Here is a 288,358-nt window from a genome sequence, read left to right as displayed (position 1 = left end):
AAGGTTTTCGGCCCTACCCTCCGGCCAGAGGTACTCCTCAGAGAAAGCGCCCCCCCAGAGGCTCAGGGCCTAGCCGCCGAAACTCGTCCCCAGCTGTGCCTGGACAGCTGGGTGAGAAAGATTTCAGACCCGTGGGTACTGGCTACGGTATCAAACGGGTACCGACTACAGTTTCGGCGCCGTCCCCCTCCTTTCTCGCGGGTCCGCATGACTCTCGTCAGGGATCCGGTCCAGGCTCAGTTTTTAAAACAGGAAATTTTAACCCTTCTACAGAAGGATGCAATCATGAAAGTCGATCCCAGCGAAAAGCTCGCTGGCTTTTATTCCACGTATTTCCTCGTTCCAAAAAAAGATGGTGGGTTGCGCCCCATCTTAGACCTAAGGCGATTAAACACCTTCATGAAGGTTTTGCCTTTCAAGATGCTGACCACAAATCAGGTATTGGAATCTCTAGAGAGAGGAGAGTGGTTCACCTCCATCGATCTAAGAGATGCATACTTTCACGTGCCCATCTTCCCAGCCCACTGGCCTTTTCTTCGGTTTGCCTTCCAGGGACAAGCATACCAGTTCAAGGTCCTGCCATTTGGCCTGTCCCTCTCCCTGAGAGTGTTTACCCGGGTGGTAGGAGCTGCCTTGTCTCCACTCCTACTGTCAGGGATGAAAATCCTTCCCTACTTGGACGATTGGCTGGTTTGCGCCCCATCTCCCAGCCAAGTCTCAGAGGACACGAGGTCACTTCTCTCACACATCCAGTCCCTGGGCTTCACAGTGAATGTGAAGAAAAGCAACCTCGAGCCAAGGCAGCAGGCAGTCTTTTTGGGTCTCTGTCTGAATTCTGTCACAATGTCAGCGTCTCTCACTATGCAGAGGCTGCAATCGATTCTGACCCTCTTGGACCATTTTCAGCTGGGCAGGCGGGTGAAACTGGTTCAGTTTCAGCAGCTGCTGGGCATGATTTCGGCTGCTGTGGCTGTCATACCCTTAGGCCTTCTCAGGGCTCGGCCGCTGCAGAGATGGCTGAATGCCCTCAAACTCCACCCAAAGGTGGACAGGCACGTAAAAATTCGTGTGTCACGCACATGCCTCCAAGCTCTGTGTCCGTGGCGGGACCAAGCACTTTTGGTCCAAGGAGTCCCTCTGGGGCTCATTCCTTCACGCCGAACGGTGGTGACAACAGATGCCTCCCTGACCGGTTGGGGAGGAGTCTGGGAAGGCAGGATGGTGCGAGGTGTGTGGGAACCACCTTGGACGGAAGCACACATCAATGTTTTGGAGTTGAGGGCGGTTCACCTTTCTCTGAAGGCTCTCCTCCCTTTTATTCAGGACAAACATGTCCTAGTGAGAACAGACAGTTCCTGCACTGTGTATCACATAAATCACCAGGGAGGCACCAGGTCTCTACAGTGCCTCCAGGTCGCACAGGAACTCCTGTTTTGGGCCATTCAACACCTGGCTTCGCTCAGGGCGATTTACATTCTGTCCAGGTCTGGCCCTCCCCCAGGAGAGTGGAGACTCCATCCGGAGGTAGTGGCCCTCCTGTGGACTCGGTTTGGCAGGGCACAGACCGACCTGTTTGCATCAACAGCGACTACCCACTGCAAGATGTGGTTCTCCATGCTGGGTCAAGGAGGTCCCCTGGGTCTGGATGCACTATCTCGAGAGTGGCCGGAAGGATTATTGTATGCTTTTCCTCCGTTCCCTCTGCTTCCCAAGGTTCTCCACAGGATCGCCATCGGCCATTACAAGGTGCTACTGATAGCTCCTCGTTGGCCAAGAAGGCATTGGTTCCCTGCACTCCTTCGCTTGGTGTATGGGGAGCCTTGGGCCCTGCCAGTCAGGGCGGACCTGCTTTCTCAGGCGGAGGGGCAAATATGGCACCCGAAGCCAGCCATCTGGCAGCTCTGGGCTTGGCCCCTTCTCAGCCCCTCTCTCAGGGACTAGATAAAGGGGTTTTGCACACCATAGATAATGCCAGGGCTCCCTCCACTCGTTCTAACTATGCCCAGAAGTGGAGGGTGTTCTCAAGATGGTGTCGCAGTAGGCAGGAGGATCCAGCAACTTGCTCTGTTCAACATGTTCTTCGTTTCCTTCAGTCGCTTCTGGACTCAGGGAGGGCGTCTAGCACCATTAAGGTGTATTCTTCTGCAACATCCCTTTTCCATAAAACTGTAGAGGGTGTTACTTTAGGGAGACATCCCTTGGTGTCCCAGTTCATTAAAGGTGTGTGTAGACTACGCCCATACAGGTCCCCTAGATCTCCTTCATGGGAGTTTCCTTTGGTGCTGAAGGCCTTGACTCAAGCTCCTTATGAACCCCTAGAACAGGCTACACTTAGGTTTCTGTCTCACAAAACAGCCTTTCTCTTGGCTATATGTTCTGCTAAGAGGGTTGGCGAACTGCATGCTCTCTCCGTTAGTGAGGACTGTTTAAGATGGAAGACCGAAAACACTGGTGTGTCTCTCTGGCCGAACCCCTCTTTTCTGCCTAAGGTGGTCAACCATCAGACTCTTAACCAGGTGATTGAGATAAGCTCCTTTCAGCTTGACCCGGCTCTTCCACCGGAGGATGCAAGCTTGCTTACTTTATGTCCAGTGAGGGCGCTGCGGGCTTATCTTGCCCGCACTCAGACTCTGAGACGCTCTCATACCCAACTTTTTGTTTGTTTTGGTGACAGGAAGTTGGGGCTCCCTGTGTCTAAACAGACCTTATCCCACTGGATTGTGGACACTGTCTCTGCAGCCTATTCTGGACAAGATCTCCCAGTTCCAGCTAATCTGGTGGCCCACTCGACCAGGGGCGTGGCCGCTTCCTGGGCTGCTCTTAAAGGAGTTCCTCTTTCAGAAATTTGTGCTGCAGCAACATGGTCTGCTCCCTGTACTTTCTCCAGGTTCTACAGAGTGAATGTAGCATCCCCTACACCATTGGGTTCAGCTGTTCTCCTCTCGGCCTCGGGGCGCGTTTGTGACGGGACAGAGCCCCCTGTTCCTCGCGACCCTGATGGTACTTGTCATCCAAGGTAAGACCGTGGTGACGGTCTGAGTGAGGTCGAAATAGATCGTAAGTTATGACTATAACTATGGATCTATGAGACCGAACGATGACCGTCACCATCTCTTGTCGCTCGGAACGGCTGAGGCGTTCCAGGCAAGAGGAAGAGGCGTGGCCACCGGGGGGGTTTTTATAGACGGCGGCCAGGCCTCCCGAGGTCACATGACTTTGTTGATATTATGTCTCGAGGATAGGTTGAAGGATTGCATCATTCAAGGTAAGACCGTGGTGACGGTCATCGTTCGGTCTCATAGATCCATAGTTATAGTCATAACTTACGTTATCCGTGGCACTATCCACTCGCCATACATCTGCGTGCTGCGTATGTCATAAACTGTAGAGAAAAGTAAGCGTCTTATCTGAGAGAAGAGATAAAGAGCAAACATATGGATGCATATCACATTTGCTTCTGTCAAGGGACCCTTTGTTAAACATGTGATGCTGCAATCAAAAGAAAAATAAAGCACGATCGCAGGAGGGTCATCCCGCACCTCAAAGGCAAGCACAAATGTTTTATATACTCTGATGCTACTTTATCAGCTAACCTGAGCTGGTTGATATAATTTACTATATAATCCAAAATAAACCAGCGATGTCCTGTACTGATTGCCTGAGTAACTTAAGTACATTATAAGATTGATAATAAGTGTACAATTTCACTGTCCTCACATTTAATCAAGTATGCTGTAATGTATTTACTGTAAAGAGGGATGCATGACTGAAGAAATGTAGTGCACTTAATGTGAGACAGTGGTGTTACGTCTACTACATGTGTTTTTAATTAATCTTTCAAATAAACAACTTCACGTTTTTAATATGCAAATTTCTGTTACTGTATATTAACTGTAACAACCTACTGGACTCTAATACTGGAATTTTTTGATATATTTAGCTAACTTTTTTAGGATTGGCCTATGTAAGAATATTTGGTAACAGTTTACAATAAGGTTGATTAGTTAACATGAGTTAATGTATTAACTAACTTGAACAAACCATGAGCAATACATTTGTTACTGTATTTATTCATCTTTGTTAATGTTACTTAATAAAAAATTAAGCTTTAATTGTTTGTTCATGTTAGTTCAGAGTGCATTAACTAATGTTAACAAGATTTTAATAAAGTATTAGTAATTGTTGAAATTAACATTAACAAAGATTAATAAATGCTGTATAAGTGCAGTTCATTATTAGTTCATGTTAACTAATGTAGCTAACTAATGTTAACTAATGAACCTTATTGTAAAGTGTTACCATATTTATATAACAACAGTTAGGCTATATATTTGTCAGCATGGCACTAGACTAAAATTATATGGGTTTAAATTAAATTTAATGTAGACTAAAATCTCATGGCATTTAGTTGAATAAAATTAGACTAAAACCAAATGAATTCAGATGACAAAAATAACTAAAACTAAATTAAATGTTAGTCAAAAGACTATGACTATGTTTAATCTGTGTTTATTCTGCCAGGTCAAAATTTTGAGGTGTTTGATTTCTTTTCTATATTAGGAAGTAAAACCTCATAAATAAACTTTCTTGGTTTTCACTGACCTACAATGTCTCTTTGTGTTGAGGACTAGTGCATCTTTGAGCCAACATTCAGTACGAGTAAAAATACTTAAGTACTTTTAAATTGGGTTACTTTAATACTTTTACTCAAGTTGTATTTAAATTGGTGCCTTGTAACTTGTAGTGGAGTCATTTTTACAGTAAGGAATCTGTACTTTTACTCAAGTATGGCTTTCAGCTACTCTTTACACCTCTGGGAATTGCCCAACAGTTCATCTGATGATGAAGATTTTTTCACTTCTTCGAAACCGACAACACATGAAGTGTGTTTCCGTGTGACACGTTCCCTGCTTTTTGCAGCCTCTCTATCAAGAATAAGACCATGTTCACACTTTCAGTCCAAATCTGAATTTGGTGCATGTACAGTATATATATAAACAGAAAGTCATGGCTGGACATTTTCATTTTCCACCTAGTAACCATGGTATACTAAAAATGTAACTGTGAGTTGTACTTTCAAAAGTCTTTATCGAGACTAAAGCCCGGAATACACTGCACGATTTTTGTCCTCTTATAAGATCATTACCTTATTACACTGTGCGACATGTATCGTTTAAACTCGGCTACGAGAGGCATGTAGACTGTACGATGATGACACGGAAGCTTTGGCGGCTGCGTCACACGTTGCGCAACGTCACCAGCATGCGCTCGTGGTAAACAAATACCGGCGCGCAGGTCGTAGCAGCAAACACACTGTGCGGTGATCATGCCGAATTTCTGACACTGCCAGAAAACTATCGTAGGCTATCTTTGGACGCAAGACCGGGAAAACGGCCGTCTTTGAACCTCTCTCACTGTACGACATAGGACCACCGATGGAGAGCCACGATAACAGAAATCGCGACGATAGTTTCACGATGGCAATCTTTCGTCTGGGACAGCCAATTATCGTGCAGTGTATCCCGGGCTTAAGACCTTGTTAGTCCAAATCTAATTTTGGTGCATATCCAATTGGACAGACTCACTGTTACACATTGTATATCACAACTGTATAGATCCGATTTGTGCATCCTGTAACATTCTGCCATTTCCAGATTATCTGCACTGTTTCTATGGAAATGACGTCGTGACATGTTTACATTTTACGTGACGCAACAACATGACGTAACCGAAAGCTACACAAATGCAATCAGGGTGGTCAGACTGAAATGGATTTCCAGAAATGCGAATTAAAAAGTATTTCAAACCACCTCTGGATGTAGCCTGAAACGGAATAAAAAAATGTGGTTTTTGGCCGTTCACACGTTCTAAATGTGATTGGATATTTATCAGATATGCACCAAAATCGGATGTAGACTGAGGGCCCTATCTTGCACCCAGCGCAATTGACTTTGTCAGTGACGCATGTATCATTTCGTATTTTGCAGTGGCGCACAGCGGGTTTTTCCCTCCACAGACGCACGTCGGCAAACTAGGGAATGAACTTGCGCTCCCTGGGCGGTTCAGCGCAAAAAAGGAGGCGTGCTGCGGCGCAAACCATCTCTTATGCTATTTTGCAGTTTCAAAAAACAATTGCGCTACTAACCAAAAAAAACTAGTCTAAAGTCAGTGGCGTGTAGCGCGTGGTTCATTATGCTATTTTAAGGGCGCATGCTTGACCATAATGTATAGCGCGCACAACGCGCATTGCTTATCTAATCTACACAGATGCAACAGTTATTTTTGCAAATCATAAATTGTTACAATAAAAAATATTAATACATGAGATAAGGGAAATCATTTTGGTGAGCATTGTGGTGATAGTTTTTATTTATTTTGTGTGGCAGCGTTAAACAATTATCATGCAAATAACGATTAAAATATTTTCATAAGTTTGTTGTGGCTGTATTACGTTTATTTTATCTAAATAATAATTAAAATGTTTTTATAAGAAACCTTCATGTATGTGAACTTGATTTGTAAGTGTACTTTGGGGTTGGACCTTGCTTGCGTTTCTTGTGTCCGAATTCAAAGCCCCCAAACCCTTTCACCGGTGAGGGTGGACGCAGCGATGTCCTCCTGTGTGCCCGGCGTGCCCGATTTATGCTGGCAAGCTTGGGATCCCCCCGTCTCCTGACATCATTGTAGTGCTTGGCGCAGCTGATGAGACAATTGCGGCTATTTCCTCTCACGCCTGTTTAACCGACGCTGATTTGGGCGGGTTTCTCCCATCCCCATACAAAACAACTTCTCTGTCTTTGACTGCTCTTCCAAGAACGTCGGTCTCCTCGGCTGTGAACCGCTCCTGGCGTGCGCCTGTCAAATCCGTCATAATAATAGCAACCCGCCATGGAACTTGCGCCCTTGCATTTAAAGGGAATGTTGGATAGCGTTCTGGTTGGTTTATTTGACGTTACGCCCAAACCACACCTATGAATAATGAACCTACTTCAGACCAACCCCTTATTGATTTGCGCCCGGCGCAAGACTTATTTCTCCCGCCGGGAAAATAGCAACAGCGCCCAAGATCCGCCCACAAAGTCACTTGCGCTTTGCGCTTCGAACTTGCGTTTCAGATCGTTAAAATAGGGCCCTGACAGTGTGAACAAGGTCTAATACACCTCTTCCTGCATCGGCTGCCTGTGAGAGGCTTGATAGAGCTTGAAATTTGAAAATCAGCTTCTGCTTAAGTTAAATTTAAGGTTTAACAACTTTGAGTAGCATGTTGCATACTGAAATTCTTATAGTTTGATAAATAAATACAATTAAATACAAACAGCTGTAAAGCAGGATAAAACCTTGTACGTATGTGATTCATTCCATTCATGTTATTAGACATTAAAAGTGTTGTGGCCAATGTAAATGTGTGTGCATGTATAGTGTGTGTGTGGGTGGGCGTGAGGTTTGCGTGAATGATTTGTCCGTTACGTCACCTGAGCACCTGTGTGGATGTGCTAATCAGCCAGGTTAGTAAGGGAATCACTGGGAAGCCAGAGTAGGAATTTAGCTGAGGAAGCCACACAGTTTTTCAACCTCAGCTGTGCGATGGTGATGGTTTTTTAGTCTGTTTGTTTGTAAACGTTAAGTCAGTCGTTTGTATATGTTTTTTAAATTTACATAATAAAGAAGAGTGAATTATACAACGATGGAGGACCTCATTTATTTGCAACAGCAAGAGTTGGAAAGGGCTTCAAAATACCTGTAGTGGCATTTTTTTGTGGACAGATTGCCATTATATTTTGTTGAAAAACTTAGCTTCAAAGGACGGAAAGATTGGATTTGCCACGCGAAGGACAGCGCCGCGCTTCATTGATTGAGTGCCAGCTGAATCCACTGAATGCAGACACACGCTGGGAAAGAGGTTCGCAGACGAATCACGGTAGGACAAAATAAGGATTGTTACAAGCTGTGTTGAAGAGATTGGCCTTCTCACAAAAAGGATACAGGTACGTCCTGCTACAATTCTTAATAAAGCCTTCAGCAGTTCTGCTATATCAAAATGAGTGATGTGTCTGCTGTCAATCAAAATGAAACGGAAAATGAAAGTGGTAAAAGATCGGTCAAAGCATTGCAATTACAAATCATATCAAATCAAAAGGAAAGGAATTCCAGGTTAAAGAAATTATACAAACTAACAAAGGATGTTATGCAACTGATGCTTTTAAAGGGAAATGTGTCTGAGGTACAAACAAAATATGAAATGTGTTTGAAACTTTGTGTGGAAATTGAACAGTTTCACGAAGCATTGAAACAAAAATTGCCTGATGATGAAATGTCAAAGCAAAATGAATGGGTTGAAAATCAAATGCACAACAATAAAGCAATTATACAAAATGTGGAAAAGTGGTTGTTTGAAAAAGGGGACAATGATGATGATGCTCCATTAAATGAAGCTGCACCAGCCACCACTGTGGTCACTGATGACATTAGTCCAGGGGACAGCGTTTCTAATGTTGGTGGTAAATCAGGCTCATCAACTGGCCGTTACAGCGATAGGTCTTCAAGGTCTTCAATTTCCTCTGCATGCCTAAAAGCAGAAGCGGAAAAAGCTGCTCTTATTGCTAAGGCAGCTGCCCTTAAAGAAAAACATGAGCTGGACGCTCAGGAGGAGCAAATCCGACGGAAAAAGGAATTGCTGGAATTGCAAAGTCAAATTGCTGTACAAACTGCAATGGTTAATGTTTACAGAGGATCTGATGTGAAGAGCTCACAAGCTCATTCAGATGGAATGAATTCATATTTGCGAAGTTCTAAACGTAAATCTTCTCTCAGACTCTCTGCTACGGAATTTGTTCCACAAAGTTCAAAGCCTCAATTCAATCATCCACCAACAGGAGGCAGCAATGCGGCAGTGCAAACAGAGGTTCAACCTACGTATTCCAACCCCCAGTTTAATCTTCCACCAACAGGAGGCAGCAATGCAGCAGCGCTAACGGAGGCTCAGCCTAAGTATTCTAATCCTCAGTTCAATCTTACATCAATAGGAGGTGACAAAACTGCCATATCAATGGGAGCACGACGCAAGGAAACATTTTCACAGTATGTTGTACCAAAAGCTCATGCTCTGAATCCCCAACCAAGCATACCTCAAATATGTCAGGAAACATATCATGCAACACGTCATACAAAGGAACCCATTCAACATGTTGACCTGATGCAAACTAATGCGGACCAGGGCAATCTTCTTTCCATTATGAAACAACAAAATGACATAACAGCTTTATTAGTGCAACCACATTCTTCATTATCATTACCTCCAAGGGATATACCATGCTTTGATGGAGATCCGCTTGAGTACAGCACCTTTATTAGAGCATTTGAGCATGGAGTGGAGGGAAAGGCTGCTGGTAGCAGCATAGACTGTTTATACTTTTTGGAGCAGTATACTAAAGGACAACCTAGGGAGCTGGTTAAGAGCTGTCAGCACATGCCACCAGACAGAGGATATCAAAGAGCAAAGGCCCTCTTACAAGAACGTTTTGGAAATGAACAAAAAATAGCCACTGCATACATGCAAAAAGCTCTTGGATGGCCATCAGTAAAATCTGAAGACATTGAAGCTTAGCAACCCTATGCGTTGTTTTTACGTGTCTGTTGTAACGCTATGCAGGACATCAGCTATATGTCAGAGATGAATATGCCATCCACCATTCGTGCTATTGTCTTGAAATTACCATATAAGTTGAGGGAAAAGTGGAGAAGCACTGCTTATGAGCTGCAGGAGAAGCATAGTCGTCAAGCACGTTTCAGTGATATTGTCAACTTAATTGAAAGGCAAGTGTCTATTGCTTCCAGTCCACTCTTTGGAAACATCCAGGATACATTTACTTCAACGACTAAGTGTAAGGAGAGAAACAAAGTCTCACGAGTATGCTTTAAAGGAAAAGGAAGCAGTTTTGCTACTTCTGTGACAGCTGTCAATTCTCAACCTATGACTCAAAAGCAAAATGAGAGAAACTTACCTGATAAACCAAATAAGGTAATTTGTCTGCTGTGTGAAGAGGGTCACAAATTGGAGTTGTGTCCCAAAATGGAGAAGAAGTTACACAATGAAAAAATTAATTTCTTGAAGGAGAAAGGTGTTTGTTTTGGGTGTTTATCTGTTGGACACATGAGCAGGGACTGTCATAGGCGTCTGTCTTGTAAACTGTGTAATCTGAAACATCCTACCATCCTTCACATTCATTCAAAGGAGAAGAAAACCAATTCAGAGGACACACAGCAGGAAATATCAGCAAACAGTCACAAGGTTTCTCCCAAGACATGTGGCCATATAGGGGCCGGAACACAGGACAGTGTATTGGCAATTGTGCCTGTTCAGATTAAGGCTAAGAAAGGTAACCAAGTGTTAACAACATATGCATTTTTAGATCCTGGCAGCACAGCCACTTTCTGCTCTGAACGACTCATGAGGGAGCTTAAAGTCAGAGGAAGGAGTGCCAAAATTTTGTTAAGGACTATGAATCAAGAAAAGTTTGTTGACAGTCATGTTATCTCAGGATTGGAGATAGCTGCACTCAATGGTAACACCTACTTTGAATTGCCAGAAGTTTACACTCAGTGTAAGATGCCTGTGACTCGTGACAACATCCCACGAAAGGAAGAGTTAAGTGCATGGCCATACTTAAGCTCTGTGGAAATTCCTGTAATTGATGCTGATGTAGAGCTGTTAATTGGGACCAATGTTCCAAAGGCAATGGAACCATGGCAAGTGTTACACAGCACCAACGAAGGACCTTATGCTGTCAAAACGATACTCGGCTGGGTTATCAATGGACCAGTAAGAGGAGGCAATGAGACTGAGATTAGCTGTCCCACTATTACAGCCAACAGAATAACTATTGCTCATATAGAGGAACTACTGGTGAAGCAATACAACCATGATTTCAATGAGACATCGGCAGATGACAAGCTAGAAATGTCTAGAGAAGATCTCAATTTTATGGCAATCATGAACAGTTCAGCTGAACTTAACAGTGGACATTACTGCTTAAGATTACCTTTTAGAGAGGATAATGTTGTTATGCCCAATAACCGCCATGTTGTTGAGCAAAGAGCTCTCTGCCTGAAAAGAAAACTTGAGAAAAATGCAACATTTAAGGAGGAATATGTCCAGTTCCTTGGTGATGTCATAGACAAGGGCTATGCAGAGAGAGTGCCAGAAAACCAATTGAAAGGAAAAGAAGGAAAGGTCTGGTACATCCCGCACCATGGCGTGCATCATCCCAAAAAAGGAACCCTGAGAGTGGTGTTTGACTGCGGTGCAAGTTTCAAAGGGATTTCCCTCAACAATCAACTACTCCAGGGACCTGACTTGACCAATTCTTTGCTTGGAGTTCTCATAAGGTTTCGTCAAGAACCTATAGCAGTGATGGCGGATATACAGGCAATGTATCACCAAGTCAAAGTGGCAAAACAGGATGCAGATTTTCTTCGTTTCCTCTGGTGGCCAAATGGTGAACTGACACAACATCTCACTGAACACAGAATGACTGTTCACTTGTTTGGTGCAATATCATCACCCAGCTGTGCTAGTTTTGCCCTAAGAAAGACTGCGGACGACAACAGAGAAAAATTCCCAGCACACGTGATCAACACCATCAAGCAGAACTTTTATGTAGATGATTGCTTGAAGTCCATGCCTTCAGAAGCAGAAGCAATGGCCTTGGTGAAGGACCTGACAGCTGTATGCCATTTGGGAGGATTTCAGTTGTTGAAATGGGTCAGTAACAGCAGATCAGTGTTGGAGTCCATTGATGTAGAGAAAAGAGCTAAAGAAATCAAAGGACTGGACTTCGACAGAGACGATCTTCCTGTAGAGAGAACATTGGGTTTGCAATGGTGTGCAGAAACTGACACCTTCAGATTCAAGATGGTAATCCAGGAAAGACCATTTACAAGAAGAGGCATCTTGTCTGTTGTGAGTTCCGTATACGACCCCATTGGATTCTTGGCACCTTTTACCTTACCTGCCAAGTTGGTGTTGCAAAACCTTTGTAGGTTAAGCTACAGTTGGGATGACCTCATTCCTCAACAATACCAGCTGCAGTGGGTCAGGTGGCTAGAAGACCTAAAAAGGCTTAGCGCATTCAGTGTGCCAAGATGCATCAAACCCAAAGATTGTGGACAGCTCATAAGTGTTCAACTGCATCACTTCTCTGATGCTAGCGAGGATGGCTACGGCACAGTTTCATACCTGAGGTTAAAAAATGACCGGGACAAAGTTCACCTAGTCTTCGTTTTAGGAAAGGCACGAGTTGCTCCAGTAAAGAAGGTGACAATCCCAAGGATGGAAATAACAGCTGCTGTACTTGCTGTAAGAGATGACAGAATGTTGAAAGCAGAGTTGCAATTAGAGCTGGAAAGTTCAGTTTTCTGGACGGATAGCACAACTGTGCTAAAGTACATCAGGAATGAAACGAAACGCTTTCACACCTTTGTTTCAAATAGGATCTCCATAATCAGAGAAGCCACTGTTGTCTCCCAATGGAGGTATGTTGACACAAACCAGAATCCAGCAGACGAGGCCTCTCGGGGTTTAAAAGCTGAAGAACTTCTTACATGTTGCAGATGGATCCATGGTCCAGACTTCCTTTTCAAGAATGAAGGTGACTGGCCTATAAATATTGTGGAACCTACTTCTTCTCTTAGCTGTGATGATCCTGAGGTCAAAGGACAGGCTATTATGAATACTGTAATCCTCAAAGAGTCACAGAATGCAATGACCCAGCCGATTACAAACTTCTCGTCATGGAAAAGGCTGAAGACCTCAGTTGCTTGGTTTCAACGTTGGAGAAAGGTGTTGCAGTTGTTGTGTCAGAAAAGACAGGAAATACAAGAGTGTGTGTCTGGTAGTGGACTTGACATATCTGAACAGAAGAACAAAGTGGAAAATGAGATGCAAGGCTTCAAAGCCACATTGGGTGGTCAGACTTTGTCATTGGAAGATATTAACACTGCTGAAAGTGCCATCATTCAGTATTGCCAAATGGAAAAGTTCAGCAATGAAATAACTGCGTTGAAAAGTGGAACATCTGGAGTTAAGAAAAACAGTCAGATTTACAAACTTGATCCAGTGCTGGAAAATGGGCTTTTGAGAGTCGGAGGACGACTCAGTAAAGCGGCAATGCCTGATGGCATAAAACACCCAGTCATTCTTGCTAAAGATCAGCACATCTCAACTCTCATTTTGCGCCACATTCATGAGCAATTGGGACATTGTGGAAGAAATCATCTGCTTTCCAGACTCCGCCAACAGTACTGGATCACCAGTGCTAATTCTGCAGCCAGAAAGATCATTTCTTCCTGTGTTATTTGTAGACGCTATAGGGGAAATTTGGGTGAACAAAAGATGGCTAATTTACCAAAGGAAAGACTCCAACCAGATCTCCACCATTTACAAATGTGGGAGTCGATTATTTTGGTCCTTTTGAAGTGAAGGCAGGCCGCAGCCGCATCAAAAGATATGGAGTTATCTTCACTTGTATGGCCAGCAGGGCAGTACATTTGGAAATGGCGTACTCACTGGACACCAGTTCATGCATCCATGCATTGCGTAGATTCATTTCAAGACGAGGCCAAGTGTCACACATTAGATCTGATAATGGAACTAACTTTGTCGGAGCAGAGCGTGAACTGCGACAAGCTCTGTCTACTTTGAATCACAAGCAAATTCAAAATACATTACTTCAATCTGGAGTAAAATGGACTTTCAATACCCCTAGTGCTTCACATCATGGAGGGGTATGGGAGAGAATAATTCGTATGATCAGGAAGGTGCTGAATTCCGTACTTCATCAGCAAACTACGGATGACGAAGGATTGCAAACTCTTCTGTGTGAGGTGGAAGCTATCCTTAATGACCGTCCACTCACAAAAAGTTCAGATGATCCTAATGATTTGGAACCCCTGACTCCCAATCACATTATCTTGTTAAAGGGAAAACCTGCTTTACCACCAGGACTTTTTGACCAAAGTGATCTGTACATCAGACGGCGATGGAGGCAAGTTCAGTTTCTTGCTGATCTTTTCTGGCACAGATGGGTTCGAGAGTACATTTCACTACTACAGGAACGGCAACGGTGGTTAAAGGACAAGAGGAGCTTTGTTGTAGGGGACATTGTTCTTGTGGCAGATTCTACTGCCCCTCGTGGATCCTGGCTGTTAGGAAAGGTGTTGCAAGCCTTTCCAGACACACAGGGACTGGTACGTTCTGTCAAAGTCCTGACTAAATGCAACATACTTGAGAGACCGATCACAAAGATCTGTCTTTTGTTGGAGGCTGATTAAGACTTTTTTAATGCTGTAACCTCAACTTTGAGGTTATCTACTCCATGGACATTCACTTGCACTATGAACATTATTGATTGAAAATGCACACTTGCACTATGAACATTACTGAATAATTTGTCATTGGCTCCATTAATAATTTGGTGAATTGTTGTGTTTTTATACAGTAACAATTAGGGGCCGGTGTGTTGTGGCCAATGTAAATGTGTGTGCATGTATAGTGTGTGTGTGGGTGGGCGTGAGGTTTGCGTGAATGATTTGTCCGTTACGTCACCTGCGCACCTGTGTGGATGTGCTAATCAGCCAGGTTAGTAAGGGAATCACTGGGAAGCCAGAGTAGGAATTTAGTTTTTCAACCTCAGCTGTGCGATGGTGATGGTTTTTTAGTCTGTTTGTCTTTTAAACGTTAAGTCAGTCGTTTGTATATGTTTTTTAAATTTACATAATAAAGAAGAGTGAATTATACAACGATGGAGGACCTCATTCATTTGCAACAGCAAGAGTTGGAAAGGGCTTCAAAATACCTGTAGTGGCATTTTTTTGTGGACAGATTGCCATTACAAAAAGCTTAAACAAGAATCTCTAGTTTTCATTCTTCCTGTTACTTACTTTTTTAATACTCAAGTACAATTTTAATTTGGTACTTTTTTACTTTTACTCAAGTATAATTCTGGCCACATACTTTTACTTTTCATTGAGTAAAATTTACAATCAGTACTTATACTTTCACCTGAGTAACCATTTTGAGTACTTTTTACACCTGGGTATTTGGATGCAGCCTTTTAGGGTGTCATTTGGGATAAGGACACTAACAACAGAGTCATTTTAGAGTAGTTTATTTCTAATAACAAGGGAAATAAATGACAACCTTCATTCAGATATCAAATTCAATTCAATTTTATTTATATAGCGCTTTCACAATTGGTAATTGTTTCAAAGCAGCTTTACATTAATAGAAGCAGGGAAAAACAGAAAAATCTTTGTTAATAATGTAACATATAGAAGAGGATGCTAAATTAAGCCAATCTCGACTCAGGGTTAAAAAACCCACTAGGAGATAAACCTCCCAACTAAAGTATCTTATGCGTATTAACTATTACACTGAGCTTATGTTGTTACTGTATTAATGTACAATTTTAGTTACAGGTTCATTGTTTATAATGCTAATACTTGAACTGAAACTGATGGTTTCTAGAGAGCTAATGTATTGTGGAAAAATAATGAAAACACAAAGTCTGTAAAATAAACTGTAATGATCACTCTAGCGATTGTGCTTTATTCTGTATTTTCAATGTCAACATGCAGGTAGAATGTTAGTTAATTTTTTTAACAAAACAACTGATAATGCCATAGCGACAGCAAGCAGTGACTATACTACCGAATCACTTTCACATAAAGACATGGGGCTGCATGCAGCATGAAGTTAAAACTTTTGGTTTTGCCAGTCAATTCAACCTACAATTTTAAGTTTTGACATGTGATAAGTTGACATAACTTATAATAACATGATGACATTGTTTAACTTAATTTGTTAATTTTTATAGCTTCTAATAGACATTACTAAATGAAAAATTAAAACAACAATTTACACTGGTCACCCTGTAAAAAATGTTTACATGCCCCTGAGTTTAAATGGTGTTTTCTTTTTGAGCATCAGTGAATGTTTATATTTATTGTAGAAATTGTGTACAAGTCTCTTGATTGTCCTCAGTGTAAAAAGATGGATCTCAACATCAAACTGTACGTACAGTCAGGGTATAAACAGGGGTCAAAAACTGTATGCCGAACATGCTAAACATGTAAAATTCTGGAGGGTTTTTCTAAAGACCAGTAAACAGTTTAATGCATTGGTCTCCAAAATTGTTCCTGGAGGACATATTTTAGTTCCAACCATTTGAGGTTGTAACTCAAATCTGCAGGACAGGTGCCCTCCAAGAACAGGGTTGGAGACCCATGGTTTAATACAAACAAGAAACCAATGATTATCTTATGTATTGACACAGAGCTGCTGTGCTGCCATTTTTGACCTAGCTGTGCACATTCAAACATGGCATACTGATCGCTAAACACTCTTAATTGTTTTATCTCATAATATGTTGAATCTCAATTGCATGTACGTGTATTTTCTATGCATAAAGTGTCATTTAGAACCATTGACAAAGCAGATGCAGTGTTGAACACTACCAGCTATTGGTACATGCATATATGCAGTGTAAATACGGCAGTTATATCCCTATATTATATTATATTCCTACTAAAGCACAGTTAAATCACTGTTAAGGTACAGATATATGGTTTTGCTTCCGAAGACATTCAGTATATTCACCCAACAGAGTCGTATGGATTCCTTTCATTGATGATGGATGAGCTTCAAAATGTTATCACAAAATAGTAGGAGTCAGAATATTATTTAACACTAACTGTTCAGCTGAAGAAAGGAAATCACATACATTATGGCTTTATGGTAAGTAAATTATGGGGTTTTTGACCCGAAAGGTAAATTGCACCAATTTCAGTTGAACACAACATCTGAAGGTCTGTGGATACTGAGAACATAGCATTCACTATAGGTGCTCATAATGCAGTGATTTAAAGCCCATCATGTGGTCAAATAGCTCCGTTATCTGACCATGAAACACTCCAAAACAACTTGTAAGTGCTGTTTGATATTTCGTCACAACATGTATGTAGCCCGTCATGTGTGTAGATCATAATTTCAAAATATGTGTTCTGCGCGTCGAGTGAACCCATGTACATCACATGTCTTGTCAAAATAAGTGCCTGCTGCAGACGCGTCTAAAGGGTTTATGATAAAAGAGATGCTTGCGTTTGCCAGATACTCGCATAATCTCATGCGCAATCAGAGTTTACTGTTAAGGGGGTGTCTTGCGTGTATTTTGTGAACGTGAGCGTCTCTTTTATCAGTTTAAAAAGCATACCTGATGCATACCCATCAACTTTTATCATAAACAGTTTTGATGGGTATGCATCAGGCACATATTTTGTGATGCACATGGTTAACATGACGCAACAAACACATATTTTAAAAACACGAGCAACCCACATGACACTCCGAACACATATTTTGAACTTACAATATAGATGTGTGTCACATCCTCTTCTAGGCAGATTGCCCTGATGATGTAAATGTTTAAATAAAAATGGGATTTTTCATGTTTCAGCTATTTTCTAACAGCCACCTTCAATTTTGTGGAGCTTAACGACCTTTTGCTGCACATAATAACTATATTCTTAGGTTTTACCCATTGTGATGCATGATGTATACATAAACAAGAAATCATGGCTGGACATTTTCATTTTCCACCTAGTAACCATGGTATGCACACTTTCATGGTATGCACAGTGGTAATACACTTTCAAAAAAATTACAATTTTAGTAAAGAATTTCTAGGGGAGCAAATTATTCTGTCCAACGTTTTAATCGCTTTATGCCAATGAAATGTTTTTGTGTTTTTTTTTTTTATTTAAAAAATTATAAATTTTTAGAGTTTATACTAAACTAAACTTTATGAATATCCAATTGCTGTACTGTTTCTGATGTTTGCCATGTTCACTTGACAACAATGCAAGACGTATATGCAAACGCAGCAACAAAACGGATCCTTAAGCATTATCAGTCAACAGTGACTCCTTCTGGAAGATCCACCACCACTGGTGCACACTCATCAAGATCTGCATCAAAGTCCCATCGAAACTTTTTAGTCACGTAGACCTTAAATTTTTCAGCTCTTTTGCGTAAAGTGCAGTCCACCCCAGGGCTGATGGCAAACTGGAAGAAGTCCTGCAGAAGAGAAATGGAGAGAAGAGCAGTTAAAACATTAAAAAAGCCAACCCAAAAAGCGCTAACAGACTTGTAAAATTCAAAGTAAAGTAAAATGATGACTAGCACAGAGCTAATCAGGATAATGAACAGTGTTACATCAAACCAGTCTAGGAAGCTAATATCCAAGTCTTGGGAAAAAAACATCTCAGGTCAGGAAGCAGACAGACTGGAACCCACACTCAAAATGACCTCTGCATTTAACCCATCCCAGTGTGTAGTAAACACACGCATGGCAAATCATGAACACACACACACCTGGAGCAGGTGCTAAGGTGCCTTTGTTGCTTTAAGAAACCACAGTTGCACCCTGGCAACTATGGGTGTTTTCACACCTAGTTCGTTTGAGCCCTGCAAATGCTCTCAGATCAGTTCAGGGTGTATATGTGAACAAACCAAGTGATCTCAGACCCCCCTAACAGGACCCAGAAGTGAACCGAACTCAGACCACGTCAGGAGGTGCTCTGAGTACGGTTCGCTTTTGGGTTCTTTTGTCGTTCGATTTCTTTTTGATATGTGAAATCAATGAGGTCCCGGTCCGCTTTGCGTGTCGTTTGGACACTGTATCAAAATCAACTGCTGCACAGAAAGCTGGGATCTGAGTTCTTATGAAGTTGTGATGTGAACAAGAAAAGGTCTGAGATCACTTCAGTTCTGAAGAGGACCAAAAAAAGAACTGGGTCCTCTTTTGAGTCCACTATATTGTGAACACAAAAAGGACTGAGGTCACATTCAGCTAGTTCCTTTTCTGGTTCACTTTAAGTGAACTGGGTTTGGTTCTTTTAAAATGAACTATATGTGAAAACACCCTATGAGACTCGAACGAGCGACTGTGTCTGTTCCCCAAAATAAACAAATATAAAGAATCCTTTAAATCACCAAATACAAATATATCAACTGATGATACTCAAATGTTAACATTTGGCCTGCTTAACATTAGCAGAGGTGGTAGTGAAGTATTTTTACTTTCTACTTGAGTACATCTTTCAAGTATTTGTATTTTATCAGTGTTTTTCTTTGGAAAACGTACATTCCAAAGCATAATATCATAATTTTTACTCCACTACATTTCATAAATACAAGTGTTTTGTTTTACATGTAATATTAGTACATTAAACATCTAGTACTTTCTTACTTTTAATTAGAACGTTTTTAACGTAATTAGACATTAAATACATTTAATTGTAATATAAAAGAATAAACAGTATGATTCTATGCTTTAGATCAGTGGTCGCCAACACGATCGCGATCGACCGGACGATCTTTAAGACTTCCCTAATAGATCCCACAAGAGAAAAAATAAGTTGACCATTGGGATCACAGTAGAGCTGTCGCGACTGGTTGACACAGTCGACTGCGTCGACGCTAAAAATTTGTCAACATCAATATTTATAGTCAATTCTATTATTTTACCTTTTACATTTTTTTCTCACGCTAAAATAACAACCGTGTCCTCCACACCACTAGGGGGCACGAACCTTATGTCTATCGCCATCTCCACAGTGGGCTGACTGGGCTCAGTAAGCAACAGTTTAAAGAATGCAGCGGGGTCGAGTGCAATGTCAGCAGCGGGTGTGTCCAGGGGGGCAGGGTTTCATATTTTATTGAAGCTTCCCCGGACGCCGCCATTGCTTAGCGAACACCCACCTGCTGTTAGCATCCCATTGACTCCCATTCATTTTGGCATCACTTTGACAGCGAATAACTTTACGATACGCGATATTCTTTTATGCTGCTGAATGATCTCCGTTTCAACGCAGTAAGTAACAAGCTAACTTACCTGATATCTGCTTCAGTCCAGTTTGCTGACATTTCTCGTCATGAATGTTGTAAATCCCTTATTTTAAAGAGTTGAACCAACTTCATGTTGCCATGACACGCACGTCCTCACTACGGCACGTGCGTCATTGTTTATGCGTTTCATTTATAATTTCCTGATAACTGCATCAAATCTAGTTTGCAACATTTCTCGTGGTGAATGTTTATATGCATGTTATCTCTCATTTTAAGGAGCTGAACCATAACTTTTGTTGTGATGATGTGCGCGTCCTCACTACGACACGCCCATTACGGCATTCTTTCGGCTTCTTGTTCACACAGAGGGTTATCCGTGTTTCTGACTAGGTCCTCTTTCCGGCAACGATCCCAGAAGATTAACGGGACAAGTTTGTGTTCACACAGACGCTTGTCTGGCAATTTTACGGGTATTTTCTGGGACCAAAGGTCTGTGTGAATGGGGTTCCAGTAAAGGGGAGGGTTTTTTTTCCAAATTTCCAAACTTGGATCCCTCCACTCGGACAGCATTCCAAATATGCTTTCTCTTATTCCCTATCAATTATATATTAATGCAAACTTGTGAATGGTGATAAAAAAAAACACTGACACTGACACTGGTCTTTTAGTTTTCCTATGTCACTCTTACCTGAAGTGTGGATGTAAGAAAGTTGCTCTGAGATACAATATCCACAAAGAAGTCTGGAGGAATTTCTCCCAGCTGATGGTAGAGCACAGCGATGAGGCCCAGATACAAATCCTTTTTTTCTTTCATTGCCTCTTCAGAGCGACAGAGCATAGATAACAGTATTTTCCAGTGCTCAAAGGCCTCATATACATTTCCAATGAGAAAGCAAACAAACGCAAACTGCAGCTCTCCTACACACAAATAGAACGTTGTGATTAAGTAATTACAAAACTCAGGGTTCTATGCAGTCTGTTTTGTGTTTGGTGGTTTTAATCCACTGCTATGTGCTTACCAGCATGCCATGGGAGACTGCTATCACTAGTAATCAGCATTTTGCTATGCAGTCACTAGAGTGTTGTAAGAGGATTTGAACTCTCCTAGTATATCCAGTGGTTGTTCTTTATAATGACTGTCAAGGACACAGTTGAGAGCGTAGCTCAAATCCATACTATATTTGGTAATCTGAGCAGGTGTGGCCCCAGGAGGGTAAACCTGCTTGGGAATGTAGGAAAAGCGTAACTCTGTGCCTTCTCTTTGTTTCATCCTTGGCAGTCGGTCCAATCCCTCCTTCATACTCTGACATTCCCTATCATTATGAGGTAGATTCTCCTTTGCCCTGTCTTCAGTATGTTTCAGCTGCAGTTCTGGAACCACATCACTAAAGGCACACACCCTACCACTTAGGGGTTGCAAAGTGCTGGCTACCTCCTGACTGAGTCTGTCAGTCAAGGAAACCCATTTCCGGAGTGTGTCATATGGGTATGGCCCCAGATATGGGTCCAGTTCTTGTAGATTGGCCTTTGCACGCTCAACTTCCTCAGCATTATGAGAGAACTCCAGATCATCATCTGTTTTGTTCCAGTGTGCTATTATTACCTCCCGAGGTTTCAAGGAGAGGAACAGTCCAGTTTTAGGGCCAATCTCTCCACAAGTGCTGTTGGTGGAGCAGTAATGGAGAAAGTGAAGTCCTGGAGGTATCATTTTCACCCCACGGAATCGAGGACCCAGGGTCCAGGTTTTGTAGTCAAGTCCTAACTCTGTTCCTTCAGGAACACCAAGTAGAATAATAGTGGCTCCTTCTTCAAACAATCCTCTGGCCACCTCGGGATCCATATTTGTTGCTGCTGTAAATAACATTCACAATGTCATTTATCAATATGTATGTATTTTGTAATAGAGTTTCAGTTTTTATAGCATCACCATAATTTTTATATTTTCAAAGTATATATCTACTAGAATCATATAAATCTGAATGAAGTAAGAACATGACAAACAATATCATTATTACATGTCATAAACCCATAGATCATCTTTTTGGCAGATTTGGAAGTATTACAGCAAAATATAATGTAGAGATCATCTTTTTGGCAGATTTGGAAGTATTACAGCAAAATATAATGTAATAAAGAAAAATGTTATTTCTTGCTTATTTCAATGTAATTCTACAAATCTTAACATACAGCGCTACAATAGAACAAAAGACGAAACCCCTTTGACAATACAGAGGCAAAACATTAAAAAATGATACAACGTTTTATCAACGGTATGTATAAATTGTCTGATAAGCGTCTTTTTCCATCTTGTAGTATTTTATGGCGGTTGACAAACCAATGTATGGTGTATTACCTGATACGTGTCCTAAACCTTTCTGATTTCGTGCTTATTATCCTTTCCTTCCCTTAATCGAAACTTTCACCGTAAAGACCATGCTTATGTGAATCAAGAAACAAGCGTCCGCTCTGACGTCAAAATAAGAGTCCCGACTCCCATATTTGTCAAATGTTCAGTGTAGCGATGGGAGAAACGAAGCTTTTCGAAGCTTCGAATCAATTGAACCAATTGCTTCGAAAATTGGTTCAGTTTTTCGAAGCAGTTCGAAACACCACACACGCTGGCGACCCCTGCTGGTCAAAATAGTGTAAAGCAGATATGGCCAAACATTTTACACTTAAAAAAAAAAAAAAATAATAGCAAGATTTTTATTAAAATATGTTTAAAAAATTATTTAACTTAATTAAGACATAGTTAAAAGTGTATTATGTGTTTTTAGTTTTATTTAGGGCAAACAAATCATTAAAACTAACTACCCTTTTAATTATGCACACTTTTGTCATTAAATCTGTCTATAAACAATAAATAGACAAAATGGCAGCGTTATTAGTCAGAAGGATAAATGTTTTATGAACTTTTATAATAAAACTGACCCGAGTTCACCGAAACATATTATACACTGGTAATGTGATCAACTCACCCTAGTGGTGAACCATAGGATTTTCGAAACGTTTCGAAACAGTTATGACGTAATGAAGCCTCGTTTGCTAAAATCACGTGACTTTGCCAGTTAGTTTGAAACACGCTCCGAACCAGTGATTCGAAACAAATGATTCATAATGTTTCGAGGCTTCATGAAGCAGTGCTTCGAAAACGACCATCACTAGTTCAGTGACACCGCATGTAGTGGTACAACATGCTTAATGTTTGTTAACTAATTAAGAATAAAAATAATATTAAAATATTATAATAATATTATAACAATAATACTATTATAAATTGTAAATAAATATAAATGATAAATATAGTTTACATATAAAATATTATAAATATACAAAGTATGTAAAGTATATTTTTATATATAATCTACCAGGCGGTCAGGGCAGCACTGTTTTGCATCATTTACAGTATATATTTTTTAAAAATAGGGTAGATGAAGAAAAGTAGCGGATCCACCACTGCAAACAAAGTTTAGAAGAAACAACAAGAAAACAAAGAACAGAAATCAAACATTATGGTGACAAAAATGCTCCACAGCTCTCTGTTCTTGGAAGAAGTTGTGGTACTGCGCACCACAGGAAAATCTGTTAAGAATCAGCGCAACCACGAAGACGATCAAGACTTTAGGATTGTGGTAAGGGGGGAAATCGGCCCAAATTCAGCCCGATTATCTGTACATGACTTTAGTGAGCACTTCTCCCACAGATATGGTATATATCAACATGCTGATTAGACAGGATGATGGCTTTCCACAATAAAAGACCACTCTAAAATGTGCAGTTTTATCACACAGCACAATGCCACAGATGATTTGACTGCAAATGTCACATCCATTATCCTGGAATTGCTCTTTTATTTATTGTTTTGTCATACACAGTGGGAACTGGGTGGAAAGAGTAATGATGGTAAAAATTTCTTATCTCTCGGATGATTTGTTAATTTTCTATAGGCCTATACATTTTAATAGTATAGGGAATGTTAATGTACGTCACCGCAGTGTTGCATTATGGGACGTGGGCGCCATGTTTAGAGGCACCGCCGACCGCTATGCCATTTAATTGTGGGCATGTTAAGCTAAAACTAGGTAAAATTGAAGAAGAACGGAAGAAATCCAGAAGTTGAAAGAAAAAGAGAAGGGACCCTATAGGGAGAAACTAGATGCTACTGCCCAAAAACTTTATTTGGACAAATAAACAACATAGATCCATGATTTAGCAGCCCAAGACTGGATTACGGATCCAGACGCACTACCTCCGCTTACATATCTGGCCAATTACCTTGTTTTTGCAGGACTTTATTTACACTTTGCAGGAGTTTAAGAACTATAAATCCCTTCAAGCTTATAGTAAGGTGACACTTCTTCTTTTGGAGTCTTATGGTTGGCAAACCAGCTATTTACTGACAATGTGTTAATACCTACGTATCTTAATGATTTTATAAAATAATTTCTCCGTTGTATTCTGTGCGATGAATCAACACATGTTCATAAGATGGCACTTCTGTTTTGGCCAAGTTATTAAAACAAACAAAATGCTAAATATTTAGCTAACGTTGTTATTTAAAGAGTCACAAGCAGTGGGTTTGAGCAGTTGCATTTAATAAAAAATACGTGTTACAATCGTCAAAATTGTCTAAATATTTATTTTTATAACTCATGTGTTTTGGGTGATCAGAAATGAATGAATGAATCAATCAATAACTTACATTTACAAGTTAGTTTGACAGTGTTAGCATAAAAACAAGACATTATGTGGATTTTTAAAACTCAAATATAGTTGATAAGAAAGTGATTATATTAAAAGAGATAGTACAGGTTAAGCCTAACAATCCACATATATATCTTTCCAGTGCTCTCCCTCTGTTCCTGTGTCCCGCTCCCTCCCGTCTCATAATGTGCCAATCATTTCTGATGGGTTTCTTATTAAATAATTATGGATTTAGATAGCTCAAGGTTTTAAAAGGGGTGGGGTCTTTGAAGAGGGCGTATTATAAACTTAACAAAACCATGGTTCATTGTTTGCAAAATGATCATGATAGCCTTTATATTTCACATCTATGTGGTTCAGTCTTGTATACTTATTAGGCATACTTTGCTATTCATTAAATATTTAGGCCTAAGAAGTTGTATGAAATATATTTATCTAAATTTATTAATTAGTCCCAACCCCCCCCCCCCCCCCCCCCCCCGTTCCTTATTTCCATTTCAGAAAGTTGGCAACCCTAGTTAACATACTCAGAGTTTTCTAAAACGGGCCCCAGAAAAAAAAGGTGTGTATTTACTGCTGTTTGCTATGAGATTACTGAGATGCTATATGTGCATTTTCTACTATAAATGCAGTTTACATAATGTGACTCTCGAGCAATACAGATACATTACTTGTTTTGTGTTATGATTCTGACGCAAAGTCATCCCTTATAATCTTTAATAATGAACATAGCCCATATAATTTTGACATAAACAAGAATCTATGTGTGATGTTAGACAGCAAATTATCTTTCAGACATATCTCCAACATCTGCCACACATGATTCTTTTATCTTAGAAATATCTTAAAAATACGCCATATGCTATCTGCATCAGATGCAGAGAAGCTTATACACAATTTTATAACCTCAAGAATCTATTGTAACTCCTTATGCTGGGTACACACCAGAAGATTTTTTACATCTTATAAGATGATCTTAAAAATGTGATGGACCACAAACTTGAGGATAAAAAAATCCTAGATTTATCCGTTTTGCTCCTATAGTGTGTGGTGTGCCATTATGTGTTAAAGACAGCACACCACACACAAACAGATTTTTAATCAGAGTCTCGACTGTGAACACAGGAAATCCCACAAAATCTTGCAAGACTTCAAAACAAGCATGGCGGACGATATGCAGGAAGACATTTCAATGATAGTGCTTGGAATAATTTTTACAAGACTCGTTGTATAAACATTCGTGCCGTTGCCACAAATCAACAAGCTGATCCTCCATCTCTACTGTCCACTTCAACTTCACTTTGGCCGTTTCTCAATCCGAAGGCTGTAGCCTGCTGAGGTCAAAACCTCACATATGCAGGCTGCATAGCCTACGTCATGAAACCTGGTTTATTCAAGTTAACTGAGCATTACATTCACAAGTCATAAGTTTATTAAAACAATATACGATGAACAACGAATAATAGCCAATTTTATATATTCTGAAATAAGTCTTGATGACGTATATACAGCCTGGAAATGCGACCTACGGATTGAGAAGCGGCCTTTGTGCTGCACCATGACTGCTTTCATCTTTCCTCATCTCGCTTTCTGATTGGATATGGTTTCGTTTCACGTGATAATCTCAATAGCGTGCTCGCGTTTGTTCTCGGGATTCCCCACACACATCAGGATTTCTGATCGTAAATATTCAACATGTTGAATATTTACGATTCGCGATCGGCGCGGCTCCGACGTTCTTCCGAGCAGGTGCGGACACTCTTAACACACCTCACATGAAAAGACAATCTGATAAGATAATCTGTGAAACCTTCACGATACTCGGGACATAGCTAGGATTGTCGGAAGGGGGGAAATCGGCCCAAAATCAGCCCGATTATCTTTTGGTGTGTACCCGGCTTTTTCTTCTTCTTGTTCGTCCATCAAAGTTGATGATGACCATGGCACATTTGTCATTATGTTAGGTTTTGATGAGTGCGCAGATGGCTGAAGAGGCCAATTCGGGCCTGGAATTCCCTATGGCACACTGGACAGGTCAGGGAGGATGTTGAGCTTTGTGGTGCAGCCATATATACTTTCTTGATAGATTTGCGCTGCTGCCTCTTCAAGATAGCACAGGAGCTTCTCCTACTTTCACAGAGAACTGCACCGTCCTGGACTTTTCTTCTCCAGGCAGGTCGATCCTGTGCTAGGGATTCCCAGCTTTTCAGGTCTAGTCCAAAGCTCTTCATGGAAGCTTTAAGGGTGTCCTTGTAGCGCTTTTTAGGTCCACCTTGTGCTCGCTTGCCATTTTTCAACTGGCCAAAGAAGACTTGTTTTGGAAGTTTCACGTAGGGCATTCTGGTGACGTGGCCAGTCCATCTAAGCTGTTCCTTCGCAAGCATGGTGTAAATGCTGGGGATATTTGCCTTGCTGAGAACTTCCGTGTCAGGGATTTTATCCTGCCACTTGATCCTCAGCAGTTTCCTCAGACAGCTCAAGTGGAATTGGCTCAGTTTTTTGGCATGACGCTGGTAGACTGTCCAAGTTTCACACCCATACAGGAGAGTTGGTAAGACAACAGCCCGATAGACCTTGAGTTTTGTCTCCTGCTTGATGCCAGTCCTTTCCCATACCGAGTCACGTAGACGTCCAAAGGCAGCGCTGGCCTTGACAGTCCTGATGCTAACTTCATCATCTATGTGCACAGCACGAGACAGTGTACTACCAAGGTATATAAACTTGTCAACAGCTGAAAGCTTTTGCCCATTCACAAGGATGGTTGGCTCAGTGTAGGGTTTCCCAGGAGCGGATTGGTATAGGACTTTCGTCTTCTTTGTGCTGATTGTCAGGCCGAGGTTGTTGCAAGCTGAGGAGAGGTGGTCCATACTGTCCTGTAGATCTTTATTTGAGCCAGCAGCCAAAGCACAGTCATCAGCAAACAGAAGTTCTCGAACAGTGACTTCTTCCACTCTAGTTTTGGCTTGCAACCTCCGCAGATTGAAAAGCCCACCGTCAAAACGGTAGATGAATTTGATCCCAGTGTTGTAATTCTGGAATGAGTCTTGCAGCATGGCAGAAAACACCATGCTGAACAGCGTTGGCGCTAAGACGCAGCCTTGCTTCACCCCGTTTGTGATTGGGAACGGATCAGAATGTTCTTGCTGCTCTCTGATACTGGCCATCATGCCCTCATGGAGATTACGCACAATGCCAATAAACTTATCTGGACAACCATACTTGGCCATGATTTTCCATAGGCCCTCCCGGCTGACTGTGTCGAATGCTTTTGTTAGATCAACGAAGGCCATATATAGATCAACATTTTGTTCTTGGCATTTTTCCTGTAACTGCCGAGCAATAAACACCATGTCAGTGGTTCCTCTGTCTTTTCTGAAACCACACTGACTCTCGGTTAGCAGATCCTGGTCTAGATGAACAGTTAGGCGGTTCAGAAGAATTCTCGCCAAGATTTTGCCAGCGACTGATAGTATGGAGATGCCTCTGTGGTTGTCGCAGTCCTGCCGATTGCCTTTCCTTTTATATAGATTGATTATAGTAGTATCCTTGAACTCCTTGGGAACTGCTTCTAACTTCCACATGGTCTGGAAGAGCTCGGTCAGTTTCTCGACTAAACGAGGCCCTCCAGCCTTGTAGATTTCTGCTGGAATGGCATCGGACCCAGGAGCTTTGCCTGATGAGAGAAGTGTTATGGCTTTACAGGTTTCCTCAGTGGTTGGTAGAACCGCCAAGAATTGCACTGCAAAATCCCCGGTGTTAAATTAACACCGGCTCTGTGTTTATATGGGTACCACCAGCAGGGTGTTAAAAGTAACACCGAAGCAGTGTTAGAGTTAATTAGATACTTTAGCAATCATTTGAGTGATTATTTGATTATTGAAGACACCTGATGATAATGAGCCGAACTACAACTACAACTTTCAGTCACTGCCTTAGATAAAATCAACTGAAAAGACATCTCTCTTATTACAAACCAGACTGACTTTTGTCTACTTTGAGGTTGTTTGGTCACCATTGTGGTGATCGGTGGTGCCTTTGGTTGGGCAGTTTGACTCTTGTTTTCTTTTTAATGTCTTTGCAACAGTGTTTACTGAACACATTATTTGTTGTAAAGGTTGTTAAAGCAAAGTTTATAAAGTTTTTATAACAGAGATTGTAGATTGAAGTAAATTGTTTTCACAGTCAAAAAATTCAGTATTCATGGAAAATAAAATGTTGACCAAATATATATGCTCTAATGGTTTTAACTTGCAGAGCTCTTCAAATTTTATTGTTAACAATACTTGTCGGAAAGTTTATAGTGTGCCTCATGTGCAGATATCATGAATCACCCCATTAATCACAACAATGGTGACATAATTTATGTTGCAATGCATGATGGGAGTCATTAGTTTTATACTATGGTGGATCCCAGCATGCTTTGCAACATTATGTTTGTCACCATGATTCCGATTAGTGGGGTGATTCATGATATCTGCACGTGAGGCGAAAAAGTATTTCCAGCAAGTATTTAACAATAAGATTTGAGAAGCTTGATCTGAGGAAAGCTATGTTACTGAAGTCCAATAGAGAATATATATTTGATCAACATCTAATTTTCTATGAACACTGAATATTTTGACTGTGTAAGCAACTTACTTAAATCTATAATCACTGTTATAAAAACTATATAAACTTTGCTTTAACAACCTTTACAACAAATAATGTGTTCAGTAAACACTGTTGCAAAGACCTCGAAGACAGAAACAAGAGTCAACCCACCCAATTAAAGGCACCACTGATCACCATAATGGTGACCAAACAATTTCAAAGTAGACAAAAGTCAGTCTGGTTTGTAATAAGAGAGATGTCTTTTCAGTTGATTTTATCTAAGGCAGTAACTGGAAGTTGTAGTTGTAGTACTGCTCATTATCATCAGGTGTCTTCAATAATCAAATAATCACTCAAATGATTGCTTAATTATCTAATTAACTCTAACACTGCTTCTGTGTTACTTTTAACACCCTGCTGGTGGTACCCATATAAACACCGAGCCGGTGTTAATTTAACACCGGGGATTTTGCAGTGTGGTTTACTCGGGGGAAGTCACTCAAATAAGGCAAACAAGCTTCAGCTGGTTCAAAACGCCGCTGCTAGAGTTACACGTTGCGCAACGTCACCAGCATGCGCTCGTGGTAAACAAATACCGAATTTCTGACACTGCCAGAAAACTATCGTAAGCTATCTTTGGACGCAAGACCGGGAAAACGGCCATCTTTGAACCTCTCTCACTGTACGACATAGGACCACCGATGGAGAGCCACGATCACAGAAATCGCGACGATAGTTTCACGATGGCAATCTTTCGTCTGGGACAGCCAAATGAGCCAATTATCCTGCAGTGTATCCCGGGCTTTAAGCCCGGAATACACTGCACGATTTTTGTCCTCTTATAAGATCATTACCTTATCACACTGTGCGACATGTATCGTTTAAACTCGGGTACGAGAGTAGACTGTACGATGATGACACGGAAGCTTCGGCGGCTGCGTCACACGTTGCGCAACGTCACCAGCATGCGCTCGTGGTAAACAAATACCGGCGCGCAGGTAGTAGCAGCAAACACACTGTGCGGTGATCATGCCGAATTTCTGACACTGCCAGAAAACTATCGTAGGCTATCTTTGGACGTAAGACCGGGAAAACGGCCGTCCTTGAACCTCTCTCACTGTACGACATAGGACCACCGATGGAGAGCCACGATCACAGAAATCGCAACGATAGTTTTCACGATGGCAATCTTTCGTCTGGGACAGCCAATTATTGTGCAGTGTATCCCGGCCTTAAACTCGGGTACGAGATGCGTGTAGACTGTACGATGATGACACGGAAGCTTCGGCGGCTGCGTCACACGATGCGCAACGTCACCAGCATGCGCTCGTGGTAAACAAATACCGGCGCGCAGGTCGTAGCAGCAAACACACTGTGCGGTGATCATGCCGAATTTCTGACACTGCCAGAAAACTATCTTAGGCTATCTTTGGACGTAAGACCGGGAAAACGGCCGTCTTTGAACCTCTCTCACTGTACGACATAGGACCACCGATGGAGAGCCACGATCACAGAAATCGCGATGATAGTTTCACAATGGCAATCTTTCGTCTGGGACAGCCAATTATTGTGCAGTGTATCCCGGCCTTTAAGTCGCGATTTCTGTGATCATCCAACTGAAAAAGCCATTGGCTGTATAGAGTAATATACAACAAGTTATTATGCAGCATGTAATAATCAACAAGTGGAGAAAATATGGCACAACATTGACACCAGGGCATCCACCTAAAATTGATAAGAAAACCAGGAGAAAAATGGTAAAAGGGAGGCTGCCAAGATGCCTACAGCAACATTTAAAGAATTGTAACAATATCTGGCAAGTACTGGTTGCTCCCTACATTTGACAAAAATCTCCTGAATTCTTCATGTTTGTTATTAACATTTTTTTCCAAAAATATAATCAAGTCCATCGAAAGGTTGTAAAAACAAATATTTATATATCTCAAATCCATGTGGAATAATGTGTTATAGTCCAAAGTTGAACCGTTATACCAAAATATTTGGTGCAATAAAACCCACAGCACATCACCATATGAACACCATGCCCATAAAGCATGGAGGTGAAAGCATCATACTTTGCGGCTGCTTTTCTTCAGCTGGAACTGGGGTTTTAATCAGGGTGGATGGAATAATGAATAGCTCTAAATACCCATCAATTTTGTTCCAAAACTTTAAGGCTTCTGCCAAAACACTTAAGATGAAGAGAAATTTCACCTTAGCATGACAATGACACAAAGCACACCTCTAATCAACAAAGGAATCACTTCACCAAATCAATATCAAGGTTTTGGAATGGCCCAGCCAGAGTCCGAATCTAAATCACATCAAAAATCGATGTGGTGAACTGAAGAGGGCTGTGCACAGGAGACACACAACCAGTTTGACAAAGTAAGAATGCTTTTGCAACGAGAAATGGCAAAATATTGCAAAGTCAAGATGTGTGAAACTGATTGACACATACCCATTAAGATTGAATGCTGTGTTTAAACTAAGTTTTAGTTTAAGGGTGTGCACACTTATGCAACTGGTTATTGTACAATTTTTACTTGCCATTTTTCCACCACAAGTTTTCTTATTGTTATTAACTTTAATATGTAGGTTGGAGGTATGGAATTAAGTTGGAACAGGTTCCAAAATGATTCATCTTTGTTTCATTTTTTAAGGGGCGGTTTCCCGGACAGGGATTAGACTAGTCCTAGACTAAAATAAATGTAAGAGCTGTCCAAACTGAAAACAACTTGCACTTACATATCTTAAAATACATCAGTGCCCTTTGTTTTGCCTCAAAATGCACATAATAATGTTTTTAGTACTGTATGTTTTTTAAAACTAGTTATATTTCCCAATTAAACTCAGGTCTAGTCCTGGCTTAAGCTAATCCCTGTCCGGGAAACTGCCCCTAAATCACAAAAACCTGCAATTTTAATAGGGGTGTGTAGATTTTTATATCCACTGTATAAAGCCTTAAATCACCTAGCACCTTAGTATCTTAGATAATTGGGTGATTCTCTGAATTGGGTGCCCTCTAAGTCCCCCAAACTTACTTCAAAGATTTTTAATTAAAGGAAATCACAAAATGCATTTTAACGCAATCAATTAATAGAACCAGGTGCCTTTGCATTATAATGCAACAAAAAATGCTTTTATTTTATTTTAATTTATAGATATGGGTTGCCGAAGTAGTAGACAACAAGCATACTTGCATGTCCCCACTAACCATCATTACATTTTCATTGAATATCAAACAATAAAAACTGCAATTAATGCAAAATAGTTACTGCTAATTTAATCATACGTGGGTTTACTTTAACTAAAATATATATATGTATAAAAAATTCATTAATTATATATGAAATTGCAATATTTATACACGTCCTCCAGTTTGTTTTCAACCCCGTCACGCCATACTATTTACCCCCCTATAAAAATAACGGATCAATCCCTGTGGCATCACACCCAGAAAGTGATATCACACAAGTCTCTTGAAGAACATGCTGCAAAGAAAGGCAAGTGTCAGAATCTTTTCTTACATTTATTTCATGTTTTTCACTGTCAGATTAAGATTGTCAGGCTCAACATTTCAACTATGTTGTATTACTAAATGATAGTAAACAACGGTTTAAGAAAAATTTAATAATAGTTTTGCAAAACATTAAACTTGTATGATTTCCTAAATGCCATGTGATGCTACTGTCTTAGTTAAGTACGGAGTTACAGCTACTGTTAGGCAAAAACTTCAACCCCGTCACATTCAACCCCGTCACATTTTTATTATAACAGGGTTGAATCGTTGTGACGGGGTTGAAAATTTGACACATTTTAGTAGAGTACTCAATTGTAGACTTGTTATATTGTTATGTGACCTGTTAGAAATAATCGATTATGGTATTTTATGTTCAATAAAACCAAATTGAAAGATCGATTGATGTTTTTGATCAATTAATCCTTAATTCTTTTGATTTAATGTTAAATACTTATTAAAATGTTTGTTTGTTTTTGCCAACTTTAATAAAATACAATTTTATTGAATGTGATATCATTAATTTTACAGGTAAGAAATCCATGCCATATTAAATGATGATCATCACTTCAACCCTGTTATCATTTTCAACCCCGTTATGCTGAGTTCAACCCTGTTATTTGATAGTTTATTAATATTTTGGTGATAAAACGACAAATTAGGTCAATGTTTGTTTTGCTGTATGCAGAATTTACAGGACAGTCTGAAAAAATATGAAAGCCTGATTAAATTCTAATGTTAACGCATATTTTGTGATAAGATATGAAGACCAATGTTAGATACAGTTTTCATGACCTGATTTGGTATTCAAATGGTGAGCATTAAAAAAAATTCTACATGCAATAAATGATATCAAACAAGGGACATCTCATTGAAAAGCTTCTACAAGAATTTACTTGAAAATCTTTTTAAATCATATTTAAACAGGGTCCAAGTCCAAGTGGAAAAAAACACTCAATATTGATTAGAATTTCATGCCTGAGGTGGTAAAATGTATTTTTTTAAAGGTTTGACTAATCCACTATCACATGAAATGATCAAAAATATAACTATTAAAGGTATATATTTTTAAAAAAGAATGACCCAAAAGGCACCCAATTCAGAGAATCACCCAATTACTATTGGAATGAAATCCATCAAATGCACTGCGGTCGCAAAATTCTGGTCACTTATCTCTAGAATATCAAAAATAGGTGGTCGATCCTTTTCCTTCTTAGCCCATAAACTCTGGAACGATTTACCAAACAACGTTCTTAACCGCTCTATTCTGCTGCTCATGTTGTCCATCAATTTTTCTGTGTTTTCTCCTGCATTTATTAATGTAAAGGTGCTTTGAAACAATTAAACAATTGTGAAAAGCGCTATATAAATATTTATTGAATAAACTAGAAATGCTATCAATTACACACCACAATGTTTTGTAATACAATATGCCAAGGACGTTTTTTATGCATCCGAGAATTGAGTTGATTGTTATGAGACAGAAACATAATGAAGGCTAAACTAGTCAAGTAATGAAACTTTATATTATGTAATGTAAGTTCTCACCTTGCAACAGTTTTAATAAATCAATAGAAATTTATTCTGTATTCTGCTATAGTGTAAAAAAACGTATATACTAAATTTAACATAATTTGCTACAATAATAATTAATACAATATAGACCAGGGATGGGCAACTTTGATAATGCCGAGGGCCGGCATTTTTCTCCTTTATTTTTCTAATTTACATCATTCTTAATTTCCTTTATTAAGAAACCACAATTTACAATTAACCTGTCTTTAAAGATTTTAACTTTAAAACTTAGCAATTATGCTAATTCTAAATCATAACTTTATTTTTATTGGACAAGCATTTCAGATAAAACTTCTTAACTGCATTTAGTGATGGTCGTTTTCGAAGCATTGATTCATGAGGCTTCGAATCATTTACGACTCTTTTGTTTCGAATCAGTGGTTCGGAGCGTGTTTCAAACTGGCCCAAGTCACGTGATTTTAGCAAACGAGGCTTCATTACGTCATAACTGTTTCGAAACGTTTCGAAAATCCGATGGTCCACCACTAGGGGGAGTTGATCACATGACCAGTGTCTAATATGTTTCGGTGAACTCGGGTCAGTTTTATTATAAAAGTTCATAAAACATTTATCCTTCTGACTAATAACACTGCCATTTTGTCTATTTATTGTTTATAGACAGATTTAATGACAAAAAATGTGCATAATTAAAAGGGTAGTTAGTTTTAATGATTTGTTTGGCCTAAATAAAACTAAAAACACATAATACACTTTTAACTATGTCTTAATTAAGTTAAATAATTTTTTTAACATATTTTAATAAAAATCTTGCTATTTTTTGTAAAAAAAAAAGTGTAAAATGTTTGGCCGTATCTGCTTTACACTATTTTGACCAGCAGGGGTCGCCAGCGTGTGTGGTGTTTCGAACTGCTTCGAAAAACTGAACCAATTTTCGAAGCAATTGGTTCAGTTGATTCGAAGCTTCGATAAGCTTCGTTTCTCCCATCACTACCGTGAAGACCTCTTCTTCACATGAGTCCAAACACGGGACTATGCTCATTGCTTACTGTGACTATCCGCGGGATCATTTTAAAAGTATTTGATTATGTATAATATGGTCCAGCGGGCCGTATTAGAATTTACCTCGGGCCGCCAGTTGCCCATCCCTGATATAGACAGTGTTTAATTATATGGTGTGATAGGACTCTCAAATGTTTAGACCAATGCATTATACATTTTATTATAATTCGTTTTCTGTACATTTTATTTTCTCCTTTATGTGAGGCTAGCCTTGGGGCTATTGGAAAGGTGCTACATAAATAAACTGAACTTGACCTTAACATGCCAAAACATAAATTACAATCTTACCCAAATTTAAGATTAAATTGTATTGTTAAAAAAGTTAAATCATTGCATCTAAATCCATAAAATTGCAGTGTATTGACCTACATTTAAAAAGAAGTTCAGATTGTCTGGGAAACTGCCCCTAAATCACAAAAACCTGCAATTTTAATAGGGTTGTGTAGATTTTTATATCCACTGTATAAAGCCTTAAATCACCTAGCACCTTAGTATCTTAGATAATTACTATTGGAATGAAATCCATCAAATGCACTGCGGTCGCAAAATTCTGGTCACTTATCTCTAGAATATCAAAAATAGGTGGTCGATCCTTTTCCTTCTTAGCCCATAAGCTCTGGAACGATTTACCAAACAACGTTCTTAACCGCTGTATTCTGCTGCTCATGTTGTCCATCAAATTTTCTGTGTTTTCTCCTGCATCTGTAAAGCTGCTTTGAAACAATTAAACAATTGTGAAAAGCGCTATATAAATATTTATTGAATAAACTAGAAATGCTATGAATTACACACCACAATGTTTTGTAATACAATATGTCAAGGACGTTTTTTATGCATCCGAGAATTGAGTTGATTGTTATGAGACAGAAACATAATGAAGGCTAAACTAGTCAAGTAATGAAACTTTATATTATGTAATGTAAGTTCTCACCTTGCAACAATTTTATTAAATCAATAGAAATTTATTCTGTATTCTGCTATAGTGTAAAAAGAAACTTATATACTAAATTTAACATAATTTGCTACAATAATAATTAATGCAATATAGACCACACTCTAAGAAAGGATGTGTTAATTTTGACACATTGTTTTGTGTTAAACTATTTAACACATTATGTGTTGTTTTAACACATTGTGTGTCATTTCGTGTAGAATGTGAGCTTAAATAAATGAAATGGACAACACAAGATGTGTTAAAACAACACAAAGTGTGTTATTCCAAAAATAACACAGAGATGTGTTAAGTTAAGGACAACACACTAGATGTGTTGTCCTTAACTAGACACAAGATGTGTTAATTTAACACATTCATTTTAAGAGTGCAGGGATGGGCAACTTTGATAATGCCGAGGGCCGGCATTTTTCGCCTTTATACCAAGGGGGCCAGAACCGCACGCACAATTTACATCATTCTTAATTTACTTTATTAAGAAACCACAATTTACAATTAACCTGTCTTTAAAGATTTTAACTTTAAAACTTAGCAATTATGCTAATTCTAAATCATAACTTTATTTTTTTTGGACAAGCATTTCAGATAAAACTTCTTAACTACATTTCTATTTCCTTGGCTACAGACCGCAAGATTGACTGAGTGGATACCTTCCTCTTCTAATCGAGAACCCAATATAACAGCTGTCACCTGGTGACCTTAATGACGTGCCTGACTATAAATAGCTCCCTACACGTCATCACTTCCTCTTTCGTCTTCTCGTCTAGTTTGAGAACCTGCAGCGGTGCGAGTGCAGCTATCTAGGACAAAGTTCCACAAGCTGTATCCCTGCATAATTAGACAACTACTTAAGAGGGTGAGAGTGTTTTTTTCCAAACCGCCCGTAGGAATTGATTGACATTAAATTGGTTATTGACAGAGGTAGTGGTGTTTCCAGTTACCTACAATTACCATGAGTTTGTCCGCGCAATGCTCGTCTTGTCAACAGCGCATGGAGCTTGAGGATGCTCATGATCAATGCCCGAACTGTCTCGGCATTGATCATCTTAAAGAGGCGCTGGAGGATCCATGCATGCATTGCAGCGTGATGCCTCTAGAAGTAAGACGCGTTCGACTCGCGGCATTTAAAAAGATTAAGGAGGGGGCTGTAAAACGAAAAGCATCGGCTTCCGCTCCTTGTCAAAAGAAAAAATAAGCCAAGAAGGATCTTGCGCGTAGAGTAGATGAATTGGCTGATGGTATGGGGAAAATTCAGGAGTTTTTGGCCAAATTACAACCCCAGCCAGCTTCTGAGATTTTTGAATCGGGTAGGGAAGAGTCTGAAGCCCCGTCCCTTCCACAACCTGATTATACAGTATCCTTGGATGAGTTTGACTGTGTCTCCTTGGCAGCAAAAGACTCGCTGTTCTCGGAAGATCGGTTTCCTTTAGATAAGGAACCAGTGATGATTGATAGTGAGGATGAGGGGAACGATCATAGTGAAAGTTCGCTTTCATCTGATGATCTAGTTAAGATAATAAAGACTGCTTTAGCGCAGTTAGGCATGGACCCCACTTCAGCAACGGAAACCGCGCATACGAATCGCCTTTGCCATTTTTTGCCGCGCTCCAATGTGTTTAATATTCCTCAATCGCCAGATTTTACGGAGGTATTTTCACAAGCATTTAAATCGTCTCATTCAACCAGACTGGATTGTGTTTCACGTCTGTTGGCAGCAATGCAAGAGCCTGGTCCAATAGGACTAGGGGCAATGCCCACAGTAGAACCCGCAGTGGCATCTTTAATTGTGCCACCCGATGAAGCATTAAGACAGGATCCGAGATGCCCGAATATGGAGTCCAGAAGGACAGATAATTTAATAGGGAAAATATATAACTCAACAGCCTTTTTAGGGAGAACTGTTAATACACTAGCACATGTCTTATTAGCAATCAATGCCTCGCTCAACTCACCTGAAGCTACAGCTGCAGAGCTGATTAATGCAGCCCTTAGGTCGGTGGGATCCATAGCAGGCCACTGTGGGAAGGCAATGGGGTTGTTAGTTCAGGCTCGCCGTCAGGTATGGATCGCACAGTCGCCTTTTTCCGAACCTTGCAGAGCCACCTTGCGTCAGCTTCCGTTGTTTCCCGGTCAGATATTCGGGCCAGCGGCTCAAGAAGCGTTAGAGCGTAGACTGGTTGCTTCAGAGGCATGGAATCAGTTGGGAAAACAACGCACTTCATTTAAAGCACCCGGCTATCAGCTCTATTCGTTCCGCCGGGGTAGGTCTGCGTTTTCCTCACGCCACCAGTTTCCCAGTCGAGAGCCGCAACCTAGCGGACCTTACAGAGGCCAGCAAACCCGTCCATATGGACCTCCGGCTAGAACATTTAATCGCTTGAGATATATGGGGGCCTCTAATAATCACCCCCCCCAGAGATACAAAATCCTCTCGTAGGCAGCGTTGACTCGTTGAGGCCGGCGGCCAGCCCCGCCGCTCCCATAACGCGCATCACGCGCTGTGCGTAGGGCACCACGTGCTGAGGGGGCACCAAAAATAATAGCCTAATGAGAAAAAAATTATAATGCTGATATTATTTAATTAGCCTATGGAAATATTATTAGGCACTTTTTATCCATGTATATGTTACAAAAAAGGTGGGACGAGATAATTTAATTGCTCTAGTATAGAAAGTATGCCCCCCAGCCTTTGATGGTCTGTGCCGTTTGATCGCGCGGGCGCCTGACGAAGTTTGACAGAGCCCGTTTCTCAATCCGAAGGCTGCAGCCTCCAGAGGTCGCATTTCTAGGCTGCATACGTCCTCAAAACGTTCTTATTTTGTAATATTAACGATTATACAGTTGACTATTATTCTTAGTTGATCGTAAATTGTTGTAATATGCTTATGACTTGCTAATGTAATGTTCAGTTAACTGAAATAAACCAGGCTTGATGACGTATGCAGCCTGCAAATGCGACCTCGCGCAGGCTGCAGCCTTCGGATTGAGAAACGGCCAGTCAGAAAAGACAGCCGAAGTCAGGATCAGAAAAAAAGAAGAAACTGCGCGATGATGCTCGTGCATCACTTGCTGGCCCAGGTAAGTCCATCATGTTTAATTATTCCTAAATATGGGAAATGTGCATATAATCGTAATGCGCCTCGAACTTGCTGTGCTGACATTAATGTTAGCAAACTATGATTTTACTGTAAAACATTACCTATTCATATGCAGCTTACAAACTTTCTTTACTTCGTTTCTTTATATATTGAGCAGTAGTTTATTTTGTGGTTTATTTTGACGTGACGATGGTTAATACTTTCTCAGTAAAAGTTAACGTTAGCAGTCAGTGCTCATGGTAGGCTAACAATTCCTGACTGTTAAATATAAATATAAAACGTCATTATATATGATATGAAGAAAACATTACTGCGGCACTTAGTTCTTTGAATCTTTGTTTTATTTAAGAATATTGATTATTCTTGTTTACTTATTGATGTTTATTTAATGTAATTTATTTAAAGTGACATTGTACTTGGGAAAAACATGTCTGGATTATTTTGATAATTTAAGTTTGGTAATTTTTTTCTATTTTGCTATTCTATAAAAGTTTGCACTTTCAAATGAGTAGTGTGTGTTGGCTAAAGCTGTGAAGATTTTACTTTCTGCTATTAAGTTATATGTTTGGTAATAAAAAATAAACTGGCAAAAACAAACGTTTTTTTTTCTCAGGGTCAGGGTGGGGGGGCATTATAAAGGAATTATGCTTAGGGCACCAAAATGGCTAGCAGCGGCACTGCCGGCGGCGACGAACAAGTTTTCAGTTTCACAAATCCGTTTTTGGCATTCAATAACAACAAATCAATGGATTCTAAATACAATTTCACAAGGTTACAACCTACAGTTTCGTCGCCGGCCTCTTGTGAACACAGGGATTCGTCTTTCAATCACGACGAGCCCAGAAAAGCACAAAATTCTTTGCACAGAAATTCAATCATTATTGGGGAAAGACGCAATCGAAGAAGTAAAACCACCTGCGGCGACACAGGGGTTTTTCTCCGTTTACTTCGTCATTCCAAAAAAAGACGGAGGCTTTCGTCCTATATTGGATTTGAGGAATCTAAACAAGACTTTAAAATTCCTACCCTTTCGTATGCTGCGGCTGGCGGATGTTCTGCGGACAGTCGAGCCGCGAGATTGGATGGTGAAAGTAGATTTAAAGGACGCGTATTTTCACGTACCTATCGCGCCCCGACACCGTTGTTTCCTGCGATTCCGGTTCGAAGGAAAGACATTTCAATTCAAGGTACTCCCATTCGGGCTATCCTTAGCCCCTAGGGTGTTTTCCAAAATCGTTCAGACCGCTCTTGCACCCTTGCAACAAAGGGGCTTTTGCGTGCTTCCATACCTAGACGATTGGCTGTTGTGTGCAGAGAACCCTTCAAATTTGACAGACAACTTGCAACAACTGTTAAATCACGTTGCAAATCTGGGTTTTGTGGTCAATCGGGCCAAATGCCAGTTTACGCCGGCGCAAAGCATTCAATTTCTCGGGTTCGGTTAAACTCTCGCGCAATGACGGCGTCTCTTACAAAGATAAGAGCTCAAAAAATTTTGAGTCTGATAACCGGGATGAAAGACGGGTGAGATATCTCACCCTGTTACGACTAGTGGGCATGCTGGCTGCAGCGACACCTGTGATCAGGTTGGGTATGCTGCACCTAAGACCAATTCAGCGCTGGCTGACGGGCAGACACCTGTCAGTAAAAACTCAGAAGTACACACTGGTGAGAGTGACACACACTGCGCGACGGGCACTACAGCCTTGGCACAGCATGGAGTTCCTTCTTCGGGGGTTCCTATGGGTCCACCCCCAGCCAAGAGGATAATTATTACCACAGATGCGAGTCAGCAGGGGTGGGGAGGAGTATGGAAACAGATAGGAGTGAAAGGAATTTGGGGAGAGGAGCTCCGTTTTCAGCATATCAACTATCTAGAGTTGAAAGCAGCGTTCCTAACACTACGATATTTTCAGAATCAGCTGATCCACGAACATGTGTTAATACGGTCGGACAATATGTCAGCAGTATTCAATATAAATCATCAGGGGGGCACAAGATCACTGAAGCTGCTACAGGCTGCGCACGAGCTCTGGTTATGGGCAGACATACATCTAGCCTCATTGAGGGCAGTTCACATTCCGGGGCAGATGAACACGGTAGCGGATGCTCTGTCACGGAGTATTCCGCTGTCAGGAGAATGGCAACTCCACCCAGAAATAATTCAGTTAATATGGAACACATACGGCACGGCAGTGGTGGATCTGTTTGCTGACAGTCAGTCTGCTGTCTGTCCAAAGTTTTTCTCTCTGAGGAGGGAGACGGAGTCTCTAGGACAGGATGCATTAGCCCACAATTGGCCGAGTGGTCTCCTATATGCATTTCCCCCATTTCCCCTGATTTGGTTAGTTCTCAGTCGTATTCGTGTAACGAGCCAACCGCTATTATTAATAGCCCCGTGTTGGCTTAGCAGACCGTGGTTTCGTCTCCTTCAACGTCTCTTAACGGGTCCTCCAGTCCGGTTGCCGTGCAACCCAGATCTTTTGACACAGCTGAATGGCAAAATACAGCACGACCAACCTCAGACTCTGAAATTGTGCGTTTGGCCGTTGGGGGCGACCCCAGCCTTTTGGTCTGTTCGCAGGGGGTCAGGGACACTATTATAAACGCTCGGGCACCATCGACTAGAGCGCAGTATCAGAACAGGTGGGAACTGTTTTCGAGGTGGTGTGACGAAAATCAAATACGTCCCCAGTCATGCACTATAACCAATATTCTGGAATTTTTTGCAAACCTTGTTAACGTTGGGTAGGTCATACTCCACAATAAAGGTTTATGTGGCAGCATTATCAGCGCACAGAGGTCTCATAGATGGTATTTCTGTCGGGACGCATAAATTAGGGGTTGCTTTTTTGAGAGGTGTTAACCGACTAAACCCCCTTTGTAGAATTATGATTCCGCAATGGGATCTTAATATTGTCCTAGAAAGTCTTTGTACCTTGCCATTTGAACCACTGTCTACAGCTGATATTAAATGGCTTTCTTTAAAAAACGCTTTTTTGTTGGCCATTTCGTCGGCAAAACGTGTGAGTGAGTTACACGCAAAAATGAATCAGGAGCTTTGTCCTGTAAGATCTCTGCATCTTTATGTGGACAGGACGGCTTCTTGGAGAACTACTGACCAGTTATTTGTTTGTTTTGCAGATCGAAGTAAAGGGTCTCCCCTATCAAAAGGGAGACTGGCTCATTGGATAACAGAGGTTATTACGTGCTCTTATGTCTCCGCTCACAGGATTCTGCCCGATCCAGTGAAATGTCACTCCACCCGCTCTGTGGCAACATCTTGGGTGGCTTTGCGGGGAGTGCAGCTCGCAGATATTTGCGGAGCAGCAACTTGGGCTTCACCGTCCACGTTTTCCAGATTCTACAGACTTAATGTGGTTGATGTTCCAAATAATTGCGCAATAGCAGTGCTGGCCGAGGAAGCCAGTCTAAGAATGGGTTCATGCACATCTGCAGATAATCATTGAAACTGAGATATTAAGAATAAATGAAAGAATCTCATGCTTCTCTGGTTTGATTGTTTTATTGTCATTTACATTTATAACGTTTGGCAGTTGATTCTATGAAGAACGACTTGCAGACCAGTATGGATATACCGTTTAACTTTTGCTGTTATTATATTACCTATACAGAAGTCATTCAGGTAATCAAGTAACCATATTTAAGGATGTTGCATGTTGTTAGACCCTCGTGACAGATTTTATATTCGTCTTCCACTCAGTCCATCTGGCGGTCTGTAGCCAAGGAAATAGAACGTTGGTTACATAGGTAACCGTGGTTCTAATACTGGCGGAAGACCGCCAGAGTCTCGAGTCACTCGGGTCACCGAGAAGACTTTAGAGGAAGTGATGACGTGTAGGGAGCTATTTATAGTCAGGCACGTCATTAAGGTCACCAGGTGACAGCTGTTATATTGGGTTCTCGATTAGAAGAGGAAGGTATCCACTCAGTCAATCTGGCGGTCTTCCGCCAGTCATAGAACCACGGTTACCTACGTAACCAACGTTAGTGATGGTCGTTTTCGAAGCACTGATTCATGAGGCTTCGAATCATTTACGACTCTTTTGTTTCGAATCAGTGGTTCGGAGCGTGTTTCAAACTGGCCCAAGTCACGTGATTTTAGCAAACGTGGCTTCATTACTTCATAACTGTTTCGAAACGTTTCGAAAATCCGATGGTTCACCACTAGGGGGAGTTGATCACATGACCAGTGTCTAATATGTTTCGGTGAACTCGGGTCAGTTTTATTATAAAAGTTCATAAAACATTTATACTTCTGACTAATAACACTGCCATTTTGTCTATTTTTTGTTTATAGACAGATTTAATGCCAAAAATGTGCATAATTAAAAGGGTAGTTAGTTTTAATGATTTGTTTGCCCTAAATAAAACTAAAAACACATAATACACTTTTAACTGTCTTAATTAAGTTAAATAATTTTTAAACATATTTTAATAAAAATCTTGCTATTTTTTGTAAAAAAAAGTGTAAAATGTTTGGCCATATCTGCTTTACACTATTTTGACCAGCAGGGGTCGCCAGCGTGTGTGGTGTTTCGAACTGCTTCGAAAAACTGAACCAATTTTTGAAGCAATTGGTTCAATTGATTCGAAGCTTCGAAAAACTTCGTTTCTCCCATCACTACCGTGAAGACCTCTTCTTCACATAAGTCCAAACACGGGACTATGCTCATTGCTTACTGTGAGCATCCGCGGGATCCGCGGCATCATTTTAAAAGTATTTGATTATGTATAATATGGTCCAGCGGGCCGTATTAGAATTTACCTCGGGCCGCCAGTTGCCCATCCCTGATATAGACAGTGTTTAATTATATGGTGTGATAGGACTCTCAAATGTTTAGACCAATGCATTATACATTTTATTATAATTTGTTTTCTGTACATTGTATTTTATTTTCTCCTTTATGTGAGGCTAGCCTTGGGGCTATTGGAAAGGTGCTACATAAATAAACTGAACTTGACCTTAACATGACAAAGCATAAATTACAATCTTACCCAAATTTAAGATTAAATTGTATTGTTAAAAAAGTTAAATCATTGTATCTAAATCCATAAAATTGCAGTGTATTGACCTACATTTAAAAAGAAGTGCAGATTGTCTTTAATTTCATTTTAAGCCCACACAAGTCAAGTACGGTCATTTGTTTTATTTTTATGCTTGTGGTGCAGTTAAGTATTGTCCCTTCAGTCAAGGCAAGTTATTTTAAAGATCTACAGTCGCAATTGTATTTCTCTCCAGTTGTTACATTTCCAGTTACAACTTTTTTATATGTAAAATGCAGCACTTATTCAATGTCTTTACGTTGTCTGCATTCTGTAGGAACAGAAAGTTTAATTATTTGATGGTTCTGTATGCTTTTGGCATTTGTTTTAAGTATCAGTGTTCTGCAAACAATAATTGTTGGGAAATTCACACTATGAGCACCTAACCACACCAGTAGGGCTTCAGACTTGATCAGAATGATCAGTGCTTATACCTCCTCACCCTGAAACCATTCATGAAACTTTATCTATCAACACTTTAACACAGAGAATAAACCTTTCATACTCCCAGTGTTTAACATGATGAATTGTGGCTCTATAACGCTCACATATTTGCCATCACTATAAAATAGAAATGTTTCGTGTAACATGTCAAGAAGTAGTGATTGGTCAAAAATATGTTTAACATATGAACCTTTTACTATTATAGATGGCATGAATCCAGATGCAGTCCACCCAGCTTTCTCTCAGTGACCTCTTGATTTTTTTCAAGGCAAAGAGTTCATCATGCAGAAATGAAGCTGTGCTGCTGATAGATCTCTCCTCAGTGCCAGTCAACTTCAGTCTTCTTTCTCAGCTAACATCATGAGATTAGACACTTCTAGCAGCTGATAATGCTTAAATGCTCATATAGACTATACACTTACCATTATGAACAACATTTTTATATTTATGTTTTATTTTCACCTGTTACTTTTTGTCAACTCAAGTTGCTGCTTTTTAGACGTGCCCCAGATAAAAAAACAGTTAAATTGTTTTTTTAAATCATTCCTCAGCTAAATATTTATTATATAGATTACACAGTATATTAAAAACAAGGCAGTACAGCCTGAGGTTTAAAATGTATACATGGTATTATAATAAATTACAGTGTGTCTTTTTTAAATTTTTTATGTTTGATATGAAAAATAAAGGAAAGTAGAATCAAAATGGAGCTACAAGAATACTGTGAGACAGGGATCGAACTGGGGTCGCTGAATGCGCTGTTGAGTTATTTGAGAGCACTAACCACTGCTGGGCTATCATTTCCGACGAGGTCCGATACATTTTCAGGCTGCGACTTGATTGTAAATCGTAGATTAGCTGCTGCATGAAAGCATTTAATCCATAAGGACTTTCCAGTATTATCATTTTTAGTCAGTAGTCAATTTTTCATACATTTCTATAACAAATCAGCGCTCTCTCTTTCAGTTTTTTTCAATTGCTTAAGCACAATTTTGAAAACAGGGGCCGGTTTGTCAAAACACTACACACAATTAACACAACCCTACCTAAAGTCTTCAGAATATTTGCAAAATTTAACACTTTGGTCAAAACTATACACAACTTTATAAAAACAATATTTTGTTACCATATGAAACACACACATTTCATAACACTTCACTCTTTTTGAACCAGTTTCACACTGCAACTTAAAATACTTTTAGCAAGTCTAATTCTCAGTGATTACAGCGAGTACTGTAAATGAAGTAAACAGAGAAAGTGCAACTATACAATAGTTCACCAAACACTACACAAGACCAATATTGCAGACTGAGGAAAATATACTTAATTTCTCTCCATATACATAAATCAGTCAACATGGAGAATCACATCAAAACATGTCCCAGTTGTCATGCTACAGTAGTGTACATAACACTGTTAGCTCAGCAAACAACAGACAAACATAAAATACTGTACCCAGTACAGATTACCATTACAGTAAATAACAACAAACAACATAATCATCTGAAAAAAAGACAAAATTGTACAGAAAATACTACAGTAAACATTACTATCCATTTTCACTTTGCATAGCTAGATCTTACTAGAGAATTTCATCAACATCACAAGCAATATCCTCATTAGCAAGACAATGCAGGAAGAACCGTCTTGAATGTCGAATCCATCCTTGCACAGCTACGGCGTCAACTTGGTCACAGGCATCCTCCATGGCCTTAGTGAGGGGTACACTCTAAAAAATATTTAACCCAGCGCTGGGTAACTATAGGACAGAACACATTTCTGGGTTAAAATGACCCAAATAATGGGTTGTTTTAACCCAACTGCTGGGTTATTGTTAATCAACCATGTTGAAACAACCCATTATTTGGGTCAAAACAACCCATTATTTGGGTCACTTTAACCCAGAAATGTGTTCTGTCCTATAGTTACCCATCCCGGGGTTATAAACAACCCAATATTTTTTAGAGTGTACCTGAGCCCGGGGTTGGAGATCTTAAAGCTTCCACCGCCATGCACAGAAAAACTCTTCAATAGGGTTTAGAAATGGAGAATATTGTGGAAGGTATAGTACTGTAAACTGTGGATGGTGTTGAAACCAGTTCTGGACCAAAGCAGGTGGTGGAATGACACATTGTCCTTAAATATGGTCCAAAAATGCGAGAATGTGTGGTGTGTTGTAAGGGCCCATTTTGGCATGATGGAGGAGAACCCCATGCTGTGAAATGGCAACACAAAAGGTGATGTTACCATCACGTTGCCCTGGGACATTGATTATAGTCCTGTGGCCAATGATATTCCTGCCTCTCCTTTTTGCTTTTGTAAGGTTAAACCCTGCCTCATCAATATATATGAATTCATGTAGGATTTCCTCAGCATCCATCTGCTAATCTGTTGTTTCACTTGAACCTGATGTCTTTTTTTAGGATGGGTGACAATGTTGACTAAGAGGCCTGATGGACATTATTGGACATGGCATGGTCACCGATAATGTTTGCTTGTAGTTTTCTGAGCCTGATAGCATTATTGGCCAAAACCAATTTTTTATCTCTTTTGTTTTTGTGTGAATATGGGCCCCCCTTCTTCCATTTTGTTCCCAACCCTTAATCCTATGTAGAGAATAATACATGTTACTTACTGTACAGTGTCACAGGAGGGGTATCACAAGTGCTGATATGGCACAATAAGCGTCTGATTACAGTAACTGTAGACAGATCTTCTTTTACCTGTTTTCCTGTCGAAAAGCCCTTATGACCGTTGCCACTGTATATCTGCTAAGATTTGTCTGAACTCTCAGTCCAGCATCCCTCAGTGTCAATCCATGGTTCACAACAAAGTCCACTAGTGTTACATGAACCTCATTTGATAAGTTTGGTCCTCTTCTTCTTTGTGTATGTTCCCCTTCTGCTTCATGTCTTCCTCAGCCTCTGCCTCTTCCTCCTCCTTCTCCTCCTCTCACCCTCACTTATCTTCTGACTCTTTCCATTTTGGTTAAAGACAGGTGAACCTACCTTGGTTAATTCAAGTCAGGTTTTTAACTTTAATTCTTGCTTTTCCAAGCAAGTTTTATGGAACAGTCCTCTGGTCTCCTTTACATTTTAGCAATTATGATTTGTAAATATTTGCTTGATGGTATTTTCTAATCACTTAGTAGATTAAATGCTTATCAGTGGACACATTCATCAGGCTGCTATTTTATAAGTTGTTTTGGATAAGAGAATCTGCCATCAAAGATTTATTTTATCAAGTCTTTACTAACAGCTTGTGCATTTGCATTAAATTTAAGAAGGAACATCTACCTGAAGGTACTACATATTAAATAGCATTTTTACCATTTGTTCTTTAAATTTTATCTGCATTTCCTTCAAAACTTGCAGTATGTTACTGATGTACCAAGTATTCAGGCAACTAAAACTGTTGCCAAGCGTAAGAAACATTTCACTGTTTAAAGCATTACCATGAGAATTACCTTCAGTTTCTTAGTTTTATATTTGGGTCAATGAGAAAGAATCTTTTTAAAATGGATGTTATGCATACTTTTGAGTCAGAAACAATGTTTAAAACAACATTGACAATTGAGAACATCCAAGTTGTTGGACAAAAGTTTTCCAATTATCCTACACTCTTAAAACGAATGTGTTAAATTAACACATCTTGTGTCTAGTTAAGGACAACACACCTAGTGTGTTGTCCTTAATTTAACACATCTCTGTGTTATTTTTAGAACAACACACTTTGTGTTGTTTTAACACATCTTGTGTTGTCCCTTTTATTTATATGAACTCTATATCAGCACGAAATGACACATAATGTGTTAAATAGTTTAACACAAAGCAATGTGTTAAAATTAACACACCCTGGATGTGTTAATTTTAACACATTGTTTTGTGTTAAACTATTTAACAAATTACGTGTTAATTTTAACACATTATGTGTTGTTTTTAACACATTATGTGTCATTTCGTGCTGATTTAGAGTTCATATAAATAAAAGGGACAACACAAGATGTGTTAAAACAACACAAAGTGTATTGTTCTAAAAATAACACAGAGATGTGTTAAATTAATTATACACTAGGTGTGTTGTCCTTAACTAGACACAAGATGTGTTAATTTAACACATTCGTTTTAAGAGTGTAACATCCCAACAACTGATATTTGTGAAAATAGTTTATAGGAAATGTTTCTTACATAAAATAATGCCACCATATTTTTCTTCGAATTTGTAATAATTTAAACACCATTTATTGAAGCGGTCTTAAACTGCTAATTGTACTGACAGTTGTCCCGCTTGCCACAAGTTTGCGATACAAAGGCCCTGTCCCAATATTCACACTACGCCCTAAGGTCTTCCTCGAAGTGGACACTTGTTAAAAGTGCACTTAGCAGAGTAAGTGCGCAAGGGCCCAAAGCTGTGAAGAATTGGGACAGTTTTGCACACATCACTATCTACGTCACTTCTGTTGTGATCTGGGGCTATATTCACGAGAACTGAAACATTCTTAAGACAAAAAATAAGAAAGTTCCCCAGATAAATTATAAGAAGTTCATAAGAATGTTCCTAAGTGCAATTCTCAAACATTTCTTAAGAAGTTCTAAAAATATTTACTTAAGAACATCTTAAATGTTTGTCTTAAGAATAAAACGACACGCTTTGAAAAGTAGCCACCCTGCTCATGAGGTTATCCGTCCAATCATCTTTTTACCACCTTGCAATCATTAATGTGATATATACTACATAAATGACAGCTAGTGTATGAAGGCGATGCAGTAAATATCATTCTCTAATCTCCTAATCTGTCCATCATGCGGGTGCTTCACTCTACGTGCCCGATTCTGTCTCTCGCACACATGCGTCCGCATGACAGAGATGAACGAAAAGGGTGACAACCTACTGTCTTGCACCCCTTAGCGAGAACGCGCATTAAGGGGCACAAGTGCGGATATTGAGGCAGGGCAACAAATGAAGAGTTTGGTTCCAAAACGCGATAAAAGCCATTAAAAAAAAAATGAGTTACTGCCAAAATCAGTATTATATCAGGTCAGTATTTAAAAGTAAATAATTAATTTTATGCAAAATCCAATATCCGCCGTGTTATTCTGTCATCTTTTCTCCCTTTTTTCCCAAAATGCGATAAACGCCACTCCTCCTTTTTTACAGAATGCAATAAATACATTCCAGAAATTACAGCGCACCATTTATGCAATGTAAACAAACATGGCGGCGCACTGAGTAAACGGAGTCCTAGTTTTCCTCATCTACTTTGTACTTCGTGATCAACAAACAAAACAAAATAATACTTTAATGGCATTGATAAACCTGTGGTTGTTTTCTGTGACGGGAAACATTGTCATCAACATCTAATAATTTACGCAAAGCACTCAGGAGACTGGTGCTTATCTCCCGACAGCATCAGGTTTCTCATGCTAACACATTGACGCCAGGGGATCTTATGAATAACTTTACATTATTTTACTCAAAGTCAACGAAAATCAAGCAGGACCAAAACATTTTACAGCTGATCGCTGTGAAAAATGCTAAGCAACGACGTCAAGTATAACCGCAGCAATATGACACTGATCTTAATATGACAAAGTAAGTGTTTTGATTAATGCCATTAATGTTTATTTTTTTTATCAGTGTATATCACTGTTCAACTAAATAAATATATTATGGCAAAGATGAATGCACATTTATACATAGCATTTTGAAAAAAAACGTCATGGATTTATTGCATTTTGTGGAAAAAATTATTTGTTTTTTTAATAAATCTTTGAAAATCAAGTCTGGATTTGAATTTTTTATGTTTTTATAACCTAAAGATGATAACAGAAAATAGTGGTTTTCATCTTGTCACTTTCTTGGTATAGAAAACACGCTTTTACCGAAATTTGTCAAAATGGATTTATTGCGTTTTGGAACCAAACTCTTCAAATACTTAAAACAAAATATGAGTATTTACTATTACTGAATTTGTACTTAAACTAAATGGGTTTCATAGAATAAAGTGACGTCATAAATGTATCAAGTTATTTTTATAGTACATAATGCCCCAGACACAAAAACATGCAGGTCATGTCATTGAACTGTTTACACTAAAATGACCATCACTTCACATTTGTATATTGATCATTGCAAATCCTCTGTTGTGAGTCTTTGCACATTTTCCTTTGATTTCTGTATAAAAAGACAGTCAAGCAAACACGGATAATAATATTCCTCTATTGATGGTAAAAAGCATTTTAATGCAAAGAAAAAATAATTGAGTTTAAGTTTAAGTTTCAACTTGCACTTTACATTCACACAGATTACACAAGAAATTGTAAAATATTGCTAACTGAACCAACCTAAGCATGAATTGAACACATCAGATCTGTCCTCAATATGGAATAATAACTGGTCAATTTAAAGTCTGAAATTGTGAGAACATTCCAAAATTGAGGAATATTTGGTCCAACTTTGGTTTTTAATTATACAAATTATGATCCTAGAGGGGGAAAACTGCTACTTGTGAATCCATGCGGTATAAGACCGATTCGTAAAAAAAAATCTGCTCAGCATGACATTTAACATACAAATTCTGTCATCTACACTTCACAAATAAAAATTAAATATCCAATCCAATTAAATTATTGAGTAAGAATGTGGAACGCAGTGAAATAAAAAACAAAAACAAAGAAGAGATACAGGCACTGAAAAAGCTACTGTACAAGTTTGAAGTACAGAACAGTTTGCCATTAGCAAATGCAGATTGTGACAGGTTTCCAGAACTGTGCTATGACAAACTCAGGACAAACCAAGGGCATAAATGAGGACTTATTTCACACCTATTTGTCTTTGTCAGTTTCTGTCATTTCTTCTTTCAATGGTCCGTCATCCGGTGAAGACTCCTCGTACCTGAAAAAATTGCACATAAGAAGTGAGCTTAATAGCGTACTGATGGCAATTAGTCACATACATGTCAAGCTAGAAAATTTGACATTACACAAGTAAGAAAAAAAAGGTAAAAGATTTAATGTGCTACAAATACAAGAGCAGTAACAAGAGGTATCTGGGACGTCGAGTATACACATTAAAAGGGTTGGGTATTCTTCACTTTTTACGCATACAAAGGGTCAGTGTACAGTGGTGTGATGCAAATCGTACTGTATGGCCACCGCTATTCAAATCTTACCCTGGAGGGCCGGAGCACTCCAGAGTTTGGCTCCAACCCTGATCAAACACACCTGAGCAAGCTAATCAAAGGCTGCGTCCGAAAACTCAAGGCAGTGACTCGTTGCCTCATGAGGAAATGACTTCGGAGGCATGAAGGCAGCTCGGAGTAAGGCTTTCGGACGCACTTCAAAGGCAGCGTGTTTGAAATATAAACAGAGAGTGCCTTTGTGATAACTAATCACATATTTGAAAACTACAATACTAACCTCTCGCTAGAAATGCAATTTAAGGTGTAAAAAGTGAAAATCTACCTTTATTCGACCAGGCTCGACCAATCACATTCTTATTGTACGCCCACGGATAGGTATCTCAGGAGACAGGAAGTAAACCTAACATTGAATTCGGACATGCCTTGATGGCTTCCTGCCTTGGAAAGCTGCCTCAGAAGGCAGCAATTTAGAGTTTTCGGACGCAGCCAAGGTCTTCATGATCACTAGACAATCACAGGTGGTTAAGTTTGATTAGGGTTGGAGCTGGGCTGTGCAGTGCTCCGGCCCTCCAGGGTGGGATTTTAATAGCCCTGGCCTATACCCTCAAGCAGGAGTGGGGAACCCTGGGTCCTGGAGGGCCACTGTCCCGCAGTGTTTAGTTCAAACCCTAACCAAACATACCTGAATTCTATTTCCAAGTAATTCTGAAGACTTTAATTTAAGGTGTGCTTAATTAGGGTTGGAAGTAAACTCTGCAGGACAGTGGCCCTTCAGGACCAGGGTTCCCCATCCCTGCCCTCAAGCTTTGATGTGTTGTACTAAATGCAGTTGCACAGAGGGTTATCCAAGATGCTGCAACAATAAAAAACCCACTTCCTTTTCAAAGTACTTTAGTATAAAAAAATTACAGTTTCCAAAGCAATGTGCAATTCTATCAATGGTAACTTACTACTTGATTGCTTAATATGAATATCATTAAGTCACTTGTTGCATATAAATTGTACTGTACAGTTTCTAGTCTAATTTAGTTTATGTGGTTATATGATTGTTTTCTAACACCAGTCAGGAGCAGTCCTCCTAGAGACGTGGAGCTTACATTGCTTTCTACCTCATTACTACTCGTTGTGGATTTACTAATAAATAAATAAATAAATAAATAAATAAATAAATATTTAATTTGTTTTAAAATTGGCATATTTGTTATTTAAAAAACAACAATATATTATACCTAATAAAAGCAATAGTGTTTATTTACTTAGCACTACAATCAGGAAAAATAAAGGCGGTAAAACTTTATATCGCACTAGTGGGCAATGCAAAATCACCGCAAGGGAAATACCTTCAAAGACAACCCTAGTTAATAGCATAAAAACACCATTGGGCATTTTATATCGTGTTTCATAGATGTAAAGTGAAACGCATAAAAAAGGGAGTACAGTAATAAAGAAACGCGCATGTTAAAACTATTAAAGGGATAGTTCTCCCAAAAATGTTAATTCTGTCATAATATTCTCATCCTCGTGTTGTTCTAAATCTATATGAATTTCTTTTTTCTAATGAACACAAAATAAGATATTTTTATAAATGATGGTTATAGGGATAGGCACGTGGCATTGACGATCGTTCACGAAAACGATGATCGTGTGGGGTTGTGCGATTTTTTTTTGTGGTTATGCCGCATTTGGACGTCTGGTTATGGTTACAAGCACCTGCGGTATTAAAGACTGGCTGCATGTTTGACGTAGTGTTGAGCTGCACAGATCGGTGTATGACATCAGTATGATGCAAAATTCAAAAGCAAACAGATAAGTCCGCTTCCTAAGCGCACCCATGCCATGGCAACCCCGCCGATCTGAGCAACGCTGTGAAGCTGAACACACATCACTGAGGCATTTTTTGGATTTACTTTGGTAAGATGAAAATACAGTCAGTCAAGAGCCCTGTCACAAGTTCAATGGGTTATCATCTCATATTTAATGTCAAGAGATACCAGAAAGACCATAACATCTTGACGATAACAGGTGAGAGGACGACACGGCACAGCTAATAGCTAAAATTAGGGATGCTCCGATCAGGATTTTTGCAGCCGATACCGATCACCGATTTGTAATCTCCGTGATCGGCCGATACCGATTTTTTTAAAGCTGTTACAATCTTTCTAAATAAAATAATACCACGGATGTTGCCTTTGTTATATTACTTGCAGTAATTAGGTATATTATTGTTTTAATAGAGACTCAAATAAATAAGCACAACAAATATTTATTCTGCAAAGAGAAATTTAATATGGCTTTAAAAAGGCTTATGTCTCCTAAAAGTACTGAAAATAAAACACTTCACAGACTTTACTGTATTAATTAAATATACACGCATTCGTATGAAGTATAAAAATTCTTTAGTCAAGAGCAGAGAGTGATTTTATTCAGAGATGAATTAGGTTACTGCAGCTTTAAGACGTGAGAGAGAGAGATCGCTCTGCTCACGTGCACTGACGACAGGCTGCTGTGTGTGTGGGCGGCGGCTGAACGCAGACAAGCAGCTGTGAGGAAAATAAAACCCTGTGTCTCAATTCGTTCCCTAGCTCCCGAGGTCGTGAATCAGTATATTGTGTACACAGGTTCGGGCACTGGTAAGGACCCTAGCTCACTTCACATTGGGACAATGTTCACTTATTTTTCTGTCACGTGGCTGCTTAAGCGCGTTGTAATCACGCACAGCTGTTACTCATCAACAACCGGCAAAACCAACATCTCTCTGACTTAATTTTAAAAACAGTACATTGTGAAAAATGCTGTCATTATTCTCTTACATATCTGTGCATAAAATTGGAGGCATATAATTACATTTTAAATGTAATAAATATATTTACAATTTTAAATAAATATTATTTTAAATATTGAGTTGATAGCCCTTACTGTGTAGCAATGTGTGTTTATATACAACTAAAACAAACGTTTGTCTTTATAAAAGTTCTGTAACATTTCATAAAGTTTATTGAGTTGGATCACGTGATGTTCGGTTGGCGAGCTTCAGAAAAGGTCACGTGATTTCCGGTTAGGGAACATGGGGACCATCGATGCTCACTGGTTTTTGGGTTGCATTGTGGGAATTTTTAGGGAACGAACGTTCCAGTGCACTGAACGGATTTTGCGATTGAGACAGCCCTTAAAATGGGCCGACTCCCTGATCAGTGCCCTGAGTACTGAACAAGGGAGCTGATTGAGACACACGGAAAGTTTAAATGCTCAAAACTTTAAGACGCATGCAAATAAGAAACTTTTGGCATGAGGATGCAATTGTCCGTGATAGATATGTGTTGTATACGCTGTTTGATGGGGATGTGAAGACGCCTCGCGCTGTTTACCGGAGCGCGATCCTCATAGAAAATACGCATATCTCTGTAAAGGCAAAGAGAGACATACAAATCTGCACGCTGCACATGAGCAACAGGTTGTAAAAATGCTCGCGCTACGTAAAAAATGTCTTTAATTGCAGCCGCATTCAGGATCCTTTTGATGACAAAAGTATACAGAAAGATCGGTTTATGAGATATGGCAGATTTAGCGAGCACCGATCGAGTTTTTAATGCCATTATCGGCCGATACCGATCAGCGGCCGATCGATCGGAGCATCCCTAGCTAAAATATAGCAAAGGGGCTGTTTACACTTGGTATTAAGATGTGTTCACATCTATCGGATCACAAGTGGACGAGAGACACATCACGTTTACACCTGGTATTTAAATCCGTCTCTTTTGTCCGGAATACTTTGAGGGGGCGGTCTGTCGAGTCTCTCCGCTGTCATTTAAACGCGAGCGAGAGTAATGATGAGTTTATATGGACGCAAACTAATATTATGTCGGAGTCCGCTGCTTGTGTTTAAATAAACATGCTGTACAGTGTTTTGTACATCTATATTTTAGAGCTTTCTCTGAATTTTCAGTGCAATTGATGAAATAAGATCGCACAACTTTCACACGCTTGCAAAATGAAACTGCGGAGATCAGCCGCTTTAGTTTTATCACTGAAAGGCTAAAAACCATGTGTTCTCGCCAGAAGTCAGAAAAGACGTTTTGATGTTTTTGAATGTAAAAACCATGCGAACATCATAAGTAGACCTCAGACAACAGTATACAACAAAATCAACAGCTTCATTGCCCCTTTAATGTCAAAGTTTGTGTTTTGACTAGACGTGTTTAAAAGCCCGCTGTTATGGTGCACATCCACAACAGTTAAACTTTCCGTCCAGTAAAGAACTTAAAGTCTTGCATTTTGTGCAGATAGATGCACGTTGTATAGTACATTTATATTGTATCAAGGCTTGATATTATGTAGAGTGTGTCATATATAGAAAGCGCTTCAGTTTGTGTTTATTAACCCTTTAGTTCCACTTCATCACGCAGCCATTCCTGTTAAAGGTTTCTGTTAAAAATATGTAACTCATTAATAATCTAGCATGTGTTCATTGTTCTGTCATAGTTTCTTCAAAATTAAGTTTTATTAGACTGTTTTTAATAATAATAATAATAATAATAATAATAATAATAATAATAATAATAATAATAATAATAATAATAAATCATTTTCCATTTTCACCATGGTGCGTATGCCCTGCCCCTTAGATTGCCCCGCCCCTAATTAATGAAGTACTAATTTTTCAGACCTATGGATTAATCGAAATGGAAAAAAGACAAATGCACATACCTAGATGGGAAGCACACAGCTGATTGTAACCATTCCATAACTTCCATAGTAGGAAAACAAATATTATGATGGTAAGCCCAGTCCATCACATTTGTTATTCCTACTATGGAAGTCAAAATATATTATTTCGTGTTCTTTAAAAAAATCATAATCATAGCCTCAATCCATTAAGAATTAAAAAATCATAATCATAGCCTCAATCCATTAAGAATTACCGGTTTAAAGCTATAGGCCACGTCTCTTTTTCAGTTTCAAATCATAGAAAAAGAATAGAAAAATGATGCGTGTATGAGTCGAATATCATGTCGATTTTTTTTAACCCAAATACACTAGGTTTTTGACTAAAAGTAATGAAGAAGTATGCTGAAATGGATGAAGAATGTGTGACTGTTTATTAACTTCCATCAACTTCAACAAATGTTTGCTAAAAAGCATGTATGTGTATGACATGAAAGTACTGCCAGAGCACTGACAATCCCTGTGGTCTCGTGTTACTTTAATATAATACAGTACACGCAATGTCAGTTTCCATGAAGTCGATCACACATATTGGCATCAGAATACATGAAACATGACTGCCATCTACAGGTTTGGTATTTCCTGCACCAGAGATTTAATTATCTTTCTACCTAATGCCACAGAATGCCAGAAGTGCGCCTGTGATTCTTCTCCCTATGACGCACAGTTTTAAAGGCCACATCTGCACATGGAAGCAACCTGATGTCATTCTCAAAACATGACAAGCCATCTTAGTTAAAAGACATCTAATGTGAAAAGATTTCAACATTTTCAAATGTCCAAGATAGATAGTACATGTTTTACAACCAAACAGTGTGTTGTTTACATTACATATACGCAGGGTCCGAAATTAACACCCGCCAAGCGCCAAATGCGGGTAGATTTTCCGTTTGGCGACTAAATTCAAAAGGCTACCCGCCACACTGGCGGGTGATTTTCATACCAAAATATTTATGCAATATAATGTGTTTGCCAGTAACTGCTCTGGGAACGAGGTGAGCTAGCCGCAGAACGTCTCTACGCTCCAAGTCTCGCACTAGAGACGGTCTGTTTCTAGCTAGTACTGCAGGTAACTTGCGGTCTGCAGCTATCTGCATATTAGCTATCAAAATGCATCCCCGCCCTGTACGTCGGGCTATCTTGACTTATAGGGAGGAAAACATATATTTAAATGCTTATGCATTCTTTCACAGATTTGGATGGGTAATAATGGTGTATGAAATTCAGGCATTGGGAATTTAAATTACGTTTGAGCGCGCGCTCGAGTTTTACTTTCGCGATCGCGCGAAAAGACGCAGTACAGGAAGCAATCCGTCATGATTTGTCATGGATTTGTTTGGCAAATCCTCCAACTTCGTCCTGTCAGTCATTACTATCCTCACGTAAGAAAATTTAATCTCTCGCAGCAAACTTTAAAGTGATATAGATTGTACGGGCAGTGAAGAGAGTGACTCTGTGCAGAATCTCTCTTAAAGCGACAGTAGCCCCTGTTTTTCTGATCGAAAAAATTATCCAATCTGTAACTGGATGATCCAAACTGTGAGTTTGTTGACCCACTAAACCACTTTTAAATGGTGATTAAATCTGGTGTGTGGGGATGAGCAGGAAAAGTTGGTTTACATGGAAATCCAGTCTTTTTGTTTGTTTAAAAAACAACAGCATCAAAACAACAACAAATTTGTGTTTTGTCTTAATATTCTACATTAAAATTACTGTATTTTTTATTCGGGCTACTTGCATTATTTTGGGCTACCAAAAACTGAAGAGTGCCTGCCCAAGGGCTACCAGGGATTTTGAAATTTTGCGAGCCCTGCCATGAATGCAGCAAATTAAATTAATGTACATGTGACAAAAAAGGCTGTTTATTATTCTGGCCGGTAAAAAATGTGTTTGGCTGGTGGATTTTTTCATCTACCAGTCCCCGTGGCAGGTGAGCCAAAAAGTTAATTTCGGACCCTGCATATACGTTGTAACTACTCAAAAAGCTCTAAATACTAGGGCTGTCACTTTTGTGAAAAAATCATTTTCGATTTTTAATATATAAGTGTTCATTGAATCGATTGTAAAATCGCTTTTCCATGTCTAAAAAAGACGTTTCCATTTAACGCCAAATAACAGACAAATGTAAAGAGAGCGCCTGAAACGCACAAGTCAGCAATATTTCTTATTCATTGTCATTAAGTTTCGTGCAAAATAAAAAACAGCAACAGTAGTGCAACATTCTCTTAAAAAATATGCAGAGTGGACTGCTGCCATAAATGAAAAACATTACTGCAGGTTCAACCGGCTGCTTTTATGATTTAGGCAATTCACAAATTATTTTAAATAATGATTCGATGCATTTCAAACAACTGTTCAAAAATAAAACTTTAAATAGACTTACTTGAAGTTGAGAACATGCTGTGTATTTTTTTATTAAACGTAACCGACACTTAGTAGTAGGGTAGGAAGGGGGGGTTCACCTGCACCCGAAAGGTATATTTTTTTAACCTAGATTTTTGTAATCCTTAAGGTGTCTAGAAAAGAAATTTTGATGTTCCCCATGCAAATTATTGTCCCATGTGTGATTTTTTGTATCATCTTTTCTGTCCGTTTTAGCAGATTGTCACACTTTAATTCTTGTTATTATATTTCCCATTATAATCACATGCTACTAATATAACACATTATATTTATAATACTTTACTAAAACCATAATACACTCTTAAAATGAATGTGTTAAATTAACACATCTTGTGTCTAGTTAAGGACAACACATCTAGTGTGTTGTCCTTAATTTAACACATCTCTGTGTTATTTTTGGAACAACACACTTTGTGTTGTTTTAACACATCTTGTGTTGTCCCTTTTATTTTTTATGAACTTAAATGACACATAATGTGTTAAAAACAACACATAATGTGTTAAATAGTTTAACACAAAGCAATGTGTTAAAATTAACACATCCAGGGTGTGTTAATTTTAACACATTGCTTTGTGTTAAACTATTTAACACATTATGTGTTAATTTTAACACATTATGTGTCATTTCGTGCTGATTTAGAGTTCATATAAATAAAAGGGACAACACAAGATGTGTTAAAACAACACAAAGTGTGTTGTTCTAAAAATAACACAGAGATGTGTTAAATTAAGGACAACACACTAGATGTGTTGTCCTTAACTAGACACAAGATGTGTTAATTTAACACATTCGTTTTAAGAGTGTAATAGTACCACCCCCCTTAGTGCCCTTTTTGGTTTGGGCCACTGCCCCATCTAGCATTTTCATTTTCTAAATGACTGTCCTCATTACAAATATATTCCAAAGAAAAGTGAATGATTTATAAATAATTTTGGCATTAAGGAATAATGCAAAAGAAGTTAAATTAAGGCTTTTCAACCTAAGGCCAGTGGATTTTGTACAGATGTAAATTTGTGTGTATAATATGTACAGTATGAGTGTGACCTTATGAAATGTAGTTTTCAAAGAGCTGTGTGTTTCTCTAGTTTTCTTGCTGAACAAACTAATTAATTGGTTTGTTTAGTTAATATTAACACAATTATCAGCACACTAAGGTTTAAAAAAATTATCCGGCCCTCACATCATGGCATTATTTACCATCCGGCCCTCAGCCTAAAATGAGTTTGACACCCCTGATTTAGTTTAACAGTATTCTCAATCTACAGCGCCCTCCCCATAATGAAATATCATCTTGACGTTAAATAGACCCTTTGTAACAGCACTTGAAATTTAGCTCAAGTACCTCCTATTTATCTTGACTGTTGTGGAATGTTTCTATACCTTGAATGGAGTCCATTGGAGACAATGCACATCAGAGCAAAAACTAAGCCATGAGGTCAAAACAACTGCCTGCTGAGCTCAGGATTGTTGCAATGCACAGATCTGGAAAAGGCTACAAAAAATCCAATAACTGGTCACCAGCAAACTGAGCAATCGAGAAAGAAGGGCCTTAGTAAGAGAGGTGACCAAGACCTCAATGGTCACCATCATGGCTACTTTCTACCAATACAGTACGATTTGGAATGGTAACCCTGATCCAAAAAAAAACTTGCTTTCCAACAGTACCTTTACTTGATCGGCATGGTATATGTCAGAAAATCGCAACTGACATCATTCTCGAGCAAAGACGACAGGTTTTGCTTTTGTTAAAAATCACATACTCAAAGCATCTTCTTATAAGGAAGCAGAACAAAAGTTTGAAACAACACCTTGAGAGCGAAAGGGTGGGCAAATACATGTTTATATTTGGGTGAAGTATTAAAATGAAGTGAATGGAATTTTCTGAAATGAACACAGGGCTACAGGGACTCTAAGCATTAACAGGATGTTGAATTCTGATGCGATACCTGCAAAGTGGACAGAATGGAAAGGAGAAGCGAAGTCTTTACATGTCAGGGGATGTGCGCCGACGGCAACGAGGGGAAGAGAGGGCGAAACTCTGCATGGAGTTAGCCAGACTAGCTGGAGAGCCTGAAACTGTGGGAAAATTACTGAGCCGTGGGCTGTGTGGCAAAACCTCATCTGTTGACTCATAGCTGCTTGCCAGAGGAGGACACAAGAAAGAGAGAGAAAACAGAAAGGAGGACAACGGATGAGGAAAAGATGGAAACAAAAACAGAAAACAGAAAAAGACATCAGGTAAAGAAGATTTAGTAGATTTAGTAAGAAAAAGGCTATCAAAAATGTTTCATAGCCTATGGAGATACATTAAGGTAGTTTATTAACTGAATTGGAAGCTTTTGTTAAGGCCAATTCACACTGATCCAACAAACACCAACAAATGAGTTTGTTGCGTTGGCAGTTGTTTCTGCAATATCTTGTAAATGGAAATGGAAATGAAAAAGTTGTATCAGGACATGTTTTTGTTTTTCACTTGAAAGACACTTTATCAGAACATTGTTTTTGTGTGCTGCTTGTGAAAGAAAAAAAAGTGTTAACCATTTGTTGACTACCTTGTCTGGCCCCCTCCCGACCCATGCACACACAAATAGCTGATTCCACTATTAGCCGACTATAAAAAAAATTGACAATTCTGATTGGAATATGTAAATCCTTATTCGAGGACACGCCTAACATGTATATTGCGGCATAGATTTAATCAAAATCAAAAACCAAACCATACCAAACTGCAGCAGGCTGAACACATGAGGATAGACATTGAAGACGCGTCACACTAAGCCAGTGCTTCTCAATTATTTTCTGTCACGCCCCCCTAAGAAAGAAGTAAACATTTCGCGCCCCCCCAACTCTCCGCCACGACTGTAAATAGTATAATTTGTCTATAAAATTACACATCTGCAAAGCATTGTATCCTTATTAACATTAAAGAAAACACAAAAAAAGAAATATCAATCAACTTACAACAAAGAATAACTTTATTAACATTGTTTTTTAGTCTGTAACAAAAAAAAACTTAAAATACATCAATTTGCCTGAAATAAAAAAATCAAACCTTATTTACAGTATATTTTTTGACCATTTGATACTGAAAAATTTAATTAAATATAATCAAAAAATAATAATAATCACCGTGTTTGGGGTGTAATGTCTTTAAGTGACGGTGCAAAAAAATCACTTCCTGAAAAAGTGTTTTCCCCGGGGTCTCGCACGCCCCCCCCTGGTGTTGCTTCGAGCCCCCCCTGGGGGTCCCGCCCCACTATTTGAGAAGCACTGCGCTAAGCCATTGCACACGATGGGATGTCTTTAGTTCTCTCTTTCACGAGTTTAGAAAACACAAGCACTTACTTTTTGATGTACTTCATAAAATGTGGAAAGATACTTCAGACAACCACGGCGAAGACGATGACGGTGAACAAAAAGTTTCTCCCCATGCTCACCCCGCAGCCATGATCCAAAAACACAGTTGAGCACACACACACTAATACAAACACCACACCCCCGAGTGCCACCCACAGTAAGCAATGACGTCACGAATGCAGGTGCACATACACGACAGAATAAGAATAAATTAATAATAATAATAATAATAATAGAAAGATCAAACCCAATGTATGGCTCCTACATTCCGGCCCCAAATTATTTCATAGTAATAATTGACCACCACTAACACCTTGTGGGAGACAGACACCAGTAAGACATGCAAAGTGAACTGATCAGTCTGGTTTTAGTTTTGATCCGTGCACTTCGTACCAGTCCATTTTTGTCCGTAACGGTATCCAAAATCCTTCCTATAATCCAAGTATTACGAGGTGCCATATCATCCACCAACACCACAAGATCTCCTGGAACAAAGTTTCTTTTGGCAGTATTCCACTTCTGACGCTCCTGAAGTCCAGGAAGGTACTCCTTTACCCAGCGCTTCCAGAACAAATCCGACATATACTGCACTTGTTTCCAGCGACGACGAGCATAAACATCCTCCTTCTCAAACAACCCTGGGGGCAACAATGGCTTTGTCTTAAGCAGAAGTAGATGATTGGGGGTCAATGCCTCCAAATCTTGAGGATCTGTTGATGCCTTTGTTAATGGACGGCTATTAACAATCGCTTCAGCCTCACAAAACACTGTCACCAAACCTTCTTCATCCAGAGTCTGAGTCTTCAAAACAGAGTTTAGCACTTTACGGACTGACCGAATTAACCTTTCCCAAACACCTCCATGGTGTGATGCTGCTGGGGGATTAAAAACCCATTTCACACTCTTCTGTAACAATGTGTCATTTATGAGGTTGTGATTCAGATTCTCAATGGCCTTCCTCAATTCTCGTTTAGCGTCTACGAAGTTAGTACCATTATCTGAATGGATTTCCAAGACTTGACCACGTCTCGCCACAAACCTTCTGAAATCATTGATGAAAGAGTCAGTGTCCAACGATGAAAGAACTTCAAGGTGTATGGCTTGCATCGCTAAGCATGTAAAGATTAATCCATACCTCTTGACCACAGCTCTTCCACGTTTAACATCAAACGGACCAAAGCAGTCCAAACCAACTCGACTGAAAGGAGGCTCATCAGGAGTTATTCTGCTGCAAGGAATGTCAGCCATTTTCTGACATCCAGGTAAAGCAGACAATCTATGACAGATGACACACTTAGTCAAAACCTTTCTGATGGCAGCACAAGCACCAGGAATTCAATACTTCTGACGTAGATGAGAAAGCATATGGTTGCGTCCACCATGGCCTGTTTCTTGGTGTACATGACGAAGAATAAGATTAGAGATATGTTGATCTTTAGCCAGGATAATTGGATGTTTTGCTTCAACTGGCATTGCTGCTCTACTAAGCCGTCCTCCAACCCTAATGAGATCACCATCCAGGATGGGGTTAAGCTTGTAGAGGTGACTTGTTCTTCTCACACACTCCTTTTTCCAAGTTCGCCAGTTTTTCCGGAAACCTTGTTTTCGGACAAAAACAAATAATATCCGACTCTGCTACAACCATATCCTCCATGGACAGAACACTCTTTGGTACTTGAGCCTTAACCGCTTTCATCTGGACCTGTAGCTCTTTCTCCAACTGCTCAGCACTTTGGTCCAATTTAGAAAGGGTTTTTCTCAGCAGCTTTCGATGTCTCACCAGAAACAGAAGCAAGGTCTTAAACTTAAGGAACCAACCGATAGCTCTTTTAAGATGGAGCCAGGAGGAAAAGTGATCAATGAGCTTTTTCACTGGACTGACCTGCTCAACTTGAACAGCATTCACCATCACAATCTTGACTTCTGGGTCTTCAACAAGAGGATTTTCCAATGTCTTAGGATTTTCGGGCCACCTACTCTCAGGCTCATGAAGAAAGTCAGGACCACAGAGCCATGCACTAGTCTTAAGCAATGACTGAACTTTAACACCTCTGGAGGCTAGATCTGCAGGGTTGATTAATGTATTGACATACCTCCATTGGGATATGTTAGACATTTTCAATATCTCAGACACTCTGTTTGCTACGAAGATCTTAAATCTGGATGTTTCATTTTTTATATATTTTAAGACAGAAGTGCTGTCTGTCTAAAAGACCGACTGTTGAAGGTCCATTTGCTGCTCCTTTCTCCACAACTTGTCCATTCTGCTAGCAACCACCGTGGCAGTCAGCTCCATACGTGGAATAGAGACAAGTTTTAGTGGAGCTACTCGTGCCTTTCCCATTACAAAAGCAGTATGAGTCCGCCCTCTATCGTCATGAAGCAACAGGTAAGTCACAGTCCCAAACCCTTCCTCATTTGCATCTGCAAAGTGATGGAGCTGAGCAGAGACAAGACGGCCACAATCCAAAGGCTTTAAACACCTACTGACCTCCCAATTTTCAAGGTCATGAAGGTCTTCCAACCAAGTCATCCATTCTCCAGCAACAGAAGATGGCAAAGGATCATCCCATCCCAAACATTTCCTACAAAGATCTTGTAGGATTTTCTTCGCAGACAAAACAACAGGTGCCAAGAAACCAAGAGGGTCATAGATCGAACTAGTCACAGACAAAATTCCTCTTCTTGTGAGTGGATGGTTTTTAAGTGTGATTTTAAACTTGAATGAATCAGATTGGACACACCACTGCACACCCAAGGCATGCTCTACCGGCAAAGCATCACTATTCAGATTCAGATCTTTCACCTCCTTGGCTCGGTCCTCCTGAGGAATGGTAGCAAGAACATTGCGTCGGTTACTGATCCATTTTGTGAGCTTAAAACCACCTTTAGCACACAAAGCACTAAGCTCTTGACATAAAGATATTGCTTCCTCCTCAGAGTCGACAGACACCAAACAGTCATCAACGTAGAAATGGTGCAGGACAGTGTTAACTGCCATAGGACTGAAGCACTTTTGATTGTCTTCAGCACACTTCCTCAGGGCGAAACAGGCACAACTAGGTGAGGAAGTAGCGCTGAACAAATGAGCCAGCATTCTGTATTCCATTAGCTCCTGACTGCAATCTCCATCAGGCCACCAGAGAAATCTCAACAAATCAGAGTCTTCAGCCGGCACCTTGACCTGATGATACATGGCCTCAATGTCTGCCATGAGCACCACAGGCTGTTTGCGGAATCTTGTGAGGACTCCTACTAACAAATTTGTGAGATCTGGTCCTTGAAGAAGCTGTAAGTTTAAAGATGTCCCTTGAAACGTTGCCCCACAATCAAAGACTACTCGTAGTTTTTTCTTTTTATGATGATACACTCCATGATGGGGTATATACCACACCCTTCCATCGCAACGGGTCAGCTGATCAGATGGAACTCTCTCTGCATAGCCATTAGCCAGCATATTGGACATAAATGTGATGTAATCAGAACAAAAAGATAGATCTTTACTCAAACGTTTTTTGAGACTCAATGCACGCTGTTCTACAACGGTCTTGTTATTTGGCATGTTGAGGTATCTTTGTCTTACCGGCAAACCAACATTGTAATGACCATTGATGAGTTTGGTAGACTCAGAGACTAACTCAAGGAAGCGTTTATCATCCCTTGACAGACCAAGTTGTTCATCCTGCAGAGTTTCAGGAAAATCCACCTTCAGTTGCTTCTCCCAAAGCTCATCAAGCCTCGCCACTGATATCCGATTGACTGTGATGTCAGGCGGCAAACACTTTTGATCACTGATATGACAATCTCCATGGAGCGGGCCATTCACTGTCCAACCCAGGATGGTCTTAATCGCATATGGACCCCCATTCACTGAACGAACAACCTGCCATGGCTCCAGAGCTTGAGGGACATTAGTACCAATCAGAAGGTCAACATCAGCATCGATCTCTGGTATTTTTATGTGTCTCAGGTGCGGCCATCTTTGGATGTCCTTTAATTGCGGAATATTACCTCGATGCACTGGCATGCTCTGTTGAGTAAAAATCTCAGGCAGGCCACAAAAGTTGTTGGAATCCATCCCAGTGACTTCTAAGTCTGACAACTTTTAACTGTCCACTACTTTCTCTTGTCCCATAGTTCTATGTAGAATTCCCAACTTTGTCCCAGTAAGATTGAGTCGGGTCATGAGTCGCTCCGTACAAAATGAGGCGGTATTCCCGGATAAAAAAAACGCATCTGTGACCAAGGTCTCTTGCCCCCTTTTGGATTTCACCTGAACAGGCAGAATAGACAGCGTACAGTCCTGCTTACTGGCCCCAGTCAAGCCACTGGACTGAACAGACACCACGGCACCATCTCTGACCATTTCCAAGTCACCATTTGCCTGAGTCAAAACCTTTTCTTTTGCTTTGGGGTAAATATGCAACAACGTGGGATGCCTATAGCTGCATACACTACATATTAGACGTTTTTTGCAGTCTTTACTCATGTGCCCAGTGCACAGACATCCAAAGCACAGACGATTTTCCTTCAAAAAAGACATTTTTTCATTTTGTGTTTGTTTTTGCAAAAGGCGGCAAACATCTAATGAATGCCCAGCACCACAAAACAAACAAACTTTCACCAGTAAGTCTTTCTGCCTTTTATACCCAGACTCCACTTTCTTCTCAGCAGGTGTTACAGTAGTGGCAAAACTACTGCCTCTAACCTTTGAACTAGTTTGAGACTTGACCATGTTTAATTCTTTTCTTCCTGATGTAGATGTATATTTCCAAAAAGAGGGTCACTTGCAATCTTAAGTTGCCTCTTAACAAACTCTACAATGTCCAAAAATTTAACTCTACGACCAAACTTCTGCTGAATATCACAGGCCACACTTCTCCAATGTTCCCGCAACTTATAAGGCAGTTTCTTCACAATAATTTGCATATTTGTAGGCACGTTCAGATCTGTCACAGCAACTCCCATAGAGTTACAACATTCCTGCAAAAGCAAACTATATGCTTGTAAAGCCTTGATATCTTCAGCTATAAAAGCGCCTTATCCATGTAGGCAGAGGCTACTTTGAATGGATCGCAAAAATGCTCCTGAAGCAGAGACTTTGCCTTAGTGTATACATGGGACGGAGGCAGATGTTGACAGCTTTGGACCAAATCCCTGGGCTGACCTCTCGTATATTGCTCGAGGTAATACAAACAATCCTTCTGACTTTGTGTTCTCCCTTCAATGTTGTGTTCGAATCCTTTTATAAAGGTTTGATATTGCAGTGGATTACCATCAAAAACTTGTAGGTCTCGCTTAGGTAAGAGAAAATGTGACTGCTGTTCAACCAATAAAGATGTAATTTGATTTTGCCTTTCCAAAACTGTGAGAAAACGCTGACCAGAATTATTCACTGTTACAGGTGCAGCATCATACTGAAGGTGAGTAACTGGTGGATTAGAGACACCTTTTAGCAATGTGGATGGATCGTCCTAGGTCACAACAGCAGGCGGCTCAAGTTTATCGGATGTCTTGGACCTCACATCAGAACAACCTGAAAGTGAAGCTTCCCCTACAGCCTCAGCAGCCAACGGTTGAGGGTTAAACTCAGGCACGAATGTTGCAGCATCATGGTTTAACGGTATTCTTTTCATTCTTTCCAAATAAGAATTCATTCCATCTGATTTCACAGAAGCAAGAGACATACGAGATCCTTCAGAAGCCTTAAATACACTCACTTTAGCCATAGACGCTGCCAGCTCCATGTCCAAGTCCAGCTCCTCCTGCTTTCTCCTCAACAGTTCTTGCTGTTCCTCCAGGGCATGCTTCTGACTCAGCAGCCTTTGACGAGCCATTAGAGCGGCTGTCTCAGCCTCAGCCCTTATTCTGGCTGATGATGTAGTGGACATAGATTTACTCATTACTGTACTGCATCTCTTCGACCTCACTGACACATTAGAGACACTATCACTTGGCCTAATGTCATCGTCCACCACATTTTCCACAATTTTAATTATGCATGCCTCATTATCATTAGGAACGGTAGATCCTAAATGTGGAGAAACAACGCCCTCTACTGGAGCGTCTGGCGCCTCCAGCAGCCATTTATTTGTCTCCTCCACAAAAGCAGTTTTATGTTTTTCAACACTATCAAACCAAGCATTTTGTTTTTCTTGTTCTTCATGTGGAAGCATAGGTATCACGACACTATGAAGATGACTTGCTTCATTAAACAAGCTTGATACATTTTCAAGATATGACCACATTTTTTCAGCATTATCGGCATTACCATTACGCATTAGGTCTTTCATTTCTTTTATTACACCTTTAATCTTTCTTATTTTTGCTTGGCGTTCTTCTTGGAGTTGCTCCAATTTATATTCAAAAGCTTTGGGTGTAAGTATTGTTTGTCTTTTCTCATCTGACTTGTTAGCATTCAACTCCATTTTATTCACAAATAATAAAATAAAATCACAAAAATATTGTAACATTAAACACAGCACCCCTTTAACACTTATGTTTCCACTTAAACAAGGTACAATGCGTTGTCTTTGATTCCCCCTAACTTATCCATCAAAGCTAAGCTAAACTCAACCCTAGTCTTCTGTGCATACTAGCGGTGGGTATTTATGTACCTCAATACCGATAGTCTTGAACCAGACAAACCGTCTTAGAACCAGAACTACGGCGGCACTCCCAAGCACAATGCTTCACCCGCTTGACACACAAACCAAAACACTACCAAAAATCCCAAAATAAACATAACAGAACGATCACCTTATGTGAAAGTGCTGCTAAACCTAACGGGGAATACAATATTGTCTTTGACAGACAATGCACAATGTTTATGGACATAAACGTTTCAATAGAGGCGACGGTGATGACTGAATAAACTTCGTAACAGCCAATTTGTGAATGAATGGGCTTTACGCGAGTTAAATGTGCATTCACGTAAATCGTTTACAAAGTTGAAAGCGATCTCAAAAATCCAGCGTTGTCCCGATAATACGTTCAAAACAATCCGCTCAACAACGAAACCTTTTGTTGACATAATATTGCGGCATAGATTTAATCAAAATCAAAAACCAAACCATACCAAACCGCAGCAGGCTGAACACATGAGGATAGACATTGAAGACGCGTCACGCTAAGCCATTGCACATGATAGGATGTCTTTATTTCTCTCTTTCACGAGTTTAGAAAACACAAGCACTTACTTTAATTGATGTCCTTCATAAAATGTGCAAAGATACTTTAGACAGACAGTGCACCACGGCGAAGACGATGACGGTGAACAAAAAGTTTCTCCCCAAGCTCACCCCGCACAGGTGAGCACACACACATTAATACAAACACCACACCCCCGAGTGCCACCCACAGTAAACATTGACGTCACGAATGCAGGTGCACATACACGACAGAATAAGAAGAAATGAATAATAATAATAATAATAATAGAAAGATCAAACCCAATGTATGGCTCCTACAATGTATGATGGAAAAAATGCTTGCTTGCATTTACCACAGGCCATATGCTTCTATATCAAGTTACTTATTTTGAATCCCTTTTCACATTATTACCTCCAATGTAGGGCTAGTTAGACTAGTTCACTGTTTACTAGGGCTGTCACGATTATGAAATTTGGCTGACGGTTAAATGTCTAAAAACCGTGGCGATTAATTGCCTGTTAAAGGACTTTGACAATTATGAAGATTAATTGTCTGTTTTACTGCTTTGACATGTCATTTTCATAAATTTTTTGTTCATGAAATAATTTCCACACATTGGGGTAATTATTTAAATTAACTCTTTTGCCAGGTTTACCTGACAGTAAATATTAATACACAACACATATTTCAAAGTAATTATTTAATGAATACATCTTTCAAAAACTGAAAATTCTTTATAAGAAATAAACGCAATAAAGTGTCTGAAAAATAACTGAAAATAAAAATGCAATCAAAATAAACTGACTATACCAGAACAGGCCTTAAACTAGATAGTAAAGTTTGAAGACAAACTTTAAGTTGGCTTGAGAAAGCCTGGCCTGAAAGTTTAAAACAGCTAGCATGATTTAGCATGAAGCAAACATAAGCTAGCATGATTTAACATAAAGCTAACATGATCATTTAACATGAAACTAACATGATTTAGCATGAAGCTAGCATGAAGTAATCATGATTTGACATGAATCTAGCACAATTTAGCATGATGTTAGCTTGACGTAGCATGAAGTTAGCATGATTTAACATGGAGTTAGCATGATGCTAACATGAAGCTAACAAGATTTAACATGAAGCTAACAAGATTTAACATGAAGTTAGCATGATGCTAACATGATTAGCATGAAGCTAGCATGATGCTAACATGATTAGCATGAAGCTAGCATGATGCTAACATGATTAGCATGAAGTTAGCATGAAGCTAACATGAATTAGCATAAAGCTAGCATGATGCCAACATGAATTTAGCATGATGATAACATGACATAACGAAGCTAACATGAATTAGCATGAAGCTAGCATGATGCTAACATGAATTAGCATGAAGGTAGCATGATGCTAACATGAATTAGCATGAAGCCAGCATGATGTTAACATGAATTAGCATGAAGTTAGCATGATGCTAACATGAATTAGCATGAAGCCAACATGATGTTAACATGAATTAACATGATGCTAACATGAATAAGCATGAAGCTAGCATGATGCCAACATGAATTATCATGAAGCTACTATGATGCTAACATGAATTAGCATGAAGCTAGCATGATGCCAACATGAATTTAGCATGATGATAACATGACATAACGAAGCTAACATGAATTAGCATGAAGCTAGCATGATGCTAACATGAATTAGCATGAAGGTAGCATGATGCTAACATGAATTAGCATGAAGCCAGCATGATGTTAACATGAATTAGCATGAAGTTAGCATGATGCTAACATGAATTAGCATGAAGCCAACATGATGTTAACATGAAGTAACATGATGCTAACATGAATAAGCATGAAGCTAGCATGATGCTAATATGAATTAACATTAAGCTAGCATGATGCTAAAATGAATTAACATGATGCTAGCATGAATTAGCATGAAGCTAGCATGATGCTAACATGAATTAGCATGAAGCTAACATGAATAAGAATGAAGCTAACATGATACTAACATGAATTAGCATGAATTAACATGAATTAACATGAAGCTAGCATGATGCTAACATCAAATTACCATGAAGCTAGCATGATACTAACATGAATTAGCATGAAGCTAGCACGATGCTAACATGAATTAGCATGAAACTAGCATGATGCTAACATGAATTAGCATGAAACTAGCATGATGCTAACATGAATTAGCATGAAGCTAGCATGATGTTAACATGAATTAGCATGAAGCTAGCATGAATTAACATGAAGCTACCATGATGCTAACATGAAGTTACCAAGATTTATTATGAAATTAGCATAAAGCTAGCATGAAACTAGCATGAAGCAAGTATGACTTAGCATGAAGCTAGCATGAGGCTAACATGACCCAAAAACCCAACCCCCATGTCTCTATGATGTTCAGATCCAGAGATATAAGGCTTTGTTTATTATGTTGCTAGGGTGCTCATATTTGGTTGCTAGGGGCGTGGCTTAATACCTCAATAAGAATCCTAAGAGACTGATTGGATGCCTGAGTAAAATGAGCCCACCCCTATGTCTCTATGACACTCTGGTGCAAAGATATCCATCTTGGCTTTTTATAATGGTAGTCTATGGGAGATGTTGCTAGGGTACCCAAAATTGTTGCTATGGGCGTGGCTTAATAGCTCTGGGACAATCCTGAGAGACTGATTGGATGACTGAGTAAAATGAGCCCACCCCCATGTCTCTACGACGCTCTAAACTAAAGATATTCCATCTGGGACGCTTTTATTCCCTTATATGGGCATGTTTCCTGCCCCATTATAAGTCAATGGGAAATTTTGGGGGGCCCTTACACCCCAGGGGTACAGCTTACACCCCATTGTGATGTATGTTCTTACACAGCCTGTCAGACTCCTTAGATGTGGTAAGTCACAAGTTTCTACAAGTTTCTCACTCGCAGCTATGACCCGTCAAAGTTTGTCTCAATGTTAAGTCAATGGGAATTTTGGGTGGTTTGAGCGCCCCGTTTAGGAATTTGGAAGGTCCCATCAGTTAGAAAAGATATAGCAACTCAAGTCAGATCAGACTGAAGGTCTGACCTGAGTTTGGAGAATGTAGAGTTAAAGCTCTAGGAGGAGTTGGATTTAGAAAAGCCAACTTAATAATAGCCAATCCTACTAAGGTCATATTAGCACTGGACCACATGTCTGTAGTGGCTGCAATAAATCAATTCCTTACAGATTCTTAAGAATAGCATCCTTCACTTCTAGAGGTGTGACGGATCACAAAATTCAAGGTTTGGATCACATTTTTCGGATCACCAAGAAAAGTGGTGGGAATAATCTAATTACAAATAAAGAAATTGCAAACAAAATTATAAAAAAGTAGAAAGTTGAAGGTAGTCCACCCTATAACAACATTATGCTCCAACACTATATTTCCTCACATATATGTAACTATATAAAAAAATTAAAGCTTTTAACTGCTACAGTAACGGTGATTTGACGCGGAAGAAAAATGCATGACTACATATTCTGAACGTTCTAAATGGGGCGGGTCTTGGGGGCGAGATGATTGACAGTAGATGATAACGTTCTTTGATTGACGGCTGCACAGGATGAGCTAACGTTCGCTTGCTTTGCTTGTGTTCATAATAACAACATGATGATAATTTTCTACGTAGTATGTTTACCTTTGTTACACAAAACAAGCATCAACTAAGCCAAATGATGTTTTAGATAGTTTGATAATTTTGCATTACCTGCGTCCGTGGGAAAATTGGGCTAAAAACAGTACTCAAAGTTCTCCTGACGAAAGTGCTGGCAGCATATTCTAATTTTCAAGTAGTGGTGTGTCAACTGAGGGTTGCATTGATGTAAACAATAAAAACTCCCAGTGGACTGAATTTTGTTGTCCTTACATCCACATACTGCACAGGTTCTAGTCATCTTTTATCAAGGGTTTTGGTGATTTCCCCTTCAGCGATGGTAAAAGCGTAGTTACCGTTTGGTTGGGTTCGTCTGCTGGCTAACTTCAAGTTTACTTGAGTTGATTTGAGAGCAGGTTGAGCAGTAAAAGAAGCTATTAGGCTTGTTCGACTTGTTCGAAGTTTGCCTTTACATCATGTTTGGTGTAATTGTTCAAGAATGGTAAGTAATAGAAACAAACTTCAAATGGTCAATTGTAGCAGAGATGTGTGTTGTTTGTGTAAAAATATAATTAATCAAACTCAAATATTTTTTAATGATTGAGCCAAAACCAAAATGTGTTGTGCCTCACTTTCCCCTATACAGTTATAATCTTATCCCATGTTAAACCAAACAATTCAACTATTATTTTTAACTATTCATAACATTCTCCTATGATTGTTTAATTTTTTTAGATTTTACATTAATAATTTGTCAATAGTTTGGAATGGATAATGTATGCTATGATGGACTTCTTTTTACCATTCTTTAAACTGAATCGGTTTACATAAGTCATTACTAGTTTGGCAATCATACATTTCTGGTCACGCTGTTCACCTTGCCAACGAAGACATTACAAACTTTTTGTATAGGCTATTTACTGTATTTGTTTGACAATGCACAGCATCTGCATTGAAATAGAGTGCAGACCTGGTTCATATGCACATATAATTCAGCAGGTACAACTGCCACGTGAGGTTTAGGTCATGGTTTCAGTTATCTGTACCTTTGCTTGTTGCTTTTGAAAAAAAAGAGCTGATGGACAGAGCGTGAATGCGGGAAGAGATTGCGCGAGCCAAAAGAAGAGTGCAGGAATGTACACAAAGAGGATTGCGCTGACTGTAACAAACTTCCATTCAAATTCTCCATTCCCCAAATGAAAATCGCGTCAAAACGTAAACTCGAATTAATCAATAATAAATAAATAAAAAATATTGGGAAAATCACCCAGCCCTATGCTTTGGGGTTGTTTCTTACCTAAGAGTACAGCAGCACTTTACCACATTGAGGGGCCCTGTAAAATATTAGATGAGAACCTCCTTTCTTCAGCCAGAACACTGAGGATGGGTGGAGGATGGCTCTTCCAGCATGACAATGACCCAAAACATACAGCCAGGGCAACAAAGAATTGTCTCAAGGGCCTCGTACACACTACATTTAAATTATTGTTTGTACTTCACCTCTTAATGCTTAATCCTGTACTGTACACACACTAGGGATGGGCACCGAACTCGGTACTTTTATAGGCACCGACCGAATTGCGTCGGTACTACCCAGTATCGATTCACATAAAATCAATCGGTGCTCAATTTCGGTACCTGAGAGAACATGTCAGCGCGCCGCGTCTGGTACGCGCGCACGCGCGCGCGCGAGAGAGACCGTGTGGGAACTTGGTGACACCCCTTTGCAACTTGCTTAATGGCTAACAAAAAGCTCTAACGTGTGGTTAAATTTTACAAAGGATGATGCAGACAATGCTACTGCAATATTTGTAACAGTAAGTGCAAGGCAGGCAGTAATACATCCAACCTGAGGAAGCACTTACACAATGTGTATTTAAAAGCACAAGAGGGCTTATTAAGATGCGTTTTCGTCAATCGGATCACAAGTGGATGAGAGACAAATTCTGTAAACACCTGGTATTTATCAACACCAGTCCGTCTCTTTTGTCCACTTTCGACCGCTTCTCTTCTGATTACTTTGTGGTGGTCCGTGGAGACTGCGGGGAAGTCCCTCTGCTTTCGTTTTAACGCGAGCTGGAGCTGACTGTTTAAATGGACGCGAACTAATTTGGCGCTGCTTGTGTTTTAAGTAAACATGCTGCACAGTGTTTTGTACATGAATATGTTGGCGCTTTCTCTGATTTTTAGCGCAATTAATGAAATAAGACCGCGCAACTTTCATGCGTTCGCAAAATGAAACTGCGGAGATCAGCCGCTTTTAGTTTTATCAATGAAAGCCTAAAAGACTGTGTGTTCACGCTAAAAGTCAGAAATGACGTAAAACTTTGTGCTCAATACCTCAGATTAGATAAATGGACGGAGAGAAGGCGGTCTGTGTGACTGTTCGAACACAAAGCCACATGCGGACCAAATGCCAATGCTGGCCAGCTTGGCAAAAAAGTATCTGTGTCCAGTCCTTTTCTACATCCTCACTGTGTCCCTTGCTGTAGAGAACACTCGCTCTGTATTGTTTTCTACATAAAAGTTTACTTTTATGTTGCTTTTATGACGTTTATGTTCATTGACCATTTGTCTTACTTATATATTTTATTGATTTATTTATTTATATGTAAGACATATGCCCTGGATGTTATAGGGATTTTTTTGTAAAGATTGTGTGTATTATTAAACATTTTGAAATAAATAACATAATGTTGAAAATGAGAGGTTTGGGCTTATTATGTCCACCGAAAGTCACTTAAAGGTGCAGTGAGTAATTTTTAGAAGGATCTTTTTACAGAAATGCAAAATAATATACAAAACTATATAATCAGGGCAGGGTGTATAAAGACCTTACATAATGAACCGTTATGTGTCTATTACCTTAAAACGAGACCTTTTTATCTACATATTCTGAGTGTCCCCTTACATGGAAGTCACCATTTTGTGCTGCCAGTTTTCTACAGAAGCCCTTAAAGGACAATTTATTTTACTAAGTTGTCTCCAACAATGAAATGTTTGTCCGGTGGCGGCTACCGTAGCTTTTTTATGCGTTTCAAAAGCGAGGGGTGAGACATGGACTAAGCCGTTGGTTGCAGTTTGCAACCTCACCACTAGATGCCGCTAAAATTTACACACTGCACCTTTAAGTCAGAGTAAAGTACCGAAAAAGGTACCGCTGGGCACCGGTATCGAATTCCAGGTACCGGTATCGGAACCGGTACCGGTAAAAATGTGAACGGTACCCAACCCTAACACACACAGTTCAGTAATTTATGGGACGGATTCTACCACAGAATTAACTTTTGCAAAATGCAGGTAGTGACAACTGCACTTACAGAAACTCTACATAGTGTGCACCATAACCAAACTTTACAACTAGTTGTTGATGAAGTATTTAAAGTGCATCATTTTAAAATAAAGGCCTAGAAGAGTAAAAAAGTCTTCCTTATGCATGGCAGGGGCGTCGCTAGACCCCTTTTACTGGGGCACATGCCCCGGTGTAAATCTTTTTGTGTCCCCGTGTAAATCTCAAGTTTAAATTTTAGCAGTTATCTACTGTATTCATTTACAAAGTTACTCGAGGGGAAAAAACTGATATGAAAGGTAGTTATGTTTGTTACAATGCAACGTAGTTTTTTTATGCAGTTACAGTGAGGAAAATAATTATTTGAACACCCTGCTATTTTGCAAGTTCTCCCACTTAGAAATCATGGAGGGGTCTGAAATTGTCATTGTAGGTGCATGTCCACTGTGAGAGACATAATCTAAAAAATCCAGAAATCACAATGTATGATTATTTAACTATTTATTTGTATGATGCAGCTGTAAATAAGTATTTGAACACCTGAGAAAGTCAATGTAAATACTTGGTACAGTACCCTTTGTTTGCAATTACAGAGGTCAAACGTTTCCTGTAGTTTTTCACCAGGTTTGCACACACTGCAGGAGGGATTTTGGCCCACTCCTCCACACAGATCTTCTCCAGATCAGTCATGTATCTGGCCTGTCACTGAGAAACAGGAGTTTGAGCTCCCTCCAAAGATTCTCTATTGGGTTTAGGTCTAGAGACTGGCTAGGCCACACCAGAACCTTGATATAAGCACAACCGGCGCAACGTCATAGAATGTCTTTGAACAGGTTCATGCCCACTTTTGGGGGAAAACAAGCTAGACTTCCCATAGACTTCCATACAAAATAAATAACAAAATTGTTATCATTGTATAATGTAAAATGCAAATTTGAAGAGAAAATATTTTCTCTGCTTCCATTATTTCCAAACATTTTATGCCACCAAAAATGTAATAATGTTAAGTATAAGAAGATGATACTAAAATATTTTTAAATACATGTTTATCTTTCCTAGTACTTCTTGCATTGTAGGAAAAGTGGGTTATGCAAAGAAATTTGTATATAAGACTTCGTTCACACTGCAAACATTAATGCTAGATTTTTGCATTTAGATCTGATTTTTTCTTTGACTGTTCACACTATGTGGCTAAAATCAGAGAGCTTTGTGAACTGTTCGTGGTCCTGAACTGCATTGCATGCGTGAAAAAACAATACTACGTCATGCCTAGCACGCAGTAATTCAGAAATTAATGTGCAGACTACCGAGCGGGTATTGTGGACTTCATACGGAGCTGCAAAGACCGGCCAGTCGACGCGTTTTATCTCAGTTCCGTGGGAGCGAACGATACGAATCGAGGCAGTCTGCTCCCGGGTCACGTGCAGGTCCATCATCTGGACAACGCTTCAGGAAAGTCAAACACTCTTATTTGCATGTTAGGGGCTTTCATGTATAAGGCAATGTGCAACAGAAGCTTAATATTTAATATTTAATGTCTTGAATGTTTTTAATTGGTTTTGCAAACATGCCGTTGGTGGATATTTCCGCAATTGTGACGCACATCAATCTAGAACAGTGTTTCTCAAACTTTTTCAGCCCAAGGACCACTTTATCTTCCAATTTTTTTCTGAGGACCACCTAACAGAATCCCACTCTAACACTCCCGAAAAAACAACAAAATAGGAAGGATAAGCTAAGTTAAAGTTTAATATGCAACTGTTTCAAGTCAAAAACTAATTTTTTAAAAACAAATGCAATGCTATGTTCAGAAATTATTATATGAATTTTATTCCATTTAAAAAAGTAAATGTGAAAGTAGTTGCAGCTTAATATGAACAACAAACTGCACATGTGAAAAAAATGCAATTAAACATTCTATAACAGCCTAGCTAGGTCCCACTTAATGTCATTCCAAAGAGCCCTTAGTTTAAAACTGAGGTGGTGGGTAGGGCTGGGATAAACGATTATTTTTTAAACGATTAATCTAGCGATTATTTATTCGATGCATCGATTAATCTAACAATTCATTTTATCAGTCCGAATCGACTTCGATTCGATTCTCGATTATCTCCCCATTAATGAACTAATAGCAATTTATACATGTTGATTTACATATCTGAATGTAAACATTTCAATATATGTTTATTGCTCTTAAAATTTCAAAATATAAAAAGACTATACAAGTGCAAAATAATGCATTCTTAGTCAGAGGTAGCATTCAATAAAGCGTTTGCAGTGCATACAGTGCAGTTTAGTAATTGTATAAAAATCTCAAGTTCAAATTACTTCATTTTACATGCATTTATGAGCAAAACCTCTTCAATGTGCCTTTTGATGGTCAGTGTAATTTTTATAACTTTTGTTTAATCCGCTCGCGTTGCTACTACTCTACGGCGCCGCCTTTTTGGGTCTGACGAATCGACCGCACATTTTGCGTCGATTACGTCGACGTGTTGTCCCAGCCCTAGTGGTGGGTATATGAAGTCTATGGTTGTAACTATGGTAACAATAAAATACTGAAAAAAAAATGTTCCCCTTAATGTCCAAAATCACTGAAATTGCAGGGATTTTACACATGAAACAAAAACTTACAAAAAAATTACAAAACTAATAGATCTGTGGATTTTAGCTGTTTTCAGTTGACGCTTGATCTTTTATTTTGACCCTCTTTGGTTAAGCCAACCGATCAGAGTATGTGAGCGGTGCGGAGTGGGAGCGAGAAGTGGAGTGGGATGATTTTGCCAGGAGTGAGGAGCGGATTTTTTGAATGTCGGAGCGTCGTGATTTTCTCTCGCTCCGAAAAAGCTCCACTATTGCTCAGTCACGAGCAAGAACCAAAAATACTGAGAGAAAAGGGAGGGACACTAAAAATGTTTCTAAACATATATTTTGGCCCCAATTGCATTTGTTTTGTATTGTTTAACTACACAAATTTAATATAATATCATGTTATTTATTATGTTTTTAATTACATTTTACTGACCCCCTCGCAATTTCCGCCTTTGCATTATATGATGGACAATATAATATCATGTTATTTATTATGTTTTTAATTATATTTTACTGACCCCCTCGCGATTTCCGCCTTTGCATTATATGATTGACGAATTCATAAGTTATTAATAAGCACAGTTAAAGAAAGACAGAAATAAAGAGTTTCTGAAATACTACAGTGCAATGGGGGCAAAATACAAATGTTTTTTAAAAGGTAATGATGGCAAAGAAGAATGCGAGTGCGGGGAGGTGATTACAACATCAAAAGATTCCTTGTGTAATCTTAGAAGGCACGTGTCAAGAAAACACAAGTTTTCTGCTTACACTTGGAAAGAAAATCTAAAGGTCTGTATTAATACAGCTTTAACAACCTAAACCACCAACACAGAAAAAAGAAAAAGCCATTTAAATTTGTAAATAATTTGCAGCATTTACCTTGCTACAGAGCGGTCCGTGACACAGTTATGCCATATGCTTTATTAGAGTTGGACAATAAATTGCGCATTCTGCTACAGAACTGCAATGGACTCTGATATTTTAACGAGCCAACAAGGTTGGTGTTGCTTCAAAAGAGAATTAAAATTTAAAATGGAGCGAACCGGAGCGAGGCGTTAATAAGGAGGGCGTGGGGAGGGAGCGAGGAGCGGAATATTGTACACCCAGAGCGGAGCTTGAGCGGAGTTATTATGAAATGCTTTGAGCGCGGAGCGCAAATTCTTTCCACTCCACTCCGCTCGCTCACATACTCTGCAACCGATCCATTTTTACGTTATTAAAACAGAAAGGCAAGAACTGATATCACAATTTCGCAAGTGCATTAAAAATCTACTTAAGTGACGATTGTATAAACACTTGCCTAGTTTAGGTCATCTCTTGGCGGACCACTGGGGGGGTTTGGCGGACCACACTTTGAGAATTACTGATCTAGAATGACGTAAAAGTTGCATGAATTCCAATATGACTGTTTGCATTGCAAAACATCTGACCTGTATCTAATTTAGAGCCACATATGAAAGTGGCTCAAATCAGAATCAAAAAGATCAGATTCCATGTAGTTTGTGCTTTTCACATGGTCATACAAAGAGACAGACATGGGTCACATATGAGCAGAAAATCGGAATACATATCTGCCAAGGGTTTTTTCCCTCCTAGGACTTTTTGTTCCTCCCAGGCTAAAAAAGTCGGGAAGTTTTTCTCATAGGGGGTTTTTAAACCCCGGGGAGTCAGCCAACATTGGCTTAACTTAGCACCCTCTTGTATACGATACATTATTAATACACTCGCTTGTAAATTTTATTTATAGGTACTGTATTTTGCTACTTATATTGTCTGTCAATTTTCCTGTGTTTTCCCCTGTTTCTATTAATGTAAAGCTGCTTTGAAACAATTACCAATTGTGAAAAATCTGACCAATAGTCTTACTTTTGATATTGTCTGACTATCCAGGGCCCAGGTCAGGAAACAGACAGATCGGCTTACCCATCCGTCTGTTAGCTGCCTTGACATGTCAAGATCACATATATCCCAGCACATAGAGCCTTTTTTACCAGAGTACCAACACATTTCGACTGTGTCTGTTCATCGAACAAATAAATAGAAAGCACCGTTTACCTCGTCTCGTACAAATCTTATTAACATAAAATTAGAACACAATACATTAACAGATAAAACTCAATTGTTAAAATTCGGCCTTCTTAACGTTAGATCACTAACCAATAAAGAACCTATTATCAACGAAATAATTACAGACCAAAACTTAGATGCACTCTGTTTAACAGAGACCTGGCTTAAAGCAGACAATTACATTAGTTTAAACGAATCCACCCCACAAGACTATTATTATAAACACGTACCTCGTTTAAAAGGGAGAGGGGGTGGTGTAGCTACAATATACAACAAAATGTTTAAAGTAAACCATAAATCCGAACTAAAATTTAATTCGGTTGAAATAATACTGTTAAATATGGAAATAAATGATCGTAACAACTAACAGCTCTCGTTCGTTTTAGCTACCATCTACAGGCCTCCGGGCCACCACACATATTTTCTTAAAGAAATAGCAGATTTCCTGTCTGAGCTTACAGTCACTGTAGATAAAGCTCTTATCGTTGGTGATTTTAATATCCATGTGGATAACCCAAAAGATGCATTAGGACGTGCGTTTATGGATGTTCTAAATTCTCTTGGTATTAAACAAAACGTGTCAGGGCCCACACATACTCGCAAACACACATTAGATTAGACGCAATATTAATTACATCGAAATATCACCCCAGAGCGATGCAGTTTCAGACCATTGCCTTGTGTCATACACTGTACTTCTAGATAGGACCGCTCAGTCTACAACATGCTACAGATTTGCCAGAACAATAATTTCCACCACTAAAGATAGCTTTATTAGCACTCTTCCAGACCTGTCTCAAATGAAACATGTAGCAGATAACCGTGAAGATCTGGATAGTGTAATAGAAAACCTGAACAACGTTTGTTCTAGCACATTGGATGCCATTGCTCCCATTCGAAAAAAAAGAGAATCAAAGAAAAATTGCCAGCTCCATGGTATGACCATCATACTGCAGCCCTTAAAAAAGAAGCTAGGAAAATAGAACGAAACTACCGAAGATAGAGGTATGGCGTTCAACATGGAAAGAGAGGCTATAAAAACTGCCAGATCTACCCATCTCAGTACGCTTATTAAAGAAAATCATAACAACCCTTGTTTCCTCTTTAGCACAGTTGCAAAACTGACTAGAAACAAAGAACAAACAGAAACCAATAGTAAACTCCAACACAATAGTAACGACTTTATGAACTTCTTTATTAACAAAATTACGGTTATTAGGGAAAACATAGAAGCTAAGCAAGCAGCCGCCACTCTACCCAATGGTACATTTAACACTAGATTACCATACGAACATTTTGAGTCATTTAAACCTACTACAATAGAAGAGCTCTCTAAATTAGTAACATCATCCAAATCATCGTCCTGTATATTAGACCCCGTTCCCATAAAACTACTTAAAGAGGTATTTCCTGTAGTGTCAGACACAGTACTAAATATCTTTAACTCATCTCTAGAATTAGGATACGTTCCAACAGCTTTCAAACTAGCAGTTATTAAAAAACAAAAACCTTGACCATAACTTTAGACCAATCTCAAATCTACCTTTTCTCTCTAAAATATTAGAAAAAGCAGTGGCAAGCCAGCTGCGCACATTCATAGTGAATAATAATACATATGAAAAGTTCCAATCAGGATTCAGGCCCCACCTTAGCACAGAGACAGCGCTGCATAGAGTTACAAATAACCTCCTATTAGCATCTGATCGTGGTGATATCTCAATCCTTATATTACTAGACCTTAGTGCAGCCTTTGACACAATAGATCACACAATCTTACTCAATAGACTAGAAAACAATGTTGGCATCAGTGGTCAGGCGTAAGCCTGGTTTAGATCGTATCCAACCAATTGATATCACTTTGTTTATGTAAGTGAGTAAGAGTCATATCACTCCCCCGTTAAATATGACGTACCACAGGGATCAGTTTTAGGCCCTAACCTATTCTCGTTATATATCTTACCGCTAGGAGACATTATCAGGAAACATAACATAAGTTTTCACTGCTATGCGGATGATACCCAGCTTTACATCTCGTCACATCCTTGCGAAACACATCAGTTTGCTAAGCTAATAGACTGCATTAGTGATATTAGGGACTGGATGGCACATAACTTTCTTATGCTAAACTCCAATAAGACAGAGATAGTTATTATTGAACCAAATCGCTCCAATAATAATAATAATATGACAATAATATGTCAGATTAGAAGATACCCATAGATGGCTGCACGGTGGTGCCATCTTCCACGGTTAAGAACTTAGGTGTGATGTTCGACAGCAATCTATCTTTCAATAGTCATATCTCTAACTTTCTTATGCTAAACTCCAATAAGACAGAGATAGTTATTATTGAACCAAATCGCTCCAAACATAATATGTCAGATTAGAAGATACCCATAGATGGCTGAAAACGCCGCCGCATGAGTGCTTACTCGTTCTAAAAAGTATGACCACATAAGTCCAATTCTGGCATCTTTACATTGGCTACCAGTTAAATATCGCATACAATTTAAAATATTACTAATCACCTACAAAGCTTTAAATGGCCTAGCACCCTTATATATATTAAAGAATTACTACTAGAATACAATCCACCACGTACACTGCGATCACAAAATCCTGGCCACTTAATTATCCCTAGAATATCAAAACTGTCTAAAGGTGGTAGATCCTTCTCATACTTAGCCCCTAAGCTCTGGAATGATTTACCAAATAATGTTCGAATATCAGACACAGTCAATCAATTTAAATCTAAACTTAAGACATTCTTCTTTAACAAAGCATTCACATAAAATGTCCAGTAAATGTACTTATTCCACAATAGTTAGTTTGTCTAGAACAAAGCACTCACATACCTCATATGGGTAATATACTTATGCCGCAATAGGTAGCCGGCCTGGAACCGAACGTATTTTAAACCACAATAATGTATGACACTTACATTACATGTGAACGGCCCCTACGCTAATAGAATTCTGTTTTTCTCTCCCTGTCTCGTCCTCGACCCCGAGGGACAATGAGACAAACAGACCCAGTTCCTGCTGCTGTAAAGGTCATCACACCACTGATCTACTGGCTGTCCTTCAACGTGATGCCCAGCCGATACGCGACCAACGACCACCGGCTGAACCTGCTTATTTCTTTTATGTATTAGAAGCATTCTAATGCATTGGCAAGCCACAAACGACTGCAAAGCCAAATTGCTATTTTTCTGCACTGAACAAGTTAATTTTGCAGAGACAATAGACAAGATGTAGGGGTGTGACGAGACTTTTAAGATTAAACATGTTTCGCAAATGAATTGTCACAAGATTTCTTGTGGAGGTGAAATGCTCGTTTCTCAAAACAAAAGGCTGCATCCTTTGGAGGTCGCATTTGTAGACTGCACGTCATACAGACGTATTAAATAATAGATCTAGGGTGAGAAAATTTTTCTTAAAGCAACACCATGTAGTTTTTTTACCTTTAAATAATGTCTCTAAAATTATGTCAGTGATAGAACAACTTTTAACTGGACAAATTGTACTTTTGCTGCATCCTGAGCAGCCTCCTAGCTGCTACAAACACACTCTGAAAGTGGAGGTGGAGGGTAGAGCACACAGTCCCGCCCCTCCCCCTGCCGGTGTGTCTGATACCAGGCACTGTTGCGCTTTTCAACCACATGGGGGAGCTGTAAGTCATTTTTACATGGAAACTACATAGTGTTGCTTTAAATTAAATGTTATAAAAAAAGGTAAACTTATTTTAAGATTTTTTCTCACCCCATTGGCAGATATTTTGCTTGTTTTAAGCAAACATTCACTTAAACTTTATATTTTGTGTCTAAAAACTAGACTAATTTTCTTAAAGGGGACAGAGAATGAAAAACCATTTTTACCTTGTCTTTGTTGAATAATGGTAGTCTACCCACATTCACAAACATACCAAAAGTGCTAAACATGTTAAACATCTCAGTCTCATAGAAATTCCTCTTTTAGAAATGTCAGCCAGAAAACAGCCCAATCTGAAAAACTGATGCTTATGACATCACAGGCATCTAACTGCCCCTCCACTTTAAAATAACTGGCTACATTTTTTGAGTGGCAGCAAAGTCAGCCAATCAGTAATGAGATTGCAAGTTAAGCCAGTAGGGGGAGCCAAATAGGTGCAAAACCAATTGTTAAAAATCCCCCACCCTATCTGAGAGAGGTTTTTAGGAAGCTTCTAAGGCATTACAGACCCAAACAAAAATGTTTTTGTCTACATGTCACATCACAGAACAAGGATAAATACTCAGTTCAACCATTCTATGTCACCTTTAAGTTATTTTGCTCGTCAAGAAAAAGTTATCTATAAAATACTACTATTAAGTAGATAAGATAACCTTTGCACAAACTGCTTCTCATTGTCTGTCCCCCATTTAAATCTTATGCAGGATCTTAGATTACCATCTTTCTTCATTTTTATTCTTGATTAAACACTATTTATTCTCATATTATATAGTAAGGGGAAGTGACCAAAAATATCCATGTGTAAGATCCTAAAACCTTTAACATGTGTAAAGAGATAAAATAATCACACTGCATGCAGCTGCTAATATAAAAGTGAACTCTCCATCAATATCTTTACCAACTCTTTTGTTAACTAAATTTATACTTAAATTGAGGCACATGTCTAGAAGACGGCGACCAAAAGAATTAGCCACCTTATCTTTTGATTTTCTGTGTCATTCAAAATAATCATTAGTATAATAACTACCACATGCTTTATATCCAGAATCATCATACTCAATATAATCATATTCATTGCCTGTTTTAGCTAGGGCTTGTCAGAATACCATTTTGTGCATTAAAGCTTCAGTAGAAAAATCACACAGAATATTAAAGCTTCTGAAGGAGGGGCTGAACATAGTCTTCTCTCTAATAAAGGCAGGAATCTCTGTGTGTCTGTTTGTAGGTTTATTATTTGGCAGGTGTGTTGCTGTAGACCAACGGAAGTGTAGTGTGGCATTTTGGTGCAATAGGGCTTATTCGATCTACGTCATCAATGTTCACGGCGGCCATATTGTTGACATAAAACTGTCAGTCTGTCAATTGACAAGCGAGGCAGCGTGGGTATTATGCATGGTATTATCGGTGTAATTTTTTTTAAACCGCGCGATGGTGTGTGGTGTAATACACGGATGTTCTAACAACAGCAAAAAGAACCCCGGAATTAGTTTTTATGCGATACCGACTGTCAGAAAACATGAAAGGAAGGAGACAGAGGAGTTGAACCAGCGAAGGAGAGACTCCCAACAGCAAAGTCTGTCCCCATCATTTTACCACAGGTAACGTTAGGGATATATGCTCACAGCAAAGTCTGTCCCCATAATTTGATCACATATGGTTAGCTGTAAGCAGTGGCTGAAACTGATCTTTCAAATGCTGCCATAAATTGAGACAGTTACAAAATTAGTATTAATAACTATATGAACATAATAATAGGTCTGGCATTGATACTAGGTAGGGAATTAAGGGCCGTTCACATAGTTTTGAAAATCGTTTTATATTAAACAGAATAGCGGAGCTCACACCAAAACTATAACGGTACAGATACAATGAACGACATCATTGGGATCACTTTCTGAGCGATTTTTCCCACCTGATGAAGGATAAACCATTGAAATCTATTTGAACTTCAAGTGCACGGCCACTTAAAATGACAGTGAAGCTCATTGCTGAGGTCTATAACATTAGATTACCTCCAGTTGCTGTGAAAATTGACTACATAATGCTTTTTAATCTATTACATTAACTAACTGTTATGCCAAAAGGTAAGAGATTACACAAACTATTAGATTCATTGTTTAGAGTTACGCGAAACGCAGCGTGTTGAGGACATCTGCAAAAGTTTTTATTACAAGCAATATTAAAGGCAAGTGATTTGCGCGAGTGCCTTGAGCGAATTAGCATAAACGTATTGTTTGGTGATGTGGACGATGATATAGTTATCGTTATAGTTATAATGTGAACGGCCCTTCAGTGCTTGTATGATGAATGCGGATACTGTATGAACGATATAGTTATAAATATCCGGATAAGTTACGGCTGGCAATAAGGACGGATCTTTACTTAAAGCTATTGGGTCTATTTGATATTGTTCCACAATAATCAAGCTCATCTTCTCTTAATACAGACGAGATTAAGCCATTAGGCTACTGCTCCCCTCGACTCAAATCTAAGTGCGGCTATGAGCAGGACAGATGTCATGTCAACAAGATGGCCGCGGCTAGCGACTTCCGGTGTTTGCGAATAAGCCCTATATGGACATGTACACGTTCATAATATCTGAATTTCAGGCACTCAGGGGAGACAGAGAGCACCTGCAGGTTCCCTACGCTCTTAAAGGGGGGGTTTAATGGTATTTCAAGCATTCTGACTTATTAACACAGTTATAGAGTTGTTTCCTCATGCTAAACGTAGGCAAAGTGTCAAAACAGCAGTTGGACGTGTTAGAGTATTTCTGTGCCGAACGCACTTCGCCAGGGTTCGTACAAGTTTCGGCAAGTTTTTTTCGATTACAGTTCTAACTGACGTTTCAGGAGTTTTCGATACGTATCACTTCTTTATATGGGCTTCCCCCGGAAAACCCCGCCCACCCGTCAATCAGCGGGAGACGCTAGAGCTGCTAACAGCTTATCACGCCACTCAGCTTTGTTTAATTTCAAAAGTCAACAATTGCACGAAAGAAGAAGTGTGTTTTTGGATGTAAGGAGAAGACATCCAGCCTCATGGAAACAATGGATATAGTTTATTATCCGGGGTAGCAGCGGAGTTTTGCGTGTGTGTTTGATGCAGTGGATTTTCCCCAACCGGGTCATGACGAGTTGCACGCGGTAAGTAAGACTTCTGTCTTATGTTGGAAATAGTCGCATGCATATTATATAAATGACACGAACATGTAGTGAATCATAAGTTAAAACAGTGTTGTATAGTGTTGCATGACTCGTACTCGCTCCTCCTGCGAAAGTAACTCCTCCTTCATTTTTTCGTACGTTATCGGAAAGATTCGGTAAAGCTAATCTTTCTTTTATAAATCTGATTAAACTAAAGACTCTTCAGATATATAAAGGATGTCATACTACTCTATAGGTACTCCAGATTAACATCAGAAATGCAGAAACAGCGTGTTACGTGAGCTTTAATAGAAGTGAGCACCATCAAGAGAGTGAACTTCATCGCAAGGTGAGAAATATCAGCTTCTCCCAGGGGCTCGAACGGAGCCTTCTTAAGGCCCGAAAGGACCACCAAGAGGTCCCAAGAAGGAATGAGGCACGGCCTATGTGGGTCTAACCTACTCGTGCCTCTCAGGAACTAACAAATCAATTCCTGTGTCCTAACAAACTACCCTCAACATGAAGGTGATGGGCTGCAATAGGTATGGTTGGGCCAAGGAGTGCAACCAAAAAAACCTAATGCACCTCCTCCCTAACCTTGCTAAGAAGCTGAGCAATGAGGTTCACTGGGGGAAGGCATACTTCCTGAGATTATGTTCTCAGGCTAAGGGAACCCTTGTTCAGGGCAAACCACAGCAGGCAATAAGTGTTGTTCGGTGAAGCAAAGAGGTCAACCTGGGCCTCGCCGAACAGTGCCCCTGACCACGTCAAGGTAGAGTCTCTTGCCAGGGGCTGAGGGTGCGTTGGCCGCATGTTAGAAAAACATGTCGGGTGCCTGTGTGCCACCTCAACCTGGGATGTAAGGATCGCAATGTATTAATAGACATGTCCCCTCCACGAACGCCACCTCAGCATGCTGGCATTCCAGACAGCCAAGACAGTGATCATGCAGGCGAGAGAAACCAGCAATATCCAACAACACAGAGACAAAAGCCACCCTTATAAGGACGTTCACTCTGTGCGGAAATTCGCTCTTTTAGACAGCTCTGACTAAACTGCTGAAGCACCCAGGGGATGGTGTTCACAAGAAGAATCTGCTGCCATGCAATTACGCCAACAGTATATTTTTTTTCCGTTTTAAACTAGAGAGAGATCACACCAGCGAGCTCTGAAGAACAAGACCAACTAAATGGTGCAAGGGCATCTCCTTTTATACAAGTGTGGGCAGAGACTGGTATGCAAATACCATTCGCGCAATTTCTTTTAAATTCCATTGGCATTTTATATACAAGTCAGACCAGATTGGCTCTCAAGAGCACACCCCATACTGTTGTCATCGACACAACATTAAGTGGACGACAGAAAGGGAACTGCACGTTCTGTTTTTTTTTTGTGGTTGTTATATGGTTGTACACACCACTTTAGGAAAACTATTAATTTTGAGAATGAAGCAAGGATGCAGCTTAAAAATAATCGTGAAGTTTCTCCACGAGTAGCCATCAGGCCTTTGTTGCTCGTGCTAACTGTCAACAAACATGTCATTATCCCATAATCCACAGCACAGCTGACTAAGGCAGCTGGATTGGTTAAAAAAGTACAGTACTTTTTGTAGTGAGGTCAGATCACGTCCTTACCACAAACAAACCACTACAGAGTCTGTTTGAAAGTGAACAGAGACCACCTTTATAAGGAGGTCTCATCCGCTTGTTTGGTCTGCTTTGGTGCGCACCCAAGTTCGATTGCTGCATTCTCACCTTCCCAAAGTGGGATAGGGAACTCTAGTGCGATTCAACCGGACCTAAGCCGAGACGGTGAGATAAATGTGAGAAAGCACTAAAAGTCTAATATTAATACAATTATACAAAAACTTTACCGATAAATATCCAAGTGGATCCATACATTTCGGTTTCGGCCCATAATTTGTATTTCGCTGCATCACCGAATAAGACTTCACTAAATAGGTGAGTGTTAGGATGGTGCTTAACACAACCTAACAACATGTTAAAGAGCCAACAATGATGCCATGGTCATTTTGTCTGTCAGATGCTGTCTTCATCTATTTTTTTTAAATTCTTAACACCTCTTACTGCATCTATGACTATATTCATGGTTAGAACCAGTTAAGCCTCACACAAGTTAATCTACAAACAAGTTTACCTACACACACGTTGCAGAAGGTAGACACAGAAAGAACATGTAAACTACACACAGAAAGGTCTTGTCCAATAATGAAAATTCTTACATTTACTCATCATCCAAACCGTATTATTTACATTTTTGGGGTAAACTAATCAGGGTTCTAAATTAACTTTTTTGATCACCAACCAATGTGGCTGGTAACTTTAGAAAGTTACCAGCCACATTGGCTGGTGATCAAAAAAGTTAATCAGCATTTCCACTAGCCAAATTTTTTCCGGTGAAAAAGAGAAATTATGAGTGCCATTGAATGCATTTTGGTAATTTTATTAACATTGTTGGTATGAAAAACACAAATAAAGTGAGGCTTCTCTCAACAAGGCTCTCTTCAATATGACCTGTCTTTGCAGTTTTAATGAACGTTAGGCTCTGTGATGACTTCGGGCACTCTCATGGTCCTTTACTGCCTCAACTTTTAAACTATTTGTTCCCACCACAAAATTCTTCATTTCGTTTTTTATTTCACGTAAATGCATATTTTCAACACTATACAATAATAGCAATGATTAATAACTTATTTTTACAATAATATTTTTACAATATTTTAAAAACTATACTATACTAAAATAATCTCAGTCATAGTTACTGCTAACTGTTTATGTATATCCTAGAGTTAAACATTAGTAAATAGGGTTGCCACCTATGTCTGATAAAAAAACCTGGACATATTGATGACCCGACCAATTGGTTTGCTCACAAGCCCCCCCAATAGCATAATATTTCTATAGGCCTATGCAATTATTGGCAACACTTTACAATTCTTATTTGTTAACAATAGTTAATGTATTAAATAACATGAACTAGTCTCAGACTCAAATAAATGTAAGAGCTGTCCAAATTGAAAACAACTTGCACTGACATCTTAAAATACATCGATGGCCTTTGTTTTGCCTCAAAATGCACGCCAGTAATATTTTTAGTAAAGCATGTTTGTTAAAACTAGTTATATTTTCTAGTTAAACTAAGGCCTAGTCCTGTCTCAAGATAATCCCTGTCCGGGAAACCACCCCTTTATGTAAACTGTTTTTATTTATATTCCATTTAAACAGGTCTAAATAGCAACTAGCCGGCCTAAAAAATATGCACATGAAATTAAACTTGTTGAACTCACCTCAACATGTATTTTACAATCATTTAACCCCCCCATGGGCAATGCTGAAGTCACTGTTACAAACTGTACACCATGCAATAATTATTTTTAACTCGTATAAGACAGGGGTACACTTTCGTGTAGTCTGGCGTGAAATGGGACTTGTATTTTCGTTTTTGGGGCACTCTCCCTCTGTCACGGCGCTCGTGTGTTTCGGTTTGGGAGAAGAGATAAAAGCCCACCCACACTGACAATTGATTGGTTGATTTACCGAAACAGGCCAATCAGGATGCTCTCTGTTTTACATGTGCTTAATGAGGCACACACACACAGACGCAAGGTCTCGCTCTCTGCCGTGCGCACGCTAAATTACATATTCACATAGCTTTCGAAAACCGGGACATTTAGTGTCCCGGGAGAGTTGATAAATTTCCCGGGACAGGTTATTAAAAAGAAGGACAATCCCGGTAATATCGGGACAGGTGGCAACCCTATAAATTTCATATCTGAAAATACAGAACAGTATAAAACATACGTGTTGATTTTCTTAGCAAAAATGCAATTCTGTAGACTTGACATAGGTTTTCCTGAATTTTTTTCTCTAATGTTTGAGACCTGACAGGATGAGGATATAGTTTCTCTTACCTCTCCTTTCTGCTTTCCTTTCCCTGCTTTGCATAAAACATTTCTGATGTCCACAGAAGCCAATAATGATCGAGTCAGAATAAGATTAACATTATAATTTAGAAACTTACTTTAGCGCGTGGCGTCATATGGACTTTTAAATGCGGTTGAACACAAAGACGCGCGGACATGGATTTATGCGTGTTATGTGTGTCAGTGCGCCTACTGCGTCGCTTTGACAAGCTTAAGTTGGGTTACTACATTGCATATAGATCCGTTTTGCCGCTATTATCTTTGTAAAGGAATACACTAGTAACTGCTAAAAAAATGTAAACAATTTTGAGATTTACACCGGGGCACAAAAGATTTAGACTGGGGCACGCGCCGCCTTCCTTGTGTTTCTGGTGGAGGCGCTCCATTCGTTTCCATGGTTTCTCGCGCTGATTTCACTGCAAACTTCGTACAGCCAATGGGTGTATGAAACATCATCGGTTTACGCATTACGGTACAGTGTTCATGGGAAATGTAGGAAGTACTGCCTAAAAAATGTCCGAGAACAGAGCTTTATGTATCATGCATGCAATGCCTCATGCATCACCGGCCAAACTGGCTAGTAAGTTTTTATTAACACCCGCCAAAATGAATTTTAACCCGCATTTGGCGGGTGTTAATTTAGAACCCTGAAACTAATTACATTTCATGATTAGTGACAAAACAGAGTCTTACCTGAACATCTCAGTCAGTTCTCCTTTAATCAGGGCCACCAGTACTGGAAATCCAACACAAGCAGGGACCAGGTATAGCAAAGCAGGCTGTGGGGAAAAAGTCCAACATGCTCACAATAACACTAACATCTGTTATTTCTTCATTGGCAAACACCAATTAAATTTATCATCATTTGTACAGCATTATCTCAAAATGTGAAAACACAAAAGGCAAGTCAAAATGCAAAGCATCCAAAAATTCAATATGCCAAATGACATCTCCCTGTCACTGTTTTTATTTTGTAATGAGTTTGTATTAGATCTAAATCGTGCCTCTACTAGACTTCCAAGGCACCTTTATTATGCAGAAACATGCATTTATAGGCATAGCTACCGAATCAAGAGGCTTATTTTAATCATTGTTGTCCTGTCTGCAAATGTTTGCCATTGTGTTTTCTGGATTGCCAATTTAATTTGGATTTAAAGGCCACAGTAACTAATTTCCTACCTGAGCGTGTTTAAAGGTGTGCATAACAAATATAGTGAGACCAAGGCCAAATATGTATGCCAGGAAGCTGGTATAAAAGTAAGTTCTTGTATTCTTCTTCAAACTTTGAACGAAAGAGAAGAAAATTAAAATAAGAACACCGACAACAACCTAAACCACCAAAACTAAAATTAAATGAAACAAACTGAAAGACACTACCTGACATCAAAGCGTAGGAGCAAAGCAATGAAGATTCCTGAAAGAATAAAGTAGTAAGTTCAGTAACAAGCATTTAATTTGAACACAGAACTTACAGAATCATCTATAGCTAAATGACTGAAGACTATTATGCAACCCCCCCTGACTGCCAAAAGGTCCGGGCCCAGTTGCATAAAGCACCTTAAGTGTAATTTTCCCTTAAGTTGTTTCCTTTAAACTTAAGGGTGTTGCAGAAAAACCCTTAAGTTTTTCTGTTGCGTCTCCATGGCAACAATAGTATTTTATAACAACAAACCGGGGTTGCTGTCATGAAACACTTAACGATTACCCTTACCTAAGAGAACCGTTTAAGGGATTATATGCAAAACTCTTTAATTATTATCTTACAGTAGTTAAGGGGAATTTACCCCTTAAGTGTCATAGTTAAGGGAAAAACTTAAGGTGCTTTATGCAACCGGGCCCCGGAATTTAAGTCGTTTTTTCACGTGATTATTGTCATCATTTTAATCAATGCTTGTGACAAATATTCTGTGTTGCTGTTTCAAATTATTATGATACATTTTTGTAGCTGGACGCATGACCGTACTCACCACTGAGGTCCAGACCTCGGCCATTTTCTGAGGCTCGTCTTATTTGACTCAACGCTCGGCGCTCATTTTACTTCTGGCTGCGCAGACCGATCGGCATGTGACGTCTTAGCATTGCAAGACCGATTCAATAGTAAATGACCCAGTATGCTTTTTAAATAGATCTCGCTGTAGTGTGATGTCACAGGCCAACAGGTCTGCGCTGCACCCCATAAAGTAAGATAAAGTCAAAATGATACAGAGATGACAAATCAAATCAAACCAGGCAGACAGAGGTGCAACACAGAGGTCAGATGCGCAGTTTGTGGAAGTGCAAGAAAGATGTGAGTAATCAAATGCTAACTATTATACAACAGTTTAATGACGAGAAATATGAAATCGCAGTGATTGTCAAGGTGAAAAGACAAGAAACATTACTGCAGCTAAGCCACATGGGTGTCCATGTGCTGCTTTCACTGCCTCCAGTAATTCACTTCCCATTATTCAGCGTGTTTATTAACAAAATTCAATGGCACCCTTTAATTATTGAAGAGATCTTTTAATATATGATTAGATTCACTGTGTTGTACTGGACTGCTGCTAAGCTTGAACTTAAAAACGCGACGCATCACGTGCGCGGTACAAAGCTTCATCCACCGGTAGCGCGCGTGCACAGAGTTTAAATGCGCCCACGTTCATCTTTTGGCATAAACATTTTATTGCATTTGGTCTTAAAGCCTAATAACCAGTACCTGTTGAAGTCATTAAAGTTAATTAAATAACAAAAGAAGAGAAAATCACTCACTTCTTCCTATAGTGTTGAGCTCTGCTATTTGAAGTTTATCATGGAATTTTGAACTTTTACTAAAGTTACTAGAGTTAACAAGAAGCCTTTCCCTTCATTAACAGACAGTAAATCAGAAATTCAGGCTTGCATTGTGTTAACATCTTACAGTTAGTATAATGCATACAGTAATGCATTCCGAGAGAAGAATATTAATCTAATGTGGGGTAATTTGAAGTAATCGTAGATTCATTTATGCTTTTTTAATAATGACAGTTTTCTTTAATGGGATATGGACCGCCTAAAGTAGCCTTGGCCAACCCATTTATAATTTCTGGTTCTACCACTGCATTACTGATGTTGTATTATAGCATATTAAGTGTATAATAAGTATGTGCATATTGTGAATAATTTAATAAACTTATTATTGATAGCCTTAAGTTAATTCACTAAAATGATCCTATATTCAGTTGCCCAGTGTGCCCAGGATGGTAAAATAATTATTAAAATGTATTCCTAATGACCAACACAAATTTTCTGCATACTGACATGGTTTGAAATCTATAGCTAATTGATCCTTTGGTTTTCTAATGTATTAAAATTCATATATGTAGAGCAGAGAAATAAGATTTTTTTTCTGGGGTGCATGCCCTAGAAAAAAATATATATGGACCTCGGTATTTATAAAATCCAGCGTACGGCCCTGCTAATAATTAAATACGAAAGGAGGAGAAAAACTGCAAAAAAGGTCCACTTTGAAAAAAAGAACACCCCCTTTCAATAGGCTGGCTATGGACCTGTTATAGGCTTGTTAAGTCTGACGTGATTCACCGCCTCCGGGTCCAACCGATTTATGGCAAACAACATTGTGTTTTAGAAACTTTTCAAACATCTTTGTAAATTTACCTGGAATGACAATGTCCCCAAGTCCGAGCATAGCAAAATTACTGGCATCTAAACCTTTTTCCAGCAAATCTTGAGGAAAAACCACTAGAAAAAAAACAGAAAAAGAAATTAGAATTAATCATTCCAGTATTTTGTATTGTATGAACAATTGGTCATGTGTAAAGTGATCAAAATACTGTCTTAACACTCCTATTTTGCATTGACCCTTCAACTAATGAGCATCTGTTCAAATTATTCCATTTAGCAGCAATCTTCACAGGGTTTGTCGATTTCCTCAGATGATCAGCAGCCTTTTATATCTTTTTATACAACAGTTCTTTCTGGTTCTCGAATCTGATTGGCTAAAAGCCATACGATATTGTGCTGATAACAGCACTGTAGCCGCTTCACCTTTAGTATTATTCCGCCACCTAGTGAATGGAGGTCCTAAGCAGGCTCATCTCTGAATGGAAAAACACAGACGCGCTGTTTGAATCACTCTCCGTGTGTCTCATTAGTTTACTAGCTCATAAATCAGTCTGAATCCCCAATCGGAAGTTATTAGTCAAAGATCAGCGCTCTTGGATGTTACGTTACAGTTAATGGGAGAAATGTCTTGTCACATCGTGTGGATTATTAACACTTGGAAAGAGGAATATAAACACTCGTTTTTTTTCTGGAGCTATATTTCTTATCAGAACGCGAAAACACCGTGAAACAGCAGGTAAGCACCGCAGCTTTTAAAGGTGGACATTGATCATTTACTTTATCGTGACCTGACTATTAAAACATGTTATGAGATATCGCCACTGGTATATTTATAAGCAGCATGCAAAAACATATCTTTTTTATATAGTACTGACAAGAACAAAGTTTAATAATAATAATCGAGTGCTCGTATCACGTTAAGAATAAATGAGAAAGCAATAGTAACGTTATACAAATAGTTTTATTAACTTTTACCTCGCGCCAAAACAATAACAACACAAAAGACACTAAATATGAATTAAAAAACAAGTAATAGTTTGATCATGACACCAAATACTGCTGATTTGATCTCATTTTGACGATCATAAACAAACAAGGCCAACATGAGAGCCGGGGTATCTCTTTCAGAAATGTAGCCCAGAGAGGGCGGTGGTCAGCGGGGCGAGTGAACACTGATGTCCGCTCATGCTTTGGTTCTCATTCGTACCGAATCTCACTAAGCAATCGTTCAAACAGGCGCTATCTTTACTAATCGACTGCAGATTTAAATATAATACATATACATTCTCGACTGAACTAATCTTAAAACTACACTTTGTGACCAAGAAACGGTAATATAAAGTAACGGCTTTTCCGTCCATTGAGTTGTTATGAGCTTCAAAGCAGCCGAAAGTTTTACCTGTCATTCTGGCCGCCCTCAAATCCGTGGCGGAAGAAGTAGTTCTCAAACGAAGAGGCTTTTAAAATAACTCCGTTGTTGTTTTCTAGTTTTCGTTTTTCAAACGTGTGCCGTCGAACTGTTGTATAAAAGCAATATCGCTCTCGGAGTCATGCGACACAGCTCTATATCATCACGGCTACTCGAGCGACATTGCTTAAATATCTTATATCTTTAAACAGTTTATTAAAAAAAATCTGGTTAATAATTGTTGGGATGTCACAAAATGAGACTGTCCTCTCAAAATAATGACAATATAGTTTGTTTGTGCAAGCATCTTACTACGGTACATTTATGTGTTAAGAATAAGCGGCCTTATGTGGCCAGCAGCACAGCCAGGTCTCATTCAAACAAACTAAAACATTTGAATCTACTGAAAACTCTCAAAGCTGTAGATTGAACTTGTAGAATCCAAGCATAAAAATGTATTTTCCTGTACAACGCGTAATGTTGCGGAATTTGGCAAATTTCTGATTTATTTTTGCATTTATAATTGCATTTTCAAAATCATTAATCGGCAAATAAAAGGACAGAAATGTGTGTAATGTTAGACTTAAAGTATATAAGTCAGTTTCTCGTCACGCATCGCAAACGATGACAAACACCTTATTAGGGCGCACGCAGGTTTCATTAAAGCCCGAAACACAGCAGACAGAAAAGGTAGAGTATACTGTCTTCCCACATCCGCCTTGCGTCCGCACACATCCGTACCGCTTGAAAGTATATTTACAGGACATTTAAAAATGTATAAAAGTGAAGAAAAGTAGCAAATCTCTGCAGTAGCTCAGGAACACATTTCAAACAAATCTCATTGATAAACGCCAAATCAAAAAGGTAGTTTTTAAACAAAGATTTAAAAGCACCTAGTAAAAGGTGTACTAGTAAAAGTGTAAGATCTAATACAGAAAGGCAGAGCATTCCACGTTATTGGGGCGGCAACTGAAAAAGCTCGAATCACCCCTACATTTAATGGTTGGATGATCGAAGAGACAAGCGAGGTCGATATTCAGTCAATACTTCTGATAAATAAGCCGGGGCCAAACCGTTTTAAACAGCAAGAGAAAAAAATGCTTAAATTTATACAATAGCATACAGGCAACCAATGCAAAAAGAGCAACACTGGTGTAATATCCTGTTTCTTGGTGCTTATAATATCAAAATTGACTTTGTTCCACAGCAGTTGGCACATAACAAAAATCAAACAAACTGTAAGTGCTTGTTTTGCAACCAGTAATTGCCTACTCATCAATGCGTTTTGAATTACATTGTGAAAAACAAATGAGGGAGATTTGATGACATGTTTATATTATTATCATGTTTCCTGAGGTATATTTACAATATTACTAGAGTGTTTTGTCCATTTTGTTACATACAAAATTGAGTAATTTTCTCCCCGTTTTTCATCCTCTGGCTGAAACGGTCAGGAACATAATTTTTCAGGGTAATTGCAAACATCTATGGTTGACAGCTTACATGCTGCTGGATAACTGCAGTTTAACAAGTACACATAGCTTCTTAAATGCTCTGTTTCACAGACACCGATCAAATTCATATATTACAAATGAGTCTCCCAACAGGTCATCAATTGCAAAATAGAATTTAAATGAAATAAGTTAGTAACAGTTTTGTGGGATTTTTGTTTAGTCCAAACCAGCTGGCACATAAGTCAGGGTTAATATCATTCAGGAAATATATATAAAAAAAAACATTTAATTCTTCTCTGACATTGGGATGCTAATCAGAAGCCTTGCAAAGACGCTTTTAATAGGCATATAAAAGGAACCTACATTGTGAAGTCATACATACATTTTACATTTTGCTTTTTCCAGAGAACAATTGTATACATGCTTTCTTTACTGATAAGGGGGATAAGTGCAAACCATCCATAACTTTGTGCCACCCGCCGTTAGTTCACATGTGAAGCCCAGACAGGCATCAGGGAGATGGCTGGCGCAGTCACGTCCCTGTCTCCCCTTTACTCCCTTGCTCGTCCGAACTTCAATAAAGCACGATGGGTATAGATTTGTGGTGTTAAGCCCACTAGTCGGGGGCGGGACTTCAGTCCTTAAAAGGGTGTCACTGCACCCATTTCCAAAACATTTGCCGTCCCGTGCATTTTTCTCATTCTCCCTAAACCAAACTGTGCAGAGTCTTTCACTAGGATGACGTTGTATCTTCAATACGTATATGTACATGTGTGTGTATGTATGTGTATATGTGTGTATGTATATATATGTATATGTGTATATATATGTGTATGTGTGTGTATGTGTATGTATATATATGTGTATATATGTATATATAGATATGTGTGGATATATATGGATATATGTTTGTGTATATGTATAGGTGTATACATATGAATGGCCCCTACGCTAATTGGGTTTTGTTTTTCTTTCTTTATGTCTCGTCCTCCTCTCCGAGGACAATGAGACAAACAGACCCAGTTCCGGTAAATGTGAAAGTCGGCACACCTCTGACCCACCGGCAGACCTTCAACGTGATGCCCAGCTGATGCATGACCAACGACCACTGGCAGAACCCGCTTAACCTCCGCCTAATCTCCTTAATCGTTTCAATATAAATATATCTCCCAAGGGTTTTTCCCTCCTATGACTTTTTTTTTTTTTTCTCCTAGGGGGTTTTTCAACCCGGGGAGGCAGCCCTCTTGGGCTTAACTTAGCACCATCTTCTTTACGTTACATTAGCAATACGCACGCTTATAATGTTGATTCATAGCCGCATCAAATTTAGCTGCTTGTGCTATCGTGTATTATGTTGTGATATCTGTCGTTTTTCTGTGCTTTTCACTTCTTCTATTAATGTAAAGCTGCTTTGAAACAATCACCAATTGTGAAAAGCGCTATATAAATAAAATTGAATTGAATTGAATTGAACATGTAAATGGATTTTTACTGCCATGGTAACAGACATTTTGGTTGAACATTGCCAAGCCACACAAAACACCAACTCTGAAAATACAGAAAAATCTAACAGGTCCAAAATGATGTGGAGCTTGCTCATACCCCTCAAACAAACAGCAATAAAGGTCCAAAAAAAAATTATACTCCGAATCCTTGTTACCAGCAATTTTATATCACTGGCAGGAGAAAAATACCATTGGCAGGATAAAGGGTTTTATGGCATACTTACATTTAATGGGGGCTTCAAAAGACTTTGCAACAGTCACCATAACATTGGTGCCAAAAACCTACAAGAAAAGAATTTGGATGAGTTGTTGTACTCCACTGACAAGTGCAAAACTAGGGTTTTCGCTGTAATATTGCATAACAACAAGCCAATCACAGAGAATGACAAGCAACAGCAATGTTAAAACTTTTTTATAAAGGCTGTACCAGTTTTCTCAACGTAAAGAAAATTGTCTCATCTGCCTCTCGAATTAGTTTAATAAAAATTATCAACACAAATTAAAAGCTCTTTAACAAACATGGTCGCTTAGCAAACAGTATCTTTGTGTCACTACTGTGGTGACAAAATTATTTTATCTACAGCTGGCCTAACAGACTAGTCATTACAGACAAAGACTATGTTTACATTTATGCGTCTTTGTTTTATAAAGCATAAATTTCACTATGGCGTCCACACTACTTGGGAGTCTTTGACCCTCAAATCTAGAGACTTTTGGATATACTGCAGACCCTGTTTTAGTAAAAGTGGCCGTTCACATTCACTTCCTGATTGGGTGTTCTGGATCATTGCGCATTCTTCCCTGATTTGTCATAACCATTATAGACCTTTTGCGTGTTTGCAAACAAAGATGACGTTTTTTGTGGGCGGAGCCCAACTGGTGGCAGAAAGTGACAGCTCTGCAATAGAAGTGTGAAGTGTTTTATCGTTAAACTGTGATTTTTATGGATCCGGTGTTCTGTAGAAGTCTGTTTCCCCTATATTTCTCTTAAGTGTAATGTTTCTTATAACCAAGTTACGTTTATTTTTAAATAAATTAAAAGTTTAAATGGCTTGGTAATGTATATGTATTGTTCTTTATTGGTAAATCAATTATTTTACAGTATGAATCGCTGAAGTACTTATAAGAGCAATACTATCATGTATTCTGTATAATATTATTTATTAAATATTTCATCATTTTCCTGTTTTCAATTTCTTCCTTATATTTATAGCCTACGTGTTTGTTCTAAAACTATTATGTTTACATACAAATTAATTTGTATAGGCTTGGTTATATATTTTTAACACTTTACGTTGTGTGTATGTGTGTGTGTGCTACGTTTATATATTTATTAGTAAACATAATTTAGAACAAACAGGAAGAAGACATAGGCTAAGATATAACGTGAAAGGAATTAATAGAAAACGGAAAAAAATGAAAACTTTAATAAATGGTAATATTATTGATATTATGAACTCATTCAAATCTTTAATCTTTCTAAATAAATTATAAACGTAACGTGATGAAAACGCTATATGAAACACATAGAGGGAACAGACTTCGACAGAACACCGGATATCTTCTCTAATTATTTTCTATTCTAATTATTAAAAGATTTCCAAATGATTTCATCACTTCAGTCTGTCCGGTTGAGGGCTTATTGCAACCATAAACACCTACATTTATCTTCAAATGGTGTCTTTGACGACGGTATACTACAAAAATGAAGGTCATATAATTTGCCATTCCTATTCTGACACTCAACAGCACAACAATACATTTTCTAGTGAGTTATATTGTTCGTTTCACTTGTGTGTCATTCATTTCCAATGTTTTTTGCCACCACACTGCACACGTGGCGTAACTGTGACGTCGACTCGCAAAAGGTCTATACTACTGAAAATTACAATGACCAGCTGCAACGAATGGAAAAGGAACTGCAGGCTTTACTAACTTTCAAAAAGCTCTTGTTTAGGCAAGGCAAGTTTATTTGTATAGCACATTTCACACACAGCGGTAATTTTAAGTGCTTTAGATAGAAATGAGAAAACAATAAGAGACACAATTAAAAATATAGCTGCAAGCAGCGATGGCAGGCCCTCGCACGTTTTTTTACCGCTACTTGGTGCTTCCGAGAAAACGATGCACGGTGGGCAAGTGCATCAAGTGGGTAAATATCAGTGGATTATTTCATGTTGCTACTGACCCATTTATGTACTGTAGGTAAAAGAAACCCCACATTTTAGACAAACGGTGGAGCTAGTGAGCCACTAAATAGACACTCCATTATCTGACCTTTTTGTCAACACTTAACAGTCGACAACTCTGATGTGTGCGCCAAATTTAAAGTTAATCTAAGCACGCCTTAAATATGCCTGAAATAAAAGTCAAGTTTGACGCGTTGCCATGGGAACAGCGATCGAGATGTCAAAAATTCCTTCGCAATTTAGCGTCTACAATGTCTCAGCATCATGTTGACCACTTCTGGTGTCAAATCGCATGAATCCTCTACAAGGAGTATTTAAAAGTTCACAGCATGCAACTGGAAAGGCTTAAATATGCCTTCACATTTAAACTAAAGTTTGACGCATTGCCATGGGAACAAAGTTCGAGATATCAAAAATCCCTTCACAAGTTATCATCTACAATGTCTCGGCATCATGTTGACCCCATTTTGGTGTCAATCGCATGAATATCCTAGAAGGAGTATTTAAAAGAACATTGCATGGAACTGTCAAAAAAATCCACTTCTGTGAATGACATACTTCCTGGCGCCTGGTGGTGGCACTATACCCAGGGTCACAATAGGCACATCAATGCGATCGAAATCTTCAGAAGAACAAATACCCCGCGTGTCCTCACAATAAGATATTTTTTGCCTTAGATATTGGACACTTCCTGTTTCTCTGATTTCGCCATGACTTTGTCGTTTTGCCATGGCAGAACCGTTCGAGATATCAAAAATCCCTTCGCAATTTAGCAAGTACAATGTCTCGGCATCATAATCACCACGTTTGGTGTCAATCCCATGAATCCACTAGGAGTAGTATTTAAAAGTTCACCGCATGGATTTTTTAAACAATCAAAAATGGTCGACTTCCTGTTATATATATATATATATATATTCACAGAACATATTAAACTCTGCTCAGCCAATTCATCATGTCAAATGAAAAATCTGAGTTGACTGAAAGTAGTTTGAGACAGAAAAGCGTATTGGCATGCACCTGAAAATAATTGGCTTCAGTCAGTGTGGATACGCGGGAGTTGATGATCGACATTTTCTACAATAAAGTTATGGTAAGTACTTAAATATTTACAAAAAAGTCGTTTTTAAGTATTTTTAAAGTCATTTTCAAGTTAAACTGAGTGAAAATCTGAATAATTACAGCATAACAAACAAAAAGCATATTGCCGAGCCAGAGGAACTGAAAGCAAGAAAGAATTTTCGATTGTTTTAATGTTTTAAAACGAGTGTTTAACTTTATTGTGATTGTATTGATTGATTAAAAGACTATGTTAGTAGTTATACGATGTTTGTTATAAAACTGATATGTTTTTTCTCCTCAGTGTAACGCACTGAGCTAACGCTTCATTTAGCGATGAAATGGCAAGGCCACTACAACTTTCACAGTGAGTATATTATATTTATATTTCTTATATAACATAATTGTGTGAAAACTGTTAGCTTTTTCGAGATTTATGTGCGTTATTTTTATTAAGAGTCGCTGCGCCGCACCTGCGCACACATAGACATGAAAGGCTGCTATCAACCTGCACCTTTCTAGAGAGAAATTGCCGTGTTTTTTAATTAATGAATATATTACGAGTGTAGGGGCATCTGTATTTGGCCTGGACGTAAAGAAAAGGACACATTGTTTACAAGTATTCGACCGTATGCAGCACTGCGCAGAAAAATCAAACCATGACATCAAAGTTCCGCGAGAGCCATTCAAAAGCTTATAACTCTCACAATACATTGATCTCATGTGTCAATCGATCTGCGCCGCGCATGCTGCCGTCGTCATCTTGCATCAGGAAATCCACGAGGGGTAGATAAAGGACGCTGGTGTTTTTTTATGTTCAGAAGTGTAAACTTTGAGGATATTCTGTATTGATCTGATTTTATTTATAACATTTGGCTTCATTTGGTATATGAACGCTCAGTGATAATTTTTTACTTCTTACAGAGTTCCAAGGCTTTGGAGATTTACACACGTGACATGAAAATGGGAATTCGTGAAACTCTGAACAGTTGCTGATCCATGTCAAGATTCATTTCCAGTGAGCAGGTTGTGCTCGAAATATTGTGAGACTTTATGCCTTTAATTTGTAGAATGTTTTAGGTGTTTAATGTTTAAACTGTTATGAGGCATTATTTAAAGTGTTTTCATAAAGTTTTATAAGCTCTTACTTAGTGTGAGAATGTTAAATTCAAGTGAAATTGTGATTAACGTTGGGTGAGGAACCCTCCCCACATTTATATACAGTGGGGCAAAAAAGTATTTAGTCAACCACCAATTGTGCAAGTTCTCCCACTTAAAAAGATGAGAGAGGCCTGTAATTTTCATCATAGGTACACTTCAACTATGAGAGACAAAATGAGGAAAAAAATCCAGAAAATCACGTTGTCTGATTTTTTGAGAATTTGTTTGCGATTTGTGGTGGAAAATAATTATTTGGTCAATAACAAAAAAGCAAGATTTCGTTCTCTCACAGACCTGTAACTTCTACTTTAAGAGGATCCTCTGTCCTCCACTTCTTACCTGTATTAATGGCACCTGTTTGAACTTGTTAGCAGTATAAAAGACACCTGTCCACAACCTAAAACAGTCAGAATGCAAACTCAACTATGGCCAAGACCAAAGATCTGTCAAAGGACACCAGAAACAAAATTGTAGCGCTGCACCAGGCTGGGAAGACTGAATCTGCAATAGGTAAGCAGCTTGGTGTTAAGAAATCAACTGTGAGAGCAATTATTAGAAAATGAAAGACATACAAGAACACTGATAATGTCCCTCGATCTGGGGCTCCACGCAAGATCTCATCCCGTAGGGTAAAAATTATCACCAGAATGGTGAGCAAAAATCCCAGAACCACATGGGGGAACCTAGTGAATGACCTGCAGAGAGCTGGGACCAAAGTAACAAAGGCTACCATCAGTAACACACTATGCAGCCAGGGACTCAATTCCTGCAGTGCCAGATGTGTCCACCTGCTTAAGCCAGTACATGTTCGGACCCGTCTGAAGTTTGCTAGAGAGCATTTGGATGATCCAGAAGAAGAGTGGGAGAATGTCATATGGTCAGATGAAACCAAAACATAACTTTTAGGTAGAAACTCAACTTCTTGTGTTTGGAGGAGAAAGATGCTGAGTTGCATTCAAAGAACACCATACCTACTGTGAAGCATGGGGGTGGAAACCTCATGCTTTGGGTCTGTTTTTTTGCAAAGGGACCAGGACAACTGATCCGAGTTAAGGAAAGAATGAATGGGGCCATGTATCGTGAGATTTTGACTCAAAACCTCCTTTCGTCAGCAAGGGCATTGAAGATGAAACGCGGCTGGATCTTTCAGTATGGCAGTAATCCCAAACATATCGCCCGGGCAAAGAAGGAGTGGTTTCGTAAGAATAATTTCAAGGTCCTGGAGTGGCCTAGCCAGTCTCCAGATCTCAACCCCATAGAAAATCTTTGGAGGGAGTTGAAAATCTGAGTTGCCCAGCAACAGCCCTAAAACATCACTGCTCTAGAGGAGATCTGCATGGAGGAATGGGCCAAACTACCAGCAACAATATGTAAAAACCTTGTGGAGACTTACAGAAAACGTTTGATCTCTGTCATTGCCAACAAAGGGTATATAACAAAGTATTGACATAAACTTTTGTTATTGACCAAATACTTATTTTCCACCATAATTTACAAATAAATTCTTAAAAAAATCAGACAGTGTGATTTTCTGGATTTTTTTTTCTCATTTTGTCTCTCATGGTTGACGTGTACCTTTGACGAGGGTTGCAGGCCTCTCTCATCTTTTTGGGTGTGAGAACTTGAACAATTGGTAGCTGACTAAATACTTTTTTGCCCCACTGTAGATGTTTTTGGAGATAGGCCTATTTGTAAAATGTTTTACATGTTTAACGTTTGAATTGTTAGGTGGCAGTTCCATGAGCTTTGAGTACTAAAATCTATGTGAAGCTTTACTGAACACTGGGGCGTTTTCCCGTACAGGGTCTAGATCAATCTAGAGGACTAGGCCTCCTTTATATTAGGACATTTAGGTAGTTTTTACAAACAAACCTTATAAAAAACATTACTGGTGTGCATCTTGAGACAAAACAAATGTCGGTGAAAGATGATTTTAAATTAAGACAGCTTAAACATGCTTTTTAGTCTGGAAATAGAATAAGCCCTGTCCAGGAAATCGTCCCTTGGGAAGGTACACTCAGTTACTTACATTTTATTTAAATTTTCACAAAATATTTGTGACTGTTATTTTATAAAACTTTTTATTAAAAATAATTATTTTCTAATGTCTACTGTGCAACTGTATGCGGACCATTTCTGTATGTTTACAATTTTAAGGTATTACTAATGAATAAAATGTTACAAAATAGTTTGAGTGTTTCTTTTTCTATTAGGACAACGGGGAATAAACAATTCAGCATGGTTCCTTACCAATATAATTTTACCAATATACATTTTCAGTTTGGGTAAATTAAAATAAGAATGCTACCACAATTTAAAAAAGTTAATTGGGCAAAAACATGGTTTCTTATTTTCAATTGGCTCAACCTGTTATTTCCCATTGAGCTAATGTTTAAAGATCGTTGCCACAATTGATAAAATTCAGTTCACAGAAAATCTATTGGCACAAGTGAAAATTGTCAATGTTACCAGTCACTAGAACATTTTGAGTTAGGGAGGCAATTTTTTTTACAGTGTGTATTTTTTCCAGAAAACTTCTTGCATAAAATAGATTCAAGTATTTTCAATTACCTGTATCTATGCATGTATATTTTCAAAAACTTGCCAGGGCCTTGAATTTCTTCCTCCAGATTCAAAAACTTTCAAGGATTTCAAGGACCCGTAGGGACCGTGAAAGGGATTCGGATCGGGTACATTTCTTTGGACCAGAGAAGACCTCTACTCTGTGGCAGTCATACATGTGTGTGTTTGCGTGTGTGTGTGTGTTTGCGTGTGTGTGTGTGTGTGTGTGAGAGAGAGAGAGAGAGAGAGAGAGAGAGAGAGAGAGGGAGAGAGAGAGAGAGACAGAGAGACAGAGAGAGAGAGAGAGAGAGAGAGAGAGAGAGAGAGAGTGTGTACATGTGCGTGCATTAGGTCGCACCTCTTTATATCTTATTTTCTGCATTTGTGACTGATTTTATTTGCCAAATTCCATACAAATGCTCTCTGTGGCAGTCATACCCATGTGTGTGTGTTTGTTTGTGTGAACATGTGTTTTCTGCATTGCATTTGTGCACAAGTACCAGGCCTTCATTTTTGTGTCAAAATTTTCATATTTATGCTGGATTTGATATTTGTTTTTTACAAATGGAAAAAAAACTATTTGCATTTCCCATTCATTTTTAATTGGGGTAATATTTTTTTAAAACCGTTAATGCAAGAGTAAAAGCATATGGGTCAAAGACGAGACGTCACCATTTTGGTGTCCGCATCAAATATAATTTACAAAAGTGATTTTACATACAAAAAAAACATATAAAATGCAAGTAAAATGTCTACTTTTATGTTTCAAATAACTTTTGTGAAAATACAATGACCAAATATGAGTTTAATAATGCTCCAAAGTGTAAAATCGTCATTCAGCGTAATGGTCCGGACTATGATTTTACTAATACATTTTTAAAATATAGCTGCAAGCAGCGATACCGGGGTCAAGCCAAACATGGCAAAAAATGATTCATACGTGATGACTGTCATGATTTAAGATCTAAGTTTGCATTAGTTGTAGGAAAAAAATAGCAATTTTTTCGTATCTTGAGACCACTAGGTGGCGCTGTGCCGAAACAATAGATGGTACCTCAGGTCATGACTGTGATGACACATACCAAATTTAGTGTAAATACAATAAAGCGATACGGAAATATAGCCTTAAATGACTTGACCACTAGGGGGCACTGACCAAACAATAAATTGTGACTCAGGTCTTGATTGTGATGACACCCACCAAATTTGGTGTAAATACGATAAAGAGATGAAGAGATATAGCTTCAAATCTCTTGACCACTAGGGGGCGCCAAAAAGTTTACAAGTCCTCCCAGAACATGTTGCTGATGAACCATACCAAGTTTCATAACAATACGCAATTGCGTTTCTGAAATACTTGAATTTAAAGAAAAAATTCAAAATGTCCGACACACAAAATGGCCGACCAAAACCATTTGGTATCGTTTGACTCGGCATGCCTCACGAAATCTAACAAAACTAGTCTCATAATTTTACATTCAGGTTTGCAGTAGTTATAAGCAAAAATAGACATATTTTATATCTCGTGACCAGTAGGGGGCAGTGTGACGAAATGGTGCATGCACCCTCAGGTCATCACTGTTATGACATATACCAAGTCTCATATTAATACGCAAACGTTTTGCGAAGATACAGGCTCAAACACATTTTGGCGTGCTCGCCCTCACATTCTTTGATGCGTTATACGACAACGAATAGGTCTACCGAAAAGCTTTTGATAACTTTTTGTCTAGAGTGTCTCTAGATGATGCATACCAAAAATCAAGCCAATCACACGAGCGCTCTAGGAGGAGTTCGAAAAAGTAGGTGTTCAATATAATTCAAAATGGCCGACAGGAAGTACGTTTGACTCAGACATATTTGGTACAGTCGGACTCGGCATGAGCCAAGGAATCAATAGAGTGAAGTCTTATGTCAGTGTGGCAATTTAATCAAATGATATAAAGATTTTAAACAATTTATTTACATATCCTGACCACTAGGTGGCGCCGTCCTAAAGATTTATAGGTGCGCTCAGAACATGTCACCCATGAACCATGCCAAATTTCGTAACCATACGCCATTCGGTTTGTGAAATACTGAACTTAATGAGAAAATTCAAAATGGCCGACACCCAAAATGGCCGACCGAAAACCGTTTGGTATCGTTTGACTCGGCATGCCTCAAGGAATCTAACAAGACCACCTTCATGATTTTAGACTCAAGTTTGAAGTAGTTATAAGCGAAAATATGCATTTTTCGAATCTCGTGACCACTAGGTGGCGCTGTGACGAAACGTTGCAGGCACCCTCAGGTCATGACTGTAATGACATATACCAAGTTTCGTGTCGATACAATAAAGTTTTGCGAAGATATGGCCTCACGTCCGTTTTGGCGTGCTCGCCGCCATATATGTTGTCAATTTATACAAGAACGCATTGTTCTATCAAAAAGCTTTTGATAACTTTTTGTCTGGGGTGTCTCTAGATGCTATATACCAAAGGACATGCAAATCGGACGGACGGTCTAGGAGGAGTTCGAAAAAGTAGGTTTTACGGAAAAATCAAAATGGCGGAAAGATTTGCATGACACAAATGACATCAACGTATGCAATTGAATCATCATGAGCCAAGGATTCAGAAGAAACAGGAATTTAGTTTCTAGGACTCACGGGTCAGAAGTTATGAGCATGAACATAAGTGGATTTTTGGACTGTTGGTGGCGCTAGAGGGTTTGAGTCAGACACACCAATGTTGCTATAGTAACTTCTAAGACCGTCCTCTACATGTGTGCCAAATTTCATAACTTTCCTATGTACGGTTCTATGGGCTGCCATTGACTTTAATGGCGGAAGAACAAGAAGAAGAATAATATATAATAATAATAATAATAAGAAAACTAACAATAACAATAGGGTTCTACGCCCCTTCGGGGCTTGACCCCTAAATATAGCTGCAAGCAGCGATACCGGGGTCAAGCCAAACATGGCAAAAAATTTTTCATACGTGACGACTGTCATGATTTAAGATCTAAGTTTGCATTAGTTTTATGAAAAAAAAACAATTTTTTCGTATCTTGAGACCACTAGGTGGCACTGTGCCGAAAGAATAGACGGTGCCTCAGGTCATGACTGTGATGACATACCAAATTTAGTGTAAATACAATAAAGCGATACGGAGATATAGCCTTAAATGACTTGACCACTAGGGGGCACTGACCAAAAAATAAATTGTGACTCAGGTCTTGATTGTGATGACACCCACCAAATTTGGTGTAAATACAATAAAGAGATGCAGAGATATAGCCTTAAATGACTTGACCACTAGGGGGCACTGACCAAAAAATAAATTGTGACTCAGGTCTTGATTGTGATGACACCCACCAAATTTGGTGTAAATACAATAAAGAGATGCAGAGATATAGCTTCAAATCTCTTGACCACTAGGGGGCGCCGAAATGTTTACAAGTCCTCTCAGAACATGTTGCTGATGAACTATACCAAGTTTCATAACAATACGCAATTGCGTTTCTGAAATACTTGAACTTAAAGAAAAAATTCAAAATGGCCGACACACAAAATGGCCGACCAAAAACCATTTGGTATTGTTTGACTCGGCATGCCTCACAAAATCTAACAAGACCACTCTCACAATTTTACATTCAAGTTTGCAGTAGTTATAAGCAAAAATAGGCATTTTTCGAATCTCGTGACCACTAGGTGGCGCTGTGATGAAACGTTGCATGCACCCTCAGGTCATCACTGTTATGACATATACCAAGTCTCATATCAATACGCAAAAGTTTTGCGAAGATACAGGCTCAAACACATTTTGGCGTGCTCGCCCTCGCATCCTTTGATGCGTTATACGACAACGGATAGGTCTACCGAAAAGCTTTTGATAACTTTTTGTCTGGAGTGTCTCTAGATGATGCATACCAAAAATCAAGCCAATCACACGAGCGCTCTAGGAGGAGTTCGAAAAAGTAGGTGTTCACTATAATTCAAAATGGCCGACAGGAAGTACGTTTGACTCAGACATATTTGGTACAGTCGGACTCGGCATGAGCCAAGGAATCAATAGAGTGAAGTCTTATGTCAGTGTGGCAATTTAATCAAATGATATAAAGATTTTAAACAATTTATTTACATATCCTGACCACTAGGTGGCGCCGTCCTAAAGATTTATAGGTGCGCTCAGAACATGTCACCCATGAACCATGCAAAATTTCGTAGCCATACGCCATTCGGTTTGTGAAATACTGAACTTAATGAGAAAATTCAAAATGGCCGACACCCAAAATGGCCGACCGAAAACCGTTTGGTATCGTTTGACTCGGCATGCCTCAAGGAATCTAACAAGACCATCTTCATGATTTTAGACTCAACTTTGAAGTAGTTATAAGCGAAAATAGGCATTTTTCGAATCTCGTGACCACTAGGTGGCGCTGTGACGAAACGTTGCAGGCACCCTCAGGTCATGACTGTAATGACATATACCAAGTTTCTTGTCGATACAATAAAGTTTTGCGAAGATAGGGCCTCACGTCCGTTTTGGCGTGCTCGCCGCCATATATGTTGTCAATTTATACGAGAACGCATTGGTCTATCAAAAAGCTTTTGATAACTTTTTGTCTGGGGTGTCTCTAGATGCTACATACCAAAGGACATGCAAATTGGACGAACGCTCTAGGAGGAGTTCGAAAAAGTAGGTTTTACGGAAAATTCAAAATGGCGGAAAGATTTGCATGACACAAATGACATCAATGTGTGCAATTGAATCATCATGAGCAAAGGATTCAGAGGAAACAAGAATTTAGTTTCTAGGACTCACGGGTCAGAAGTAATGAGCATGAACATAAGTGGATATTTGGACTGTTGGTGGCGCTAGAGGGTTTGAGTCAGACACACCAATGTTGCTATAGTAACTTCTGAGACTGTCCTCTACATGTGTGCCAAATTTCATAACTTTCCTACGTACGGTTCTATGGGCTGCCATTGACTTTAATGGCGGAAGAACAAGAAGAAGAATAATATATAATAATAATAATAATAAATATAGCTGCAAGCAGCGATACCGGGGTCAAGCCAAACATGGCAAAATTGATTCATACGTGATGACTGTCATGATTTAATATCTAAGTTTGAATTAGTTTTAGGAAAAAAATAGCTATTTTTAGTATCTTGAGACCACTAGGTGGCGCTGTGCCGAAACAATAGATGGTGCCTCAGGCCATGACTGTGATGACACCCACCAAATTTGGTGTAAATACGATAAAGAGATGCAGAGATATAGCTTCAAATCTCTTGACCACTAGGGGGCGCCGAAAAGTTTACAAGTCCTCCCAGAACATGTTGCTGATGAACCATACCAAGTTTCATAACAATATGCAATTGCGTTTCTGAAATACTTGAATTTAAAGAAAAAATTCAAAATGGCCGACACACAAAATGGCCGACCAAAAACCATTTGGTATCGTTTGACTAGGCATGCCTCACAAAATCAAACAAGACCAGTCTCATAATTTTACATTCAAATTTGCAGTAGTTATAAGCAAAAATAGACATTTTTTATATCTCGTGACCAGTAGGGGGCAGTGTGACGAAATGGTGCATGCACCCTCAGGTCATCACTGTTATGACATATACCAAGTCTCATATTAATACGCAAAAGTTTTGCGAAGATACAGGCTCAAACACATTTTGGCGTGCTCGCCCTCGCATTCTTTGATGCGTTATACGATAACGGATAGGTCTACCGAAAATCTTTTGATAACTTTTTGTCTAGAGTGTCTCTAGATGATGCATACCAAAAATCAAGCCAATCACACGAGCGCTCTAGGAGGAGTTCGAAAAAGTAGGTGTTCAATATAATTCAAAATGGCCGACAGGAAGTAGGTTTGACTCAGACATATTTTATACCGTCGGACTCAGCATGAGCCAAGGAATCAATTGAGTGAAGTCTTATGTCATAGTGGCAATTTAATCAAATGATATAAAGATTTTAAACAATTTATTTACATATCCTGACCACTAGGTGGCGCCGTCCTAAAGATTTATAGGTGCGCTCAGAACATGTCACCGATGAACCATGCCAAATTTCGTAGCGATACGCCATTCGGTTTGTGAAATACTGAACTTATTGAGAAAATTCAAAATGGCTGACACCCAAAATGGCCGACCGAAAACGGTTTGGTATCGTTTGACTCGGCATGCCTCAAGGAATCTAACAAGACCACCTTCATGATTTTAGACTCAAGTTTGAAGTAGTTATAAGCGAAAATAGGCATTTTTCGAATCTCGTGACCACTAGGTGGCGCTGTGACGAAACGTTGCAGGCACCCTCAGGTCATGACTGTTATGACATATACCAAGTTTCGTGTCGATACAATAAAGTTTTGCGAAGATATGGCCTCACGTCCGTTTTGGCGTGCTCGCCGCCATATATGTTGTCAATTTATATGAGAACGCATTGGTCTATCAAAAAGCTTTTGATAACTTTTTGTCTGGGGTGTCTCTAGATGCTATATACCAAAGGACATGCAAATCGGACAAACGGTCTAGGAGGAGTTCGAAAAAGTAGGTTTTACGAAAAATTCAAAATGGTGGAAAGATGTGCATGACACAAATGACATCAATGTGTGCAATTGAATCATCATCAGCCAAGGATTCAGAGGAAACAAGAATTTAGTTTCTAGGACTCACGAGTCAGAAGTTATGAGCATGAACATTAGTGGATTTTTGGACTGTTGGTGGCGCTAGAGGGTTTGAGTCAGACACACCAATGTTGCTATAGTAACTTCTGAGACTGTCCTCTACATGTGTGCCAAATTTCATAACTTTCCTATGTACGGTTCTATGGGCTGCCATTGACTTTTGGGTGGAAGAACGAGGAAGATAAATAATAATAAGAAAACTAACAATAACAATAGGGTTCTACGCCCCTTCGGGGCTTGACCCCTAATAATAATAATAAATATAGCTGCAAGCAGCGATACCGGGGTCAAGCCAAACATGGCAAAAAATTATTCATACGTGATGATTGTCATGATTTAAGATCTAAGTTTGCATTAGTTTTATGAAAAAATAGCAATTTTTTGTATCTTGAGACCACTAGGTGGCACTGTGCCGAAACAAGAGATGGTGCCTCAGGCCATGACTGTGATGACACATACCAAATTTAGTGTAAATACGATAAAGCGATACGGAGATATAGCCTTAAATGACTTGACCACTAGGGGGCACTGACCAAAACAATAGATGGTGACTCAGGTCATGATTGTGATGACACATACCAAATTTAGTGTAAATACGATAAAGCAATACGGAGATATAGCCTTAAATGACTTGACCACTAGGGGGCACTGACCAAAACAATAGATGGTGACTCAAGTCATGATTGTGATGACACCCACCAAATTTGGTGTAAATGCAATAAAGAGATGCAGAGATATAGCTTCAAATCTCTTGACCCCTAGGGGGCGCCGAAAAGTTTACAAGCCCTCTCAGAACATGTTGCTGATGAACCATACCAAGTTTCATAACAATACGCAATTGCGTTTCTGAAATACTTGAACTTAAAGAAAAAATTCAAAATGGCCGACACACAAAATGGCCGACCAAAAACCATTTGGTATCGTTTGACTCGGCATGACTCACGAAATCTAAAAAGACCAGTATCATTATTTTACATTCAAGTTTGCAGTAGTTATAAGCAAAAACAGACATATTTTATATCTCGTGACCAGTAGGGGGCAGTGTGACGAAACGGTGCATGCAGCCTCAGGTCATCACTGTTATGACATATACCAAGTCTCATATTAATTCGCAAAAGTTTTGCGAAGATACAGGCTCAAACACATTTTTGCGCGCTCGCCCTCGTATTCTTTGATGCGTTATACGACAACGGATAGGTCTACCGAAAAGCTTTTGATAACTTTTTGTCTGGAGTGTCTCTAGATGATGCATACCAAAAATCAAGCCAATCACTCGAGCGCTCTAGGAGGAGTTCGAAAAAGTAGGTGTTCAATATAATTCAAAATGGCCGACAGGAAGTAGGTTTGACTCAGACATATTTGGTACAGTCGGACTCAGCATGAGCCAAGGAATCAACAGAGTGAAGTCTTATGTCAGTGTGGCAATTTAATCAAATGATATAAAGATTTAAAACAATTTCTTTACATATCCTGACCACTAGGTGGTGCCGTCCTAAAGATTTATAGGTGCGCTCAGAACATGTCACTTATGAACCATGCCAAATTTCGTAGTGATATGCCATTCTCTTTGTGAAATACTGAACTTAATGAGAAAATTCAAAATGGCCGACACCCAAAATGGCCGACCGAAAACCGTTGGGTATCGTTTGACTCGGCATGCCTCAAGGAATCTAAGAAGACCACCTTCATGATTTTAGACTCAAGTTTGAAGTAGTTATAAGCGAAAATAGGCATTTTTTGAATTTCGTGACCACAAGGTGGCGTTGTGACGAAACGTTGCAGGCACCCTCAGGTCATGACTGTAATGACATATACCAAGTTTCGTGTTGATACAAGAAAGTTTTGCGAAGATACGGCCTCACGTCCATTTTGGCGTGCTCGCCGCCTTGTATGTTGTCACTGTATACGAGAACGCATTGGTCTATCAAAAAGCTTTTGATAACTTTTTGTCTGGGGTGTCTCTAGATGCTATATACCAAAGGACATGCAAATCGGACGAACGGTCTAGGAGGAGTTCGAAAAAGTAGGTTTTACAGAAAATTCAAAATGGCGGAAAGATGTGCATGACACAAATGACATCAATGTGTGCAATTGAATCATTATGAGCCAAGGATTCAGAGGAAACAAGAATTTAGTTTCTAGGACTCACGGGTCAGAAGTTGTGAGCATGAACATAAGTGGATTTTTGGACTGTTGGTGGCGCTAGAGGGTTTGAGTCAGACACACCAATGTTGCTATAGGAAATTCTGAGACTGTCCTCTACATGTGTGCCAAATTTCATAACTTTCCTATGTACGGTTCTAGGGGCTGCCATTGACTTCAATGGCGGAAGAGGAAACATAATAATAATAATAATAAATATAGCTGCAAGCAGCGATACCGGGGTCAAGCCAAACATGGCAAATAATGAATCATACGTGATGACTGTCATGATTTAAGATCTAAGTTTGCATTAGTTTTATGAAAAAAATAGCTATTTTTGTAACTTGAGACCACTAGGTGGCACTGTGCCGAAACAATAGATGGTGCCTCAGGCCATGACTGTGATGACACATACCAAATTTAGTGTAAATACAATAAAGCGATACGGAGATATAGCCTTAAATGGCTTGACCACTAGGGGGCACTGACCAAACAATAAATTGTGACTCAGGTCTTGATTGTGATGACACCCACCAAATTTGGTGTAAATACAATAAAGAGATGCAGAGATATAGCCTTAAATGACTTGACCACTAGGGGGCACTGACCAAAAAATAAATTGTGACTCAGGTCTTGATTGTGATGACACCCACCAAATTTGGTGTAAATACGATAAAGAGATGCAGAGATATAGCCTTAAATGACTTGACCACTAGGGGGCACTGACCAAAAAATAAATTGTGACTCAGGTCTTGATTGTGATGACACCCACCAAATTTGGTGTAAATACGATAAAGAGATGCAGAGATATAGCTTCAAATCTCTTGACCACTAGGGGGCACCGGAAAGTTTACAAGTCCTCCCAGAACATGTTGCTGATGAACCATACCAAGTTTCATAACAATACGCAATTGCGTTTCTGAAATACTTGAACTTAAAGAAAAATTCAAAATGGCCGACACACAACATGGCCGACCAAAAACCATTTGGTATCGTTTGACTCGGCATGCCTCACGAAATCTAACAAGACCAGTCTCATAATTTTACATTCAAATTTGCAGTAGTTATAAGCAAAAATAGACATTTTTTATATCTCGTGACCAGTAGGGGGCAGTGTGACGAAATGGTGCATGCACCCTCAGGTCATCACTGTTATGACATATACCAAGTCTCATATTAATACGCGAAAGTTTTGCGAAGATACAGGCTCAAACACATTTTGGCGTGCTCGCCCTCGCATTCTTTGATGCGTTATACGACAACGGATAGGTCTACCGAAAAGCTTTTGATAACTTTTTGTCTGGGGTGTCTCTAGATGATGCCTACCAAAAATCAAGCCAATCAAACGAGCGCTCTAGGAGGAGTTCGAAAAAGTAGGTGTTCAATATAATTCAAAATGGCCGACAGGAAGTAGGTTTGACTCAGACATATTTGGTACAGTCGGACTCAACATGAGCCAAGGAATCAATAGAGTGAAGTCTCATGTCAGTGTAGCAATTTAATCAAATGAAATAAAGATTTTAAACAATTTCTTTACATATCCTGACCACTAGGTGGCGCCGTCCTAAAGATTTATATGTGCGCTCAGAACATGTCTCTGATGAACCATGCCAAATTTCGTAGCGATAGGCCATTCTGTTTGTGAAATACTGAACTTAATGGGAAAATTCAAAATGGCCGACACCCAAAATGGCCGACCGAAAACCGTTTGATATCGTTTGACTCGGCATGCCTCAAGGAATCTAACAAGACCAACTTCATGATTTTAGACTCAAGTTTGAAGTAGTTATAAGCAAAAATAGGCATTTTTTGAATCTCGTGACCACTAGGTGGCGCTGTGACGAAACGTTGCAGGCACCCTCAGGTCATGACTGTTATGACATATACCAAGTTTCGTGTCGATGCACAAAAGTTTTGCGAAGATACGGCCTCACGTCCGTTTTGGCGTGCTCGCCGCCATATATGTTGTCAATTTATATGAGAACGCATTGGTCTATCAAAAAGCTTTTGATAACTTTTTGTCTTGGGTGTCTCTAGATGCTACATACCAAAGGACATGCAAATCGGACAAACGCTCTAGGAGGAGTTCGAAAAAGTAGGTTTTACGAAAAATTCAAAATGGCGGAAAGATGTGCATGACACAAATGACATCAATGTGTGCATTTGAATCATCATGAGCCAAGGATTCAGAGGAAACAAGAATTTAGTTTCTAGGACTCACGGGTCAGAAGTTATGAGCATGAACATAAGTGGATTTTTGGACTGTTGGTGGCGCTAGAGGGTTTGAGTCAGACACACCAAAGTTGCTATAGTATCTTCTGAGACTGTCCTCTACATGTGTGCCAAATTTCATAACTTTCCTATATACGGTTCTATGGGCTGCCATTGACTTCAATGGCGGAAGAGGAAGAATAATAATAATAATAAGAAAACTAACAATAACAATAGGGTTCTACGCCCCTTCGGGGCTTGACCCCTAAATATAGCTGCAAGCAGCGATACCGGGGTCAAGCCAAACATGGCAAAAAATTATTCATACGTGATGACTGTCATGATTTAAGATCTAAGTTTGCATTAGTTTTATGAAAAAATAGCAATTTTTTGTATCTTGAGACCACTAGGTGGCACGGTGCAGAAACAATAGATGGTGCCTCAGGTCATGACTGTGATGACACATACCAAATTTAGTGTAAATACGATAAAGCAATACAGAGATATAGCCTTAAATGACTTGACCACTAGGGGGCACTAACCAAACAATAAATTGTGACTCAGGTCTTGATTGTGATGACACCCACCAAATTTGGTGTAAATACAATAAAGAGATGCAGAGATATAGCCTTAAATGACTTGACCACTAGGGGGCACTAACCAAACAATAAATTGTGACTCAGGTCTTGATTGTGATGACACCCACCAAATTTGGTGTAAATACCATAAAGAGATGCAGACATATAGCCTTAAATGACTTGACCACTAGGGGGCACTGACCAAAAAATAAATTGTGACTCAGGTCTTGATTGTGATGACACCCACCAAATTTGGTGTAAATACGATAAAGAGATGCAGAGATATAGCTTCAAATCTCTTGACCACTAGGGGGCACCGAAAAGTTTACAAGTCCTCCCAGAACATGTAGGTAATGAACCATACCAAGTTTCATAACAATACACAGTTGCGTTTCTGAAATACTTGAACTTAAAGAAAAATTCAAAATGGCCGACACACAAAATGGCCGACCAAAAACCATGTGGTATCGTTTGACTCTGCATGCCTCACGAAATCTAACAAGACCAGTCTCATAATTTTACATTCAAATTTGCAGTAGTTATAAGCAAAAATAGACATTTTTTATATCTCGTGACCAGTAGGGGGCAGTGTGACGAAATGGTGCATGCACCCTCAGGTCATCACTGTTATGACATATACCAAGTCTCATATTAATACGCAAAAGTTTTGCGAAGATACAGGCTCAAACACATTTTGGCGTGCTCGCCCTCGCATTCTTTGATGCGTTATACGACAACGGATAGGTCTACCGAAAATCTTTTGATAACTTTTTGTCTAGAGTGTCTCTAGATGATGCATACCAAAAATCAAGCCAATCACACGAGCGCTCTAGGAGGAGTTCGAAAAAGTAGGTGTTCAATATAATTCAAAATGGCCGACAGGAAGTAGGTTTGACTCAGACATATTTTATACCGTCGGACTCAGCATGAGCCAAGGAATCAATTGAGTGAAGTCTTATGTCATAGTGGCAATTTAATCAAATGATATAAAGATTTTAAACAATTTATTTACATATCCTGACCACTAGGTGGCGCCGTCCTAAAGATTTATAGGTGCGCTCAGAACATGTCACCGATGAACCATGCCAAATTTCGTAGCGATACGCCATTCGGTTTGTGAAATACTGAACTTAATGAGAAAATTCAAAATGGCCGACACCCAAAATGGCCGACCGAAAACGGTTTGGTATCGTTTGACTCGGCATGCCTCAAGGAATCTAACAAGACCACCTTCATGATTTTAGACTCAAGTTTGAAGTAGTTATAAGCGAAAATAGGCATTTTTCGAATCTCGTGACCACTAGGTGGCGCTGTGACGAAACGTTGCAGGCACCCTCAGGTCATGACTGTTATGACATATACCAAGTTTCGTGTCGATACAATAAAGTTTTGCGAAGATATGGCCTCACGTCCGTTTTGGCGTGCTCGCCGCCATATATGTTGTCAATTTATATGAGAACGCATTGGTCTATCAAAAAGCTTTTGATAACTTTTTGTCTGGGGTGTCTCTAGATGCTACATACCAAAGGACATGCAAATCGGACAAACGGTCTAGGAGGAGTTCGAAAAAGTAGGTTTTACGAAAAATTCAAAATGGCGGAAAGATGTGCATGACACAAATGACATCAATGTGTGCAATTGAATCATCATGAGCCAAGGATTCAGAGGAAACAAGAATTTAGTTTCTAGGACTCACGGGTCAGAAGTTATGAGCATGAACATAAGTGGATTTTTGGACTGTTGGTGGCGCTAGAGGGTTTGAGTCAGACACACCAATGTTGCTATAGTAACTTCTTAGACTGTCCTCTACATGTGTGCCAAATTTCATAACTTTCCTACGTACGGTTCTATGGGCTGCCATTGACTTCAATGGAGGAAGAAGGAAGAAGAATAATAATAAGAATATAGCTGCAAGCAGCGATACCGGGGTCAAGCCAAACATGGCAAAAAATGATTCATACGTGATGACTGTCATGATTTCACATCTAAGTTTGCAATATTTTTATGAAAAAATAGCAATTTTTTTGTATCTTGAGACCACTAGGTGGCGCTGTGCCGAAACAATAGATGGTGCCTCAGGTCATGACTGTGATGACACATACCAAATTTAGTGTAAATACGATAAAGCGATATGGAGATATAGCCTTAAATGACTTGACCACTAGGGGGCACTGACCAAACAATAAATTATGACTCAGGTCTTGATTGTGATGACACCCACCAAATTTGGTGTAAATACGATAAAGCGATACGGAGATATAGCCTTAAATGACTTGACCACTAGGGGGCACTGACCAAACCATAAATTATGACTCAGGTCTTGATTGTGATGACACCCACCAAATTTGGTGTAAATACGATAAAGACATGCAGAGATATAGCTTCAAATCTCTTGACCACTAGGGGGTGCCGAAAAGTTTACAAGTTCTTCCAGAACATGTTGCTGATGAACCGTACCAAGTTTCATAACTATACGCAATTGCGTTTCTGAAATACTTGAATTTAAAGAAAAAATTCAAAATGGCCGACACACAAAATGGCCGACCAAAAACCATTTGTTATCGTTTGACTCGGCATGCCTCACGAAATCTAACAAGACCAGTCTCATAATTTTACATTCAAATTTGCAGTAGTTATAAGCAAAAATAGACATTTTTTATATCTCGTGACCAGTAGGGGGCAGTGTGACAAAATGGTGCATGCACCCTCAGGTCATCACTGTTATGACATTTACCAAGTCTCATATTAATACGCAAAAGTTTTGCGAAGATACAGGCTCAAACACATTTTGGCGTGCTCGCCCTCGCATTCTTTGATGCGTTATACGACAACGGATAGGTCTACCGAAAATCTTTTGATAACTTTTTGTCTAGAGTGTCTCTAGATGATGCATACCAAAAATCAAGCCAATCACACGAGCGCTCTAGGAGGAGTTCGAAAAAGTAGGTGTTCAATATAATTCAAAATGGCCGACAGGAAGTAGGTTTGACTCTGACATATTTGGTACAGTCGGACTCAGCACGAGCCAAGGAATCAATAGAGTGAAGTCTCATTTCAGTGTGGCAAATGAATCAAATGCTATAAAGATTTTAAACAATTTATTTATATATCCTGACCACTAGGTGGCGCTGTCCTAAAGATTTATAGGTGCGCTCAGAACATGTCACTGATGAACCATGCCAAATTTCGTAGCGATACGTCATTCTGTTTGTGAAATACTGAACTTAATGAGAAAATTCAAAATGGCCGACACCCAAAATGGCCGACCGAAAACCGTTTGTTATCGTTTGACTCGGCATGCCTCAAGGAATCTAACAAGACCACCTTCATGATTTTAGACTCAAGTTTGAAGTAGTTATAAGCGAAAATAGGCATTTTTCGAATCTCGTGACCACTAGGTGGCGCTGTGACGAAACGTTGCAGGCACCCTCAGGTCATGACTGTAATGACATATACCAAGTTTCGTGTCGATACAATAAAGTTTTGCGAAGATACAGCCTCACGTCCGTTTTGGCGTGCTCGCCGCCATATATGTTGTCAATTTATACAAGAACGCATTGGTCTATCAAAAAGCTTTTGATAACTTTTTGTCTGGGGTGTCTCTAGATGCTACATACCAAAGGACATGCAAATCGGACGAACGGTCTAGGAGGAGTTCGAAAAAGTAGGTTTTACGGAAAATTCAAAATGGCGGAAAGATGTGCATGACACAAATGACATCAATGTGTGCAATTGAATCATCATGAGCAAAGGATTCAGAGGAAACAATAATTTAGTTTCTAGGACTCACGGGTCAGAAGTTATGAGCATGAACATAAGTGGATTTTTGGACTGTTGGTGGCGCTAGAGGGTTTGAGTCAGACACACCAATGTTGCTATAGTAACTTCTGAGACTGTCCTCTACATGTGTGCCAAATTTCATAACTTTCCTACGTACGGTTCTATGGGCTGCCATTGACTTTTGGGTGGAAGAACGCGGAACAAGAATAATAATAATAATAATAAGAAAACTAACAATAACAATAGGGTTCTACGCCCCTTCGGGGCTTGACCCCTTAAAACTAACAGATACAATAGGTGTCTACGCCACTTCGTGGCTTGACCCCTAAATATAGCTGCAAGCAGCAATTACCGGGGTCAAGCCAAAAAGGGCACAGAATGAAGTAAAGTTGAGTTTGGATAAGCAGATTAAAGATCCTAGGTAAACCTAATGATTTTAGATGACAAAACACAAAAGTAATCAACAAAAATAATCTATGTTCTTGTCTACTGCAATCGTCCTTCTGTTATTGACAATCATGGAACATTAGATCACTGAAAAACATGTGAGTGGTGTTTGCAGTGACAAAACGTGTCACAACATGTTACAACAACTTAAATGAGTGAAAAGAGACCATCGCCATGTCTCTCTGATGTTCTGATGCAGAGAAAAAGCTTTTGCAAAAATGGTTAATAAGGTATTCTCATTGGTTGCTAGAGAGTAAATGGACTTTCACCAGTGATTATAGTTCAATCCTTGAAAGGAATAATCCATGAAGACTCATGGTTTTAGATGTGTTGTTGCAGTAGTTTTAGGCAAAAATACCATATTCTATGTCAAAACCAGTAGGTGGCGCAATGAAAAAATTGTGCATGCAACATCAGGTCATGATTGTGTTACATCTAGCTAGTTTTATGACAATACACTTTAGTTTAGTTAAGAAACAGTTGTATGACCATAAGGCTGGCTTGTTATCAAAGGTTTTGTTCAATTATAAGGCCATCTAGTGGTGCAAGCACACAATTTTTTTTGTGTAGCCTCAGAATGGGCTCATGCATCAGCGTATCAAATCTGGTGAAAAAATATGTTTTCGTTACGAAGTTACAACCATTTATGTCTAAAAAACACAAAATTTGAAGGTAATTTTTCGTTTTTTGCAATTTTCGGCCATTTCTGATGAAAATTTTAATATAACGCCAATAGAACTTTTTGTTCAGAAGGTAAGGTTAGTTTCTTCCTATGGTATTTTCGAGTCGATCGGAAAAACGCTCGCGGAGATATTCACGCGTGTTTTTTAAGCGCTATTTTGCTGCGCAGGGTTAACCGTAAGGCGAATTCTGGCATGTTTGGTATCGTTGGACTCGGCAACTATTCAGAACTCCAAAGAAACAAGTCCCGTGAAAATACGTCAATCGGAGCCAAAGTTATAGGCATGTAAAGCATATGTCTGACCACTAGGTGGCGCTGTGACGAAACTCTGCATGCACCCTTAGTTCCTGACTGGCATCACAAGTACCAAGTGTCATGTCAATAGGCCTAAGTTTCACGAAAATACAGCCTAAAATCTGTTTTTTTGCGCTCTACGTAAAATTCGTTAAGGCGGTATACAAGAACGGATTGATGTATCGAAATTCTTTTGATAACTTTTTGCCATGAGTGTCTCTAGATGATACATACCAATTTTTGTGGCAATCGGACAAAAGCCCTAGGACGAGTTCGAAAAAGTAGAGTTTACGAATAATTCAAAATGGCGGAAAATTTTCATGACGGAAAATGACGCCATAGGGTCCAATCAAATCGTCTTGAGCCAATGAATAAGCGAAAGCAAGAATTTTGTTTCTAGGACTTACGGATCAGAAGTTATAAGCAAAAACATAAGTGCAACTTTGGACTGTTGGTGGCGCTAGCGGGTTAGAGATAGAGACTCCAAATTTGCTGTGGGGACACATTGGACTGTCCTTTATCAGTGTGCCAAATTTCATAACTTTCCTACGTACGGTTCTATGGGCTGCCATAGACCGCAATGGCGGAAGAAGAATAACTAATAATAATAATTATTATTATAAAAAGAAAACTAACAAATACAATAGGGTTCTACGCCCCTTCGGGGCTTGACCCCTAATAATAATAAATATAGCTGCAAGCAGCAATGCCGGGGTCAAGCCGAAAAGGGCACAAAAGGATGTAAAATTGAGATTGGATAAGCAGATTGAAGAACCTAGGTAAATCTAATAATTTTAGATGAAAAAACAAAAAAGTTATCAACAAAATTAATCTAAGTTCTTGTCTACTGCAATCGTCCTTCTGTTATTGACAATCATGGAACATTAGAACACTGAAGGACATGTGAGTGGTGTTTGCAGTGGTCACATCATGTTACAACAAGTTTAATTAGTCAAAAGAGACCATCCCCATGTCTCTACGATGTTCTGATGCAGAGATATAGCTTTTGCAAAAACGGTTGATAAGGTATTCTCAATGGTTGCTAGGGAGTAAATTGGCAACCACCAGTGATTATAGTCAAAGCCATGAAAGGAATAATCCATGATGACTCATGGTTTTAGATGTGTTGTTGCAGTAGTTTTAGGCAAAAATACCATATTCCATCTCAAAACCAGTAGGTGGCGCAATGAAAAAATTGTGCATGCAACATCAGGTCATGATTGTGTTACATCTAGCTAGTTTTATGACTATACACTTTAGTTTAGTTAAGAAACAGTTGTATGACCATAGGGCTGGCTTGTTATCAAAGGTTTTGTTCAATTATAAGGCCATCTAGTGGTGCAAGCATACAATTTTTTTTGTGTGGCCTCAGAATGTGCTCATGCATCATCGTATCAAATCTGGTGAAAAAATCTCTTTTCGTTACAAAGTTACAACCATTTATGTGTAAAAAACACAAAATTTGAAGGTAATTTTTCGTTTTTTGCAATTTTCGGCCATTTCTGATGAAAATTTTAATATAACGCCAATAGAACTTTTTGTTCAGAAGGTAAGGTTAGTTTCTTCCTATGGTGTTTTCGAGTCGATCGGAAAAACGTTCGCGGAGATATTTACGCGTGTTTCTTAAGTGCTATTTTGCTGCGCAGGGTTAACCGTAAGGCGAATTCGGGTATGTTTGGTATCGTTGGACTCGGCAACTATTTAGAACTCAAAGGAAACAAGTCCTGTGAAAATATGTCAATCGGAGCCAAAGTTATAGGCATGTAAAACATAAGTCTGACCACTAGGTGGCGCTGTGACGAAACTCTGCATGCACCCTTAGTTCCTGACTGGCATCACAAATACAAAGTATCGTGTCAATAGGCTTAAGTTTGGCGAAGATACAGCCTCAAATCCGTTTTTTTGAGCTCTACGTAAAATTTGTTGACGCGCTATACGACAACGGATTGGTTTATCAAAATTCTTTTAATAACTTTTTGCCTTGAGTGTCTCTAGATGGTGCATACCGATTTTCAAGGCAATCCGGCAAAAGCTCTAGGACGAGTTCGCAAAAGTAGGTTTTATGAATATTTAAAAATGGCGGGAAAATTTTCATGACGGAAAATGACGTCATAGGGTCCAATCGAATCGTCTTGAGCCAAGGAATCAGAGGAAACAAGAATTTAATTTCTAGGACGTACGGGTCAGAAGTTATAGGCAAAAACATAAGTGCAATTTTGGACTGTTGGTGGCGCTAGTGGGTTAGATATAGAGACTCCAAATTTGCTGTGGGGACACATTGGACTGTCGTTTATCAGTGTGCCAAATTTCATAACTTTCCTACGTACGGTTCTATGGGCTGCCATAGACCGCAATGGCGGAAGAAGAATAACTAATAATAATAATAAAATTAAGAAAACTAACAAATACAATAGGGTTCTACGCCCCTTCGGGGCTTGACCCCTAATAATATATAATAATAATAATAATAATAAGAAAACTAACAATAACAATAGGGTTCTACGCCCCTTCGGGGCTTGACCCCTAAATAATAAGAAAACTAACAAATACAATAGGGTTCTACGCTCCTTCGGGGCTTGACCCCTAAATATAGCTGCAAGCAGCAATACCGGGGTCAAGCTGAAAAGGGCACAAAGGATGTAAAATTGAGATTGGATTAGCAGATTGAAGAACCTAGGTAAACCTAATAATTTTAGATGAAAGAACAAAAAAGTTATCAACAAAAATAATCGAAGTTCTTGTCTACTGCAATCGTCCTTCTGTTATTGACAATCATGGAACATTAGAGCAATGAAGGACATGTGAGTGGTGTTTTCAGTGGCAAAACATGGGTCACATCATGTTACAACAAGTTTAATTAGTCAAAAGAGACCATCCCCGTGTCTCTACGATGTTCTGATGCAGAGATATAGCTCTTGCAAAAACGGTTTATAAGGTATTCTCAATGGTTGCTAGGGAGTGAATTGGCAACCATCAGTGATTATAGTCGAAGCCATGAAAAGAATAATCCATGATGACTCATGGTTTTAGATGTGTTGTTGCAGTAGTTTTAGGCAAAAATACCATATTCTATCTCAAAACCAGTAGGTGGCGCAATGAAAAAATTGTGCATGCAACATCAAGTCATGATTGTGTTACATCTAGCTAGTTTTATGACAATACACTTTAATTTAGTTAAGAAACAGTTGTATGACCATAAGGCTGGTTTGTTATCAAAGGTTTTGTTCAATTATAAGGCCATCTAGTGGTAAAAGCATACAATTTTTTTTGTGTAGCCTCAGAATGTGCTCATGCATCAGCGTATCAAATCTGGTGAAAAAATATATTTTCGTTACGAAGTTACAACCATTTATGTGTAAAAAACACAAAATTTGAAGGTAATTTTTTGTTTTTTGCAATTTTCGGCCATTTCTGATGAAAATTTTAATATAACGCCAATAGAACTTTTTATTCAGAAGGTAAGGTTAGTTTCTTCCTATGGTGTTTTCGAGTCGATCGGAAAAACGCTCACGGAGATATTCACGCGTGTTTTTTAAGTGCTGTTTTGCTGCGCAGGGTAAACCGTAAGGCGAATTCTGGCATGTTTGGTATCATTGGACTCGGCAACTATTCAGAACTCCAAAGAAATAAGTCCCGTGAAAAAACGTTGATCGGAGCCAAAGTTATAGGCATGTAAAGCATAAGTCTGACCACTAGGTGGCGCTGCAACGAAACTGTGCATGCACCCTCAGTTCCTGACTGGCATCACATGTACCAAGTGTCGTGTCAATAGGCCTAAGTTTGACGAAGATACATCCTAAAATCTGTTTTTTTGCGCTCTACGTAAAATTCGTTAAGGTGGTATACGACAACGGATTGCTGTATCAAAATTCTTTTGATAACTTTTTGCCATGAGTGTCTCAAGATGATACATACCAATTTTTGTGGCAATCGGACAAAAGCCCTAGGACGAGTTCGAAAAAGTAGGGTTTACGAATAATTCAAAATGGCGGAAACATTTCATGACGGAAAATGACGCCATAGGGTCCAATCGAATCGTCTTGAGCCAATGAATAAGAGAAAGCAAGAATTTTGTTTCTAGGACTTAAGGATCAGAAGATATAAGCAAAAACATAAGTGCAACTTTGGACTGTTGGTGGCGCTAGCGGTTTAGAGATAGAGACTCCAAATTTGCTGTGGGGACACATTGGACTGTCCTTTATCAGTGTGCCAAATTTCATAACTTTCCTACGTACGGTTCTATGGGCTGCCATAGACCGCAATGGCGGAAGAAGAATAACTAATAATAATAATTATTATAAAAAGAAAACTAACAAATACAATAGGGGTCTTCGCCCCTTCGGGGCTTGACCCCTAATAAGAAAACTAACAATAACAATAGGGTTCTACGCCCCTTCGGGGCTTGACCCCTAAATATAGCTGCAAGCAGCGATACCGGGGTCAAGCCAAACATGGCAAAAAATGATTCATACGTGATGACTGTCATGATTTAAGATCTAAGTTTGCATTAGTTTTATGAAAAAATAGCAATTTTTTCGTATCTTGAGACCACTAGGTGGCGCTGTGCCGAAACAATAGATGGTGCCTCAGGTCATGACTGTGATGACACATACCAAATTAAGTGTAAATACGATAAACCGATACGGAGATATAGCCTTAAATGACTTGACCACTAGGGGGCACTGACCAAACAATAAATTGTAACTCAGGCCTTGATTGTGATGACACCCACCAAATTTGGTGTAAATACGATAAAGAGATGCAGAGATATAGCTTCAAATCTCTTGACCACTAGGGGGCGCCGAAAAGTTTACAAGTCCTCTCAGAACATGTTGCTGATGAACCATACCAAGTTTCATAACAATACGCAATTGCGTTTCTGAAATACTTGAACTTAAAAAAAAATTCAAAATGGCCGACACACAAAATGGCCGACCAAAAACCATTTGGTATCGTTTGACTCGCCATGCCTCACGAAATCTAACAAGACCAGTCTCATAATTTTACATTCAAATTTGCAGTAGTTATAAGCAAAAATAGACATTTTTTATATCTCGTGACCAGTAGGGGGCAGTGTGACGAAATGGTGCATGCACCCTCAGGTCATCACTGTTATGACATATACCAAGTCTCATATTAATACGCAAAAGTTTTGCGAAGATACAGGCTCAAACACATTTTGGCGTGCTCGCCCTCGCATTCTTTGATGCGTTATACGACAACGGATAGGTCTACCGAAAATCTTTTGATAACTTTTTGTCTAGAGTGTCTCTAGATGATGCATACCAAAAATCAAGCCAATCACACGAGCGCTCTAGGAGGAGTTCGAAAAAGTAGATGTTCAATATAATTCAAAATGGCCGACAGGAAGTAGGTTTGACTCAGACATATTTGATACCGTCGGACTCAGCATGAGCCAAGGAATCAATTGAGTGAAGTCTTGTGTTATAGTGGCAATTTAATCAAATGATATAAAGATTTTAAACAATTTATTTACATATCCTGACCACTAGGTGGCGCCGTCCTAAAGATTTATAGGTGCGCTCAGAACATGTCACCGATGAACCATGCCAAATTTCGTAGCGATACGCCATTCGGTTTGTGAAATACTGAACTTAATAAAAAAATCAAAATGGCCGACACCCAAAATGGCCGACCGAAAACGGTTTGGTATCGTTTGACTCGGCATGCCTCAAGGAATCTAACAAGACCTCCTTCATGATTTTAGACTCAAGTTTGAAGTAGTTATAAGCGAAAATAGGCATTTTTCGAATCTCGTGACCACTAGGTGGTGCTGTGACGAAACGTTGCAGGCACCCTCAGGTCATGACTGTTATGACATATACCAAGTTTCGTGTCGATACACAAAAGTTTTGCGAAGATACGGCCTCACGTCCGTTTTGGCGTGCTCGCCGCCATATATGTTGTCAATTTATATGAGAACGCATTGGTCTATCAAAAAGCTTTTGATAACTTTTTGTCTGGGGTGTCTCTAGATGCTATATACCAAAGGACATGCAAATCGGACAAACGGTCTAGGAGGAGTTCGAAAAAGTAGGTTTTACGAAAAATTCAAAATGGTGGAAAGATGTGCATGACACAAATGACATCAATGTGTGCAATTGAATCATCATCAGCCAAGGATTCAGAGGAAACAAGAATTTAGTTTCTAGGACTCACGAGTCAGAAGTTATGAGCATGAACATTAGTGGATTTTTGGACTGTTGGTGGCGCTAGAGGGTTTGAGTCAGACACACCAATGTTGCTATAGTAACTTCTGAGACTGTCCTCTACATGTGTGCCAAATTTCATAACTTTCCTATGTACGGTTCTATGGGCTGCCATTGACTTTTGGGTGGAAGAACGAGGAAGATAAATAATAATAAGAAAACTAACAATAACAATAGGGTTCTACGCCCCTTCGGGGCTTGACCCCTAATAATAATAATAAATATAGCTGCAAGCAGCGATACCGGGGTCAAGCCAAACATGGCAAAAAATTATTCATACGTGATGATTGTCATGATTTAAGATCTAAGTTTGCATTAGTTTTATGAAAAAATAGCAATTTTTTGTATCTTGAGACCACTAGGTGGCACGGTGCAGAAACAATAGATGGTGCCTCAGGTCATGACTGTGATGACACATACCAAATTTAGTTTAAATACGATAAAGCAATACAGAGATATAGCCTTAAATGACTTGACCACTAGGGGGCACTAACCAAACAATAAATTGTGACTCAGGTCTTGATTGTGATGACACCCACCAAATCTGGTGTAAATACAATAAAGAGATGCAGAGATATAGCCTTAAATGACTTGACCACTAGGGGCCACTAACCAAACAATAAATTGTGACTCAGGTCTTGATTGTGATGACACCCACCAAATTTGGTGTAAATACAATAAAGAGATGCAGAAATATAGCCTTAAATGACTTGACCACTAGGGGGCACTGACCAAAAAATAAATTGTGACTCAGGTCTTGATTGTGATGACACCCACCAAATTTGGTGTAAATACGATAAAGAGATGCAGAGATAAAGCTTCAAATCTCTTGACCACTAGGGGGCACCGAAAAGTTTACAAGTCCTCCCAGAACATGTAGGTAATGAACCATACCAAGTTTCATAACAATACACAGTTGCGTTTCTGAAATACTTGAACTTAAAGAAAAATTCAAAATGGCAGACACACAAAATGGCCGACCAAAAACCATGTGGTATCGTTTGACTCTGCATGCCTCACGAAATCTAACAAGACCAGTCTCATAATTTTACATTCAAATTTGCAGTAGTTATAAGCAAAAATAGACATTTTTTTATCTCGTGACCAGTAGGGGGCAGTGTGACGAAATGGTGCATGCACCCTCAGGTCATCACTGTTATGACATATACCAAGTCTCATATTAATACGCAAAAGTTTTGCGAAGATACAGGCTCAAACACATTTTGGCGTGCTCGCCCTCGCATTCTTTGATGCGTTATACGACAACGGATAGGTCTACCGAAAAGCTTTTGATAACTTTTTGTCTAGAGTGTCTCTAGATGATGCATACCAAAAATCAAGCCAATCACACGAGCGCTCTAGGAGGAGTTCGAAAAAGTAGGTGTTCAATATAATTCAAAATGGCCGACAGGAAGTAGGTTTGACTCAGACATATTTGGTACAGTCGGACTCAGCATGAGCCAAGGAATCAATAGAGTGAAGTCTTATGTCATAGTGGCAATTTAATCAAATGACATAAAGATTAAAAAAATTTTTTTTTACATATCCTGACCACTAGGTGGCGCCGTCCTAAAGATTTATAGGTGCGCTCAGAACATGTCACTGATGAACCATGCCAAATTTCGTAGCGATACGCCATTCGGTTTGTGAAATACTGAACTTAATGAGAAAATTCTAAATGGCCGACACCCAAAATGGCCGACCAAAAAACGTTTGGTATCGTTTGACTCGGCATGCCACAAGGAATCTAACAAGACCACCTTCATGATTTTAGACTCAAGTTTGAAGTAGTTATAAGCGAAAATAGGCATTTTTCGAATCTCGTGACCACTAGGTGGCGCTGTGACCAAACGTTGCAGGCACCCTCAGGTCATGACTGTAATGACATATACCAAGTTTCTTGTCGATACAATAAAGTTTTGCGAAGATAAGGCCTCACGTCCGTTTTGGCGTGCTCGCCGCCATATATGTTGTCAATTTATATGAGAACCCATTGGTCTATCAAAAAGCTTTTGATAACTTTTTGTCTTGGGTGTCTCTAGATGCTACATACCAAAGGACATGCAAATCGGACAAACGGTCTAGGAGGAGTTCGAAAAAGTAGGTTTTACGAAAAATTCAAAATGGTGGAAAGATTTGCATGACACAAATGACATCAATGTGTGCATTTGAATCATCATGAGCCAAGGATTCAGAGGAAACAAGAATTTAGTTTCTAGGACTCACGGGTCAGAAGTTATGAGCATGAACATAAGTGGATTTTTGGACTGTTGGTGGCGCTAGAGGGTTTGATTCAGACACACCAATGTTGCTATAGTAACTTCTAATACTGTCCTCTACATGTGTGCCAAATTTCATAACTTTCCTATGTACGGTTCTATGGGCTGCCATTGACTTTTGGGTGGAAGAACGAGGAACAAGAATAAATATAGCTGCAAGCAGCGATACCGGGGTCAAGCCAAACATGGCAAAAAATGATTCATACGTGATGACTGTCATGATTTAAGATCTAAGTTTGCATTAGTTTTATGAAAAAAATAGCAATTTTTTGTATCTTGAGACCACTAGGTGGCGCAGTGCAGAAAAAATAGATGGTGCCTCAGGTCATGACTGTGATGACACATACCAAATTTAGTGTAAATACGATAAAGCGATACGGAGATATAGCCTTAAATGACTTGACCACTAGGGGGCACTAACCAAACAATAAATTGTGACTCAGGTCTTGATTGTGATGACACCCACCAAATTTGGTGTAAATACAATAAAGAGATGCAGAGATATAGCCTTAAATGACTTGACCACTAGGGGGCACTAACCAAACTATAAATTGTGACTCAGGTCTTGATTGTGATGACACCCACCAAATTTGGTGTAAATACAATAAAGAGATGCAGAGATATAGCCTTAAATGACTTGACCACTAGGGGGCACTGACCAAAAAATAAAGTGTGACTCAGGTCTTGATTGTGATGACACCCACCAAATTTGGTGTAAATACGATAAAGAGATGCAGAGATATAGCTTCAAATCTCTTGACCACTAGGGGGCACCGAAAAGTTTACAAGTCCTCCCAGAACATGTAGGTAATGAACCATACCAAGTTTTCATAACAATACACAGTTGCGTTTCTGAAATACTTGAACTTAAAGAAAAATTCAAAATGGCCGACACACAAAATGGCCGACCAAAAACCATTTGGTATCGTTTGACTCGCCATGCCTCACGAAATCTAACAAGACCAGTCTCATAATTTTACATTCAAATTTGCAGTAGTTATAAGCAAAAATAGACATTTTTTATATCTCGTGACCAGTAGGGGGCAGTGTGACGAAATGGTGCATGCACCCTCAGGTCATCACTGTTATGACATATACCAAGTCTCATATTAATAAGCAAAAGTTTTGCGAAGATACAGGCTCAAACACATTTTGGCGTGCTCGCCCTCGCATTCTTTGATGCGTTATACGACAACGGATAGGTCTACCGAAAATCTTTTGATAACTTTTTGTCTAGAGTGTCTCTAGATGATGCATACCAAAAATCAAGCCAATCACACGAGCGCTCTAGGAGGAGTTCGAAAAAGTAGGTGTTCAATATAATTCAAAATGGCCGACAGGAAGTAGGTTTGACTCAGACATATTTGATACCGTCGGACTCAGCATGAGCCAAGGAATCAATTGAGTGAAGTCTTGTGTTATAGTGGCAATTTAATCAAATGATATAAAGATTTTAAACAATTTATTTACATATCCTGACCACTAGGTGGCGCCGTCCTAAAGATTTATAGGTGCGCTCAGAACATGTCACCGATGAACCATGCCAAATTTCGTAGCGATACGCCATTCGGTTTGTGAGATACTGAACTTAATGAGAAAATTCAAAATGGCCGACACCCAAAATGGCCGACCGAAAACGGTTTGGTATCGTTTGACTCGGCATGCCTCAAGGAATCTAACAAGACCTCCTTCATGATTTTAGACTCAAGTTTGAAGTAGTTATAAGCGAAAATAGGCATTTTTCGAATCTCGTGACCACTAGGTGGCGCTGTGACGAAACGTTGCAGGCACCCTCAGGTCATGACTGTAATGACATATGCCAAGTTTCGTGTCGATACAATAAAGTTTTGCGAAGATACGGCCTCACGTCCGTTTTGGCGTGCTCGCCGCCATATATGTTGTCCATTTATACGAGAACGCATTGGTCTATCAAAAAGCTTTTGATAACTTTTTGTCTGGGGTGTCTTTAGATGCTACATACCAAAGGACATGCAAATCGGACGAACGCTCTAGGAGGAGTTCGAAAAAGTAGGTTTTACGGAAAATTCAAAATGGCGGAAAGATGTGCATGACAAAAATGACATCAATGTGTGCCATTGAATCATCATGAGCAAAGGATTCAGAGAAAACAAGAATTTAGTTGCTAGGACTCACAGGTCAGAAGTTATGAGCATGAACATAAGTGGATTTTTGGACTGTTGGTGGCGCTAGAGGGTTTGAGTCAGACACACCAAAGTTGCTATAGTAATTTTTGAGACTGTCCTCTACATGTGTGCCAAATTTCATAACTTTCCTACGTACGGTTCTATGGGCTGCCATTGACTTCAATGGCGGAAGAACAAGAAGCAGAATAATAATAATAATAAGAAAACTAACAATAACAATAGGTGTCTACGCCACTTCGTGGCTTGACCCCTAATAATAAGAAAACTAACAATAACAATAGGGTTCTACGCCCCTTCGGGGCTTGACCCCTAATAAGAAAACTAACAATAACAATAGGGTTCTACGCCCCTTCGGGGCTTGACCCCTAATAAACGTATAAAATACCATGTTAAAAAAAATATTTGCTTCCTTGGCATGTTCACATAAGTGTTGGCTGTTTTATATTAATAGGACTATGTGTTATTTTTTTTCGTTAAATATTGAAACAACTAGGGGACTTTTGTCCCGAATATGCAGTTTGTCAGAGGTCATTCAGTGTAACGGGATCAGGAAACCATTTTGAAATTAAATAAACAAACAATAGTCATCAAGCAGTCTGTGACATCATCAAAAGGCCCCCTGAAGACCATCTGGTGATTCAGCAAGGTAAGTTTATTGCTCTTAAATATTTGATAATTTCACCTTTTCATAGTGTGGTATCTTGAGTTACAAAAACGACTGTCATTCAGTGAAATGCAAAAAAACACTTTTATTGTTAGATTTTTTGAAAAATAAGTAGATGTTGTGAATAATGATGATAAACCTTTCTGGTCAAGTTCACTGTTTGATTTAGGTATCTAGTTGTTAACTTCTAATATTAGCTTAAGTAAAAGTTTCGTCATTCAGGGTAATGTTTTGTCATTCGGTGTAATGCAAATTGTATGTTACACCACAGTGTCATCCATTACACTGAATGATAGTGTCACTGTTTAGATAACATTTTTAGCATTTTATTTCTATTTCAGATAAATGAGGGATGTTTAGCACAAAAAAATATATCAAACTTTATCAATATTAATGTTTTAATGTATTTTTGTCGTTTTGGTACTGATTTCTTTTAGATGCCCACAAACAAAGAGAAAGTTTCTAGGCACTGGCAGAAAGTTAATGCAGGCCCAGTAGCTACGGCAATGCATTTAGCAAGGAGACGAGAAAGGTATTGAGGAGTGCAATGTAAAAATAATAGGGCTGGGTTTAAAAAGATAGATTTCCCCATTTTAATCAATTCTAATTTTGAAGAAACAAAAGTGATTTGTAAATCCCACTAATCAATCTTTCAGTCTATGCTGTTTTCAGATGATGTTAATCAATATCAAATTGATTTGAAATTGAATCAAATCGTGAAATTTGTGTCCAAGCCTAGCCCTACAGAATAATAGTTTTCTGCTGTTTTTAGATAGAGACTCCACCCTACCTATACCACAAGTTAAAGGGATAGCTCACCCAAAAATAAAAATTTGGTCATTATTCACTCACTCTCATGTTGGTAAAAACCTGTATGATTTTTTTTTGTTCTGATAAACACAAAGGAAGATATTTTGAGTAATGTTTGTAACCAAACCGTCCGTGGACCCCATTTACTTCCATAGTATTATTTTTAGTATCATAGTATGGGGTCCACAAAAGGTTTGGTTACAAACATTTCTCAAAATATCTTCCTTCCATTTATGCGGGTTTGAAACAACACGAGAGTGAGTAAATGATGACAGAATTTGCATTTTTGAGTGAACTATCCCTTTAAGAGAGGCCACTGAGGGGATTCTCCGCCCATAATACAAATCCTGATAACATGTCATTTATGTTGCCAAACAGAAAGTTTTTTTTAATTAATAACACCTTTTATATAGATCTGTGTCAATAATTTTTTTGTCAATAATTACATGGAATCTGTATTTCAGCAACCAGAGAAGAAAGCAAGCTGCCTTGGCTGCAAATCCTGATCACCCGTCAATCAGGAATTTATCAGATGCTGCAGCTGAGAAGAGGCGAAAGCAATGGCGGAAAAATCAAAGAAAACACAGGGCAGAAGCTAAACGTATAAGGGCAGTTCTGGATCTTATTATACAGTATTACCACCTGTTCAGTTAATTTTTACGAATATGATATGCATTATGGAATAAAAATGATTATTAATTTCAGCATCTACTTCTGTGATTTGTTAAGGAATAAAATGATACAGAATAATATTCAAAACATTGCAATAATGGAAAAATGACACTATTTTTGTCAAAAATGTCATTCAGTGTAACAAACCATGGTCATTCGGTGTAACACATATATTTATGTAGAAATGAAACAATATACTTATACTGAGCTGTACTTATTAAAATATGTATAATAATGTGTGATCCTTCAAAAATTTTATTTTATTTGAATTGATTTTCACTTCCTTACAAAAACTTCTTGCTGACAAATGGGTAAAACCTAATGGTTTAAAGGATATTGGCGAAGTAAAATGCTTTAAAATGACAAATAGTTAGTATTTTGTGTCTGCACTGTGATCTATAAATAGAGTCTTGTAATGTGTCATCAAATAATAGTTTTTCTAAAAATGTCTGATAATATTTTTTGCATAAAAATATTGTTACACTGAATGACATTTTAGTTGGTGTCTTCTGTAAAATTCCAGTAAAAATGTATGGTAGTAATTATTTTTTGCTCAGAAAAACAAAGTTAAACAGGACATATTCTAATGTATCTGAAATAGACTAAATTTAAAGCTCTTTTACACTTTTATTTTTTTTATGCTTTAAACCCCCTTTTCGTCTTTGACCCATATATAAACAGCGCTTTGTCAAGAGTCATTTTATAAGCTATAACAACAAAATATTAAATATTCAGACCTAAAACACCAGTTAAGAAATGCAATGACATACAAGCGTTTGTTTGCTACTTTCCTGACAATGTATTATTCCAGTGATATTTGTTAAATGAATATTTTCACATATCTTCACTCTTTCAGACACCCATTTAATGGAGTGTTTATTCAGTTCAGTGTTGTAGTAATTGTGTTAAAAACAGTAGTATAACAGTAAATAAGAATCAGTTCAGCACATTGGTTATCGGGCACATAGGCATCCAAAAATTGGTTTTAAAAAAATCTGTATCAGTCGTTCTCTACTTATTTATATTGCACTAACATCTGGAAGAGTAAATACGTATAGTATGTGCTGTTGAGCCACCCAAAGTCACAGCCTAAGCATTAAGAAACAATACCATGCTAAATTTATAAGCATCTTTATATTATAAAGCATAATTAAACTTACCCAAAACACATCATAAACAAACAAACCTCCCAGGAGGATGCAGCCAGTGCTGACATTGTTTAGGTGGAGCAGCTCAACTCCATTCAAAGCAAAGGCCAGACCAAATAGGTTATTAGCTACCCAATGCTGCCAGTAAAGAACAAAAAGATTTTTGTTTACACAATGTTTTCGCACATAAATAGGGGTGTGACGAGATCTCATCTTCGCGAGAATAAATGGGTCTCGGGAGATTAATTATGTCACAAGATTTCTTGTGGAGGTGAAATGCTGAAGGTCAAATGCATGTGTCACAAAGACTGTCTTATTAAAGAATATTGACAATTATAAAGTTTACTAATGATATTCAGTTAATTGCGAATTGTTGTAATATGCTTATGACTTGCGGATGTAAAGCTCAGTTAACTGAAATCAACCATGATGATGTATATGCAGCCTGAGTCCACGAATACGAATGAAGTGAGTAAACTCAAAATGTTCAAACATCCAACTACGTGCGAATAGCGTGTTTTTGCAGCCTCTACCGTGTTTGGTGTGAATCCAGCATAATGTTGTATAATGTTTCTTGGTTTTGACACTTTATTTAAACTTTTTATTATTTATTTATTCTTTTATTATTGCATCATCATTATTATGTAATTTTAAAGGTTTTTGCTCAGTTGGGTCTATTTTTATTATCAAAAAAACATTTAATTACTTCATTATCAATTAGCAAAATAATTGTTTGGGACAGTCCTAGATTAGTTAAAAAATTTCAAAATAATGTGATTTCAGTTTCCCATTCATTTACAGTTTTTTACGATTGCTATGACAGATTTTTCGATACTTTTAACAAGTTTTCAAAACTCTTAACGCAGCAACACACCTAAAACACACAAATTGCAAAATCATTAATTTCATGCTCAAAATCACAAATTGTAAACAAAACTCTCACACTGTTTACCAAAATACTGTAAACATGTCCCAGAATCAACTTGTTATGCCAAATCCCCAACACATGTTCTCTTTCAACAGAAACATTTAGTCAATCATAACACAATGTCATAAAAAACACAAACATAAGATGGAAAAACAAAAACTGCATTATTTTATGTGTCAGTCTGTCCTGAGTTTTGCACTGCAACTTGTTTATATTTTTGTTTAGTTGGGTTTAGTAAATGAATGCATTATGTTTGTTTTGCTGCAGCAATTCAAGACAAAAATGAATCATAAACTTAGAGTACGGTTTATGAAAAAAAGTAGACAGAATTGCTGCAGTAAAGAATTTACAGTATTTACAACAGGACAATACTGCAAGAAAACAAACATATTCAATATTACTTCCATTTACAGTAAAAAAAAGTAAAAATAAAAAATTACATACAGAAAAAGCCACTGAAAAATAAAGTAAAAAAGAAAATTTCATCATCTAATCTATTGCCTTTCTATTTGGCCACATGTTCTCATTCACATCACACCTATGTCAAGGCATCTTGTGAAGAATCTTTTGCCATGTCTTATCCACCTCTGACAGTGTTCAGTTGTGATGTCTGGGAATGCACCATCTATTGCATCCAGGTGGGACTGGAGCAAACCTTCCCCTTGTCCTGGTGGTCTTGTTACCCCCCATTTGGTGTTACGCTGACTATTGTAGATATATCTTATTTTTTGTGTTGCTCATATTGTTTCTTTTCCACACAAGATCGACCTAAAGAGGTTCTCTTTTACTATATTGTATACCATATGCTCATGGAATTGAATGAACCTGAGTGTGTTTCTTTGATGAGAATCAGCTGTGATTTATATATTTGCATAGGTACAATAAGTAGTTTTTCATTCCAAATGGAATAAAATACAGGGTATACATTTGTGTTTCAATTCATCACACAAACAGCTGTTTACTTTGACTAGTTTAGCACATAATGTTATCTGTTTTGACATGCTCTGCGAAAGCATTTGTAAAATTGACATTAAAAATCTATTGTTTTGGTCTTGTTTGAGCTTGTGTGTACAAGAAGTTAAAGCATTTAAAATTTGTGTTAATTATATGCATTTTATGTTAAAGCAACAAGAAAAGTGTTAGTAGTATAGCTAACACAGGTGGATGTAGTGCTAACTGTGTTAAGAGTTTTGGAAACTTGTTAAAAGTATTGAAAAATCTGTCATAGCAATCGTAACAAAACTGTAAAGTCAAAAGAAAATCTCATCATCTAATCTATTGCGTTTCTATTTGGCCAAAAGTTCTCTTTCACATCACACCTCATATCTTCTTTGGCAAGGCATCTTGGGATGAATCCTTTGCCATTTCTTATCCACCCTGACAGTGTTCAGGTGTGATGTCTGGGAATGCACCATCTATTGCATCCAGGTGGGACTGGAGAAAACCTTCCCCTTGTCCTGGTGGTCTTCTGTTAACTTGTGCAGACATATATCTTATTTTTTGTGTTGCTCAATATTGTTCCTTTTCCACACAAGATCGACCTAAAGAGGCCCTCCTTTACACTATTGTATACTATATAGTCATGCAATTGAAAGAACCTAAGTGTGTTTCCTAGGTGGGAATCAGCTGTGATTTATATATTTGCATTGGTACAATAAATTGGTTTTCAATCCCAATGAAATAAAATACAGGGGATATATTTATGTTTCAATTCATCATATAAACAGCTGTTTACTTTGACTATAGTGAGGTTTAGCACATGATGTTATCTGTTTTGACATGCTGTGTGAAAGCATTTGTAAATTTGACTTTGAAAATCTATTGTTTTGGTCTTGTTTGAGCTTGTATGTAAAAGAAGTTCAAGCATTTTAAATTTGTGTTAATTATATGCATTTTGTGTTAAACCAACAAGAAATGTGTTAATAGTATAGCTTACACAGGTGGATGTAGTGCTAACTGTGTTAAGAGTTTTGAAAGCTTGTTAAAAGTATTGAAAAATCTGTCATAGCAATCGTAAAAAACTGTATTTTTTCATTGAGGATTTCTCAAAGTGTAAAAATCGCGTCTTGTTCTCGTGAACCCAATCTCGTGTCTTGTCTCGTCGATTAAGTTTCTCGTCACACCCCCCACACATAAATGTTAAAATATTTCTAAGCCTTATATGTATTTCAGAGGAATACGATGGTGTTAAATGTACAATTTAAGCCAAACATAACTGTGGTATTACAGAGTTACTAGTTACTAGATTGACATTAATAATGTAAAATCAAGTTATGAAAAAACATAATTAAAGGGAAAACAACTATTAATTGATAAATGGATTTTGGTTTGACTAAACTCTTTCCCCGCCAGCATTTTTATGATTTTCACAAAAGTTTAATGCCACCCAGAAAATGCTCTTCTTTAAATATATAAACATACAATATATTAAATGAAAAAAAAGAGTTCTCTTTTTATCACCTCTCAAAAATGGGCAGGTTTCTTCAAAAACACCAAATTTGTTCAAGCAAAAAGCTGAGATAATTAAATTTTTTTTAAAGGACTTTAGATAGATATCTGATGCAGAGCGATCCTCAAAACTTAGATGGATATACAGCTGTTTGCCCTAGGGCAGGGGTCTTCAACTACTCTTCTTCGGGGGCCAGATTTTAAAATTGTTTTAAAAAAATTTATCACCATTTTTACTTTTGATATATTTTTTACCTTTACCATACACTCCCTGACAAAAGTCTTGTTGCTTATCTATTTTGTAGAAACACCTGCTATTAAACTGACTTTTAATTAATCAATTGGTGTTAGAAATGGCTCATATGAAAAGCTAAAACCCTCCCAAATGATGTTTAATGCACTGAAATGAATTAGTTTCACAATTTTTTTTATAATTTAATCAAGACAGAGGTGTCAAATTCGGCAAGATAAACGTTTTGTCGCCTATACAGAAATTGAACAAATTTACTGCAAATACAATCAGTATTCTTTGGTTTCAACTTCCATGCTTCCTCTTTCATCCTACCCCACATATGCTCAATGATCTTCATGTCTGGTGACTGGACTGGAGAATCTTGATCTTCTTCACCTTGAGGAACTTTGATGTGGATATGGAAGTAGACGATGGATCACCATCCTGCTGCAGAATTTGGCCTCTTTTATGGTTGGGAATCAAAGAGATAGCTAAGATTTCTTGGTATTTAAGACTATTGATGTTCCCTTCCACCCTGCAGATCTCTTTCACACCCCCATACTGCATGTAACCCCAGACCATGATTTTTCTGCAACCAAACTTCACTGTTTTCTGGGTGATTATCGGATCCACGCAGGCTCCAGTAGGTCTCCTGCAATATTTGAGACGACTGTGGTGTAATTCAACAAAAGATTCATCTGAAAAATCAACCTTCTGCTTTTTCAGCATCCATCCTTTTAGCAGGCAGTGTGCCTTGGCAAATGCCACATGGTTTTTCAATTGTCTTTTTTTTAGTGCTGGCTTCTGGGCACTGATTCGACCATGGAGGCCATTTAGAGACAGAATTCGACAAACTGTTCTGGTGGACACAGGGATTTCAGGTGACCAGGTCTTGTGGAGCTCTGCTGCAGTGGAAAATGGGCTGGCCTTGGATTTTCGAGCCGACAAACGGTCCTCTTGAGCAGTTGTCTTCTGGGGTCTGCCTGACCTGGGCTTGTCAAAAACGTCTCCAGTCTCTTCAAATCTTTTTTTTTATCCTCTGTACTTGATGCTGAGACACATTGAACGTGTCTGCCACATCAGAAGTGGATTTGGTCTTCAGCCTCTTGATAATGAAAACTTTAGTCTCAGGGTGAATCTTAGGCATGTTTGCAGAGGTCTAGTTGCAGTTGAAGTGCAGTGAAGGTCTAGTGTACTGGGGTTCTTTTTATACACACCTGAGACCTAATTGATCCATTATTAGTCACAGATGAAGCTCATATGACAAAGCGACAACATTTATGTATTTGCAAAAATTGACTCAATGGGCTGTGAATATTAGAATACTTTTTAGATAATTTCGTTTTGCACTGAAACATTACTACAAAAGCTGTTGAGATTAAAATTAGCCATTTCTTGAAAAAAAATCTTGATTAGAAATATATTTTAGCGGCACTTCAGGTCAATTTGTACACAAGCGACAAGACTTTTGTCAGGGAGTATATATATATGTGTGTGTGTGATGTCATTTTTGTTACTTTGTTGTAGTATATAAAAAAACAACAACATTAAAAAACATACATTTAAAAAAATCTAAATTTAAAAGCCTTTTAATAACAGTTTAACAAGTAAGAGCCAAATGTTAATCGTAAAAGTGTAAAAGATCAACACTCTTAAACATATTTTGTTTATAACTGTTTAACTCTCATTAATTGTTACATGTCAAGTATTCACAACATATAGCCAACACATAGTCTTCTCCTAATGACTAAATTTGCACTACATGTTTTCTTTTTTTAATATTTTATAGATATATAGGCTAAAAAGCCTTTCCATTGTACATTACATACATAACTGTCTGGAGTTCGCCCCCTAGTGGCAGTCGTAATGAAATTGTAGTTTAATCGTTAATCTGTCAGAGAACCTATAATCTACGAATATATGTAATAGTTAAAGGCAGGGTAGGCAGGAATTATCTAAAAAACTTTTTTACACATTTGTTTAAACTGTCTTTATATACAAATGCATAATTAAAATGTAAGTACTCTGAAAAAGAGAGTATAAAACTCGGGTGTCTGTGGACCTCTCACGACTGTTTTGAACACAGCTAATTATTTCCATTCGGGACGAAACAAATGATTAGCTTGCGTGAATATCACTCTCTCTCGCGACCATGGCACCACCCATTGCTATGGGATCTGCCCAAACATGCGCACACCCGATTGATTTGAATGTGCACGAGGCACTCTAGGAAGAGCAAAATATGGCAGAGAAAGTGCATTTAGAACTCACAGAAAGTGCATATCCAGTCAGCGAAGGCAAGCAAGGCAAAAAAAGGAATAAAAGAAGCAATCAAACGAGAGTAAATATCACGTGGCTTTTCCTCGAGTCGATGATGCGGTAGCGGTATTGTCTGTGAAGTGTAGTCCTCATCAGAGTCAACAATGCTTTCATCACGGAAACTCTTCCATGCAAAACACTGGCTTAATAGTGAGTACTAAAAGCCATCCTATCTGTTTATATTCCTAGTGATAAAGTTAGGTGCATTATTACACGTGATTGTGACTTGATGTTATTACATGTACCGCGCTCCTTCCTCTCCGCTTGTCTGAGCTGTTGGTATCGCGCGTTCATGTGTTTTGGGGGCGTGGCTTTAGAAGAAACCAAGAAGGGAGGGGGTGGAGTGAATGGAAAAATGAGCTGCGTTTAAAACAGTGGTGAGAGGTCTACAGACACTTGATTTTTGTACTCTCTTTTTCAGAGTACTTACATTTTACTTATGTATTAATATATAAAGACAGTTTAAACTAATTTGTAAAAAAGTTTTTTTAGATAATTCCTGCCTGTCCTGCCTTTAATAATTTACCTACCAGTAATTAATCATTTTTAAAGTATTGAAGTGTTACTGATAAAGTGAAACAAAAAATAATTAATAGTTTTTACTTTGCACACAGTTTTTTATTGTACTGATTTTCTTAAATGCATCCAAAGCTCGAATTGGATCAGATAATTACGCACCCGCAGATGGTTGGCACCCCACGTAGCCCCTTTCTAACTCCCTTTCCGTGCTTTCAGCCGTCATTTGTCATGTACAGTGGAAAGGTAAAAGTAACCACGCTGAATTTAAATCAGACTATGGTCGTTTCTCAATCCGAAGGCTGCAACATCCGGGGTCGCATTTCTAGGCTGCATACGTCATTATGTCTTATTTCAGAATTTTAACAATTATAAAGTTGAGTATTATTCTAAGTTAATCGTAAAGTGTTTTAATATGCTTATGATTTGTGAATGTAATGCTCAGTTAACTTAAACTTGAAGACGTATGCAGTCTGCATATGCGACCTCCGGAGGCTGCAGCCTTCCGATTGAAAAACGGTCATCGGTGACCGGCGGGCCGAAGGTTGACTAGCCCTGCCCTAGGGCAATACTTCCAGGTTTATAAGTTCCACCTGGCCGATAATAGCGGTATTGCGAATTAACGAAATACTTGTCAATGCCGGGGAAAGAGTTAATTACATTACTGGACTTATTCATTCAATTATTTATACACTGATTTTGCATGCACATCCATTATCCAAATCCATTAGGTCTACATAAAACATTACCATCTGAAATAAATGTGATGTGATATAAAAGAGATTCACTGTAGCAGGCCTATAATAATATTACTTAAAATAAACTCTACCTTCTTAAGAATGTACCAGAACCCCACCACACTGCTGATGACCAGGCATATCAGATCCTTAGTGTCAAACTCATAGTTGACAATTTCTGCGGGAATAAACAGGTCAAGTTTAGAGTATCCATACATTGATGTATTATTGTAGATATGTTGATATAAAGGAACAAGCTTTAAAAAAGGTTAAAACGGTTTCCCACCTTCTTTGCCTTCCCCAGAGCCCTGTGTGAAAAGCAGCTGGTATTGCTTATTTGGCAAGTTGGCAGGAAAAACCCTGTTCATAAAAGGACTAGGACAGCAATTCCAGAACAGGAAAATTAAACACTTTATCAACACAAATTAATTTCACTGTGCATGAATAATCTGATAACAAGCTCTATGAAAATGTATATTTCCTACCTCATGGTGTGTGAAAGTGCTAGTATTCCCAGCACAAAGAAATACATAGATAACAGTAAATTGATGTATTCTTGAGAGAAAATCTACAATCAAAACAAAAAACAAAATGTTTTAGGGAAGCATGTTTATATTACCACTGTATATTAACCGAAGTATACAGTGCATCAAGGCACTATACAACTACTTTGACAATGAGGTTATAATACACTCATTGTAGCAATGCCGCAAATGGTTATCAAATCAAAATAAGAAAGTTTTGCACATCTACTCTTTCAACTTTAACAGGAAATTAGTCCAACTGTCACAGCAACTAACAGTTTAAAATGTTACCTTAAAAAAAAGATACAGGCCAAAGAGAGTACAGCTGGCAATAATCGGGAAGCGTGCGGCATCTCTGCTTGTGATGGTCTCAGGCATATCTGAAGCATTCTGGCAGACAGAGATTTTATCTTTAGAAACAAAGTTTTTGATACTATATAAAAATGCTTATGTGCTATTATGTATACCATTATAAATATCCAGGAAGCCTAGTTCTTCAAGGAGTCATATGACCCAATTTCATGTTTTCCTTTGTTTTTAGAGCGTAAAAGATGTCTATGCATATAGAAGATCTGTAAAGTTGCAAAAATTAAAGTTTCAAACCCAAAGAAATCTTTTTAAAAGTGAAGCCTCATCTACGCCTTACTAAAAGGGCTTGTTCAAACACCCTTCAGTTCGACGTCATACTGCAGGAAAGATTTGCATAACACCGCCCCCTAATGTATACGCAAAGATAGAGGGTGTAACTTTTAGGGATGCACCGGTTGACTGGCCATAAATCGGAACCAGTTTTTTTTTTATCTTTTCGTGCTCACGCGTGCACAGATTAGAGGTCGACCGATTGTTACAGTGCACCATTAAACCCATTGTAAAGGTAGGAGCTGAAACACAAACACCCAAAAATTCTCTGGGCAGCCGCATATGTCGAAATTTCAGTCAAAACCGTTCTATTTCATCATAAACAATCTGAAAACAGGGCTTTAAGTGTAAAATACTGAACTTGTCCTTTAACATTTTTCCTGCTATATACCCTGCAATCAAGCCTATTGATGGCCCAGTATTGGCCCACTAAGGGCTCGTCTAGGGCCCCCAGCAGGCTGACAGTGCAGGGTCCTAATATTTTGCTCATCTGCAAAACATTGGCCCCTTAGCACTGGCCCTGCACAAGCAGCCCTCACTTAGCCCCCAGAAAGCCCTCACCAGGCCCAGCATGGGCAGCCCTTACTTAGCCCCTGAAAGCCCTCACCAGGCCCTGCACAGGCAGCTCTCACTCCAACACACCTGCCTCTAATTTAAAGGGGACATTCCACAAGACGTTTTTAAGATATTAAAATAAATCTTTGATGTCCCCAGAGTACATCATATGTGAAGTTTTAGCTCAAAATACCATAGGTATTATAGGTAATTTATTGTGGCATGTTAAAATAGGCACTTTATGGAGCTGAGCAAAAATGCACTGCTCGCGCTGTAGACAAAACAGAGCTTCAAGCGGGAGATTCTCTCACGAAAGAAGTTAGTAAGCAATGTTCAGCATTATATATTTGAACAAGTTTAAAAAGTCAATCATCTGTTTTATGCATACTACTGTAAATACATGTTTATCAGCAGATGGGGAACATTGTGGAATAAAAATAAAGACTTTTAGGTCTCATGCTGCCAGTGTTTTAAACAGGCACAATGATTTTCAGCATGTTTCAGCAATAAAATATACTTCCACAAACACTCAGAAGTTTACTTTTTGACCAAACCACACGAGCACATTTAAATGATCTGTAATAAAACAAACACGTTTAATGCTTAAACTTTAGAGAAACATGATAAATGACATGTTTAACCCTCAAGAGTTTCTTTAAAAAACTTCCTTAAGTGTTCCTAAGGCCACAAAATGACACCTTCCCAAAAACTGCTCTAAAAATATTATACGTCAATATTTTTTTTCATTATAAACGATGCAGTCTTTTAGAACAACTTCTGCCTGAAACATACATATCAAATATAAATTACATTTGTGGAAATTTTAACCCTTTATATGCCTGTTTGTTTACATTAGCCCATGTTTTTTTACAGAAAAAAAAAACAAAAAAACTAAATATTTTCCAAAAAAACACATTTGAACCACCATATGATTACTATTATTATTATTATTATTATTATTATTATTATTATTATTATTATTGTTATACTCTAGGATGGGTCAAAGATTGGTAGCAACATTGATTTTCATGCATTGTTATTTTTTGAACAAGGTCAGATTTTATAAAAAAAACTTCCTTAAGTGTTCCTAAGGCCAAAATGACACCTTCCCAAAAACTGCTCTAAAAATATCATACATCAATATTTTTTTTCCACTTTAAACTATTAAATCTTTTAACACTACTTTTTCCTGAAACAAACATGTCAAATATTAATTAAATTTGTGGAAATTTTAACCCTTTAAATGCCAATATGTTAACACTAATCGAACCACAGTGTTTGGCTGATGCCGTGAAACCTTTTGTGGGACATCATAGCCTGGATAGTGACCTGTCCTGATTTCTCACTCCAGAGACTGAGGGCTGATTCATTTTTTATCTGTAAACACCGATCAGAATGAGCAGCCCCACATAAGCCTGCAGTTTCTCTGTCTCAAGATCTCTCCAGTCCGAGATTGTCTCCCATGTAGGTTTGTCATGGCCCCAATATGCTGCAGGATTTCATGCATCAGCATCAATGAAAAGCTTCAAGCCAGGGCACTAATTTGGGCAGTGGCATAGTGTGTGAGCCCTGGGATCAAATCTCTGGCTGCTGGGAAGTAACGGAGCGTCTCCATGTTTGTGGGAGACCAGAAGATTTTTCAAAATTTGACGTCCATCCTGCCGCCACCCTCTCCCCTCCCACCTTCTGACAAGTCTTCTGAAGATCCCTCTAATGAATTAGACTCCAGCTGGTCTACTTCTACCTCTGAGGCCTCCGTGTTGACCTCAGAATCCTCGGAGGAAGCCTTGCCATTTTCACTACTTCTGCTATACTGTTCATACTTATAGCAGTGTACTTGCATAAACAACATGAGCGAGAAACAAAATGAACATTGATTTTGTTTCGGTTCTGGCCTCTCATCGTTTTTATTACTGAATTAGTTTATAACGCAGAATGTGCCTTTCAAAGAGAGAAGAATTTGGATATGTTGAATATGCCCCCCTGCCCCACTTAACACCGACTCCACCCCGACATCACCCACACCCCCTTCATAGGTGTGATTGCCAAAGGACAAAAAAGCAGGAAAATATACGGCACACCTACCATGACGTGGCGACATACATACGCAGGCACGCACATATATAAATAATGAAATACAGTTGAAATATAATTTGAGCTCAAAATTGATCGATCTGAGTGGCCAATCGTCAATCAGCATGGGCAAGTGCCACCCTGACCATTATGTAGCCTTGCCACTGTATCAGAATGAACAAAATCATTTTGTGCATTTAAAGGTAAATACATCAATGCGGTGCATTTTGAGAGTACAAATAAGTGACTAGATCTATGAGGATTTTTATGTTCTTGTAAACAAATTTGTTCCCTTTTAGTTAAATCTTTGGTTGCATATGGTAATAATAATAATAATAATAATAATAATAATAATAATAATAATAATAATAATAATAATAATAATAATAATAATAATAATAATAAGGCACACAAGCCACATACACAACATGATAAATGAGATTTGCCATTGGTCAAAACATGTTTAATGTTTATAGAATAATTAGTGGGGGCATTAAATAAAGATTAATTATTGATTACAACATTTGAACGCTGAATTTAAAGTGGATACTGGTACATTAAAGTTACTTAATTCAAATGTTGTGACTTTCTGGAAAGGCAATCAAGTGCATTTGTCTTTTGCATAGTTCTTTTGGCACAGTCGAGCTACGCGTTGCACACGCACATACACAGGGAAACCAGATCCATGAATGTGTGTGTTTGTTATATTATTCTGTAATCGCAAGCATTGCTGCCAGATTCACAAACCATTAAGATGAGCAAGTACAGGCGTGTGTTCGTCAGGATGACATGGATCTGATTCGCGTAACTTATATGCGTGCGTTAACGTAAGTGATTACAGAATAATAATGCAAGCAAACGTTTTGACACAAACACAACTTTATTTTGATATTGCGAACCAGCATTTCACCTCGACGAGAAATCTGATATTTACATTACTGGCATATAGCGGTCTGATTTGAAACTGACAGTTTGTCAAAGCAGCAAACACCTGTCTCTTAATTTTCTTACTACTAAAATGCTGTTTGTCTCTGCCTATTCCTTCTATTCATGCCCAGCGCCACTGATTTAAGTCCTTTATTAAATAGGTTGTCTTACCTAGCCTAGGCTTCATATAGCCTACATACTAGGGGTGTGACGAGACACTTAATCCACGAGACGAGACGAGACACGAGATTGGGTTCACGAGAACGAGACGATATTTTTACACTTTTTAAGAAACCCTCGATGATAAAATAAATGAATAAGAAACTGAAATCATGTTATTTTTAAATGTTTTAACTAATCAAGGACTGGCCCTAACAATTATTTTACTAACAGATAATGAAGTAAATTGTTATTTTTGGGTAATAAAAATAGACCCAAGTGAGCAGTAGCCTTTAAAATTACATAATAACGAAGATGCAATAATAATTGGTTCAAATAAAGTATTAAAACCAAGTTACATTAAACAACATTACATTAACAAACACATTACATTTGTGGTCTATAAATAAAAAGCATTATATATATATATATTATAACAAATGCCTGTAGGGGGAGATAGTTGACTCGTCTCGCGGACGCTATCTTCACTTTCACTTTAGACGGAGAGAGACGCTTATTTTTTAGCCAAACAATGTTTAAATCCATTTTAATATTTAATATACGTCCATTTCTTTACAATAGAAATGAACATGCAGACATTAAATCATGTAAACTCTGTGATGGTTTAATCTGCTGAGACTTCACATCTGACAACAGACAAACACAACACGTCTCAGACTTCATACGAGCTCCCAAACGAACATTATTGGAAACCCAAACAAAAAAAGCAAATGCAGTAAAAGACAGAATATAATGCATGCACTGTAGGAGGCTAATTACACCAACCACGCTTTAAACGCTTGGAAACGCAAGGCGCGACGCAGTGCCTTTTTTAAAAAAGAACAGTGCGAGTCGACGCGGCTTTTAATATTGCTAGGCAACCACCTAATCAGCTGTCTTGTCAATCAAATATTGAAGCGTGCGCTCTTTTGCTGTTAACTGTCATATTAGCAGAAACTTTAAAAAGATGACGCTTGCTCTGACCTTGTTTGAGGGTGAGAGGTGCACAAACACGCAGGAGAGAATGAGCGAGTGGAGTCCGGTTCTTCAAAGCAACTGTAAACTTCCCTCACCACAACATAAGGCCCGCATCTCCCCTCATTCGAGTGGACAATGGAAAGACGCGAATGGTGTCGGGCGCTTCTCCGCTCTCGGCGTTCCTTCAAAGGCGCGTGCTGCGGCCGCCGGTGTTGTGTCGAAGTCTGTTCCCCCTATGTTCCCCCTATTTTTCCCTTCAGTGTAGTGTTTTTATGGTGTTTTTATCACGTTATAGGTTTTGTTATTTATATATTTAAAGTTTTACTGGCTACTGAGATGTATATGTGTGCATTTCTGTAATGTATCTGTATTGTTCTTAATGGCAAGTCAATTATTTTTACAGTATGAATCATATTATATGTATAATATTTATTTAATTATGTATGCAAACATTACATTTTTAAAACAACCAGTAAAGGAAAAAAAAAGAAAAAGACATGCTATATTTTAAAAGAAATACCCTAATAGAAAACTGTCAAATGTATAAAAATATTTAATAAATTGTATTATAAAATACATGATATTATGCCTTTTTAGTATAACCAATTCAAATCTTTAATCTTTCTAAATGTAACGTGATGAAAACGCCATAAAAGCACTACACTAAAGGGAAACATAGGGGGAACCGAGTTCGACACAACACCGGCAAAAACCGCAAGGCGCTCAGCGCGCATAAACAGCACGCAAACGCTCCATGCCCATAGAATATAATTTAAAAAAGGCGCCTGCAACTGCCATAAACGCTTTTGGTGAAACTGGCCCCTAAGAGGGTCAAACAGAAAGCTGCATCCTCCGGAGGTCGCATATGCAGGCTGCATACGTCATTAAGGTTTATTTCAGATCATTAACTGAGCATTACATTCGCAAGTCGTGAGCATATTACAACAATTTGCGATTAACTGTTGGTTAGTAGCCTTATTTTTTTAGGTTTAATTAATTACACATAATTCATGATAAATTAATGTATTTTATAAAATGTCATAAAACTGGGGCCACCCGGCACCATCTCGCGCCCCCCAGTTTGAGAGTGGTTTGTAAGTTGATTTTCAATAAAGCAGTGTTGATTTTGTTCGCTTTTGAGTCATGTTATGTTTCAGAACCTGGTAATGCTTAGGTAAGCCACGGGCTTGTTTCTCGCCAAACTCGCTGTATACAGATCACAACACCTGAAATATAGTCTTTGGCAGGATTTGCGTGCACTATGATGTGCATCCTCTTTAAAAAAAAAATGATGATTCAAAATGGATTGAAGTGCGATCGGAGCTTTTCGTTTTGTGTTTCTGTGGACAGCGCATCTCGGGAACGGAGGTAAGTTATGACTTTTAAGACTTGGGTAAACTCCCGCGGGGTCTTAAAAAATAACATTCATAAAGTTAAATTTAAGTCCTAGGATGAAGATCTGGGCGTTTTAAGGCCATAGATATAACTTTCTGAAGGTTAGTTTTTTTAACACAACGCGGGAACCCTGATAAGTGCAAAAATTGAATTTAAAATATGTAACGCCGGTATCAACGGTTTTGCAAAATCCATATCAAGGCGTGACACAATACCGGTAATTACTATCATACCGGTTTATTGCCCACCCCTAGTCCTTGGGTAAAATTACATTGCGCTACCCCCGTAAAACTAATCCCATCCGATAGGGCTATATAGAAAGTTTGTGTTTAGTATCCCTTTAGTTTTGCTTCACCATTTAATCCTCCAATTAATCGAGTACTTGTTTTTTTAAACCTATAGATTAATCGAAATGAAAAAATTATATACATCTACATCCCTACTTCACTTCATTCGTATTTCTAGTAAAATATAAATTTTGGGGGGTGTAACGATAAATCGTGTGATTCTGCTTGCCATGCATCTCAATGAATTATGGTGAAATGCCACTACATCAAAAATCCAGGTGGTGCTCTCGTGCAGAAACTCAGTATGTGCTGCAGAAGAAGTATCATTACACAGGCAGCTCCAGGAAATGTGTAAGCATATATATTGCTTTTTCAAATGCATGTTTTAAACTGTGATTTTAGATTGATAAGGACTTTCTAAATGGCTATGAAATAGTTGTGCATAATATTGCCTTTGCAATTCAGAATAGATATCGGACAAGTATTATAGTGTGTATCGTGAAATATTATTACACCCCTAGTAATTTTCCACAGTGAAATAGGACATTCCAAGTTATTCATCTGATGCATTTCCTCTCTCTGTCAGTAGAAAATGTGGTTAACACCCAATCATGCATGATAAAAAAAATATACTGTCATATACCATGAAACCGGTGTTGTGCCGAATTCTGTGACCTATCAAATTCTGTGACCAGAGGTCGCTGTTTAGCAATTGTTCACACAAGACCACGCCGGGCGCCCGTGCACATTATCGTGAGCGCGGCAAGGGAGTTTCTAACGATATACGTGACCGCCCACTGAGCGATGACATCATTTACCCTCGCTCGCTCTAGTCTATCGTATGAATGAAGCAGTCAGACTTCGTTAGAAACGAACGCGCCGATTAAAATAACGTGAAATTGGTTCTAAAATACCAGAACATAACAAATGTTTAGTTTTTTTTACTTGGGGCTGTTGCCATTTAATGTTACACACACAATCTGGTAGAGAGTAAAAACAGCTTACCGAAATCTGTGACCTCTCTCTGTTTCATTCACAATTGCAATAATGTTTCCCAAATTCACTCTGGTGATGTCTAATCTCATCTGTAATATATCAAATGCATTTTGACCTGATGTTAACACTTGTACACATACAGCAGGGTCACACAATCTGACGGACAGTAACAAAAGCCTACCGAAATCTGTGACCCGTTTCATTGTGTAAGTGTTAACATCAGGTCAAAATGCATTTGATGATATATTACAGATGAGATTAGACATAGACTGAATATGAGTAACATTATTGCAATTCTGAATGAAACAGAGAGAGGTCACAGATTTCGGTAGGCTTTTGTTACTGTCTACCAGATTGTGTGACCCTGCTGTATGTGTGTAAGTGTTAACATCAGGTCAAAATGCATTTGATTAGGGATGCACAATCTTGATTTTTCCTGGCCGGATTTTATACCGATTTTCTTTTTTCAAATTGGCCGATTCCGGTCCGATTTCCGATTTTTTCTTCTTATCAAGCAACAAACAAGAAAGAATGAAAGTATACATAAACAAAACCAATATGCTTATTTGGTATTTAACAGGCTAAACTTGGTTTGGCTATTGAAAACAATAACTGTAACCATCTAAAATTAACAGCAGTAACTGTTCAGTAGTCTACGTTCAATACAAACATAAGTGGTTAAATGAGACCATGACATGGATGGTTGAGTGAGGGTTGATGGTCTTGCCTGTTTTGCATTATCAACAGACTTTTGATACCTATTGTTTTCTATCAGGTGATGAACTTAAATGTCTGACCAAGTTTGTTGTAGCGAATGCAGGGCTCTCAGGTTTTATTTAAAAGTTTGGAGTGAGATAACATCTGTTAGGAGAGAGGCCCCTCTGCCACACCAAATTCTCAAGTTTTTGCTAGCAGTTCAATGTTACCTATTATTCATAACTGACCAGCACAAATATAAATTATAACAATTGGCAAGTCTGATAAAATGTGTCAAGATCACATATATCCCAGCACATAGAGCCTTTTTTAACAGAGTACCAACACATCTCGACTGTGTCTGTTCCTCGAACAAATAAATACAGAGCACCGTTTACCTCGTCTCGTACAAATCTTATTAACATAAAACTAGAACACAATACATTAACAGATGAAACTCAAATGTTAAAATTCGGCCTTCTTAACATTAGATCACTTACCAACAAAGAACCAATTATCAATGAAATAATTACTGACCAAAACTTAGATGCACTCTGTTTAACAGAAACCTGGCTTAAAGCAGACGATTACACCAGTTTAAACGAATCCACCCCACAAGACTATTATTATAAACATGTTCCTCGTCTAAAAGGGAGAGGGGGTGGTGTAGCTACAATATACAATAAAATATTCAAAGTAAACCATAAATCCAACCTAAAATTTAATTTGCTTGAAATAATACTGTTAAATATGGAAATAACTGATCGCAACAACAAACGGCTTTTGTTCATTTTAGCTACCATATAAACCACACAGATTTTCTTAAAGAAATAGCAGACTTCCTATCTGAGCTTACAGTCATTGTAGAGTAAAGCTCTTATCGTTGGTGATTTTACTATCCATGTGGATAATCCAAAAGATGCATTAGGACGTGCGTTTATGGATGTTCTAAATTCTCTCGGCATTAAACAAAACGTGTCAGGGCCCACGCATACTCGTAATCACACACTAGACTTAATTCTGTCACTCGGACTCAATATTAATGACATCGAAATATCACCCCAGAGCGATGCCGTTTCAGACCATTGCCTTCTGTCATACACAATACTTCTAGATAGGACCGCTCAGTCTACAACATGCTACAGATTAGCCAGAACAATAATTTCCACCACTAAAGATAGCTTTATTAGCACTCTTCCAGACCTGTCTCAAATGAAACATGTAGCAGATAACCGTGAAGATCTAGATATTATAATAGAAAACCTGAACAACGTCTGCATGGAAAGAGAGTGTTCAACACTACAGACAGGCTATTAAAACTGCCAGATCTACCTATCTCAGTACGCTTATTAAAGAAAATCATAAGAAAATCATAACAACCATCATTTTCTATTTAGCACAGTTGCGAAACTGACTAGAAACAAAGAACAAACAGAAACCAATAGTAAACTCCAACACAATAGTGATGACTTCATGAACTTCTTTACTAACAAAATTATGTTTATTAGGGAAAACATAGAAACTACGCAAGCAGCCACAGTGTTTCCTCTAGGATTTTTTCCAGCTGTGGCGGCAGGGGGAACCCATGATGATTATAAATGTAAATTTTTTTTATGTAGAATATAGGTTACAGTAAACTAACATGTATTTTTTTATCATTTTCATGCTGTCATTTACTTTTCCTTATATTTATAGCATATTGCTTTTCTATGTTTGATCTAAACCATATTTTCTTAAAAATACGTTATATAGCTACGTAGTTGGGATATTTCATTGTAGTTTTAATGTAGTGTGCATTGCAAGTTCATGCTTGTGTTTAGCGTTACAGAGCTGTTGCAAAGTTACGCACAGTCCTGTTTGATAATCCGCACCGCTGTGATTGACCGAACACCCGACCAGTTATCCGACCTGAGCAGCAATTTTATTCCACACCCGACCCGTTTGACATACTGTAAAGACCCCGACCCGGTCACACCGCAAATCGCGCAGTTAAATAGAAACCTTTAATTTAAGTCATTTAATCACCTTTAGGCCTGATTTATGAAACTGTGCGTACCGTTGATATTTAGGTGTACGCAATATCTGCCCTTCATAAATGCCGTGGCTGAAAACGATCGTCATTAGAATAACAAGCCCATATAAATTCAAGTCCCCGCCTCCCCCACGCCCTCATTTTATGACATTGACACACGAAAGACGGCAAAGAAGAGAATCCGGGGAAGTGAAAAGAAACAAAATTGTTTTATTTGGGAGTTTAAAGAGTGGGATTAAAGACACATTAATAATTGGATGACAATTTGTAATATTCTTATTATTTTTATTATTAATTGATATTTAGAAGAATAATTATTATTTATTATTATTATTTACTGTTGCCTACATCTAAATTCTATGTCTGCTTAATGGTTCAGTTAATTTTTTAAATAATATTTTAAAATGATGTAGTAACTTTTGTAGTGTGTTGTTCTTTATTTACATACAGTTGTTTGTTAGCTGTATCTTAGATCCAGTTTGATACGGAGCTCCGGATATAATTCAAATTAACAATTTGTTTCCACGACATCCATGTTTTACTAAGCTAATTCATAATTTGAAGTAATAATAATTGTAATAGTATTTACGAAATATTATAATAATTCATTCCAAGGAACAAACTGTTGAATATTGGGAACAAATTCTAAATTTATTGCCATACTTTAGACTAAATAAGAAAAAGAAGTGTCCATAATGTAGCATAAAAAATTATTTGTGGCCATAATTTTGTCCGCATGTCATCATGATCGGATTTCCGGCTCCATTCAACACAAGCATTTTACCTTAACTCATCTGTATTTATTTATCATCGAATGGTACGTAACTAGCTTACCTTTTATTGCATTACCATGTTTTCGTAGCACATCCTTGTGTTCTCTTGCAATGTGCCGCTTCAGATTCCAGGAAGAATATTTGCTAACTCTTTACAGTCTCTCCGCAGTCCCTTTCAATTTTTTCTTCATCTTAACTTTGATTTTTACTTTACATTTATGTTTAAGGCTTGAATTCCATAACTTATTGCTAGACGTTTTTACAGATTCTCGAACTAGCAAATTATCAAAGGGCGTTCTGGGTTCAACGAGCGGTGCTGAGGGAGCGGAATTTTCGGAAAATGCGCTTTGATGGTAATATTACCGCACCGTTCACATGCTCGCTCAGAAACATCAGGTAAAGCGCACAGGCTCTCAACTGAAGGAATACATATGCATACAAATCAAATGCTGTTGTAAAGTCTCTCAAATTAAACATTGAACATTGTTGCATAAAAATAAACACTGACTGGTATAATAATTACTATGTTTTTTTTACAGTGGGTCATAATATATCATATATTTTAGTTTGTCAGTGCGTTTTGTGGTGTTAGGAAGTGTTTGAGCATTTCTGCACTAACTTAAAATGTGCGTACACCACCTCCTGAGCTGGCGTAGGATTTGAGCGTGCCGTACGCCAACGTCCATATTGATAAATCTCAAAGTCACCGTGGTTTTGGGTGTACGCAAGGTGTACGCTGGAAATTTGGTGTACGCACTTTTGATAAATAAGGGCCAATATCTTTAACTCATCTCTAGAATTAGGATACGTTCCAACAGCTTTCAAACTAGCAGTTATTAGACCGCTCATTAAAAAACCAAACCTTGACCAGGGAGATCTTAACTTTAGACCAATCTCAAATCTACCTTTTCTTTCTAAAATATTAGAAAAAGTAGTGGCAAGCCAGCTACGCACATTCGTAGAAAATAATAATACATATGAAAAGTTCCAATCAGGATTCAGGCCCCACCATAGCACAGAGACAGCGCTGCTTAGAGTTACAAATGACCTCCTATTAACATCCGATCGTGGTGAAATCTCAATCCTTATATTACTAGACCTTAGTGCAGCCTTTGACACAATAGATCACACAATCTTACTCAATAGACTAGAAAACTATGTTGGCATCAGTGGTCAGGCGTTAGCCTGGTTCAGATCGTATCTAACCAATAGATATCACTTTATGTAAGTGAGGAAGAGTCATATCACTCCCCCGTTAAATACGGCGTACCTCAGGGATCAGTTCTAGGCCCTATCCTACTCTCGTTATATATGTTACCTCTAGGAGACATTATCAGGAAACATAACATAAGTTTTCACTGCTATGCGGATGATACCCAGCTTTACATCTCGTCGCATCCTAGCGAAACCCACCAGTTTTCTAAGCTAACAGACTGCATTAGTGATATTAGGGACTGGATGGCACATAACTTTCTTATGCTAAACTCCAATAAGACAGAGGTACTTATTATTGAACCGAATCTCTACAAACATAATGTGTCAGATTACAAGTTGCCCATAGATGGCTGCACGGTGGTGCCATCTTCCACGGTTAAGAATTTAGGCGTAATGTTCGACAGCAATCTATCTTTTGATAGTCATATCGCCAACATCTGCCGCACAGCATTCTTCCATCTTAGAAATATCTCAAAAATACGCCATATGCTGTCTGCATCAGACGCAGAAAAGCTTATCGATGCTTTTATGACCTCTAGAATAGACTATTGTAACTCGTTACTCGGGGGATGCCATGCAAATCAGGTAAACAAGCTACAGCTGGTTCAAAACGCCGCCGCAAGAGTGCTTACTCGATCTAAAAAGTATGACCACATCAGTCCAATTCTGGCATCTTTACACTGGCTACCAGTTAAATATCGCATATAATTTAAAATATTACTAATCACCTACAAAGCCTTAAATGGCTTAGCGCCCTCGTATATTAAAAAACTACTATCAGAATACAAACCACCACGTGAACTGCGATCACAAAATTCTGGTTACTTAATTATCCCTAGAATATCAAAAGTGTCTAAAGGTGGTAGATCCTTTTCCTACTTGGCCCCTAAGCTCTGGAATGATTTACCAAATAATGTTCGAGTATCAGACACAGCCGATCAATTTAAATCTAAACTTAAGACATTCTTCTTTAACAAAGCATTCACATAAAATGTCCAGTAAATGTACATTTCCCGCAGTAGTTAGTTTGTCTAGAACAAAGCACTCACATACCTCATATGGGTAATATACTATTGCTGCAATAGTTAGCCTGTCTGGAACCGAGCTGACTTGAACCACTATAATGTTTGACACTTGCATTACATGCGAACGGCCCCTACGCTAATAGAATTCTGTTTTTCTCTCCCTGTCTTGTCCTCAACCACGAGGACAATGAGACAAACAGACCCAGTTCCTGTTGCTGTGAAGATCATCGCACCACTGATCCACTGGCTGTCCTTCAACGTGATGACCAGCCGATGCCCGACCCACGACCACCGGCTAAACCAGTTTAATTTGCTTACCCGCCTCCTATCCCTACCGTTTCTATATATATATATATATATAAATATATATTAATTCCTCCCAAGGGTTTTTGTCCTTCTAGGAGTTTTTTCCATTGGGTTTTTTCCTAGGGTTTTTTTTTCGTCCCAGGGAGAGTCAGCCAACTTTGGCTTAACTTAGCACTTTACTGTATACGTTACATTATTAATATGCTCGCTTGTACGGTTTAACCGCTTTCTCTACTTCTTATATTTAGGGCCCGAGCACCGAGGAGCAGGCCAGAATGGCCTGCACCGAAAGGTGCGAAGCCCTATTGTTTTCCTTAGGATTATTATTTTTATTTTTTTATTTTTTATTTTTTTCAACACTTGACCTAATTTGGGTCCCTTAACATACTCGAAAACTTTTGAAATTTGGCACACATGTCAGAGTCCCGTACCACTAGGCTCATGCAAAGGCTGAAACACGGGCGTGGCACAGGGGCTCTGTAGCGCCCCCTGTAATGCAAAAACAAACATTGGTGCACAGATCGGGCAAGCATGTACGCACATGTACGAAAGTTGGTACGCATATAGATCTCATCGACCCGAACAACTTTCGCCCTCTCACATTTTAGCTCCGCCCAACAGGAAGTCCGCCATTTTGGATTGTTTAAAAAATGCATGCGGTGAACTTTTGAATACTCCTCGTATGGGATTCATGCGATTGACACGAGAAGTGGTAAACATGATGCTGAGACATTGTAGACGCTAAATTGCGAAGGGATTTTTGATATCTCGAATGCTGTTCCCATGGCAACGCGTCAAACTTTACTTTCATTTTTACACATATTTAAGGCTGACAGTTACATGCTGCGAACCTTTAAATACTCCTCGTATGGGATTCATGCGATTGACACGAGAAGTGGTCAACATGATGCTGAGACATTGTAGATGATAAATTGCGAACGCTTATTGAACGCTGTTCCCATGGCAACGCGTCAAACGTTACTTTAATTTCAGGCATATTTAAGGCTCTTGGCGTGCTTAGATTAAATTTTAATTTGGTATACACATAAGAGTTTTCGGCTGTTAAGTGTTGACAAAAACGTCAGATAAAGGCGTGTCTATTTAGTGGCTGACTAGCATCCCAGTTTGTCTAAAATATGGGGTTTCTTTTACCTACAGTACCTAAATGGGTCAGTAGCAACATTAAATAGCCCACTGATATTTTACCCACTTGATGCCCTTGCCCACCGTGCATCATTTTCTAGGACGCACCATGTAGCGGTAAAAAAACGTGCGAGGGCCCGCCATTGCTGCTTGCAGCTATATTTATTAGGGCCCGAGCACCGAGGAGCAGGCCAGAATGGCCTGCACCGAAAGGTGCGAAGCCCTATTGTTTTTGCTCGAATTTATTATTTAGGGCCCGAGCACAGAGGAGCAGGCCAGAATGGCCTGCACCGTAGGTGCGAAGCCCTATTGTTTTTGCTCGGATTTATTCTTTTTTTTTTTTTTTTTTTTTAACACTTTTGAGCATTTTGGGTGCCTTAACATACTCGAAAACTCTTGAAATTTGGCACAGACGTCAGAGTCGTCCGTCATTGCATACGGGCAAAGGCTGGAACACGGGCGTGGCACGGGGGCTCTGTAGCGCCCCCTGTAATGCAAAAACAAACAGGAGTGCGCAGATCGGGCAAACATGTACGCACATTTACGAAAGTTGGTACACATATAGATCTCATCGACCCGAACAACTTTCGCCCTCTAACATTTAAGCTCCGCCCAACAGGAAGTCAGCTATTTTGGATTGTTTAAAAAATGCATGCATTGAACTTTTGAATACTCCTCCTAGAGGATGCATGCGATTGACACCAAAAGTAGTGAACATGATGTCGAGACATTGGACTTGCTAAATTGCGAAGGGATTTTTGATGTCTCAAACGGTTCTGCCATGGCGAGCCGACAAAGTTGTGGCGAAATCATAGAAACAGGAAGTGTCTAATATCTAAGGCAAAAAATGTCTTATTGTAATGACACGTGGGGTGTTTGTTCGTCTGAAGATTCCAATTGCATCAATGTGCCTATTGTGTCTCCCGGGTATAGCGCCACCAGCAGGCGCCAGGAAGTGTGTCAGTCACAAAGCTGGATTTTTTTGAAAGTTCCATGCAATGTTCTTTTAAATACTACTCCTAGGATTTTCATGCGATTGACACCAAAAGTGGTCACCATGATGCCGAGACATTGTAGATGATCAATTGCGAAGGGATTTTTGATATCTCAAACGCTGTTCCCATGGCACCGCGTCAAACTTTACTTTCATTTTAAAGGCATATTTAAGCCTTACAGTTGCATACAGTTAACTTTTAAATACTCCTTCTAGGATTTTCATGCGATTTACACGAGAAGTGGTCAATATGATGCTGAGACATTGTAGATGATAAATTGGATAGGGATTTTTGATATCTCGAACCCTGTTGCCATGGCAATGCATCAAAATTTACTTTCATTTTTACACATATTTAAGGCTGACAGTTACATGCTGTGAACCTTTAAATACTCCTCGTATGGGATTCATGCGATTGACACGAGAAGTGGTCAACATGATGCCGTGACATTGTAGATGATAAATTGCGAAGGAATTTTTGACATCTCGAACGCTGTTCCCATGGCAACGCATCAAACTTTACTTTAATTTCAGGCATGTTTAAGGCTCTTGGCGTGCTTAGTTGAACTTTAAATTTGGCACACACATCAGAGTTTTCAGCTGTTAAGTGTTGACAAAAAGGTCAGACATAGGTGGTCTCTTAAGTGGCTCACTAGTGCCCCTGTTTGTCTAAAATGTGGGGTTTCTTTTGCCTACAGTCCCCAAATGGCTCAGAAACAACATTAAATAGCCCACTGATATTTTACCCACTTGATGCCCTTGCCCACCGTGCATTGTTTCTCGGACGCACCGTGTAGCGGTAAAAAAACGTTGCGAGGGCCCGCCATCGCTGCTTGCAGCTATATTTTTTATTAGGGCCCGAGCACCGAGGAGCAGGCCAGAATGGCCTGCACCGAAAGGTGCAAAGCCCTATTGTTTTTGCTCGGATTTAATTAGGGCCCGAGCACCGAGGAGCAGGCCAGAATGGCCCTATTGTTTTTGCTCTGATTTATTATTTTTTTTTTTTATTATTATTTTTTTTTAACACTTTTGGGCATTTTGGGTGCCTTAACATACTCGAAAACTCTTGAAATTTGGCACAGACGTCAGAGTCGTCCGTCATTGCAAACGGGCAAAGGCTGGAACACGGGCGTGGCACGGGGGCTCTGTAGCGCCCCCTGTAATGCAAAAACAAACAGGAGTGCGCAGATCGGGCAAACATGTACGCACATTTACGAAAGTTGGTACACATATAGATCTCATCGACCCAAACAACTTTCGCCCTCTAACATTTTAGCTCCGCCTAACAGGAAGTCGGCCATTTTGGATTGTTTAAAAAATGCATACGGTGAACTTTTGAATACTCCTCCTAGGGGATTCATGCAAATGACACCAAATGTGGTGATCATGATGTCAAGACATTGGACTTGCTAAATTGCGAAGGGATTTTTGATATCTCGAACGGTGTTGCCATGGCGAAGTGGCAAAGTCAGGGCGAAATCAGAGAAACAGGAAGTGTCTAATATCTATGGCAAAAAATATCTTATTGTGATGACACACGGGGTGTTTGTTCGTCTGAACATTTCGATCGCATCGATGCGCCTATTGTGACTCCCGGGTATAGCGCCACCACCAGGCGGCAGGAAGTGTGTCAGTTACAAAGCTGGATTTTTTTGACAGTTCCAGGCAATGTTCTTTTAAATACTCCTTCTAGAAAAATCATGCAATTGACACCAAAAGTGGTCAACATGATGCCGAGGCATAGTAGATGATAAATTGCGAAGGGATTTTTGATATCTCGAACGCTGTTCCCATGGCAACGTGTCAAACTTTACTTTCATTTTAAAGGCATATTTAAGCCTTACAGTTTCATGCAGTGAACTTTTAAATACTCCTTGTAGGATATTCATGCGATTGACACCAAAAGTGGTCAACATGATGCTGAGACATTGTAGATGCTAAATTGCGAAGGAATTTTTGACATCTCGAACGCTGTTCCCATGGCAACACGTCAAACTTTACTTTTATTTCAGGCATATTTAAGGCTCTTGGCATGCTGTTAAGTGTTGACAAAAAGGTCAGATAAAGGCGTGTCTATTTAGTGTCTCACTAGCGCCCCCGTTTGTCTAAAATGTGGGGTTTCTTTTACCTACAGTACCTAAATGGATCAGTAGCAACATGAAATAGTCCACTGATATTTACCCACTTGATGCACATGCCCACCGTGCATCGTTATCTCGGAGGCACCGTGTAGCGGTAAAAAAACGTGCGAGGGCCCGCCATCGCTGCTTGCAGCTATATATATATATATATATATATATTTTTTTTAACACTTTTGGGCATTTTGGGTGCCTAAACATACTCGAAAACTCTTGAAATTTGGCACAGACGTCAAAGTCGTCCGTCATTGCGAACGGGCAAAGGCTGGAACACGGGCGTGGCAAAGGAGCTCTGTAGCGCCCCCTGTAATGCAAAATAAAACATTGGTGCACAGATCCGGCAAACATGTACGCACATGTACGAAAGTTGGTACGCATATAGATTTCATCGACCCGAACAACTTTTGCACTCAAACCTATTAGCTCCGCCCAACAGGAAGTCGGCCATTATGGATTGTTTCAAAAACGCATGCGGTGAACTTTTAAATACTCCTCCTAGGGGATTCATGCGAATGACACCAAACGTGGTGATCATGATGTCGAGACATTGTACTTGCTAAATTGCGAAGGGATTTTTGATATCTTGAACGGTCCTGCCATGGCGAGGCGACAAAGTTGTGGCGAAATCAGAGAAACAGGAAGTGTCTAATATCTAAGGCAAAAAATGTCTTATTGGGATGCCATGCGGGGTGATTGTTTGTCTGAAGATTCCGATCGCATCGATGTGCCTATTGTGACTCCCGGGTATAGCGCCACCACCAGGCGCCAGGAAATGTGTCAGTCATGAACTTTTAAATACTTCTCCTAGGGAATTCATACAATTGACACCAAAAGTGGTGAACATGATGCTGAGACATTGGACTTGCTAAATTGCGAAGGGATTTTTGATATCTCGAACGGTGTTGCCATGGTAAAGCGACAAATTCATGGCGAATTCAGGGAAACAGGAAATGTCTAATATCTAAAGCAAAAAATGTCTTATTGGGATGAAACGCAGTGTGTATGTTCGGCCAAGGATTCCGATCGCATCGATGCGTCTATTGTGAGTAACGGGTATAGCGCCACCACCAGGCGCCAGGAAGTGTGGCAGTCACAAAAGGTGGATTTTTTGACAGTTCCATTCGATGTTCTTTTAAATACTCCTCCTAGGATTTTCATGCGATTGACACCAAAAGTGGTCAACATGATGCTGAGGCATTGTAGATGATAAATTGCGAAGGGATTTTTGATATCTCGAATGCTGCTCCCATGACAACACGTCAAACTTTACTTTCATTTTCAGGCATATTTAAGCTCTTGTCATGCACTTTGGGTGCCTTAACATACTCGAAAACTCTTGAAATTTGGCACAGATATCAGAGTCATCGGCCATTAGGACCGGGCAAAGGCTGGACCACGGGCGTGGCAAGGGAGCTCTGTAGCGCCCCCTGTAATGCAAAAACAAACATTGGGGCACAGATCGTGCAAACATGTACGCACATGTATGAAAGTTGGTACGCATATAGATCTCATTGACCCGAACAACTTTCGCACTCTAACATTTTGGCTCCGCCCAACAGGAAGTCCGCCATTTTGGATTGTTTAAAAAATGCATGCAGTGAACTTTTGAATACTCCTCCTAGGGGATTCATGCAAATGACACCAAACGTGGTGATCATGATGTCAAGACAGTGGACTTGCTAAATTGCGAAGGGATTTTTGATATCTCGAACGGTGTTGCCATGGCGAAGCGGCAAAGTCATGGCGAAATCAGAGAAACATGAAGTGTCTAATATCTAAGGCAAAAGTGTCTTATAGTGATGACACGCGAGGTGTTTGTTCGTCTGAAAATTCCGATCGCATCGATGTGCCTATTGTGAGTCTCGGGTATAGCGCCACCACCAGGCGCCAGGAAGTGTTGCAGTCACAAAGGTTGATTTTTTTGACAGTTCCATGTGATGTTCTTTTAAATACTCCTCCTAGAATGTTTATGCGATTGACACCAAAAGTGGTCAACATGATGCCAAGACATAGTAGATGATAAATTGCGAAGGGATTTTTGATATCTCGAACGTTGTTCCCATGGCAACGCGTCAAACTTTACTTTCATTTTAAAGGCATATTTAAGCCCTTCAGTTGCATGCAGTGAACTTTTAAATACTCCTTCTAGGATATTCATGCGATTGACTCCAGAAGTGGTCAACATGATGCTGAGACATTGTAGATGATAAATTGCGAAGGGATTTTTGACATCTCGAACGCTGTTGCCATGGCAACGCGTCAAACTTTACTTTCATTTTAAAGGCATTTTTAAGCCTTAGTGTGTCATGCACTGAACTTTTAAATACTCCTTCTAGAATAATCATGCAATTGACACCAGAAGTTGTCATCATGATACTGAGACATTGGAAATGATAAAATGCGAAGGGATTTTTGACATCTCGAACATTGTTGCCATGGCAACGCATCAAAGTTTACTATTATTTCAGGAATATGTAAGCCTCTTGGCATGCTTAGGTTAACTTCAAATTTGGCACACACATCAGAGTTGTCAACTGTTAAGTGTTGACAAACAGGTCAGACATAGGTGTGCCTCTTAAGTCGCTCACTAGCGCCTCCGTTTGTCCAAAATGTGAGGTTTCTTTTACCTACAGTCCCCAAATGGGTCAGTAACAACATAAATAGTCCACCGATATTTACCCACTTGATGCACTTGCCCACCGTGCATCGTTTTCTCGGAGGCACCGTGTAGCGGTAAAAAACGTGCGAGGGCCCGCCATCGCTGCTTGCAGCTATATTTTTTATTATTATTTTTTTTTTTTTTTTACGTTTCGGGGCAATTTGGGGGCCTTAACATACTCAAAAACTCTTGAAATTTTGCACAGACGTCAGAGTCGTCGGCCATCAGGTCCGGGCAAAGGCTGGACAACGGGCGTGGCAAGGGAGCTCTGTAGCGCCCCCTGTAATTCAAAAACAAACATTGGGGCACAGATCGGGCAAAAATTTACGCACATGTACGAGAGTTGGTACACATATAGAACTCATCGACCTGAACAACTTTCGCACTTAAACCTATTAGCTCCGCCCAACAGGAAGTCAGCCATTTTTGATTGTTTCAAAAACGCATGTGATGAACTTTTAAAGGGATAGTTTGGCCAAAAACGATATTAAACCCATGATTTACTCACCCCCAAGCTGTCCGAGTTGCATATGTCCATCGTTTTTCAGACAAACACATTTTCGGATGTTTTGGAGGATATTTTGGATCTTTCTGTTCATTAAATGTAATGTTACGGGGTCCAGCAATAGTCCACGACCTTCAAGTCCAAAAAAGTGCGTCCATCCTTCACAAATTAAATCCAAATGGCTCCAGGATGATAAACAAAGGTCTTCTGTGGGTGGTCCGTGCGGTGTTGTTGTGGAGGTGTCCATATTTGGAATGTTGTTGACGTTGTAAACTACCTTCCGGTAGCGCCGCCATCTTAGACTCAGGAGAGAGTATTGGCGTAGTGTACGCACTTTTCTTAGTGACGTATGACAAATTCGGAGGGCGGGGGCACAGAGCAGCAGCAGAGAAACTCTGTACGCTGCGTAAACTCTCATCCTGAATGCGCATCACTCCAAGATGTCGGCGCTACCGGAGGGTGGTTTGTAACGTTGATAACATTTTAAATATGGATATTTCTACAACAACACCGCACGGATTACCCACAGAAGACCTTTGTTTATCATCCTGGAGCCGTTTGGATTTAATTTGTGAAGGATGGACGCACTTTTTTGGACTTGAAGGTCGTGGACTATTGCTGGACCCCGTAACATTACATTTAATGAACAGAAAGATCTAAAATATTTTCTAAAATATCCGAAAATGTGTTTGTCTGAAAAACGATGGACATATGCAACTCGGACAGCTTGGGGGTGAGTAAATCATGGGTTTAATATCGTTTTTGGCCGAACTATCCCTTTAAATACTATGAACATTTCTTAGATTTATTACCTTTGTGGACTACAAATGCAAGTTGATGTCATACTGCGATTGCTTGGTGAAGATAATTTACAAACATGAGAACGGATGGATTATGACTTTTTTTAAACAAAGGTATGTTGTCCCGTTTAGATTTTTCATGTTCATTCTATATGCACTGTCAGCTATGATGAAGTGTAATTAATCATTGCGCCGCCAACTACGGTCCTGCGACGTCAGATATGTCTTGTCTATTTTTTTACAAAATAGAGTAACGCGAGTAACGAACTCATTTACATTTCAGTAATTGTAATTGCGTTACTTGATTTAAAAAAAATACTTCGTTACATGCTCGTTATTGCTAAAAGTAGTGGAGTTACAGTTACAGTTACTTTGTAACGCGTTACTCCCATCACTGATAGTCACTTATGATGCCAATAGTCAGTTATGGTCATAGCGCCACCAGCTGGTAACAGGAAGTAACATGTTTACAATGATAATGCAATGTCGGATTTGTCCCAAACTTCACATGATTGATAAGAGTCCTGGACTGAACACATCTACGTGCCAATATTTACATGTAGTCACTCATACTCACACACACTCGCTTACTCTCTCTCTCTCTCTCTCTCTCTCTCTCTCTCTCTCTCTCTCATGCTATCTTACACGATGCTACCTCGCTGTCATTTGTAATTAGCAACAGGAAATGTGGCACATTATACTACACTTTTAAATGGTTCACCTATGTTTACATGCTTAACTGCTTATTTACTACTGTTCCCTTTAATTCTTATGCCACGGCGTGGCGGTGTCATGTGTGCGAGGGCCCTTCCATCACTGCTTGCAGTTTTAATCGGATCTTGCTCTTCTCTGTGCATGCACGCGCCGCGCATCCACGTGATTGACATCAGAGGAGCGCGAGAAAAACTCGAGACAGCTAAACTCGACAGATAACTTCCCTGCGCCTCGTCAATTAATTGTATATAGCAGGAAAAGTTATCAGTCTCTTAGAAATACAAGGTGTGAGTGTGTAAACTGACTGAAATGCGTGTATCTCCGGGGCGGATCTGCAACGGATCTAGACCGGAGCTGCCGGCTTCGGGTTAGGGTTCGAAATGCTTTTACACAAAAGACATGTTTGTGAATGATAAAAATGTAGTCTGTGCACTTCCGGAAAAATCGGCCGAAAAAATAAAAAAAGTCCGGTTGCCGATCACGCAAAAACCGTCCGGTTCCGATCTCTGGCCGGTCAACCGGTGCATCCCTAGATGAGATTAGACATCACCAGAGTGAATTTGAGTAACATTGTTGCAATTCTGAATGAAACAGAGAGAGGTCACAGATTTCAGTAAGCTGTTGTTACTCTCTACCAGATTGTGTAACATTAAATGGCAACAGCCCCAAGAAAAAAACAAACATTTGTCATGTTCTGGTATTTTAGAACCTATTTCGCGTTATTTTAATCGGTGCGTTCGTTTCTCATGAAGTCTGACTGCTTCATTCATACGATAGACTAGAGCGAACAAGGGTAAATGACGTTATCGCTCAGTGGGCGGTCACGTATAGACCTCTCTCACAATTTTCGTATTTATGACCGGAAATACGTAATCGTCACGGAAATCTACTTCCTCCGCAGTCATTGCAATGTAAAAAGCTGTATCTGTTCCATTAATTCCCTGTTGATGGTGAAGTTAGACAGAAGTGGATTCAGGCTATCCGGCGGGATTAAGGACCTAACTTCACCATAAGAAAGGGGAGCACTTATGTATGCAGCAGACACTTCACTTAAGACGACTACATTTTAGGGCTCACTGGTCGCCGCTTGCAACCAAATGCTGTCTCTACCCATTTTTCTTGGAACGAGTTCACCCCGACACACAAACATACAATCACAGACATTACCAGACAAAAATGTTAATTGATAATGATAGCATCCGGCTAACGTTATTGTTGCTACACACAAGACGTTCACTTGGACAACCATAGGCAGTAATTGAAGGTAATTGGTACCATATTGCTTCATTCAAAGCAGACAATAATGTTTTAGCAAAGTAGTCTATTATCTACTATACATACATTATGTGTAAGTGCACACGCTAATAATGTGTTGTTTTAGTTAACAGTTCAGTAACAGTTAGACTCGCTCTCTACTTACCTTGATATTTATGGACAAATTCTTCATGGAAAAAAATTTCCTCTAATATTCGTGTCACATCAGCAAATGTAATATTTGGCAAATCCGTTAACGAAGTTGTGTAGACTCTTTGATCCATTTTAAACTTGCCCGGGTTTATGTTTTTCTAGTGTGTTGACTAGGGCTGTCACTTTTGTGAAAAAATCATTTTCGATTTTTAATATATAAGTGTTCATTGAATCGATTGTAAAATCGATTTTCCATATCTAAAAAGACGTTTCCATTTTCAACGCCAAATAACGGACAAACGTAAAGAGAGCGCTGGAAACGCACAAGTCAGCAATATTTCTTATTTTTTGTCATTAAGCTTCGTGCAGAATAACAAACAGCAACAGTAGTGCAACATTCTCGAAAAAAATATGCAGAGTGGACTGATGCCATAACATAAATAAAAAACATTACTGCAGGCTTCAAACCGGCTGCATTTATGATTTAGGCAATTCAAAAATTATTTTAAATAATGATTCAATCCATTTCAAACGATTGTTCAAAAACGAAACTTTAAATAGACTTACTTGAAGTTGAGAACAGGCTGTGTGTTTTTTTATTAAACGTAACAGACACTTAGGCGGCACTAGGCAGGCATAATGAAATGCGCAAAAAGGCTAGGGCCATTACAAATTATTGGTCAGGAAAACAAGTTGATCATGAACATTTTCGGGGTCCAGAGCGTTTTTTTATTCATGTCCATCTGTTGAGAAGACGCGCTCCGACCGCACTGATGTCCCAGGGAAACTCGGGTACTTCGTTGCCAGCTGCGCAAGGTGGGGATATGTCGTACTGTCAATCTTCCACCACAAAAGCGGTTCGCTGTCAGCTGGCAATGGTGGCTCATGTAAGGTCTGTTTCGTTGCTCTCTCGTGTTGCGCAGGTTCATCGACGTTGTCCTCCATTTTCTTTGAAAAACACTAGATGCAGGGATTGAAAGCGTGAAACTATAGGTGCGTAAAATTGCTGGGTATTTTCTGTCTAGCTTTCGCAACGCCTACTGCACCATCGGAATTCTTCATTTTATTTTTCTGCTTGTTTGTGAGTTTCATTACGTCTATATTTTTAATTGTTTAATTCTTTAAAAATTAATAGTGTACATATTTGGTAAAATCGATTACCTATTTTCGTTTTCGAAACTTTTTTTCGTTGGTCCGATCGATTGTGCAATCGATTTTCGAACGAAAAGTGACAGCCCTAGTGTTGACGCTTGACAGGAACTCCGCTTTCACAACGATTACGTATTTCCGGTTACTGTGAGAAAGGTCTATATCGTTAGAAACTCCCTTGCAGCGCTCACGATAATGTGCACGGGCCACCGGCGTGGTCTCGCATAAACAATTGCTAAACAGCAACCTCTGGTCACAGAATTCGATAGGTCACAGAATTCGGCACAACACCGGCTAGTGATGGGAGAACTTAAGCTTTTCGAAGCTTCGAATCAATAGCTTCGAAAATGTATTCAGTTTTTCGAAGCAGTTCGAAACACCACACACGCTGGGGACTCCTGCTGGTCAAAATAGTGTAAAAGCAGATATGTCCAAACATTTTACACAGTTTTTTACTAAATATAAGAAGATTTGTCTTAAAATATGTTAAAAAAAATTATTTAACTTAATTAACTCTTTCCCCGCCATTGACGAGTTATCTCGTCAATCTGCAATACCACACTGTAAAAAATCCAACTAATGAAATTTTGGAGAGACAAAAATATATAAGTTCAACCAATTTTTTTGTTTGAGCTAGTTGAGAAGACATTATTTTAAGTCTAGATAAATCTGTGTTTAAAATATTAAATGAATGGTTATTTTCAAATCCAGTCAACATTCAGAATGGCTAGTGTTGACTGAACTAATTAAGACAAATCAGGTAGATGAGCTCCATATGAGCTCCAGAAAATCACAGACACTTAAGCGCTCACACCCCGCCCAGCGCAGCCTCGCCTCGGCAAGCGCATCAGAAATCAACTGCTGGCTCTGATATCTCTGTGGCGTTTAAATGTGATTTAATTCATTTTAATTTCTCATGCTTAACAATGAAAGGGTTATGTTTTAAATCATATTTTATCAATTATGTGCAATCCTATCGCTGTTGAGTGATGTTTCATATCTTTTACATTTGTTATAACAGGACTGCATGCGAATTTTAACTTCAGAGCTGGAGGAGCGGGTGGAGAAATAGTCCCAATATCATAACAATCTTAAATAAAACTTCTAAATATACCCGTGCGTGTACCCGCGCTTGTGTATGTACAGTATGTGCGTGAGTTTTAATTAAAAATGTCTTTACTCGGAAGGATCTGAATCACAGGTAATTTCATCTGAGATCATTCCGCATGTAACAGCTGGAATCACTCACTGTTTCCTACAACGACACAAGTCATCAGCCGTTTCCTCAAGTTCACGTCAGGTAAGTGTTTGTAAATAAATGTTAATTTTAGACTATATTAATTGGCAAAGACGCAAATACTCGACGTTTTTGTAAACATATAAGTTATATAAAGGTGTGTTATGTTATGTGTCCGAGTTAAAGTGTGTGTTATGTTATGTGTCCGAGTTAAAGTGGAGCCATTTTAGTTAAGATAATACCGGACAGGGTTTAGGACTCCGTCTTAATTATAATTGGGACATTTTTACAAACAAACCTTATAAAATACAATACTGGCGTGCATTTTGAGACAAAACAATAGCACTCATATGTCAGAGATGTCAGTATTTTAGTCAGTGATGAGTCCTGTCCGAGAAAACCGCCCAATAGTGTTTAATTCAATTACGTGTGATGTCTGAGGGAAATTTGACAATTTTAGGGTATAAAATCTTTCACCGTCAAGCTTTATTATATTAAACATGTATTTATGTATGTGTGTGTGTTTTTATTCCTCTGTTTATCAAACCAGAGCGGTGATGATGTGGAGAGGCAGACCAGAGGGCTGAAGAAAGTCTCCTAAATGGCCCTGCAGATGTTCTGACTGACTTTGGAGTGCCTTTTGGACTGTTTAATGCCCTCTATTTAGAGAAGACTTAATTCTGTATGTTCAGTCTGTATGATAAGTGAATAAAGCTTTTGTTTTTATGTGACTGAAGTTAATTATTTGTTAACAACAGCAGCATAAATTATTTGATAATTTTAAAAAGTTTCTTAAAAATTCCCAAATAATAAATATTAATTGAAATAACACATACAACATTGAGTAAATACTTAAATTTTAATTGACAGAGTCTTTGCTGTAAGTTTTTAAAGATTCAACTGATTAAAACATTTTAGTTGAATGAACTATAAAGCTAGTTGAGCAAACATACTTTTTTATATTTGAGTCAAGTTTGGGCCAACTAAAAAACATCAATCCAGGTAACACTTTGGAGTCAGAGATTGAGTAAACGTAAAATTTCTGTGGAACTAGCAGGGCTCGAAATTGCGACCATTTTGGTCGCATATGCGACCGAAATTTAATCTGTGCGACCTTAAAAGATATTTGGGAGCATTTGTGCGACTGCCCATTTTGTTGTGACGCGAGTTGATTGTGATCCTGCGTGCTGGCGCTGTCCCAGGTTCAGTGTTCTCTCCAACGATACATAACCAATAAAATTTCACCATTAGGTTCTTGTGTTTAATGAAGACCGCAGATTGGCTAATATGAGCGTCAGTCATTCCTTGTTGCCGTGAAGCGCGGAAATGTGAAAAGACGAACGCGTCGCGAGCATGACGAGAGCGAGCCGATTACAGCCAAGGTTATTACTTTTTTGACGACGATCCGGATTCAAATGTAACTCCACCACCGGAAAATACGAGTTGACGTTAAACCTTTCAGAGAGAGTGGCTTAAAGATTTCGAGTGTCCGCTATGAAAATGTAACTTACCGTGTTTACTGTAAATCCTGTAAAACGCCGTTAATGGCGGAATCAAAACATTTTAAGCGCCAAACGTACCTTGCTTAAACCTGGCGAAAGTGCCAAAAATACAAGCTGTGTCATGACAAATGTGTTTATTATTGATGGAGACACCGAGCTGTCTGTCACAGTGTGTTTGATGGTGTATGTGCGCATGCGCTGGTGAATGGACATTCGACAAACATCCTTGTGGTCCATGTTGCGGTGGAATACGACAATGCTGATGGTATGTTTTTGTTGTATTTTTAAAACATTGCCTATTTAGTAGTAAAAGCATCCTGGTAATGCAGTTATCAATACCAATATATATTAGCCTTCTATATTAGGGTCACTTTTGTAATGTCACAATTAATCAGCGTTTTACGTATTTGCTAGATTTTCTATGTAATCTTAATCATGTTACCTGTAATTGTTAAATTATTATTGCTGCAATACTATATTTCAACAGCAACTTTCCTATAAAATGCGTGGCGTCTTTTGTAGTTTAGCAACCATGAGCCGCAATCTCCGGGACGACGAGCAAATGGAATGCGGATTTAAATCTCTCATCTGTACCTCGCGCCAAATCATATCATTGTCACCATGCGATCTATTAATCTATTGAGGAGTGTTTGCTCAGAGAAGAGCGGTCACTCAGAAGTACGAAAAGGAGGTGCGGGGTTAGTTCACGTCAAGTCACAGCTTCCAATGACGACGCCATATAGGGAGAGAGAGAACAGGAGATGATGCACACAAACTAAATTACTGATGAAAATAAAATAGGCTTAAGCCATAAAGTGCCATCTGCCATGGTTAGAAAAGGGTAAAGATGAGGAGAAAAGATAAGTATGTATGCTGCTGTGTCACCTGGTTATGAGTAATATAATATAATTAAATGTCTAGTATCAAATATATCACTATCTAGCTTGCTAAGCAATTACAAGTAGATCAGTATTTTTTATTTTTCTAACAGTATGTAACATTAAACACTACCATTGAAAAGTTTTAGGGTCACATTGACTTATTAATATTTTCTCCACATATTACTATAATAGCAAATTTATCAAAACTATGGACTAACACAGATGGAACTATGAAAGTCAATACTGTGACTGAAGAAATCCATATCAAAACACAACCTGGTGGCAAAAAAATGCATAATAGTTTATAAATGTAAAATAAATAATTGTGTTTTTTAATGTTAAAATAGCTCTTCTTTGTCCCTTTTATGAGATGTTGATCTCAGAAATGGCCCCAAGCCTATCTAAGTTTGAGACCCCTGCATTACAGCATTTAACACTGACTGACATTCAGGGTGCACTTATAATATTATTAAGCTGAGCCTGAAAGTCTGTTTTACTGGACAGTGATATCATTTTTTGTATGAAGACTTAACACGTATTAAAAGGTGAACATTAATATATTTATCCCTTCTCATTTTAAATATGATATAGGAGAAGGTTTCATTGGCAAATTAATTTTTTCAGAGGTTTGTTTTTGGTTCAGACATCCATTGCAGGCATTCTTGGCAGTATTTCCTGAGGCTTTTTTAAAATGCTTACCGTTATCGGATTATACCGTTATCGACCGAAATTAAGAAGTATATCATGATAAAAATTTTGGCCATATCGTCCAGCCCTAACCGCTAATTATATCCATCTCGTCATGCAAGCTGAGTTGCATCGCCGTGATACCCATTTCAGTTGCGACCAACTTTCGCCGAATCCCGTAGGAAGGACGGCAAAAACATCAACAATTGCCTTGCTCGCGTTTCTCTGTTCCTCTTTTAAAATCAATGCTCTGTCGATATCTTTTAGAACAGACTCAATGTCAGAATCCACACATCTGAACTCTACAGCGGCAGCCATTTCGTTGTAAACAGATTCAACACACGCGCTCTTTGGCGACGTGGTTCATTACGTTACTGTTGATTATCTGTCCATCATCGTATAAAGCCCGCCCTGACAATTTGATTGGTTCGACCAGTTTTGGGTCTAGCATAGTAGCTCCTCAATGCAGAAACCCCAGACCGATCTTCCCATTCTCAAAATCTTGTGGGCGGGGCTGAGATCGGCTGGCACCCAGGCTACTATAAGGTCGCAGCCCTTGAATTGGGACACAGCTTATGAGACACTGGTCATGTGATCAACTCCCCCTAGTGGTGAACCATCGGATTTTCGAAACAGTTATGACGTAATGAAGCCTCGTTTGCTAAAATCACGTGACTTGGGCCAGTTTGAAACACGCTCCGAACCACTGATTCGAAACAAAAGATTCGGTTTCGAAGCCTCATGAAGCAGTGCTTCGAAAACGACCATCACTAACACGGCATCATTTTGGATATACATTTTTTACCTAGCACTAGTAAATGCAGTATATTTTGTGAGAACACACGCAGATATACACTAGGCTACAGCTCATATCAATAATGTTATTGCATAATTTAATTAAATTCCTGCAAAAGTCTCAGCTTCAAACAAACAAACAAAAACAAAAATCTATCTTTAAACCAAACTTTAAAAACGTAGCCCTTCTACATCACATGGTGCGAACAGTAATTATGAAGTTAACTGTTACATCGTTCTGGCAACATATGGTACTAGGCAGGCAGGGCAGAAATTTGTTGAGTTTTTGTCGTATTTTTTCAAACGACTCAAAATCGAGACATTAATGTAAAAAAATAACTAATATGTTTTCCTTATGTAAGTTAGTTACAGCATGTCTAACTCTTCACAGCATTCTTTAAGCCATAATAAATTAATCATTTCAAATAACATCGGTTAGTGCAATTGTTATTTTAATTAATTATGTGGCATTTATGTTTTGTATTTAACAATTTTAAAATAATGTACATTACACAAACGTTTGTATATCTGTAACTTACCTTAGTCTTGGAGCAGCCCACAGATCTCAGAGCTCCGAAAAATATGGGTAGGAGGGCCATGAACAACAAACTGCCGTATGCCAGTGCAGTGCCCTCGGCGCTGGACACGAACCGGGCCGCAGTCCCGTTTACCGCATCCGAACCGTTACTGGATCCGTTCGGCACCGCTGCACTATGCTCTGCATCTTCCATGTTTCAGCGCGCGCGCGCGTGTGTGTGTGTTTAAATACTGTAAACAATGTAATCCTTTAAGAGAGATGTGCGTGTCAATTCCGCGTGCTTCTCTTTGATATAGGTCCGGTTCGCTCATAAGGCCACGTTTCCTAACTCGCTCTTGTGAACTCTGATGTTTTCTTCACTGTTCACACAGAAACATTCATACAATACTGACACCTACCAGAGAGGAAGAAGAATTACTGGTGCACTTTTTCCCCTCTGTCCAAGTCAGTTAAACGGCAGAACCATACAAGTACAGGTCTCTGCGGAACAAAAAAGGGGCGTTTCCCAATTGGGGGTGTTTTCAAACTGGGGGTAGGCGTTTTTAACCATCCAATGAAAAACGCATGGAAGCCCTGAAAAGCCATACGTCATTCGGAAGCCCTGAAAAGCCATACGTCATTATTTTTTACTTTCGCGTTTTCGCTTGATCATTGATTTATGTACCACAAAATACAGGAATTAAAAATAATGCAGCATGTCACTTTTTCTGAGTGCCTAAGTGCGGAGGTATGGAAACATTTTCTTTACGAATACGCCTAAAGAAACGTGTGACATAATTTTAAGTCGCTAAAAAGGAAGACAGACAACTAACAGACAACTAATGTACATATAAATAATGTACCCTTACGAAAATTAACCATGGTTTTATTGTGGTAAAAGTGTAGTAACCATGTTTTTTTGGTGTATTGATTACTACAGTATCAGCAAAACCATGGTTTTACTACACGGTTTAACTATGGTGTTTGAAACCATGGTTGTCAAAACCATGATTATTTTGTGGTTACTATGGTTTTACAACAGTAACCATGTTTTTTGGTTTTAACTGTAGTAAAACCGTGGTTAATTTTCGTAAGGGTAATTCAGTAAGACAAATAAATAATTATGCAAAGGGATACAAGCTATTTATTGTGCCAAAATTACTAAAAAAGAAAGATCATTCGGCGTAATATATTCAAAAACTATGAACTAATCTTGAATCATTCATAAACCTTTTAATACCATGCCAGAACAGTATGTTGTTGTAATTCAATATGTAAATAACACAGAAAACAAGCAACAGAGAGCGAGAGTGATGCATTTTATTGATATAAGGCAAACGCACAGCAAATTTTATTATATTATAGTGTAAGCCTTTTTCATAAAAGCTATAAAAGTGTGACATAACTGCACCAAATCAACAGATGATGACCACCATTAAAACCAAATACCTTCTACAGATCAGTAGACAGAATTTTATATTGCTTATACGCAAGTTATTTATAATTAACTTGTAAGTGTATTAGGGTCCCCTTATCAATACAAATATAAAAGCACATGATTACATTGGTCTAACTTGTCATATTTTTACAGAATGGGCTTTATATGTATTACTGATATTTAACTGACCTTGTAAAATGGATTATAATAAATAAAATATGTGGACCTGAAATGACGACTCAGAAAAAGTTAAACATTAGGATCAGTTTATTGACTTACCATATTGCCAAACTCATAGTCTAACACTTAAAACTAATTGTTTTAAATTCAATATTATCTTAGAGAAGTGTAATAAAAACAGAAACTAAAAAGTAGAAATTAATATACAAGAAATAAAGATGACAAAAAACAAAAACAACATTAGGATCAGTTTGTTGATCGCATATAGCTATAAAAACAACATTAGGATCAGTTTATTGACTTACCATATAGCCAAACTCATACACAGCAAAATCTGGAACCTCAGAATAACTCTATAAGAGTTAATTTCAACACTTTAAAAGTGTCTCATGGGGTCCACTCCCAATAGAGTTATTTTAACACTTTTGAAAGTGTTGGCACAATGACTCTTTTAAAGTGTTAGCAATTGACACTATACAGAGTTAAAAATCTAACTATAAATTGACACTATTCAGTGTTAAATATTTTTTATTTGTAAAAAAATTTACTCCCTCGGTGTAATTTGTTAACTCCAATGTAGTGTTATATTTTTTAATACTATGGTGTTAATATGGTAAATGTAAAGACAGAAACATATTACGGTACTTTTGGGACAAACTTTTTTATTTTTAAACAGTTTTTTTAATGTAACAATACGACAGTAAAATCTATCGTTCTCATTATAAAACTGTTCAGGTTTTAAATTTTATATGCCATCTGATCAACATTTATTTATGACAGAAAAATTGTCCTCAATGTATCATGCATTTAAGTGTTCATTAAATTAACATATTAACACCCGAGACAACTAAAAAGTACATTCCCAATGTATAACAACAGTACAGATATTTATAAACACTGTTTATGGGATGCTTCAGTTCATACAAACAAGTTTGACTTCATTTCAATCCAAAATCCATGTTTGTCTTCACATAATAACAGCAGAATATGATGAACCAGTAGCTGTAAGGTCCTCAGTAAGACCTTCAGACTGGATATTGAAGTTTCTGTTAATAAAACAAAAATAAAAGGGAAAAATGCATTATTAAAATGTAGAATTTACATACAGAACACACTACAAAATACTTTGAAAATAGTTATACATTTATGTTTTGCACAAAATACTCACTTTGTTATGAAATTGCTTTTCGTCTGAAGAAATTTTCATGTAGGCCTATTTCTGTGCTCCTCCAAAGTCCCCAAAGCAAATCTCCTGCACAAATTAACGGATTCAAATTTTTTTTTTTTACTAAAACAGCATATAAAGCAAAAAACAACAAAAAACTCCCCAAAACATTATGAGTATGAATTGCTCCATCTGAAGCTAAGACCTAAACTCAACAGCGGAATTCATATAATTACAATAACACATGACTCTTAATGTTAAACTTCATACTAACAGCAGTACCCACATGGAAAGAACCTATATATGGATATATGTGCATATATGAAACCTATATGCAGCCCATATGCACATATATGCTGCATATATATATAGCATATATGCACATATATAAAAATACATATGCACATATATGAAACCCATATGCAGCTAATATGCACATATATGCTGCACATATACAGCATATATGCACATATATAAAAATATATATGCGCATATATGAAACATATATGCAGCCAATATGCACATATATGCAGCACATATACAGCATATATGCACATATATAATAATATATATGCTGCATATATGCAAAATTGAGGTCCATATATGTGCATATACAGGCCATATAGGTCTCCTGTATTGCTTCTTTATAACCACATATGAGCCCTATAAGTTATGTCTCCTGGCAAATGTCATACATGCCCAGCTCATATTTTTTATTATCAAGGCAATAACTAAGAACTAACAAAAAAAATGCAAGAACTTATGTATGTGCAAACACATGAAATTTGTGTCACATGTAATTGGCATTTTATGGAATTTAACTACACTCTATGAAAGGATGTGTTAATCCTATTTAACACACTATGTGTCATTCCATCTTGATTTTGAGTTTAAATAAAGAAAAGGGACAAGATGTGTTAAAACAACACAAAGTATGTTGTCACGAAAATAACACAGAGTTGTGTTAAGTTAAGGACAACACATTAGATGTGTTATTTTAACACATTTATTTTAAGAGTGTATGGCAATTACAGGGAGAAAAGTTATGATGTCTGCACATTTAAAACATTTACAAGGTCTGTCTAGGACATGCATAACAAAATGGTTTACAATTTAACAGCTACTGTTTCAAGTTCTTTCACAGCGAAAGTAGTGCAGATGGTAGAGCGAGTTGTCTAATGATCGGAAGGTTGGGTGTTCGAATCCCAGCAGTGGCGGTTGGGATTGCATTTTTTTTTGTGATCGGAAGGTTCGATGTTTGAATCCTGGCTCCTGCAGTTGCAGACTGTCATTGGTTGGACCTTTATTTATGTTTAATTTATTAGCAGCTACAGATTTTAATAATTTTACCAATATATAGATTAACATATATGTGTGCATATATGTACATATGTGTGCATATGTACATATATGTACATATAATATAGGAAACCGGCCAATTTTATATATGTCACATATATGTAAAACCTATATCAAAACCTATATTGAAACATATATGTTTATATATGTTGTTTCCATGTGGGTATAAAACATAACACCTCACAACTCTCAAATGTTATTGATCAAAATTGTATTTATTGAACGTTTACGTACCATTTACAGTGAAAGAGATGACCTTCTGCTTGAACTGCATCATCCAAAAACACGGTTCATTGTGTGCTGTGGGAGGTCTTCTCTATTTAACACCCTAGGAGTTAACAAACTCCACTAACAAAACACTGTAGGAGTTGATTTTTTTAAAAAGTGGTAACACTCTGTTTTGACACCAACTCTTTATTTTTTATTTAATAAAAACAGAAACTAAAAAGTAGAAATTAATATACAAGAAATAAAGCTGACAAAAAAACAACAACATTAGGATTAGTTTGTTGATCGCATAGCTACAAAACCAACATTAGGATCAGTTTATTGATTGCATAGCTACAAAAACAACATTAGGATCAGTTTATTGATCGCATAGCTACAAAAACATCATTAGGCTCAGTTTATTGATCGCATAGCTACATTCCAAAAAACTAATTCTCAGTTTATGTGCAAAATATTCTAAAAGGTGTGTAATAAAAACGTCTATTTCAAATTAGATTACTTTTCCTCCAGCCTCATGAAAGCGATGTGTCGATTCCACAAAATCTCTCGCAGTCATCAGAGGAGTAAAACCCCTGCAACACACCTCTTTGTCCTCTACCTCTGTAACCTGCTCCATGATTCTTGTACAAGGTGTCACACAGGAGGCATCTGGATATTGAGTAAGGAATCGTGTACAGGGTTCTGTAGTTCTCATTAAATGCTTTCCAGTTCACCACACCTGATAAAAGTATAAAAAACTGATCTCATTCACAACAAGCAACTGCATTTAGTGCAACAATGTACTGACCAATGTTAATTGTGAAAGAAACAAACACAGCTTCTATTTACCTAACAATGATATCAAGTAAGATGGTTAATAAGACACTAATAAAACCTACTGTCCAGCCACTGAAAAATTTCCCAGAAACACAAAAATTCCTTGCACACAATGTTGTTAAAGCAACTGCATGTAAGGGCAAGGTTGTGGATTGCAAAATCGCCATCATGAACCAAAACTTCCAGCAAGATTGCTCGAAGAACTAGCAGAGGAAGGTGTAGAGCAGGGTTCCCCAAATTTTACCCTGGAGGGCCGGAGCACTACAGAGTTTAGGTCCAACCCTAATCAAACTTACCTACCTGTGATTTTCTAGTGATTATGAAGACCTTGATTAGCTTGCTCAGGTGTGTTTGATCAGGGTAGGAGCTAAACTCTGCAGTGCACCGACCCTCCAGGCCCAGACCTGGGGAACCCTGCTGTAGAGGATCAAAAGTAGTGGTCGTAATAACCCAATTGCACTTTAAATATTGAGTAAAATGGGGAATACATGCCTGCTGTATTTTCAAGGGTGTGTCACTGAGGACACAAGGAAGAGACGAGATTGTTCGACTTCATGCAGCGCCTAAAGAAACGACAGGTGGATGACGCCAAAGTACCGCGAGTTTGTTTCGAGAACCATATGGAGGAATCTAATTTCGACTAGCTCTCACGTTACTTTGACGTCATCCGCCTGTCGGTTCTTGCAGCGCCACATGAAGTCGAACAGACCTAATAGAACATCAATAATTTGAGGAGAAAAAGAGGAAAAAAAGAAATTATTTTATGGTTTTATTGTTTATGGTTTAATATATTTTATGCCAGTGTTTCTTCTTACTTACTGAAAGAGCTTGAGTCACCTGTTATGAGAATAGAAATGTTCAATTATTGACAATCAACACGTTCCTAGTCCTAATCTATCCATCTTTCTAATAGACCTGGCATTGCACACAATGAATACTGTTGGCTCTGTGTGACAAATTACTTATGTTCCTCTATCGTAAGTTGCTTAGGATAAAAGTCTGATAAATACATACATGCGAGTTTAAATGAAAATCTAAAATGTAATCATAATGGAGGACTGCAGTTACATTACCAGTTTACGCTGTGACCGAGTCAGTGGCTCGCTCCAGCAAGCTTTAGTAGGTTTTATCATGTGTAGCGTGGTCATTTGAGGACCCCAGTTCTCTTTACCTAAAGACACAATAAAGACAAAGACATATTATAACTGTGCATAGCCATAAAAAATTATGCAAAATATCATTACTTGCACTGCAGATGTAAACCGCTAAAGTGACACAGATATGCATATATTGCAATATAGTGACTTTGACCAGATGTAGGGAAAACAAAATTGCCAATCAATATAATATGAACTGACAGCTGCTTGTTTTCTCCCAAACACGAACTTATTTGTCAAAAATAACAATAGCAGATAATGTCCATTTAGGTGTTACTTTGAAATGACTGAATAATGTTACAAATATTTTTTTAGCATTCCTTATTATCAAAATATATGTTAGACAGCTGGAAATGTTAAATAAAATAACGAGACATTTACGAAAATTAACCATGGTTAAAAAAAACATGGTTACTGTAGTAAAACCATGGTAACCGCAAAATAACTATGGTTTTGATAACTGATTAGTGTAGTAAACCCATAGTTTTGCTGATAGTAATCAATACACCAAAAACTACACCTTTACCACAATAAAACCATGGTTAATGTTCGTACCTATTCGCGTATGCTCCCGTCATTACGGGGGTCTTAAGTCCAACGTGTGCACATTTGGAGAAAACTGCGGTAAAGTTGGTTTGATATTCACATTCAGACTTTTGGGTTCAATAACTTTGTTAATATGCATTTAATAGTGATAATTTCGTCAGATTACACTTACCAACCAAAATCTGCATATGTTACAAGCCGTTTTTTTGTAAAATTAGCGGTTTATAAGAGGCTTTTAAACACGTTAACATAGACATTATATACGTAGACACCTCATGACGTGCTGGAACGCATCAAGCGTCGGCACCATATTGGATGGTTCTCCTCACTGTACGCTACACTCTTAAAAAAATGTTTCTATATCGAACCAGAAATGGTTCTATCACCCGCTTCATATATGGAACCCCCAAATGGTTCAATATAGAACCACTTTAAATGGTTCTTTGAATCAAAGTTAGATGGTTCTATTTAAAACCATTAAAGGTTCTTTATTATTATGAGTAATTTATTATTGATAAGAAATTATAACCAATCCAGAAAATTATAAAAGTTTACTATTTATTAATTATATTATACAGAAATATAAATCTATAAAAATTACTTAAAATCCCATCTCTTTATTCTGTATTAGACAGCAAAACTTCAGTTTGCATTTAAAATGTCTCATTACATTCAACCATTTAGTTATTTAATTATTTCCATTAAGCATTTTCACTTTTTACAGTTTTTTACGATTGCTATGACAGATTTTTCAATACTTTTAACAAGTTTTCAAAATTTTAACAAAATGCATATAATTAACACAAATTTAAAATGATTTAATTTCTTTTACAGACAAGCTCAAACAAGACCAAGACAATAGTTCTTTACTGTCAAATTTACAAATGCTTTCACACAGCATGTCAAAACAGATAACATTATGTCCTAAACTTGACTAGTCAAAGTAAACAGCTGTTTATATGATGAATTGAAACATAAATATATCCCCTGTATTTTATTCCATTGGGATTGAAAAACAACTTATTGTACCAATGCAAATATATAAATCACAGCTGATTCCCACCTAGGAAACACACTCAGTGTCACGGTGTGTATACACCGAAAAAGGAAAACTAAATAAGAACCCAAACGCAGACTAGATATACAAAAATAAACTCTGAATTTATTTCAACTGAACAAAAACACCCACGTGGGGGTAAAACGGAGGACAACTAAACACTGTGATAAAACACAAACTCAAACAGGAACAACAGGAACAGGTCTAAACATGAAGCACAGGAACATGGAATATACAACAACGATCGCGCACACAACAGAGAACGAGAAGGCATTATAAAGACACCACATCAATGGGGAACAGGTGAACATAATTAATTACGTAAGACACGAGTACATAAGGGAGTAGGGTAAAAGTGACAAGACACTGGGAACACGTGTCACACATACATGATGTGAAAAACACGCGTGTTCCCACGTAAACACAATGCTGCCATGGTCTTGCCCTCTAACATAGACCTGAACCTATACTAAGGTCTGGCAAGATCACGACAGCAACAAGACACCGGAAACATGTGGAAGCCACACACACAATGTGATTCCACATGTCCCCACACAGAACATAATACTATCACGGTCCTGCCAGTTGCACTCAGACCTACATCTAGCACAGATGTCTGACAAGACCGTGACAGTACCCCCCTCTTTAAAGGCGGATACAAGACGCCAAGAAAACAAAACACATCAAACACGAGGAACGAGAGACTGTACAATAGACAACACCCACGACATCACAACAACAAACATTAATGGGAGACAAACATAAGTAATAAACGGGTTAGGATGGTTTAACAAAAATAAAACATGATGAAGGGGTGGTGGGGCAATAATAGGGGGAACAAAATGTCCAAGGTGCGGAAAATGAGTTCCAAAGTTCGGCTGAAATACTGAAGGGTGACGTGGTCCGAGTTGCGGCTGCGCATGCGACTGCGCAGGTGGCTGCGCCGGCGGGTGACGTGACTCCGGCTGCACCGGCGGGTGACGTGACTCCGGCTGCACCGGCGGGTGACGTGACTCCGGCTGCACCGGCGGGTGACGTGACTCCGGCTGCACCGGCGGGTGACGTGACTCCGGCTGCACCGGCGGGTGACGTGACTCCGGCTGCACCGGCGGGTGACGTGACTCCGGCTGCACCGGCGGGTGACGTGACTCCGGCTGCAGCGGCGGTTGACGTGACTCCGGCTGCACCGGTTCCGAAGCCCTCTTTGTCCTCCTCTTCCTTCGTCTAGAGGCAGGGAGTGTCGGATGGAGACTGACCGTGGAAATAGTCTCCAACGCCGGGGAAACGAGAGCCGGCTTCCTCAGCTTGATCGCTCCCGAGAGAAACCCCTCCAGCTTAGAGGCGGGTGGACGGGGTTCGACCGTCTCGGTTGACCGCTGGGACTGCTGTCGGTGGTCGAGACAGTCAACCAAGTCCCAATAGGGCAGCTGGAGTAACTTCTCTCGCTCCTGAAACGGTGGAGGCTCGTTCATCCCAGCCACCAGGTAAGCGCTGGCGAGAACCTCCGGGTAACACCCCCTGCTCTTCTCCACCGCCCGGGCATAGTCCCTGAGGGGAAGACCCCTCTGCGGTGGGAACGGCCCACTGCCCGAGCGCGTCTGGTTGGTAATCGACGACCACCACTCTGGGTCGGATGCACACTTCATATCACTAGTCTGCTGGGTTCGGTTGGGCGCGATCGTTCTGTCACGGTGTGTATACACCGAAAAAGGAAAACTAAATAAGAACCCAAACGCAGACTAGATATACAAAAATAAACTCTGAATTTATTTCAACTGAACAAAAACACCCACGTGGGGGTAAAACGGAGGACAACTAAACACTGTGATAAAACACAAACTAAAACAGGAACAACAGGAACAGGTCTAAACATGAAGCACAGGAACATGGAATATACAACAACGATCGCGCACACAACAGAGAACGAGAAGGCATTATAAAGACACCACATCAATGGGGAACAGGTGAACATAATTAATTACGTAAGACACGAGTACATAAGGGAGTAGGGTAAAAGTGACAAGACACTGGGAACACGTGTCACACATACATGATGTGAAAAACACACGTGTTCCCACGTAAACACAATGCTGCCATGGTCTTGCCCTCTAACATAGACCTGAACCTATACTAAGGTCTGGCAAGATCACGACAGCAACAAGACACCGGAAACATGTGGAAGCCACACACACAATGTGATTCCACATGTCCCCACACAGAACATAATACTATCACGGTCCTGCCAGATGCACTCAGACCTACATCTAGCACAGATGTCTGACAAGACCGTGACACTCAGGTTCTTTCAATTGCATGACCATATGGTATACAATATAATAGAGTAAAGGAGGGCCTCTATATGTTGATCTTGTGTGGAAAAGGAACAATATGAGCAACACAAAAAATAAGATATATGGCTGCACAAGTCAACTGCAGACCACCAGGTCAAGGGGAAGATTTTCCTCCAGTCCCACCTGGATGCAATAGATGGTGCATTCACAGATGTCACAACTGAACACTGTCAGAGACATGGCAAAAGGTTCTTCGCAAGATGCCTTGACAGAGAAGATATCAGGTGTAATGTGAATGAGAACATGTGGCCAAATAGAAACGCAATAGATTAGATGATGAGATGTTCTTTTTTGCTTTATTCTTCAGTGGCTTTTTCTGTTTGTATTTGTTTATTTTTACTTTTGTACTGTAAATGGAAGTAATATTGAATATCTTTCAGTAATGTCCTGTTGTAAATACTGTAAGTTCTTTACTGCAGCAATTATGTCTACTTTTTTTTATAAAACGTACTCTAAGATGGATGATTCATTTTTGTCTTGAATTGCTGCAGCAAAACAATCATAATACATGCATTTACTAAACCCAGCTAAACAGAAGTATAAAAAGGTTTTCAAAAAAACTCTATAATCTATAGTCTATAATCTACTACAGTCTATAGGGACGGACTTACATATAAACTTATGCAGTTTTTGTTTTTCCACCTTATGTTTGTGTTTTTCATGACATTGTGTTATGATTGACTAAATGTTTTTGTTGGAAGAGAACATGTGTTGGTGATCTGGTATAACTAGTTGATTCTGAAACATGTTTACAGTGTTTTTGTAAACAGTGTGAGAGTTTAGTTTACAATGTGTGATTTTGAGGATAAAATTAACTGTTTTGCCAGTTGTGTGTTTTAGGTGTGTTGGTGTGTTAAGAGTTTAGAAAATTTGTTAAAAGTATTGAAAAAAGTGTCATAGCAATCGTAAAAAACTGTAATAAACATACATACGTTTATATATATATATTTATATATATATATATAAATTGCATCTCTGTATTAAACAGCTAAACTCTTAATTACACAATACATTCAAAAATTGTGTTCAAGTTATTTCCCTTACGCATAGATACTGTACAGTATATGCAGTACTAATTTTTACATGTGTCTGAAATGATGAAAAGAAATTACGGTAACACTTTACAATAAGGTTCATTAGTTAACATTAGTTAGCTACATTAGTTAACATGAACTAATAATGAACTGCACTTATACAGCATTTATTAATCTCTGTTAATGTTAATTTCAACAATTACTTATACTTTATTAAAATCTTGTTAACATTAGTTAATGCAGTCGGTACTGAACTAACATGAACAAGCAATTAAAGCTTACATTTTTATTAACTAACATTAACAAAGATGAATAAATACTGTAACAAATGTATTGCTTGTGGTTTGTTCAAGTTAGTTAATACATTAACTAATGTTAACTAATGAACCCCATTGTAAAGTGCTACCGAAATCACAATGCATTTAAAGACAATTCATGAACAATCTATTAAATAGAATGACAATTTACACAAGTTGGTTGTACATTTGTTTTGTACAGGTATTCAAATTTAAGCATATATTTTATAAATTAAAGTCACTGTGTGCTTAATGGCAAAAGGGGAATGAACATTGAGGAGAAAAAAACCCCGCAAACAGTCATTCCACAGCCTGTGATGTCAATGTCTTCCACATATTATGTTCACATTGTCCATTATAAATTTGATACTTTCAGATTTGAGAAGATCAGGAGAGCCGTTGAACACTATGGTTGGTGTGGGACCTTTAGGTTCCTGTAAAACAAACATTTCACCTTTTAAGTGCTTTTTACCAATTAACAGAAGCCCTCAAATAGACTTAAAATTATCCCATAATAACACAAATAAAGTATGACAACTAGGCAAGCGACACTCAAGAACCAACAAGACTCATAATAATTAATGTGGAGCTGTATGCTATTTAAGGGTAAACATAGTAATATTTTTATATTTGCATTGAATGTTACTTTAAATAAAGTGCCTCAAATGCTAACTAAATTACAGAACAAAATGTATTTAACAGAGCTTTTATAACTGACGGTTGACGAAGCCCGTCAGTACTTTAACGTTACCAGCAGTATTTTTTAACTGAGGTAAATATTATAAATGTAGCTTCTAGTATCACTGTTTAGCACAAGACCTACTCTAACAAAATAAATATTAACTAATTATACTAAATATTTCAGTAATATCGTTTCAAAAATGTAGAAAGTTTACTTACCTCAGGGTACAAGCAGAAATGCCGGTCCGGAGTCCGAACTCCTCAGTTTGAAAAAAAACTGTCACGTCTCGAGGCTCCTCTTCGCGTATGGTGCAACGCATATGTACGCCACCAGAGGGCACTTTTGCGATTATTTGTTTTTAATGCCCCTTCAGGTTAAATTAAACAAACATTGACAATATAGAATGTACAAAATAAAGAAAACACCTGGTAATTCACCAAAAACGCAAACTGCACTGTAAGTTTCATGCTAATGTACAAACTTGCATAAAAAAGCTCACAGGAAATAAATCATACACTAAGGGCCCTATTTTAACGATCTGAAACGCAAGTCCGAAGCGCAAAGCGCAAGTGACTTTGTGGGCGGATCTTGGGTGCTGTTGCTATTTTCCCGGCGGGAGAAATAAGTCTTGCGCCGGGCGCAAACCAATAAGGGGTTGGTCTGAAGTAGGTTCAATATTCATAGGTGTGGTTTGGGCGTAACGTCAAATAAACCAATCAGAACGCTATCCAACATTCCCTTTAAACACAAGGGCGCAAGTTCCATGGCGGGTTGCTATTATTATGACGGATTTGACAGGCGCACGCCAGGAGCGGTTCACAGCCGAGGAGACCGACGTTCTTGTAAGAGCAGTCAAAGACAGAGAAGTTGTTTTGTATGGGGATGGGAGAAACCCGCCCAAATCAGCGTCGGTTAAACAGGCGTGAGAGGAAATAGACGCAATTGTCTCATCAGCTGCGCCAAGCACTATAATGATGTCAGGAGACGGGGGGATCCCAAGCTTGCCAGCATAAATCGGGCACGCCGGGCACACAGGAGGACATCGCTGCGTCCACCCTCACCGCTGAAAGGGTTTGGGGGCTTTGAAATCGGACACAAGAAACGCAAGCAAGGTCCAACCCCAAAGTACACTTACAAATCAAGTTCACATACATGAAGGTTTCTTATGAAAACATTTTAATTATTATTTAGATAAATTAAACGTAATACAGCCACACAACAAACTTATGAAAATATTTTAATCGTTATTTGCATGATAATTATTTAACGCTGCCACACAAAATAAATAAAAATTATCACCACAATGCTCACCACAATGATTTCCCTTATCTCATGTATTAATATTTTTTATTGTAACAATTTATGATTTAATGATTTCCCTTATCTTATATTTTTTATTGTAACAATTTATGATTTGCAAAAATAACTGTTGCATCTGTGTAGTTTAGATAAGCAATGCGCGTTGTGCACGCTATACATTATGGTCAAGCATGCGCCCTTAAAATAGCATAATGAACCACGCGCAACGCGCCACTGACTGTAGACTAATTTTTTTTGGTTAGTAGCGCAATTGTTTTTTGAAACTGCAAAATAGCATAAGAGATGGTTTGCGCCGGAGCACGCCTCCTTTTTTCCGCTGAACCGCCCAGGGAGCGCAAGTTCATTCCCTAGTTTGCCGACGTGCGTCTGTGGAGGGAAAAACCCGCTGTGCGCCAGTGCAAAATACGAAATGATACATGCGTCGCTGACAAAGTCAATTGCGCTGGGTGCAAGATAGGGCCCTAAATATTAATAGCCTATTTGTTGACTCTCTCTTTATTTGACCACAGCCTATTGACACAAAAATGTTTGTGAATGAGTTGTGTAGGTTTGTAAATGAGTTGTGTAGGTCTGCAATTATTGCGTAATCTTTAGTTTACACTTCTGTCACAAAACATGAATTATAGAACCATTTTAATAAAAATGGTTCTTTGCCTTCCAAGGGTTCTATATGGAACACTTTTTTGGTAAAAGGTTCTATTGGCCAAGTATAGAACCTCAAGGAACCTTTTTTTTTAGAGTGTAGCACCAGAGTCAATGGGAGTTAACGGAAAGAAAGCCCCATACTATGGCTGTATTTTGTGCACCTTACGGTTGCAATAACCGGCGCAGTATTGATTTCAGATCACATGGGATTACATTTCACAAGTAAGATTGAACAATCATTTTGGTTATTTTACGTTATTATTTATAATATTATGTCAATGTTCAGCAGGAACTGGTACTCTCTCTCATGATCTCTCGCTGTTATAGACAGTGATACAGGCATGAAGAGGCTATGGGAAGTTGCTATAAAACGGGAGGGTTTTGTTGTGACAAAGTCGTCAAAGCTCTGTAGCAAAAAGTATAGAACTGACATGGGCCATATACGGCCCGGGGGCCAGATCCGGCCCGCATAGTGCTTCAATCCGGCCCTCGCGATGCACTCGCAATTTCTATGAAACTGTCATGGTTGCAGTGTTTCCCATATATTTATCAGTGACAGAATCAACACTGGCCGCCACATAGATTTTTCATGATTCCCATTTACACTTTTTTTACCATTTAAACCGTCTTAATTCATTGCAGCGAGCTCTCAGCATGCCTCCTCTCTCTCTCTTTCTCTCTCTCTCTCTCTCTCTCTCTCTCTCTCTTTCTCTCTCTCTCTCTCTCTCTCTCTCTCTCTCTCACTCTCTCTCTCTTTCTCTTTCTCTCTCTCTCTCTCGTTGCGGTCAGCGCCTCAACAGCGCGGGCCCCTCCCCTCTCAGTTTTACGTGCAGCGCCAGCGCGTCTCTCTCATAACAGTAAAAAGTATTTTGATATTAACTCCACGTTCCTGCGTGTACTTTCTTTTTCGAAACCGTCTTAATTCATTGCAGCGAGCGCTCAGCATGCCTCCTCTCTCTCTCTTTCTCTCTCTCTCTCTCTCTCTCTCTCTCTCTCTCTCTCTCTCTCGTTGCGGTCAGCGCCTCAACAGCGCGGGCCCCTCCCCTCTCAGTTTTACGTGCAGCGCCAGCGCGTCTCTCTCATAACAGTAAAAAGTATTTTGATATTAACTCCACGTTCCTGCGTGTACTTTCTTTTTCGCGTTAACGTCAACAGTCACGGATGTTATAACAGAGAAGACGGCTGATCATATTCATCATGAGTCATGACTTAATGAAAGGTTAGCAGTAGTGTTTCCCACATATACCGTTCTGGTGTGAGTCTGTGTCCGAGCTCTCTCCTTACCTATGATGCGGTATGCCCGTGCATGTAACAGCAACTGTGTATTCTCTCATATTTCTGAATTTAACATATTTCTCGTATTTAAAATAAAAAAGCGCTCATATCACAACAACACTGATGAGAAGAGCAACATTAGTACAGCCTCAATGTAAATGTATGATGATTTTTTTCAGACGATGTCGCGTTTTTAGCAGCAGTTAAAGAAAGAGCTGGTTTGACTAAACAAAGAGTTACTGGGTTGTAGGTTGTTACTGGGTCCTGTTTAGTCACTATTTTATAGACAACAGAACAGATAATATGTAAAAAAAAAAAATAGCATTCAGTTGTGTTAAATGCAATATAATGTGACAAATCAAAGAGTAAAACACGACACAATGATGTCATATATATGCTAATTGGTTTGTGACGTCATCACCGCCACAGTCTCTCAAAATCCTGTGGGAAACACTGTGGTTGTCATTCAATATAAAATAAAATATAAAAGAAATAATAATAATAAATCGTGTGTGTGTGTGTTGCTGTAGTATGAATGACAGTTAAACAATATGCAGGGTAGGAAATTAATCCTTGAAATTTAATCCAGTTATTGTAATGTTAGAGTAGCCTAGGTCAGACAGGCCTAGCAAAAATAAATATCAGGCCTTGAAATAGGCTGTCAAAGTAACTGTAGAGTAGCCTTATACATATTCGCATTGAATTAATTTTTACCATTTAATCATGTAACTATTTTAATTGCAGTTTTCCCAAGTGTGGCCCTCCGCTAACTTTGCCAAAGTAACTGTGGCCCTCAGGCTAAAACTGTTGCCCACCCCTGGTATAGAAGAACAAGAGGGGAAACTCTGATTCGTTTTTAGCAACAGCCACTAGATGGCGCTTCAGTAGCGCGGCCGCTATTTGGAATGAAAATTCTCACAGCCAATTCATTCTCAATTCATTCATATTCAAATTAATTTAATACCTAATTACATAAAATACCTAATTACGTAAAAATTACATAAAAATTGTGTACTAAAGTACTTTTTAAGTAAAAGTTAAAAAAAGTAGATGTTTAATGTACTTAAATATAAACCAAAAAATGTAGTGGAGTAAAAATTATGATAATATGCTTTGGAATAAAAGTTTTCCAAAGAAAAACACTGATAAAATACAGATACTTGAAAATGTACTTTTATGTAGAAAGTAAAATACTTAAGTAGTGTCTGCCTCTGTCAATAAGCCTTAAGTCTGTACCTTAAGTAAAGAGTATAATACAAAGTATTTTAGCATGAAAGCAGTATTTTTCAATGTGTGACAGCGTCCTGTATCATAACTAAATCTCTGCCGCTTATTACAACTCAAACCGTGTGAAACTCCGGTAAAAATTAGAGGAGTTATGATTATTCCTCATTAGAAATGAATGCAAGGGAGCGCACTGGAGACCCATCCAAGATGGCAGCCGCGTGATACGTCAGCTCCAATAGGCAGCTCAGTCTACAAGGTGTCTACGTATATAATGTCTATGCACGTTAATAGGCTTGTTAGAGATGAGCAAATTCTGCGCAGAATCGATCACCGGTGATCCGCGCAAGATGCATGTCGGTTAGAAAAGTGTCCGACTTACGTCCGACTTGCTCTGATGTCACGCTGACGTGTGCAAAATAACTCTCGCGATGGAAAGGCGGGCTCGTCGGATTCTACAGCCGAGCGCAGTTGCTCTCCACCGACTGCGTTGACGAAAAGCACGATGGGAAAAGACTTGCTGACGACACAGCTTAATCCTCATTGGCCAGGTTATGTCAGCTGACTTGTTAATTCTAAAACCTCTAATTCCTGTAGTGGTTTTTATATTTATTCAATTGTTCTTTACTATGACATTTATATTTTTTATAAATTCCTGTAAACTTCTGTATTGGTGTTGATTTATTTGTACTGTGAGCTGTTTATATTTCAACAGAAACTAATTTGTATTACCACTAGATTTATTCATCCCAACATTTACTAAGTAACCTTTTCCAGTAACGAACCGTTCACCTTCGTTGATTCTCCTTATAAACATCTTTTTGTAAATTAATTTATTGGTATTTAAGTTGCATCTATTTAATCCGCGATAAAAGACGCGAACGTGATCTCTGCCTATGCTGACGTTTGTAGTCGACTGGACTGCGAGATTGGTGAAGTGTCTGACTTAAAAGCTCTTTTTTCACTCCTCCCCTTACTGCAGCCGTCTGCTCTCGTCTGAATTTCAGGCAAGGCAAGCTGCATCTCAAACAAGCCTAATCTCTATGGAATGGTGTGACGTCATCAGTCTCTGAGGGACCGTCTACAAATTACATGATACTTTTATAACAACCTGCTAAAATTATTGTGAACTGAAAATTTCTGCTGGTATTGATTAAAAACGTTTCAGAGGATGTCCTGTGAGGTTTTCATTGTATAACTATTTGCCTTAGATGAAGATTTTTTTCTGCCACTGTGTTGTGTTTATTTATTAATGTCATAAAGAAGTTCAATAGGTTTGGAAAAGATGGACTGAGTGCTCCAATGAAATCCTATTTTGGACCATACAGAACAAGTTACACCCCAGTTTTTCGAGTTCTTATCTGTTTTTGTTAAGTGTAATAAAGAGTTGTGATCATTTTAATAAAACTTAACAGTGTTCTTTATATGTTAAATGTTGAATGACAGGGTATACCATCTTTTATATTTTCCTGTTGTATGAGATCTTCTTTAATTTATTTATTACATTAAACTCTCACAGTGGTAATTGTTGTGTTGTGCATTAATTTATTTATTTTTATATTATTTTATTTGAAGAAAAGAAAAAGGGGAACAATACATATTAATGAACATTTTCACAATGTAAATATGTCAGATTGTAGCCTTAGGCTAATTTCCATCTGCAGACCCCTTGGCAGGTTGATGTTACATGCCAGTTAATAAATACATATAAAACACTATACAGTCCATATACAAAAAGACAAGGACAAAAACAGTGATCACATCATATTAAAACAAACAATAACAACAAGAGTGGGCAACAAAGGACATATAGAAAACAGGAAAGCATCAACTATACCACAAGAAACACAATTTTATGCCCTAACTGTCCTGATATTGCACTGACCCATATTACACCATTCTATATTGCACTAACCCGCATTACACTGATCCCTATTGCACAACCCATGTTTTAATGACTCTTATTGCACAACCCATAATGCACTGGTAATTGTTTCCCTTTTTGTCACTTTTACGTCTGATATATAATAAATAACTAAACATGATCACATGTTTGTATGTCCCTCAACCACACTTTTAAATGACTTCTAAAGGTAGGAAGACTTGTGCCCGGTTGCATGAAAGTCCTTAAGCTAAGAAATCCCTTAAATATAAGGTTAAGGGTGCCCTTAATAAAAAATGGGTTGCAAGAAAAACCCTTAAGTGAACCTTAAGGCTGCCAATAAGTATTTACCCTTAAATGCTAAAGTATTACCTTAAGTTCATCTATGCGTTGCAACAAAGTCCTTAAGTCACATTTTCCCTTAAAAACTTAAGGGACTATAACAGGTCCCTTAACGTCACATGCGATGGCTTATTTTATGGTTATTTAAGAAAATGAAGTACCAACGCGCATTTCTAACGATCGAAATAATCCCTAGAGAAAAAGATGCGCATTTATTAGGAGAATAGCGGTTTGATCGTCCGTCAATCTAAAGTGTTTCCAGTTTGAATTACTTAGAAGTTTTATACACGCGGCACTTTACAGTCTGTTATTTGCGATGTTTCATTGTACACAAATCCGCCGTCTGTCGAGCTGCGTGCGTTGATTTGTTACCGCTGTGAGATTTTGTAACCATAGCAACCGCGTCTCCGCTGCCGTGTTTTGGCAGAGACTACCGTAAAATACTTAGTATAAACACTTAGGTAAGGGTGACAGTCAGGGTTTAAATTGGGCCGGGGCCGTCCGGGGCTAAGCTCCGGCACATAGGCTGAAGGTCGCGCTCTGCTTGTGCCAGTGTACCCGCTGCGCTTGTGCGTGTGTACTCGCTGCGCTGGTGCGCGTGCACTGACGCGAAGGGAATAATGCGTTTTCATTCATTATGGGGCATACTCACCAACGCAAGTTCAACGATTTGCGCGAGCAGATTACATACAAAGTCAATGCAAAGACGCAACCAGGCGCGTCCTCGCACGGGGCGATGGCAATGACGCGAATTGGGCGCCGCAATTGCCGCGAAAACACGCGCTTTTCCCTTTAAATGCGTCTTCGTGCAAGTTATGCAACTTAAGCGAAAAAACTCAGAACTTCAAGAACGCGCTCTCACACAGGATCATTTGACGAGAGAGAGAGAGAGAGAGAAACAGAGAGAGAGAAACAGAGAGAGAGAGAGAGAGAGGTAAGAATGGTGCCCACGTCGAGAAAACTTCATAAGACTAGAAACGTGTAAAGGATTAAAGTATGTATGTCACTCATCTAATTACATTATGTTAAGGATGACACTGGATATAACTTTTATAGTTTAATAAAATAATGTATTTTGATTACACAAATCAAACCTAACTATATGATTGTTTTAGCTGCTGACCAGCATAGGGAATCTCTATGGCTAATTTATAAGACATGTTGATGATACAGTACTGTGTGTTGCACCTTTTCTTTTTATTTGAGTCTTTTTAGCCTATCTTATGCCTAGAATTATTCAAGGAGGTTGATTCTTTTAACTTCCTTTAAAGTTTGATCAGTTGTGCATAATGACATGTGCAACAAATGGATATAGGGTGTCAAACTCATAGATTTGAATCATTTAAAATTCAGACGCTCTTTATAAAATATTTGGGGTCAACCTCTGGCACAGATTTAAAGCTGAAACTTATCAAATCCTATCAGAGGTCCAGAATGTCATTGAAACACACCAGTGGCTTTGCTATCATCAGTATTAAACATGTTACCCCTTGAAGTACCCCTCCCCGCAGAGCCCCCCCACATAACAAATCCCAATTTAACCCCTGGTGACAGTTAAGACCTTTGTTGCAACGCTCTTAAATAAATCCCTTACCCATGGCCGGACTTACCATTGGGCTTGAGTGGGCTTGAGCCCAGGGGCCCTGGCCAATAGGGGCCTCCGTGCCGGCTTGCGTTCGTTTGATTTGTTCAGTCGTTTTCATTTTTTATTTTACAGCCTATTGGTTGGTGCTGCATTTAATTCGTTAATATATGTCAGTCATCTTGGTGCTGAATATGACGCGCTGAGTGTACTGCTTTTGAAACCCATAGATGATAGTATAATAGCGAATACGCGATAACGCGAAATGAGAGTCATAAATGAGCTTTACAAATAACGAGAAAGAGCAACGCGAAAATGAAGCGCTCCGTATGAAAGATTACTAGAGTAGGTCTTGTAACTCTGTTTTTTCTTGTTTGTTTGTAATCTAACGTGATACGCAGCAGGTATACGCAGTATACCCACTAGGAAAGGTCAAGGATTTCCGTATACCCATTTAAAAAAGCGTGAAAATACTTAACAGTGTGTGACAAACCTTTGACACTTTCATTCATAAATTGACATCTGAATCACTCACCATTTGCATGTTCCACTTGCTACTTTGGCGGGTTGAACCTCATATACAGTCGGCTATTTGGTATTTGGTACATTTGACTTCATGCGGCACTTCGCGATCCGATCATTATATTAACTTAAATTATCACGGCGCAAAAATGACTTTAAAGCAGACGGGTGTATTCATGTGGTTCAACAACAGCCAGAAGAATGACATCGGAGTACCGCGAGAGCGATTCGAGAAATCACACGGGGAAGTCTGCTTTGTAATCGCTCTCGCGGTACTATGACATCACCAAGCGGTCTGCGTAGCGCCAAATGAAATCCAATCTGCTCGCAGTCTGCAGCTCACACGACACTGTAACCAAACTGTGAACGAGTGGAGCAGAGCTACGAAACATAACAAAATCCGGAGAGTTAACCACGCAGATATGACTATGTCAACATTTAAATCATCAGTCCAGTTTATTACTTCATCTGGAGGTGAGGATTCACTAAATTATGGCCATGTTGATGTCCTGATGGTTTTTGATATAATCCACTAGCTAGCCTAACTTTCACTGCGGTAAAGTTGGTTTGATATTCAGACAGGGGCGGACTGGCCATCTGGCAGACCGGGCAGTTTCCCGGTGGGCCGACGTACTTTTTGGGCCGATCCATCTCATACTATTTTTGTCTGAGCAGCCCAGTTAGCGTCTTTTTTTCCTAGACAGACCGGCCCACTGACATTTAAGCAGCAGCCCATTGGTTATTTTTTTAAACGACATTAAGCTGGCCCAATGACGGACCAGCCCAGTCATCGTCCTTTTTTAACCCTAAATAGACCGGCCCACTCACATTTAAGCAGCAGCCAATTGGTTATTTTTTTAATGACATAAAGCTGGCCCAATCACCGCTTTGGTCTCTGTGCAAGCGAGCGTGCAACGTCGGTCAGTTCACGTGTCAAAATAGAGAGAGAGAGATGGAGAAAAAACTCAAGGGAGGTGCAGAAAAACTGCGCGACAAAAAGAAACAGACTCTTCAGGCAGACACTGGAAAATAACACAACTGTTTTCTTCAAATCGCGTCGCTGGTGATGATGGTGGTGCGTGGCACTGGCAGCACCAGCACGCTAAATGTTGTGAGGAGAGGGAGAGAGAGACGAGGGAGAAGTGAGTTGCGGTAAGCAGAACTGCTTTCAAAACACAAGTTTAGATAGATACCCCTTGATAAAACCAAGTCAAAAACACACAATTATGGTGATAAAGCTGCAACAAAATAATTGCACTCTTTGCTCTGTGACTACAACCCAGACGAACTGGGGACTTCAATACTATTACGTCCGTTGCATTCTCTTCTCCTATTTTCTTACCATTTTCGCGTCGGTTTAGGGTTAGATTTACATAATGACATCCCTACCCAAACCTAACTCTAACCCCAACGCCAGGTGACAACTGTTTCTAACCCCAACGCCAGGTGACAACTGTTTAATTTCGCGTACACTGTTAAATTTCGCGTACAAGGTTTAATTTTGCGTAATCTAACCCTAAACCGACGCGAAAATGGTAAGAAAATAGGAGAAGAGAATGCAACGGACGTAATAGTATTGAAGTCCCCAGTTCGCCAAAAAATGACGCAAAAGGTACACCCTCCGCGCCACACACCGACGAATGGTCAAGTGTCGTCAAATATTGACGACATGGGGTGAGACTGTGTTAGTGACTACGAGAGTGTATCTGATTCGTAGATTTTTCGTTGATTGTTTCAAAACGTGTCATTTCTCTTCAAGCTAAATCAAACAATCCAGGACATCTGCTTACAGACAAAATATATGTTTATTGTATATAACAACACAATTGACAGATAATGTTAAAAAGCTCTATTACTGTAATCACACAAGTTTAGTTCAGTGAATGTAGTAGTGAATACTTTCCTGTAAGTACTGCAAGTAATAATCAGTTTTTAATATTACTGTAAGCAGCACTTGTATTTTGTTAAAAGTCAGCAATTCAATGGCAAATTTTGCCAATTGCACCATCTCTGGTGTCCTGTTCTTCATCATAGGGTACTCTTCATCTGCCTCTCAGACTGTTTACAATCCACACAATTGGTAAAGAATACCATTAGAAAAAAGCGTGTACAATTTTGAGTTGTTGTGTTTGCTTGATGACAACTGAGTTGTAGTTGTGTTCATCTTTAGCAGCCTGCCTGTGTTTAGCATTTATAAAACAAGTTCATTGCAGTGTAAAATGTGTGTTTTACTCAGAAGTTTGTTTAGAGTTTAGCCAAAATAGTGCATGACAAATGTGTTTAGGCCGCTATGAATTTGGTTCAGAGATTGGGGTTTAGTGTTTTAGCAATTCAGAAAAACTGTAATCAACATATAATATGACAGTTAATCAGATAGGAATATTTTTGTTGTGCTCATTATTTATTATAGGCTACGGTGTGTAGTGAATAGTGTTTTTAGGACCTAACAAAAATGTTTACAAATGTTTGAAGGATGAAGCTTGTTTAAGGATTCATGTGGATTATACAGTTTTACTGCATTAATAAATAACACGTTCTAGAAGTGTTTGTTGTGTCAACTCTCACTCTTTTCTACCTGCTATTAATTGGGCTTAGTGCTTTTATGGAATTGGAGTTGCTATTGCTTAAAGGCGTGCAAAGATGGGTGGTATTTGTAAATATATGTAGTGTGGGCCGGTTTGGGCCAAAATGCCAGGGCCGAATTTTTGTCCCAGTCCAGCCCTGTATTCAGACATTCGGACTTCCGGGGTCAATAACTTTCTTAGTAGACATGGCAGACGTTTAATCTTAGCAATTTCTAATTACCAAGTGTCTTGCCTATAACCTACATTTTTCACAATCGCTTAAAATATCCTAGTATCGTTGTAATGTCCTACAATCGCTTAAAATATCCTAGTATCGTTGTAATGTCCTACCTTGTTGCGAATGTCTGTTGAATATCCAACTGGGTGCTGAGAGAAGCCTAGGGACCGTCTACAAAGTGATATTTTTCTTCATTAAGTGCGACCACTTAATGATTGAAGCTGTTTTAATTACCTATATAGACCTATCAGAAACTATCAGCTTGATTTGCTATGTCTGCTAATGATGTTTAATGACATTTTTAGCAAGAACATTTACATTACAATGATATGTCGAATGCCTAGAGAATGGAAGATATAAAAATGTAGAAGAGTAGTTATTTGTAAGCAGTCCAGACAGAAAGTCAAGTGTTACCTCAAGAACAAAGATAATCTCTGCATTTTACAACTCTTTATATGTTTCTGTTTGTCTCAAAATAAAGAGCACTGTGTTGGTTTTCTTAATCATATGTTTCTGTTCAATAGGTTTGAAAGAAGAAGCCCGATTACCCTGAAATTTTCACTGGACCCTCAAGAAAATACTTCAGGCCACATTTTGATGTTTTATTAAGTTCTAAATTTGCGGTTGTGAGTGTGGTAAAAAGCAGTTATATTATTAAAGCATGTAACGGTGTTCTCAATAAATGAACTTATGAATTTACTGTTTATGATTTTTGGGTGTATTTGTTTTATTACTTGTATTTCTTAAAAAAATGAAATTGTCACAGTTTCATAATTTTTGTGCATGTATTGATTTTTAACATTTTGCAAAACAGTTCCCGTCCATGGTACTGAACATCATGTTGTACACACTTAAAATTGTAGACAAGCAAAACGTGTGGCATCAACCTGTATGTTTATTTGAAGTGAATGATACCCAAACTAGTTTTCAACATGTTTAAGATGTGTAGTTGAGAATTATTTGTAGTAAAGTTTGACTAGAAATGCAGTATGCATTTATTTAATGACACATGATACGGTTCAATAGCTTTTCAAACGTGGGATGCATGATCTTTATTGAACTCTAAAGAACATACTATATCTCTTCTATGTACAATTATTTATAGTACAATTTATAACAGCACATTTCTCTATGGGAAATCCCTATGCAAATACATTATTTTCAATAACTTTAGAGATAAAGGGTTCACCACTCAATACAAGGATGGGAATTCATCAATGTGCTCCAGGGAACATATTACAACTCTCAGATGTTCACTTATTTGCTCACAACTGAATATTCATCACAGTTCATTTCTCTATGGGAAAACCCTATGCAAATACATTATTTTCAATAACTTTACAGATAAGGGGTTCACAACTCTATACAAGGATGGGAATTCATCAATGTACTCCAGGGAACATATTACAACTCTCAGATGTTCACTTATTTGCTCACAAATGAATATTCATCCCAGAACATTTCTCTATGGGAAATCCCTATGCAAATACATTATTTTCAATAACTTTACAGATAAGGAGTTCACCGCTAAAAAACAACATGGGAATTAATCAATGTACTCCAGGGAACATATTACAACTCTCAGATGTTCACTTATTTGCTCACAACTGAATATTCAACACAGTTTCTCTAGATGTACTCCAGAACATCTATCATCAATGTACTCCAGGGAATATCTCAGATGTTCACTTATTTGCTCACAACATTATTTTTACACTTTACAGATAAGGAGTTCACCGCTAAAAAACAACATGGGAATTAATCAATGTACTCCAGGGAACATATTACAACTCTCAGATGTTCAAGTTCACAAATGAATATTCATCACAGAACATTTCTCTATGGGAAATCTCTATGCAAATACATTATTTTCAATAACTTTACAGATAAGTGGTTCACCGCTAACAACATGGGAATTCATCATGTACTCCAGGGAACATATTACAACTCTCAGATGTTCACTTATTTGCTCACAAATGAATATTCATCCCAGAACATTTCTCTATGGGAAATCCCTATGCAAATACATTATTTTCAATAACTTTACAGATAAGGAGTTCACCGCTAAAAAACAACATGGGAATTAATCAATGTACTCCAGGGAACATATTACAACTCTCAGATGTTCACATTTTTGTTCACAAATGAATATTCATCACAGAACATTTCTCTATGGGAAATCTCTATGCAAATACATTATTTTCAATAACTTTACAGATAAGCGGTTCACAACTCTATACAAGGATGGGAATTAATCAATGTACTCCAGGGAACATATTACAACTCTCAGATGTTCACTTATTTGCTCACAACTGAATATTCATCACAATTCATTTCTCTATGGGAAAACCCTATGCAAATACATTATTTTCAATAACTACAGATAAGGGGTTCACCGCTAAAAATCAACATGGGAATTAATCAATGTACTACAGGGAACATATTACAACTCTCAGATGTTCACTTATTTGCTCACAACTGAATATTCATCACAATTCATTTCTCTATGGGAAATCTCTATGCAAATACATTATTTTCAATAACTTTACAGATAAGGGGTTCACAACTATATACAAGGATGGGAATTCATCAATGTGCTCCAGGGAACATATTACAACTCTCAGATGTTCACGTTTTTGCTCACAAATGAATATTCATCACAGAACATTTCTCTATGGGAAAACCCTATGCAAATACATTCTTTTCAATAACGTTACAGATAAGGGGTTCACCGCTAAAAAACAACATGGGAATTAATCAATGTACTCCAGGGAACATATTACAACTCTCAGATGTTCACGTTTTTGCTCACAAATGAATATTCATCACAGAACATTTCTCTATGGGAAAACCCTATGCAAATACATTCTTTTCAATAACTTTACAGATAAGGAGTTCACCGCTAAAAAACAACATGGGAATTAATCAATGTACTCCAGGGAACATATTACAACTCTCAGATGTTCACTTATTTGCTCACAACTGAATATTCAACACAGAACATTTCTCTATGGGAAATCCCTATGCAAATACATTATTTTCAATAACTTTACAGATAAGGAGTTCACCGCTAAAAAACAACATGGGAATTAATCAATGTACTCCAGGGAACATATTACAACTCTCAGATGTTCACTTATTTGCTCACAACTGAATATTCATCACAATTCATTTCTCTATGGGAAATCCCTATGCAAATACATTATTTTCAATAACTTTACAGATAAGGGGTTCACCGCTAAAAAACAACATGGGAATTAATCAATGTACTCCAGGGAACATATTACAACTCTCAGATGTTCACTTATTTGCTCACAACTGAATATTTATCACAACATATTTCTCTATAGCTTTGGAAACAAGGGGCTTACTGTTCAGAAGCATGATCTGAAAATTATCATTGTACTCCAAAGAAAATATTACAACTCAAAAATGCACAATTATTTGTCAAATTTTTAATAACACAGTTCTCTATGGGATTCTTCACTGCAAAATCATTTTGCTCAATAGCTCTTAAGAACAATAATCTGCTTTTCTTAAACTAGTTGGGAAATGTTGATTAGACCATCAATAACATATTACAAGTTTAAAATGTACAATTATTTGTTTAACATATCCAATTTATAATAACACAGGTCTCTATTGGATTCTTCAATGCAAAATCATTTTGCTTAATAGCTCTTAAGAACAATAACCTGCTACTCTAAAACAAGATGGAAAATGCTTATTGGACCCTTAAGAACATAATACAAGTTTAAAATGTACATTTATTTCCTTAGAATTCATTATTTATGACAGCACATTTCTCTATAGGAATTCTCTATGCAATATCATTTTCTTTACTAGTTCTTAAGAACAGGAACATGCTTTTCCAAAGCAAGATGTGTTTTGGACCCTGAAGAATATATTACAACTTTTAAATGTACAATTATTTGCCTCAGTTGTTTCATTTCTTATACAAATCAAAGGACCTCAACACAGTCTTAATGCAGTCCAAGATAGCATGAGCTGACTGGTGCTTTAGGCCACCAAGTCATGGTGGTCACCACTGTATTTTGCAATATTTATTTACAATGTCAAACACCTTTTCCCATGGCAGTTTGTTTTCCATGACTTCTCGGACTTGATCTTTGTTACTCTAATATGAGGCATACCTTTTCAGATTTAGTTAAATTTCTTTATCATACTATTTCAAAAGGGAAAGGGTGCAATGTAGGTGTCAAAAGTAAGTTTAGAATTTCTGGACAAAGGTACAGATTGTTTTCACTTGACATTGGCTTGTGTGACTGTCGTTCCAGGATCTCTTCAAACAGCTGAAGAAAAATGCTGTTAAAGGTTATTGACTTGCTTTTAAGTGATCCGCCTTTGGTTTTTCAAATGGAGCATTCACATAACACTTTTTATATTATGGTTAATCAACAGGACAGTTCACACAGCAGGGATTGGCATTGGAATTGCCTGATATGAATTGAGCAGAGCTGCAGTACAGTGTATTGCCTGTAAATATATTATTTTCTATATATATTATTTTCCAGCAAATTATATTCTTTGTACAGATCAGTGTTGGGCAGAAAATATAATATTTTACCCATTACTAGTTACTACTTTCAAAAATAAAATGATTACTTATTACTGCAGCCAACGTAATTAGTTACAATACTGGTTACCATGGAAAATAATATTATTACTGAAACTCGTTACTAGTAACTTGTTACTGCCCAACACTGGTCCACATAAGAAGTAATGTTTCCCTTATTAAACACTAAGAAAACAGAAGCAGAATAGAAGTGTGTAATGCTGCAAATTATTTTGTAGATTTGCAAATGGATGTACTTAATGCAGGGAAACCCACATCAAACAAAATCAAAATTCACTCAAAAAAATAAAATGTTGGGTTTAATTAAAAATATTATGTCAACAGGTTCCACGCAATTTGTTTAAGTAATCTAAAAAAAAATTAGTTAATTTTACAAAAGATATTTAAGTAAACTTAACAAACCTTAGTAGAGTCAACAAACAAAAATGTATTTATTTGTACATGAAAAATGCAATTGATCACAATTTTTTTTAATAATGCCATTTTTAGTGATGGGCGATTTCGAAGCACGCTTCATAAGGCTTGGAAACATTTACAAATCTTCGGAGCTTGTTTCAAACTGGCAAAAGTCACGTGATTTTAGCAAACGAGGCTTCATTACGTCATAACTGTTTCGAAACGTTTCGAAAATCCGACAATTCACCACTACGGGGAGTTGATCACAAATGACCAGTAGGTGAACTGGGGTCAGTTTTTTATAAAAGTTCATAAACATTCATCCTTCTGACTAATAGCACTATCATTTTGTCTACTTTTTTGTTTATAAACAGATTTAATGACAAAAATGTGCATAATTAAAAAGGGAGTTCATACGTTTTAATGATTTGTTTGCCATAAATAAAACGAAAACACAGAATACACTTTTAATTATGTCTTAATTAAATTAAATAATTTATTTTTCTTAAAAACATTTTTTTAGAACAATCTTGCTATTATTTTGTAAAAAGTGCAAAATGTTTGGACAGATCTTGCTGCTTTTACATTTTGCATATTTTGACCAGCAGGTGTCGTCAGCGTGTATGGTGTTTTGAAGGCTTCGAAAAACTGAATCAATTTGGGAACCAATGGATTCAATTGATTTGAAGCTTCAAAAAGCTTAATTTCTCCCATTACTAGCCATTTAATAAACTCCATCCTCTTTCATTAGGGTTTAATAAGTCCATAACATCAATCAATCAGAATGCAGCTGCTCAAAACTACTCATCAAATAAACCTATTTTAATTAGAGTTATTGGTGGTCGTTTTCGAAGCACTGCTTCATGAGGCTTCGAAACATTTATGAATCTTTTGTTTCGAATCATTGGTTCGGAGCTTGTTTCAAACTGGCCCAAGTCACGTGATTTTAGCAAACGAGGCTTCATTGCGTCATAACTGTTTCGAAACGTTTCGAAAATCCGATAGTTCACCACTAGGGGGAGTTGATCACATGACCAGTGTCTAATATGTTTAGGTCAACTCGGGTCAGTTTTATTATGAAAGTTCATAAAACATTTATCCTTCTGACTAATAACACTGCCATTTTGTTTACTTTTTGTTTATAGACAGATTTAATGACAAAAATAGGCATAATTAAAAGGGTAGTTAGTTTGCCCTAAATAAAACTAAAAACACATAATAGACATTTAACTATGTCTTAATTAAGTTAAATATTTTTTAACATATTTTAATACAAATCTTGCTATTATTTTGTTAAACAAGTTTAAAATGTTTGGACATATCTGCTTTTACACTATTTTGACCAGCAGGGGTCACCAGCGTGTGTGGTGTTTCAAACTGCTTTGAAAAACTGAATACATTTTTGAAACAATTGGTTCAATTGATTAAAAGCTTCAAAAAGATCCATTCTCCCATCACTAGGTTCAATTGATTCAAAGCTTCATTTCTCCCAAACCTAATTACAGTTTGTCAAACACATCAGAAACTAATTTGAATTGTAAAATAATATGTCAAACAGTGTGATTGTTTGTTTGTGTGTTTAACAAACATTCTAGAACAAATTTATTGCCTAATATATGGCTATTTATTACTCACATACCTATCTAATGGTGCTACACTTCTGCAAGAGGGTGCCAGAACAACAATTACCCATAATACACTGTAAAATCCTCAGCCAAAACAAATAATTTCAAAGTAAAGCTGACAAGACACACTTTTTTGTTGAATGGACTAGATTAAATTAAGATATATTATAAATATAAAATGTTTTACCGGCGTTTTGCCAGTTTTTACAATTCATTGCATTGTGGGTGCAATAACCCCTGCTGCACTCTTTCACTTTTGCCACTCTATCGCCATCTCTGTTTAAAACCTAAAATTACAATTTGTTTGCAAAGTTATTTTCTAAACATGGATGATAAATTTCAAACTTCTAAACTGCTGTGAGAACAAGATACAAGTGCTCAACTATTTTAGCATTCACACACGTTATTTAGTAGAAAGATATTATTTTTCCACCAATTTTGTTACATTAAATCAACAGTTTGTGTTTGTTTTAGATTCCTTTGAAGTCACCATTATCGTGATTACTGTTTCCTTTAGTTAGGCATTTGTCCCTTGACTCTTACTGAACTGATTCTTCATTCTTCTCTTTCAGTAATTGCAACAGTTTATTATTAAGACTGCTTGCTAGCTGGTGGAGGAAAAAAATGTTGTACATTATTCAAAAGGGCCATGGCATGAAAATCTGATTTTTTTTTCCTGTTAAGTGTTATAATTTAAATTGAAGTACTTCTCTCAATTTAGAAAATGTGAAAAAGATCAACCCAGTCAATTAGTTTTTGTAAACCATTCTTTTTGCTTCGCAAATTGATTCAGTTTTTCGAAGCATTCTGAACACCATGCATGCTGGTGACACCTGCTGGTCAAAATAGTGTGAAAGCAGCAAGATCTGTCCAAACATTTTACACTTTTTACAAAATAATAGCAAGATTGTTATAAAAATATGTTTTTAAGAAAAAAAAAATATTTAATTTACTTAAGACTTTACTTAAGAATTGACTATGTTTTTAGGTTTATCTATGGCAAACAAACCATTAAAACAAACTCCCTTTTAAATTATGCACACTTTTGTCATTAAATCTGTCTATAAACAAAAAGTAGACAAATGGTAGTGTTATTAGTCAGAAGGATGAATGTTTATGAACTTTTATAATAAAACGGACCCAAGTTCACCTACACTGTTCATTAGTGATCAACTGCCCCTAGTGGTGAATTGTCGGATTTTCAAAACGTTTCGAAACAGTTATGACGTAATGAAGCCTAGTTTGCTAAAATCACGTGACTGGCCAGTTTGAAGCAAGCTCCGAAACAATGATTTGAATCAAAAGATTCGTAAATGTTTCAAAGCCTCGTGAAGCGTGCTTCGAGATCGCCCATCACTACTGTGCTGTGGTTGGATAGTGCAGTTTAACGGGGCGGTATTATTATAATAAGATGTCCTTATGACATCATAAGGAGAACCAAATTTCAATTATCTAATTTTTCATGTATTTGCAGAGAATGGTTTACCAAAACTGTTACTGGGTTGATCTTTTTAACAGTTTCTAAGTTGATAGAAGCACTGGGAACCCAATTATAGCACTAAAACAAGATCAAGATTTAGCTTCCAGACTAAAGAATTCCAGAGTTTTAGGAATTTGAAAGTGCATATCACATTTTCACCCCCCCCCCCACACACACACACACTCAGGGGGGGGGGTGACAGTTAAAGGGTTAAACATGGAAAAAGTCAGATTTTCATGTCAGTCCCTTTGAACATGTAATGAGAAAAGAAGAATAAAGCATATAAAGTAGATTCTCTATAAATGACACTTTATTGAATAAGACTGATGTAATGCGTTTTGTTTTTTGTTTGTTTCTATTGTTTACCCATTTCCTTAAAGCCACTTTCTATTTTGTGTAGCTCAACAATCTTTTGCTGACAGTCTTTGGTTTTACCCATTGTGATGAATGAATTTGTTACATCATATTTATTCTCCTGTGTAACTGGAAGATATGACTGTTGGGCAACATCATGTTTCTAGTCACCTTGATGTGCGAAGAAAATGTTTTTATCAATGGGAATATAATTCAGAAATATTTTACTGATAAAAATTTCTGGGGGGGGGGGGTAATTGTATCCAGTGTGTATTAGAGAAAACCATTTATTTCTTAGTGTAATTCCCCCCACACTTTTTCCCACAATTGTTTAACATCATATTTTTTTTCATATATTTATTCAAACTCAAAATGAGAAACATTGTGGGTTTATTTTCACAGCTTTCTTTGCTCATATTTACCAAGGGGGGTAATATTTTTGTTCACAACTGGTACCTTAAAGGTACACATCTCTAATAAAATGGTACATGGGACCTTTTTTTCTGGGTGTGTAAATCTTCACATTGTCTTGGCCTGCATTAAGACTGTGTTTAAGTCCTTTGATTTGTATTAGAAATTAAACATCTGAGACAATATAATACAATATATTTTTGATACCTTGTTTATTTAAAATGTTTTTCATTTAATAATCTCATAAAGAAGCATTCTTTTATAAATTGGAAATATTAAACAAATAATTGTACATTTCAAACTTGTAAACTTTTAGGGAAGCAGGATCTTGTTCTTGAGAGCTATTGAACAAAATGATTTTGCATTGAAGAATCCCACAGAGAACTGTGTTATTCTAAATTGGACATACTTTGCATTTCACCCTTGTAAAATGTTCTTGAGGGTTCAATACACATTTCCATCTTGTTTTAGAGTAGCAGGTTATTCTTAATTTGACATATAAGGGCCAAAACTTTATATTTCACCCTTGTAAAATATTCTTGAGGGTCCAATACATATTTTCCATCTTGTTTTAGAGTAGCAGGTTCTTGCTCTTAAGAGCTTTCGAGCAAAATGATTTTGCATTGAAGAATAAATTGGACATATTAGGCAAATAATTGGTCATTTTAAACTTGTAATGTGTTCTTTGGAGTACAGTAAGCCCCTTGTTTCCAAAGCTATTAAATAAATAGTTGTATAGAGAATTCCCATAGATAAAATGTGCTGTGATAAATAATCAATTCTAAGCAAATAATTGTACATTTGAGAGTTGTATGTTCTTTGAAGTACAATGCTGATTTCCCATCATGCTTTTGACCAGTTAACCCATTGTTTTTAAAGTTATTGAAAAATAGAGTTGCATAGAGAATTCCAATGAAGAAATGTGCTGTCATAAATAATCAATTTAAGCAAATAATTTTATTTTTAAAAGTTGTAATATGTTCTTTGGAGTACAATGCTGATTTCCCATCATGTTTTTGAGCAGTGACCATACTGTTTCTAAAGCTATAGGAAAAAATAGAGTTGCATACAGAATTCCTACAGAAAACTGTGTTATTATAAATTGGATATATTAAGCAAATCAGGGCCGGCCCTGGCCAATTTGCTGCCCTAGGCAAGATTTCACCTGGTGCCCTTTAGAATCACAGAATCACAATTGTGTTCCAATCATTTTGTTCATAAACTTACACAGAATCAAACTGCACTGCTTTGTCTTGTTTTTCTTTATTTTGAAAATATTTTGGAAACACCCACAAACACACGCACACGAAAACATACACACAATACCCTGTTACTCAGGCATTTGATCTTGACATTGTTAAAATCTTATATAGATCTTTTTTACATGTTTTAACACTGTACATTTAACTTAAAATATTTAATTGTGTACAAGAAAACGGCTCTTATTAATGAATTATTAGTAGCATGTTGTAGTGTCTCGGGAGATTGTGCTCATTGTTAAATAGCTTTGTGGCTATACTGCACTGAATTCAGCGAAAGTCAAGAACAAGAAAAAAAACAATAAGGCCAAGACGCGGGATTTAAACTACGCCACACGGACCATGTACAAATTTCAATGTTTCTGGACAGAAACACCAACTTTGTCTGGTATTAATAAGCTGCTCATTGGAGTGCTGGCTGCTCCCCGCGGTGCTGAAGACGCGTGATGGCACATATATACAGATATCTACGTGCAATATATTGGAAAGCGGTCATTAGTTGGGTTAGTAAAATAACAAAATTACAGCTTTTAAATAGAAGAAAAAAGTTTTTTTTGTAAAGAGATATTTTTTTAAAGTTTAAAAGTGCAGAACTCTTCTCAAGGGGAAGAAAGCTATACTTTTCCCCTTACGTGCAACCTATCGGAAATCGCAGATGAGTTAGTTGGGTTAGTAAAATAATGAAATTATAGATTTAAGTACAAAATAGTATTTATATAAAGAGAAATATTGAAATAAAAAGTGCAGAACTCTTCTTAAGTGGAAGTAATAAAGTAAAATAACGAATAATAATTATATAATAACGAATAATAGTTTCCAATAGGTTGCACGTAAATATCTGTGCTGCCACTCCGTCTGAGCGCGTCTTCAGCACCGCGGCCAGCACTCCAATGCGCAGCTTATTAATCCAACCAAAGTGAACAGGTTGGTGTTTCTGTGCAGAGACATTGGAATTTGAACATGGTCTGTGTGGCATGATGTAGATTCCGCGTCTCTGTCTGATTGTTGTTTCCGTTTTCTTGTTCTTGACGTTCTCTGAATTCTGGGTTTATATGCCGCTTCAGTGCAGTATAGCCACAGAGCTATTTAACAAGCCCGATCTTCCGAGATACTATGCTACTAATAATTCATTAATATCTGCTGTTTTCTTGTGCAAAATATTTATATTATAAAATATATAAATATTTATAGTTAAATGTTTATATACATATATTAAGAATTTGTTCAAAGTTAAATAAATTTTAAATAATAACAAGTCTTTATCTTTACAGAATAAAACTATACAATAACAGCCTCATGCAAAGCATTCTGGGAACCAGAAATCATCATCAACCTTTTTCTGTTTTTTGCTTCAGATTTTGTTTACCAGAATGTTTTGCTTGATGCTGTTTTTTTAGTTTTACTCTATAAAGACAAATACTTGTAAATGTTTAATGTTCATTTAACTTTGAACAAAATGTTGCCAGTTAAAAACAAATTTAAATCTACGGTAAATTACCGGCAACCCAGCTGCAATTTCTAAGGAATTTTTTAACAGTGTAGATCATATCTCACTGAAGTGAATAGAACACAGTGCTCGAAGACCAAATGATCTGAGACATAAATTGTTTACAAAACATTTCAACATCTTATTTTTAATTAGTTAGAATTGAATGATAATTAAATAAACATTCTGTTTGATGACATGCTTTCTGTGTAGTCAATAACATGATGAGTTCAGTACCATGGAGAGTGAAACACTGTAAATATCAAATAATCAAATCATAAAGTAATGCACAACACAACAGTTAATACTGTGAGAGTTTAATGTAATAAATAAATTAAAGAAAATCTCATACAACAGGAAAATATAAAAGATGGTATACCTTGTCATTCAACATTTAACACATGAAGAACACTGATACGTTTTATTATAATGATCTCAACTCTTTATTACACTTAACAAAAACAGATAAGAACTCGAAAAACTGGGGTGTAACTTGTTCTGTATGGTACAAAATAGGATTTTTATTGGAGCACTCAGTCCATCTTTTCCAAACCTATTGAACTTCTTTATGACATTAATAAATCAACACAACACAGTGGCAGAAAAAAATCTTCATCTAAGGCAAATAGTTATACAATGAAAACTTCACAGGACATCATCTGAAACGTTTTTAATCAATAGCAAAAGCAGAAATTTTCAGTTCACAATAATTTTAGCAGGTTGTTGTAAAAGTATCATGTAATTTGTAGACGGTCCCTCAGAGACTGATGACGTCACACCATTCCATAGAGATTAACGTGTTTAAAAGACTCTTAAAAACCGCGACTTTTACTAAAATACGGCTTGTAACATATGCACATTTCGATTGGTAAGTGTAATCTGATGAAATTATCACTATTAAATGCATTTTAACAAAGTTATTGAACCTAAAAGTCCGAATGTCTGAATATCAAACCAACTTTACCGCAGTTAACTTTCCTGTAGTTTCTCTTTCAGCATGTTTGCTTGTGCTTAACAGTTTAAACTTCTGAAAAGTGTTCATTTTTATATCTACGTTCAAGGTTTTAATGTATTACGTTCATATCAGACGCAAAAATTAATGAATGATCATTTTTGGTGTCTAATATTACATGATGGTCTTGTCATAATTATTAAATAACATCCTAAAATCTTTTCTTTTCACTGCACCACTTAGGCTATATGCACAAAATACCCTTGTTGATTATGTTTATAACTTTATATGGTGTGTAATAAGGTGAATGTTAATCAAAACATATCATTCTCTTCTTAAGCTAAGTCTAACACAACGATTTTAAATAATGTTATGGGGTATTTTTTAATGTGGATGATTAATTTGGATTTGTGACATCCCTAAAATACATGATTTAATTTTAGACTGGGCTTATTTTCTGCTATAGAGATATAGGGGCAGTTTCCTAGTCAGGTCTTATCCTAGTCCAATACTAAAATGCATGTTTGATCTATCTTAATTTAAACACATCTTGCACTGATATATCTTAACATTGTCTCAAGACGCACACCAGTAATGTTTTTTGTAAGGTTTGTTTGTAAAAACGACTTGAATGCCCTAATATAACCTATAGCAATAGGCCTAGTGCTAGATTAATCCAAACCCTGTCGGGAAACTTCCCTAAAATGTAGTTCTATGATATATTTTTTTATTTAGGTTGTTTACTGTATGTGCACTCTCAGAAGATAATTTACACAAGCTGTCACTGGGGTGGTGCCCTTTCAAATAGTACACCTTTGTACCTAAAGAGTGCATATAATGGGTACAAATGTACCTATATCTGTACCTAAATAGTAAATATTAGGACCCATTTAAAGGGTACCGTCCCAGTGACAGCTTTTGTACCTTTTGTTCTGATAGTGTAGGGCCCAAAATGTATTCAAGCCCAGGGGCCTCCACCCTGTTAAGTCCTGCCCTGCCCTTACCTTTTTTCTCCCTCAGGGAAACCCTCAACTAAGTAGATTCATGCAACCGGGCACAGGTCTTTCCCTCACTGACAGTGGAATACTATTCCAGAAACTCACTCCCTGGTATGATAAGACGTTCTGTGAAAAGGCAGTCCTCCGAAATGCCAACTCACAATCACCTCTCATAGTTGCTCTAGTCACTCGAGACCCAGCAACACTGCTATCCTTTTGTTTAATAAAAGCACTCAAAGGTGGAGGCGCCAGATCATGTATAACCTTGTAGATTAGACAGGCTGATTTAAATAATTTGAAATTTGTAAAGTTTAAAAACTTATATTTATCTAAAATTTGACAATGATGATATGACGAAGGTTTTTTGTCTAATATTTTCAATGCTCTTTTGTAGCATACTTCAATTGGCCCAATAGCAGCATGACTCGTGTAAGACCAACTTATGATACAGTACTCAATATGTGCCAGTATCATAGAGTGCATGTAATCGCTGCTGTATCCGTTAATGATGTTTGTGTCCAAGATGGCAGCCGAGCCACACCTGTGTATGGATCTCAGTGTTTGAGACCTTAAGATTTTAGCTTTTTTGTGATGTTTCATGTTTTTTAAACTCAAATGAGTAAACTTTCGAGAAACAGGACATTCTCTTTTATATTGAGATTATTTTTAATAATGGATAAGGCTGAATTTGAATGTAAGAACTTGGATATTGACCATCTGAAGCCTTGCTTGCTAGCCACCACCTGGATGATCTGCTAGCAGCCTGTCACAGGTACCTCCACTGGTTAGTCTGCTGCAGCTAGTCACCACCTGCATGATCTATTTGCTACCTGGCTGCTGGAATTACTGCTGCTAGCCTGCTGTCAGTAGTCCTGCTTGCTAGCCGCCTCTTGGATCCCTTGCTGCAACCCTGCTACTGGAAGCGCTGTTGGTAGCCTTGCCTGCTAGCCATCACCTGGATACTCTGTTGCTAGCCCGTGCTGGTAGCCACCACCTGGATGCCTTGCTGCTAGCTGCTCTTGCTAGATACTATTCTGGATCCTGCTGCTAGCTTCATTTGCTAGCCATTTTTCCGGATGCCTTGTTGCTGGCCTCACCTGCTAGCCACCACCTGGACGCTCTGCTGTTAGCCCCACTAGTTGCTAGCCCGTGCTGGTAGTCACCACCTGAATGCCTTGCTGCTAGCTGCCCTTGCTAGATACTATTCTGGATCCTTCTGCTAGCTTCATTTGCTAGCCATTTTCCGGATGCCTTGTTGCTGGCCTCACTTGCTAGCCACCACCTGGATGCTCTGCTGTTAGGCCCACTAGCTAGTCACTACCTGGATGCTTGACTGCTAGTTTTTGCAACTGATAGTTTTACTCCTAGCCTGCTACTATTAGCCCTGCTTGCTAGCTATTACCTGGAAGTCTCCCTGCTGGCCTCCATTCTATAGCCTTGACTTTTTATTTCAAGCTACTATTCACTTCTGCTAAGGCTGTCTTCAACTAAACCTGGTAATTTGACATCATGCATTTGTTTATATTCTTCATATTTTTACAGTCCAGCCCTATACTAGATGAACTTAATATCCCCAAAATGAAAAGTAGCTTACTGATACAGTTAAATTATGGTCATTTTTCAATTTCATCTATAAGTCATCATGAGATGTACTGTCAGAAAATGAATCTGTGTAACCTAAAAAACTGTTCACAGATTAATAACATTCTGTATCTCCAGAACTTGATGTTGTTAAGTGATCATTTTACTGTCTCAGATTATTCCTTTTCTCAGTTTATAGAGGACAATGGTAAAGATAAATACTACCCAGCCAAACAAAAATTACGTTGTTTGATTATGCTTTTATTGATGTTATCTGGTAATGTGCAGCCCAATCCTGGTCCTGTTCCTGGTCTTCTTAATACTTTGCAATCCTTATCCACTCCTTCAGATTTCAAAAGCAGACATGGACTTGGTTTTATACATTTGAACGTTAGAAGCCTTGTCCCAAAAATAGATATGATTAAGATCTGGGCTAACACAACCAATGCTGATATCATTGTTATCTCTGAAACCTGGCTTAAAAAATCGGTCTCTGATGAAATAATTTCTATTAAAGGTTATAAAGTTTATAGAACTGATCGGGTTGGCAAAGGAGGTGGGGTTGCCATATATGTGAAATCCAAGTTTATAAGCTCAGTAACCCTGTCACTAACTAAAGCTAAACAGTTCGAAATTCTGACCGTGAAAGTGAATATTTCAAAAGATGCTGATATTACAGTAGTTGGGTGCTACAGACCTCCATCTGCTTCAAAGGATGCTTTCCAATCTATATCCCAAATACTACATGAAATTAATGACTCTGAATTTATTCTTATGGGTGATATGAATTGGGACTGGCTTTCTGGAAACTCTGATAGTTTTAAAGACTTATGTAATGACTTAAATTTAGTGCAACTTATTAATGAACCGACAAGAATAAATCCCAAAGCAGAAATAAAATCTACTCTTCTAGATTTAATTGTAACAAACTCAGTTCATAAATATACCTCAACTGCTGTATTTTGTAATGACATCAGTGACCATTGTGTAGTTGCTTGCGTAAGAAATACAAAAATCCCTAAGGTAAAACCGCGCATGATTTTAAAAAGACATTTTAAAAATTTTGAACAACAGGCTTTTTTGCATGATCTGTATCATAGTGAAATCAGCAGGGTGTCTTTGTTTTCGGATGCTGAAATGGCATGGGATTTTTTTTATTCAAATTTCATTTCCATTGTAAATAAAAATGTACCAATCAAAAAGTTTAGGATCAGTGGTAAGGACAATCATTGGTTTTCAGACAGCCTTTCAGAGTTAATTTGTTTAAGAAATAAAATGTGGGCACAAGCCAGATTTTCCGACTCTCCTGCTGATTGGACTGCATTTAGAACTGTAAGAAACAAGTGTACTTTGATGATTAGAAAGTCCAAATCTGAGTATTTTTTAAAGTCAACTACAGAAAACTTAAACAATCCTTCAAAATTTTGGAAATCAATTAAATCTTTATCGGGTGCTCGTGTGACTTCAAACCTCCCAGAACAGATTCTTATTGGTTCAGATGAAATAAAAGACAAAGCGATCATAGTCAATCAGTTTAATAAACACTTTATTCAGGCTGGATTTATATTTAATCAAAACATAAATACAACTGTCCCATGTCCTGCCATGTCAGCATCTGAGAACGTAAATCGGGAATTGTTTCATTTTAAACCGATTTCAGTTTCAGAAGTTCATAAAGCCCTCAGAGACATTGATCATAAAAAGTCAGCAGGTACAGATAATTTGGACCCCTTTCTGTTGAAAGTGGCAGCCGATATTATTGCTGAGCCCATAGCGCATATTTTTAATTTGAGTCTTCTTTCTAATTCCATTCCTAAAAGTTGGAAAGCAGCCTATGTTCTCCCTTTACATAAAGGTGGAGACCCATCAGAATTGAATAATTATCGTCCAATATCAAAACTTTCTGTTTTGTCAAAGATCTTGGAATCATTTGTGAATGTACAGTTAAAACAGTATTTGACCGACAAAAACATTTTAAATAATTTTCAGTCAGGGTTCAGAAGTGGCCATAGCACTATCACTGCTGCTACATTAGTGACAAATGATATTATTGGGGCCTTAGATAAGAAGCAACATTCTGCTGCATTATTTGTTGATCTTTCTAAGGCATTTGATTCGGTTGATCATGAATTGTTACTGACTAAACTACGTTCAGTTGGTTTAAGTGAGAAGGCTGTTGCATGGTTCCAGAATTATTTTGTAGACCGTACTCAATGTGTTTATGCTGAGGGTTATAAATCCGATTTTCTTGAGATAACTAAAGGTGTTCCTCAAGGATCAATTTTAGGACCCATTCTGTTTTCAATTTTTATAAATGATTTAGATAGAGATGTTCAAGCCAAATTACATTTATATGCTGATGATACAGTGGTTTACACCCAGGCTTCTACCATCTCAGCAGCAGTGCAGGAACTTCAGACTGCATTTCAGGCACTGCAATATACACTATTGAGTCTTAAATTGGTTTTAAATACACAAAAAACAAAGTTTATGGTGTTCTCAAAAGCTCGAATACAGCTAACTGACAATTGTGGTCTTTTGTCATTAGATGGAAAATCAATTGAGAGAGTGTCTTCATACAAATATTTGGGGATATGGATAGATGATAAGCTTTCCTTCAATGAACACATTACTGCTTTAGTAAAGAAACTTAAAGCCAAGCTCGGCTTCTATTACAGAAACAAATCTTGCTTTACGTTTAGTGCTAAGAAGAAACTTGTGGAAGCTACTTTTCTGCCAGTTATTGATTATGGAGATATATTGTATATGCATGCCGCATTTTCCATCTTGCGTCATGTTGATTCAGCTTACCATGCATCTCTACGATTCATAACAAATACAAAGTCTCTTACCCATCACTGCATTCTTTATGATTTAGTTGGTTGGACTTCACTTAAACTTCGTAGACAACAGCACTGGTATATCTTTATTTATAAAGCTATACTTGGCAAATTTCCACTGTACCTTTGTAACCTTCTCTCTGTCTGCTCTGGTACCTACCAGCTACGCTCATCAAAGTGGTTGCTTTTTAATGTGCCACGAGTTGCAACGGAATTGGGAAGAACTGCTTTTTCTTATCTAGCACCTTGGGAGTGGAATAATCTGCAAAAAGAGCTAAAGTTAGAAACCCTTATGTCCATAAATGAATTTAAAACTACTATAAAAAGTATTGTGATGGAGACATGTTCTTGTTTCTCTTAATAGTCTCATTGTGTTTTATATATTTATATATTTGAATATTTTGTACTTTTATAGTGTGAAAATGTAATTTGGTGTTTATGTTATGTTATGTATGCATTTGTTGTGATTTGGCTGCTACCTTGGCCAGGTCTCTCTTGTAAAAGAGATTCTGAATCTCAATGGGACCTCCTGGTTAAATAAAGGTAAATAAAATAAATAAATAATGATGTGCGAATATATCTAAAATTCCGTATATTAACATTTATAATTTTTGCTGTGTTTTTGATGTGCTTTTTGAAGGATAATTTTGAATCTATTAGCACTCCCAGATACTTAAATTCCTCAACATTAATTAATTCCTGTCCACCCAAGCAAACTTTTGCAGCGGCCACAGCTGTTTTTGGTTTTCTAAAGAACATTGATACAGTCTTTTCACATTAAGGCACAGGCATGAATCATTCAGCCATGTTTGTAAATCATTTAAGGCTAACGAAAGCTGATTAGCAACATCATCAGCACTTTTGGCTTGTGTAAAAATTACCGTATCATCTGCATACATAATCGTGTCCACATTTTGGCACACATTGGGCAAGTTATTTACATAAAGTGAGAATAACAGGGGACCTAAAATTGATCCCTGAGGGACACCTTGCGTATAGTGAAGATAGGGTGACTTACTATTCTTTATTTGCACACATTGTTTTCTGTCTGATAGATAAGACTGTATCCATTGAACGGTTTGATTGCTAAAGTTAAATGTTGACAGTCTAGAGAAGAGCTTAAGGTGATTCACAGTATCAAATGCACGCTTAAAGTCAACAAAAACAGCCGCAACATAGCTGTTTTTATCTAAATAAGACTTCACCTTCTCTACAAAAACACAGACAGCTGTTTCAGTTGAGTGAAGAGATCGGAATCCGAATTGCATAGGGTGCAAACCCAGATTGGAATCATTAAGATGTGCAATAATAGAGTTAGCGACCCACTTTTCTGCTATCTTTGAGAAGATAGGGAGTATGCTAATAGGTCGATAATTAGCAGGTTCAGATTTATCACCTGATTTATATATTGGTATGACAGTTGCCACCTTCCAGCTCAAAGGAACAACTGCCTGCGTGATTGATAAATTAATAAGATGGGTCACAGGAGCCAGGATACAGGATTTATAGTTCTTCAGAAGATTTGTATCAAATCCAAACACATCCCTAGCTTTAGAACTTTTCAATTTAGAGATTATGTTTTCTACTTCTTTTTCTAAAATTATTGGAATATTAAACTTTGAGTTTTGAGTTAGGGCATCCACATTGGGATCCGTGATGCCAATATTTTGTTCAAAATCACAAAATTTGGAAAACAGTTGTGCAATTTCATCAATGGTACTTTGGAAATAATCATTTAATTTAGTTGCTAGGCTGAGAGGCTCTGATACCAATTCATTGGCAAATTTGAGTTCAAGGTCTTTATCAGCATTATGCTTATTTTTACCAAGAAGTTTGTTAATATTTTCCCAAATTAGCTTGCAATTTCCTTTGGCACCATTAATTACAGTCATGAAAAAATTAGCTTTTGCCATTCTCAGAGTTTGTGTGACTTTATTCCTTGCAGATACAAAATTAAATCGATCAGTAGTTAATCCAGATTGTAATGATTTTTTGAGTAATTTGTCTCTGAGTGACATAAGCTGTTTACATTCACTATTGATCCAAGGAAGGGAATAAACTCGTCTCTTTAGATGACTCGCTTTCTGATACTGAGATAGAACCCCTTTAATGGAGGAGTATAGTAGATCACAACATTTATTAGTAGGGATGCTCCGATCGATCGGCCAATAATGCTTGCTATGTTTCTCAATGAATTACGGTGAAATGCTGCTACATCCAAAAGCCAGGGGGCGCTCTCGTGCAGAAACTCAAAATGCGCTGTAGACGAAGAACAATACACACGCAGCTGTGATGACACGCAGCTCCATGAAATGGCTGAAGGATATATTTATATTGCTGTTCTTCAAACCTTTTCAGGTATTTTCATTATAATAAAGAATATGTTTAATAATTGTGTTTGACGAGTGTTGCTTTTTCAAATGCATGTTATAAACGACTCAAACACACAGTGATTTTAGATCTATAAGGACTTACTGATCAAAAGCCGTAGTACATGAAATACCTGTAATAAGATCGGCTGTCCGATTCAGAATAGTGATCGGCCACGTATTATTAGTGGAGATCGGCATTGATCAGAGCATCCCTATTTATTAGTGTCATCACAAGAAAGTATGCTAGACCAATCAAGATTATTAAAAGCTGCAGTTAAATGTTGTTCTTGGTTCTTTGGAATAAATGTCATTTTTATATTGGTGCTTTTACTAACACTTCTCAATCGTTTTTTTTGTCAGTTTTCTATAGAAGAATATGGCATTGTGGTCAGACAAGCCAGTCAAGAAATTGTATGTCTTTATCATTCTATCTGTTTTATTAGAGAACACCAAGTCGTTAAAGTTTTAGAGTAATTTGTTATTCTAGTGGGATCACTGATCATTTGTGTTAGTCCAAAATTATCTGTAATTTCTTTCAGTTTCTTTCTATCACTTTTATTGTCCCAATTATCATTTAAATCTCCCATTAGAATAACCTCATTATTAAAATCACAACAACTCAAAAGTGCCTTAAATTGATCATAAAAATCTACTTTTGCTGAAGGTGGGCGATAAAGACATAAAACAGTAAATTACATTTTTGCTGAGAGTAACACTTTAACTCCAACACATTCAATTAGGATTTCATTAGGCCAGATTATTTGTTTACATTTTAGAGAGTCCTTTATATACAATAACACCCCTCCCCCCTTTCCTTGGTATCTATCCTTTCTAAAGACATTGTAGCCTTGTAATGATACCACTGCTTGTGGGGAAGAGGGTTTAAGCCAAGTTTCAGAAAATCCCATGAAATCTACATTTGAATTTAAAAGAAGATGCTCCAGTTGATCCCTCTTAGGGGCCATACTGCGTATATTTAGATGGCCACCTAGGAGCCCTTTGTTTTTACACTGTGGATCCCATATAGTCCTGGCTTGATTAAGAGTCTGAAATAACTTACACGATCGATGTTTTTTAAATACAGGGTTCCTCTGAATACGTATGGGTGTGATGGGTTGTGGTGACATACTGGGTTTAGTTGTAATAGGGTCCTGCCGTGGTGGTGTTAGCCCAGGGAGCTGCCGTGGTCCCGGTAGCAGAGGTAGGAGTGGAGTTAGCCCTTGAAGCTGCTGTGTCATTAACCCAGTGGGCTGCTGAAGCCTGGGTAGCAGAGATGGAAATAGCCCAGGAAGTTGCTGTAGCCCAGGTAGCACAGGGGGTATTAACCCATGGAACTGCTGTAGCCCAGGTAGCAGTGGTGGATTTAGCAGAGGTGGTATTAACCCAGGGAGCTGCTGTAGCCCAGGTAGCAGAGGTGGTATTAGTCCAGGGAGCTGCTGTGGCCCAGGTAGCAGTGGTGGTTTTAGCAGAGGTGGTATTAGTCCAGGGAGCTGCTGTGGCCCAGGTAGCAGTGGTGGTTTTAGCAGAGGTGGTATTAACCCAGGGAGCTGCTGTAGCCCAGGTAGCAGAGATGGTGTTGGCAGTTGTAGCTGTAGCTGTAGCACAGGACTCAAAACAGGTCCAGGGTTTTGCTCCACATCACCAGCCAGAAGTATAATCATTAAAAGATTCACAACCCCAAGGAATGATCTAGATGATGTTTGATCAAGTTTACCTGGAGGTGGCCTAGCATATCCACAGTCCAGGATTCTTGCATAAAAAAATATTTGCTCCTCTTTGCTGGGTAAAGATTTAAGTTATCCATTTTCATATCCATTTTCCTTGGACATGTTAAACTCAAGAGGAGGTAGAAGGATAGGAGAAGACCTACCAGGCCTGGTAAAATCCAAGGGGTTTTGATATTCTTTTGTGGCAAACACACAGGACCTGCAAAACAGTGTGGCTGCACCCTGGTGGCCATCTTGTTTCAAAATTATGATTTGATTATTTGATATTTACAGTGTTTCACTGTCCATGGTACTGAACTCATCATGTTATTGACTACACAGAAAGCATGTCATCGAACAGAATGTTTATTTAATTATCATTCCATTCTAACTAATTAAAAATAAAATGTTGAAATGTTTTGTAAACAATTTATGCCTCAGATTTTTTTGGTCTTCGAGCACTGTGTTCTATTCACTTCAGTGAGATATGATCTAGTTCAATGGCTTTTGGAAGGAGGCACCTACTCCTCCAAAGCAAGTTGGAAAATGTAATTATTTGCTTAATATGTCCAATTTATAATAACACAGTTTTCTGTAGGAATTCTGTATGCAACTCTATTTTTTCCTATAGCTTTAGAAACAGTATGGTCACTGCTCAAAAACATGATGGGAAATCAGCATTGTACTCCAAAGCACATATTACAACTCTCAAAAATATAATTAATTGTTTACATTGATTATTTATGACAGCACATTTCTCTATGGGAATTCTCTATGCAACCCTATTTTTTCAATAACTTTAAACTGGTCAAAAGCATGATGGGAAATCAGCATTGTACTTCAAAGAACATACAACTCTCAAATGTACAATTATTTGCTTAGAATTGATTATTTATCACAGCACATTTTATCTATGGGAATTCTCTATACAACTATTTATTTAATAGCTTTGGAAACAAGGGGCTTACTGTACTCCAAAGAACATATTACAAGTTTAAAATTACCAATTATTTGCCTAATATGTCCAATTTATTCTTCAATGCAAAATCATTTGGCTCGAAAGCTCCAACAAGAACCTGCTACTCTAAAACAAGATGGAAAATATGTATTGGACCCTCAAGAATATTTTACAAGGGTTAAATATAAAGTTTTGGCCTAATATATGTCAAATTAAGGATAACCTGCTACTCTAAAACAAGATGGAAATGTGTATTGAACCGTCAAGAACATTTTACAAGGGTGAAATGTAAAGTTTTGGCTTAATATGTCCAATTTAGAATAACACAGTTCTCTGTGGGATTCTTCAATGAAAAATCCTTTTGTTCAATAGCTGTCAAGAACAAGATCCTGCTTCCCTAAAAGTTTACAAGTTTGAAATTTACAATTATTTGTTTAAAATTTCCAATTTATAAAAGAATGCTTCTTTATGAGATTATTCAATGAAAAACATTTTAAATAAATAAGGTACCTCCAGGTCCTATACAAGTTCGAAAATCTTGGACCATCAAAAATATATAGTATTATATTGTCTCAGATGTTTAATTTCTAATACAAATCAAATAACTTAAACACAGTCTTAATGCAGGCCAAGACAATTTGAAGATTTACACACCCAGAAAAAAAAGGTCCTATGTACCATTTTATTAGAGATGTGTACCTTTAAGGTACCAACTGTGAACAAAAATATTAGCCCCCTTTGTAAATATGAGCAAAGAAATATGATATGATATGATGTTAAACAATTGTGGGAAAAGTGTGGGGGGAATTACACTAAGAAATAATTGGTTTTCTCTAATACACAATGGATACAATTCCCCCCCCCCCCAGAAATTTTTATCAGTAAAATATTTCTGAAGTATATATAAACATTTTCTTAGCACATCAATGTGACTAGAAACATGATGTTGCCTAACAGTCATAACTTCCAGTTACACAGGAGAATCAATGTGAAGTAACAAATTCATTTATCACAATGGGTAAAACCAAAGACTGTCAGCAAAAGATTGTTGAGCTACACAAAATAGAAACTGGCTTTAAGGAAATAGGTAAACTATATAAACAAACAAACAAACAAAAAACAAAACACATTACAGCAGTCTTTTCAATAGAGTGTCATTTATCTCTTTTATATGCTTTATTCTTCTTTTCTCATTTCCCTGACATGAAAATCTGACTTTTTCCATGTTTAACCCTTTAACTGCCCCCCCCCCCCCTTTGAGTGTGTGTGGGTGGGGGGTGAAAATGTAATATGCACCTTCAAATTCCTAAAACTGTGGAATTCTTTGGTCTAGAAGCTAAATCTTGATCTTGTTTTAAGTACTATAATTGGGTTCCCAGTGATTCAAACAACCTAGAAAACATGGGCGTAGATTTAGGGTGGGACGCTAGGGACATGTCCTTACCAATATTCAGGGAAGACTGAATTGTCCCTAGCAATAATTTCGACCAAACAATTAATCTGTATTTATATATAACCACTGATGTCCGTCTTATTCTTGTGTTTTCTATTTTTTACTTATTATATTTTTTTTCAGGAATAATTTAAATGAGATTAGAAATCTTTTGCGATCCCGTTCTGTAAAAATAACGCTCTATGTGGTACACAAACGGTTAACAGCTTTCGTTCTCTGCAATGCCCGCCTCCGCAACTCACATCGCTAATATGATTGGCTTTGCATTTCTTTAGTCCCGCCTCTCTAACTCACATTGCTAATATGATTGGATTGGCATTTCTTCAACACTGGGATTTTTTTGGCAAAATTAAATAAAGAATTAAATATTAATTGCATATTCCTCAATGTTATAAAGTAAATTTGGATATATGTTACAATGTGATTTTCTTTTTTTTGACAAAGACTTAAACAGTTACTGTTTATTAGGCTCTATAGGACATAACGAATTGTTTATTATAGTACATTAAATTTGGGATGGCACCGGGGGTGGCGAGTCAGATGTCACTGAGTAAAGTGCATACTGAGTTGTCTGTTGTTTATGTCAAGTAAACAGTGATAAACAGTTTTTGCAATGCGGCCATTTTATTTATGTCCCCACCAATGCCAGAATAGATAATTGAAATTTGGCTCTCCTTATGATGTCATAAGGACATCTTATTATAATAATATCGCCCCGTTAAACTGCACTATCCAAACACAGCACAGTAGTGATGGGCGATTTTGAAGCACGCTTCACGAGGCTTTGAAACATTTACAAATTTTTTGATTCGAATCATTGGTCCGGAGCTTGTTTCAAACTGGCCAGTCACGTGATTTTAGCAAACTAGGCTTCATTACGTCATAACTGTTTCGAAACGTTTTGAAAATCCGACGATTCACCACTAGGGGGAGTTGATCACTAATGAACAGTGTAGGTGAACTCGGGTCAGTTTTATTATAAAAGTTCATAAACATTCATCCTTCTGACAAATAACACTACCATTTGTCTACTTTTTTTATAGACAGATTTAATGACAAAAGTGTGCATAATTAAAAAGGGAGTTTGTTTTAATGGTTTGTTTGTCATAAATAAAACTAAAAACACATTAAATACCCTTTTAATTATGTCTTAATTAAATTAAATAATTTATTTTTCTTAAAAACCTATTTTTAGAACAATCTTGCTATTATTTTGTAAAAAGTATAAAATGTTTGGACAGATCTTGCTGCTTCTACACTATTTTGAACAGCAGGTGTCACCAGCGTGAATAGTGTTTCGAACGATTCGAAAAACTGAATCAATTTGCAAAGCAAAAAGAATGGTTTACCAAAATTAAGTTACTGGGCTGATTTTTTTCATATTTTCTAGATTGAGAGAACTACTTGGAACCAAATTATAACACTTAACAGGGAAAAAAGTCAGATTTTCATACCATGGCCATTTTTAATAACATGCAACATTTTCTTCCTCCACCAGCCAGCAAGCAGTCTTAATAAAACACTAGCTGTTTCCCAATGTCAAGGAAGGATCCTCGGAAGCTAGAATTTCGAGGACGCTACGTCATCGACATCCGTCGAAGGACTGTTCCAATGTCGAGGATCCTCGAAATATCGAGAAATATTCGTTTGAGAAATATCCCATATACAGGAAAGGATGCAAATTTGTATCCTTCGCGCTCTTCACACGCAATCACGCAATGACGTAATGACGTGCACTTGCTAGCCTGTTCCATTTAACGTGTTCTCCGAATGCTTAAAAGGAGCCTCGCCTAGCCTCTGAAGGAAGTGACTTGTAAGGACTAGTCCTGCCAAGGAAGTATCCTTGACATTGAGAAACGGCTACTGTTGCAATTGCTGAAAGAGGAGAATCAATTCAGTAAGAGTCAAGGGACAAATGCCTAACTAAAGGAAACAGTAATCGCGATAATGGTGACTTCAAATGAATCTAAAACGAACACAAACTGTTGATTTAATGTAATTAAATGGGTGGAAAAATAATATCTTTCTACTAAATAACGTGTGTGAATGCTAAAATAGTTGAGCACTTGTATCTTGTTCTGACAACAGTTTAGAAGTTTGAAATTTATCACCCATGTTTAGAAAATAACTTTGCAAACAAGATGTAATTTTATTTTATTTTTTATTTTTAAATTTTTTATTTTATTTATATAGCGCTTTTCCCAAGTGTTAATTGTTGCAAAGCAGCTTTACATGAGAAGATGTAGAGGAGAACACAGAAAATCAATAGATAATATAAGAAATAGAGATAGCGACTAAGGTTAAACCGTACAAGCGAGCATATTAATAATGTAACGTATACAGTAAAGTGCTAAGTTAAGCCAAAGTTGGCTGACTCTCCCTGGGACGAAAAACCCCCTAGGAAAAAACCCAATGGAAAAACTCCTAGAAAGACCCCTTGGGAGGAATTAATATATATTTATATATATATATAGAAACGGTAGGGATAGGAGGCGGGTAAGCGAATTAAACAGGTTTAGCCGGTGGTCGTTGGTCGGGCATCGGCTGGTCATCACTTTGAAGGACAGCCAGTAGATCAGTGGTGCGATGACCTTCACAGCAACAGGAACTCGGTCTGTTTGTCTAATTGCCCTCGGGGTCGAGGACGAGACAGGTACACAAAAACAATTCTGTTAGCGTAGGGGCCATTCGCATGTAATGCAAGTGTCATACATTATAGTGGTTTAAGTCAGCTCGATTCCAGACAGGCTAACTATTGCGGCAATAGTATATTACCCATGTGAGGTATGTGAGTACTTTGCTCTAGACAAAATAACTACTGCGGGAAAAGTACATTTACTGGACATTTTATGTGAATGCTTTGTTAAAGAAGAATGTCTTAAGTTTAGATTTAAATTGATCGACTGTGTCTGATACTCGAACATTATTTGGTAAATCATTCCAGAGCTTAGGGCTAAGTAGGAAAAGGATCTACCACCTTTAGACACTTTTGATATTCTAGGGATAATTAAGTGACCAGAATTTTGTGAGCGCAGTTTACGTGGTGGATTGTATTCTGATAGTAGTTCTTTAATATACGAGGGCGCTAGGCCATTTAAGGCTTTGTAGGTGATAAGTAATATTTTAAATTGTATGCGATATTTAACTGGTAGCCAGTGTAAAGATGCTAGAATTGGACTGATGTGGTCGTTCTTTTTAGATCGAGTAAGCACTCCTGCGGCGGCGTTTTGAACCAACTGTAGCTTGTTTACCTGATTTGCATGGCATCCCCCGAGTAACGAGTTACAATAGTCTATTCTAGAGGTCATAAAAGCATGGATAAGCTTTTCTGCATCTGATGCAGACAGCATATGGCGTATTTTTGAGATATTTCTAAGATGGAAGAATGCTGTGCGGCAGACGTTGGCGATATGACTATCAAAAGATAGATTGCTGTTGAACATCACGCCTAAATTCTTAACCGTGGAAGATGGCACCACCGTGCAGCCATCTATGGGCAACTTGTAATCTGACATATTATGTTTGTAGCGATTCGGTTCAATAATAAGTATCTCTGTCTTATTGGAGTTGAGCATAAGAAAGTTATGTGCCATCCAGTCCCTAATATCACTAATGCAGTCTGTTAGCTTAGAAAACTGGTGGGTTTCGCTAGGATACGACGAGATGTAAAGCTGGGTATCATCCGCATAGCAGTGAAAACTTATGTTATGTTTCCTGATAATGTCTCCTAGAGCAGACGTTGTTCAGGTTTTCTATTATAATATCCAGATCTTCACGGTAATCTGCTACATGTTTCATTTGAGACAGGTCTGGAAGAGTGCTAATAAAGCTATCTTTAGTGGTGGAAATTATTGTTCTGGCTAATCTGTAGCATGTTGCAGACTGAGCGGTCCTATCTAGAAGTATCGTGTATGACACAAGGCAATGGTCTGAAACGGCATCGCTCTGGGGTGATATTTCAATGTCATTAATATTGAGTCAAAGTGACAGAATTAAGTCTAGTGTTTGATTACGTGTATGCGCGGGCCCTGGCACGTTTGGTTTAATGCAGAGAGAATTTAGAACATCCATAAACGCACAGCTAAAATGAACGAAAGCCGTTCAAACAGAGATGGCGATAGAGTGGCAAAAGTGAAAGAGTGCAGCAGGGGTTATTGCACCCACAATGCAATGCGTTATAAAAAATGGCAAAATGCTTGTAAAACATTTTATATTTATAACATAACTAAATTGAATCTAGTCCATTTAACAAAAAAGTGTGTCTTGTCAGCTTTACTTTAAAATTATTTGTTTAGCCAGCATAACATTGTTACAGATTAAGTTAAGTAACACATTAACAAAACCAATACAGACTTGCATCCAATTGGCTGAGGATTTCGCAGTGTCGCAGATTTTTGAAGAAGTGTAGCACCATTAGATAGGTATGTGAGTAATAAATAGCCATATATAAGGTAATGCATTTGTTCAGATATGGTTTTTGAACAAACAAACAAACAAACAAACAAACAAACAAACGGTTTGAAATGTAACTTTACATTTCAAATTTGTTTCTGATATGTTTGACAAACCGTAACTAAAAAAGGTTTATTTAATGAGTTTTGAGCAGCTGCATGGCTAGTAATGGGAGAAATTGGCAACACCTGCTGGTCAAAATTGTGTAAAAGCAGCAAGATCTGTCCAAACATTTTACACTTTTACAAAATAATAGCGAGATTGTTCTAAAAAAAATGTTTTTAAGAAAAATAAATTATTTAATTTAATTAAGACATAATTAAAAGTGTATTCTGTGTTTTTCATTTTATTTATGGCAAACAAATCATTAAAACGAACTCCCTTTTTAATTATGCACATTTTTGTCATTAAATCTGTTTATAAACAAAAAAGTAGACAAAATGATAGTGTAGTCAGAAGGATGAATGTTTATGAACTTTTATAAAAAACTGACCCGAGTTCACCTACACTGGTCATTTGTGTCATGAATATGACTTCCACTCCTCTTCCAAATCACCACCAGAGGGAGCCATCACCTCAGTATTAAAGACTTGTCATGAACTCCATTTCCCATAAGCCCACATCCTTAGACACTGATTCATGCTCCACCTGATTGTCATTACACACACCATAAAAGTCCCAGCATTCTCATCATTCTTTGCGAAGTCTTGATTTGTCTCTACAGTCACTACTGAGCGTTTGTATATCTCTTTGTCTACCTGTGTTTGACCTGGATTTGTATTTACCTTTGCCTTTTTTCCGCCTGCCCCGATCTACTGCCAGTCTTATCACTCTGAGTTTGCCTAGCCCGTATTGGATTGTTTATTGGTGTTTGAACATTGCCTGTCTGACTACGATTGTGTTAATAAACTCTGCACATGGATCCTCATTCTATGAGTGCTTCTTTACAGAAGACTTCGCCACACAGCGATCCAGCAGCCATTACACAATTATCAACAGAACTGTCAGCCCAAGCTCAACAGCTTACCGTTCATCAGCAACAACTAACTCATCTTACTAAACTCACAGAGGATTTAGTAGATGCCCTGCGTGGATTACAGCTTTCACCTTCCACAGCTGCAGCGGGTGCCGCTCTGCCCACAAGCCCGGTAACACCACACACACCTGCAAGTAACCCTCGACTCGCATTTCCGGACAAGTTCGACGGAGATCCCACAAAATGCAAGGGTTTTCTCATGCAGTGCTCACTCTTCGTAACACAACAACCTTCATTATATCCCAATGATGCCAGCCGTATTGCGTTTTTTTGCACTTTACTTACCGGAAGAGCTCTCGATTGGGCCACCGCCATCTGGAGAGATGATGGTTTTGCATTTCCTTCATTCAATGAATTCCTACAGAAATTTCGAGAGGTTTTTCAACATTCGGCTGGAGGTGAGAGTCCTGAGGAACAACTACTTTCCCTTTCACAAGGCAACAAACCTGCCGCCGAGTATGCATTGGCATTCCGCACTCTCACGGCACAGACAGGATGGGAGGAGGCACCTCTTAGATTTATTTATCGTAAGGGATTAAATCGAGAGTTACAAACTGAGTTGGCTTGCCGTGACGAGGGCAGAGGATTGTCAGATTTCATGGATTTGTCCATTCAGGTCGATAATCTCATTCGCTCCAGACGAGCAACGAACCATCCATCATTCAGTCATCCAAATGAATATGCCGAAACCATGCAACTAGGTTTTACTCACCTCACTCCGGAGGAGAGGGATCGTAGAATACGCAACCAGCTGTGCCTGTACTGTGGTAAACCCGGTCACATACGATCTACCTGTCCAACGAGGCCTCCTTCTAAACCCACCATGGTGAGTTCAAATATCCGTACCTCTTCCTCTCATACTAGCATTAAAGTACCCATCACGATTTTAGTTCATGGTAAGAAGATTTCAACTATGGCATTAATTGATTCAGGAGCTGCTGGTAACTTCATATCACTAGAGTTCGCACAACAGCATAAGCTCACGTTTATTCCCTGTAACTCTTATTTAGCAGTGGAGGCGATAGATGGACGACCTCTAGGAGAAGGAAAGATTAATTTTTCTACTGATGAACTTCATATGCAAACTGGAACTCTACACCAGGAGAGGATTAGTTTTTATCTCATCCCATCACACCATCATTCAGTTATCCTGGGTCTTCCTTGGCTACAGAAACATAACCCAACCATTTCCTGGCGAGACAATCAGATTATTCAGTGGGATGAATTCTGTCACACCCAGTGTTTATCAGTCTGCAACCCCTTACATGTTAACACAACCACCATATCACAGAAAGATTGTGTTGTTCCTGGTCTTCCCACAGTGTATTCTGATTTAACAGAGGCCTTTAGTAAAGTAAAAGCATCCCAGTTACCACCTCACCGTTCCAGTGACTGCCATATCGAATTATTACCAGCACTACACCACCCAAGGGACGCATCTTTCCCCTCTCTCAGCCAGAATCTGAGGCCATGAAGACATACATTCAGGAGGAACTCGCTAAGGGCTTCATTTGTCAGTCTGTCTCTCCTGCTTCATCTGGATTTTTTTTTTGTTAAGAAGAAGGATGGTGGGTTGCGGCCATGTATCGATTACCGGGCTCTCAACGAGGTGACTGTCAAATTCAGGTATCCTCTACCCCTCATACCCACTGCCCTAGAACAACTCAGAAAATCGAAATACTTTACCAAATTGGACCTCCGCAGCGCCTACAATCTGATTCGCATTAAAGAGAGGGATGAATGGAAGACAGCTTTCTCTACCAGTACTGGTCACTATGAATATTTGGTGATGCCCTTTGGCCTAGCGAACAGTCCGTCCATCTTCCAGTCTTTCATTAATGATGTTTTCAGGGATATGTTGGACCGCTACGTCATGATCTACATTGACGACATCTTAATCCACTCTGAAACACTGGATGAACACATTCAACATGTACGTTCTGTACTCGCACAATTAATTCAGTTCCAATTATATGCCAAGGCTGAGAAATGTGAGTTTCACAAAATGTCCACCACTTACTTGGGGTACATAATCAGTCCAGAAGGAGTAGCGATGGATGAGACCAAGGTCAAAGCAGTACTGGAGTGGCCACAACCCAAGACAGTTAAACAGTTACAATGCTTCTTGGGATTTGCAAACTTTTATCGTCGTTTCATCAAGAACTTCAGCTCCATTGCAGCCCCTCTAACAACCATGACAAAACGCACCGCAGCTCGCCTCATCTGGTCACCTAATGCCTTGACTGCTTTTCAACAATTAAAGGAGAAATTCACTTCGCTCCTATTCTTCATCATCCTGACCCATCCATACCATTCATTCTAGAGGTAGATGCATCAAGCACTGGAGTAGGAGCCGTTCTGTCCCAGAGGCAGGGACCAGCAGAGAAGATGTTCCCATGCGCTTTCTTTTCTCGCAAATTATCATCGGCCGAACGCAACTATGATGTGGGTGACCATGAGTTGTTAGCCATGAAGACAGCATTCGAGGAGTGGCGTCACTGGCTAGAGGGATCCCAACACCCGTTTACTGTCCTCACTGACCATAAAAATTTAGAATACCTCCGCTCTGCCAAGAGAATGAACTCCCGACAGGCAAGATGGGCTATGTTCTTTACTCAATTCAATTTTACTGTTACTTACAGGCCAGGATCCAGGAACACTAAGGCGGATGCTCTTTCCCGTTTGGACGAGGAGACAAATTATCCTAGAGGTAATGAACACATCATCCCAGAAACCCTAATCCTTGCTTCTGTACAGTGGGACATAATGACAGAGATAGAACAGGCCAACGCTCAGACCCCTCAACCCATAGAATGCCCCCGAAACAAAACCTTTGTAGCAAAGAATTTACGTAAGAAACTACTCGACCAGATCCACACATCTCCCACTTCAGGTCACCCAGGCATTGCAGGCACACTCAACTACAGAACAAATTCTGGTGGTCCAATATGTCAATCGACACTACCAACTATGTGAATAACTGCACTATATGCAATACCACTAAATCTTCCCATCAACGCCCAGCAGAACTCCTTCAATCACTCCCCATCCCACAACGACCATGGTCTCACATTGCAATAGATTTGTTACAGATCTTCCCAAATCCAGCGGCTGTACAGTTATTCTCACTGTGGTGGATAGATTTTCCAAGGGATGTCGCCTCATCCCCATGCCCAAACTCCCTACTGCATTTGAAACTGCCGAAGCACTATGCAACTTTGTGTTTAGATTCTATGGTTTACCTGAGGACATCGTTTCTGATAGAGGGTCACAATTCACTTCCAAAGTATGGTCTGCTTTTTTCAAACAGCTCAATGTCAACATCAGTCTCACCTCCGGCTATCATCCACAATCCAATGGTCAAACAGAAAGACTCAATCAGGAACTCACTCGTTTTCTCCGTTCATACTGCCACCAGAATCAGGCGGACTGGAGCAGATATCTCATGTGGGCTGAGTATGCACAAAACTCTCTAATCAAAGCATCCACGGGACTAACCCCATTCAAGTGTATATTGGGTTTTCAACCACCCTTTTTTCCCTGGGTTGGTGAACCCACCAATCTACCAGCAGTCAACGACTGGCTTCTAAGAAGCAAAGCGGTCTGGGAACTGGCTCACCATCATCTACAACGTGCCATCAGAACACAGAAGGCACAAGCCGATCTTCACCACAGACCCAGCCCCGAATACCAACCAGGACAGTGGGTGTGGTTATCTACCCGCGATCTGCGTCTCAGATTGCCTTGCAAGAAACGTACTCCAAGGTATGTGGGTCCATTCAAGATTTCAAAAAAAATTACTCCTGTGTCATATCATTTAGATTTGCCTCCCTCTTACCGCATTTCATCTACGTTTCATGTTTCACTGCTCAAACCTGCTGGTGATCCGAGAGGGGAGGAGAGGGAGACAGATCCCACCACCCCTGTAGATTGGCGGTGAAGAGGCTTATCTTGTCCATGATCTCCTCGATTCCAGACGTCGGGGAAACAATCTACAATACCTGGTCGATTGGGAAGGCTACGGCCCAGAGGAGCGCTCATGGGTTCAGGCGAAAGACATCCTCGACCCTTCACTTCGCACAGAATTCCACAAAGCTCATCCAGAGAAGCCAGCTCCCCGACCTCGTGGCGTCAAGAACATCCTCGCGTCAGGAGCCGCTCACAGGGGGGGGGGGTCTGTCATGAATATGACTTCCACTCCTCTTCCAAATCACCACCAGAGGGAGCCATCACCTCAGTATTAAAGACTTGTCATGAACTCCATTTCCTATAAGCCCACATCCTTAGACACTGATTCATGCTCCACCTGATTGTCATTACACACACCATAAAAGTCCCAGCATTCTCATCATTCTTTGCAAAGTTGTGATTTGTCTCTACAGTCACTACTGAGCGTTTGTATATCTCTTTGTCTACCTGTGTTTGACCTGGATTTGTATTTACCTTTGCCTGTTTTCTGCCTGCCCCGATCTACTGCCAGTCTTATCACTCTGAGTTTGCCTAGCCCGTATTGGATTGTTTATTGGTGTTTGAACATTGCCTGTCTGACTACGATTGTGTTAATAAACTCTGCACATGGATCCTCATTCTATGAGTGTTTCTTTACAATTTGTGAACAACTCCCCGTAGAGGTGAATCATCGGATTTTCGAAACGTTTCGAAACAGTTATGACATAATGAAGCCTCGTTCGCTAAAATCACATGACTTTTGCCAGTTTGAAACAAGCTCTGAACCAATCATTCGAAACAAAAGATTCATAAATGTTTCGAAGCCTTATGAAGCTTGCTTCGAAATCGCCCATCACTAAAAATGGCATTATTAAAAAAAATTGTGATCATTAATTGCATTTTTCATGTACAATTAACTCAATTTTGTTTGTAGACTCTACTAAGGTTTGTTAAGTTTACTTAAATATCTTTTGTAAAATTAACTTCCGACCCTGAGGACAATGGGACAAACAGACCCAGTTCCGGTAGATGTGAAAGTCGACACACCTCTGATCTACTGATCGTCCCTCAATGTGATGCCCAGCTGATGCCAGACCAACGATCACCGGCAGAACCCGCTTAATCTCCGCTTACTCTCCGCTTACTCTCAGCTTAATCTACTTATCAGTTTATATGTGTGTATGTACATGTATGTCTCCCAAGGGTTTTTCCCTCCTAGGACTTTTTATTTTTTATTTCCTCGGTTAAACAACCCGGGGGGTTTTTTCTCCTAGGGGTTTTTTTACGCCGGGGAGGTAGCCTGCTTGGGCTTAACTTAGCTTCTTCTTCTAGACGTTACATTAGTAATACGCTCGCTCATAATGTCGAGTCATAGCCGCAGCAAATTTGACTGCTTATGCTATTTATTATTATATTGTGCTATCTGTCATTTCTGTGCTTTTACTGCTTCTATTAATGTAAAGCTGCTTTGAAACAATTAAGTATTGTGAAAAGCGCTATATAAATAAAGTTGAATTGAATTGAATTGAACTAAATTATTGTTTTTTTGAGATTACTTAAACAAATTGCGTGGAACCTGTTGACATAACATTTTTAATTAAACCCAACATTTTTTTTTTTGAGTGAATTTTGATTTTGTTTGACATTTGCAAATCTACAAAATAGAAGCAGAATAAAAATGTTTAATGCTGCAAATTGTTTTCTTAGTGTATAATAAGGGAAGCAATTCCAATGCCAAACCCTGAACTGTCCTGTTGACTAACCATAATATAAAAAGTGTCTAAGTATGCATTTATGTGAATGCCTCATTTGAAAACCAAAGGTGGATCCCTTAAAAGCAAGTCAATCACCTTTAACGGCATTTTTCTTCAGCTGTTTGAAGAGATCCTGGAACGACAGTCACACAAGCCAATGTCAAGTGAATACAATCTGTACCTTTGTCCAGAAATTCTAAACATACTTTTGACACCTACATTGCACTATTTCCCTTTTGAAGTAGTATAATAAAGAAATCTAACAAAATCTGAAGAGGTATGCCTCATATTAGAGTAACAAAGAACAAGTCCGAGAAGTCATTTAAAACAAACTGCCATGGGAAAAGGTGTTTGACATTGTAAAACACCATATTGCAAAATACAGTGGTGACCACCATGACCTGGTGGCCAAAAGCACCAGTCAGCTACTTCCTCATGTTATCTTGGCCTGCATTAAGACTGGGTTGAGGTCCTTTGATTTGTATAAGAAATTAAACAACTGAGGCAAATAATTGTACATTTAAAAGTTGTAATATGTTCTTCAGGGTCCAAAACACATTTTTCATCTTGTTTTGGAAAAGCATGTTCTTGTTCTTAAGAACTATTAGAAAAAATGATGTTGCATAGAGAATTCATATGGAGAAATGTGCTGTCATAAATAATGAATTCTAAGGAAATAAATGTACATTTTAAACTTGTATTATGTTCTTAAGGGTCCAATAAGCATTTTCCATCTTGTTTTAGAGTAGCAGGCTATTGTTCTTAAGAGCTATTGAACAAAATGATTTTGCATTGAAGAATCCCGTAGAGACCTGTGTTATTATAAATTGGACATGTTAAACAAATAATTGTACATTTTAAACGTATAATATGTTATTGATGGTCTAATCAACATCTCCCAACTTGTTTAAGAAAAGCAGATTATTGTTCTTAAGAGCTATTGAGCAAAATTATTTTGCAATGAAGAATCCCATAGAGAACTGTGTTATTAAAAATTTGACATATTAGGCAAATAATTGTGCATTTTAGAGTTGTAATATTTTCTATGGAGTACAATGATAATTTTCAGATCATGCTTCTGAACAGTAAGCCCCTTGTTTCCAAAGCTATTGGAAAAAATGAGTTGCATAGGGATTTCCCATAGAGAAATATTTTGTGATAAATATTCAATAGGCTCTGTGCACGCAACTAGTAAGGAGTTCTACTTCCGCCGCCTTGAGTGTAGGGCCGACCGTTTCCGGTCTTAAGATATGAAGTAAGGATGATATGAATCATGGCGCTGTTTTACACCCAATTTCTGCAAGATCTACCAAAGTTAACAATTACCGACGATCACCGGCTAGTACAAGCGGCATGCTCAGCCCCGAGGAGCAAAAGGGAAAAGGATTATTAAGTTACATCGACAACTATGAAGGTAAGTAATAGCATACGCTAACTGCCTTACTAGCTAGCGCTAACAGTTTATAAACGTTAGTACTGACTGACTTTGACAACTTGACAGGCTATTTGATCCTGTGCAATGGGTTTTGATGATTTACGATTATGTGTATGCATAACATGATGAATGATGTCCAAACCCTCACAGTTTCAAACAAAGATTCATAAGGGAGGGTGAGCGTCAGCCTCAGGGCTATTTGCTACAGGCTACGAGAACCTCAGAGTAGGAGTAAAAAAAAGTGTTCATCAGTTCAAAGCCTTAATCAGGTTTATGTTTTGTAGTTTTGATTTACCTAAGGGAGATAACGTTAACCTGTAACGTAGGGTTCTAATAAGCCTATCTGGCTGGTGTTTTGCAACAGGTTGCATGTATTGTAAAATTTCCAAATCGAATGTTAACGTTAGCAGCTATTTGTGTGTACTATGACATGACTAGGTTATTTCTTTTTTTTCCGTTTTGCAACCATGTGATGCAAAATGACGAATAAATTACCTTAACATACACATAGCTTTCATGGAAACCACAGAACTTGGTTCTGACGGCTGCTGTTATTTACTGTATGGTTATATAAACCATGTACAGTCAGTTATCTTTAAGGTTCATTGGCCAGTGGTATTCCAGTACTGATTTTGCTTTCAGTGTTTTTATAAAACAATATGAAATTGTAAATTGAGACAGGTGATTTATTTGGGTGTCCTTAGATTACAGTATTGTTTACAGTGTTATGCAATTGATAACCTGACATGATTTAGCCTATTTCCATAACTGGCCCACTACTTACCTGACCAGTTTACTCATTTTCTGTGAAGTATTGAAATTGTGTCCTGATTCTTAATGTGAAAATGACATATATTGTGTTAATGTTTAGATTGTCTTTGACGACTGCTCACCAGTTGACATTTCAGTGGCAGACTGTTCCTGTGTGGCTGGAAGAGCACCCGACTGAGAGCCCACCCCCTGGAAAAGAAAAAATGTCCCAACGCAAAGAGCCATGTAGACTGTAGCTCCTTGAAAATGCCTGTGTAACGATGAAATTAAGCAGACTCACAGCTACTACTGGCAGATGCAAGGCCAGCCATCACTTGCAGTGATGCAGTGATGTGATTTTGGTGTTTTTGCAGAGGAGGATTTTTTCATACAACACATTTACTGAGAGACTGTAAGGTGGCTATAATAACCATAAGGGAGATTATTTACATGGATGTTTGAATCAGTTATGGCATGTAATTTGATTAATATGCACTACATTTTTCCTCTTTAATAAATATATTACTTTAATGTGCTCTATGTGTGGCTTCCTCTTAATGCTATCAGGTCAAGTGTATAAAGCAATGCTAAACTTTCCTTAGTTGAAACGTGTAACTGTCCATCTCATAAGTTTTGGAGAATGAGGTTTAAAGGGTTCATATACATATATACTGTTGTTTGAAAAATATATTTTTAATAATGTGAAAGATGTAAACAAAATATTGTTTCATTAATCAATTCTGGTAAGTAAATGTCTAACAAAATCATAGAACATTAATTAGTATTTACAAGAAATTATTGCAAATAGAAACATTCATATAGTATTTATATGAAAACATTTTAGAAATACATTTATTATTAGAAGGTTTTTTAAGTATAAAAGAGTCAAGTCCAGTGTAAGAGAACCGGTTTGCTTCTTTTATTAATCTCCTCAACCCCTTAGTAGTCACTACGAAAGATGCCTGCTACACGCACATACAGGTAGGGTTGAAGCTGTGCCTATGGATCTTGACTTACCGCAGTATATACAGGACTGAAAACGTATCTCTGCGTTATTATAACGTGACGAATGGGAACACAACAATCTAATGCTGACTTTTTTACCCGTTGAAAGGCCAATCGCCTTTCTCTAAACATATCTCTTTGTCGCTGTTTGTTGAACTCGGTCGCTGTTGTCTCTCTGTCTACCGCTCTCGCTGTCAGATCACCGCAACGGAAGTACAGAGCCTCACAGTCAATTTCGAAACGTCAGCGGGCGCCATATTGTGCAAAGAGCCTATTGTGAGCAAATAAGTGAACATCTGAGAGTTGTAATATGTTCCCTGGAGCACATTGATGAATTCCCATACTTGTATTGAGCGGTGAACCCCTTATCTGTAAAGTAATTAAAAATAATGTATTTGCAAAGGGATTTCACATAGGGAAATTTTCTGTGATGAATATTTATTTGTGAGCAAATAAGTGAACATCTGAGAGTTGTAATATGTTCCCTGGAGCACATTGATGAATTCCCATCCTTGTATTGAGCGGTGAACCCCTTATCTGTAAAGTTATTGAAAAGAATGTATTTGCATATGGATTTCCCATAGAGAAATGTTCTGTGTTATACATGTTACACCTTGAGCATCGTGCATCAGAGCTCCGTCGAGTTCATCATCCAAATCCTATTTTCTGACTACCTTGTTCCTATTTATATAATATAACACTGCATGAAAAGTGGAATTTTCGTCAGAATGTGGCACTGTAGATTGCTGTGAAACTCCAAGTTTACGACTGCGCACGACAATTTGCAGCCAACACCGAAAACTGCCGTAAGTTGTCAGAAGTTGACGTGGGTCTTGCTTGGAAGTTGTCCCCCCTTCCCCTAATTCTAGGGGAGGCTTTAAAATGTAAATGAACATGCTGCTATACAAATGCAAATCAGGGTAGCAGCTGGGGGAGTTTTACTCAGGTAACATTCTGAGAGGTTTTAATCTTTGATTTTAAGAAAATCTTTGGTATCAGTAAAGCCAAATTACAGACTCTTAAATTTTAGTTTGAATTTATTTATTTTTAAAGTATGCTACACTGTTAACACATTGTCTTCATGATGTAAACATCACTTAATATTTTGAGTTATGGACATTTACTTAAAAAATCTTAGTTCATTTAACTTTTAAGTGTATAAAATTAATTAAACTAAAACATTCAAGTGAATGAACTTTAGCAGTACATGTTGTAAGGAACACCCATAATCCTTTGTCTCAGAATATTATGATTATTTAAGCTTTTTTACAGAATTAAGAACTAATAAGAATTTTAACTACTTAAATATTTGTTAAAATGTCATAGAGGTTTATGCTCTAATATTATTCATGTTGTTTAGTTTAAAATGATAAATTACCATTTTTGTAAATGAAAGTCAGTGTTTATTGACATAAACAACACATTGTATTGTATTGTGTTTCAGTGGAGAATCAAGTTTATTTAATGACTGACTAAGTCATGAGTTTTGTGTTATAATACCATTTATAACACTAAGAGAATTATAATTATACATTAATTAAAAATATAATTTTTTTCAACTCAGTTAACTAAGTGGGGATGTTGGACAGAGTAATTCAAAATCAACTTTAAGTTTAATGACAATCATTTATCAAACTTTTCTTCACCATTTATCACAATACTTTCAAAATATTTTTTCCTAATAATTTTTAAACTATCCCTTTAAGTAGATTCAATTTCTCCAGGCTAACAGTGTATATTAATTACTCTGTATGTAATTAGCAATAACCAATGTTAGGTAAAAAAGATACACCAAACTATTTATTTCAACAATTTTAATTGTTTTAACAGAGTTTTAATCAGGCTCAATTTGTGCATTCTATGCAAACACCATCAAACAACATGTCAAACAAAAAAGGTCTGTCCGGATGGGAATGAAGCAAGGTAACTTGTGCAATTACATCACAGCTCGAATACTGTGCATAGTGGCATGACTACAGTTTATTGAATTCACATACTGGTAATCCTGCCATACTTGTCCATCATTTACATCTCCTAACACACCCTTTGGCAGTTCTCGCTTTCGCCTTTCATCTAATTTCTCTTCAAATCCAAGTCTTTTAACAAGTCCTCCCAGAGACTGCACAACACTCTTGTAACAGTAAGAACGTATTGAATGGACATACTCTTCACCGCTCGAATATGTAGCCTATCTTAGCAAGGCAGAGCCATATTTCTTCCTTAATGCAGACCTCTGCTGTGGGTGATTGTAGAACGGGATGTGACCAAGTCCTGCAAACCTTTGTACCATCCCGTCTGCGCTCATAGGTTTCAGTAAGCATGTACACTGTCATACATTTTGGACAAACCACATACTGTAAGAAGTCGTCACGGAGGATACCAGTCAATTTCATCATGGCCAAAAGTTTCATCAACAAGTGTTCTGTTTTTTCACTTCTGGACTGATCACTTCCATGCTCCTCCCCATCTTGTATGTGAGGATAGGCTTCACTCTGCTCCTCAGCAAGGATTTCCCCCTCTTCATCCACATAGTCATCCTATGGAAATTTAAAGGACATATTTAAAACACATGCAATGCACATACTCAGCACCACCATTAGACCATTAGAGATTGAAAAGTCCATCATGAATATGGCCATTTGAGATTGAAAACCCCATCGTTAATATGGTCATTTGAGATTTAAAAAGAACATAATTAATATGGTCATTTCTCATCAATATAGCCATTTGAGTATGAAAAGATTTGAAAACTGTAGTTGGAAAAGATCATGTGCATCTCAAACAGCTAGCTTTATCTTAGTGCAATGAACCAGTTAAGTACTTTGTGGGAACTTCATCCACTTCAACTTCATTTTAGTTTTTTTTATACTTTATAAAGTGTGTTTATACTTTAGTTGCTCTCATTAGTTAACTAACAGAAATTTGAGAGTGGAAAACAATAATGTGGGTGAAACATGTTAGGTTTTTCCATTTTAGCTCTGGATCAGCATGTACTGAATTTTGTACTGGTATATCCAAATGTAATTTCATGCTTACCACACAACAGGAGATGTCCAGGAAAAGATGAATGCTTTGGTCATCTGCTGTTTCGTCTGAAAAACAACAAACAGAAGATACCGTTATGCATTATAGCGCGATATTCCTATTTAATTATAAATTAATTTATACTATTAAAATAACAACAACAGTGATAATCAACCACATTTAACTAGACCAGGGGTCTCCAACCTTTTTGTGAGCAAGGGCTGCCACAATGGATAAAACATGCTGGATGGCTACTTTTTGATATAGCATACTCAAAATGTTTTTGTTTAACTTGTTGATTTTATTTTATTTTATTTTACTTGTTGATATGTTTTAGTATTGTTTAAAATGTTAACATACGTAAAGCAAGCCAAGCTTATATAAAAATATGTAATTATGCTCACCGTTGTCTGAACTGCAATTCGCTGGGTGCATTTCTTCAAATTCTTCAATCACTTTTTTTTCTGGGTCCTCGGATTGCATTTCACTTTCACCAATCTCTCTAACTCCAGTAAAGTTATCCTCCGGGTCTTTACACATGACAGGACATAACTCACAGCGGGTTCATGACTGGATAGCAGCAGGCCCTGTACGTTATCTGACCTGACGTAGTCCTTTTGGATTTTTTCTCCCAAACTCCATTTTTGAAATAGCGCTTTCTGTGGTCAAAATACTGTGTATGACACAGTTCAGTGTTGCAATGTTCACAGAAGCGCCAAGGTCATTTCTTCAGTCTTGGGACTTCCATCTTTCAACTGACAGCACACTGTGTTGATATCACACAGAGCTCCTGGCACATCGCGTTTGTTGTTTATATCATACGCATGCGCGCACGTCTCACAAGATTTTCCTTATATCAATAACCTCGCGTGTGATTGGAGGAGCCCGACAGGCTTCTCGCTTTCGTCCAATCGCGTGCGAGGTCATGGCCACGGCTCACACAGCAGTACAAGAGGAGCATTAAGAGATGTTTGGTTTGGTGGACGTCCTCGTGTGTGTTTGTAATTAGGTTAAGCTTGCATAGACTATAGTAATTTTTTTTTGTTGTTGTGTAAAATAGTATAGAAGTTAGCTGAGGATATTGTGGGAAAAAGCTGCGGGGATATCGACCGACGGCCTGTATAGGTCCGGAACGATATTTCTGTGGGTTTTTTTCTGTGGTATCATTTAGATGATAGGTAGAGAAATGGAATTAGAAAGTGATAGTATGGACGGGGAAAGTGAAGGGGAAGGTAGTAGGCAGGGGAATGAATGGGTTGAGGTAAGGAGTAGGGAAAAAGGTCGGAAAAGAAGGAAAGAGGATTCGTCTAGTTTGGAAGGGTCGGAGAATGAGAGAAGGGAGGTGAGGAGTACAGAGGAGGAATTGCTAAATATAGTAGTTAGGTTTGAGGGGGTAGGAGGGATTAGGAAGATTGATCCGATTAAACTCACAAATATTATAAAAGGTCAGGTTGGAGAAGTAAAATATGCAAGAGTGTTAGGAGATGGAAATTTGTTAATAGGATGCAAAAGTGAAACCCAAGTAGACAAGGTAAAGAAAATGACGAGCATTGGGAAAATTAAAGTAACTAGGATAGTGAGAGTCGGTGGGGAGAGAGAAACTGGCGGTAAAGGAGTGATCTATGGTATACCTCTAAGTGTTAAGGTTAAGGATCTGGAGAAACATTTGAAAGTAGCAGGAAATAGGGTGATGAGTGCGAAAAGAATGACCAGAGGAATAGAGAGGAGAGAAACTGAATCCATTCTGCTAATATTTGAGGGAGAAGTGATACCAAAAGAGGTATATTTTGGATATGTAAGATATAATGTGAGGGAGTACTTTAAAAAACCTACAAGGTGTTATAATTGCCAAGAGTTTGGACATATAGCAAAGATGTGTAAGGGAAAAAGGAAATGTGCTAGATGTGGGGGGATCATGAGTATGGGAAATGTGAGGAGGGTGTGAGACTTAAATGTTGTAATTGTGGAGGTAATCATAGTGTGGCATTTTGGGGATGTGAAGTGTATAAAAAAGAAGTGGAGGTGCAGCAAATGAAGGAAAAACAAAAGGTTTCATATGTTGATGCAGTTAGAATGGTAGAGCAGGGAAATAAGAGTAAGGAAGGAGCCATTAAAGAGAAGGTGATGGGAGAAGAAGGTCAAGACAAGAGGAAGGCATGGATAGAGAAGAAGAAAATGGTGACATTCATAGCAGGGGTAATTAATGCAACATATGAAATCAAATCAAAAACAGAAAGGATCCAGATTATTGTTAAAGCAGCGGAACATCATCTGAATATGATTGGATTGAAGTGGGAGGAGATAAATGATGAATTGAGAATGCAGGCTAGTCAAGAAATAGTATGTGGTAGAAGCTAATACTAATGGTGTTAATACTGCAATGGAATGCGAGGAGTCTGATAGCTAATGGACAGGATTTTAAACGAGATGTATTAGAAAGAGAGGAAAGACCAGATGTTGTGTGTGTACAAGAAACGTGGTTAAAACCAATGTTAGATTTTATATTGTATGGATATGTTGCAGTAAGGAAAGACAGAAGGGAAGGAGGGGGAGGAGGATGTGTTACATTTATAAAGCAGGGTATACCATATGGAGTAATTGATGAAAGGAGTAAGCAAGAATGTGTAATAGTGAAGATATGGGCAAGAAATAAAGAAATTATAGAAATTAATTATTATAATCCATGTCAAAGGTTAGAACTAAAAGAACTAGAGGAAATAGGAAGTCAGAATAGTGGTAGTATTGTATGGTGTGGTGATTTTAATGGGCATAATACGTTGTGGGGTAGTGAAAAGATGGATAGTAATGGAAAGATAATAAAGGAGTTAGCAGATGAGTTGAATTTAGTGTGTCTAAATGATGGTAGGGGCACAAGAATAGATCTCAAGACGGGAAAAGAGTCTATTATTGATTTAACTTTGGTATCAAGTAGTACAGCAGCAAAGTGTGATTGGACAGTATATCAAGAAGGAACAATATGAAGTTATCATTACCATATATGGTGTAAAGTAAATATAGAAATTCAGTTGGAAACAGGAGTTATAAGTGGAAAGTGGAATTTTGATAAGGCAAAGTGGGAAGAATTTCAGGAAATTACTAATATGTATTTTAGTCAGATTAGTAATGATGAAAGTGTAAGAAGTCTAGATAACCAAATTAAGCAGGGAATTAAAATGGCAGCAGCAGAGACTATTCTGAAAAGTAGTGGAAGGGGGAATAAGAAAATAATGCCCTGGTGGGATGACAAGTGTAGGGTAGTAGTAAGGAAGAGAAATAAAGCATTTAAGCAAGTCAAGAGATCTCATAATTTTGAACACCTGATCCAGTATAAACAAGCACAGGCAGTAGTAAGACGGACAATAAGACAAGCAAAAAGAGAGTACTGGGAAAAATATTGTAGCAAAATTGGATATGAAACTCCGGTAGGTGAAATATGGAAGATGATAAAGAGAATGGGAGGGGACAGGAAGGACTGGAGCTATCCTGTGTTGAAAGAAGGTGAAGAGACAGCGGTAACAAATAAAGAGAAAGTGGAGATGATGGCAAATACTTTTGCAAGAATAAATAGTTCTGGTAACCTGTCTGAAAAAGGAAGATGTGATAGGGAAAGAACAAAAGAGAAATATAGACATGCATGAGGTAGAAAAGAAAGTGGTAATGAAATGTTTGATGCCCCCTTTAGTATGGGAGAGTTAAAGAGAGCCCTGATGAAAGCTAGAAACACAGCTCCTGGTAAGGATGAAATATGTTATAACATGATAAAACGTTTAAGTGATGAGAGTCTTGGAAAGTTACTGATGTTGTATAATAAAGTATGGGAAGAAGGTAGTATGCCAGAAAGCTGGAAAGAAGCGGTAATAATACCAATAAAGAAACCTGGTAAGGATGATAGTAAACCAGAAAATTATAGGCCTATAGCACTGACGTCGCATGTATGTAAGATAATGGAGCGTATGATAAATGAAAGGTTAATATATTTTCTGGAATCCAGGAGTTTAATAGCTACATGTCAAAGTGGTTTTAGGAAAGGAAGAGGTACAATGGATGCAATAATATGCTTTGAGGATGAAGTGGTGAAAGCCCAAATAAGCAAAGAAATAGTGGTGGCAGTATTTTTTGATGTGGAAAAAGCGTATGATATGATGTGGAGGGAGGGCCTCTTAATCAAAATGCATTTATTGGGTATTGGGGGGAAAATGTTCAATTGGATTAAAAACTTTCTAGAGGGAAGAATGATTCAAGTGAGAATAGGAGTAGAGATATCCAAGCAGCATGTGGTTGAAAATGGAACACCTCAAGGAAGCGTATTAAGCCCAACGCTGTTCTCCATTATGATAAATGATGTTTTTACAAGTACACCAAGAGATATGGGTAGGTCTTTGTTTGCTGATGATGGAGCGCTATGGAAGAGAGGAAGAAATATTGAGCATGTAGTTAGGAAGTTGCAAGATGGTATTAGCCAAGTGGAAAAATGGGGTGATGAATGGGGCTTTAAATTCTCAGTTGAAAAGACTAAGGTAGTATTTTTCACAAGGAAAAAGGTAGGAGAATACCAGTTAAAGCTGTATGGGAACAACCTAGAAAAGGTGGAGTGTTTTCGCTTTCTGGGTGTTTTATTTGATGCTAAGTTAACATAGAAGAATCATATAAGACAGGTTGTTGACAAATGTAAGAGAGTTATAAACATTATGAGATGCCTTTCAGGACTACAGTGGGGAGCTAGTATTACAGCTCTGAGGTATATTTACACAGCACTAATAAGATCGAGATTAGACTATGGATGTATAGCTTATGGGTCAGCATCGAAGACTGCATTAAGAGAACTAGATATAATTCAAGCTCGAGCGTTAAGAATTTGTATTGGAGCAGTAAGAACTACACCAGTATGTGCAATGCAGGTAGAAGCTGGGGAGATGCCATTAGAGTTACGTCGAAATCAATTAACAGCTAATTACTGGATCAATTTGAGAGGACATAGTGACAGCCACCCAACAAAAAAGGTATTACAAGCAAGCTGGGAGAAGGAGAAAGGAAACAGAAAAAGCTTTGGATGGATTGGAGATCAAATAGCAGCTGATATGAGAATAAGTAATATAGAATTTGAAGAAAGTAATATATGGCCAAATAGACCATTATGGCTACTAGAGTATCCAAAAGTAGATAAAGAGCTACTAAATACAAGACAGAGTGGTGAGCCATCAGATACTGTAGCAGAGTATTACAGGAGGAGGGAATGCATATATAAGACATATATTCAGATTTTTACGGATGGATCAAAAGAGGGAAACATAACGGGTTTAGGAATGACTGTGCCTAAGTATAAGATAGAAATGTATAAAAGAACATCTGATCATTTGAGTGTATATGCTGTAGAAATGTGTGCTATCATGATGGCAGTGCAGTGGATTGTAGAGAATAATAATCAAGATTTTGTTATATGCAGTGATTCTGTATCGACGCTTATGAGCATTGAGGCGGGTGCAGCTAAAAGTCATCAGGGTCTACTTTATGAGATTTTATTTAATTATACAATAGCAATTAGACAGGGGAAAAATGTTGCTTTCATGTGGGTTCCGGCACATTCAGGTATTAAAGGAAACGAGGAAGCTGACAAGCTAGCAAAAAAGGCAGTAAAAAAGGAAGATGTTGAATTGCATATTAAATTAGCTAAATCAGAAGGTAAGAGTATAGTTTGGAGTGAAACAATGGAGAAATGGCAGCAGCAATGGAGCAATGAAACAAAGGGAAGACACTGTTATTCCATACAAAGTAGTGTAGGTGGCATTAGAAGTAAGGGGAGAAACAGGAAAGAGCAAGTTATTTTAAGTAGACTAAGATTGGGACATAGCAACTTAAATAGCACTCTTCATATTATAGGAAAGCATCCAACAGGTTTGTGTGATTATTGTCAGGAAAGGGAGACTGTGGAGCATATCCTTATATCATGTGGGAAATATAATCAGGAAAGGCAAGAAATGATGGAGCAGCTACAGGGTATCGAGCAAATAGATCTAAATCATGTTAAAAATATTTTATATTTAGCGGAAAAGGGACAAGGAGCAAGTGTTTTTTTTGACTCTCTAAAAGAAACTGGACTGGATAAGAGAATTTAAGAGACAAATATAAACAGAAGATGGCAGTAGTGCAACAAACCGGATGCAAGCTGCCGTTAAACACCAAAGAAGAAGAAGAAGAAGAAGAAGTTTGGTGTTTGTAACTCTCCAAGAAGAGAAGACGGGTGCACAATCCCAAGATTGCGGTAAGAATAATTTTATGTAAAAGCATATTTTTAAGTAGCCCAAGCTAAAAGCCCAAGCTGTATGTTTTATTGCTTAGAGGTGTTTTTGTCTTGTAATTTTTAGGAGGCTGTACGGCGTCTCTGAGGCACACTGCAGGCGCTTTGAACCAGAGCAAAGGTAACGTTACGATTTAAAGAATATGCTTTTATTCTTGTATAAGGAAATAGATACGTTAATAGATCCGAGCTTAAACCCGCACATTTTGTTTTCACAGACTAACGTCGCCTCATAACGAAGCCGTGACCTCCTATTTGGTTGGGGCTATTTTAGCAAGTCCACATTTAACTGCTGAGAATGACGACATTGTTTGTAAGTATAACTTCTAATGTTTTTCCTCATTTCTTGTTTAATTGTACTGTGACTCTGTTTATTAATACCAGTCTCATTTAATTGTTTTCCAGCTGCCTGTAAGACGTATTATGAGTCGGTTCGCCGGAGCTTCAGATACAAACAACCTGCACTCGCATCGCGGGCGGAAAATGCGAAAAGTTTAGCTCGGAGTCGATCCAGAAGAAAAAGGGTAAGATTTATTATATTAGATCAGTTTTTTGTCAATGTGAGTATTTTTCTGGTCACTTATTGTCTTTATTGATTATATTACAGTTGCTGGAAGCGAGACGAAGTGTGCTGGCTGAGGGTGAGATGGACATTTGAAAGTGCGCCACCATAGATCTCATGTCTGATGAAGACTGCATTGTTGACGGGCTGTCTGGATGGATTGTACGGCCACCGCCCTCTCGCAGCCTGGAACTCTCCGAGCTCTGTGCCACGCTGCAATTCAGATTAGAGGCGATACCAAAGTACAGGGGAACTCACCATATATGCCTGCAAAAGCGACTTTTTTTACAACGTTTTTGAGTTTTTTTCTTTTTCTTTTTTCAACACTTGATAACTTTGAAAAAGATTTTTAGGGATCTTTCCCGAATGTCTTGGGCACTTTTTGACGTGTTTGGAGGACAACATAAGAGACATTATGGTGCTTTGTACATAGTTGTGTGTTTCTAATTAAAGCTCTTTCTTTGAATAAACAGCTGTGTGTTTATAAATAAACCTCTTTGTTTTCTCTTATATTTCTTGATGGTGTGAATAATGAAGTACATAGCACAATGACATTATTATATAAAAAATTAATATCACATAAATTATATATTTATTATTATTGGGGTTTACATTTATAATGAGCCAGGGTGCCCAATAACCCCCCTCTTTAGAGTAACGGCCCGACTTGAATTTACTCACTCTGTATTGGCTGAAGCCACTTCTTTTAAACAAGAAAAATCCCTTGTGATTGGTTTGAAGTGATCTGCCAACCATTCACGGGAGATTTTACTTGTTTTTAAAGTAGTGGCTTCAGCCAATACTGAGTGAGTACATTCAAGTGGGCAGTTACTCTAGTTTCGCTGCTATTCACATGCTAATTAGACTAGAGACGCTCTACCTGGCCGGCAGAGGTTTCGCTGCTATTCATATGCTAATTAGAGGCATCGTACCCCCGCGGGGCTCTCCACCTGCGTCATGGTTTGTTTGTGACACAGACGAACGCGACGCTCGCTGCCTGTAAATTGAGGAAAGCTGCCGAAAATTAGGGAGATTTCCGGGAGCCTACAGGCGCTTACGGGGACGAAAATCCCACTTTTCATGCAATATGTTTTCATGTAACATATTAGTTTATCTCAAGAATACTTTACCGTGACAACTATTGAGCAGTACTACCACGTGAAACCATTTATCACTAATAAACACCCAGTGTTAGCATATAGCCCGTTAGCATCAACAAACAGGTGCCGGCTTTAGTTACCATTTGCCGATCTAATGGCGGACTCATCCGATGTATGCTACTCAGACCTGTCCTCACCTGAGCGGGAAGCTGTGGAGCAGTTGATACCCGGTTATCGCAGATCCTACGAGACATACAGCGCCCAGTTCACCCAGGCTCCAGACGTCCACAAGCGACCGAGGCGTGCAAAAAGCAAACACCCTACGCGGTGCAGCTTCACGGGCCGCGCTGGAGGGAACAGAGACGCCATCGCCCAGAATGAAAGCGATCGGGAAGCCGTGGAGGAGCTGCTGCCGGCCTTCGCAGATTCAGCGTGCCTCACATCACCCTGGCTACAGACGTCCGCAGGCGATCGGGGCGTGCTGCGAGCGAGCTTTTCTCGCAATGTAGCTTCACGGACCGCGTCCAGGTGACCGAAGACGCCATCACCCAACATGAAAGCGGTAAGACTCCGCTTGTTATTGTAACCTGCATTACTTGCCACATGTACAGTTTAGCTTCTTCCATCAGCATAGAGGGGTTTACTTGTGCTAAGTGTATTGAAGTAGTAAGGCTGACGGAGAAGATTGCAGAACTAGAAGCGCGCATCCAAACGCTAGTTGATGACAGCAATACCGCTAATGCTGCAAACGCTAATACCGCTAATGCTACAAACGCTAATACCGCTAATGCTACAAACACTGTTTCGGGTGCGCCTAGTGTTAAACGTAATACACATAGCTCGGTTCCGGCATCTGAGTCAAGGCGGCCGACTAACTGGGTGACTGTCAGGCGGCACAGTCATATCCGGTGCCCACCCAAGACCCCCCTGGTAATTTCTAACAGGTTCGATATTCTAAGCAATACACCGACTAAGCAAGTGCCTTGGTTATTGGAGATTCGATACTTAGGAACGCGAACATTGAGGCACCAGCCACCATAGTTGATTGTATACCGGGAGCCGGGTCTTCAGACATTAGATCAAAACTTAAAGTGCTGGCTAATGCTAAGCGTAAGTTTTCTAAAATTGTTATTCACACCGGCACGAATGACACCAGACTCCGCCAATTGGAGATCACCAAAGATAATATTAAAGAGATATGTGAAATTGCTAAAACAATGTCAGACAATGTAATATGCTCTGGGCCGCTCCCCGCCTACCGGGGGGATGAAACTTACAGTAGATTATTGTCTCTTCACGACTGGATGTCAAAATGGTGCCCTCAGCATAACGTAGGGTTTATAGACAATTGGAAGCATTTCCGGGGGAGACCTGACCTGCTAAAGAGAGATGGCCTCCATCCGTCTCAGGATAAATCTGACCAATAGTTTTACTTCTAATACAGTCTGACTATCCAGGGTACAGGTCAGGAAACAGACGGATCGGCTTAACCGTCCGTCTGTTAGCTGCCGTGATATGTCAAGATCACTTATATCCCAGCACTTCGAGTCAATCTTACCAGAATATCAACACATTTCAACTGTATCTGTTCCCCGAACAAATAAATACAGAGCACCGCTTGCCACATCTGGTACAAATCTGATTAATATAAAATTAGAAAACAATACATTAACAGATGAACCTCGAATGTTAAAATTCGGCCCTCTTAACATTAGATCGCTTACCAATAAAGAACCTATTGTCAATGAAATAATTACAGACCAAAACTTGCACTCTGTTTAACAGAAACCTGGCTTAAAGCAGACGACTACATTAGTTTAAACGAATCCACCCCACAAGACTATTATTATTATAAACACGAACCTCGATTAAAGGGGAGAGGGGGTGGTGTAGCTACAATATACAACAAGATTTTTAAAGTAAACCAAAAATCTGAACTAAAATTTAAATCATTTGAACTAATGTTGTTAAATATGGAAATAACTGATCGTAACCACAAACAGCTCTCTTTTGCCTTAGCTACAATCTATAGACCTCCGGGCCACCATGCAGACTTCCTTAAAGAAATAGCAGATTTCCTGTCTGAGCTTGTAGTCACTGTAGATAAAGCTCTTATCGTTGGTGATTTTAATATTCGTGTGGATAACCCAAAAGATGCATTAGGACGTGCGTTTATGGATGTTGTAAATTCTCTCAATATTAGACAAAACGTGACAGGGCCAACGCATACTCGTAAGCACACATTAGACTTAATTCTGTCACTCGGACTCAATATTAATGACATCAAAATATCACCTCAGAGTAATGCAGTTTCTGATCATAACCTTGTGTCATACACTGTACTTCTAGATAGGATCACTCAATCCACAACATGCTACAGATTAGCCAGAACAATAATTTCCACCACTAAAGATAGCTTTATTATCACTCTTCCAGACCTGTCCCAAATTAAACATGTAGCAGATAACTGTGACAATCTAGATATTGTAATAGAAAACCTAAACAATGTCTGTTCTAACACATTGGATGCCGTTGCTCCCATTCGAAAAAAGAGAATCAAAGAAAAACCGCCAGCTCCATGGTATGACCATCACACCGCAGCCCTCAAAAAGGCAACTAGGAAAATGGAAAGAAATTATAGAAGCACAAAGTTAGAGGTATGGCGTACAGCATGGAAAGAGAGTGTTAAACAATACAGACAGGCTATTAAAACCGCCAGATCTACCTATCTTAGCAAGCTTATAAATGAGAATCATAATAACCCTCGTTTCCTCTTTAGCACAGTTGCAAAACTGACTAGAAACAAAGAACAAACAGAAACCAATAGTAAACTTCAACACAATAGTAACGCCTTCATGAACTTCTTTTCTAACAAAATTACGGCTGTAAGGGAAAACATCGTAGCTACCCAGGCAGCCACCACTCTACCCGTTAGTTCACTTAACACTAGACTACCATACGAACATCTTGATTCATTTAAACCTACTACAATAGATGAGCTCTCTAGACTAGTTACAACATCCAAATCATCGTCCTGTATATTAGACCCCGTTCCCACAAAACTACTTAAAGAGGTATTCCCTGTAGTGTCAACCCCGGTTCTAAATATCTTTAACTCATCGCTAAAAATAGGATACGTTCCAACAGCTTTCAAACTAGCAGTTATTAAATTGCTGATTAAAAAACCACAGCTTGATCAGGGAGAGCTTAATAACTTTAGACCAATCTCAAATCTCCCTTTTCTTTCGAAAATATTAGAAAAGGTAGTGGCAAGCCAGTTACGCACATTCTTGACAAATAATAGTACATATGAAAAGTTCCAATCAGGATTCAGGCCCCACCATAGCACAGAGACAGCGTTGCTTAGAGTTACAAATGACCTCCTATTAACATCCGATCGTGGTGAAATCTCAATTCTTATATTATTAGACCTTAGTGCAGCCTTTGACACAATAGTTCACACAATCTAACTCAATAGACTAATAAACTATGTTGGTATCAGTGATCAGGCGCTAGCCTGGTTTAGGTCGTATCTAACCAATCGCTATCACTTTGTTTATGTAAACGAGGAAGAGTCATATCACTCCCTGGTTAAATAGGGTGTACCGCAGGGATCAGTTTTAGGTCCTATCCTGTTCTCGTTATACATGTTACCCCTAGGAGACATTATCAGGAAACATAACATAAGTTTTCACTGCTATGCGGATGATACCCAGCTTTACATCTCCTCACATCCCAGCGAAACACACACGTTTTCTAAGCTAACAGACTGCCTTAGCGATGTTAGTGACTGGATGGCACATAACTTTCTTAAGCTGAACTCCAATAAGACAGAGATACTTATTATTGAACCGAATCGCTACAAACATAATATGTCAGATTACAAGTTGCAAATAGATGGCTGCACTGTGGTGCCATCTTCCACGGTTAGGAACTTAGGTGTGATGTTCGACAGCAACTTATCCTTCGATAGTCATATGGCCAACGTCTGCCGCACAGCATTCTTCCATCTTAGAAATATCTCGAAAATACGCCATATACTGTCTACATTCAATTCAATTCAATTCAATTTTATTTATATAGCGCTTTACACAATACTCAATTGTTTCAAAGCAGCTTTACATTAATAGAAGCAGTAAAAGCACAGAAAAACGACAGAAAGCATAAGATAATACACAATAGCATAAGCAGTCAAATTTGCTGCGGCTATGACGCAACATTATGAGCGAGCATATTCAGGGGTGCAAACTTGTCACCTTTCGGCGATATTCGCCGTTTTTGATCCAAAATAGGTCATTCTTGTGATTCGTCTAGATCCGATGAGTTTTTGAAAATGAGGGGTGAGGGGGTCTGCAACAGGGTAGCAGTAAATGAAATTATGAAAATCATGTCCAGCTATTGTGGTAACGATGTCAAATTACTAGCCAGTTTGGCGGGTTATGTTTTACAATTTATAGCCCCCTCATTTGCTGCCGAAGTTTAAGCAGTCTGCAGATTGAGTGCACACACTTAACTCATAGTATTTTCTCATTCTAGGTTACGCGCCCACGTCACGTTGCTGCGCGCGTGGTCATAAAAGCTTAACATTTGTACACCGCAGTTTTAAATTAAGTGATTTTAAGACGTTGAAACACAAACAACAGTGCTATATGCGCTATATACCTGTTTCTGTTTGAGAGGAGCGTGAAAACCGCGTATCCGCTTCTCATTAAGCTTGTGAGTATTTTTGCCGCTGTATTAGCCTTTAATACAAAAATGCGTCAAAAGTCCCGGTTTTTGCAACTGTCCTCATATAAACACGACAATTCAGGGCTTAAGAGAAAGTAAACAGCTAAAAGAGAAAACACATGTGTAACAGTATATTAGATCCGGAGTCAGAATTCGGTCTTAAAGGGGAAGTTACCTAATTTTGCTCCTGTCTGTCACTCGTGTTAATCAAACAGTATTGAGAGAAAATCTCTCCCTGCTCTTAACTGAATCACTTTTCTACCTTTAATAACATTTGTACGTCGAATTGTACACGAGTTTGATTCAAGTTGCTCGTTCAGGGTTCATATTCTTAGAGCTATGACTGTGAAACAGAAAAAACACTAAATTATTTGTTTATGTGTACTACTAAATAATAATAAAAACGCACATTTCTGTAACACTTTACAAAAAGGTTGTATTTGTTCACATTAGTAAATGCATTATGAACGAAAAATGAACATTATATTGTATATAAGCATTTATTAATTCTTGTTTATGTCATTACAGTAATTGGTATTAGTAATTGATGTTGCATTAACTAATGCTAACAGTTTCAAATTTGATTTAAATTAAAATGCTAAAATGAATAAGATTTACAATAAATAATGACAAATTATAATATGTATGTATGTATGTCATGTCACACATGTATGTTCATATATATATATATATATATATATATATATATATATATATATATATATATATATATATATATATATATATATATATATATATATATATATATATATATATATATATATAATGAACGCTTGTGTCTTCGTCACCTTTTTCACCCCTGATGAGTTTGCACCCCTGATCAGGCCCGGATTGGCCATAGGGAGAACCAGGAGGATTCCCGGTGGGCCGCTCCGTTTTTTTGGCCACGAGGGCCGGTGTTGTCATGCCACCGGGATGACGCGTATTTGCGGGTGAGAGATGTCCCCGCCACTTTATGCACAAGTTGATTGTGTCCCGAGTCCCGACCACTTATTGGAAGAATTCTTGCATTAGGGTTCATTGACATCTAAAACGCATGGGAAACGCAGGACGTGCCGCTGTCTTCTGGTTTTTAAAGCGCTTACTTGAACACGAGTTTAGTTTCAGACGCGTTTATATTGAGTGCGCTTGCCGGCCGCGCGTCTATATTTAAAATAAACTTGAGCGCGTCTTTTGAGTGCGCTTGCCGGCCGCGCGTCTATATTTAAAATAAAATTGAGCGCGTCTTTTGAGTGCGCTTGCCGGCCGCGCGTCTATATTTAAAATAAAATTGAGCGCGTCTTTTGAGTGCGCTTGCCGGCCGCGCGTCTATATTTTAAAAAAACTTGAGCGCGTCTTTTGAGTGCGCTTGCCGGCCGCGCGTCTATTATATTTTAAATAAACTTGAGCGCATCTTAATACAAACGGGCTGGCCTCTAAAAGAAAAATAATTTACAAAACGTATTTTTTTATCCAAGTCTTAGATGAATTCTCTATGAATAGTCATTATTCATCGTTTATTGCAAGAGGAACAAAAATTTTTTGATGCAAAACTCATTAGTTTATTTGAAAAAAGTAGTTTTAAAAGTATATCCATGACGTTTTCTTTTTTTTTAACACAATGTAGGCCTACGTTATTTAGCAATAGACATGATCTAAGTACTAAAAAAAAGATACAGATTTTTTCCATTTGTTTCCAATGCATACTTGATAAATCTTGCTTGTGTGGGTTTCCAAACGTTATCAACCCAACAGTTAATCTCAAGACTCACCATTTTTTAGAAATAGAAATATAGAGGAAAACACAAACAAATTTGTTTCCTTTAGTTTTTGAATAAGTTTACTTTAGTAATATTATGGTCTTATGGTAGGGCTGCATGATTATGGCAAAAATTATAATTGTTTACTGCATTTGCACGGAATATGAAATTATATATTTGAAAAATACAGTGAATTGCAAGGCTGCAGAGAACAGTGCACTACTGCAGGCTTATACTACTGAGGGTTTAAAGATATTATTTTAATAGTCAGTCGTGAACTAAAGTGGGCCGGTCTAAGGCATGAAATTCCAGGGCTGAAAATGAGTCCCACTCCGGCCCTGCCCCTGATATTACTAATGTAACGTCTAGAAGAAGAAGCTAAGTTAAGCCAAAGCAGGCTACCTCCCCGGGGTAAAAAACCCCCTAGGAGAAAAAAAACAAAACCCCGGGTTGTTTAGCCGAGGAAATAAAAATAAAAGTCCTAGGAGGGAAAAACCCTTGGGAGATATACATGTATATACACACATATAAACGGATAAGGAGCTTAAGCGGAGATTAAGCAGAGATTAAGCGGATATTAAGCGGGTCCTGCCGGTGGTCGTTGGTCAGGCATCAGCTGGGCATCACATTGAAGGACGACCAGTAGATCAGAGGTGTGCCGACTTTCACATCTACCGGAACTGGGTCTGTTTGTCCCATTGTCCTCAGGGTCAATAGCCGCTTTTGCACTATCGGGCCTGTGCGAGCCAGGGCTTCAAACGGGCCTCACGGAGCCAATAGCCTCAGACCTCCAGCTGTGTAGCCAAAATCACGACGCGTTTGCATTGTCAAGCCAATAGCGCCGCTGCGCTTCAGAAAACCCCGCCCTTAATACGCCTACCTGGATGTAACGTCACACAACTCCGCCTGTTTTACCGTGAGGATGTCACTTCAATCTGACCGGAGACGGGAGTGAGATCGCATCATCATACAACAAACAGAAAGAACATAACTGAGGCGGCTGTTTGCACGGTGAAAGCCAAGATGAGAAGATAGAGATGTTTGCTCCATCCGCGGTGTTACTCTTGAAGTTTATGTTGGCTGCACACGAGCGATCTCACAACGAGACAAAATCAGAAGCAATAGTAAACTTTATGAAGTAGGATCATTACAAATAAAGCGTTCATCTACCTAATGTGCCATTATACTATACACAATATTTTAAAGAATATAACGAGTCCTAGTTTTACATTTATGTAAAATAGTCTTATTTTAAAATACAGGTGTGCACGTGTGTCTAAATATGTAACGTTAAGTGTATAGTTCAATGGCGATGTAAACATACTTACACATTATAAGAGGTGTGATATCTTTAATCATGAAAACGTTAATAGTTGAGCATCACATGAAACACAAGGTAACTGTCTAATAGCTATTTCAATAATGTGTCAATCAATCAATACTTTTGTCTATAAAGAACTGCCTCGAATAGCTGAATAGGACTGAAAATCACTTTACTTGCATCTCAAAAATCAAAACGTTTGAGAAATCATTAGAAAATGTACTCGTTAAGAATCAACTCTGAATATACACAAGTATTTAAAAAGCTATGTTACAGTGGTTAAGTTAATGATGGTTATATTTACCATTTTGTGGCATCTTACTATTTCTGTGTTTCAGATGTGATCCTTATTAAGCAATCATTTTCAATAAACTGACAAGCAGCCGTAGTAATAATAACGCGGTACTTTATTTACATATGAGGTTTATATCAGTGCACAGACAGGTGTATTTAAAGACATCTCCTCCGGACATCATCTGTTTGTTTCATCTCCTGCTCTTGCATCTGTTGCTGTATCATCTCTCATACAAAATAAAAACTCCTGGATGACAAACTGAAAGCTTTACGTTGGCATTTTTTCTGTCAAACGGACACAAAAGAATAAAGCAGCACATGTGATGTTTTGTATAAAGGGTTTGTACATACACATACAGTATACTCACATATAAAGTTTGCTACATTCATATAAGAGTTAAATTAATCTCCAAAATACCAGAAAGCATGGCTATGACTAATATAATAAAACCATGGTTACTTTTTCTAAGGGCTGACTAAAAAATTCAACACAGATGACAATATAGCACAAAAAACACAATAAACACCCATGTAAGACACTTCATAAGCAAAATAAGCAAATAAGGAATCGTTATTTGTATTGTATTTTAAGTGTTTTGTATGCAAACGTTATGTAGCATGTTAACTCACCGTCTGTAGATACCACCGTGACTCGAGTGATCACTTCTTTAATTCATAGACGATGAAATGATCATCCAACACACATCTTTAATTTCTCAGCACTGTTGCACTTTAAACACTTTGTTCTGTGCCCGAAACTTTATAAACTTCTCCCGAACCGGTAAGTTAGCGGTGTGCGCCGGATCCTTAGCATGGCGAGTTCGGCGTTGTAACGCGTCTTTGTTTTTACATATGCAGATCATTTTCTACAGTCCGAAGTACAAACATAGCAGGCATCTTCCGTTAAACAGTAAATTACTGGTGATTCCGATTATTTTTAAAGTTTTAAATCTGCAGACAGATGGATGCGCATCTTGCCAGAGACTCAGATAAACCCCGCCTTCGACCTTTACCACTCCCCTAGCCCCGAGAAGCCCGATGTGGCCCAAGGAATTCAGCGGGCCAGAAAAGCCAGGCCTTAAGCCCCAACGAAGCACCAGTGAAGCACGATCATGCCCCGGAAGTGACAATGCAAACGCGACAGGCCTCGGCAGGCACTGGCACGCCCGCTTGAAGCCCGATAGTGCAAACACGGCTAATGGGACCCAGGGACGAGACAGGGAGAGAAAAACAAAATCATATTAGCGTAGGGGCCGTTCACATGTAATGCAAGTGTCACACAGTGATGTGGTTTAATCAGCTTAGTTTCAGACAGACTAACTATTGAGGCATAATTGTTTTATCCACAGTTGAGGATTTTGCAAATTGGGGGCCCACTGCGACGGTATATATGGTAACTAAGGGTCACCTTCCGATTTTTAAGAGAAAATGAAACCTGTCGACCCGTTTGACTAAGGCCTGTAACCCCACTGTCGTCGTTAATGCAGGTTCAGTGGCAAACGGGTCTATATTGCATACTATTTACAAGATCACGAGAAAAGGCCAACATCGCAACCTGACCATACGTGTCAACCCGTTTGACTAAGGCTGGAGGCCCCACTGTCGTCGTTAATGCAGGTTCAGTGGCAAACGGGTCTGTATGGCATACTATTCACAAGACACAAGAAAGCGCCAAAATCGCAACCCGACCATACGTGCCAACCCGTTTGACTAAGGCCGGAAGCCCCACTGTCGTCGTTAATGCAGGTTCAGTGCCAAACGGGTCTGTATGGCATACTATTCGCAATAGAAAGAAAGCGCCAAAATCACAACCCAACCATACGTGCCAACCCGTTTGACTAAGGCCAAAAGCCCCACTGTCGTCGTTAATGCAGGTTCAGTGGCAAACGGGTTTGTATGGCATACTATTTGCAATACAAAGAAAGCGCCAAAATCACAACCCAACCATACGTGCCAACCCGTTTGACTAAGGCTGGAGGCCCCACTGTCGTCGTTAATGCAGGTTCAGTGGCAAACGGGTTTGTATGGCATACTATTCACAAGAACACGAAAGTTCCAAAATCGCAATCCGACTATAGGTTAAGATAAGATTTTTATTTATTTATTTGGTTGGTCTGTGTTATGACCGCGAGTGCTTTGTTCCATACTGATAACTATTTCGAGTTAAGTACTTTTACTAGACAAATTATGCGAATGCTTTGTTGAAGAGAAAAGTTTTAAGTCTAGATTTAAAATTATCGACTGTGTCTGATTCTCGGACATCGGTTGGTAAATCATTCCAGAGCTTAGGGGCTAAGTAGGAAAATGACCTTCCACTTTTAGACACTTTTGATAGTCTAGGGATAATCAAGAGACCAGAATTTTGCGACCGTAGTGTGCGTGATGGATTGTATTCTGATAGTAATTCTCTAAGATATGAGGGTGCTAGGCCATTTAAAGCTTTGTAGGTGATTAGTGATATTTTAAATTGTATGCTATATTTAACTGGTAGCCAGTGTAAAGATGCCAGAATTGGGCTTATGTGGTCATACTTTTTAGATCGAGTAAGTACCCTTGCGGAAGCGTTTTGAACTAGCTGAAGCTTGTTTACTTGATTTGCATGGCATTCCCCGAGTAGCGAGTTACAATAGTCTATTCTAGAGGTCATAAAAGCATGGATAAGCTTCTCTGCGTCAGATGTAGACAGTATATGGCGTATTTTCGAGATATTTCTAAGATGGAAGAATGCTGTGCGGCAGACGTTGGCGATATGACTATCGAAGGATAAGTTGCTGTCGAACATCACACCTAAGTTCCTAACCGTGGAAGATGGCACCACAGTGCAGCCATCTATGTGCAACTTGTAATCTGACATATTATGTTTGTAGCGATTCGGTTCAATAATAAGTATCTCTGTCTTATTGGAGTTCAGCTTAAGAAAGTTATGTGCCATCCAGTCACTAACATCGCTAAGGCAGTCTGTTAGCTTAGAAAACGTGTGTGTTTCGCTGGGATGTGAGGAGATGTAAAGCTGGGTATCATCCGCATAGCAGTGAAAACTTATGTTATGTTTCCTGATAATGTCTCCTAGAGGTAACATGTATAACGAGAACAGGATAGGACCTAAAACCGAACCCTGCGGTACACCGTATTTAACCAGGGAGTGATATGACTCTTCCTCGTTTACATAAACAAAGTGATAGCGATTGGTTAGATACGACCTAAACCAGGCTAGCGCCTGACCACTGATACCAACATAGTTTTCTAGTCTATTGAGTAAGATTGTATGATCTATTGTGTCAAAGGCTGCACTAAGGTCTAATAATATAAGAATTGAGATTTCACCACGATCGGATGTTAATAGGAGGTCATTTGTAACTCTAAGCAACGCTGTCTCTGTGCTATGGTGGGGCCTGAATCCTGATTGGAACTTTTCATATGTACTATTATTTGTCAAGAATGTGCTTAACTGGCTTGCCACTACCTTTTCTAATATTTTCGAAAGAAAAGGGAGATTTGAGATTGGTCTAAAGTTATTAAGCTCTCCCTGGTCAAGCTGCGGTTTTTTAATCAGCGGTTTAATAACTGCTAGTTTGAAAGCTGTTGGAACGTATCCTATTTCTAGCGATGAGTTAAAGATATTTAGAACCGGGGTTGACACTACAGGGAATACCTCTTTAAGCAGTTTTGTGGGAACGGGGTCTAATATACAGGATGATGATTTGGATGATGTAACTAGTCTAGAGAGCTCATCTACTGTAGTAGGTTTAAATGAATCAAGATGTTCGTATGGTAGTCTAGTGTTAAGTGAACTAAAGGGTAGAGTGGTGGCTGCCTGGGTAGCTACGATGTTGTCCCTTATAGCCGTAATTTTGTTAGAAAAAGAAGTTCATGAAGTCGTTACTATTGTGTCGAAGTTTACTATTGGTTTCTGTTTGTTCTTTATTTCTAGTCAGTTTTGCAACCGTGCTGAAGAGGAAACGAGGGTTATTATGATTCTCATTTATAAGCTTGCTAAGATAGGTAGATCTGGCGGTTTTAATAGCCTGTCTGTATTGTTTAACACTCTCTTTCCATGCTGCACGCCATACCTCTAACTTTGTGCTTCTATAATTTCTTTCCATTTTCCTAGTTGCCTTTTTGAGTGCTGCGGTGTGATGATCATACCATGGAGCTGGCGTTTTTTCTTTGATTCTCTTTTTTCGAATGGGAGCAACGGCATCCAATGTGTTAGAACAGACATTGTTTAGGTTTTCTATTACAATATCTAGATTGTCAGAGTTATCTGCTACATGTTTAATTTGGGACAGGTCTGGAAGAGTGCTAATAAATCTATCTTTAGTGGTGGAAATTATTGTTCTGGCTAATCTGTAGCATGTTGTGGATTGAGTGATCCTATCTAGAAGTACAGTGTATGACACAAGGTAATGGTCAGAAACTGCATCACTCTGAGGTGATATTTTGATGTCATTAATATTGAGCCCGAGTGACAGAATTAATTCTAATGTGTGCTTACGAGTATGCGTTGGCCCTGTCACGTTTTGTCTAATATTGAGAGAATTTAGAACATCCATAAATGCACGTCCTAGTGCATCTTTTGGGTTATCCACATGAATATTAAAATCACCAACGATAAGAGCTTTATCTACAGTGACTACAAGCTCAGACAGGAAATCTGCTATTTCTTTTAGGAAATCTGCATGGTGGCCCGGAGGTCTATAGATTGTAGCTAAGGCAAAAGAGAGCTGTTTGTGGTTACGATCGGTTATTTTCATATTTAACAACATTAGTTCGAATGATTTAAATTTTACTTCAGATTTTTGGTTTACTTTAAAAATTTTGTTGTATATTGTAGCTACACCACCCCCTCTCCCCTTTAATCGAGGTTCGTGTTTATAATAATAGTCTTGTGGGGTGGATTCGTTTAAACTAATGTAGTCGTCTGCTTTAAGCCAGGTTTCTGTTAAACAGAGTGCATCTAAGTTTTGGTCTGTAACTATTTCATTGACAATAGGTTCTTTATTGGTGAAGGAAAATGAGAACATTTCCCACATCAGTATATCCTTTCATTATTAATAATTGCATTGCTTCTAATATTATAAAGCAGTTATGAGTATTAATATTTAGCAGTTTATCACATAGTATTGAAATTAGTTATGTTTATGATTGGTCTTATTTGTTGTGCATGATCAAACTTATATATGAATCCATTGCATTTGACTCTAAAAGGTCATGTCTGCAGATTTTGGAGGCTTGCAGTTGTGTGTGGTATGTATGTATGTGTGTTTTTTAACTTTTACTTTGCAGAGCCACCTGGGGAAACGAGAAACAGGATGTCGGGGCGACAGGGTGAACTAAAGGTCATAGTTGTATATAGCAGCATGAACTTCTTAGACAGAAGTAAAACTTTCCATCGAACGGGTCTGGTGAACTTTTAAGAAAGAAGTAAAACTTTCCATCGAACAGGCCCCCACCCAACTACCCATATATATTTTTGGGTCAGAGGGAGAGGCAGATCAGATCAACCGCTCCTCGGGGGACCTGATTCTGCATTGGTGTTGTGTAAAGATAGGGACAGTTTTGACCCAGAGCTCTGTAATACTTCATTTGAGATACTTATTAAAATAATTTGATTTGAGTTACGTGTCTATTCTCCTCATTCAAAGAACATGCAGGACATTTAAAGTCCAACAATTGGTGACCCCGTAGACGTGATGAGGAGGACCGGACATCATTGATTTTTCTTCTCGACATTCCACTTGCGCAAAATAGGAAAGGTAAGCAGATACCTGTTATATCAAAATTCTGCTTTATTTAAATGTCGTGAAGAATAATTAATGATACAATGATTATTGTCATTTTTATCTAAATTGTATATCTCAAATGAACTATTAAACGTGTCAATAAAATAAAAAGGGTATTAACAGTAATAAAATTAAAATAAAACAAAATAAAATAAAAATAGTAAAAGAAAAGAAAATATAAAAAGGGGGCTCGACGTTGGCAACGCTGGCCCCGACGGGGGCCTAAATTTTCTGGGTTTCCACTCCCGAAGACGTAGCTCATCTTCAAAAGGGCAGGGTGCAGACCCGGAGCGTGGTCAAGGACCACGGGCGGATTAGCCGCGGATGATACAGAGCGGTTGGACCGCGGTAAATAGAGATTGAAGTGGGTTTCATACCCGAGAAAGTGGTCAGGGACCACGGGCAACGCAGCGGTCGGACCGCATAAGAGAAACTGAAAGTAATAAGAAAACCACGAAGTAGTTGAAAATACGAAGAGAATATCGATATATGAAAAAGTTGTGCTAAAGAATAGGAATTTGAAACGTACTGAAGACTATACACCATGGGTCCTTATTTTTAAATGTGCTGTTTGTTTGCTACCTGTATATTATCAGCTTTATTGTGAGTATATTTTAATTAAAAAAAAATTCTTTAAAGTAATATTTTTTGATTTTTGCTGCCAGTAAATTGCAATTCAGTGTTATCTTTTTACGAAATATTTTTGCTATTATTCAGTTCCACGATTAGTACATTTTTATTCAATTTTCTATTTTTCCTATTAACAAAGTTTTTACTTAATCTTATATCTTAGGTTTTAATTACATTTTTTATTTTTCTTATTCAATTTTATTATCAGTAATTTTTTACTTAATTGTATATCTTAAATTTTAATTCATTTTTCTATTTCTACGAAGACATTTTATTTTGAGTCAGATTTATGATCAGTAAATTTCAATTCAGTTTTTTAAAGTTTGAGTATTATCTAGTTTTATTATCAGTAAAATTGTAATTCAGTTTTTATGTGTTCAATTAGTAATCGTTTACTGTAAGTGAATTTGGAATAAAATTTCTAGTTTTAAAAGCCTTCGGATTCTGTCTTTAGAAAATTTATTGTGGTTGCAATTTACTGTCAGCAAATTTTAACTCAATTTGTAGAAAAGCATATTTTATATCCTGTGTATATTATATTTTACTATTGTGTGTATTTGGGGGATTGTGTTTAGTATCATTTTCATTTGCACGGTACAAGTTTAGACGGATCCAGTTGTTATTTTTGTTTTATTAGTGTGAATGTGTGATTCTCCGGAGTTGTCTAGTGTTATTTCATGTTTAAAGGAGTAGACGTTTCTGCAGTATATTTTATGTTTATTGTATTTTAGTGTGGATGTCCATTTTCTTATTTCAATCCGGGGTGTGACTCGGGAAGAAAGAGTGGTTTATTTGTAGTTGATTTTAAAATAAATTGAAATTGAGAATTGATTTCGGTGAATTTATTACCAGAAGAGATTGTTTTATATTTAACAGATTCTAAAATAAGGGAGAAAACTGTGAACTTTTCAGCTCGTAGCGTAATTTAGTTTCACTTTAGAAGTCGTGCTCTTATTCTGTTGTTTGTCCGCTACGGGGCTGTAGTTTTACTTTCATTTTGGAAAAATAAAATTGAAGTAGTTATATATTATAGAGTATCCGTGGTAAAAAGGCGTGCGGAAGATAGATAAACCCAGTCCGAGATAGACAAGAGACATAAAGTATTGAAGTGTAAAAGATTCAAACGGTTACTTATATCTAATAGTTTTGATTGCAGTATTGGGACAGGGGTTAATAAAACTCAACCGACCCTGTTTAAAACTCAGCCGTGGTTATCATACAAGTATACGGTGCATGTGAATTGATTGAGACGCCTAGTGGATAAATTGTTTCGAGCTCTAATAAGAATATTGTAACTTTCAGGAAGACGGTAGAGAATTAGTGAGATCAGTAAGAGATAGAGGAGTGCTGGTTGTTTTATGGAAATTGCCATTTGAACGAGTGACAAGAAATAAATATTATTGATGTGAATATTATTTTCAATTTTAACAAGTGTTGAATGTCATTACATTTTTATCCTGACGAAGTTTATTGATAGTTTCTAATTTTAACAAGTAGTAAAATACTATTGTATTCTTTATTTTTGATAGATTCTACTTTTGACTTTAACCAGTATTACATAATATTACATTTCTAATTTGGATAAATTCTATTTTTAACTAAAAAGAGTATTACATATTATTACATTTTAATTGTGACAAATTTTGTTTTAATTTTAACAAGTCTTAAATATCATTACATTTCTTGTGAGCTTTGACCAATTTTAAATTTCAAATTGGACAGGTATTATGCAATGAATGTAGTTTGAATTTTGACAAAGAATTACATACTACCAGATTGAATTACTTTTAAGTTTTGACAACGCCTTTGAATCCTCTTTGAATCATCATCGAACAGGAGTTGAATATTATTACATTTTCATTTCAATAAAGAAGTAACAGTACTGAATTTTATTGTCTGGCAAGTATTAAGGTGAACTTTAATTTCGATAAAGAGGTGATTATTATTCATTTGACTAAAGAAAAAACACAGAAAATAATTTTGTGAGAATTTGTGTGTATTTACAGAAGGGCTGGTGTCGAATAACATTGAAAGGAAGAATAAACGAGATATTCAGGGTAAGAAAAATTGTAGTGGAAGATAAAATGAAGACTCTTAAAGAACAATGGGAGGCAGCAGTAGAACAGTTAGTGAGCGGTTTACCAGAAAAAGCAAGGCTCAAGAAAATTAAGAAATTGCAGGAAATGTATGAAGAGTGGAAACAACTTAAAGGTTACGAGGATAGAACAAAAATAAGTTTGAAAGAACACGTAATAGCACAAGAAAGTGACGCACACAGGAAGTTTCAGAGAGAGGATAAAAAGGAAGTGGGGTTTCTCGCTAGAAAGAAGCATGAAAAGGAAGTGAAGAGATTACGTGAGGAGTTTCATTTGTGGCATAGTATGGCAGTAAGTTGTGTGGCTTTGGTACAGCTGGAGAAAGAGACAGAAAAGAAAGTGGAACTAAAAAAGAGTGACGTTAAAGAGAAGGAAACAAACAAAATTCAAGAAGGGAGGGAGATAGCATCTATTTATCCAGTACTGCCACCCACTGCTCCACCTCCATATGCCCCACCCCACACACAGTTACCGGTATTCGAAGTACAAAAGGGTGTGTTGGACATGGAGCAGAGGGAGGGAAATCGCTGGAAAATAAAATCAGGTAAATTAGATTTAATAACAGAAAAAGAGATGGAGGAGAGAGAGATAGCAAGAGAAACAGCTGAATTAATGAGAACACATAGAGAGCAAGCTGCACAGGCAGAACAGAGGATGGCAGCTCTGGAAAAGGAAATAAGGGAACAATGGAACAGTGTAGCACAGGAAAGGACATTTCAGCCCAGAGCACAAAGCACCCCAGGAGAAACTTTGAGCAGCAGATTTATAACAGTGGATGAGACTGGGAGTCAGATAGAGGTTGAAAATCAGGGAACATATCCAGTGGAAATCAGAGGAGAAATGAGGATGGGTAAGAAGATGAGAGAGGAGAGCAAATATAACTCCAGTATAAAGACACCAAAGAAAGAGCAGGAAAGAGAAGAACAGGAATTTAGGGAACTAGGTCTCATTCGAGGGATACCAAATATGTGCCCACTAGTGGACACAAATGGAAACTTAGAATATAAACCATGGTCATTCGCAGACATGGGAGCTATCCTTGCAAAGTTACCTCATATCACGAGTGGAGGGGGTAAATGGATAGGGAAGGTAATAACTTTGACGCAGGGCCATACGTTGGCAATAGGAGACCTGAGGGCATTATTGGGACAGGTACTGACTGTAGGACAGATCACGGAAATTGAGCAAGAGGCAGGAACGGTTGGGATATATGATGACCACCCATATTGTCAAGTGGCATCAGTTTGGGGAAAGGCCCTGCGAAAGCTGTACTCAGCGCTCTTTATAATATCAAATTTTCTCCAAAAGGGGAAGAAACAGCAGCAGCATACCTGAGTCGATGCAAAGGAGAATGGGAGGAGCACACTGGGGCTCATCCACATGCAGACAAAATACAAGAACAAATGTTCAGAGCTGCTGTATTGGAAGAAACTCCTAAATCTGTACAAGATGAAATAAAAGCCAACCCCGATTTACCAGGTGCTGTATGTGAGGTTTGGGAACGACATTTCCTTCATCACATGTCAAGGGCGAACGAAAAAGAAAAAGAAAAAGTAGGGGAAGTAGAGGAATTGAAAAAACAGTTGCTAAAATTACAGTTGCATGAGGCCAGATCTAAAATAAATGTGACCTGATCCAGCAAAATGAGTCACAGTGACCCAAATTTCAAAATTGAGATTTTGGTATCAATGAAAAGAGGAGACCATAAGCTTTCAAATGATATCCTAGTCAAAGTCATACCTTAAATGGTTTTAAAGATATAGACATTTGAATTAAGGTTGTCTGTCCTCTTTTTCCAACGGAAAACCTGAGAAAAACGCCTTTAAAGTTTTTTGCCCGTTTTTTGTAGATATCTTTCAAAATCCATTGCATTTTTAAAGAGATAAACGATTTATTTTACAGCTTAATTTGACCAAAGACATTAATATAAATTATATTACAATAAACCAGGAAACTAGCTTATAAATCAAACAGAATGATGTTTATTGAAAATGTGAAGTAACAGAAAGGTTTCTGTGATGGTTGGGGTTTGAGTTAGAGGGAGGGAATAGAACATTACGTTTATGGAATGTCCCCACAAAACAATGTGTGTGTGTGTGTGTGTGTGTGTGTGTGTGTGTGTGTGTGTGTGAGTGTGTGTGCGTGCGTGCGTGCGCGCGTGCGTGTGTACGAGTGTGTGTGCGTGCGTGTGCGCGCATGCGTGTTCGCGTGTGAGAGAAATTGAGAGGCAGAGAGACAAGCAAAAGAAAACAATAATGCTTGCCTATGTAATCATATCTTTGTGTAGGTTAGTTGACAATAACACTGTAACCAATTCAAAAAGGAGTTAAATAGGAGAGTGCTGTGAGTATGACAGGAGGATGGCTGGACCAATCGCGTGCCCCGGGGTTTCCCATTGACAAATGATCAGCCTTTATGAAGATTTCTGATTGGCTCTAAAACAACGTGTAACACCATATTTGGAGAGATAGTGACGTTTCAGGGCTTCCCCCGAAATGCTCGGAGGTGACGAGAGGATTTGAGAGAAGCAATGTTCATTTCCAGCGAATTTAGTAAAACTGTTTTAACTTTAATAGTCATTTAAACACCTTTACTCAATTATTTGGACTACGAAACTTTGGGAGATTATTTTTTAATGTCTGTTCTTTGATATTAGCTAAAAATATATTTTTTGATAATTTCATTGTTTTTCCACATTATCGGCTCATATCTTAAAACGGAACGTTGCGACTTCCGACTCATTTCGCCAGAGCGGGTCACAAATGAAGAAAAAGGGAAAAAGAAGGATAAACAAATGGTAGTTCAGGAAATGAAAACCCCTCCAAGATTTAACAAAGAACAGGAAGCTGACCAATCAAATGTTAAATGGGAAAGAACCACCCAAAGACCAATGTATTACTCCAATAGAGGTAGGGGTGGGGATTACAATCGAGGGAGGGGAAGAGTACAGTATCAAGAAGGGTGTTTCCGTTGTGGTCGTCCGGGACACTTCACCCGTGAGTGTCGGCAACCTGTTAGCGGACCCCAACAGAGACCATACCGGGGCAGAGGCCATAACACACACATGGCCCCTAACGTGGAAAAAGCACCACGACCACACTCCCAGTACCCTTTGTCCACTGGAGGGGAAGAAGAGTGGTACTGAGACAGCCCACGGAACGACCTCAGCAGGGTTAGGGCGGAACCCTTGCTGACTTTGGAGGTGAACTCACGTCTTGTTGAATTCCTGGTGGATACTGGGGCAACATACTCCACACTGAACTATGAAATTCCAAAAAATCTTATTTCAGACGAAACCACTGAAGTAAGGGGGTTTTCCGGGGCTATAACTAGACTGCCATTCTCCAAAGAACTCACAGTGCAGTGCATGAAAAAACAATCACTGACTAACTCTTTTCTGCTGTCATATTCCTCACCGACAAATTTGTTGGGAAGAGACTTGCTAGTGAAACTTGGAGCTGAAATCCTATGCAGCCCGGAGGGGATTATAGTAACTATGAAAAATGGTATCACCATGAACTGTTCCATCATGACCACAATGAGAACGCATGGACATTGGTTACTTTCTGCAAACACCTCTCCACAGGGAGCTGACATTTACTGGGGGAGGGTGCTTCTGGGGGACACAGGAGACACCCTGAATGATCTGTACTGTCAATGGGAACCTTGAATATTATCATTAGCGCCATACACTCAGCTAATAGATCCACTGCATGTCACTTTGTTTTATGATAGAACACAAGAGTACTGGTACCAAGAACAATTTGATAACATTGCAGGAGAACAATGGGAAATTTGTGGGGCAGGAATAATGATAGGCAAAGAGGGAGTGGCAGCTATAGTAGAACTTACCCCCGAACAGGAACAATGGTATAGAATAAGGGAAGAGGCATCACCCCATATATCATTATTAGTACATCCCCAACATCAAGCTAAAGATCTAGGACCAATGGTAAAGAAGGGAATAAATTTAACAGATTGGAGGGAAACCCAACTTCCTGGTGTAAAATATTTACCTAGCTCAGGGTATTATTTGATCACACAAGAAACAAAAGACACTGTAGTGTTGGAACACAAATGGCTCACAAGATGGCATGGTAGGGAGAAAAGTGATCATGAAGATGCTGAAACAATGTTGAAAAGTTTGCCCGACCAATTATGGACACAGAGTCCCACAGATGTAGGGTTTTGTAAAAATTACCCAGAAATTTCGTTCGAGCTGACATGTGATGATCCAATTTTGGAGGCCTCAATAAAAGCACAAACCAAAGGCAGAGGAAGGTATCAAAGGTACCATTGAAGGTTTGTTAACCGCAGGTGTTTTAGAGTATGCTGATTTCAATTGGAACACACCCATTTTGCCTATGGAAAAACAAAACATAGGAAAATTCAGAATGGCACACGATTTGAGAACAATCAATCAAATCATTAAAACTCCAACTTTACCTGTTCCAAACCCATATACTTCTCTGAATGAAATCACTCAAAATCAATCATGGTATACTTGCATCGATCTCACTAATGCTTTCTTCTGTTTACCTCTTGCAGAGCACGTGAGGGACATTGTTTAACAGTTCTCACGGCACATTCAGTGGTAGCTTATGTTAATTCAGCATCATTTACACTTTCCACTCTGAGACAAAGACGGTTGGAAAACTGTCTCACACAACCAAATCTGGTTTTCACTAGGGCTGTCAAAGTTAACGCGTTAATAACGCGTTAACGCAAATTCATTTTAACGCCACTAATTTTATTAACGGAGATTAACGCAACACGCAATTTCTGTTTGACCCTTGGTCCAGCCCATAGTTGAATGAACAGAGACGCAGACAAATGTGACTCTCTAAATGAGTAAAAGGTTTTCATAGAAATAAGAACATTAAGCAAATCGGTCCGTCTACTAAATCCAATGCTCTAAATGCTCGTTGGACATCTGATATGATCTTTATTTATACGTCTGAGAGGTGTAACGTTACCGTCCTCCTAATGCTTAATCTAATAAAAAAAATGCGTCTCAATTCATTTTGGTTTCGCTTTTATGCATGACTTTTTAAAATTACGGCTATAAGGGAAAACATCGTAGCTACACAGGCAGCCACCACTCTACCCGTTAGTTCACTTAACACTAGACTACCACACGAACATCTTGATTCATTTAAACCTACTACAATAGAAGAGCTCTCTAAACTAGTAACGTCATCCAAATCATCGTCCTGTATATTAGACCCCGTTCCCACAAAACTACTTAAAGAGGTATTTCCTGTAGTGTCAACCCCGGTTCTAAATATCTTTAACTCATCGCTAGAAATAGGATACGTTCCAACATCTTTCAAACTAGCAGTTATTAAACCGCTGATTAAAAAACCACAGCTTGATCAGGGAGAGCTTAATAACTTTAGACCAATCTCAAATCTCCCTTTTCTTTCGAAAATATTAGAAAAGGTAGTGGCAAGCCAGTTACGCACATTTTTGACAAATAATAGTACATATGAAAAGTTCCAATCAGGATTCAGGCCCCACCATAGCACAGAGACAGCGTTGCTTAGAGTTACAAATGACCTCCTATTAACATCCGATCGTGGTGAAATCTCAATTCTTATATTATTAGACCTTAGTGCAGCCTTTGACACAATAGATCATACAATCTTATTCAATAGACTAGAAAACTATGTTGGTATCAGTGGTCAGGCGCTAGCATGGTTTAGGTCGTATCTAACCAATCGCTATCACTTTGTTTATGTAAACGAGGAAGAGTCATATCACTCCCTGGTTAAATACGGTGTACCGCAGGGATCGGTTTTAGGTCCTATCCTGTTCTCGTTATACATGTTACCTCTAGGAGACATTATCAAGAAACATAACATAAGTTTTCACTGCTATGCGGATGATACCCAGCTTTACATCTCCTCACATCCCAGCGAAACACACACGTTTTCTAAGCTAACAGACTGCCTTAGCGATGTTAGTGACTGGATGGCACATAACTTTCTTAAGCTGAACTCCAATAAGACAGAGATACTTATTATTGAACCGAATCGCTACAAACATAATATGTCAGATTACACGTTGCACATAGATGGCTGCACTGTGGTGCCATCTTCCACGGTAAGGAACTTAGGTGTGATGTTCGACAGCAACTTATCCTTCGATAGTCATATCGCCAACGTCTGCCGTACAGCTTTCTTCCACCTTAGAAATATCTCGAAAATACGCCATATACTGTCTACATCTGACGCAGAGAAGCTTATCCATGCTTTTATGACCTCTAGAATAGACTATTGTAACTCGCTACTCGGGGGATGCCATGCAAATCAAGTAAACAAGCTTCAGCTAGTTCAAAACGCTTCCGCAAGGGTACTTACTCGATCTAAAAAGTACGACCACATAAGCCCAATTCTGGCATCTTTACACTGGCTACCAGTTAAATATCGCATACAATTTAAAATATCACTACTCACCTACAAAGCTTTAAATGGCCTAGCACCCTCATACCTTAGAGAATTACTATCAGAATACAATCCATCACGCACACTACGGTCACAAAATTCTGGTCTCTTGATTATCCCTAGACTATCAAAAGTGTCTAAAAGTGGAAGGTCATTTTCCTACTTAGCCCCTAAGCTCTGGAATGATTTACCAACCGATGTCCGAGAATCAGACACAGTCGATAATTTTAAATCTAGACTTAAAACTTTTCTCTTCAACAAAGCATTCGCATAATTTGTCTAGTAAAAGTACTTAACTCGAAATAGTTATTTGTACCGAACAAAGCACTCGCGGTCATAAAACAGACCAACCAAATAAATAAATAAAAACCTTATCTTAACGTATAGTCGGATTGCGATTTCGGAACTTTCGTGTTCTTGTGAATAGTATGCCATACAAACCCGTTTGCCACTGAACCTGCATTAACGACGACAGTGGGGCATCCGGCCTTAGTCAAACGGGTTGGCACGTACGATTGGGTTGGGCTGTTGGCGCTTTCTTTATATTGCAAATACTATGCCATACAGACTCGTTTGCCACTGAACCTGCATTAACGACGACAGTGGGGCTTCCAGCCTTAGTCAAACGGGTTGGCACGTATGGTCGGGTTGCGATTTTGGCGCTTTTTTGTGTCTTGTGAATAGTATGCCATACAGACCCGTTTGCCACTGAACCTGCATTAACGACGACAGTGGGGCCTCCAGCCTTAGTCAAACGGGTTGGCACGTATGGTCAGGTTGCGATGTTGGCGTTTTCTCATGATCTTGTAAATAGCATGCAATATAGACCCGTTTGCCACTGAACCTGCATTAACGACGACAGTGGGGTTACAGGCCTTAGTCAAACGGGTCGACAGGTTTCATTTTCTCTTTCTCTTAAAAATCAGAAGGTGACCCTTAGTTACCATATATACCGTCGCAGTGGGCCCCCAATTTGCAAAATCCTCAACTGTGGATAATATAATTATGCCGCAATAGTTAGTCTGTCTGAAACTAAGCTGATTAAACCACATCACTGTGTGACACTTGCATTACATGTGAACGGCCCCTACGCTAATATGATTTTGTTTTTCTCTCCCTGTCCTGTCCTCGACCCTGAGGACAATGGGACAAACAGACCCAGTTCCGGTAGATGTGAAAGTCGACTCACCTCTGATCTACTGGTCGTCCATCACTGTGATGCCCAGCTGATGCCTGACCAACGACCACCGGCAGAACCCGCTTAATCTCTGCTTAATCTCCGCTTAATCTCCTTATCCGTTTATATGTGTTTATATACATATATATCTCCCAAGGGTTTTTCCCTCCTAGGACTTTTTATTTTTTTTTCCTCGGCTCAACAACCCGGGGTTTTTGTTTTTTTTTCTCCTAGGGGGTTTTTTACCCCGGGGAGGTAGCCTGCTTGGGCTTAATTTAGCTTCTTCTCCTAGACGTTACATTAGTAATACGCTCGTTCATAATGTCGAGTCATAGCCTCAGCAAATTTGACAGCTTATGCTATTGTGTATTATGTTGTGCTATCTGTCATTTTTCTGTGCTTTTACTGCTTCTATTAATGTAAAGCTGCTTTGAAACAATTGAGTATTGTGCACAGCGCTATATAAATAAAATTGAATTGAATTGAATTGAATTGACTTATAAAATAGACTGCAGGACTTGCTTGATGTTAAAATAGTCATTAAGAGAGATAAAGTTCGGTACCTGATTAATTTTAAAGAGTTATTAAGAGCGACAAGACTCAAAAGCGATCTTCCTCAGGCTGACTGACTGACATCTGAATCGCGTGCACACAGACGCGCGAGTGCGCGACCCGGATATATAGACATCTACACAAAATTACAGTTTTACAAATATCTGTTTTGATAAGAATTCACGCAGGTAGGCTCTATAATCTGTTATGTTTTAAGTAAATGTTTGGTTAACTGTTGGGTAAAAATATCTGATGTGTAACATGATATTAGATCACTTAGATTTTAAGCAGTCTGTCTCAATGTCAATCAAACAAAAGGAAAAAAGTTGAACATACATTGATGATGTTTTTGCTTTGTGTGTGCTAAATCTATTAGTTTTACCAGTGATTTTAAGGTATTGATGTGGTAATATAATGTATGGATGTGGACATTTTTGTGGTAATTTGACTCTTTCAACTTCAAACACGTGTAGTTCTGTCATAATTTGTTATATTTCAACAAATCATGCATTGTTCTATGTTTAATAGAGAATGTCAAAATATGAACAACTATTTTTTTTAAATTTGCTAATTCCGACTCAACTTGCCAGCACAGGTCACAAATGATGCAGCAGCAAACAAAAATGGAGAAAGAAAAATCTTCTGAAAGGAAAATTCATATACAAAACAATGGCTGGTGATTCTGTTAAAATGTAAACAGGCTGTTGTTAACATTCATTTGCATAAAGCATCTATATATGTATATATGATTAGAATATTAAAAACCCGAAAAGTGTTAAATTAGGGTAAATTTAGAATGGATAAAAATGTGCGATTAATTTGCGATTAATCGCAGTTAACTCATGAAATCATGCGATTAATCTAGATTAATTTTTTTAATCTATTGACAGCCCTAGTTTTCACACATGAGGGCATAAACATGGCCTCATATTGGACAGAAGGAGAACCCCATGACTGATGTATGACCGTGGAAAGGGAAGAGAAAATTAGACCAGATTTGTTGACACACATCATTAGGGAGGGAGTTATGGTGTTTTCAGATGGATGTTTTTTCAGAGATTCGAGTGGAACACTGAGGTCAGGAATAGGTATTGCAGCACTGGAAGAGAAAGAGATTAAAATATTGAGAGCAGAACCTTTACAGGGACATCAGTCAGCTCAGAGAGCATAAATTGTGGCAATGACAAAGGCTTTGGAGTGGGGAGAGGGAAAATAATTAACATTTTTAGTGACTCTGCCTATGAAGTGGGTGCAGTTGTAACAGAATTACCTAAGTGGAAAAGATGTGTTTTTATGGCAGCTAACAACATACCTATTAAACATCAGGAAGACATCATAGCATTAGCAGCAGCTATTTTGAGACCCAAGTAGGTGGCGATCATAAAGTGCAAAGGTCATGATAACAGTAACTCAGATGCAGCACAAGGTAACCGGATAGCGGACATGGCAGTAAAGATAGGTGCAGAGCACGTAACACAGATGGTATTGCAGAATGCCACACAAGAATGTACCACCGACATTTTGCATGATCCAAACATAGCAGTAGAACAAGATAAAGCATGAAAAAGTGTTTTGTTTTATGAGAGACCGAGATATCAGCAGTTTTGTCGAGAATACGTTGATGACGCAGACGGAGCTCATCACCGCATGGATGTCAATGGCGAGCCAACCACCGAGTCTTGAACGTGTTTAAAACGCCGAAAACATCGCGGAGGATTCGTTGCTCAACGCGATCACAGAGGATTCGTTGCTCAACGCGATCACGGAGGATTTGTTGCTCAACTTTCCACAAACAGAGGAGAACAGCTGCGCTGGGAAACAGCGCGGATTGACGAGAAACTTTCCCATCATCCACGTTGTGTCTGTTGCTTCCTCCATTACACGGTAGGCCTGAACTGTTTCAATATACGCGTCGCAAAGGACACGGATGATCGTTTGTTTACTTGTTCTTACTATTTCATAGACTGTTAAGTTTATATGGACATAAATAATTGAACTGTGAACTGATTGCATTTAAACCATTGAGCTGTGAACTGATTGCATTTAAAAGTGAAAGTTATTTTGTTGTTTATTGAACTGTAACACTGATCCGGTTGACAACGTGTTGCTTTTGTTATTGTGTTTAAGATCTAAACGGGATCATTTTATTTTATTTTATTTTTGGTAACTAAACTGTTAATTTGGGTACTTAACTTGAATTTGAAGTAAAAGAGAAGAATGCTAAAGAGTTTAAACCAAACTAACTGAGACTACTAATAGGAGATAAGTAGAAATAAATAATTAAGCTATATTAGTGATACATTTAATTAAGCATTATAAAATCAGAGGGTAACATACCATAAGGAGATCTAAAAATTAAAAAGTCAGTTTAAATAAGGAAAAGTCAAGTCAGATTCCAAATAGAAGTAAAAGAAAACAATAACTAGGTTCCAAATAGGAATAAAGCACATAATAGGGAATAAAATTCATTAAGATACACAAAGAGACATCACAAGAAGATAAGTTTTGATAATTGTTTTTTTTTTCATTTTATTTGTTGTTGTAATTCAGTGATTTAATTATTTCTTTTTATTTTTTCCATTTTGTATTTCTTTTGTTTTTCAATACATTTTCATGAAAAAAAGGGGAAAGTAAATCTAAAGGACTCAAACAAACAAAAATTAATATAAACATTTTAAGTTTACATTATAAATACCGAGTCTGTCTGTTCATTGATCTCTCTCTCATTTGGCTCCACACGAACCTAGCAAAACCTTGCCTAAGATTTACCTCAACATCTACCGCCCTGTATTCATTCCTGTCTGTTGTGTGTGGTGCTCTGTGTGAAAGGGTGATTACAACGTGGCGAGCCAGCCAGGAGTCAATTAGTAGAGATATATCCTTGAACAGAGAACAGACAGGCATTAATGTACAGTAATTTATAAAAGAAAATGGAGGTTATTGAGCATGAGAATGTCAAAGTCCCCAACTCGCTCATTGTGACCGGTGTTACGAATACAGAAAGAGATAATGATTTGAGTGAACATCTCTGCAAATACGGACGTATTGGCAGGTTTATTCACATTGATAGCCCCGCGTCTCCATATCACAAAAATGTGATAATTGAGTTTGAGACTGGAGCCGCAGTGAAAAGCTTAGAGCCTCAGTTGCCTTTCATTTTTGAGAACCCACACCAGGCTGGTCTCAAATATGAGATTAAGGCTTTGTCCAGTGTCTATGTTCCAACTGTTGCTAGTAGCGCCACCAAGGGTTACATTGAGGAACTGCAACGCATTGCTAAGCTTAGCGGTAAATCCTTTGCTGATCTTTTGAGTGAAGAGCTTTCAAAGTGTAGGGAACCTGTCTCTCTGGATAGAGATGACACAATGAGCATTGCTGTAAAACACTTACCTGTGACTACCATACCTGAAATGCAGACAGATTTCTCTCATGTCAGTGTAGCTCAGGAAAGACCAGTGCCATTAACTGATGCTAATAGTGACGCTGCATTTGTTCCACTAACAAGACTTTCAGTACCCAATGTAACTCCTCCAGAGGTACAACGTGTTGTGGTCGAGCACATTGTGAAAAGTGAGGACACTGCTTCTAGCATGCATATCCCTCTTAAGTTAAGGTTCTTTTCTGGAAAGTCTCCTCGCCCGGGTAACGAAGTAGATTATGATGCATGGCACAATAGTGTTGAGCTAATGTTACAAGATCCTTCCATCTCTGATCTAGCCCGTTCTAGAAAAATTCTAGACAGCCTTCTGCCTCCGGCGGCAGACGTTGTCAGAACTTTGGGCCCACGCGCAACACCCAGGGCTTATCTTGATCTTTTAGACTCAGCATTTGGTACAGTTGAAGATGGTGACGAGTTGTTTGCCAAATTTCTGAGTACTCTGCAAGACACAGGGGAGAAACCATCCCAGTATTTGCAGCGATTGCAGGTAACCTTGACGTTGGCTATAAAAAGAGGTGGGGTGTCCTCTAATGAGGCGGACCGGCACTTGCTGAGACAGTTTTGTAGGGGATGCTGGGACAATGCCCTTATTTCCGAGCTCCGGCTGGAGCAAAGAAAAACCGATCCCCCTCTTTTCTCAGAACTTTTACTGCTGTTGCGAACAGCAGAAGATAAACAAAGCACAAAGGAGTTGCGTATGAGAAAACATCTTGGCGCGTCTAAGCAGCGTGCATCCTCTTACTCGTTAAGTGCTTCCACGGACGAAACATCAACAACTCAGGCTATGGTTTTAGACTTGAAAAAGCAAATTACAGAGCTTCAAGGTCAGGTTAATAGCCTAAAGAAGGCAAAAGAGCAGACTAAGGGTCCTCTAGAAAGTATGGCTCATAGCTTGCAAAATCAAGTAGCTGAGTTGCAGACACAAATGATTGCTGTTAAGCCCACAAAAGCCGAAAAAGCAAAATCTGCGGTAAAGATGAATAAATCACAATACGTACAAACAAACCTGGGTGAGACTTCCCACAGTTCACCCTTGACTAAAATGAGTAGACCAAAGCCGTGGTACTGTTTCCAATGTGGCGAGGATGGCCATATTGCGTCTTCATGTGGTAATGTTGCAAAACCTGCCAGGGTAGCGTCTAAAAAAAAACTTCTGAAAGAGAGACAGTCAGCTTGGGACACCCAAATGGGATTACCCCGCTCTTCCTCTTTAAACTAGAATCAGCTCTGGTTGCGGGACAGACGGGGGCTGAGAAATGTACCAGGGGTCCCAAAAGGTATAAGAGCAGAGGTCACAGCTTCCATATTAACACAAGAACAAAACCTTTTGTCCTGCCTAAGGGCTTGGTTGGGGCAAAATGCACTGCTGAGGTATTTATTGAAGTAAAAAAATGTAATTGCCTACTAGACTCTGTGTCGCAAGTGACCTCTGTTTCTCAGACGTATTACAAGCATAATCTATCCCATTTGGAAATTAAGCCCCTCAAACACCTTCTCGAGGTTGAAGCAGCAAATGGTCAGCTTGTTCCATATCTTGGGTACATAGAAATTGATGTAGTGTTTCCTGAGGCTTTTCTTGGTTCTGAGAAAAAACTTTCCACACTTGCTCTTGTCACTACAGACACAAGTAATAGGAGTCAATGTTCCGTGCTCATAGGCACAAACACACTTGATTTAGCCTATGAAAACAACTCTGATTCTGAAATTAAGAAACCTCATCAAGCCTTACCTTATGGGTACAGAGCCATTCTTAATGTTCTTGCACACAGATCTAAACAGAAGGCAAATAGCAGTATTGGATTAGTGCGGCTGCTTTGCACAAAACCTGAAGTGATTCCTGCGGGAAAGACACTTGTCATTGAGGGTTCAGTTAGCAAACATGAGCCATTTGCAGATAGATGGGTTTTGATGGAGCCTTCTTCTGAGTCATCATTGCCGGGAGGCCTTTTGTGTACCTCTTGCCTTGTAACACTCCCTAGAGCCTCACAGAAAATTCCAGTAATCCTGAAAAATGAAACTGAACATGACATTTCTGTCCCTCCAAAGAGTGTTGTAGCAGAATTACACTCACTACAGAGTGTGATTACTCAAGAAACTTTTATGGATTGTAGTAATCAGACTGAATCTGCAAAACCCTTTGTAGTTGATTATGGTGATTCGCCAATACCTACTGAATGGAAGGACAGAATTTCACAAAAGTTACAGTCCATGCCAGAGGTCTTTGCCCTTCATGATCTTGACTTTGGCAGAACTGATAAGGTCAAACATCATATTAACTTGCATGACAACACACCCTTTAAGCAAAGGGCCCGCCCTATACATCCTCAGGATTTTTATGCTGTTCGTAAGCACCTGCAGGAGTTACTTGATGCCGGCGTCATTCGAGAGTCGGAGTCCTCGTTTTCTTCACCTATCGTAGTAGTTCGGAAAAAAAATGGGGAAGTTCGACTCTGCATTGACTACCGCAAACTTAACCTACAGACAATAAAAGATGCATATGCGTTGCCAAACCTGGAGGAGACTTTTTCAGCTCTTTCTGGCTCCCAATGGTTTTCTGTTCTCGACCTCAAGTCTGGTTATTACCAGATTGAGGTTGAGGAGTCTGATAAACACAAGACCGCTTTTGTCTGCCCGTTAGGTTTCTGGGAGTTTAACCGCATGCCACAAGGGGTCACTAATGCTCCCAGTACCTTTCAACGGTTGATGGAGCGGTGTATGAGCGATATCCATCTAAAAGAGGTCGTCGTTTTCCTTGATGATTTAATCGTGTTTTCAGACACATTGGAGGAACATGAGCGCAGGTTGTTGGGTGTTTTGCATCGATTAAAGGAGTATGGGTTAAAGCTCTCTCCTGAAAAATGCAAATTTTTTCAAACCTCTGTGAGGTACCTCGGACACATTGTGTCTAGAGATGGTGTGGAGACGGATCCTGACAAAGTTCTTGCACTAAAAACTTGGCCAGTTCCGAAGAATCTCAGGGAATTACGTTCATTTTTGGGGTTCTCTGGGTATTATCGGCGGTTTATCAAAGATTACGCTATGATTGTAAAACCTTTGAACGATTTGAGATCAGGGTATCCGCCGTTACGCCGCAAATGCAAATTGAAGGATCAAAAAGACTATCACAATCCCAAAGAGCCTTTTGGGAGTCGTTGGTCTGCGAGTTGTCAACAGGCATTTGAAGCAATTATCAGGGCTCTTACGACTGCTCCGGTACTTGGTTTCGCTAACCCGAAACTTCCGTATATTCTGCACACTGATGCGAGGACAGTAGGGTTGGGAGCAGCCCTTTATCAGGAGCAAGAGGGGCAATTAAAGGTAATCGCATATGCCAGTCGAGGTCTCTCCCGAAGTGAAGCACGTTACCCAGCCCACAAGCTGGAGTTTTTGGCCCTTAAGTGGGCAGTCACAGAAAAGTTTTGTGACTATTTGTACGGTAACCAGTTTACTGTGGTTACCGACAGTAATCCCTTGACATATGTACTGACATCGGCGAAGCTTGATTCTACGAGCTACAGATGGCTCTCGTCTCTTTCAACGTTTTCCTTCAAACTGCAGTACAGAGCAGGCAGACAGAATCTGGACGCTGACGGTCTGTCCAGACGTCCTCATGGTGGTTTGAAAAATGATCTTGCATCTCAAAAAGAGCAAGAGCGAATCCGACAGTTCACTTTGAATCACTTGCTTGATGATGGTGCTCAGACTGATTCTGCTGAGGTCATTCAGGCCATATGCGATAAACATGCAGTTTACCAGAGTTCAGCTGTTTGTGGTGGTTCTTCTTTTGCGCTAGTTGAATCCCTTGCAATGCATGTTGATGCAATTCCATGCAATCTGGATCAGAATGAGGTTTTTAGTTGTCTTCCTGTAATTTCAGCCCTTAGTGAGGATGACCTGAGAGAAAAACAAAGAGCCGATCCAGTTCTTTACGATGTTATTCTGAAGTTAGAATCACGAGAAACAGCTCCTCCTTCATTGAGACAAGAACTTCCTTTGCTCCCCTTGCTGTTGAGGGAATTGAAAAAGTTAGAGCTGCAAAATGGCATACTCTACCGGAAAAGACATGATGGAGAACATACACTGTACCAGCTGGTCCTCCCCGAATCTTTACGTGCTATGGTTTTAACAAGCCTACACAATGACATGGGACATTTGGGCATAGAGCGCACGCTTGACCTGGCAAGATCGAGGTTTTACTGGCCTAGAATGGTTGCAGATGTAGAGAGTAAGGTGAAAACATGCCCTAGATGTGTATGTCATAAAGCTTTACCTGAAAAGGCCGCTCCTTTAGTTAACATCAGAGTGACTCGACCTCTTGAGCTGCTATGCATAGACTTTTTGTCTATTGAGCCAGATTCGAGCAACACCAGAGATGTACTAGTTATCACAGATTTCTTTACCAAATATGCCGTTGCTGTACCTACTCCCAACCAGAAGTCGCGTACCGTGGCTAAAGCTCTCTGGGAGAATTTTATAGTCCACTATGGGATCCCTGAGAAATTGCACAGCGATCAGGGGGCTGATTTTGAATCAAAGACCATTAAAGAGCTCTGTGAACTGATGGGAATTCATAAAATCAGGACAACCCCTTATCACCCCAGGGGAAATCCTGTCGAACGTTTTAATCGCACGCTTTTGAGTATGCTTGGTACGTTAAAGGAGTGTGATAAAGTTCACTGGCATGATTTCGTAAAGCCCCTTGTTCATGCTTATAATTGTACTAAGCATGATTCGACAGGATTTTCCCCGTATGAATTAATGTTTGGTAGGCAGCCGCGGTTGCCTATAGACTTGGTTTTTGATGTTCCTCTGAATAGGGAGCAATTAAAGACACATTCGCAGTATGTGCGTGACTTAAAATCTCGGTTACAAGAAACCTATGACTTGGCAATGAGAAATGCTGCAAAAGTTGGAGAGAGAAACAAATCTCGATATGACAGGCATGTTTCTGAATCTACTCTGGACATTGGGGATCGGGTTCTAGTCAGAAATGTACGCCTAAGAGGTAAACATAAGCTATCTGACAAATGGGAGTCACTTCCATATGTCGTTGTGAACAGAGCAGGTGATCTTCCTGTATATACTGTTAAGCCAGAAGGTGCAGATGGTCCCTTAAGGACATTGCACAGAGACCTTTTACTACCTTGTGGTGAGTTACAGTTACCTGAGGAGGTAGTTGATTTACCCAAAATTTGTAAACGTCCACCTACTCGCAGAAATCCGAGTAATGATGTACAAGAGCAGCCAGATATTGACATTGATGATGATAGCAGTGAAGAATTCCTGTATCAAGATCCCCCAGTTCTAAAAGATACCAGATTTATTGAGGTCTATGAAACTAGAGAAAGACCCCAGAATACTCCAATATCTGTATCTCAGAACAATTCGTCCTATGACTTACCTGCTGAACATTCAGACTCATCCCTTGAGTGTCTTCCTGTGTCAGAGCACCCTGAAATTCGAAGTATGCCTACCTTGAGAAACTTACCTGTTGATGATCCAGAGTCTGTAGAGCCTGATACCAGTGTAAACTTACCTGTTGATGATCCAGAGTCTGTAGAGCCTGATACCAGTGTAAACTTACCTGTTGATGATCCAGAGTCTGTAGAGCCTGATACCAGTGTAAACTTACCTGTTGAAATGTCAAGGTCTGTTGTAGAGGAAACACCTCTAAGGGAAAATGAAAAAGTCTGTGAGAATGAAACTGAAAGAGAACAAGTTGAGAATGATGACCAACTCATCAGAAGGTCTAACAGAATCGGACAAAAACCAAAAATGTTCACCTACCCTGAGTTGGGTAATCCTTTGGTTTCAATAGTACAGTCTCTTTTCCAGAGTCTTAGCATGGCTGTTACCGATTCCATTACTGATAATAGTGTCAATAGCCCTGCTAAACCTATAACGACTCAGCCTGTTAGTTACATGCACAGGGACGTGCATAGAGTTAGCGGGGGAGGGTGTAACCCCGAGTAAATAGTTGTGTCTATAAATAAGATTAAAAAATAGTAAACCACTGGGGTTACTAAAAAGTTGAAAGCAATTTTATAAAAGGTAAAAAACAATTTTATAATAGTTATTTACTACTACATTAAATGGGTTATAAGTGCTAAAAATGTTCAGTTTAAAGACATTTTAAATCTTTGTTTATGGGTGTAACAATGTATACTTATTATACAATGTTTGTTCTATTTTGTGTAATCTTTTGTAAATGCATGTTAATGTTTGTTTTATTTTGTGTAATCTTATGTAAAATATGTAGTGGTGCCTTTAAGAGACGCAAGGAGCGTAGTGTTGGCCAATCAGGCGAGATGAGCGTGAACAGCGTGATGACGTAAGGGAACGCGAGGAAAGTTCGAGAAGACGCGTGAGCACAGCGAGATCGGCGGAGAAGTTTTTGGTATAATATAGAGAAAAATAATCTTGAACCAACCGGAAAGATTGGTGAAACGTTTATTTCTTTTGTTTTATTTGAACTTGAGTGTTTTGTTTTATGAGAGACCGAGATATCAGCAGTTTTGTCGAGAATACGTTGATGACGCAGACGGAGCTCATCACCGCATGGATGTCAATGGCGAGCCAACCACCGAGTCTTGAACGTGTTTAAAACGCCGAAAACATCGCGGAGGATTCGTTGCTCAACTTTCCACAAACAGAGGAGAACAGCTGCGCTGGGAAACAGCGCGGATTGACGAGAAACTTTCCCATCATCCACGTTGTGTCTGTTGCCTCCTCCATTACACGGTAGGCCTGAACTGTTTCAATATACGCGTCGCAAAGGACACGGATGATCGTTTGTTTACTTGTTCTTACTATTTCACAGACTGTTAAGTTTATATGGACATAAATAATTGAACTGTGAACTGATTGCATTTAAACCATTGAGCTGTGAACTGATTGCATTTAAAAGTGAAAGTTATTTTGTTGTTTATTGAACTGTAACACTGATCCGGTTGACAACGTGTTGCCTTTGTTATTGTGTTTAAGATCTAAACGGGATCATTTTATTTTATTTTTGGTAACTAAATTGTTAATCTGGGTATTTCACTTGAATTTGAAGTTAAAGAGAAGAGTGCTAAAGAGTTTAAACCAAACTAACTGTGACTACTAATAGGAGATAAGTAGAAATAAATAATTAAGCTATATTAGTGATACATTTAATTAAGCATTATAAAATCAGAGAGTAATATACCATAAGGAGATCTAAAAATTAAAAAGTCAGTTTAAATAAGGAAAAGTCAAGTCAGATTCCAAATAGAAGTAAAAGAAAACAATAACTAGGTTCCAAATAGGAATAAAGCACATAATAGGGAATAAAATTCATTAAGATACACAAAGAGACATCACAAGAAGATAAGTTTTGATAATTGTTTATTTCATTTTATTTGTTGAAATTCAGTGATTTAATTGTTTCATTTTATTTTTTCCATCTTGTATTTCTTTTGTTTTTCCATCCATTTTCCTGAAAAAAAGAGGAAAGTAAATCTAAAGGACTCAAACATACAAAAATGTATATAAACATTTTCAGTTTACTTTATACTTACCGTGTCTGTCTGTTCATTGATCTCTCTCTCATTTGGCTCCACACGAACCTAGCAAAACCTGGCCTAAGATTTCCCTCAACATCTACCGCCCTGTATGCATGTCTGTCCGTAGCGTGTGGTGCTCTGAGGGAAAGGGTGGTTACATACAGTTAAAGAATTTATCGCTAACTGCAGGGTATGCTCCATACACAATGTACGTGCTGGAGTGAAATGTGCCCCAGGTGTCTTCCCGCCACGGGGACCTGGTGAGGAAGTGGTTATCGATTACACAGACATGGGGGACAGAGTGGAAGGTAAACGGTATCTTTTGGTTTTCGTGGATGTGTTTTCAGGTTGGCGTGGCCCACGGGGAAGGAAGATTTGATTTCGGTGATTAAGTGTTTGATTAACCAATAAATTCCGCGTCACGGTTTTCCACGAATTATTCGCTCAGACAACGGTACACATTTTAAGAATAAAGATTTGCAAAAGGTTGAGAGTGCACTGGGATTGTGCTTCCGTTTCGGTACCGTATAACATCCTCAATCACAGGAAAAAGTTAAACGCATGAATCTTAACCGCATGACCTCATTTACACCATTTGAACTTCTAAAGGTAGTTCATTTCCTGATCAGTTCAACCCAGAGCACCCTGAACAAATAAAAATCTCGATCACAGAACATAATTAACCAAACTGAATTATATTTTTTCAAGTTTTTCCAAACAGAAAACCATCTCTCGTTCATATCCAGATGCAGAAATCACTCTATTGGAGGATTGGGTGCTCCTAAGGGATATGGTAAGATTGGAACTGCAGGACCAAAAGGGGGAATCCAACACAGGGGAACAACAGCAGGTTGACATTTCCCAACAGAACACAAAAGTTACACTCAAAGAACTAAAGGGGGATTATTCAACAGTCCAGAACATGAAGCATTAGCTCACTGCATTAGCAAAGATTGTGCATTTGGAAAAGGAATAGCATTGAAATTCAGAAAGAGATATGGAGTAGACAAAGTAGTTTGACAACGGAAACAGTGGGACAGTGCGCGGTAACAGGAAGGGCAAACGGAAAAAATTTTCAAAAGAGAAAGCCAAAGATTTGCCAAAATACGACACATTGAGACAGGCAATAAAAGAAAAAAAAAAAAACACTGTGAAGAACAATGGGTAAAAAAGTTGGCTATACCCAGGATTGGGTGTGGTCTGGATAGATTAGAGTGGGAAAAAGTAAGGGATTTAATCAAAGAAGAGTTCCAAAACACTGAAATAACCATTACTGTGTATGTAAGGGAATAATAAGTGGAAAAAAAGGGGAGATTGTGAAGTATTTTACTATTTTTCAAATATTTTACATTTTTATTTTGAGATTTTTCAAATATATTTTCAGATTTTAAAGATTTTACATTTGAATATTTTACAACTTCCAAGTATTTTACAGTTTACTATTTTTGGTGATTTTTAAAGGTGTTACATTTTACATTTTACCATTTTCATGAGTTTCAAGTATTTCACATGTTCACATTTGAGAATTTCAAAGATTTTACATTTTTCTACATATTGTGATTTTCAAGGGTTTTCCAGTTTACAATATTTTATGATTTTCAAAGGACTTACATTTTAATATATCCTTTTGTGAGCATCTTTGAAAATATTTGATAACATTTTACATTTTCATTTATTCTTTCAGGAGTATTTTTGGAGACATACCATTGTTTTACATTTTTTATAGATTCTTTTACAAATGCATTTTGAAGACATTTTACAATTATCTTGAATTAACATATATTCTTTTGGTATAGATTTATTTGTAGGCTTAACAGTTTACTTTTAACGTGTGTGTTTTGAAATTATTTTACATCTGGTTTGACTATATTTTACAGCCTTCATCTATATTTTTACAAATATTTTATAATTCTTTTATTTCTGGGATATTTTACATTTTTATTACGTGACAGTTTTTAGAGGAATAGTTACTATATTTTGGTTATATTTGACAGTATGTTGTCACGGTCTTGTCAGACATCTGTGCTAGATGTAGGTCTGAGTGCATCTGACAGGACCGTGGCAGTATCATGTTCTGTGTGGGCGCATGTGGAATCACATGGTGTGTGTGGCTTCCACATGTTCCCGGTGTCTTGTTGCTGTCGTGATCTTGCCAGACCTTAGTATAGTTCAGGTCTATGTTAGAGGGCAAGATCCCGACAGCATTGTGTCTACATGGGAACACGTGTGTTTCACATTATGT

The 288,358-nt window shown here is 38.5% G+C and overlaps 2 protein-coding genes and 5 long non-coding RNA genes across 11 annotated transcripts; 4 read left to right on the top strand and 3 right to left on the bottom strand.

The window, feature by feature from the left end:
• Positions 1-15,148: 15,148 nt before the first annotated feature.
• aar2 (AAR2 splicing factor) lies at positions 15,149-22,415 on the bottom strand. Of its 3 annotated transcripts, none has more exons than XM_073874786.1 (4): positions 22,257-22,415; positions 21,011-21,754; positions 20,592-20,824; positions 15,149-18,130 (listed from the first exon to the last, which is right to left on the bottom strand). In XM_073874786.1, the coding sequence occupies exons 2-4, from the start codon at positions 21,741-21,743 to the stop codon at positions 17,963-17,965; spliced, it is 1,134 nt and encodes a 377-aa protein (XP_073730887.1). In that variant the 5' UTR covers positions 21,744-21,754; positions 22,257-22,415; the 3' UTR covers positions 15,149-17,962. The 3 variants fall into 3 exon arrangements, with proteins under 3 accessions (XP_073730887.1, XP_073730888.1, XP_073730889.1); XM_073874787.1 differs by having other exon boundaries at positions 21,011-21,751; positions 22,257-22,397; XM_073874788.1 differs by lacking the exon at positions 22,257-22,415 and having other exon boundaries at positions 20,592-20,816; positions 20,979-21,751.
• A 28,679-nt stretch (positions 22,416-51,094) lies between these two features.
• On the bottom strand, positions 51,095-177,064 carry hm13 (histocompatibility (minor) 13). Of its 3 annotated transcripts, XM_055188968.2 has the most exons (13): positions 176,655-177,052; positions 145,740-145,838; positions 145,410-145,492; positions 145,211-145,299; positions 145,017-145,102; positions 137,757-137,882; positions 100,203-100,260; positions 95,645-95,728; positions 93,389-93,425; positions 93,191-93,293; positions 92,705-92,790; positions 61,087-61,275; positions 51,095-51,767 (listed from the first exon to the last, which is right to left on the bottom strand). In XM_055188968.2, the coding sequence occupies exons 1-12, from the start codon at positions 176,844-176,846 to the stop codon at positions 61,125-61,127; spliced, it is 1,194 nt and encodes a 397-aa protein (XP_055044943.1). In that variant the 5' UTR covers positions 176,847-177,052; the 3' UTR covers positions 51,095-51,767; positions 61,087-61,124. The 3 variants fall into 3 exon arrangements, with proteins under 3 accessions (XP_055044943.1, XP_055044945.1, XP_055044944.1); XM_055188970.2 differs by lacking the exon at positions 137,757-137,882 and having other exon boundaries at positions 176,655-177,064; XM_055188969.2 differs by lacking the exon at positions 61,087-61,275 and having other exon boundaries at positions 176,655-177,042.
• LOC141369235 (uncharacterized) lies at positions 134,840-136,628 on the top strand. Its single transcript, XR_012372807.1, has 2 exons — positions 134,840-135,646; positions 136,389-136,628. It is a non-coding gene; the product is annotated as an uncharacterized lncRNA (long non-coding RNA).
• Positions 177,065-181,172: 4,108 nt separating the features above from the next.
• Positions 181,173-182,989, bottom strand: LOC141369357 (uncharacterized). The gene is made up of 2 exons (XR_012373030.1): positions 182,892-182,989; positions 181,173-181,720 (listed from the first exon to the last, which is right to left on the bottom strand). It is a non-coding gene; the product is annotated as an uncharacterized lncRNA (long non-coding RNA).
• A 15,324-nt stretch (positions 182,990-198,313) lies between these two features.
• LOC129431205 (uncharacterized) lies at positions 198,314-201,230 on the top strand. The gene is made up of 2 exons (XR_008639759.2): positions 198,314-198,885; positions 201,060-201,230. It is a non-coding gene; the product is annotated as an uncharacterized lncRNA (long non-coding RNA).
• Positions 201,231-237,391: 36,161 nt separating this feature from the next.
• Positions 237,392-238,913, top strand: LOC141369356 (uncharacterized). Its single transcript, XR_012373029.1, has 2 exons — positions 237,392-237,607; positions 238,500-238,913. It is a non-coding gene; the product is annotated as an uncharacterized lncRNA (long non-coding RNA).
• Positions 238,914-246,565: 7,652 nt separating this feature from the next.
• On the top strand, positions 246,566-249,918 carry LOC129431354 (uncharacterized). The gene is made up of 5 exons (XR_012372804.1): positions 246,566-248,666; positions 248,770-248,823; positions 248,921-249,015; positions 249,108-249,226; positions 249,310-249,918. It is a non-coding gene; the product is annotated as an uncharacterized lncRNA (long non-coding RNA).
• Positions 249,919-288,358: the final 38,440 nt, after the last annotated feature.

The sequence above is a fragment of the Misgurnus anguillicaudatus genome, chromosome 13 (assembly GCF_027580225.2).
Source record: "Misgurnus anguillicaudatus chromosome 13, ASM2758022v2, whole genome shotgun sequence".
Lineage (NCBI taxonomy): Eukaryota > Metazoa > Chordata > Actinopteri > Cypriniformes > Cobitidae > Misgurnus > Misgurnus anguillicaudatus.
The sequence above is the reverse complement of the archived record's forward strand: the minus strand, read 5'-3'. Positions and strand labels throughout refer to the sequence as shown.

What these genes read in the sequence shown, in the direction of transcription:
- aar2 (XM_073874788.1), bottom strand. Translation starts at nt 21,743, where the DNA reads ATGGATCCCGAGGTGGCCAGAGGATTGTTTGAAGAAGGAGCCACTATT. An exon ending in AATCCTCTTACAACACTCTA is followed by an intron (nt 20,817 to 20,978) that starts GTGACTGCATAG and finishes TGTGTAGGAGAG; the next exon opens with CTGCAGTTTGCGTTTGTTTG. An exon ending in TTCTTACATCCACACTTCAG is followed by an intron (nt 18,131 to 20,591) that starts GTAAGAGTGACA and finishes TCTCTTCTGCAG; the next exon opens with GACTTCTTCCAGTTTGCCAT.
- hm13 (XM_055188968.2), bottom strand. Translation starts at nt 176,846, where the DNA reads ATGGAAGATGCAGAGCATAGTGCAGCGGTGCCGAACGGATCCAGTAAC. An exon ending in TCTGGTACATTCTTAAGAAG is followed by an intron (nt 137,883 to 145,016) that starts GTAGAGTTTATT and finishes CTTTACTGGCAG; the next exon opens with CATTGGGTAGCTAATAACCT. An exon ending in TTTTGAAGCCCCCATTAAAT is followed by an intron (nt 95,729 to 100,202) that starts GTAAGTATGCCA and finishes TTTTTTTTCTAG; the next exon opens with TGGTTTTTCCTCAAGATTTG.